The 288,358-nt window shown below is 35.7% G+C and overlaps 1 protein-coding gene and 1 pseudogene across 1 annotated transcript; one reads left to right on the forward strand and one right to left on the reverse strand.

Annotated features, from left to right (window-relative positions):
* Positions 1–448: 448 nt before the first annotated feature.
* LOC145687882 (uncharacterized) lies at positions 449–208,971 on the forward strand. Its single transcript, XM_081761399.1, has 3 exons — positions 449–531; positions 119,797–119,893; positions 207,145–208,971. Exons 1-3 carry the CDS (start codon positions 529–531, stop codon positions 207,984–207,986), a joined length of 942 nt encoding a protein of 313 aa, XP_081617525.1. The 5' UTR covers positions 449–528; the 3' UTR covers positions 207,987–208,971.
* A 34,388-nt stretch (positions 208,972–243,359) lies between these two features.
* Positions 243,360–244,377, reverse strand: LOC145687642 (histone-lysine N-methyltransferase SETMAR pseudogene; annotated as a pseudogene).
* Positions 244,378–288,358: the final 43,981 nt, after the last annotated feature.

Raw genomic sequence — 288,358 nt, forward strand, 5'->3', positions numbered from 1 at the left:
TTTCTAAATTAAACAAATATCTTTCGACAACAATAAATAATTTATAGAGAAATAAATAACTGAATTATTACTAGATTCATTGGTTCACAGAGAATTTTTCTAAGTGAAGGTAGAACATATATTTTAGTGCCAGAGCTCACAGTTTTCATGCTCTTGCCTAAGAAATAAATAATAATTACAATATGATGCTAATATGAGCCATTGAGAAACAATTTCCGTTGGATAATAGAATGAGATATATATATTCAATGGAAGTAAGGAGAGATTAAAAGAATTTATTGCGCGGTTGGGTTGGTGGATGTTCTTGGTGAAATTTCAACTCCACAAACTTTGAAATGGGCTGCGTGGGATGAGGGCATCCCTCGACTCTCGTCCCGCCCTGCGCCTGAGACAGCCAATGCTCGCTAAGCCGTGGCATGACGTCAGTAGGTGTGCGGCTATAGTGGCGGGGTTATATACCTGTAGAAGCAAGGTGGCGATCACTGTTTCACATACCACTTGGACCCTCAACACGGAACAGACAACAGAATGGTAACATTTCTCTCCTTTTCTTCTTTTGTTTTATGTTTCTGTATTTACCGCCTGACTTAAAAAAAGAAATAAAACGTTGCATGAGTGTGTGAATACTGCATGCGTGTTCATTCAAGAACTGTGTTCACGTTTTTTTCACCATTTTTTGTTTGTTAGAAAACTTTTTGCGTTCAGTATTTGTCATTGCGATGGAAAAGAAACTTTTCCCTCCAACATTTTTGCGGTTTCTTAATTTTGTTGTATTTTTTTTTTATCTTTTGTTATCTTGTTTATATAAGGTCCGTATAGAGGAACGTATAGATTTAACACACACGTGTAGACACGGTTATGGGTAGAGAAAGCAAGCTTGCTTTTCGCGCTCTTTTTCTTGGAATTTTCTACAACAAAAGATTAAAAAAAACTTATTTTCCTCTTAGAGGATTATCAAATATTCATTATATCAGAAAAATATTCATACTTTTCATGAAAATTCAGTGGAAAAAACATTTTCCTGCAACTTATCATTTTTTAATTAACGTTTATAAGTTTATGCGAGTAGAAAAGTTGGATTTCAGGAAACTATTTCATTTTTTTTTTTTTTACGGTAGTTACATTTTGTTTCAAAATCTAGAATTTATAGAAACGGTTTTCCATAATAAGTTGCACCGTTCTTATGAAATCATTTCTCAATAGCATCTCGAACAACATTTGCGGTAAAATTACGGCAATTAATCCATAAGTTGCGCATCTCTATGTACAAGTCTTTCCGACAAATGTCGGAAAAGTGCCTATATGTATTGAGCCATTTTATTTAGTTCTCTATTGAATTAAGCAGAGTAAAGGGGGATTCTGTGAATGTATTAATACAATTTAGAAAAAAAAGAAAATAAAAAGTCTTTCATATTACACTTTATAACAAATTGTACTTCAAAAATATTGGGTAAAATTTTTCATTTTTCTTTTTTCCTTTTTTTTTTTTTTTTTTTTGTTTTTGCATTTAAAAAAATATTGAGGGAAGCTTGATTGTAGAGCGTCTATCTCTTGAGCGAAGGATCCCTGGCTTTGATTTAAAATTGTTTTTTTTTTATGTTTTTGGGTTTTGACTGGTTTGCAAGAACAAGGTCAAGAAGGACAGGCTTACCAATGAAGTGGTCCTTAACCACAACTAACACTTGAATATGATGCACTTCGGACAAAGACCATCATGCAAAATCAACATTCACATAATGGACCCTTCCCCACCGTAGTGTTTTGCTTCCAAATATAAATTTGTGGTAGGCAGCATCGAGTCTCTGACTTTCTCGAAGTTGACTAACGTCCTCCTGTTTTCTTTACACCAGTAAATTTGAATTTACGTTTCATTCTTGAATTTTATCCTACAGTGATTAATGATTAGACATTATTTTTTTTAATTTTATATTGCAAAATTAGAATATTAACATTTCATTGTGTACATTTCTAGTGCTTTTCTAACTACTTCATTAAATAGTGCTTTTTCAAATGGAGATTATTCCCTACTATCAACAAGTTACGCTTTCTAACCAATTCTGATATTACATGTTTCGGCGATAAATTACAGTTGAGTCTCGCGAATCCAAACTAATTGGGTCCGAACCCTGTTCGGATTACGTGATTGTTTGGATTAGACGGAATAACAATAAAATCGCGGCTTGAAGCGGGTGAGCGGGTCTATTGTGTTGTAATACATGGCGTATAGTATTCCAAAACACGTTTTCTGACAATAGTATATGTACTGTACTGGAAAAATGTTAAAAATGTTGGAAAAACTCGATACCTTTCCTATATTTCAAACTTTGTGCAATTGTCGTAATGTAGTTTAAGGCCTAAATACAGGTATTAAAAAAAACTATTTAACAAAAAATCATTTTGTTTTCTACGAAAACATGCACCCATTTTCACCCATTTAGTTATTAATACCCTGAACCTGCGTATTTTCGCCACAAAAATAAAATAAAATAAAATAAAATAAAAGTTTCCCCCAGGACATGTTCGGATTAACCGAATGTTCAGATTAAACGTGTTCGGATTATCGGAACTCCACTGTACTTAATAGACAATTCTTTCTAAACATCTAGTAATTCACTAACTATCTAATAGAAATTTGAGATTTAAAATATATTCTCTGTTCAATAAAAACTATTTTTTTTTAAAACGTGCAAATAAAATTCCAGTATATTCTTCAATTTTTTTTAATAAAATGCACCAAATATAACAATGTTCCACACATACCACAGTTAAGTATTTTTTTTTTTTGTTTTTGTTATTGCAACATTTTTATTAAAGAATATCCCCTTTGCTATTATATATGTATAACAATGCTTCTATATTGACGTGCGCGCTTCATGTTATAACCAATCACACACACAAAGAAAATACAACAGCAGATATGGGAATTCCATTTTATTCCAGTGGCTACTCCCAGTGCGGACTTAAACTGCAATGTTGTATCACTCCAAAATGTAATTTGATAGTCAATGCAATAATTGGAAATATGACAATAATTCAGTTTTGGGTCCGGATTTGTAACTAAATCTCTCAGTATCGCATTCACTCTGTGATTGCGTTATTTTACATAGGATATATATGAATAATACTTTTGAAGAATAAATTTAAATTGCAACGATTGTCAGCATCAATTTACTTTCAGGTCGGTAAATAATTCTGGATCACAAATGCGCATGATAAAATACGTGTGTCATGAAGATGCTGATAACAAGTGAAAAAAATACAGGAAAGTGATACAATGATTGTAGTTTTTAAGTTCCGTTACATTACCTTACATGAGACAAGATCTACTGTTTAAAAGCGAAATTCGAACCCGTGTTCGAATTTGTATTCGAAGCAAGTCTTCCTACAGGGAACCGAGCCCGAAATCACACGACACAAAGCTTGTCTACCAGTTTGCCTTATGACTGGAAATTACACGCGAGATGTAAGAGCCCTTCCATTACACACAACGTTTTTTTTTAAAAATTTATGAAAGACACAGTGTATGCTTGTTTTTAACTATTTCGCGCGTTTAAAAGAAAATTAAATCCTTAGTTTCAGTTTAATTATGAGGAATAACTGAAAAGCTTGTTGAAATGAAGGAAGTTCATGAAGATGGAGAAACCTCAAGAAAATCTAGAGAAATGTGTTGTTTTCCACACATTCACAAAGGCTATAGTATAACCAAGTACCAGAGTTTATAACTCTAGTAGTACAAAACATTTTCTATTATATATATAAAAAAAACAATATATATGAGCAGTTGAAATATTTTTCGTTAATCATGAAGTTTGTTGAACAAACATAGAGAGTATTATGACGTATTTTACAAACTTAAACAGCATTTATACCAAACAGGGATATCTCAGTTGTTATTGTTTCTGTCGCCGTGTTACACATGTGAAAAAAAAGTTCTCTTTAAAAAACATGAATAATTGTAACCAATGTGACAAATTGCATCCTCATGTAAGTTTTTTTTAACTCTCAAAGCCTTACACATCTTAATAAAACCCATTTAAAATTGCATACGAGGAAAATGAGGTGAAAATCACTAATGAGGAGCTATTCACGAGCAATTTTTTAATGAGATATTCTTAACATGTATTTCTGAATGAGATATTAACGAATATTTCTTTATGAAATACTCTTAAGAGAGAAATTAAGATAGATTACAATTACATAACTAAACACTTTATTTTAAGCAAATAAATTGCGGAACATTCTTGATAACGGAATACGCTTGAACGACACTCTTAACCACAAATCTATGGATAGTATATGTTTACATTTCGGGCGTATCAGAAAGTTTATTTAGTCCTCGAAATATCTATTACTTTGTCAACACTTGTTTGGACCTGGTTAATTTTTATTTATTTATTTTTGAAAAGTAATAAATGTAAGCTATTATTTGTGACACATCATTTTGTGGGAAAGCTAAAACGCCTTTCAAATCTTAAAACGTAATATTTCAACTAAGATTCTTAAGTATCTATTTAAAGTTTGTGAATGGAATCAAAGTCTTTTCTGCATGTTGCTGAAATTGATTGGTTGATTGATTTCCATTCACATCCTGTTTCAACAACAAGGCTGTATAGGACGAAACCTACAATTTCAAGTGGGATCTGAACCACAGTTGTACTTTCAATTTTCTCTAGGAGCGTAGCACCCATGGAGACTATCGGAGTGCCACTGCCCCTGATCAAACAAAATATTAAATAGTGTAATGTAATTTGAGAATAACGCACTAAAATAGCTAATAGCTTTCCCAAATAGAAAACTACGTTAAGTCGCTCATTCTTTTCCACTGGGTTTCGAACCCGGAACCTCGTGTGCCAAAGGCACAGGTGATAGCCACTAGACCATTCTTACTATAATTTGAAGTCAAGGTAATTTGCAGGCGTGCAGGTAATTTGCAGTCAAGTCGAAGGCTTGGGGGGACAACTAACATACTTTGACATTTTTGATTTCCGGACGTGTAGTTCGTTTTGAGTATTTTGCCATGAATTATCATTAATAATAGACTCACGGCTCTGGTTCCGTAATAAGTTTCTAAGTACAAGCGAGGAACTAATCAACTTCTGTCCAGTGTATGACTCCAACCAACTATTTGCATAATTAACAGCCGGGACAAACCAACTAGCTTGTAATTGTCTTCTTTCCAACTGAGAAGTTTTAATTCTCAGACATTCCTTGTAGTTGCCCTGCAAATAATTTACCGGACAATATTACACATTCTAAACTGCATGTAATTTTCATGATTGTCATAACTTTCTTTTCACTGGCTATGAAGTTCTTGAATATGAATGGTCTTTAATGAGCAATGGTATAAATACCGTATATGCCATTACGAATACGAGGAATTTAAATTTTACTCCTTCAAAAATTAAAATAGTACCATGAAATATATACCCATGTATAACATGAGCAAATTATCTTAAGTTTCGTTAGTGTGGTTCGAATCCTGCAGAAGATGGACTTGATTGTTTATCTTCTTACTGTTTCTTTTTTCCAATCCTATAAAATGAAATTCCAACTCTCTTAAATAACTTATTCTAATAACATTATTAGGATGAAACGATATTTAAAAAATGAAATTTTGAAAAAATATTCTAATTATTTTTTAAAATAGAAAACGGCATATATTCACCTAATATCACTATATTTTGAGTAGAAATTTCAATTAAATTTTAAACAATGAAACCAAATGTGGTTTTCTTTTTAAGATTCGTTCGTTCCGAAAGTGTCGCAAAAACAGTGGAAGAAAGCGACTTTATTTAATTAATTAACACGATTCTCTGTACTAACGAACCATAATTGGCAGAACAGAAGTTAGATCTGATTCAATCAGTAATATTTGTGTTATAGTATGACTATATTATGATAGCAGTTTCTTTCTATCAATGTTGATAATATAAACATATAATATTTTCATTGTCTTCCGTGGAATATTGAATAATAGTTAGTTCGATATTTTATTTTTTTAAAAAAATCTGGAATTAAAAGTGAATATTATAATTAAAAAACATTTAAAGCGTACATATTTTTATTTTCATTTATCTTTAGCGACAAATTCAAAACAATTTTTTAGTTTCTTGCTCCACATGTTTTTAAAGAAATTACAAGAATTACAAGACTTTTCTGCTTGTTTGTATATAAAAACTATCACAAAAGTTAAATTCTTTCTAGAGTGAATGACGCGTTTTCTTTCTATTGTATCCTGAAACTAAGTGTGTACTGTATTTCATTCTTATATAAATTCCAAGTATTTTTTTCTATTAGTTACTAGTCCATATTGTTTTCTATACTTTAGTCGCCACTTAGCTACTGGTAAACTCACGCTTTGGGAAAGTTAAAGAAAAAAACAATATTAAGCCAGAAGCATCTTATTAGGTAATTTTTTTAAATAGTCAAATCTCTTCCAAAAGTCTAATTCGTTTCTGTTGTAACATTTTAATAGATGATTTCTGCTTGAAACTATAAAGTTTATACTTAAAAAGAAAACTTCTAAATTACATTTTTTTTACATTTATAACGCTATTTAATAGCAAAAGAAAAATACGAAACCACAATTTAATCTTCACGAAAGCATATTTAAACTATAAATTTGGCAATAATATGAGTTATTATTTCGCTTTTAAGTGACGAACGTGATTCACAAGATAACAAAATAAATGAACTTGATAACATAAATTATTAAAGATTTCTTTACAGATCAAGTTAGAATGTGAAATATATATTTATTTATATTTTACAGAAAATGATTGCACTATTTCATGCATGGAAAATTATCGTTAATTATTTGAATTTAAATTTTCTCTTTTATTCTATGTTATTCTGTACAATTTTTGAATTTACTCATTTTAAAATTCGTGTTTTGTCTGTGAAGCATAAAAGTAAGATTTTTCATCTCACTTGAAATTGTAGATTCATGTCTCGCGTAACCATAGTGTTCTAAAAGGGACGTTAAACTTTGAACAAAATGGCACTGAATGTATAACACAGCATTTGTTTATAGTTTATTTATCCGAAAAGTTAATCACTAAAATGTTTCATCACTTACATCACTACAATTTAACTTTTTTTCTTTCTATTGATAATAAATTGTGTGAACTTTATGTTATGAAAGAACTGTTCTTTCAGAGCAACATTCAGTATGTATTAAATTCAACAATATTGTCTAACGAAAACTTTTCTTCAGTTAAAATATAGCATTTCTCATTGGGCTATTCGTGATTGAATTATTTTTTATTTTGGAGATATATATCACTTTTGTTTACAATGTTAGCCTACAGTTTAAGGCTACCGTAATATGTTCAATGTTCTGCCACCGGCAATTGAACCTGAAAAAACGTGCACCAAAGGTGCCCACGCTACTCACTAGTCCACAAGGGAGGGCATATATACAGTAATATTTTAGTATGTTTTTTCCAACACTTCGGGTAATAAAATACCATATTTATTACGTGCAGGAATTAATAGTTTTAAACATTGTACTTTAAAATTTTTAATTACTATGATCTAAAATGTATATAAGAGACAGCTCATTTGTATAATAGGTAGAATTACACTCTTTATGTTTGATAATATCGACGGAAAAGTGTATCAAAGTATACAGACAATCTACATTAAGAATACGCCTCTTCAAATATTATGAAATCCGCAAATTGACGGAGTAATACAGTTTTTCCATACAAAAAGTTCTAACTAAAATGACTAAGAAAACTACATTTCTCGGTTTCATGTTTCATTACGGGTTTTCCGTTGTTGTTAAATTCTGATGGCTCAACCAAAATTCTACCTTATTTGCGCTCTGGAGTAGATGCTTGGACAACACTTTACAATAATCAAAAATAGATTCATATTTGAATAATTGTTGTGTTTTCAATTTCTATGCTCGTAGCACAAGTTGTATTTAGTAACATATCATTTCCTTTCAACATGAAGTTCTTAAATTTATCTTTGCAGCAAAATAAATTATCTCGTTTCTATTTTAAATCAAATAATTAGTAAGAATATTTATTGAAATATATAATGTGGTGTGTTATATTATTGGTAACATCTTTGATCTTCTAACGCATGGACTCTGTAGTTATATTTATAAACAGTTTTAGTTGAGTGAGCTCATAGTAATACTGAGATATACTTTGTAAGAATAGTTTTGCGTATTTTAAAGAGAACACGAAAAATAACAGAATATTTTACGTGGTGCATATATATTAGTGTCCTAATGGTAAATTACTACATGAGTCTGGCTTTCGATCGCGTCATGTAAAATTGGTTATCCAACAATGTGAACATAGATTTTGTTTCTTCAATGCGTTAATAATAGATTCTATTTACTTGGAAGGAACAATCGTGCGACGTTCAACTGAAAATAACTAATTTAATCTTATATTAGAAAGTAAATGAGTTTTGTTTAATTGGCGCCAACTGTGATTCAAGCTTACCAAAGTAATACTATTGTGGGATTACATGAGCGCAGCATAATAACTAATGGATTTGTAATTTAATTATTTTTCAAACCAAATCGCTTCTTTTCCCATGTTTTGTTGTATTTTTGCGTGGAGATTATTACAGTTGAGTCTCCACGCTGTTTTGTATTCACTAACCTTATATTTTTTTTTAATAAATTTATTTTGTTTCATTTTTCTGGACTCAGGATACTTTGTTTGGTCCCGGGATCCATTTAAACTTTCCACACTTATTTTGGTTCAGTTAGACTCATTCAAAATATCAATTAACCTTCAAACTAATTAGCTCTTTAATGCAAGATAATTTTCAGACTTTGTTTCAACAGTAATTATTAGTTTGTATTCATAACGACAGACTCAATGCTATAGCAAAGTATTGTCTTTAGTATCCTTACGTAGCAATTCAATGTTATTGTAAATTTGGTTCATTTGTAACAATTTTGATTATGCTTAATAAATAGTTGAACAAGAAATTTATATTTTAATACTAGAGTTAAATATGCTTAATTAGAAAATGATAACAACTTTTCGGTATTTCTTCTATTAATTTTTAACGTAAATATTAAATTATTACTTTTTGGTAAATTTAATAACTTTTAATAGGAACACAATTGAACCCGGGACCACGAAGCTTGTTCATTATTTATTTAAATTTATATTGTATATTTCTTTTTTAAAAAATGTCATATTTGCGTTTCTCAGTAAATGGATAATTGAATAATATGTACGAGATGTGGAGAGCACGAATGCTCAGTGGTAGAGCCCTCACTTCTGGTGCCACAGGTTCCTGATTCGACCCCAGCCCATACGATTTTGTGGTGATGAAGATAATTATCTGTGTATTTTCTCAGAGGATTCTTTTTTTTCATTTTCTTCCACATTTTCAGTCGATAATCGTTCACTTTCCATCAACCATCTGTGTCTTTTCGCCCAAATATATAAGCGTGGGATGTAAAATTGAAAGATTTCATTTCACTTTTACATATGAGATTCAGTTTCAATATCACAGTGAAAGAAAAGTTGAAGGTTAGTTGAATTGGTTTGCTATTCTAACCGAGCATTTAAAATTTGTCATTGTTTATTGAAATGAATAATACAGGATACTGAATACAGCCTGTTGAAGCATCACTTAACAAGAAGTTATTTAAACAGTGACAAATAAGCTGCGTATTCTGTTGTTTAATTATTTAATTAAGTTAGTATTTTGTTTGCTGTTATTGTTTTATTAAGCAGCGCGTAGAGACAATACATTTTATGATTTTATAAGCCTTTAAAGGTTAAACATGAAGAAGAAATATCTAGAGGACTACATTGCCATATTTAGAAAGGAACCTCAGAAGTGTTAGACATGGACCTTAAATTTGAATTACATACATGTTACTTTTAGTATGTAACTGATACAAGTAAAAAAGTTGACGTGATGTATTTCCGCCGAGAGATGTACTTTGGTTGGTATGTTAAGAGGCCTCGTCCCGGCGAAATTAAAATACCGTTAATTTTACAGTAATTGTGTGATATCTTCAAATAAATAAAATGTAATTGAAATGTGGAACAAGAGCGCCCTAGACAATATTATTTTGCGTGAGGTACCGTTATCACAAGTCACGTAGTGGCTTTCCGTTTTCAGCTGTTTAGAAACGCGAAAATAAATGCCGATTTTCAAAATGGCTCGAAATCGAAAGCAGATAAGTAAGTCGTGATAACGGTATCTCATGTAAAATGATATTGTCTAGGGCGCTCTTGTTCCACATTTCGATTATCTTTTATCTATTTGAAGATATCACATAATTACTGTAAAATTAGCGGTATTTTAATTTCGCCGGGATGGAGACCTCTTAAATGTGATCAGTGAACGCTAGAGTTGCCAACTTTTGAATATCAAAATACCGGATACCCTCCTGGAATACGTATACCATTAAGATTGTGACATCATCGCCCGTCAAAAATGTGAACAACTTGAAAGTTTGTACTTCGCATAAAATTGAGCGATTCAGAGTTCGAATTTAATAACTCTCGTTACTTTTGAAGCGTTTATTAAACTTACTTATACCAGTTTTGGTTAAGTCGGCTACACGTAATTTCTGTAGTCTATCATCAATGAAATAGTAAAGCAAACATAATTCGTAATATAATTATGGCATGCACAAAATATATCTGAAAAGTAAGTCTTACGAGCTTTGCTAGGGTTAATAATGTCTCATAATACCTGCATACTGTTACTGGATCTGGATGCATTATTTAAAGATGTAGCTGACGATGAAACAGTGCTAGCTGCGCTCTTGAAAATGTGCTTTGGTTAACCTTTAGCAGATTTTGATAAGTTCAGTAAATTTTCCTGCTTTCAACTTTTCAGCAAATTCCGTGCACTACACAGAGAAAAAATCGTTTCTCCCAACAGCGGTATATTGTACAAATATACGGTATCCTCTTGCTTACTATAGAAATCAGTACGGAGCATAGGTACGTTATCCGTATGCTACATAGGCACTGCCCTTAGATGTTACATCATGCCGTTGCAGAATGTCTGACATCTAACAGTTTTCCGTATATCACATGCATCTACTTATGTTATCTTCGTCAGCTATATGTTATATACGTCCATTTGTATGTGAGATCCTGACCGCCTACATTGTTTCATACGGAAAGTACTATAGATGGAACACTTATACAGAAAGTACTATAAAACATGCGTTTTCCGTTATACGTCTGCTGTACGTTAAGTCCAAAAACTACAGGAATTACGCATGTAACCTATCTTTTTAAGTACGTCACCTATATTTTTTTCTGAATGTACAGGTCGATATCATAGCAAGTTATAAGCTCTGCTTTAACAATGTTCGTCGACCAACGATTCATTTCGTCACCACAAAATAATCTGAATATAACGGAGAACAGGAATAGTAAGAAGAAAAAATACCGGACATTTAAATCCGGTTTGAGGTCGTACCAGACACCGGACAAGGAGGTCAGAAACCGATCTGTCCGGTAAAATACCGGACGAAACGGCGCCGACTTTCCAAATTTTATGTGGGTGCATATCAATGGCGGATGTGTTAGCCTGTATGTTTTCAGGGAAGTCTCGATATTTGATTGATTGATTTTCAGTTAAAATCTTTTATGAACTCTGCACTGTGATAAAGTAAAGTTTGCTGGTACTATAAGGATAAGTTGGGGCTGCTCTAGCTCAGTCAATAAGACGGCTAACTTAAACGTAAGAGAAACGGGTTCAAACCCGGATCCAAATTTAAAATCTTGTGCGTGCGACGCTCCCACAAGATTATTTGTGTGCGTGCAGGAGCCCCGGAGCACCCACGTAGTAGGCGTGCGTGACCGGACGGTTGACAACCCTAATAAACATCCAGATTTTTGATAGAATATTGACAACGTTGCACTTATAGCAAGTAAATGTATCCGTTTTATACGCAATAAACCGCCAAATTATACAACGCCTTGTCATAAGGTAACACAGTCATTAGAAAGTTTTCGCGTAATATTCCACAAGCAATTGGTTATCCCTATAGGCTTCTGTCACGAAACAAATGTTTCTAAACTCAATTAACTTTGTATCTTGATAGATTACATGTATCCATTGTACCTCGTATTGACTCAATGTTTTTTGTAGATAACTTCTCATCTATCAAATCTAAAGCCGCGCCGAAAAGGGATAAAACTCACTAAAACCACAGCAGCAATCAATATCGCCTATGAAATCTGACGCGCCTCAAGCAGTTACATGAGATAGGTGACTTTTATTTCATAACCATGTGCGATTTGTACGGCATTTGGTTGTTATAAATTCAGAATTACTCTTCACACAAGATGGACATATAAACAATAACATAAAAATCGTCGTTACAGTGTCATAAAATTTGGTTCATAACAAGAGCCTTTTACGAACAATTGAGTGAAGTTGGTCTTAATATTGTAATACTATGGAATATGTAAAATATACTTTTTTCTTATACACATGTTTTCGAATGCCTTGTCGTTTGAGAATATTTAGAAGCTAATATAATATAATCATTAACTATGTGATTTACAGAATATGAAATAACAATGGTCTTTTGGAAGTGAAATTAAAGTTTTTAGCTCCTTAGGTCCAAATGAATGTACTAATAAATACAAAGTAAACGATTGAAGATTTCTGGAATCACGAATGTTGAGGAGAAAAGGGGAATTGAATGAAAACCAATTGATACAAACTTGAAAAAATGAAATTTTTAGTTCAATATCCCGCGTTTATGTCCTTTAGGCTAAGGGAGAATATGATTAAAGCACATGGATAAATGATGGGATAATTGGTGGAATTATAAAGTCGGAGGAAATGGGAGTACCCCAAGAACACCGACGGACACGGTGTTGTCCCCAACAAACCTAATTAGCCGGGGATCGAACCGGGAAATCCACGCACCAGAGGTAAACGCTCTTACAGTCATTTTTTTAAAAATCGTCTCAACAGGGATATTGTTTGCCATGGGTATCTCTAACGTGCATTCGACGTAATCCAATCACGACAGGGTGAAAAACACAGAAATATCGAGGACAGTTAAAATTCCGACCATATTCTTCAGAGGAATTCGAACCCCCAATCTGTTTCATCTCACAATCTCAGCCTAACGCCTGAGACTGCTCGACTACACCCACTGGTTACCTCTGAACCACCGTGCCCCTGATGCAAAATTGTTCATCCCGAATATGTATTAGAGTTTTTCCCATATGTTTTTGTGTTTTATGCGTGCATTTATTGAACACCGTGGTTGTGAAGAGCGATACCTACTAATAAAGTGAGCTCCAGACCATGGCCGGGGGGCTTGAATTCCATGAAGTTGGTAGATGGACAGACCATCATGAGAGATTAACCTTCGTAGTGTAGGCCGTTCCTCACCTCACAATTTCAGCCTCCAACAGAGGCCACTTTAAAAACCACTTTACCGTTTTCGCTTAAATGTATATTATAGTTTAACAACCTTTGCATACCTGACGTTCTGTGAAAGAAGACCTACCATTTAAAGTGGAATCCGAACCACTTCTTGGATTCTTATCCGAGGCAATACTCATTCTGAAGATCGAATCCCGTACCACACACATAGAAAGCACGTCCGTTAGGTACTATACAGAACGAGAACTTTATAAATTTGAAAACGTTGTTTTTTAACAAACAATAAATATTACATAAAGATTAATTATTAGGATCTTAGTTAATAGAAACCATCTTGAAGTATTTCGATGTTCAAATTCATTCTATTATCTCGGAGTTTATTGTTGAAGATTCATTCTAGCTATGCGTGACAAAATCTGTATTTTGATGGATTTTACTTTCCAAATCATAACTCTCGAAATATGAAAATAATTTAAAAGAACGTTACCTTTAACCTTCAGTCGAACCTTAACTTGAACTAATCCAGGCCGCCATAGAGGGTTTCACCAGTGATCAAGGTGGCATGTTTCTCTAAGGACAAACTCGTTTTCTGTTAATTTTAGCTTCGTATTTGGAGGTTCATTACTTGTCAAAATCTATAGTACTACAGCCCATAAAAGGTTCTGGTTGGCCGGAAGCGATCCCGCTAAACGTTGCGAAGTCAACTCAGTGGTAACGAATACCATTGTTTTAGAATCATCCCAAACTAAATAAAGTTGTCATTCTCGGAGTCCATTTTTTTCTAGTGTACATCCCGTAAAAATTATATGTCACTTGTGTCTTTAAAACGGAAGGCCCTATGGGATTCCTGAGACACATTTCTGGGCTCTGTGTGAGATACAAAATAACTTGTAGGTATCTAGAATATTGTCTCGTAACAAGTATACCCCAATGAAATTCCGTGAACATTTAAGTTTTAACTTGGAACCTCAATATCATGGAACGGGTATGTAACCTGTGTGTCTGAATAGGTTCTTCATACTTAGTAACTAAACTACCTTTGAGGAGGTTAGAACTAAAAATTTTGATCCAATAAATGGGAATCGAATCCAGAACACACTATTTAAAGTAAAACAATGTTTCAACATTCTCAAGACATATTTTCTGGATAAAATTTGTAAAACTGTATTTCTAATCTGTGTTGTTTGTGTCCCAAACAAGTGTTATCTAAAAAATGTATTCTGACAAGACATACTTAAACCATTTCTTTACATCAAGCACTGTTAGAAGATACTTTAAAACCGCTTTAAGTTACATTTTACGGACAAACTCTGAACCTTGCTGAAACACACAGTGATTAACTATTGCTGCATAGTATTGGATATATGATTTTCGAGTTATTTGTCGAAGGTACGAATCTCTTAATTCCAATATCGAATGCAAATAATTGACATAAGTTATTTGCTCTTTTACCATCACTTTAAATCAGTGTCATTCAATTTTTGTCGTCTTCTTTATCATAGGGGGCAGTCAATTACGAGAAGTAAAAACATATTAAAATACTAAAGTAGATATCTTCATTCTTGTCAACATTAAGAATGAAGTGCTGTAATGAATGTATATGTTCAAGGATGAGTCATAAGTATTGTAATATTTCCACAACACAAAATTCAGGTGCATCTATATCCGTGATTCGCCGTAAGCACAAAGTCGAACTGATCCAAGATGTGATATGGACTATTTAACGCAGAGACTACTACTCCGTCCGTACCGTAAGTTGCTTTTAGTGGCAATGACGATAAGTACTCAAGAACGTGTGATGCATGAACTGTTACGGTATGAATTCGAATTCAAGTATAACGCTACAGTAGTAACTCAAAACGTTTGTCATATGAAAGCGGAAGGTATAGTGAACCACAGCACAGCAACTGGTTGTTCCTAAAATTTCGTACAGGTTGTAAAAATGTCGAAGATCAGCCAAGGTCATGATGAACCAGGGTAACAAATTCTGAAGTCATACGACAAGCCATAGATGTGCGTTTCCTGAAACGGATTGTTACATGCGATGAAGAGTGGGTGTGTTTCCGAAATCACCCGAATGTGAACTCTGTTGCAACAGAAGAACGTAAAATCACACCCTGTTCTAAAGACGCTAACGAAACAATGAGGAAATTGATACCCAAGTAACATTTTCGTTGTCAAACGGTGTGCCAACCGTTGTCTATTTGTAGGCATCGTTGGCAAAGCCACTATCAAAATGCCAACGTCAAATTCGTCAATCCATCAACCATCGATGCCAAAAAGCGAAAACAAAACAGTGGTTCAACGTAGGTGCATCGTTGTTTTGGCGATTCATCGAAAGACGATGTTCTATTTTGTTGTCATAATGTTGGCGTTCCGTAGGATAACGACAGTTGGCCCACTTTTTTCACGTTCATGTTTTGTTGGCATTCCATTGGCCCAACCACACCATAGTTGATTGATTGTAGGATAACGATCGTTGGCCAACTGTGATTTTCTGGTTGGTATTTTGTTGGAATTTCATTGGCCCAACTCCTAAATGGTTGGCATACTGTCGTCCATTGGTTGGTTGGCCAACTGTGCACAATCATCTGTTGGCCCAACGTTGCAAATAATTGTTGGCATAACGATTTGCAGTACCGCGAAAATCACCGTTGGCCAACCAACTATGGTCGGTTGGCCCAACGATTTGCCAACCCAAAATGCTACTTGGGTAGTATCGAATTGATGCCAACACACCATATAATTCTGATGTTGTACCTTCAGATTACTACCTGTTTCGATCCATGACGCACTTCCTTAAACCACGATGTCTCTAGCCACCTTCTTGCGTCTAAGGACAAGACATAATATCGACGTGCAATCGATAAACTTGCAGGAAGGTGGCTAGAGAGAATCCAACACAAAGTGCTATACTTTGAATATTAACATCTTTTCATTGTACTGTAATAAATACAGGTATACTATGTACCAAAATATTGCTGAACTTATGAGTCAACCTTGTACAGTATTTACCTGTTCCTTCCTTTTTTTCACGGGTCGCTGTGGCTAAGCGGTAAAGCTCGAACCTGTTGGACGTCGTGTCCTTTGTTCGATCCCAGTTTTCGCTTCTTCTTTTTCATGTGCAATTGCATAACGCTGAAATTAATTGTTCAAGCAATTGGTCCTACACAAAACAAATTTTGGTTGATCTAAAATATGTGTTCAATAATATCTAAAAATCAGTGAATAAGTGTCATCCTGTCATCCTGGGTTGTGCAAACAGTGTTGGTAATGTCAAAAGTGTTCTAACTATACTTAAAATAATTTTTGTTCGTAAACTCATTAGACACAAGTACATTTTGGTACATTTGAGGATACTTTTGACATATTAAACAATTATTAGAAGTATGTTCAAACATTGATTTGTTTTCTGCAGTACACCCTCACCAAACATGCGTCATATAACCATTCAGGTAAACTATGTAACCAGAGATGGAGTGGGTCAGTGGATCGTGGGTCAAGTAGGTAAGATTTGTGAGTGAGTTAGTGGGTCGCGTGTCAACAGGACGTGACACACTGCAACCCACCGTGACTCACTCTGACCCACCGACCCACCATCACCCACTCACTCACTCTGACTCACCGACCAACTCTTCAGTGCATTGTAGGCAGCATCTCCTGAAAACTGGTGAATGTTTTACTTTCACGTCCTCCATGTTTCTTTCTTTTTCATTTCTTTCTATCTACTTACCTCAGAAAAGTATATCTAAGTGAATAAAAGCTTGTGGCACTTTTTGATATTGATATTTGTGATTGTAATAATAGCAATATCACTTACTACTTGATTTTCGAGACAGTAGAAATTTTACACTTTTTCCCTATATGTTGGCCTAGCTTACCTTGATTTGTAACTTTAAAATTTCATCCAATGTTTTACTGAAAAGTAACTATAATTCAACAAGGAAATGATTACATATGATAATTAAATTGAAATTCATCGTAATTTAGCCCACGACAAACAGCTTATCATTTTATATCGTGAAGGTCATATCCACCGGAGCTTGAGCGATTGGCCCTAGAAATTTAAACTCTGGTTAGTGATAATCTCACAGTCTTCTTTAATTAGAAGCACCAATAAAGAGGAGGGCGTGGATCATGGGTCAGGGTTGATGACGATGGGTTTTGGGGAGTGGTGGGTCAGAATGAGTCACGCTGGGGGTGAATTGTGGTGGGTCACGAGCGAGAGTGGGTCACGGGAGGTCGTATTATTGTAAAGCTGATTAACAGGATAAGTGAAGACGTCTTCGTTTTATATTCTTAGCCAACCAATCAATAATTAAAAGTTTCTTTAATTGCACTTTAATTGCCATATTCATTTCAACACCGGAAACAATTAAAGTAATAGTTAAAGTATTCTTAATCACTAATTACATTGCTTGACTCTTTTTGTAATACAAGTAACATCATAGTATCAACTTCACTGACGTAACATTCACTTAGTGCTTAGAAGTAGGTTAACATGAATGTTTCCTTAGTAGCGTCACTCAAAAATTTATACACAAGCTTCCTTATTCACAAAAGGATATTGCTTACAGATGCAAGAAGATGCGCGTAAGATGGTTTTGTTTCACTTCTTCACTTTTCGAGATGTACAGCATATCTAACGATTGGCTTTGTAATGTTTATGTCTTGAAAATAACGTACACGTCAAAGAACAGTTCGCTACGAAATATCTCATACATAAATAAGAAAAAACAAGTCCCTTGTACTAGACTCTTAACAAAGTTTCATAAAAGTTCCATGTGTATCTTTCAATATCTGACATAAATGAAATATATAATATAACTATTTTTTTATTTAAATACTAGCCGAGTTACCCATCTTCGCGCGGAAAGAATAACGTTTAACAAGTATGAAATATTTTTATTAGGAGATTATATACCGAATTTTACATCCTCGATTAAAACAAATTCTCACATTGAATATTGTCTGAATAAGTAATTGAAAGCTTGACTATTATATACATTGTACCTTCTTCTCTTAGAAATGGAATATTCAAAATTCCGGAAACACGTAAGGACGGTTCTTTTTAATAAGCAATTTATAAGCTGCGTTCATCTCCGTAAGTTCAGAGATTTCCGAAAAACGACCAAAAAAAAAAAAAAAATTCTGCTCCATTTCTGGAAATGCATTTCAAAAAGTTTGTTTTTATTTCTTGTTTTCATGACAGAATGAGTATTCGGTCCAAGTATCACATTTCTAGCAATCTTATGGTCCGAATGTTGACCAGTGAGTCATTTTTTTTATTATTTTATTTAATACGATACTAGAAATAGGTAGCTAAATTGAGTTAAAGGCTTTGGAGTTGCACATCTAGTTCAAAAGAATCGGCATGAACATTAAATTATGTTCATATAAATTGATGTATAAACTGCAAAAAATGAGGAAGCGAAACGAAATATTAAAGTCAATAGTTCTAAGAAAACGGTTGTTGCTGAAGAATTGTAATGAAAAAAAATAAACAAAAGGCAAGGATACAATATTGACCATCACAAGCCCACACGGTCAGGTTTGAGGTTGTTGTAATCTTTCGTATTGCAGATTTCGTTTTGGCCCTCAGCCATCCAGAAATTTTAGATACTTAAAATCATCAAGCATTTAATAATAATTAGCTAAACCTGTGCTCCCTACACAAAGCATCATTCACATATGAGCATGGATCTCTTTGTCATTCCTCTCAACATCCGTACATGTTCCTTTATAGACACAAGTAAAACACATCTTGATAAAAATCAGCAAGGGGAAACAAAGCGGAGATGTTTTGTTTATTTTTTTCAATATCTCGTACAGTTTGCAAGATTGAGCCTACTTCCGGTTGGAGTTTCTAATTCATGTATGATCAGCGTTTTCTTGTTCTTGCATGCAGTATGTAATAAGTAAATACATTATACACACAATTAGTTATAATGTCAGTTATATATGGTGTTCATTGGGCAAAACACTCCAAACAATAAAGCCTGGGGAAATGGTTATACTTCGTTTTTCATTATCATTTGGTCATTAAACAAACGCCTGAGGGATATACAACCCATGCATACAATTATGTTGTGCTTGAATATATAGCTCGTAGGATTTGATGCTTTAAAAATGTCAACACTTCCAGTGTATCTCTAAAAAATGTAATAAAGAAATAACGGCCACGTTTATTAAATATTCAATTAGAACTGGACAAAATTTTGAACCGACCAGCGAAAACAGCGAAAACAGATCTCACTATCGAAATGATTGTAGACAAACATATAAACTTTTCTTTGTAGACAAACATATAAATCTAGCATTTTAATATATAGATTATTTAAAATCAATTCTGAAACTTACTCTATTAATTAACGATTGCAATGACAGCACTATTGTTCAGTGCTACATAAAGTGAATACTTTTTAGAAATTTATAAACTTATACTATTATAATTTGCATTATCTATATATTAAAATGCTAGGTTTATATGTTTGTCTCCAAAGAAAAGTTTACATTTTTACACATTTTCCAAAAACTTCGTGCAATTTTGTATTCCACATGGCAATACAAAATTAACTATTATCAAGCATACACACAAACACCTGTATATAAATGCATTACATATCTATATCTATATTCAGATCCATATCTATCTATCTATCTATCTATATCTATCTATCTATCTATCTATCTATATATATATATATATATATATATATATATATATATATATATATGTGTGTGTGTGTGTGTGTGTGTGTGTGTGCGTGTGTGTGTGTAGGCATAACCTCATATATACAAAACATGATTATCAGTCGAAAATTCTCGTATTAATAACTATTCAACCATTCCCTTCACTTCCCATTTTGGTAAACCGTTAGTTGCGTAGTCGGCAAGGAGTGGTGTGATCAACCTGGTTCGATCTCGGATGAGGCTAGAAATATTTTTCTTGTACTATATTCATTCAAAATGCGGGTGTGAGTTTCACCTAAATGGGTACCTATGGCAACATGGTGAAACAAAGATGACCGAAAACTATTCCTGACTGCATCACATTCATCTGTACCGAAGTAAAAAAAGGTCTGAAGCCATTATCACGATACCTTTTATTTTATTTTTTTATTTTTTTATTTTTTTTTTAGAATTTGATTTAGCAACACTTCTTTGTATATCTACTCTCCCTCTCTCTCTCGCTCTGTCTCTATGCGTGTGTCCGTCCGGGAGACAAAATCTCAGAATGTGCTTGATGGACAACCATCAATTTTGGCCAGGAAGTACAGGATCGAAAGCAGGCATCGAGTTCTTTAATGGAGATGATACATATAGTTGATTCCATGATATGGACTTCCAAAAATATGTTTGTAATATATGTACAGAATGTACGTAAAGTCAGAACACACATTCCAACAACCTATGAAATTTATCATCATCAGAAATACAAAATGTTATAGAGAATACACGGAAGTTTTTTTTTTTTTTTACATGCTAATTTGGTTACAAATGCTTTATATGAGAACCCAATAAATGTCTTGGAGGCAATCAAACTCCTACTAAATATGGTTCGACACGTCTTCTGTAGTTGTGGCTGTTGCTTGATCAACTCTTTCCTTAAGTTTCACAACATCACGTGGAAAAAGAGGGACATAAACAAGGTTCTCTACATATCCCCATTAAAAATAATAACAAGGGGTGACACGGTGAGACCTAAAGGGCAAGTTCATCACATATTGGCATCCGATTTCTTCACGATCAATCCAGCGATGGGGAAGCTTCTGGTTTAGAAGTAGTGTGAAAATGAAGAGCAGCTTCGTCTACTTTCTGATAGAAGTTTTTTTTTTCCATACTTGGTCCTGAATTTCCATTGGGTATATGTAGCTCTTTTTTATGTCTCAAATTGTAGCACACAAAAGACCTTCTCAGGTTAACAAAGTACATGATGAATCTGGCACTCTCTAGCGGTAGAAAATGGAACTAGTGGAAACGCCTGCAATACAAAAAAAATCAACTTTACTCTTTAAAATAGCAACGTTATTTCAGATTTGGTTTGAGGGGCAAGACACTCCGATGTAAGTAGATTTTTCTACTTTTTCGTTGGTATATTATCACACTACTCATTAAAGTGTATATGAATCTCAAATTCAAGGGTGAGGAAATGCTGGCTCAGTAGTAGAGTGATCACCCCTTGTGCGTGGGGTTCCTGGTTCGATGCCCGGTCAAGTTAATTTGTGGTGGACAACACCGTGTCCGTGGGTTTTCTTGAGGCAGTCTCATTTCTACAAACTTTTCCATTCCATCAATTATTTCAAGACATTCACTTGCCTTAATCGTCGTGTCCCTTAGGCTAAAGGGCCTAATAATGAGAGATTAAATTGAAATAGTTCATGTTAATTTCATTTACAAACTCAGGGGGAATTGCCCCCTCTGTCCTGCTGTGTTAGAAAGATCTCTAAATGGATCTGGAGTTTATGTATACCCTGCAGTATGCCACTCAACTGAGCCTAAACGTCAAGTTGGTTGCATACCTCTCGAACCATGAACCTTAACTTACCGTACGTTGTAAACTTCCACTTCTTTATTGTTCTTAGTAAGTTGCTTTAAAAAAAAAGTTAGAATCTACTGTATTTTCCACGAAAAGCTCACAATTTTTGTCTTTAGATATGTGCATTTAAAAAAAATCAGATATATCTACTTGTAGTGCATTTTATATTTAAGAAACTGGATATGTAAAAAAAAATCCTTTATTTTTCAATCTAGCTTGAAGTCACCTATGCATTTTTTTTATATCCCTTGTGACTAAATGATTACCGTACGTGTCTGTAAAAGAGGGGATGGAAGTTCAATTTCCGGTGGGGGATTCATATAGTTCAGATGCACGTAGCGCTGTAGATCTAATTTTTTCATAACTTCTGTACCACAAAAGGTCGCTAAATTCAAAACCAAGCAATCAACTTTAAATCACCTAGTACATTTTTATTTAGTTTTATGCATGTTAACGCATCGTTGCAGTACAAAAGTGTTCATACGTGATGTAAGCACATAACATAAAGTAGGGATTTTATTGCTTCCCATTTTATTAAGGAGTTTGGTTTACCAATTCCTTTATATATTCCTTCCCTTCCTTTATATATTCATTTATTTCCTTCATATGTTCTTTCCTATATATATTCCTTCCTTTCCTTGATATATTCATCCTTTATATATATATTCCTTCCTTTATATGTTCATTGCTTTCCTTAATATATTCATTTATTTCTATATTCCTTCAATTCCTTTCTATATTCCTTCCCTTCCTTCATATATTCCTTTCTTTACATATACATTTCTTTCCTTTATATATTCATTTCGTTTCTGCATATATTCATTTTGTTATATATTTCTTCCTTTCTTTTATATATTTCTTAGTTTACATATGCATTGCTTTCCTTTATATATTCCTTCCCTTCCTTCATATATTCATTCATTTATGTATTCTTTGCTTTCCTTCATATATATCTTTACTTTCCTTCATATATCCATTCCTTTATATATACCTTCCTTTCTTTATATTTATTTTTTACATATTTCTTTTTTTACATATTCACTCCTTTATATATTCCTTTCTTTATATATTATTTTTTTTTACATATTCCTTTCTTTCCTCAATTTCTTTCTTCCTTTCCTCTATATATTCATTCCTTTATATATTCCTTCCTTTCTTTTTCCATTAATATTCCTTTCTATATTTACTCCGTCTGTCTGTGTGTCCGTTCGTCCAAGGAACAGAAAATCTCAAGAAATACTTGTTGGACCACCATTAATTTTGTCCAGAATGTAGAGAGTCAAAACTTTAGGAACCAAATCCGTTGATGGATATAATATTCAAACCGGAAGTGGTAGAAATCAACCCTTTCTGGTTTTAACAATGGTCTCTATAGAGCAAAAATGATGACAAATGGATAGCATGAAGTTGTTTTCTGCAACCAATTAACCGCTCCAAGAATATATTCCCTCTCCATTCTATTTTTTTAAAATTAAAACCTTAAGTGATAAATATCCAATACCACTTCCGCTTTCAATATTATTTGAAAAACCGTCACATCTAAACCAAACTCTTTCATATGACACCGATACTTGGCATTCCACTTTGTGTCTCATGTGTCATTTATCCTACAGCGCATAATCGCAGGACATTTAATTTCTTTCTTATTAAATAAGTTTTATGAACTACTAGCAGAATACCTGTTCTTCGTACGGAAAGAATACATTTCATTTTGGACATGCAGGGGTGAATTTGGATTTAAACGGCATCGGAAGTAGCACTGTTCATCTCAGTGTCTCCGAGAACGATACATTCGACACTAATATTGGTCGTATTTAATCATTTTAAAATATCTTCCCATTCCCTTACGTTGCACCATCAAGGTGAAACGACAAAAAACATTCCAAACCCGAACCTCATCTACGTTGAAAATTTGATCAAGATCGGTCGGGTGATTCAAGAGTTATTAAGTCACAAACGTAATCACGTTCATTTTTATTTTTATAGATTCAGAAAGGTGACGAAAATAGAATGGAAGCCTTCGAAATGTGGGTGTGGAGAAGAATGGAAAGAATTAGTTGGGTCGAGCGGAAAACGAATGAAAGAGTGTTAGAAATGGTGGGTGAAAAAATAACCCTTCTAGATATTATTAGGAAGAGGAAGAGAAACTGGTTGGGACATTGCCTAAGAAGAGATTGTATCATGAGGGACGTCCTAGAGGGTATAGTGGCGGGAAAGAGAGGGAGGGGGCGAAGGAGACTACAATTAATGAATGATATAAAAACAGAAAGATCATACGCGAAGACGAAGAGGTTAGCGGACGACCGTGGAGCATGGAAGCTTCTCAGCTGTGGCAAGTGACCTGCCAATAAAGGCAGAATACCTATGATGATGATGATGAGATTCAGAAAAATTGATAAATTTCATTAAATTATTGATTTGCAGTTCAATTCTTTGTTATTAGTGGGGCTATGGAGGATAAGAACTACAGTTTGGAGTAGAACGCTCTTTCAGTGAGCACAGGGTTCGAAACTCGTGCACCAAAAGTACCTGCATTACCTCAGCTGGAGCGGATTCCTGATAAACTTGGTATGTGATTGAAACTACTACTAAATTTGAAAAAAAAAAATATTTTAAGGTGTTCTCTCCTCTTTAAGATAAGACAAAGTCACCAAAATATAAACAAAATAAGTGCTCAAATTCTCAATGGTTACTGGAAATTGCAAATTTTAAATAATATATCTCTTCTACGAATTCATTTTATCATATTTCGACGGAAGAAAAATGTCATTCGATTGAAACTGAAGGAACAATGCCAGGTGAATAGCAACAGGTAAGATGTAGGATCAATACCAGGAAATAATACCAGGAAACGCAAAACAAAAATTCGTAAAAGAATAAAATGTGTTCGTTCAAAGAAAAAATATATATCCGTCTCAGATTCCAATTTTAAAGACATCAAAGCAACAATGAATTTTTGAACATCGTTAACACTTAGATAATTTTTTTCCTTTAATCATTTCATTTTGACAATTAAGTTGGTAATTATATATATATATATATATATATATATATATATATATATATATATATATATATATATATATATATATATATATATATATATATATATATTAGTATGTCGTCCACAATTATGTATCAAGGCTATGAGAGACGGTGGTGGTGAAACGGGAGAACCCCGAGAAAACTCATGCATACGGTATTTGTTCACCACAAATCTCACTTTGTGCGAGCGATATCGGACCCCACGCACCAGTAGTGAGGATTCTTCCACTGAGACACTGAGTCACGTACATTAAATACGATGATGAAATGCCAACAATTTTAAGCGCAGTGTGCATATATTTTATGCACACTTTAAGTATTATGCAATAGGGCAGTGAACGCTAATTTTGGGGCTTGGTAATTAAAGTGTTAACATACATAAATCACTAGATTGTTAGATAACCCACATTGCAGATTTGTAATAGTTATTGCAGACTTCAGGGTATATTGGACTTCGATCGAGCCGAATTTTTAGGTGCAAAGTGTTAGCTTCTTACGGCAACAAGTATCATATACGTGTTTATACAATATACGTAAATATTTTAAAGATATTTTCCATGCCTTATGTGGTGACATGAATCGTCACGGATATGGTAAAAAAAAAAAGTATTGTATATCAAGATGAAAACATTATTACTGATTTAGCTGAAAGTATATGTGCATATTCTACTCCTATCTGGACTTACAACTTTAAATCATTTCCTTTTGTCCTTTCTTCTTTACCTTTCTTGTCTTAAACCGGGAGATGATACGCGTTGGGAAGTTATATTGAATGATCTGGTATCAGCTGGTTCTGTATTACGACGAAGGCCTCGTGATTTATATACTCATTTGTGATTGGTTGTCTTTTTTAACCTGCAATGGAATCCAGAGATCAACTGATGTCGGTGGTCAGTTGAACTGGAACTATGGTACGTAGGCTATATAGATTATCTTTTCATAAGTTTAATTATTTTTGTGTTTGTGTAAAAATGTAAATCTGTCTCGTGGACAACCGTGAGTATATTCAAACAATGTAATTAAATAATCTTCAACGATTCGTATTTTGCGTAACGAGCAGGTGTAAATTAATCTTTTACAAAATGTAAGTTGGGAAAAATTAAAAGAAGAAATTAGAATTTTACTGTAGGCCATGTTGGAATGGCATGTTGAAACATGTTTTTCAGGCAGTACCTCTTCGGAACTGTAGTTTTTGCATTTATTACGTATCTTAGTGTTATTTTTTGTACTGTTACATTTTCTTATTTTCCCTTCTGCTTTAATTAACGAAAGGAACTACACTTGTAGCATAAATTTACTTTGTTGGATGTATCATAAATGAAGAACAATAAAAATGTAGGAGTTAGGTTTACCAAGAGACTCTGGTAAATTGATTCTGGCTAGACGAACACCATACTCGTATCAATATAAGTAAATTAATAACTTTTCGCTTTTGAAACACGGGAGTTTCATACAGTAGGAAAAACCTAAACTTTTCAGCATTATTTTCATATCGAATAATTACGAAGAGGCGGCATTTATGGAGAATTATATTCACAATACACTAATCTTATTAGAAAGTACATTCTTTGAAAATCTGAGCGAATATTCCATCCAAAAAACGATTCGAAAGAAAATCTGGAATGAATTCTAGTCTCGGAAAGAAAAAAAAGAACACTTCTAAACTTATTCTAATGAATTTAAGGAAAGTTATCTACCTAGTTTGGACTAACGGTAAAGTTATTAAAATCTCATTCACGTAATTTCATCAATATCGTTTCAAGTAAATTAAGATAAGCATTCTCTATCTTGGCATTTCCGCCTCTGTTATTACCTTTGTTTATTTATTTATGTGCTTGAAATTTAAGAAGATTCAGCTCATCTTTTAACTTCAGAAACTAGACTTCCACATCCCATTTCCTTGTTTAAAACTTTTCATGTACGAAATAAAGTTTCTAAATAGTGAATTTCCTTCAAGAATATATTTTTGTCTCTTTGGAACGGTTGTATATATTGTACTTTCAAATCTCAGCAATATTCTGTGAATTTCGTTATTGTTACGTACTGTCATTGTCGTGTATGAAACTTTAGAGATTTCTCCAAGGGAAAAATGCGATCGTCTATTTTTTCCCCGTAATTGAAGACTTTGTATGATCATGATCCAATGATGCTGTGATGCATGCGTATAAAATTGCTTCCGCCGTTTATTTAGAACAATTTACATGCAGTGAAATTATAAAACAAATTGAAGTCTTTGAGTCAAAAACCCGTCAAGTCTAAAAAGTGAAAATGTAAAGGAGATAGCTTCACAAGAGTTTCTCGCCATCCGATTTTCTTCAAACTTGGCACATATATACTAGGCCGAAAATAAATCGACAAGCATTTTTTTTATTTCTTTCGGAAAATAGGTTAAGGAGGCAAAGGGCCCCTTTTCAAAAAAGGGCCCCCTTCATTAAAAGGTCCACATTAAAGAAACGAAACTCTGCCGATGCAAAGATGACTTCAAAGTAGGAAATAAGTATTTTGTCGTTTCTGCGAGAAAAGGTTGCAGGGGGCCCTCTTCGACCCTGTTCGAAATGACAAATTTGCCGAGATTAGTATAGGCGTCCATAAAGTGTGACCCCGGATCATTTTTTTCGGAAACCATTTGATAGATGACAAATCTGCGACCACGGATCCCATTATGTTTGTGGGCACACGTTTTGAAATAATAGATTTTGTCCCAGGGTCTCCTGCAGGATCCCAGACGGGGTTCAACGCAAAATTTGCCAACGGGAAGAGAGTCGAAGTAGTACAACGTTTGAGAGTTGTTAAATACGGAAGATGAAGCACATTTGTTCGTGTTCTACTGAAAAACACGATATGAAGGGGTAAGCCAAATCCAAAGTTCATAAATGCCTGGTAGTAAACAAACGACACTGTTAATCAAAGACAACCTGAAACAACCCCAGTGTTCCAGTAATTTGTAGCAAAAACAGACAAGTTAGAACGTAATTGAATCATGGGGCAAAATGCTTTCTGCTAGGTAGCAAACACGTCACATATGTAGCCAAGAAATTAGCTGGAATGAGTACAGTGCGGTTTATCAGACGAAATACGTTGAACGGGCAGAGAATATAAGATGTTAGGTATGGATACTGAGTATGTTCCTGGTACAAGTTTGGATTACAAAAATGAAAAGCCAAGCAAATCTTAAGATTGCAGCGAAACTACCAAGTCAAGTGAGATTACCAACAACTCGAATAATACAAAAAGTAAAAGAAACGAGTGTGAAACGAGGAAGCGAAGAAAAGAAATGTTATGAAGTCCAAGAAGGCGAGAGGAGAAGAGAATGTCGATTGGCATGGCAAATATGTTCCGAAGAAAAATATTGGACCAGACTGCAAATGTAAAATGAAGTGTTTCTCGAAACTAAGTGACGTGCAAAAGAATACACTACTAAAACAATTCTACGATATGGGTGATAAAAACATAATCGGGAAACATTCCAATCCCCCATATTCGCACATGTTTAGTGGGCATAACAATATTAGCAGGAAAGGTCATTCCTACATCAGAGGTCTCTGTAATCAATACACAGTTATGTGACAGAGTCAAGTTGGTATCCGTGCATATTTGCATTTCTTTGGGACGTTGTTTGTGTCTCCTGTCTCCTCCCAGATTTTATTTTTTTTGAATAACATCGGTTTATTCACCGAGCTATTTAATTTTGCTGCGTTCAATATCGATTTTGCCATTACGTCCCCACATAACACAAAACGCCTCATGTCTACCTGCAGAAACCCCGTTTTTCCTCATTTCCGGTCACTTGTGCTTAGGCTCATTATTGTTTCTCTAGCGCCAACCCTGTATAACAAACGGTAGTGAGGAGAATTAGATGTAGCAGCCACATGAGCTTATTTGCTGATTACTATCGTCTACCCGTGAAACTATAACGCAAAGTATTTTAGTTATTAATGAGAATAAAATGCACCAGACCGAATATTGTCAATTAGAAACTGAATTACACTACGAATAAAATGATATTTTTTTTATTGTTAATGATCCATTGAGTCTTCCCTGGCATACATAAAGAGAAAACATTTATAGACCCATATTTCTCTCATTTACTAGATAAATATTTCCAAGTAAGGTAAGAGGAAAGTATATATTTTTGACTAGAGATGTTATCATTGCTTTATGTCATATGTACTTGCATGCTGTGTTGAAGTTCTGTCACACATAGCCAACCCAAGAGTATGCAGCTTGTACGGCGACAGAGAGAGATATAACATACTGACAAGCTTGTTCATCCATTCATGAAATATGATGCATGAATTATTACTGATCAGAGTTGTGACTATTACAAGTGAAGAATTATTATATCGTATGGATAAGGATATTTAATTGCACGATGGGAGCTTTGAAGACCTAAATAAACTAATTTATATTCCATGCTATTGCGGTTTTACATCTCAAATATGTTCACCACCATTTATTGTATATAGCCTATGTATTCTTGATATATATTAATATATAAATTCATTTATTACAAAAATTTGAGATGTCCATTTAAATCCAATAAACAAAATTATGGTCTACCGAACTAAACTTTCTCGCTCTGATTTCTTAAATTAAATTATGTCATGTCACAGTTATTACTGAAACAAATATTTATGTGACATGCACAATGTTGTTTAAAAATTCTGGACACCCACCTCTGTGGAAGCTTCTGCACACTTACCTACCGTCGGAGCTAAATCAAACAATTTTGGATCTTGTATGGCCAATAGAAATCTTTATATAGAAACATAGTAATAAATCGAAACAAAGTACAGTTTTCTACGTACAGTTGACACACAGAAAGAGGAAAAAATAACGTATGTGGCATACGTGGAAACGTAGGTTATATGCATAAATCCTGTATACTTTGGACTTTACGTACGACTATATCCTGCAGCAAACGCATAACTTAAAACCTGTGTTTTACACATACTTTCCGTATTAGTATTCCAAATAAGCGTACTTTCCGTATAAGTATTCCAAATAAACGTACTTTCCGTATAAGTATTCCAAATAAACGTACTTTCCGTATAAGTATTCCAAATAAACGTACTTTTCGTATAAGTATTCCAAATAAACGTACTTTCCGTATAAGTATTCCAAATAAACGTACTTTCCGTATAAGTATTCCAAATAAACGTACTTTCCGTATAAGTATTCCAAATAAACGTACTTTCCGTATAAGTATTCCAAATAAACGTACTTTTCGTATAAGTATTCCAAATAAACGTACTTTCCGTATAAGTATTTCAAATAAACGTACTTTCTGTATAAGTATTCCAAATAAACGTACTTTCCGTATAAGTATTCCAAATAAACGTACTTTCCGTATAAGTATTCCAAATAAACGTACTTTTCGTATAAGTATTCCAAATAAACGTACTTTCCGTATAAGTATTCCAAATAAACGTACTTTCCGTATAAGTATTCCAAATAAACGTACTTTCCGTCTAAGTATTCCAAATAAACGTACTTCCCGTATAAGTATTTCAAATAAACGTACTTTCTGTATAAGTATTCCAAATAAACGTACTTTCCGTATGAAAGAAAGAACTATATATCGGCGGTAAGGATCTCACATACAGATGGATGTATGTAACATATGGTTGACGTATGTAACATACGTATACCTGTGTAATAAATGGAAGACTGTTAGATGTCAGACATCCTGTAGCATAATCTAACTTCTAAGCGGGAAAAAGGCAGTACGTATGTAGCATATTGATAACGTATGCTCCTCACAGATTTTCGTAGTAAACATATGGATTCCGTATATTTACCATATACCGCTATCCGGGTAACGCATTTTTCTCAGTGGAGAATATGGCCTTCAAAAGCAAGGTGGGTGGGCAAGATTAAAAAAAAAAAAAAAACAAGACTGTACATAACTATTGGTCGGCTCGGAAAACTTAGTTCATACAAAATACATCCAATAGTGAATTTCTTCATGAGAAGAGAATTATACCATATTTTAATGAAGAAAATTGCTTGAGTTGTTTTGGATAAATTGAAAAAAATAAGTAAAAAAAAGAATCAAAGAAACTCATCTCCCAACATAAACTACATCTTCTGGCTTTTTCTATTGAAATAATTAACACCACAATATAGGGTTGTTAGTGAAATGTTTATATATAAACAAACGGAACCAATCGAGCCGTTTTTGAAAAAAAAAAACGCTGTTTTTTATTTTCATTCTCCAGTAAACTAACCTTATTTTTGGGGTGCAAAGAACACTCGGAAACCGCCAGGAGAATCTTAAGTTCAAAACTTGGTCCACATACTTCGAATGGTATGGACTCTGGGTAAGTGTTATATAGCGTGACAAGCGGTAAAACTCAGTTTTACTTGCGAGCGCCGATAGAAGAGGAAAAAGAATGGTAATCGTGATAGTATTGAATTCGAGATTTCAACGCTTTTTATACGTTTAATGGCCTATATATCCCGAAAAAGGTGATTTTTTTGTCTGTACGTCTGTTCGTGTGTTCACTCTTCTAGAGATCATACGGTTCAATGTGTCAACACCAAATTTTAAATATAAGTTTTTTTAATAAGATTCTCTAGGTAGATTTTCGAATTTTCTTCCTACCTTCCATAATAAAGATAGTTTATTGTAGGATGAAAATAAAAATACAATTTTCTCCGTAACGGCTTTAACGATTTTTTTTATATATTTAATTAATCAATTTTTTCATTAAAAACTCTACGATGTGGTGTCAGTCATTTTTTCTGAAAAATCAAACTCAAAAGCGGTAGTTCATTCTTCGGATAAGTTCTTTTCGAAAATGACTTGAGATTTTCTTGAAAACAACTCACATGATATTGCTCCTATCTCATAAATAAATGTTTTATTGATAAGCTGATAATGTTGTATAACTGATTTATGCTGAAACAAATAAACAAGGAGTAGTTTACTATTGGGGTGAGATTTTTTTTTTTTGAAGTTTTTCTCAAATAACCCAGGCGATTTTGTTCATACGTTATAACTAAATAGTTCAGAAATAATCTGAGAATATGGTATGAGTCCGTCATCCTGAAAACATCCTCAAATTATTTAATCTTGGGGATGAGTGTTTTCCGACGATTTTCTCGAACATGACTCAGGCGATTTGTAAATATTCATAAATAAATGTTACATAAATCACTTTTGGGGGGCGCGGTGGCTCAGTGGTAGAGCGTTCACCTCCGGTGCTTGGGGTCCCTGGTTCGATCCCAACTCGCGCCGTGTGGACTTTGTGGTGGACAAACACCGTGCTCGTGGGTTTTCTCGGTGTTCTCCCGTTTCCTCCCACTTTCTTCATTCCACCATTTCACTCATTTCTCATAATCACCGTCTCCTTTAGCCTAACCGGCATATCCGTGGGACGTCAAACCGAAAGATTTCATTTCATTTCATAAATCACTTTTCATGAGAATGTCCACAGGAAGTAATTACTCCTGAGCGGGAGTATTTTTTTAATGACTTCCTCAAATACTACTAATTAGGTTTAGCTGATATTTCCTAAATGAACATTTTTGTAATAACCCGAATAAATGTCACTTATCATACCTTCCCCACAGAATTCTAATAAATAAGAATAGTTCGAGATAAGTTTACAAAAATGTCCTTATGGAAAATAAGCAATACAGAGAAAACACCTTCAACACACCGGAAAATACTTTTAACAAGTTCTTCATAAGTGACATATAGGAGAAAATAATAATAAACTAAGTTATTAAAATTGCTCTGAAGTGTTACCTCCTGTTGCATAACTTATTTCCTTTAGCAGGATTTAATGGTGCCTTTCTGGTACTGAGGCTCTTCGTATATGGACTAACTCGTTAACTTCGGACGCAAACTATATTTGTCTGGAGCATGAAAAATCAGGTCGGTAGTCCGGAATCAGGCGAGCTTAAAGAAAGTTTGGCTAAAGAAAGAGCACTTCTGTTAGAAAATTAACTTGACACGTTGCTATACACAGAAGTTTCTGCTTTTACATAATACACTTCAAAAAAATTTCTAAAGCGAGTTCAATAGTACTATCCCTTCTCTACCTCCTTACGGGTCGAATGTTTGAAATAAATAGCTTGGCGAGTGTTTATTAATTGCGAATAATAAACCAGTAACATTTAATCTCATTTTTGAAGTGAGTCTGAAGATATACTGGTCAAATAAACACACACGCACACAAAGACAGACAGAGAGAGAGAGAGAGAGAGAGAGAGAGAGAGAGCAAGTTGCAAATTTGTAAAGCATTACGGTCTGTTCTACTGATTGTTCACGAAATCTTTAAGATTTCTAGAACCAAGACATTAATTAGGAAGGTAGAAACTACAGTAAAAGAGAAAAAAATACCTTTTAATCATCTCCATCTATATTTTCCTTACTGTTAGTTCAGAAATTTCTATTGCCTCAATTGGTAGTCGAATTGACCTTATTATACCGTAAATAAAAAGCTAAATACGCATACCCGTAGGAAACAATCATCCCTCAAAGGATGTTTTTTGTCCAAGACTGATCTTCATTTGTAATTTAGACGATATTTGTTTTATTTTTGTTCTATCCAATAATTTAGACATTTGATTGTGCGTATCTCTACGAATCCAAACTCAGCACAACGTAATATTTTACACGTTGATAAACCTAACAATATTTACCAGAAGGCCAAGTTTGATCCTAATCTGATGAGTTTAGTCGATGAGTTTTTGTTTTTGAGTATATGACGCAAAGTTTGATCCCAATCGGATGAATTTGGCTGAAATTGTACAATATATAGTGTCCTTAATTTTTCAGGAAAAGTCAAAAAATGCAGAACGAAAAAAGTATCGCAAACGTAAATGCAGGATTTAAATTTACAAAACTAAATCCTTATTGATGCACAAATTGGAAAAGTTGTAACTAATAGAAAGCGGAAGCAAATCATGTTCGATAAATACGGCAAATCATGTTCGATAAGTGTCCTCAATGTGACACTCGCGCGATCTGTTGGAAAAGTGTACCAGTATGAGTTCTATTTTTTTCTAATCCTTGTAGTTCAATTGTTGCTATAGGACGTCGGATTTCTTTTTAAGTCCAGGCGTTGTCGGTTGGACTTTCAAATCCTCAGAGGTGACAGTTTCACGGTGTAAGATCACATGACCTTGGTGACCAAATGTGATCACTGTTGTGTAAAATCAGACGCCCATGGAATTTTTGCTGTAAAAACCCAATAGATTCGTGTGCCACGCGCTTCCTGTCCTTGTCTATTACGATTAACTCAATATTAAACTGGAATGTGATTAGCACAACATGTGATTCGTAGGGAGTTGCCAACTCAACAGAGAGAACTGGCTCGCAATTTAAATTCTGTGTCAATTTTGGGAAACTGATTATTTTATTAGCAAAAAAATGTTATACATTATCCTGTAAATATAAGGATAAAGCAATAACAGTTGGGTTTCATTTAACACTTGAAGCTACAATAGACTTCCAAATGATAAGGATCCAATATCCTAACCAGAAATTTTTATAGGTTTATAAATTCTGGTTTCAATTGGTGGATAGCAGAAGTGGAACGAATTAAATTCCAATGTTAGTAGTCAGTTTCTAGCAAAGTTTGAAAATTTATCGGGAAGAAATGGATAATAGAATTTTATTTTCAGACACTAAAATTATTTCAAAGAGCTCAATCCACTGGGATAGGATAATTAAAAGATGTCTTGCCATACTACAAGAACCCAACAATATCAACAGGGATACAAGATTTCAACTCAGCCAAACATGGACACCAGTCATAAAGAAAGCATATATGAATACGACCAATCAGCGTCAAGCTATAAACTGTCCAATCAGAGACACGGATTCCTACGCCCCCATTACCTCTCCTATATATAGTACACACGAACTGGTCTCAGTATAGTCGCCTGAAGACGATAACGATGTCAATTCTTGAGACGTCAACCCTATCGTCATACTTCACCTGGCTAATATCTCGAGGACATCTCTATAATATTAGCCGCCTGGAAAGCTTCAGTTCTTATGTTCATTTATGTTTGGCCTAACCTAGCCTAACCTTAGATATCTTAATCTTACGTTTTTTGCCGAAAACCAGGCGGATGACTTTCTTCGGAATAAACGCCGACATTTGATACATTTATAAGTTCTGCTTTCAATATGCAGATAACAGAGGTGGAATCTCCTCTTAAGACGTTGGATATATACCAAAAAATCAGTTTCTCGCCATATCTTACTGTCTTTGTTTTGTATATATAGTCTAATATTAAAGTTGTGACATATTTTTACAGTTCACGGCCTCAATTGTGAGATTAAAGTTGAGATTGAATTCATTCTTTGTCATTAAATTCATTCCAGGGAAACATTTCTTGATATATCTCACAGTTTTTCTCTTATAACTATCGGCAGACGACTTAACGCACAAAGTCGTTCTATAAAACATCCTGGGCAGTATTTAGAGACAACTCGTAATTCAAGCGTTAGTCACGCGATTAGTTAGTGTCGTATTAAATCTGCACTAAGGAGAGCGTACTTTTTGATATTCATGGTCTGTTTAGAGGTCAGCTAATAAGGTGATTTGAATATGATTAACTAATACAACCCAAATATCTCGAGTGAGAAAAATAAATGTGGCAACTATGGAAATCTAGACGTGCGCATGCGTAGTTTGTAAAAATGAAAATATATGTAATACGAAATTCGAAATATTTTCATTGTGGTTTGACATTACAACAATTTATAAATAGTTACGAAATTTATCAACGTATTCATTTCTGAAGGATATATTTACGGCGGAAATAAGTAGAAGTCAATTTATCTTAGCGAAAATAGAAGGATTATTAGGGGAGATAATTTATCGATCAATTGCATTATCCCTCAGAAAACTAAATTTTCTACTCATCTCTCACTGTTTACTTTAAGAAGCAGTTCTGGTGTTGTAGAGGACTCGGCTTAATAGCAGCTTCGTAGTTAACTCATCCGATGAGGTGAAAGGAGAGAAATAAAGACAGGTAATTGATTGCACTTGCATTCTCATAATATGTTTGTTGTGGCTAAACCTTGGCTAAATCAGGGTATACTTCGTTCTAAATTAATTAATCACATGTGATTAAGTTAGTCAACTACTACGTGCTAATAAGAGATTCTGAGCGGTATTCAGAGAGAATTCGTTAATCGAGCGTTAGTCACAGTCTAGTTAGTATCATACTAAGGAAGGTGCACTTTTTGGTATTCAGAGTCTACTTTGAGTACAACTAAAAAGAAAATTTGGGTATGATTAACTTATATAACCCCAATGCATCGGGTGAGTAAAATAAATGTGGCAACTACGGAAAAGTAGATCAGCGCATGCGTAGTCTGTAAAAATGAAAAAAAAAAAAAACATGAAACACGAAATACGAAATGTTGTGTTGTACGCTAAACCGTGGGTAAAAGGTTAGCCACTGCTTTAGATTAAATAGTCACATGTGAATAACATTGTCAAATACTACGTACGTCCTAATCAGGGACTCTGAATACAATTTTGATAACCATCCGTTAGTCAAACCCCGTAGTATTGCGTTAATCAGACTTCAAAACGACTCTGCATAAGGTCCTCTATGTTTATGCGTAGCATAGCTTTGAGATATCTAAAAATGTTTTTTCTTGCGTTCATTCAAATGTGTATCATAAAATTTGTTTCTATGCATGTAAAAGAAAGACAATAAATATTTAAATCAAATGAAATAATGCATATTACTATATTGTATAAAATATATGTGCAATATGCTTTAAAATGCATGTTTTCTTCGCCTTTAATATGTATGAAGACGAAAGTGAAGCATATTTTACGAAGAGATATTTCTGTTAAGCAGACGCAGCTTGAGTTTGAATCCCTTAGAAGTTCAATGCTCCATTGTCGCTTGCATCTCATTTCCTTCTCTTTCGAAAACGCTCTTTTAATGAAAACTCCATTTGATAGGAAACCGAGACAGTTCGTCTTTTTCAATTAACAACACCCTTCTGTTAGGATATATTAGACGGATTTTTTCCTTGATTGTGCATAGCACGTGAAGATGTAGGTATTTTGCAACGCTTTATAACGATTCAGTTTGTAGAAGGATTTTTATGTGAGTTTCTAATGCGTCCTTAGTACATTCTTGTGCGTTAACGTGTAGTCGAATGTTCAGGACGCAAGTCTGTGCCTCTCGTAGTACAAGGTTTAGTTTCTTGTTATGATACATATTTTGGTGAAGGTTTATATTTCTAATCCCGACAGCTACAAATAGCGGCAATTAGAGTTGTTGTGCTGACTACACATTACCCAAATATCATGATACGTGAGCTAGAGGTCTGCTCGGGCTCGAGCCGAGCCCGCGAGCCGGACTCGGGTCTAATATATATATATATATATATATATATATATATATATATATATATATATATATATATATATATATATATATATATATAATTCGAGCTCGGGACGGGCTTGGGCCGTAAATTTTTAAATATACAACCATATATCTCGGACCTTTCGGGACAAACTTTGTAAATATGCTGTACAACGATACTTATTGTACCGTTCTTTCTGGAGAATTTTAAAAGTACAACTGCAAAATCAAACCTCTAATTACTGTAAATAAAAATACAATTTTTCGTTAATTATTAAGTTTCTGTAATTCGGGCTTATTTCGGGCTCATTTGATTATCGCACGTGCTTGGGCTGGGCTCGGGCCTAAAAGCTAAAACGGATTTCGGGCTCGGATTGGGCGTCACATTATAAATTCACGGGCCGGGCCGGGCTCAGGGTAAAAATTCAGGTCCGTGCAGACTTCTAATGTGAGCCATGAAGGTTTAATAACAGTCTTGCAAAATAATCATTGATCTCTTACAGAACAGACTGGATCTGAGCAAAGTATTGACTTGACAGCAACAAATTCGTGGGCAAAACGGATATATATAATGTCATGAGCGTTTGTGTAATTGGTTTTTGAGTAAGCCCAAACCCCACATTTGATTACCAATATCCCAGAAATCCATCATATTTCACATGCGTACTATGTTCGTTGAGTTCGTTGAATTCTTAACCATTCCAAACTGGTCGACATTCGATCATTTTCATCGATCTCATTTCAGTGAGGTTTCCTGATTTCACTAAGTCGAAACCCTAATTTTGATGGACAGTAAGCCAGGAACCAAAGACATTCACATAATACTTCACACTAGTATTAAACTCATTCAGTGCAGATACTAAACCAAATTCGGTCAACCAATACTTTGTTGATATTATACGTTATGTAGAGTGTTAATGAATATCATATCATGAATTTGGAAGATAATTGCATGCCAAAGCACGGAAAAATTGTTACATAAACATATGTTAAAGTTCGCTTAATTTCCAAACAAGATCTGTCGAAAACGAGAGAGAAAGCAACTTTAGAGTGATATTTCTTTAGTGAACAATCAACGCACAACTGACGATCTAAAAGTTAATAAAAAGAAAACAATCTGCTATTTAATCAGAAACCGCAGTGGTAAACATGCATAATAACTAAACAAGAGATTTATCAAAGGACGTGAGATATTTATAAAAATCTCTCAAGTAAAGGTGAGTAGAAATAATCAAAATATTCATGGAGGGAGAGGATCGTCATTAGGAAACATGAATATATTCAGGGATGCCGATGCTAAGGGTGGGTAGGATCCCGAGCCCCAAAAGTTCACTTGAACTACCTATGTCCTCGGTGTTTTTCTTGAATATCTGACAACGAAACACATATATGAAAGGGCACCCCTAAGTTATACACAAACAGACACTGTTGTGCATTTATTCCTTTGCAACGGATTTAAAAATCGAAGTTTTAAATTAAATTTTACCAAAGAAGTTGAAAGTTAAGAATCATAAATGTTAAGTGGTTTTAGTGGAATAGACCGTACCAGTCTTCACAACAATTTTGGAGCTTAACGCAACACACAAAACATGCAAAAATCAATTATAAATCATATGCCTAATATCGCAAATTTTGCGTTGTGTTGACGCAAACCGTTACGGAGTGCGCACCTTAGTCTAGCTATTGTCCGTTCACTCTAGGATGGAAGATTGTTTACAAACAACAATTGTAGTGCGAGCGTCAACACCTTGCTTCTCACCCCTACATGGTAAATTCATGGTTGCCAGGCACATGAATCGCCGAACCGAATATACCTACTTCTGCACAGTCATAGAACGATTGTTATTACTACATAAATTGCTGCTTTTGGGATGGCTGAGATATTAACGTTATGACAAATCGAGTTAGTTATTATGTAATACAATCTTACATATAATACACACTCAATTTTGTACAAGTGTTCTTGTTCGAAAGTGTGCGAAAATCTTGCACGCCTGGCAATATTGCAAGCATTCAGCTTGTATTGTAAACAATAAACAGAGAAAGCGAACACCGTTAGGTTCGCTGGACAGTGTTGTTTTCATGATAAGGTGACAGAAACATCTTGTAGTGATTGTAAACAGAGGCTGGGAATTTCGATGCGAGTATAGGTGGAAATATTCTCGTCACATTATTGCCTGTTGGTGAAGGTTTGCAATGTTGCAAACTGCCAAGTCTAGGATTTCATACCAATTGAACGAGCTTTGAAAAGGATTAGTATGATGCAATAATTATAAATATTAACAACCATAGACTTAAAGTATTAGAAAATAAAGCATGCTGCTGTAAGAAGAATATAATACACATTGAATTACGTGTTCAAAGTACAGTATAAATCGAATTTTCACATGTAAATATTTTAAAGCAGTACGCATTTACCCTATTTGGGTGCCCTTACCAGACACTGTCCAACACAAAAAAAGGCATTAAAATAGGTAGATCGAGCGTGGGCATGAATCCAGCTCTGGCTGGTATTCCTTATTAAGGTTTTACTCAGCCCCACGAGGTGAATGCCTAGACCAGCGTTTCCCAACCGGTGTGCCGCGGCACACTGGTGTGCCGTGAATGGGCCGCTGGTGGGCCGCGGGGAAATCGAAACAAAATTATTAATTCTATAGAAATCAAATTGCAAGACATAAGGGAAAATGTATATTTGTATTTCACATTACTATGAACCTCTACTATGAATCTACAATTTTAAGTTTAATACCGTGTTACTCTTGTGTACAATTTTTATGTTGAAAAAAGTATTTGTTATAATTGTTGTGGCTATTGTTGCTCCTTTATTGTTGCACACTATTTCGTAACTTGAAATTTTAAAGTATCATTCAATACTTTCGACAAAGCAAACATGCATACAAATTACCTACATTTGTGTTTTAAAAGTAAAAAAGATTTGTTTGTTCGTTCGTTATTTAGTGATCTATCTTCTTAGTGAAAGGTTGGATACGGTTTTCGAAAAGAAAGCGTAGTTTTGCAAACCTGAGTCCAACATTTCATTGAATTGTTTTCTATTTTTAAATTAGAATGAAAAGTAAGCTTAATGATTAACCACGGGGGGAAAACCAGTCATCGAGCTTTCTTCTCTGTAAGAAAGATCATTAATCACAGAAAAAAAATACCACGGTATTTTATATTTACAAATAATAATATCTATGAGTGTGCCGCGAGGATTCAAGTTACACCCGTAGTGTGCCGCAAGTTGAAAAAGGTTGGGAAACGCTGGCCTAGACGATAGCTTTTGTAAGGCAGGGGCGGATTCAGGACGGACTTCTGGGGAGGGCGGTGGGTTTTAGTACTGCTACTTTTGTTAGAGCTACTTTTAAGAGCTCCAAACTCTGGGATGTGTTTTATTTAAATATATAAAATAAGAAAGTTTCCTCTGCGGGGGATCCTGATCGTCCCCTGGATCCGCCACTGCTATAAGGCCAGAATTGGGCCAAACACTGAGGCCCCAGAATTTGCGGGAAATATATTACGCCAGAATGTTGCCAACACTTCCACAAATATTATGGTGGTGGGATCCGATATTTCTTTTTCGTTTATATGGGTTTAAATTCATTATGAAGTAAATGTAGAAGTGATTCTTTCATTCTCTTTCTTTCTTTCTTCTCATTTTTCTCATCCTCGCTCTCTTTTCCTCACCTTCTTAAAATCTGAATACTATCCTCCTGTAAGATTGTTTCTCTCCACGACCCAAGGTTTAAAGAGACCAACCTGATATAGTTAACTATTAGCAGAACTGTATCAATAAATTCACATTAGAGAAAGCGCCGTAACATAGATTTTTTCTGGGGGGCAAGCATTAATACGTGTATTTGGGCCTCCTAGAAAAAGTTTTTTCTCATTCTAAGACCCTCCTCTTTCTATCTTTCTCTTACTATTTATGTCCCCCGGAGCCTGTGGCCCTCCCTCATGGCAAGGTTTGCGGGGCCTTTACTTACGCCCCTGGGCCCCTTCCATACATGACAGGGGACAATATTCACAAATCTGAAAACCATACGAATAAATGTTATTTCTAGGGCCCCTAATAGTAGACGTTTTTTACTGAAGTGGGCTCATGACTCACTTTTGTTTTATTTACCTTTTGTGCGCTGCTTTATGTAATGTAGTGAAACTGTTTGATGCTTCATTTATAATTTCATGTTCGTATCGTATATGAATTAAGAAAATTTTGCCTCAAAATGGGCCCCTTCGAACGGCGAGGAACCTCCCTTGGGGGCAGTTGCCCCTCCCCTGCCCCACACAAGTTACGGGCCCTGATTAGAGAAGAGGTAAACTGTTTCGAAATTTACGCAACTTGCAAATACCAAACCCTACTAGTGCTAAAGTTGATGAGTTAGTGCCACTGTTACCACTGCGATAAGGGGAAAGAAGGGGAAGGACTGCTAAGATTCGCTAGCCAGTTTTTGTATGAAAACACAGCGCCATGCTACAGTAAACGGACAATAGCTCCAGGGTTCCTAAGATATAATTATCTGTCAGTTTGTTATTTATTGATAGATCAATTATGATATTTTCCCGAATGTATTTACTTTAAAACATGACAGCTACAATTTCAAATGTAGCTACTTTAAATTCTCATATGTTCTTTGATTTGTTTTATTACAAACATTGCAAGTTTTTTATTCTTATTAATTGTAAATGCAAGTTTTCTATTGTTGGAGATTCACGTTGTCGATAACGGTTTCAACAATGTAGCTCTATATTTTTACTGTATTAAAAGCTTCAGTAACGAAACTTATTGTTCGTATTAAAATACGCTAGCATAATATAATATATCTCTTTGATTTCTGATTATTTTCCATAATTTTATCGTATATCTTATATTCCCGAAAACTCAACAGTTTCGATTCTTTTAGTTCATAATTTTGAGATTCGCCTAATATTCGCAAAGGCTTATTTTTCAATTCTTTTTTAAGATTATATTTTTGAGGTTTGCCATATATTTACATGTACTTTACTTTCGGAAATATACTACATGGATTCCTCTTCAAAGTTCAGCCGGTGACCATGTGTCGTATGGTAGAAACCTCGCTAACTATTGGTACAACTAGTAGTTTTATTTGTAGTCCACGTTCCCGTAAGCTGTAGGAGTCGGATAGCCACTGCCATTAATGGATTCTAATTAACAAATTCAATGCAAGTAATCTTCTTAGCAAATAGCACTTACAGTATACGAAGATGTGTTTTATTGAATGTAATATAGAACATATGAATAATTTAGACCTATGTTCAGGATGCTAGAAATTGACAGAAAACTGTTCGACCGTAGCCTTAAAGTACATATCTCTTTTATTAATGATGTGCCCGGGGTAAAGCTAATAATGAATTTATAATCATACTTACAATGTCAGGTGAGCCGAATTCGTGTTCCAAGAAATGATTAAATTTCTCTGTTGCATTTTCTCTTAGTAGAAGTAATGTCATTTTTACATCAAAAGTGAACCTCGCCTTTCTGCTAGAATAAAATTATATGTGTGTAGTAAGCCCACTACCTATGTTTAAGAACGACTATGTCTAGAGGTCTGCTCGCTTACGGATATCCGCGGATATACCGTCAGATATCCGTATCAATATACCCTTTTGCGGATATATTTTTATCTCCTTTCTGGATTACGGATAAAATTACAGATACTCGTGGAAAGACAAGCATTTTTGCGATCATTTTTCGAAACACCATTAAATTGATGTCTTGTACTAAAGTGTGTTTAGTTTTATTTCGGGACAATACCAGATGCGGTTGACAGCTTTTATTCTGATAGAATAACTAAACTACTAGCTCCATGACCTATCAGAAGCACGGTGGCTCAGTGGTAGAGCAGTTACCTAAAGTTCTTCATTGATTTCTGTCATTAGCCAACTTGATCCAGTTTCTACTTTGTATTCCTACTTCTGCGAGATCCATCTTAATGTTGTCCTCCTGTCTGCGCCTAGGTCTTCCTAATGGCCCTTTCCTGATTGAACTTCCAGTTAAAATTGTAAAATTTTTCCTACTACTCTCCTAGAACATATCATTTATTTATTTAATGTATACAAAACAAACATATCCATTGCTAATAACAGATTGAATACACAGGCGGCAGTGAATCAGGCCATTTTATAAACGTTAATATGAGGAAATAATGAAATTTATTTGAGTGTAACAAGTTGGAATACATACAAGACAGGAGATCATTTACTTATCTGTCGATTTAAATCACTAAGCAGAAAGTAGTGTTGCACAAAATACGGAAAGCTGTGTTACATGAAAAACGTTACATTTCCAAAAGGAATAACTCGCAGACGACCATCATTCTGCTATATATACTCAGTAAGTCTCTTGCTAAGGGTACAAGCACTACTCCCTGTAGTATATCTAGGGGAATTCTTGCAACATCTCCTGAATGCGATATTTCAGATCTGGAATTGACATACAGACACAAAGAACCTCTATCTTTGTCCCACAAAAAAAACCGAAAAAGAAAATATAAAAAGAGAAGAAAATAAATAAAGAAAAAAGAAAAGAAAAAGAAAAAGTGATAATTTTCTCTTTTGGTGAAACATTATTTTCTCTATTTTGTGCAACACTGTTTTCTTTTTTGTGACTTAAATTCCCAAATAAGTAAATGATTTCGTATCTAGTTTGTATTCCAACTTGTTACACCCAAATAAAGTTCCTTTTTTTTCTCATTAACAATGTTTTTAAAATCGTCCGATTCATTGCCTCACCCTGTATTGATTCCCCTTATAGTGACATTACAGACTAAACTACTTGTAATAAATGATCTCAGAGCAGTCTGATTGATAGCTTTATATGGTTCCGCACTCATGCTCGCTATTAGCGTCGATTTAGACTTAATAGTCTTGTTAGGGTTGTGTTCAAATACTTTTGGGAATTTCCTGAGCAGAATCCAATAATAGGTTGATTGTCATATTCAAACACTTCGAGATTACAAAATCTAGACATGTTCATGGATAGCTGGTTATTTTCAAGCAAATATAGTATTTCAACAAACTCCAAGTGTTTGAGTCTTTGTGAAGTGTATGAATACTTAAAGGAAAACATTGCACAGAAACGTTATGTTCGTATATTGAACATACATTTTTTGTATGTGGTGCAAAGTATCCTCACCTATGGGGTTACTTTGCACCAAAGTTTATATGTCAATAACCATGGTCATACTAAATGTTTTCTAATACACTTTAAGAATGTTTTCCTTATATATCTAGCTATTATATGTTTAAAACACAGTGTTGTAAATCATTATGTTCATAAATTACATGCGACTTTCATTAAAATCTGGTAGAAAGTCTGGTAGAAAGTAACCTCGTCTTACGGTATAAAAATTGAGTATATGGATGTGTGTATTTGTTCCAGCATAACTCTGGAACGCCTTATCAATTTGAATCTGGTACATATATTATTTATAACCTGCAAAAGAGCACTGTCGTGGTAAGACCCCTAGCACCCCGTAGTTGGTAACCTATAAAAGAAATCGAAAACGACAGGTACAGTGAATCCTCTGAATAACGGACACCAATGGGACGAGAATTTTTGTCCGTTACTGAGAGGTGTCCGTTACGGAGAGGTTACAAAAAATTAATTTTCTCAACGGTAATTGTATGCAGTAATATACAGTAAATGCATTATGTATGAGCGTAAATACGTAAAATTCAATATGAAAATACTCTATTTGGTACGTATTTGAATTACTGGGACGGATGAAGGAGAAATTCATTTCTGTTTAATAATATTATTGTTGGGAAATGTGTTAATATGTTCGTATACTGCAAATGATAATGCGTGTATGGTAAGTTTCTTCAGGACATGTCATCACCCTGTAAAAAATCCGTTAATTCACTTACCGCCTATATTAAAAGTAAAAATAGCTTTAAAAAGTATATAATATTATTATTAAATACTGAAAATGTGGAGAAGAAACACCAAATTTCTTGGGAAAAAGTCTGCAGTAATTGTCTGCCGTGTACATCCTACGGACACTAGTTTCTGTTCGAAATTTGCTTGCAACTGTTGGATCAATTGGAGAACTTCTATTTCACCGCGATTAATGGCAAATTTCTTTAATTGTTCAATTGTTTGATACACCAACTTGTACAAAAGAAAAATTTTCCTTTTCAAAAAAGTAAGAGAGAAAACATTGCTCATTGAAAAATGTTATCGCAAAATAAACAATGTTTCTTTTGTTATCTATGAAATTGTCGGGAAAGATGCAAGGCCCAGAGGAAAAAGTACTAAATTTGTTAGGGAAGGGAAGATCCGCATAGAATTCTTGATCCAGCATGAGTGTTAGTGCTTATTGACGATTTTCTAGGATTTCCACCAGAAAGCAGTTTATTGCGGGCAGAAAAAAAGAAGCATTTCAAGTTCAGCTTGAAGTTGTTCTGTTTGATGATAGATACACTTGTGGGGAAAAGACTTTTCTATCTACTGTCAAATATCGCAGAACCAAGAATAATTCCTGTCCGTTATGAAGAGGTTATTGAAACGTTTGGGGGTAAAAAAAAAGGACTGTCCGCGTCCGTATCTGAGAGTGTCCGTAAAAGGGAGGGTTTTGTTCCGTAAGAGAACATAAATTTTTGCCGGAACAAAAAAATCTGTCCGTAATATAGAGGTGTCCGTTATTGAGAGATGTCCGTTAAGGGTGGCTTCACTGTATTAGTGTCGAAACCAAATTTTTCAAGGTCGCTGAGATGAATAGTAACGCTTGTAATGGCATTGGAGTCAAAGTTCAGCCCCATTAATAGACCTGGAGTAAGAAGGAGTGACTTGTAAAAATAATCTGAGATGAATAGTAAAACTTCTAATAGTGTCTAAATCCAAGTTCAACCCCCATTTGCACCACTTGGGGTGAGAAGGGATATATTGATACGTAAGATAACGGCCGATATTATTGTGGAATTCATAGTATTTGGGGTCGCTAAGTTCGTTGCTGACCGTCCAGATTACATTCAAGTTCAGTCAAGAATGGACATATCGGCTAGCCCAGGAATTGACAGGAACAATACCGAAGGCATTGCTTTCCGAGTAGAATAAGTAGAAGTAGGGAAAGGTAGTCACATGCAAAAAGTAATCGAAAACTAATGAATAGGCCCTATAAACGTCGAATTCATAGTTTTCGGGGTCACTGAGGTGAATATTGACACTCCGAACGCCATTTTAGTCCAAATTTAGTGCCTATTAACATGCGGAGTGAGGGAGATTCCAATGAGCTGGTCAATTTCCTCCATGTATCCGAGCGTTTCCAAAATTACGGTTTTGATGGGGGAAGGGTGGAAATTTCAATAGTTGTTTTCGCAGCATTGAAATTGACGTTCTTTGTTGTTTGAGACCACAGCACAGAAAAACGGCTGACCCTTTTTAAAATGAATTAAGTATATACTTAATATCTGGTGGATATTTACCATATCACTGTGACAAAAGGGCGTATCATAAGGGAGTTCAAAACTTATGACAAAAATAGAATGTGTTATGAATTTTTATTACGCTTTCAACTAAATGCGTATTCTAAGAGAAGAAGGAAGACGGTTGAATTCCTTAATACAAACCTATTCTTCGCTTGTGAAGAACTGACATTTCAGCTGGTGTTAACCCTTGTACTGTCCTTGTTCCACATCCACTGGTACACTAGTGGAATCCAGAGATGAAAATAATTGCTCAATCTTTTTAACTGACATTAATTTGACACTGTTCTCGAGTTGTGGTCCTTTTAAGTGTCTTTCCGCCGAATTTCCGGCGGGTTACAGCGACGAATTGAACCCATTTTTGAACCCGCAATTGTCTATAACATTTTCATGTCATCGTGTAAGGAATCATTTCCCAAAATTCTTTGGTGTTATATTGAAAGCTGTTTCCTGCAGTTGCCGAAATCTAGTGAGTGTGAAGAGTCATCTGCATCTAGCACTTGGGTTTCATATAATCTATCATGGATGATGCACTATTTACTTTCTGCCCTTACTTCGAGTATAATACTCAAGGAATTGCCTAATTCTTTTGGAATCTACCCTTGCACCACCTTTGGGCCACGTCCAATTATGTAATAATGGCATTTACTACTAAAAATAACGAATATCTCTTTCTATCCGACATTGATCCCATAATCTGATCTCGATTTATGACTGGGGCCCCGGTAGCTTAGTGGTAGAGCGTTCACCTGTGGTGCATGGGGTTCCTGGTTCGATCCCAGTTCGAAATGAGTGAACTTTATGGTGGACAAACACCGTGTGCGTGCGTTTTCTCGGGATTCTCCATTTCCTTTCACTTTATTCATTACACAATTCCTCTCATTTCTCATCATCACCGTCTCCTTTAGCCTAACTGGCATAATCGTGGGACGTAAAACTGAAAGGTTGCATTTCATTTTTTATTTATTTATTTATTTATTTATTTTTTTATTTTTTATTTTTTTTGATGTAAGAGACTGTTTTCGCAATTTTCGACAAACTTTTGACTAACCATAAAACTAGAAGGTAACTTTTCTGCATCCCGAATGATCTACATTTTCTGTATTAATTAGGTGTCATTAACCCTAAAAGTTACTGAAGTTGTTTTCGAACACCCTGTGTATTGTCTATTCACATTCTTTCAGAAATAATATCTTTAAGCATGTTTCGATCTGAAGTAGGAGAAGTATTTGAACGAGAGACATATATTCGTATCTGGGTCATATTTAGAGAGCTCTTTTTCCAAGAATTCTGAAAACCTTGTCCACCCCTTTAAACCTTCCGCTAACTAGTCTCCGCGACGCGTGGTAGAGATTTATGATCCCTTCTGGCTAAAAACCAATGTTGCCTCGATTCCTTTTCCTTCTTTCCTTTTTCCTAGTTGAAATGTATATATATATTTTTTAATTTTTGTTGTTGTTAACTGAAAATAGGAAGGAAAGCTTTCTCCTTATTTTGCCGGACTTGAACTATACAAGTGTATCGGAGGTACGGCAACACTGAGAGCAGTGACAGATTATACGCTCGCGAGGACTAACGTAGGGTTGTGGGAGGTGAAAAGAACCAGTGGTTGGGGAAAGAGCCATTTAACTGTCCCGATACTGCAATTATCTGCCAAGGAAATATATTCTGAGAATGACCTAATTATGTACACATTCCGTGAACAGAAATTGATATTCAGAAGCCTTCCTGGTGTTCGGTCCAAGACGACCTTAAACATTTCTCAGGTTTACTTGTGTATTGTAAGAGATGGGAAGAAATCAAAACAAAAGAAACTGCTAATGCAGATAAGATAGACATTTAGAGCCTTCTGCAGAGTCGTACTGACGCGTGATTAGTGCCATACTAAAGAGTCCGACTAACATATGTTTCCTGCGCTAGTCAGGCCTTTAGTATGACGTTAATCATACGTCAAAACGACTGCATAAGGCGGTTAGGGTTTGTGCCACAGACAGCTCATATATACATATTTTCCATTTCGACATCTGCAAAAGAAAATCAATCAGCCACAACATTTCAGTAATTGGGATACAGGGTTGTCAATAGTTTGTAGAGTAATATTTGGGAGAAAAAATACAAAAAGGGATACACTTTAACCAAGGGCACCCATCAAGGGGGGCAAGGTGGGGCGCTTGCCCCCTCTAGAGGAAATTCTACTTCGGAAGATCGAGAACCCAATAGATTTTTAGAATAGTTACCGTAAAATTTGAGACTATATTTGAAATGTCGTTTATACCCCCCTCCTTGGAAACCACAACATGGACGCCCTTGACTTCAACTGTTAACGAATATCACTTCAAACCTTTGGCATTAATTAGTATTAATCTATATTATAAAATTGAAAGAGAGTATGTGACTCTTAATCTCTTGAACCACTTGACCGATCTCGATCAAATTTTTAACCTAGATAGGGATCTGATCTGGACATGTTTTTATCTATCCACTTTGACGGTAGAACTTAGGAGAGGGGGTGGGAGGTAACGGTATTTATAAAAATAAATAAAACTTAATAAGTCTTGAACCATCCGACCGATCTCGATGAAATTTTCAACATAGATGAGGTTCGGACCTGGGATAATTTCCGCTGGTCTAGTAGCTAGCACGTGTACCTTTGGTGTACGGGGTCCCTGGTTCTATTCTTGGTGGAAGAGTCTTTGGAATTTTAACTGTCCACGATGTTTGTGTTTTCATGTCCCTGACTTTATAGGTTACTGGATGAAAAATAAAAATTAAGTAAAACATAGTGATAATTATGTAATTAAGTGACTGAGTCAGAACCATGAACGAGCGTCTTCTGAGTATCTCGGCTTGCTGATGCCAGAGTGTCGTGAAATATCACCAGAAGTGAAACGTTGTTGGGGAGGGTACATCATGACTTCTTTTCATGCACAGTTTTTGCACAAACGAATAGCGAAAATAGTATCGGGATTATGGTTTGACCATGAAAGTGACCAGAGATAAAGTTATCGTGGCCAGACAAACATAATTGAGATCCATATAGAGATTATTCGACAACGAAAGGAACCCGTTCCAGGTTACGAGCAAAATTGACTACTGAGGTGATTTTGCGGAATTTGTCACTAACAGACCAAGAAAATCCCCCTCCTCTAATGTTACATGACCTACAGATTAAAATATGGCACAGTTTTCTGTCACGCACGCCATTCGTCGCTATCTTGACCCATAGTGTGTACTACACAAGGGGCAAGTTCACAATATTCTCCCAAGGTCACAGTGGTGAATTGCAGCAATCTGTACGATACACATTTAGTGGAAGCAAAATGTAAGTCGTTTTTCAGGTTGGTAGAGGGCTACATTTATCTTATGCATATAGGTAACATTCACACAATTGCGTATGGTGACTTCATTTGTAAGGGAGGTACCTCTAATGGTGAGAAAGTTTCCCCATAGGGAATCATGATACGCTTACGAGGAAAATTGGAGACAAGTAAAGTGGACAGCAATATAAAAGTGACTGTTATCTACATTCAGAAATCCATTATGACCCAAATCTATCGGAAAGTATTCCTTGTTTGTACAGAATCAACATGATCCAATTACTGATCCACATAGACAAAGCTTCCAAATTGAAAATGAACTGAAATATTTCAGTTTAACGTTTCACGAGTATGTCCTTTAGGCTAAGGGAGACGATGATAAAAGCAAGTGAATGATGATGGAAAAATTGGTGGAACGAGAGAGTGGGAGGAAACGGGAGTACGCCAACGACGTTGTCCACCACCAGCTTGCTTGACAGGGGATCTAACCGGGTCCCTACGCACCAGAGGTAAGCGCTGTACCGCTGAGACACCATGCCCCCAACAAAGCTTCCAGTTATACCGCTAGGCCATCCTTCCGGTTTTATAATGACATAAAGCAGAGAACGAGAATCTATGTTATTTCCTTCCATGACATTGCTGTAAAAAGGCCTGACGTCAGTTCACTGCATTTCTAATAACGCCCGTTTACTGAAGCCCTGACGCCAGTTTATTGCATCTGAACTGTTAAAACCACGTCTACAACATCGCCTTCAGTGATCTATGGAAAACCTGCAGCGAGGTACGGAATGAATTCCTAAGCCTCTGCCCCTTGCGATATCGTGCGGTCATCCATAATGCTGATGATCAAAAAGAACACAACCGTTAATGACGATTCGGATTTCCATACAGTAAATGCTTTTTAAAAATTAATACATAACCCGATCAGTCTTTTGTGTTCTTGACTTATATTTCCCATTCTAACAACTTGTTACTCCCATTTTAGACGTCCTAATTTAATAATTCTTACTACATTCAGGTGTGACGAGTACATATGGAGCGTTCGAGCACAAGAGAACCAAATAAAATAGCCTAAGATGTGAGCAGGATACATAAAATGTATGTTTTTCGTTTAAATACATGGTAAAGTTAACATTGTTTTTTTTTTTTTCATTACAAGAGATATTTACAATTTTGTTTATTTATTTATTTATTTATTTATTTGCCATCAACACAACATGCATAAGCCCAATTATAGTGTTGGTGTATTACATAGAGTTCATATTGCAGATGTCAATTTCTTTGTGTTTGATACATATTTTGTTATAAGTAGAACACATTCTCCAAATTGGTGATTTCAATAATACGTTGGTCCTTGCTTTTTTGCAATAAAACAGACCAGAGTTGTTAGCACGAGTTTTAAGTGTCGGGACATGAAAATTTAATGTTGATATGAGATCCGTACAATTAAATTCGTTTTGTACTATTTTATGGAGAAAAATCAAATCTGTCACATTTCGCCTTTGTTCAAGTGTAGGGATACAGAAGTTGTCTATTAATGTTAGACAATTTTCATAATATGGATAGATTCTAGTTGTCTTGTACGTCAAGTATGGAGTCCTTTATGTTCAAAGAGGAGTTTCAAATGGAGATATTAAAGATGAAGTATGTCTAAAATGATAAAAAAAAGGGAAATTGATTTCGTTGAGCAGTGAATGTGTCATGGAGTTCTATTTATGTAATTTATTTTTCAGAGATTTTCAAATTTACAGCCTCCGATTCTATATGAATATTTCTCATTCTAGAGATATGCCTCGGCAATCATCCATCTTAAATGTACCAACATAAAAAAATATCTGTATTGATTTCTTCAACGAGAACAGGCGGGCATAGTAGCTTAGTTGTAGAGTGCTTACCTCTGATGTGTGGGGTTTCTGATTCGATTCCGGTCACATAAGTTCGTGGTAGATAATATCGTGTCCGTGGATTTATTTCCGGACATCGTACTCCTGTTTTCTCCCACTTTATCATTCCACCAAATTTTCCGTTATGATTTACTTGCTTTAATCGTCGTCTATCTTAGCCTAAAATGACATATCGTGGGACGTTAAAACGAAAGATTTTAATTTTTTTTGACGACAACATATTATGAAGTTTGGCATTATGTGACCTTCATATATTTATAGGTTTAGTTGTTTCTTTTTGAACCATATATATACAGGGTGGCCCAAAAATAGGTATACACCTCTGCATTGATCAAGTATAACATTCTAGTTTATAGGTTTATTTGCTTCGGCTCTTCCGAGCTTAATATTAAAGTAAAAACACATTAGGAACAAATAATAAAGAAACTAAGTCTACCTGATGGATAACAATAAGAAATTATATAAAAATGCAATGAGCTGATCAGTACGATAGGTATACAGTACCGTATTTTTGGGCCACCCTGTATATATATATAAAATTTGCTTACGACAACCTTCAAGCCATGTTTAGAAAGCAACAACATATTTCGGAGGCACACAACTGTTGAGAATGAATAATGATCATAAAGGTCTGTGTCGTGTTGGCACGTTAATCTGAGCTACAAACTTTATTCATGAAAAAAAGACGTCTGAACTGGTTTAGGAGACGTTTTCAAAGCAACCAGAAAAGTGGATTATGAAGGTGAGTCTCTAGGCCTCCCATAACGACGTTTACTTCGATGCGAGAATCAGTCCCAATGTAGCATCAATGTTGCAAGTCAAGTGAACAGATGATAACAGAGAAAGAGTTTTCGTAGAAAACTATTTTCTTTTTCCTGGCCTAAGATTGTGGATTATCGTTGCATATGTAATCCACTGAAGTTTGTCAACAAAAAGAGCATAACAAATGAAACTTAAGAAAATAAAAGCCGGTAAATTCCTTTATTAAACGATAAGTGGGAGATAATCCTGTATGTACAGAGCCTGCATGTCTTCAACTATTGTTTCGTTTAAGCAAGGTTGCTGTAGGCTGCAAAACTAACGTCTTAATATAATTCCTTATAATATAATTCCTAGCCTGCCTTACTCAGAGGTACAGTTCATTCCGTTTTCTTAAAGACCGATGCAAATAAACAGGAGTCGACAAACCTGACTGGTTTTCCTTTGGGGGGCATGGAATAGAAATGAGGGAAAAGTTTGTATATCAATTCACGATTTTTCCTCATACCTATTCTGTCTATCAATACAAGGCTTGATCACACATTTCTTATCTCCTATAGTATTTTTCGAGATACATTTTGGATTGTGTGCTTTTACCCGGGGCAACTCCAGAGAGGTCCAAAGTTGATGGAACGGATTTCTGGAGGGAACTTTCCCGACATTCTCTCAATTTTCCCTGTTCAAGTATATTATGGACGCCAATACATAGTACCCGTGGAAAGCTTGTTTCATGCTGAAGAGAATGAACTATAAATCATGATTTTCCAATGAACTGTGTTCATGCAATAGCTATTTCACTGCGAGTCTACGATTTTCTTTATATTAACAGGGTTAATGGGCCCCAGGGGCTTACTCCGTTGTCCGTGGGACCTTTTTTTTTTTGTGCATGAACATATCTTTGTTATGTTTATCGAATGGACTAGGTTTGATTAGGATGTCCGGATGACACGTTCATGTCCGTTCTTTGTGTGAATCTTCCATGCTCCACGATCTTCCGCTAACCTTTTGTCTTCACGTACGATTTTTCTGTTTTGATATCGTCCATTAATTGTAGTCTCCTTTCCCTCTTCATCTCTTTCCAATCACCATACCATCTAGCACGTCCCTCATGATACAGTTCCTCTTATCCTATGTACCAACCAGTTTCTGTTCCTTTTCTTACTAATATTACAAATATTTCTCCCCTATCATTTGTAACACCCTCTCATTCACTTTTCGTTCGACCAAACTAATTTTCCCCAGTCTTCTCCAAACCCACATTTCGAAAGCTTACAGTCGTTTTTAATCATTTTTCGTAAAGTTCATGTTTCTAACTCATACAGTGCAATACTCCACATGAAACATTTTCTGAGTCTTTTTTTTTTTTTCAACTCTTTATTCAAGGTCCCATCAAATAGCCTTTTCTTCCTCCTAAAGGCTTATTTAGTCTTTCCTATTCTTGCTTTTATTTCACCTTCACACTTCATATCATCACTAATAATACCACCCAGGTATCGAAAACTAGTCACTTATTCTATTTTCTCCCTTCCTACTTCTATATTTGATACGGACCTCTTCGTTCCATGGCTTTTGTCTTTCTAACATTTATTTTCATCCCATATTTTTCACAGCCCTTCCTCATGTTTTCTAACATTTTATTGATTTAGTTTTCAGACTCCACCACAAGTGCCATATCACATGCAAACCATATACGTCTAATCATTCTACCTCTCACCAAGATGCCGTTTTCATTATGTGGGCTCTTTTTCACTATCTTTTCTAGATAGATATTAAATAATGTTAGTGAGACATAGTATCCCTGTTGGGAAATTAGTTGTCGTAAAAATTTACAATCGTCATTCCAACATGTGAAGAAGCAACTGCTTTTCATCACTTACGGTAACCGAGTTTTTACCTACATCTAGTGGAACGATAATCTTGAATAAAAATCTCACAAAGTGAAGAAGAAATATTCAACTACTAAACTCAGGCTTTCCAAATTGTTGTGTTTCGCGGTCCTAAGGGATGTGTTGTAAAATTTTAGCTTTTAGAATTAGGCGAGTTTTCAAATAATAATAATAATAATAATAATAATAATAATAACAGAACTTTTCTATAACATCCCGTGTATATAGGTCGGTACAGCAGGTACTCTTGTTTTTCTGATGTCAGACGATATGCCACTGGTATTTAGAAGAATATACTAACATTGGTATATCTGTACTTAATGTACGATTGGGAAACTTATATTGTTATTAATAATAATAAAATATCAATATGTGCCGTTGAGTCGTGAGAATTTAGTAAAGCATGTCTTCAGTAAGTAAGATTGGAAAACAACTACCTCAACTGAAAAATTAACTCGAAATATTTGGTAAACAAGTAACATACAAACATCTCGTTGGGAATCACACGATAATTATATCTTTTATACCTTCAAGTCTGCTGCTTGAAACAGGATAACTTGAAAGACACACTTTCTAGTCACTTGCACTTAACGTTGCATAACGTCTATTATTTTGGCTTAGTATTTACAAAATTACTTTACTCTTTTTTGTCTCCTGAAAAAGATTTTTTTTTAAAAAAATAGTGCTAATGTGATGCAGGTGCAAATTAAAACATTTTATTTAGAAGCAGTTTTAAAGACTTTAAATATAGATTAAAAGAATGACCTTTTATACTTCAGATTAGCCGCTATAGAAAATATTAATAGCGCCATTAAATAATTTAATTTTTATAGCGTCATTATTTTCCAAGCTAGACTGTACAGAAGTTACAAGTATGTTGTAACTAGACAATAGACAAAAATATAGTTTATTAAGGTGCAGAGAGAGGAATAGAAAAAAATGGGATATTAATCTTTATTACGGAAGTCAATTCTGTACTTAATCCATAATGCAATGAAACATTTTTATGACAATGTTTGTCTATACTAATTAAGCTGAGATTTTAAAGTACCATCAAAACTATTATTCGTGGTTCTCGTTCGTGTGTGTGTTTCTTTAACACAATGGATACAAAAGATATTACCATAAATACAATATAAAAAATAAAAGAATTTATTTGATTACTCATTTTCATCTTCTATTCGTTTCAGGGATCAATTATGAAATCGCAATTAAGATTTCTAATAATTACTAACTCGAGGTGGGCACTAAATATGTTCCAAAATCAATTTCAAAGATTTTAGTTATTTTCTCGTGTTGCGTTCACAAACAAGAGAAAACTTTGTTTTCATTGCGGAGGGGTGGAAATAAAAAAAGATGTTCCTTTCTTCCTAAAACTGGAAATTTCGGAAACATTACGTCCGTTTATTAGACTTCCAAACTATGCAAGTGTCTGAAGTCTTACAGAGCGGCCCTGTCCGTTCCTCCGTCTCTATACAGATATCAGAGCAAAGACGATAAGAAATATTGAGTCGAGAATTTTTGCAGTGGATTCAGCATCCAAAGGATAGGTTCTATCTCCTCCATTCATTTTCTATTCAAACCAAATTTGTTTCAAATTACTTATTTCTGGTTTCAACATTTATCGCCATAAAACAAAGAATAGTAACTATACAAAAAGTTCAAAAGATAACGAGTTTTTTTTTTTTTCAAACGATTCATAGTCTCAAGATAACGTACCGTACCATAATTATCTCAAGCATTCCAGATCAGAAAGTTGTTGGAATTTGCTACCAGTTTCGTTTTCGATAGTAATTTCCATAGAGCAAAAGCAGTAAGAGATATATCGGCAACGGACTTTTGCAATTAATTCACCTTCTGTCGAATAGGCTCCGCCTTCTTCATTAACTCTTTAGTCAAACCGGAAGGGGTTCATATTAGTCATTTCTGGCTTCAATATTTGTCGCCATAGAACAAAATTGTAATATTATAGCAAATTAGCGGTTTTCTGTAATCGATTCAGGATCTCAAGAGTATATACCATCACAACCCGCAATACCCTCCCAAAACGGGAATTTTTTGAAATTTAGTAGTACTCCCGGTGTTAATGCAGATTTCTGTAGAGCAAGACCGGGAAGAGGTATCGAGTTGCAGTTTTCTGCAATCAATCCAGCTTCCCAAGTGTGGGTACTTTCCTCTCACTCAACTCTCTATTCAAGCCGGAAGTGGTTCAAATTAACGATTTCCGGTTTCAACCTCTAGCGTCGTCCTAGAACAGAAAGAGTAAGGAATTTGGAGTAATAAGTTTTTGATATGGATTGGGCGTCCGTGGAGCATGTTCTATCTTTGATCTTATTAATTTAGTGCAACCAGCAGTTATAGATAAAGTACTTCAAATTTGAATATTGAATTCACATTGTCTTCCAAAGTTTCACACTGTGAAATTAAACTCTCTTGTTTTTTTTTTTTTTTTAATGAGTTAATAAGTAATAATTTCTAATTTCTTGCTCTCATAAGACAATAAGTTTTCTGTCCAATCTCACATTCCTACATTATATTAATATGACATGGGTACCTATGAAAGAGTCGCTTTTATTCCTTACAGATTGCTTCCAATTTAAGCCTTTGAGAGTTTAATTTTCGAAAACAGTGGAATACGTGTTGTCTTATTGTTAATTAAAGCTTTTGTTGTCTTATTGTTAATTAAATTTGGCTATACATTTTTTTATTTGAGTGAATAACTTAAAGGAAGTGGAGAATATAACATATATAAACAAGGGGTTTTAAAACAACACTGACAACGTTTGGGAGGTGACTCATGACGTCAAGATAAGACAAAAAGTACAGACTTCATTCATTAATTGAGATTCCATAATTGATCCCTAAAAGGAACAAAAGATGAAAATGGAGTAATAAAATAAATTCTTTTATTTTCTGGTATTCATGGTAATATCCTTTGAATACATTTTGTTAAAGAAACACCCACACAGATGAGAACCACGAATAAAAGTTTTGATAGTACTTCAAAATCTCAATTTAATTAGTATAAACAAACGTGCACAAATGTTTCCTTTCGGAATTATAGGCTGCTGAAAACATTAAAAAAATGAACTTTAAAAGTTCATATTTCCAAAACTATGGGATCTACCGTAGTCGGGTCAAGACTTCATTTAGTAACTAATACAAGTATGTGCGCTATTCAAAAATACATGCTACTGAATCCTAAGATACTCACGAAACCATTTTTATAGAGGGAGTTAGGCTACGGACATATAATTTGAAGTACTCTCCAACTACGGTACCTCCATAAAAATTATTGCGGAAGTACCGGAGGGTTCTGAAACATTGATATTTGGATAGGGAACATATTAGTTCCTAGGTCTCCTAGTTTTGGAGCCATGGACCTTTAAAGTTCATTTTTTCATGTTGCCGGTTGCCTATAAGCCTAACTCCGAAAAGAAACATTTGTGTGCCCAGGTTGGTCTATACTTTTGATCTTATCTTGGTGTCAGGAACCACCTCCCAAAGTTACCAAAATAATATCTGCGAAACTGTTTCTAAACCTTTTTTTACTGGGCACCCAAATTTATATAATACACGAAAGGTCTTGAGGACAATAATTTGATAGGGTATAGCATATACCATATTGCTTACTTCCTACATTTTTTTTCAATATTTTTTTCATTGTTAATAAGCGGGGATGAACTTAACAAAGAACCCGGATTTCCCCACCTCTAGCTTTAGCGAATGCTTAAACACTTTCTTAGTAAATAGTAAGAAATCAGATTTTAAAGAAATTATCCTTAAGAGTGGAATTGTTCAAAACGGGAAAAAAAATCTGTTGTACAGGGGGCCGGCAAAACGATCTCTCGTATTTAGATAGGGCGCTTTGTGAGTTGTGAGGATACGGCGGTGGAAGAGTGGTCGATCGATAGCAGTATCCCTGCCATTTTCAGTAGTTGTATTAGCGTGGCGCGATGAGCGTCGAGCGTTTGTTGTGAAGGAGTATACTTGTAATTGTGGTTGTGTGATTACTACTCGGCATACATTTCACACTCGGTTCAGACTTAACTGATATGATTCTATTCCTGATAGAAAAACCTATTCAAGTTTGGGTATACAATTTAGAGCAACAGGTTCCGCACTAAGAAGAAAATCGCTTGGCCGACCTCAAACTGTTAGAAAACCGGTAAATGTGGTGCTTTTCACAGCGTCCGTTAAGCAATTTCCAAAGCTTTCAGCACTTAAACAGGTTGGTTCAGAAGGATTATAAGGCAACGACAACATTTTCCCCTAAAAATTTACTTTCTTGAAAATAAACTAAATTATTATCTAAATATTTTAATTCGTGGCTAAGCGGTTAGCGTACGCTGTTTTGGCGTGGATGACCTGGGTTCGATTCCCAGCAGGAGCTTCTGTGGTTTGGGTTCCACTTTAATCAGTAGGTCCCGTTTCATATAACTTCGCTGCTGAAAGAGACATTCAACTCAAAATCAACTCAACTAAATATTTTAAGTATTCTTTCATATTATTTGAGACTTTTTTTTTACTCTTTGAAACCTTACGTCGGTCATTTCAAACTGACCAATATATTACGTCAGAGCACGCCTTTACTGTAGAAGCAGCGACACAGAGAAACACTAAGAGCCAAGAAGAAGAGGGGAAAGAGGTGTAGAGAAGTGTTGGTAGTGTACAAGTTGTCATGGATTCATGAATGGTCATGAAGTAACAGCCATTGTCAAGTGACCAATATGTGACGTGAGATCACGCTTTTACTCTTGGAGCACAGACAGAGAGAAACAGTAAGAGCTAATGCAATGAGGGAAGAAATCTCTAAAGAAGTGATGGCAATGTATAAGTAGTCACGGAACTACGAGTGATGTACTTGAAACAATATCAACATCTTCATCCACATTCTTAGCAGCCTTGCATCACTGTCTTTATAAACCAAGTTTCTTCTTTGTCTTCTTTCCCTTCGGTTTACTGAGAAGGGAAGAATCAAATTGTGACGTCACAGAGCCTTTAGTTGAAAACGATTATCTTATTCTTGTGAATAAAAATCTCTCAGATATTTTGACTATTATTTTGTTAACGGAGATTTTAAGGAGCATGTATCACAGGAAACAGTACGAGAGCAGAAATTATGCCTTTAGAATTGTTTATTTCACCTACTTCAAAAGGACACCACTTTATATTTCATACAAGAACGTTTTCACTTGTCATAGTATGCTGAAATGTTCTTCGTATACCAGAGCATCAATGTATCTATTGCACATAGCTTATAGTTGTTTACATAGCAAACACTAATATTTATCCACTAAAATTGCCTAGGTTTCCTTGTTTACCTCATTCCAGGTTTTTACTATAGACCAAGTCAAGAGGGAAATGAACACATATACACTGATGACAGTTAAATGTTCCGTGTTCTTCAGTGGAACTTAAAACAAAGATTGGTTTAACTTTAGGATCATCACTCTAATTGTTCCAGTCCACCACAACCACATCTCTCAACTATCACTCCCGGTTCGTACAGTCCATAGTGCTCCTGGCAGAGAAAATGAAATGAAATCTTTGAGTTTTACGTCCCACGGTTATGCCGGTTAGGCTAATGGAGACGGTGATTATGAGAGATGAGTGAAATGGTGGAATGAATAAAGTGGGAGGAAACGGGAGAACCCCGAGAAAACCCACGAGCACGGTGTTTGTCCACCACAAAGTTCACTTGGCGGAGGCTGGGATCGAACCCTGGACCCCAAGCACCAGAGGTGAACGCTCTACCACTGAGCCACCGCGCCCCCCTCCTGGCAGAGAAGAAAGCAAGCTGATTGCAAAAAGAGTCGAAATTTTAGATTAACAGGTTTTATTGCCTCTACATATCGAACATGTGATATTTTGAGTATTTTGGAGTGTACGGTGGGTCATTGGTAGAACGTTTACCTCTAGTACGTGGGGTCCTGAGTTCGATCCCCGGACACGTAGGTTTGTAGTGGACAACATCGTGACCGTGGGTTTTCTCGGGGTACTCCCGCTTCCTCCCACTTTTTCATTCCACCAATTTCTCCATTCTCATTTATTTGCCTTAATCATTGTCTACCTTAAACTAAAGGGCATAATCGTGGGACGTTAAACTGAAAGATTTAATTTCATTTTCATTTTCACTTTGAATATCTATAGGTCTGTTCGTTCATTCGTCTCGATATATGTACACACACCAAGATACACACACCTACATATTTTATACCGTTTAATATATTGGGACAAAGTTTTAAACTTAGGGTTATTATTATATTCGCTAGAGAAATCCTTTGAATTTTCTTCCAACTCTAAAAAGGGAATGCGCGTAGTGGAGAGGAGAAAAACAAATATAGCTATTTTCTCAAAAACGGATCTGACGCTAAGTACATTGAGAAAAATCCGTTATTTGGGCAGCGATATATTGTAGAAATATACGGATTCGATATGTTTACTACGGAGATCTGTACGGAGCATATGTTATCCATGTGGTGTACTGTCCTTTTCTTGCTTAGATGTTTACATCATGCTGCTGCAGGATGTCTGACATCTAACAGTCTACCGTACAGTATGTACGTATATACGTATATTGCATATATATATATATATATATATATATATATATATATATATATATATATATATATATATATATATATATATATATATAAGTCAGTTATATGGTATATACGTGCATCTGTATATACGATCCTAACCGCCTATATAAAGCTCTTTCGTTTGTACGGAAGTGCGTATATACAGAACACTTAATACGGAAAGTAGGTATAAAATATATTGTTTCAGTTATACGTTTGCTGCAGTATGTTACATACGGTTGTACCTTAAGTCGAGAAACTACAGAATTTACGCATGTAACCTACGTTTCTTTACGTACGCCACATACGTTTATTTCTCAGTGTATTGTATTTCGTAAATCTAGTTGTTAAAAAGTACGCCATTTTTTTGCTCTGATTTCTTGGTGGACGCAAGATAAATGAGTCATTGAAGCTTGAGGCCTATATAATCACGTTGTTATGATAGAAGCACTAAAAAGTTTTGTTTCTAAGTGCTAATGTGGGATGATTGTTCTGGAATACGAAATTATGACATTTTCTTCAGTTCTGTTACCAATTTGCAATGAGTATAATTATGCTCTGCTCATTAGTATTGTTTAAAGAGTGGTATGTATAGGTACTTGCCATACAAATTCCTTTCAACTATATATTTTTTTTAAGTTCACAATATTTGAACGCTTTCTAGTAAGGCATCTTCAGTATATTTTAAGTCACATTTGGATGACCGCCGCCGATGATTGATTCTCAGAAGATACGAAGATAAAGATGGCCAAAATTAATGACGTCAGATCACCATTTCTCTGAGATTAGGCATCAGGAAAGTCAGTAAGAATACTGGAGGATGAAACAAGGCGGGGCGCTTGCAAAGAGTTACGAAGTGATAACATAATGTAGATAGCGCACATAGCTGTATCTAAAGGACCATAGTCTCATAGAGTGTAGCGTGGCTGGTAAGAGTTAAGGAGTTCTGGCAGTGTATGAGTAGTCGTGAATCCGAGTGGAGTACCTAAAAGACCATGGACTTATAGGGTGTTGGATAGTTGGCAGTGTATGAGTAGTCATGAATCCACTAATGGAGTACCTAAAAGACCATCGACTCATAGGGTGCATGATGGTTGGTAAGAGTTAAGTAGTATTAGCAGTGTATGAATAGTCATGAATCCACAAGTGGAGTACCTAAAAGACCATAGATTTATAGGGTGTAAAGTGATTGGTAGGAGTAGCCATGAATCATTGGGTTGAATACTTAAAAATTATCCTATCGACTGATAGGGTGTAGGATGCTTGGAAACAGATCGATTCCTAGGGTTTAGGATGCTTGGGAACAGTTACGAAGTGTTGCCAGTGTACGAGTACTCATGAATCAACGCGTGGAGTACCTAAAAGACTAGTGATTAGTAGAAGTTATGAACTGCCGGTGGAAATAATCCTACGCATTCGATGTTACTCGGATACGTTTTGGTGAATTCTCTTCTTAGGCGGGGAAAGGGGAAACTTTCGAAATTTTCTTTCTTAACATCGAAAGTGACGTTACTTGTTGTTTGTGGTCGTATCACAGGAAAACCGTTGAATCGTTTCGGATGAATTTGTGGATAAAGTTATTACGTACACTGAGAGAAAATTTAGGTGGCATTCTTAAAAAGGTAAGTTACATGGGTAATTCCTGCAGTTTTTGGACTTAACGTACAGCAGACGTATAACTGAAAACGCATGTTTTATAATACTTCCCGTATAAGTGTTCCATCTATACGTACTTTTCATATGAAACAATATAGGCGGTCAGGATCTCACACACAAATGGACGTATATAACATATAGCTGAGGAATGTGACATAAGTATATGCATGTGATATACGGAAAACTGTTAGATGTCAGACATCCTGCAACGGCATGATGTAACATCTAAGGGCAGTGCGTATATAGCATATGGATAACGTATGCTCCTTATTGATTTCTGTAGTAGGCAAGAGGATTCCGTATATTTATACAATATGCCGCTGTCCGGAGAACGGATTTTTTTCAGTGTACCAGTTCAACAGTTTGAAATGCTTTCTTTGAAAGTGAGTACCCACCTTAGTCTAAGATTTTATTATGGAACTTTGATTAATGAGTATATTGTAAGGAAAGTAGAGTCAGAATGCATGCCGAAATATAATGTTATAAGGCTTTTGTTATTATACTTTCATCGATGCATATCCTAAAGGAAACTGAAGGGTCAAATATATTTTTTTTCAATAAAACGATTCTCCCCATGCAAAGAACAGGTATTCCAACTAGTAATAAATATTTGCTCAAATCATTAACAGACGATTTTTTTTTCTGCAATATGGAACATTACTAGCTTGATTACTGATTATAACATTTCAGTTTGTTCCATGAGTAAGTTTGCTTTCTGAACCTATAGTTTGCCTACTCCGCAATTACTTTCAGATCGACTTGTTCACACTCTGTTAGGTATACTAGCAGAATACCCGTTCTTCTCAAGGCGTTTCATTTTAGACATAAAAGGCTAAATTTGGTTAAACGGCATCAGAAATGTCACTATTCGTCTCAATGACCCCGAAAACTATGGATCGACAGTAATATAGGTAATTTTTGATGATTTATAATATCTACCTCTCCCTCTCTCATACGTTGCACCGTCAAAACGAAATAATATAAAATATTCCAGGCCCGAACCTCATCTATGTTGAAAATTTGATCGAGATCGGCCCGGTGGTTCAAGATGAATGAAGTCACAAACATAGACACTTAAATTTTATTTATATATATAGATATAGATAGATAGATAGACTGTCCGTTCAATATGAAAATAAATATATTTTAATCGTTATTGACACATTACGTTATGATAGTCACAACAGAAACAAGGGCTAGAATTAATCCCTGTCATTGCAAAATCAGTAATTTGAGAAATTAGCTAGTCTATATAAGTTCTGGCGTATCTTATTAGATGAACAATCAATACTCAAGCATTATGCTACGTAAATGTCACTATACATAAATCACTCAGTGCATTAAGTTGATTGCGAAAGCATAACAATTTTATTGTAGTTGAACTAATTAAATCATCATTTTTAAAAAAAGTTTATAATTCAATTCATGAAAAATGTAATTTTTTAATACAGCTATGAGAGATATACATGTTTATATCAAAATTTAATGAGCTAACATATTACTTTCAATTTGTCTTTTTTTTTATCATATTGGAAAAACCATACTTCACAATATTGTCATTTAAAACTACATTGCAGAGTAAAGCATGCGATTCGATCAGATTTTTGGTTGCCCCCTTGCGGCATTCGACAGTATTTTAACTAATGAGTCTCAGGTTACGAACACGATAGCTGTTAGCAAAGCTTCTCGCGGGTAATTATCATTCCGATTTTGCTGATAGAGTTGCGTTCATATATCTCCCTGGAAAGAGAGCATAGTAATCAGTCACATCCTGAAATCGCTTTCTCATGTATGACAATGTAACATGTGCATACTAGTATAGCGAATTAAAGAGAGAACTTCTATCATTGATCCTGACAATACCAGAACTTTTTATTCTGTAACGTAACAGTATTCACTTCGATTGAAATGTATTTTTTTTTTTAGTTTACGAAATGGAACGAGACAGAGATAAACATATTACATATCTACATTTCTGTCTTATGCTACATTAAATACCATCTGAATTGCTAACTTTTTTTTTTTTGTTATTATCAACAAACTTTAAAAGTTCTTACTGAATTTCTCTCTCTCTCTCTCTCTCTTTCTCTGTGTGTGTGTGTGTGCGTGTTCTTTCCGATCTTTCAATTTTGAGTCCTCCATTCGATAGAGCATCAAAAACTCTCTAAGAAGTGATGTTTTTTTTTTTTTTTTTTTTTTTTTGCGTCGCTCTTAACATTCCCGAGATATTGGCCAAAAAAATTGCCGATTTTCGGAGATTTAAGGAGCCAAATCTCGGGAACCATAAGTTATAGAGAGATGATATTGGCGTTGATCAATATCTAAGAAGATGGTGAACATTTTGGTACCAAACAGTAAACGGTGGCCACTGGCTAACTGGCCGTTCCTCAGATATTGACAAAAAAAATCTTTTTTCTGGAGATTTAAGGAGCCATATCTGGGGAAACGTAAGCCATAGAGAGATGATGTTATGCAAATTTTTGCTAGAAACAGAAGGCGCGGATAAAAAAAAATACATGTAGGAACAATCATAGTTATCTTTCACGCTCCATCTCTCCACTCTTTTGAAGTTCGTTCTGGCAATGCTCTTGGAGCATTCTCAACTGGTTTGAATTGGAAATACATCTTAGGATTTAGATTTCTGGGCTTTCAGCATCTAAGGTCATTTAGCCCGTCACGTTTTGAGGGATGACGTTCCTCGGCGAGCACACTATCGGGGAAAGAGAAGGAAGAAAGGATTGGGGTAGGAATGAAACGGTCTGGGATCTATCAACTTAGTACCGCCACGGTATTTGCCTGGTGTGAATGACGAAAACCCAGGAAAGCCTCATTCAGAGCGGCTGGTCTGGAAAAAGAATTCACACTTTTTCGACCGAGTGCCTCCAGCGGGACTCGAACCTGGGGCCGCTTGCACCAAAAATATTTTAAATAGACTAATCGGTTCAATAATGAAGACACATCAGTTTCTTTAATCCTAGTTTCGATTTGATTCAAATTTACAGTTAAATGTTCCATTTCTGTCCGTTTTGGTTGTTTGTAGCTTTAATGCAGCTTTTCAGCATTAATGATGAAGTTACTCAAAATAAAAGACACTGAACTATTAAAAAAAAGACACTTTCCGAGACGAGCTATCAGTTGCAATATACCTTTTTGAGTCGATATACCCTTAACTCTATTCTCGTCGGCAACAAATGCTGTGTAAGTCTAGAATATACAAAGACAATTTTTGTCAATTTTATAATCGTCATTTTAGTTGACGTGAAAATAACGTTTAGGTGTTCGTAAAGTAGGGTTCTCCACAGAGGCTTCTAAAAAAATATTTCTGGAAGTCGAGTTCTAGATAAATTAGATGGTCTCGTGCAGAAACGGACTAACTATATTTTTTTCTGAAATTGAGATAGAGTGAATTTTGTGAATTGAGAGTTTTATTATGCCTGAATGAACCAAGTTGGTAACTTCTTTAGTTTGCCAACGATGGAGTAAGTTCTTGTGATGAGTGGATTCTATGGCGAGTGAAGAAGTTTTCAGGTCTCTACTCAACACAAATGTCACTCTATTTCAATTTCATCAAAAATGTACTTACAAGGGAACATCTCATATTGATAGTAACATTGCCCAATCAAACAATGCGCAATCGATAGAGGAGTGAAGAAAAGTGAGAAATCCAAAGTTTTACGGGCCGACACCCAGAAACACAGGAGAGACAGAGGAAATAAGGATCTAGAATCATGTGAAGATAACAATGCAAGAGATCACTAACACAGAAAGAACTTCAAAATGATTAAAGTAATCAAAATAACATTTACACAACAGTATAGTAAGCAAACGTTGTACCCATAGACATGCTTAATAACATTATATGCAATACAGTGTTGCCAGCTGAACATAAAATGAAGTTTTGTTAAATGACACGGAACACAAATTATAACATCTAGAAAATCTAATTATGAATAGAACCATACTTGTGAAGTCTTGGTGTACAGTGTTGCCAACATTTTAGGATAGGCCTATATGAATTCCTACTGTTCACGTTCTAAAAATAACTAAGGTCGTGCAAGACATCTCGGATCCAGCTTAATGTAGGATTCCAACTACTGCTATGTTCCAGAACGCTTCAATCGGAAATCGAACTGCTATGTGCAGCTTATGTGCTGTGTTTTAGTACTATTCGGACATTTTCCTTTGGCAAAACTACTTCGACACTGTGCTTTGTCCGTTATCTTTGTACTTCAGTGATTATATTCTTGTTTATGGACTCATATTTTGGTTTCAACTAGTACTACTTAGAATCCTACTGTGTGTACTTTTCTACATCCGAAATTCATATTGGCATATCTTTAAACGTTGTCAACACTGTACATCACGACTTCACAGGCATGGTTCTACTCATAATTAGATTTTCTAGATGTTATAATTTTGTTCCGTGCCGTTTAAGAAAACTTCATCTTGTGCTCAGTTGGCAACACTGCACTTCATATGATGTTATTGAGCATGTGTGTGGGTACAATGTTTCCTTACTATACTGTTGTGTAAATGCTATTTTGATTACTTTGATCATTTTGAAGTTATTTCTGTGTTAGTGTATCTTTTGCATTGCTATCTTCACATGATTCTAGATCCTTCTTTCCCCTGTATCTCCTGTGTTTCTGGGTGTCGGCCCTTAAAACTTTGGATTTCGCACTTTTCTTTGCTCCTCCATCGATTGCGGATTGTTCGATTGGGCAACGCTACTATCAATATAAGATGTTCCCTTGTGAGTCCGTTTTGGCATGGGACCACTCAATTCCTTTTTGATAATAATGTTTTCAATTGTTCAAACTTTGCGTTTAGTATACGTAAATTTTATTTAATCAGCTTGTTGATTTACCAAATTTAATGATTACTGCTAGAACCGCTTTCAAGATGAAATTTACAAGCATCAATGTAACCAAGCACTGGACACTTTAGGCTAAAATAAATTGAATTAATTTATACATGGGTACATTTAGAGGTAAGCTTGTAATTGAAATGTTTAATTACCCATACATATTTTCTATTATCAATTACCAAAATTAGTCGTTAGATCGTGGTTGCTAAGTAAATGGAAACAATTTTAAACCATAAGACAGTTGCTTAGTCTCTTTTCGTCAAAGCTCATGTGAAACTAATAATACTTTAATTGACGTAGATAGACGTTTGTGAGCTTTGAAGAAAGCAGACTAGTGTCGTAATCTTTTTTTATTTATTTTTCTTTTGTCGTATTCATTGAAAGAAGATACCTGATACTTGGCTGTTGTATCTTCTTCCTTGTTAGGAGATCTTTACGAACGCCCTTCCTCGTTCTCACAAAAATACTTGTTTCATTTTCTTGAGACTATCATCTGACAAAGGGGACATTCCGTTTATTCTTGTCTCATCTTTCAATTCGACAATTTCTTTGTAGCATTTCTGGATGCTTTTCTTTCGACGAAATCTTACAGAAGATAAAACTTGGGCAAGAGTATCGCCTGGGAAGAGTTACAGCGTACGTACTCAAAATAAAATAAGCTATTAAGGTGAGTTTCAAAGAAATACAGTCTAATTTTTGGATCTTGTTTTGTTTTTTGTTTTTTTTTTTTATTTTGTGTTTAAAATTCGGAAGAACTCTTGTAAATAGATAACCATCAACTTCATTATTTTTCAAGAGGAAACAGCTCGTCCACTTTCTCGGAAATGTGAACGAGTTTGAGTTCTAAAAATTTATATGTGACTTTATATATATATATATATATATATATATATATATATATATATATATATATATATATATATATATATATATATATATATATATATATATATATATATATATATATATATATATATATATATATATATATATATATATATTTCAACAACCATTAATTTTCGAAGATGAAAATAACGATTTTCCTACTAAATACAAAATAAGATTTTATCTACTGTAACAGATAAGACTGAACATTCTTTAGTTATATAGAGCTCCTCCGTGGCTAAGCGGTTAGCGTATGCGCCTTTGGCGCGGGAGACCAGGGTTTGATTCCCGGCAGGAGCTCATGTGGTTCGGATTCCACGTTAATCAGTAGGTCCACGTCTCACATAGCCGCGCTGAACTGAAATTGACGCTAAACTGAAATTCAACACAACTCTTTAGTTATAATTTTTAGACATTTTAGTTACTATTAGAGGAATGGAAAACTAAACTTTTTTTTAGTGTTACTGAAGACAAGAAATATTAAAATTTGTTCTACTTTTAATGCTCTTTTGATTTCTTGAACTACAGAAATGGGTACCCATTCCCCCTGGTCCGTGCTGTGTATCAACTCTAAATTTTCCTGATGTCCTGTTCCCAAAAATATGTAAATTAACTCGATTGTTATGATCCCAAATTCTTCCCCTGCGTGAGAGGCGTTGTAGCTCAGTGATAGAGTATCTGCCTCTGTCATGAGGAGCCCCTGGTTGGATCCCATGCCATATGAGTTTATTGTCGACAACACTGTGTCCGCGGGTTCCACAGTTTTTTACTACATTCTCATTTTACGGACTCTTTTCCCAGACTATTCCAGAAGTCTTGCACCAGACAAAGAAGAAAAATGAAACACAGAATATTAGAAAAAAGACAAACTTTATTCATCAAAGTACAGGGGGTCCATGTTTGATGGCCTTCACCTATCTTCCTGACAACAGTTCAAGTTACTGACTGTGTCAGGTGAAAAGTTTACAGGGAAAAACTCGAGACAGGTAGAATATACCTCATGATATGAATTAGACTGCCGACCGGCGCAGAAATGTAAGAGAGAGCGAAACAAACCGCAGTGCGATGGTATAACATCTAAACATAGGTGGAATGAGGTAAGAACTCAAACCTGCCAAGAAAAGCCACGGTGTTGGTCCGTTTTTGAAACCACCGACTCTGAACATTGTCAATTTGCAGCAGAAACTTCTTTCTCCTCCTTAATTCCGTTTTTTTCTCGTGCAGAATGGCAGAGAAGTACACTCGGCGTAATTGTTCAGAATACAGTTGACGTTTGCAGTGTGACCTTCTAGAACAAACTTAGAGTGGATAATCCCGTCAATATTTCACCAAACATACAGGACGAGTTTCTCTCAAATCTGTACTGTTTTACATGGTTATGGCCTCCTGTTGTATTTTCATTCACTCTTCAATAACAACCAGTTCTATTCTTCTATCACAATTCTCTTCTATAAATAAGGATCGTATAAGGTTTCGTAGTTGTCTCTAGCAAATTGAAACTCTCTGCTGGACCTGTACCTTTGTCAGCTTGTATGGACTTTGTCGAGTCTGTTTATTAGTGTAATCCATGTCATGCAGGAGAAAGTTTACTGGTGATTTGAATATCTCAACCAATCTTTCTAACACAACTGTACTGGATTCTGATTCAGCATTCATAGCATTCTGCAGAGATTCGTTAATGTTCAACAGAGCTCTCCCCATGCGGGGCTTGACCGCGAGGCTTAGATCACCCGAAGCTATTTTTTTAAACAACAAAAAATTGTCGATCGATTCACCGTTTCATCGTTCTCCACATGACAAAATTTCCGCTATTACCGATTTTGTTGTTAGCCTTTTTTTCTAAAAGAAATAAAACAATCGTAGCATTGCAGAAATTAGAATTTGGTCATCACTCATTTTGCTCGCTTTGACTTCACGAAAACACTCGCTACACACGCAGTTCTTACATTCTCTTGACCCCATTAGCCTGTCCTCTATGTCTGTCAACAACCTTTCACTAGTGATGCCATCTATCCTCGCAAAGGTCACTCATTCAGCGCAACGCGATGACAGTGCAGGACTTCTGAGACATCTTTGTCTTTTATTGATGCCGAAGCCAGTGACGTTGTCCTGCAACCCCGCTCTTTTGAAGCTGAGATTCTGTGATGGCCGATATTGTGAGGTCGCTCCTGCATGATGGTCTATGCATCCGAAAAATGATTTGTATTCAAACTCCAGCCATGCATAGGAGCTCACGTTAAAAGTAAGTTCCTTCCTTCATGTAGTCGGTGTTGCAAAAGGTAAAAAAGCACAAAAACTCAAACTCAAAACTTTCATTGTCGCGTAGCCTTCAAAACATAAAATAAGATATTAAATTAATCACAACAGATACTACGTTCATTAAATAGTTTTTCTTCTATAAATTATTTCATTAATTATTTTTTAATGTTTTTTTTTGTTTGTAACTAGTTTCATTGTTTCAATTATTATTATTTGTCGAATCTAATCTAAAGTCTCAACGACACACTCTTCGTCATGACTCTTTTGCCGGCACACTTAATTTAAGAACTTTCAGTCCTGTCATAACCAAATAATTAGAAATAATTTATGTTACTGAAATATAGGATGAACGCTCAGTGAATTTTTACATATATGTATGAAATCTTAGGTGTTCATTCAATCCCAATTTTCTGACTTTGTATTCTACTCAAAGAAAATTTCGCCGTTTTCCACAATGTTCGAGGTATAGGAAGACACTCTGATATTTGGCTATGTAACATATGTGACAACATACATCAAATACCATGTCAAGTTTATACAAATATTCTTATCTCTCATACTCTTCGTAAAGGAAATTAGAAGTTTTTTAATCGGAAAACTATTAATTGACTACTTGTGCAACGAAGCCGTAATTGCACAGCACTTGTATACGTCGTATTCCTAATACTAATCTCCCATCAATCTCCCTACTGAAGTTCTCAATTTGTAGTTGTTCATAACCCTATTTTGTACCGCAGAGGAAGGTATAGTTTGTTTCTTCAACCGAAGTGTAATTTATATGTAAACGATGCCACGTTCTACATGTGATGACTCGTTCCGCCCGAGAGATCTTGCGGGAAACACTCCCGATAACTAAATGCCCAACCAGAACCCTCATTTCAGACAATTAACAGTCGCTTGTCAACTCCAGTGGAATCTTAGTTGATACAGTACCAAATGTTGTTCTTTAAGTTGATGCTCGAGTCCCTGTTCCCAAGACCAGCTTTCTTGTTCTTACATTGTCTCACATCTGTTTCATATTAGCTGTAGTATTGGGAAAAAAGAATGGACACAGTGGGTGTTAAGACGTTGCAGCCACGCTAATGCGGTCAAAAGAGCAGTGCAGCGAGGAAGGGATGCTGTTGTAAAAATAAGCATGGGAACTTGAAAGACATTGGCTTAAGTGCACTTCTGTTGAGTAAACGTACTGTAACTGATTAACCTATCCGAGTTTTCGGACAAAATATTTATATATAGTTATAACTATCACTTCTCGACTTTTTACAGGGGAACATGATGTTTCAGTGGTAGGGCGCATACCCCTCGTACGTGGGATCCCTAGTTACAGTAGATACCCGTCCAAGTAAGTTTGTGGTGGTGGCCTACATCATGTTCGTGGGGTTTTTCGGAGTACTTCCGTTTCCTCCCACTTCATTCTTCCACCAATTCTTCCATCATCATTCTCTTGTTTTTATCATCGTCTCCCTTAGCCTAAAGGGAATAATTGTGGAACGTTTAACTTAAAGATTTTCGACTATTAATATGTGTTATTATAACATTTTTTTTCCTCTTTTGTAGGTAACTGATTGTCAGAATGTTCTCAATATTTTACGAACATCCTATATAAACATTATTTCTGATTTGCATATCATAAAATTATGCTTTTTTTACGCTTAAAATTATGTCTTGATTTATAAAATCATGTTCTTGTTTTTAAAATGTAACAGTAGGTAACTAAAATACATATACTTGTGCTATGAAGGAAAGAGATGCGGTGATACAGTTGTTTTCCGTCTCTTCAATAGAGCTATAAAAGTTTCCTCTACTGAGAATGCCCTCTCTCTCTGATGACGGCCTGACAAGAGATTGTGCAGAAGCTACTCTAAACCACGGCGCTCTGCTGTCGCCGAACGCTACTGACTTTTTTTCTCTCTCTCTCGTATGGAGAATTGTAAATTGACTACGCAAACTCTACTAATCGATTTGCAGAAAACTGAATTCCTCGGTAGATTCACAGACAGTTTGGGTAATATTGTTTCTAACTTGAGTCCCCTTTTGTGTGATTTTCCTGGTACTTTATATAATTATTTCTATACCCTTCATGCCATTACTTGTGACACCGTCGCGTTCTTTTGATCCTTGTGTCCTTCCCTTACATTCTGTGAAAGGATAGATTGTGAAGCCTCTGATGACATTGAATCCCAATTCAAGTTGCGATTAAAGTATCGGTAATTTAATTAAGTCGTCATTAAAGTGGAAAATATTATTGTTTGAATAACATTACATGAATTCAGTGGCGCAATAAGGATTTTGTTTCAAGTGGGGCCAAGATTACCTAGTACAATAATCTGCAAACAACGTGCTCCACTATCTGATATGGACAAAATTGAAAGCTTGAGTTCTCACCATAACAAGAAATTTAGTTATCCTTATTATTAACGGGGCTGCGGTGGCTCAGTGGTAGAGATTTCACCTCTCTTGCTTCGGGTCCTTGGTTCGACGCCAGCTTGCGCTAAGTGAGCTTTGTGGTGGACAAACACCATGCGCGTGGGTTTTTCGGGTTTCTCCCGTTTCCTCCTACTTTCTTCATTCCACCATTTCATTCATTTCTCATTATCACCGTCTCCTTTAGCCTAGCCGACATAACCGTGGGACGTAAAACTAAAGATTTCATTTCATTTCCCTATTAGTAACATGCTAGAAGGCCTTAAAATAAAAAAAAAAATCAAATTCACAAATTCCCTATTATTAACGGTTACAAATTTTAAAACTTGGACTGTAATTATTATCTTGTACATCTTTATTTTTGCATATGATTACGCACTCTTTACTAACATTTATTACTCGAAAAATTAATATAGGGTTTACACTGTTTTTTTTTTATCTTTTGTGCAGTGCTTTGACTGAATTCAATATTCATTTAACATTGGTTTATTTATACAAACGTTGCAATACTACTGAATAAAATATACAAAAATAATATAGTTTATAATTTATAACAAAGGGCTTTAAAATGTGCTCGTGAACTAGTCGAAATTTTCAAACCCTAGATGCTTTCCAAGAACAAACACTTTAATAGCTATCAAAATGCAGTTAAATGCTACAATATTATTAACAATACATAGGTAATCAATTTCAGTTATTGTTCATGTATATAACTTCACAAACTTATTTTGGCATATAAACCTCGATAGATTAGCAGGGTTGTTGGCTAGAGAAGCGAGGCAGATATTCGAAAAGGACAGCAGTAAACTATCACAACACGATATTTCGCACGTGATGTCTCATGCCGTAATGCACATTAAAGCACTCTTGACGAACAGTGTTTGTGAGTTTGCATCTTTTTAAAAGTAATGGACAAATGACAAGTTATAATGATTTTTCTGGGGGGAGGGAGAGTTCCACCAAAAATTTCTCTTCAGCGCTGCTGTATAAAATAGGCCAGGAGAGCTCAGAGCTGGTTGCGACAATGCAGGGGTTCAAATAGACGTGATATTTCATTTTGTTTCTCTGGTGTATGAAATAACTATTAAAAGGGCATTCCTAGTTACCATGCACTTATAGTTTTCTTTAATACTCCCTACAGTAAAATTGTTACTGAAGTGCTTTGGGTTCACGCGCTTATAGGTTTGATTCCTCGAGAGGGTCAAAGATTTTGGTGTTATCTTTACACTATAAGACTACTTGAGGACTGCTTGAACTAACAAGTAACGAATTCTAGTCTAAAAATCAAAACAACTGTCAAGGAAACTGACCACACATCACTCGAGTAAGACAAGTCTGGCTGGTCTCTGTTCTTTGTGAGATATTGTAGTCTTCCTTAAGAAAAAACGACCATCCAGCATCTCTCTTTCAAAAGCCAAGTATTCTTACATACAATTGAAATTAAATCTATTATTATTATTATTATTATTATTATTATTATTATTATTATTATTATTATTATTATTATTATTATTATTATTATTTAGCAAGACTGTTCGTTTATCTTTTCTGTCGGAGCAACTTTACCCAACACATTTTAACTAGTTCTGGTCTTACTTTGGGACTATTATTGCTACTAAAATGTTCTTAGCTAACGCTAACACAACTCCAGACTTTTTACAATTACCATTAAAGTTACGAGGTGTGTCATCAGAAAAGGTAGCTCTTCCCGTTCGTCTAGTGGCTAATACGTGTCATTGTTATGCACGAGGTACAGGTTTGATTCCCGGTGGGACATGTTTAAATTTTGAATACATTATGACGGTTCAAATTCCATCTTAACCCCTTGAGATGCAATGTCCATTCCAATGGACATGTATTTTATCACGTTACTAGCTGAAATGCCCGTTCTTCGCACGGGGAAAATAGGTTAATGAGAAGTATTTGATTCCCCTACTCTTTAGAATATTTATTTCAATAAAAACGTAATGATAAAAACCAGAAGATACTCTCCTTTTGGCATACATATTGAAATACCCTATCTCCACAGAATACGTTTTTATTCAAATTGATATGAATAAAAAAAGAAATTCAGCTTGAAGTAGATACTATCTTTCAAAAATAATTTCAAATAGATCAGACATTTTCCCGCCCCAAAAACCATGAATTCAACACAAATCTTAGTCATTTTTAACATTATATTTTCAACTACCTCCTCCCCTCCCTCTCTACCGATGGGGATGAACTTGGATTTGAACGACATTTGGAGCGTCACTGTTCATTTTAGCGGCCCCCCAAAACTATGGATAGCACATTAATATCAGTCGTTGTTTTGTTATTTTTACATGTCACTGCTTGTAATTCTTACTCCTTGGGGTGTATCATTCCTACAGTATTTTTTTTTCAGATTGAACATCATTTTTTAACATGTTTGGTTTCGGAATTACACTGGAATATATATTCATACACATATATCAATATATAAATATATATCTATATATATCTATATCTATCTATCTATATATATATATATATATATATATATATATATATATATATATACATATATATATATATATATATATATATATATATATATATATATATATATATATATGGATATGCGAGCAAAATCTTTGACGCTGCTCCTATATATTCCCAATCCAGTTGACATACTCGTTCATGCCTGAACTTGGTATTAAATGTCATCTCGATTGTAACCTAGGTATTAAATGTCATCTCGATTGTAACCTAATAGCATGACGAGCCATAATTATGGATTCCACACTAATCTTATTCATTTGAGACATTTAATTTTATTTATTTACGAACATAATTCCGGATACAGCTGAACGCCATTTTTACACGGGAATATCTTACAAATCTAAGGTATGATATAATAATAATAATAATAATAATAATAATAATAATAATAATAATAATAATAATAATAATAATAATAATTAATAATAATAATAATAATAATAATAATAATAATAATAATAATAATAATAATAATAATATTAATAATAATACTTTCTAAGTAACAACAAGAAAGATCAACTAGAATTTATCCATTAAAAGGACGTGATACTGTAAAGTTATATGCAATTTCAGAATTAAAAGAAAAATTTTTATCCTTCTAACCCTCATGGGGATGACGACTGAAGATGGATTTAACGATATTGGGAGTGTACACATTCGACATTAACTTCGATCGTTTTCCATTATTTTTACATGTGAACCCATTTCCACCACATTAGGGGAGATCATTGTGGATAAATATAGACTTAAATGCTATAAGAAATGTCACCAATCAATTTAGGGACCCCGAAAACTATGGATTCAACACCAATATCGGCCTAATTTTTGGATCAAATTATCCAATATATTTCAATCAAAAATATTCTTGTACGGCGCCTTATATCTGGAGAATTACATGTAGTATAGTCGAACCCAAACTGTCACTTAACTCAGTATGATGTGCCCATTCTGTAAGAAATACGGAAACTCGATTTAAGGACTATTCAAAACTTTTGTGGTCCCTGATCCAAAAAAATCCAATATATTTTATTCAATCAAAAATTTTCTTGTACCCCTTATATCTGGAGAATTTGTACAGTGTAGCCAAACCAAAACTACCACTTAACTATGATGTACTTATTCCGTAAAAAATACGAAAACTTGATTTAAGGTCAGTTAAAAATTTTGTGGTCCCTGATCTGAAAACTCCAATATATTTCATTCAATCAAAGATTTTCTTGTACGCCTTATATCTGGAGAACTACATATAGTGTCGCCAAACACAAACTATCACTTAACCCAGTATGATCTATTGATCGTGGTTTTGAAGTACCCTGATATAGGATAAACATTCATGAAGAAATTAGATTTTTTGGTGGTGGTCAAGCGGCATATGCTTGATCGCTTAGAAAGGATTGACTCTATATTAATTAACTCGAATAAAAGACCAAACAAATCACAAAATATGCTGTTATATGTGAGATTTCTGAACAATGTTATTCTTTCTGGTTTCCAATAATTCTCCATTGAACTCTATCTCGTCAAACTGGCGAACAAAGATAAGAGGCGACGTGCAATGCATAAGATTCACTCACTCGTGATGAATACAAAATCCTTCATTCCGATTGCGTGCCTCGTGGGTGTTCGGAATGCATCATGTCTTGGTTATTTTGTTCTCGGGCTATTTTGCTACCAATTTCTTTATTCTCTTTTCACAACAAATATTGTTTTTATTATGGAACAACGGTTTTACGGTAGCTAGGTTTCAAATCCACATTTTGTAATTATAATATTAGTAAAATTCATAATTGTTTCTGATTCCAGAGTAATATTGAACACATTAATAACATCATTAGGTTTTGATTAACTTAAAAATAATTATCGTTGATAGTGTTGTGCAGATATTAACTTTGAAGTAAAATAAACGTGCAACTCAAAGTTGCTATTTATCTTACCACTACGAGTGTTCGGAATTATCCTGTTGGTTATGTAACACGCAACAATTAAGCGCACTGTCAGTTCACATATATTCCTACTTGAGAAAGATCGAAATGAAATGAAATCTTTAAGTTTTACGTTCCACGATTGCCGGCTAGGTTAAAAGAGACGGTGACAATGAGAAATGAATGAAATGGTGGAATGAAGAAAGTGGAAGGAAACGGCAGAACCTACAGTGGAAGGAAACAGCAGAACCTAGAAAATCTACACACACACGGTGTCTGTTCACCCCAAAGCTCACTTGGTGCGAGCTGGGATCGAACCAGGGACCCTATGCACTAGATGTGAACACTCTACCACTCAGCCATCGCGGCCCCTTTCAGAAAGATTATTGAACACTAACATATGTAGGGCAGTAATCTTAGCTACTAAATCTACGTAGATATGCAATAACAGAAGTCAGATCATTGAAATAAACATAACCAATGCTTGAAATACAAGGAAAAAGAAGGTATATTTTTATTTACCAAGTGAAGTAGAGCAGGATTTGAAGAAAGCATACTAATTACTGATAAATATAGAAAACATAAGAAACAACTATGCGAATAATCTATAAAAAAATATAAACACTTTTTTCTCGCGATTTTCACATCCGTACCTACTATAAAATTCACTCTAAAACATGCTTGCGTTAATTTCCCTAAAGGTTTAACAAGCAGTAGTACCAGCAGTGCTGTAGGTAAATTTAGCAAGTAAAATATCTTGAACTGTTCTCAAAATTGAGTAATTTTCACCAATTTATAATGTCTGAATGGCCCAAAAGTAGGTATACACCCTCGCATTGATCAAATACAACATCCTAGCTTATGGATTTATTTGCTTCGGCTGTTTCGGGCTGAAGCATAAGTAAAAAATTTCAAGAACACATAATAAATAAACTAAGTCTACTTGATGGGTAACAATAAGAAATGATATAAAATACTGCGAGATGTTCATTACTGGACTGTATATCTACTTTTGGACCACCCTATACATATTTCTTGTCATTACTGCTAACTATGGCTTAAGCTAGTCACATATGAGGCATGAAGCCCCTCAGCAAGTACTGGGGAGGGAAGAAAGGAGATTGAATCGCTCTGGGATCTGTATGTTAGGTAGTATCTCGACATTTGCTTGGTGCGAATGAGAAAAAAACTAGGAAAATTATTACTCAGGATATTTGGCTATTACAGTTTCTCGACCGAGTGTCCCCATCGGATGTCGAATCGGGGACTGCTCGCATCAAAGGTAACAGCGTTAGGGCCTACGATATACGAGGCGACGATTAATTTTTTAAAAATACTGTATTTTTATTTTTTTTACAGATATTCTAGTGTAAACAATTTTGCAATAGATATATTTGTCTATTTTACACAACACTATTCTTTTTTGCTGGGGGGGGACATGGTGGTTCAGTGGTAAAGTGCTTACCTCTGGTGAGTAGGGTCCCTGCTTCGATCCCAGGCCAAGTAAGTTTGTGGTGGACAACATCGTGTCCGCGGGGTTTCTCGAGGTACTTCCGTTTCCTCCTACTTTCTCATTCTTCCATCATCATTCGGTTGATTTAACCACAATCCCTCTTAGACTAAAGGAGATAATCTTGGGACGTTAAATTCAAACATCTTTCTCTCTCTCTCTTTTTTTTTTTTTTTTTTTTTTTTTTTTTTTTTTTTTACAGGGAACAATTATTATACAAACTCGGAAACAAAGTTTGGAAGGAAATCCATAGAAACATACATTTGGAAGTCCCAATTCAATATTAATCTAGTGAGACTACATAAAATTCTTACCAAAGCACCACAATATCCGCAAGTGGAATTTGAACCTGAAGCCTCCCAAATACGTAGCAACAATATTAAACATTCCATTATCATTGTTGAGTGACTTGTTCACTAATTCAATAGTGACCAGAGGGGCTCGGTGGCTCAGTGGTAGAGCGATTACCTATGCTGCATGGTGTTCCTGGTTCGATCTCTGGCGAAACAATCTTGTGGTGGAGAATATCGTGTCCGTGGATTTTCCCGGGTTTGCCCGTTTTCTCCTACATTCTCATTCTACTAATTCTTCCATCATCATTCACTTGGTTTAATCATCGTCTCCCTTAGCCTAAAGGACATTATCGTGGAACGTTAAACTGAAATATTTCATTCCATTTTTTTTTTCAATAATGACCTAATTTATTGCTAGTGCAGATAAGACGTTGTATCTAGACATTAATAAGACATTTTAATATCTCTACGCTGGTATGGTGGCTAGCATGTGTTCCTTTCGCGCAAAGGGTCTACCCAGTGGAGTCTTGAAAACGTTGTAAGCAGTAGGGCAAAACGGATTCCTCATTAAACTGTATGTCCACGTCTTATATAGTCGCGGTGCTGAAAGGGACGTTAAAATCCAAATCAATCAACCAACCGAAGTATTTTAGTAGTACATAGGCACATGTAAACATACAATTCTTCGATAGAAATATCTCCTGCATAAAAGAAATTATAACAATATAAAGTAAGGTATCTTTTATGAAGGTCTTTTTTATTTAAAAGTGTCGCGATGCACTGAGTGACTATAGTCAAAAACTTAAAAAGAAATGCAATGAAATATTTCAGTTTAACCTCCCACGATTACGCACTTTAGGCTAAGAGAGGCGATGATTAAGGCTAGTGAATGATGATGCAAGAATTGGTGGAATGGGAAAGTGGGAGGAAAAACCCACGCGTACCATATTGTCTACCACAAACTTATTTGGCCGGGAATAGAATCAGAGACCCTGGGCACTAGAGGTAAGCGTTCTAACATTGAACAACCTTGCCTTCAACCCAATCAAACACTTAACAAATTTGGACTTAGGTTGAAGACAAAGTGTCTTATATCCGTTGCATTTGTTAATGTTAATGCTTGAATCAAAAGTGGAGTTCTCAGTTTAAGTAAAAACAGACTAAAAATAAAGCACTCGGGAAGTAGATATGTTGTCCCATATTAAAGCTTTTTAAGCTTATCAAAGCTGTATGTGACTATGTAAGAAATATTCACGATTCAAATATTTTTTTTTGTCATCTCTGAATAAAAGAGGCCCAGGATTACAACGCGACAGCGTCTAATTAGAGAGCCTTCCGGATTTCCCCCTCTTCTCATGAACAAACAACGTGTGCGTGCTCCCATTCTAACTCGGAAACTCGCACAGAACAACGAGAATCCTCTTATAACTCTCAAGATATTAATTAACAATTTATCACAGTTTCGGGAGTGACTGACACGAGGGGATGTCCAATTTAAGCGCTGGTTCTCTTCCACAAGAGACAGGACTCTGGGGCCACTTGAGAATAGTTGGTGTATTTAGTAGGAAGACATCTCTTTAAGAAAACTGTAGTTGTTTTTGAAGGATGTTTTCTTTTCTGAGAATCCAATAAAAATAATTAATTTATTCTATTTTTTAAATAGTTTTCAGATCATAGATTGAGTTTTAAAATATTCTCAATAACAATAACTTGTCCATCCAAACAAGTTTAATGTGGCCGCTGGAAGAAATTACGAAACGGAATATATCTATTTAAACTATAACTATCGCAAAATATTTCACGATGGTTTAGTTGCCGAGGAAGGACGCCGATCCTCAGGTGCCGGGGGTACAAGAGCCCTCCAGTGCTCATGTGCCCACCATGTATTTTTATGAATATGTATTTTTATTGTTATATGTATTTTTTATATAAATATACAATATTTGACATAATTTGAATTCAATTTCTCTTAAAATTCCGATATATGCCTTCCTAGATCCTTTTCTGCAACCATACACACATTTGAATGCCCCCCCCCCTCAAAGTTACAGAGAAATTGGCGCCCTTGTTGCTGAGCATGCCCACTTAAAAATATGAACAGTCGCAAGTTTGATATCAACCAGTTCTGACAATCTAATGATCAAACATTGTGTACTTGGCTTTGTTAATGCAATTGCTGCGTCATTCACTTTTTCTTGAACGCTTCTGTAATTATTTTTTTCACAGTTTTGTCGCATTTAACGTTTTTTCCTTTGTTAATTTTACCCCAAGACGATAAATGTATGAAATACTAAGATTGGAAAATGAAATCTTTAAGTTTTCCATCCTACGGTTATTCCGGCTAAGCTAAAAAGAGACGACGATGATAAAAAATGAATGAAATGGTGGAATGAGGAAAGTGGAAGGAAACGGCAGAACCCTGAGAAAACCCACGCACACGGTGTTTATCCACCACAAAGCCCACTTGACGCGAACTGGGATCGAACCAGACACCCCACGCAGCAAAGGTGAACGCTCTACCTCTGAGCCACCGCGGCCCAATACTTGCATTGGAATAATTGAGCTTTATATCCTTGTAGAACACGGTTTTGTTTTTCTTAGAGAAAAATACAATGACATTTTTAGTTCTAAGTCCCGAGGATACGCTCTTTAGGCTAAAGAGACGAATACTTAATGGTAGGATGATGAAATAGTGTAATGAGAAAATGGGTGGAAAGGAGAGAATCCCGAGGAAACTTACGGATACAATGTTTCCATCACAACTCACTTCGCCTGGGTTCGAACCAGGCACTCCTAGAACCAAAGTTGATTCTGATACCTTCTTGATCAAAGAAAAACTATCATTGAAATAGGGTATGAATCATAAATATTACAAAAATTATAGTGATTTTGTTTGTAAATTAACGATGATAGAATGATAAGCGCCCTTTGTCAGTTGTTTCTTGCACTTTTAGAGAAAATGTTATAGTGAACTAACAAAACAAAAACAAGATGTTTTCAGTCTTGTTTATATACATATGTTACCAGACTAAGATAAACATCTGTGTTTGGTTACTTTTTTTTTAAGAAAAAAGATGTGGGAACTGCTGTTCTTAAAGCTGTCAAAGAACCCGTTAACTCTTTCTAGACTGTTCCCTAATGACTACTTTCAATGCCTAGAGACCAAGAGTAAGATAGGAACCAAGACACCCGTGAGGAACACAAAATTGTGCTTAAATAGCTACTCGAATAAAAGGGAGAAAATAAAAAAAAATAACCCAAACATAAACAATGATATCCAATTTCTGGGAAAAGACTTCGATCCATTTCCACGTGGGATTTGGTAGGCTAAACCATGAACAAAATATTTGAAATTAAATCGTGGAACTTGCCCCCGCAGGGTTTCAGTTTAGCGTTTACTTAAGCCTGTGACACAGTAAGGAAGAGTGCTCTTAATGGACTTCAAAATCTCAGAGGACACAGTGTGTTGTTACGAAAAGAATTATACATTTACATATTAAATAATCTAGAGTGGTTCATTGATATAGCATCAAAAACGTATGAAACGTGGACCTACAGCAGCTTAAAATAGGATACGAAACAAATGAAATTGAACCTAGATCTTCCGTTTGAAAACTGCGTATACTAACAAGATAGCCACGGGGAACTCTAACTAATGCAGATGATATAATTTAAAAATCGACGATACTTTTACATTAAATTATAAATATTTCAAAATTATAGTAATGCTGCTCTGCAAGAAGTATTTAATTTATTACAATAATAAACTTTCAGCAATAGATTACCATCACTTCATCTTACTCTAGAAACACAACTAAAACAACAGAAATTGGACAGTATCGGTGAAAAGCTAATCGTGGTTCACACATATTACCAAAGGGATAATGTGGAACATTTTGGTTTCTCGCATCTCAATAAAGAAGTCCCGTGTGCAAGTTGCATCAACGACTTCGGCTCCAGAATTTCCATTCTCTTCTGCGACAAGAGTGTTTTAAACACACGAAATGTGATAATTAAATTCCAGGGTTCGGCTACAAAAAGAAATGTTTACTTATTTATGTATTCCAGATGAAAGTGTTGATACACATGTCCATAGGTGGTACGCACAAGCAAATATGTACATGCGTACATTATATACTTACTGGCTATAATCCATAATCCAGCACACAAGCAACAGACGCTGTTTATTCAAAATGTCCTGTAGGTACTTACATAGCCCCGTAAACTCGTTGGTCAGTCGTCAATGCCAGCACACACCACTTCAAAAGGAAACGTTGTTCCTGTTTGCACAAATGCACGTTTTAAGGACGCATAATCAGGGTATCGCCTGGAGCATATCTTTGTCTCCAACTTAGATCACAGATCATAGTTTAAATGTTGTGGTCCGTGCATACACCAAAAGTTATAATTCTGGAACATGTTGGAGCCAATTCCGAGTCGACTTTACCTTATAGACCTGAACTGAATTCAGTTAGAAGATCCATAAGATGAAGAGAGAATATGGCTAAGATATTTAATTACAGGTGTCAGAACATCAGATTTGTAATTCACAGCACGCGTTTTTATTAGATTTTTGCAGAAGTGAGGCTTGACTACTGATATGAGTCTCCTACCACGTAGTCAATGCGGGAAGATGATTCATTTGTTGCACTCTCTGAGCCCTAATTTACGCACTTCCCGTCCATTCCCTTAGAGAATAAGGTTTAAATCAAAATTAGCGAATCAAGGTAAAGGGACAAACCTTGATGGTGTTCTGTGTGCACGAGGGCAAATCGTCCACATTTGAGGAGCTACCGGGAAGATGTGCCTATCGGTGCCGGTCCACAATTAGGCCGTACGACTGAAGCAAATCTTGCCAGCGTGTGAAGTGTGGAAGTACACCACTTTCCTTTCCTAAACTCTCGGTTCCTTTGGTCGTTAAAGAACTCCTCAATGATGAATGATGAATATAGAAACAAAGATGATTATTCCTCTTAGTGAGGTAATAATAAATGATGACCTCATCGATGTTTCATGATTTTTCATCTTTCTTGTGTGAAAGAATGATATGATCATTAAAATAAGAATGGGTAGTACTAGCGCCATGACACCAAATGGAAAGCGCTGAAGAAGTTGATGTGCTCTATATGATTCAGCTCAGAGTTGCTGCAGAGTTACGAAAATTCCTTTGGTGCGATTATATGGTTAAACACCTAGATTTTCAAGCAGGATCTGAGACATACCATCAATGTAGATTCATGGCTTCACCAATTTTCTTCCACACCGCATTTCGTTGCAATCAGATACATATCCTACATTTCTGATAACCTGTGGAGTCCTTTAATTAAGTATATGATACAGACATGGACTCTGCGATAGTGGATAAATGCCGATAGTTCTTTATGGTCTGTCATACGAACACACGGGTAAAACTGAGTAGCAGCAGGAGTTGAGTATCCCACTTGCTGCTTTACCTGTGTTATGTAGACCCGCAACGATTACTCTAGTCTTGTTTCTACCCTACTTCATCTGAAATAAACATACAGGATTGGTTAAAACATTGTGATCTCAAATTGTCATCCACTATACTAAAATCCAGTTTGCATATGATGTTTTCCATCTTTTCCTGGCTATTAATGATGGTGTGAAATTTCTAGATCTTTTTTTCTAAATACATATACAGTAGTGGATGAAGCAACAAACTTTCATCGACGATTACACCATGTCTGAAACACTTGTAGAACTCGTTTTGCCGAACATTGCCCGATATATTTGGTTCTTTGCACTGGATGACCAGAAATTGAAATCTTGTCCTGTTGAGGTAACTTTTAATTTTAGAAACAGCCAAGTCGCACTAATCCAGGGCAATAAGACAGTTCTTTAGTTACTGATGTTTTTTTTTCTGTTCCAGCTATTCACGAACATTTAATGTAACGTGTTCACCAATTCGAAATCTTGTGTGAGCTTATCCCAGGAATCTGGGTAACAGCGAGCATGGCCGGGAGGTGAGCTTACCTTAACGCTCGGCCATCATGCTTGCAGAGTATGAGAGCCTGACTCACTAGCAGGACCGCCTCGACCAGTAGATTAACTGGTAGGCACTCAAGACGTCGGGTTAGAGAATAGGGGTTACATTGTAATTTGCGAATCGAGTTAAAGGGACACGCCCTTGATGGTGCACTGCCACGAGGACAAACTATCCACGTTTCAGGTGCTACGGGCCGGGTGCATGTAGCGTTGAAGGTCCATAACTTAGGCCAAAAGGCCGCAGCTCCTGTTGCCAGCGTGAGAAGTGTGGAAGTAGACCTCTTGGTCCTAATGCATATAAGACATATATGCTGTTAACTAGCAGTTTGTATGTATTGTGGTTCAATATTCTCTTGACAATCACTCACATATTACTTGTTATTAGGAGAGTAGGTTATCGAAACAAATATTTGAAAACATCGTTCTGTCGTCTACGAGAATTGAGAAGAAATCATGCAGCTACAAAACCTAAATACCTGGTCAAGGAACTCGAGTACGAAATTGCTGGACTACGAGGTATAAAACAGCATATGTTCAGTTCATTGATATTGAACGGGGATGGGAGAAGAGAAATTTCCTCATAAAATAATAGACACAAATTACGTAATCGGAAACAATTTAACTTATATGGAAAGTTTCTAGTTTATTAGTGGAGCTTTATTTTAACTTTAGGTTATCAGCTAACAACTCAAAATAATCAAATAACATATGATTGTACAAAGAATATTTCGTTTACAAATATTATGAACAGATGGCGTTTGTGGATAGCCGAAAACAAACGAAAACTATATAAAAACTTATCTAAAATAGTGGAACTTGGTTTCTTTTCATATTCGTTAGATTTCCGCATGTTATTCATTTGTTTCGGGTTAGCCAGTAACACCATCTGTTCACAATGCTTGTAAATATAATATTCTTTTCACAGTCACATATTAGTCAAATATTTGGAGTTGTTAGTTAATAAGATTAAAAAATAACTTTATTAACAAGATAAAAACGTTCAATATGTGGTAAAACATACTTGTGGAGGTAACTTGGTGTGTGCTATTCTTTACGAGATTGTGTTAGAATTTTCAGCTTATAATTTTAAATTGTGGTGTTTTCCTGCAGAATAGCGTCTTCGAATTTGGTGCAATTGAGAACTACACTTGTTCATAGCATGAAAAAGTCTGACATAACGAAAAAAACTTTAGGTCCTATCTTTTTTCGCACAGTTTCCACCTGCAATATTAATGAGACATAAATTAGAAACTAAAATTGTTTTGAAAATTATTTTTTTTTTTCATTCTGATGGAAAGCACAAATTTCTTTGTAAGAAAAAAAAAGTTGTATTAACTAACGTCTAGAAGTATGGAAGTTTCTCGAAATGCTTGTACTTTTCGCGTCTTGGAGACTAAATTTGAAACGTTTGCTGAGTGCTAAATTTAAAAGATGTCGAAACTTTAAATAAAGTGTTAATATACTCTCAGATTTTCTATTACACAAGTAACTGGCATTATAATTGATTCCTATTTTCGTCATTTTAACAATTTGCAATTGAGTGTGTAAAGTAATTACTTTCTTAAAACACGCATTAACTACAGTGTTCAAAACTAATTATGAACTTCTTGCAATTCTGCTCAATTTTAGTTGTTTTTTCTTGTTATTCAGACGCTAATCAAAGTGTCAACTTAGAATCTCTTCATTCAATGTTCTGTATTCTTCCAAATGTTGATCTGTCTTTGTGACAAATTTATAAGACTAGTTCTTATTTTGTTTATCTTCATCAACTCCAATACTGGTTGTTTGAGGTAAGGGAAACAATAAAATATTAACGGAAAACAATTGCTATAACTAACGTTTACAGAATAGAACAGTCTTGTTGGAAAACCTAGTCATTCACCTCTGTTAGCAAAGTCTTGCCATCTTTGTCATAGACAAAATCAAATCTAAAAAAAAAAAAAATCCCTCTTTGTTCATTTCGGCACTAAGAAAAGAACGTAAGTGTCGTGCATGAAAATGTAGATTACATGCGAAAATCCTGTAGTTTTTGGACTTAACATACAACCCGATTACGTCCTGCTCAAACGTATAACTGAAAACGTATGTTTTATACGTACTTTTTGTATAAGTGTTCCGAATAAACGTACTTTACGTACAAAAGAAAGAATTGTATACAACCGGTCAGGATCTAACATACAGATAGACGTAAATATCATACAGTTGATGTATGTAAGATACGTATACATATGTAATATACGGAGATTGTTAGATGTTAGACATCATACAGAGGCATCATGTAATATATCAGCGGGAAAAGGGTAGTACATATGTAGAATGTTGATATCGTATGCTCCGTACAGATTTCCATAATAACCATAAAGATTCCGTATATTTGTACAATACACCACTGTCCTGATAACGGATTTTTTCAGTGGAGGCTTTTTTTTATTTCAAGAATATGTATTAAAGTTTCCTTAGCACGGTTTCGAGAACAGTCCTTTCAAGGACATGTTGCTTGCCATTTTATTTTAAGAAGACTGTCCGTACAATAGGTATCCATAGAAATCCAACTAACTGGATGCCCAAATGAACAACATAAGCTCCCATCGAAACCAAATGTGGGGCTCCATAATAAAATGCAGAAGATATAAAAATCAGCACTACTGTAGTATTTTGAATATGTGATGAACACTTTTGTTGTACGATAATACATTTTTAAATTTCTATGTTTCTTATTGTCGTTCTACGGAGATTATTCTGCATACATCAACTACAGCTGACCTTGAAGCCATACTTTCTATATATATATATATATATATATATATATATATATATATATATATATATATATATATACTTGATTTCGACCGAAAACCCCGTCACAGTTTAAATCTAAGGCACATTAACGCTTTTTTCGTATGTTGGCACAAAATTATACTGCTGATAATACAGTCAATCCAATCTCACTATTGGCATTTAACTTATGTTAAAATTCGTGCAGTAATAAGAAGTAGTATGGAGTGGTTTATATCTAGTCGAGTCAGCAAATCTTTTTCAGAGGTTAAAAGTAAAAGATCAAGGACAAAGCCCCGCGGTCAATAACCTAGTAGTACCTAGGACCACCCCCTCTCTATTTTGGCAGGGGTACATTGGCGCACCACTTAATATCCCGATTTTAATTACCTTATATTTTAAAACACCTTGAATCCAATGATAACTCTGTGATGCCATGAAAGGGACTAGCTTGATCTCCAGTTGGAGTCTAGGTTTAGGTTTCGTGTCAGTCTGTAGATCTCCTTGTCATATAATCTAGGCGTTGAAGAGGAATAGTTTAACTTGAAAAAGGCAAGGATGATGACTTAATTTTATATTTTCTTTACATTTGAATCGAGAGTTAAGTGTAATTTCCTTATGTTTATTTATCCCATGTATATATCGTGTATTCATGGGCGCCGTAGGAAGAGTAAAGAGTTCATCTGGTCTCCTTGGTTATTCCTAGGTAAGTTACTTTTCACAAAGTATTTAGCCTAATGGATTTGAAGCAGAAATATTTCAGCTTACTCAAAGTAGCTAACGCGTAAACACTTCAGTATTTAAGCTCAGTGATGCTTTGAAATGTGCGCTAACACATATTGCAATGTTGAGTAAATAGATGTCTTGTAACGCCGCCAGGACTTAGCTTCAGCCACTGCAGATTCAATTAAAATAAGTCTCAATTTACCTGCGACGACATGCAAAGCAAAAAGCTCATTCAGCGGTTTGTAACAAGTCAACTAGGGGTCAAGCAAGGTTAAATGGATCCTGTTACTTAAGCTTTCACGGAAAGTGGGTCGATCAAAAAAAATGAAAAAGAGAAACAACAACAATCATTTACTGATGAAGTAGTAGTGAAATATATTCTGTAATCTCAGTGAAGACTACATATTTTTCCTTTAATTGAGATCTCCGGAATTAGATTTTTAGCTATATGGCTGTTTTAGCTGCCCAAGATTTAAGCGCATTACTCTGTACCGATCTCTCATCAGTTCAGTTTACATACTGCTGTATTACTGATATATACAAATTGAATATCTCTTCAAAGGTAACACTTTAATACCCACAAAGAAATATTTGATCACTTTGTCATTCGTTCAAAAGAATTGAGAAGAAATTATGAAAATACAAAACCTGAATATCCGGTCAATGAGCTCGAGTACAGGGTTACTGAACTAGGGGGCATAAAGTAACACGTATTCAGTTCAATGATGTTGAACATGGATGGGAGGAGAGACATTTCCTCATAAAGAAAAATAGACAAAAACTACGTAGTCATAAATAATTTGACGTGTATGAAAAGTTACAAGCTTATCAGTGGAGTCTCTTCAAGCTTGGATTATCAACTAACAAATCAAAATAATCAACTAACATGTGACTGTGAAAATAATATTATATTTACAAATATTATGAACAGATGGCGTTAGCGACTAGCCCAAAACGAATGAAAACTAAATAACAACCTATCTAAAATGGTTGAAACTCTTCATTTTGGTTAGGTTTCCACATGTGATTGATTTGTTTCGGGTTAGAAAGTAACGCCATCTGTTGACAATTTTTGTAAATACGTATAATATTCTTTTTACAGTCACTACTACTAACACTAAAATATATTCCGCATGCTCCACGAAGACTGTATTTTCTTAATTGAGATTTCGAGAATTATGTTTATTCTTATATAGCTGTTCCAACTGACCAAGATTTAAGTGTATTATTCTGTACCAATCTCTCATCAGTTCGGTTTATATACTGCTCTATTAGTGGTATATACAGACCCATTGAATCTCTTTTCAAAGGTAACACTTTAATACCCACAAGTTCGTTCGTGCTCATTTTTAAAATCTGTGTGATCTTCTTTCTACTTATTAGTTCATATCGTTTATAGTTTTTTTTTCATAATGGTTGATTTATCAGAAACCTGATAAATGCTTCATATTTTTCTTAAAATTAAAATTGTAAAATCATAACAGTAACACCAGTAGTTTATACTTTCCTTAACTATAGATGTGAATTTAAAGATCAAGCAATTTGAAAACGGAAGGATGATTTCCATTATTTTCTTTAAAATTTTGGATTTAAAATGAAATAAAATGGAATCTTTACGTTCTACGGTTATGCCGACTAGGCTAAAGGACACGGTGATAATGATAAATGAAAGAAATGCCGGAATGAAGAAAGTCGGAGGAAACGGGAGAAGCTCGGGATTTACGCACACGATGTTTGTCCACCACAAAGCTCACAAAGATCGAACCAATGACCCCATGCACCAGATATGAACGCTCTACCACTGAGCCACCGCGACCCCCAAATTCTGGTTTTAATTTTCTTTTGCTTTTTAAATATAGTTTCGGAAGTTCATCATATTAGGTTTATGGTTTGGCATGTTTTTTTGTCCTATTGTAACAAATAGCTGTGGATATTGTGGGATATTGTGTTCTAGTTAAACATGACCCTCTGCTCTCCCCTGTGTTTGTATTTTTAATAATTATTAATTATTACGAATTAATTGAACAATTCTTACAAGAGACATCACCCAGTTGTCCGTCTCCGATTTCAATGATTTTTTTTTTTTTTTGCTGATAGAGGACATGTATTCATTACTTGTGATGATAGAAATTTTTGCCATGGTGCATGTTTTCTATTTTTCTATAATTTTTAAGAGTTGTGATGTGGTTAATAGAGATTACTTATATCTAGAGTAAAATTTGCCAATGAAAAGCACGGGATTTCTTAAAAGCAAGACATGCAAAGCTCTTGCAAGCAAGACCAAGGGTTCCAGTGCCAGACCAACACCAAGACTGGATATGCAAGACCAAGGGGGTCTTGGTCTTGGTCTTGGTCTTGCATTTGTTATCACTAAAAGTATGTGTTTAAACTTGCCGGAATCCATTTTCAGAATTTGAAAATTAAACCATGCAGATTGTTTGTTCACGATTGTTCTCATAAAATTTTCGTTTGTTCAGGATTTATAAACAATTTATATCAAGACAAAATAGGCTTTGGCAACTTCACGTAGCAGAACCCATTTTCGGCAATCGAAAGTAAATCATGCAGATTAGCATAGCAAGTGTGTGCATTGCAAATTTCAGCTGGAAGGGAGAGCTTGCAGAGCACAAAGTTTTCACAGTCAAAAACAATTGACCTATTTGAGGAACATTACTTGGCTCTGTACATACGAGAAGATTAATGGAGAACGGAAGGAACGGAAAATTTTATTTTAAGTGTCTTTGTTCGTAGAAATTTTTACGGCTACAGGGTTAAGTACGATCTCTCAGAAAAAGGTATAGACGTTCACTTCTTAATCTCAAGAATGAGAACTTGGATCGTATGAGTGAAGGAGTGAGGAATATTTATATCTGAAACTCATACATACCATCATGACCAGTTGTCGATCCATTGCTAGATGAAGGTCTTTTAAATACTTTTTGACAACCATCTATCATAGATTATTCGTTTCCAAGATATTCGAAGTGCAACATAATTTCGTCACACCATTTGTATGCTGTGTAGGTCGCTACATGTCACAAGGGAATTATACCTATCTCTCTGAATCTCTCTCATATATATATATATATATATATATATATATATATATATATATATATATATATATATATATATATATATATATATATATATTATAGAGAGAGAGAAAAAAAGAGAGAGAGAACCGATTGTTTAAAAAATTAGAATAGCCCCACTGCCGGCAACAGTATATGTTTTTACTAAGAGACAAACCCCTTTGTTTACTGAAAGTCGCTGATACGCAAACGGACAGCCTTCTTTCCCCCTCCTGCCAACATTATAATAGCTTTCCCATGATGGACAAGAACTATTCTCAATTCAAACGTATTTAGCACAGGAAACAATTCTGGAATTCGAAAATAAATCTACGGTAGATAGAAAATTCATCTCAAATGGTTAAACCGTCTCCCAGTGGTGATAAGCTAGACAACATCAATTTGAATATGAAGAATAAACTGCATAAATTGCACCCTCCCTTTCCCTTGAATAACGGATTTTTTTTAAAATGCTAGGGTACGCATTTGCTTCTTTTCAAATGACAAGATTTGGCCCGTGAAGTATTGCCAAACGATATTTTGGCCCGCGAAATATTGAGGGTGAAGTTTTGCCCGCGAGATTTTGTCCATATACCATTATAAAAGTTATTAGGTTATTATCAATAAGCCGTACCCTAAATAAAAAAAATAGTATTTCTTCTTTCTTGGGGGGCCGCGGTGGCTCAGTGGTAGAGCGTTCACCTCTGTCCCGGGTTCAAACCCTGCTCCCGCCAAGTGAATTTTGTGGTGGACAAACATCGTGTGCGTGGGTTTTCTCGGGGTTCTCCCGTTTCCTCCCACTTTCTTCATTCCACCATTTCATTCGTTTATCATAATCACCGTCTCCTTTAGCCTAACCGGCATAAGTGTGGGACGTAAAACTCAAAGATTTCATTTCATTTTCCCTCTTTTTTCTTTTTCTTTTCCTTTTCTTTTTTTCCTTTTCTTTTTCTTTTCTTTTCTTTTTTTGCAAAAAAATTGGCTACATTTCGACATCAAATTGATGTCTAATAACTAAAGAACCAAGGATTTGTTCAAGAAAGTATTTCACATACGCACTAAGCAAGTCCAGTTTTACCTGCATGTCAAGTTTACTTAAAATGAAATAGAATGAAATATTTCAGTTTAACGTCCCACGATTATGCCCTTTTAAACTGAGGAAAACGGATGGTTAAGAGTTGAGTTTGAGTTGATTTTGAGTTTAACGTCCCTTTCAGCAGCGAGGCTATATGAGACGGGACCAACTGATGAACGTGGAATCCAAACCACATGAGCTCCGGCCGCCAAAAGCGTGTACGGTAACCGTTTAGCCACGGAGCTCTGCGGATAATGAAGCAAGAAGTGATGGAATGATAAGGTGGGAGGAAACTGGAGTACATCGGGAAAATCTACAGACACGGTGTTATTCACCACAAACTTATTTGGCCTATAATCGAAACAGAAACTTCACGCACCTGACAGTGAATTAAGGACTCTACCACTGAACTAGCGTGCTCAAGTTTAGAGAAGATGGAATGATTTCTCAACATCGCATGCGATATGATATTTGTGATTGATTTTTTCTTTCTTTTTTAAGAAATAAAATGAAAGGCGAAATTTTTTAAAAAAAAAATACAGTAAATCACTTTGTTGTGAAGTCAGTTAAAGCAAAGGATATGTCTTATAAATATAATGCAGGAACTATAAAGACGATCTAATGTGTGGCCAGTTACTTGTCGCACGTACTACACCCAAAAATTGCAACACATGACGCATATAATAATAAACAAGAATTATTTTAATCGTAACATTCTTTTCTCAGGCAAGTTGAAACGAAGGATCTTAGAAGATCGGATAATACATGTGAAATACGAGAAGTTACCACAATCTTATTATATGAAGTTGAGTAAACATTCTGAAGAAACGATTATTATATCGTATAAAAGCACTGCCAACGTAATGTTAACCAAAGTTAAGAAAAAGAATAAAAACAGTATTTTTGTTGACACACAATAATACACTAAGTTGACCAAAGGGTATATTAAACGATCTCTTTATGTGTTTAGTACGTGTCGTTGAAGTAAGGAACTTAACTGAAACTTCCTTAACTGAAGGATTTTTTTTTTCATAACATTCCTGTTACAACAGTGAATCTCTGCGAAAAAATAACTTCATAAACAAATATAAGAATTGTTAGCGAACTGCTTTCGTACATAGCTATATTAAAGTACCAAGAAAAAAGTTATCTCGCAATCTTGCAAGTAATGTTACAAGTATATCTACAAATTAATTTATGTTGGACAAATATTATTACTGTAACTCCTTTAAGTATTCTATCTTTTGTCATTCCTTCAAGAGTATGACTTCTGTACGAGAGAGAAAAAGAAATCGTATCATTGACTGCCTTTGAATATTACTATTACTACTACTACTACTACTACTACTACTACTACTACTACTACTACTACTACTACTACTACTACTACTACTACTAATAATAATAATAATAATAATAATAATAATAATAATAATAATAATAAGTTTATATATATTGCTTCGTGTATAAAGACGATTTGGAGAAGATTATCATCACATATCGGTTAACAAATGACTAATACCCAAAAGTTTGTCACAGCAGAATCGAAAGTTCGTTATTGGGTCGTATCGTGTTGGCACGAAATCGTCCTCCCTAACATCTTAATTTCTATCTTCTCTCCAGTTTTTCTGGTCTATTTAAAGGTCATTTGTCCAAACATTTCCGAATCAGAAGTATTTTTTCCATTTGAACGATGTTTTTCTCCCACATTAAACATTTCTGTTTTATTTCATACATAAAGACAATATATGTCGTATGTTCTCAGACGTCCTCATACGATCTTCACAAAACATAACATAGTGGTAAATCTTTACTTGCTTAAGTGTGCAGATTATGGTTTCCAAGTTACGAGCAACCAAAGGTGAACTTTGAATTAAGGGAAATTTTCCGAAAAACAAATATGAAGAAAAATATCTAAATGTCCTCAGATTTTCATCAAAGTTTAGGGCAGTGTATATTTTTATCTCCTTACTAAACATATGAAATTTTATATTGAGCAGCCCTCTGCTGTGATCCAGTAGCTAGAGCACGCGAGTTTGGTGCATAGGGCCCCAGATTCGATCTCCAGACAGCATTGAAATTTGAAAGCTTTTACAGTAGTTCGTATTTCACCTTCAACTCTTCTGTAGGCCCCCATTTCAAATAGCCACAGTGCTGAAAAGCGAGGCAAAACTTGGAGAATTACATTCTAATGTACAGAGCTTTCAATGTCCAGTTACGACCCATCAAATCTGGGATTTAGACTTATTCAAATTTTAGCTTAAAACTCTCTATTGGGTGTTTAGAACAAAAATATATGAAACAAAACATTACTTTAAGGCATAGGATAGTAATTGATGAAGCTGTAGATTAGATATGTTGAAAGTGCAGTATTAGTATGCATATGTATTAGTATGCATACAACAAAGTGCAGTATTAGAAGTTGTTATCTTTTTCTGCTCAAATCTTTTTTCAAATAAACATGTCAGTTTCATTAGCTTTTATATAACTAACTGAACCTGCGCACTCTACACAGCGCATCATTCAAATATGAGCATGAATCACCTTGTCATTCCTCACAACATTTATGCATGTCCCCTTACAGACACGAGTGAGAAGATGTCTTGATATAAATTGGGAAGGGGCACCATAGAGGGGAGATTTTTCAATATTTCGCACCTTTGCAAGATTAAGCCTACTTCCTATTGGAACTTCCAATGCATGTACAATCAGTGTTTTCTTTCTTCTAGCATAAGTATGTAAGAAACAAACACATTACATACACAATAAATTATTATGTCAGTGATATATGGTGGCAAAACACTCCAATTTATAGAGATTCATGTTAGACTGGAGGAATGATTATACTTCGTTCTTCATTATCACTTGGCCACGAAATAAACGGCTGAGATATATGCAACTCCTGTGTACAGCTATATAATGTTGGAATGTATAACTCATAGGATATAATGCTTTACTTTTTTTAAAAAAATTTCAACAATTCCACTGTACCCCTAAAAATGTAATAAAGAAATAACGGCCATGATTTTTAATATTCAATTAGAACTGGACAATCTACAAAATAAATTGGAATCAACCAGCGAAAACGGCACGTTTCTAGCACGTGTTGTTTTCGAGATCTCAATGTCGAAAAGATTGGAGATAAACTTATAAACCTAGCATTTTAATATATAGACTAGCTGAACCTGCGCTCCCTACATAGCACATCATTCACATATGAGCATGAATCTCCTTGTCATTGCTCACAGTATCTGTACACGTCCCTTTACAGACATAAGTGAAAGGCATATTGATAAAATCGGCATGGGGTACCATAAAGGGGAGATTTTCTCAATGTCACGCACCGTTTGCAAGATTGAGCCTACTTTCGGTTGAAGTTTCTAATTAATGTATGATCAGAAACTACTTTCTTTCTTCTTGCATGCAAATGTAATAAACGGTGCTCATTGGACAAAACACTCCAAATAATAAAGATTCATCTTGGTCTGGAGAAATGGTTATCCTTCGTTTTTCATTATCATTTGGCCATGAATCAAATGCCTAAGAGTGGCACAACCCCTGTATACATTTATGTTGTGTTGGGTTGTATAACTCATAGGATATGATGATTTTCTTTTTAAAAATTTCAACACTTCCAGTATACCCTTAAAAAATGTAATAACGAAATAACTACAACGTTTTTAAACATTCAATTAGAACTGGACAGTCTACACAAAATTTGGAAACGACCAGCAAAAACGGCATGTTTCTAGCACTTGTAGTTTTTGAGATCTCATTGTCGAAAGGATTGAGGACAAACACACAAACCTAGCTTTTTAATATATAAACTAGCTAAACCTGCGCTGTCTATTCAGCACATCATTCACATATGAGCATGAATCTCATTCCCATTGTGCATGTCTTCTTACTCACACAAGTATAGGATAGGAGACTCACAAAGGAAATGAATTGCTATGTCACATCTGTACATGTTCCTTTGAAGACACAAGTGAAGGACACCTTGATGAAAATCATCAAGGAGTACCATAAAGGAGAGATTTTTTTTATTATTTTTTCAATATCTCGCACCGTTTGCAAGATTGGGCCTACTTCCTGTTGGAGTTTATAATTCATGTATGATCAGTGTTTTCTATTTTCTTTCATGCATTATGTAATAAGCAAATACATTACACACACAATTAATTATAACGTCAGTGATATATTGTGTTCATTGGGCGAAAGACTTTAAACAATAAAGATTCATCTTAACCTGGAGAAATTGTTATCCTTCGTTTTTCATTAACGTATAAATGTAACCAAGAAAGTTCTGTCGCTTTTTGTGGAGGTTTGTGTTCCACTCGGTGAGCTAATCCCCTCATCATATAGACGTGGCAATAATCATATAGCTAGAAAGGTGGAACAAACGCCACGTGTAAGCTTTTCCACAACTGAAAACAAACAAAAGCGGTCCTAATTGCTGCGCCATGCGTAGTTTTTGAGATCTAGCATGAAATATATCCAAACATTTAAATTTTTCCGGGCTACGACCATCGTCACGCACGTGCCTTCTTTGCGTTTCATGTCCTTCTTTTCTCTTCATGTAATATCAGTCATGATTTCTTTTGCAATAATTTATTCACATACAGAATTACGTTGTGGCCTAAGCAGCAATTTTTTTTTAGAACTTTGGTCTTCTGAGACATTACGCACTTAAAATGACATCAAAATCATAAACTTCAAATTTCGGGCCCCCATAAATCTACAGTGCTAATAGCATCATAGCTGTTGATATTTCTGCATACTCTTTACATGTAATAGTATTCAGCACAAAACTTATGAACCCCCACTTTATGCCATTCCAAAATACAGTCCCTTTATTTTTGAGGGACTGGGAAATAAAATACACCAATAAAATAAGTGCAATTTTCTGTATTTTTTCTGTTGATTTCATGTATTGGTTTGCAACCCTGCATATTATTTAGAAGCAAGAGTATATATTCTTCGCGTACTTCAGTCTCACCTGTAAACATTCATTTTGCTTGGCGTTCGTCTAATTCGTACGTCCTGAGCAACTGCAGTTTTCGTAAACGCTTGAAAATGCCAAAATTGGCACTCCACTGATAACAAAGATTGCCGCCATTCAGGAACACTTGTATACACGACAACGTGAATAGTGTTATTGACCTTTTCATACACAAGGTTCGTTACACTCAATTTTTTTTTAATAGTTTTCGGAGATGGTCGAGCAACCATTTTCACTATCTTTGGACAACTTCAGATGGATTGACTCACAAGTAAAGGATAGGAGACTCACAAAGGAAGTGAATTACTATGTATAGATGTTGGAATGAATTTGTAGCAAATTTGTAGAAGTAACACGATATCAAGTGGAATTTTTTTTTTCCTAACAAATCCATATCCGTCCGAGTACACCTTATTGTGTCTCTAGAGGCCTTTCAAGTTGCGAGCATGCAATGAGTTTTGCCATTCAGATTTAAGCAAAACGCCTGCAATGTCCATCAACCCGCAATACGTAACTTCTCTATTGGTTGCCTAACCGTAGTTTCGGGCTGCAACAATGTTAATCTTATGGGCTCAAAACGGCCCTTAAAATGTTGAATAGAATAATAACGACACGAGTTTTGAAAATTTGAATGAGAACAGGACAATGTACACAAAATTTGAAATCGACCAGTGAGAACACCATGTTTCTAGCACTTGTGGTTTCCGAGATCTCATTGTCGAAAGGATTGGCGACAAACATATAAACCTACCATTTTAATATATAGACTAGCTGAACCTGCACTCTCGATACAGCGCATTATTCCCATATAAGCATGAATCTCCTTGCAATTCCTCACAACATCTGTACATGTCCCTTTATAGAAGATGGAATATTTTGTGCAGCAAGCCGAAAAACAAATTAACAATGTATTGAGGCCAAGCGAAGTAGATCAAGTGGTAGAGCGTTGGCTTCGCATTCGGGAGGCCGCGGGTTAGATTCCCGCTTCCGACCATCCTGATTGGGGTTTCCAGGGTTTCCCTCAATCCTACCAGGCAAATGCCGGGATGGTACCTACTAAAACAGGCCCTGGCCGATACCTTCCGAAATCCTTTCCATTTTTGTTGTTGTGGTTGTTGTTGTTATTATTGTTAGATATCCAGTATAAAATTGCCTCAGAGCTGTATGAACGAATGTAGTATTTTCACCCTTAGTTTGTCAAATTTTGTTCGGATGATACAGCATTGCAAAGTGAGCCCCTTCGACACCGACTAACATCATGTTGGGACAAGTCCTCAGCAACGCTTGGAAGCCGATCCTTGGAAAACTGTTCATTTCATTGTAGACGAGTTAGCCATACACCATACCGATCACGGCTATAGAGATATAGGCAAGGATTTGTAATTCTCTGTTAGCTTAATTTTTCCTTAATGTGCTTGAACAATCCGGCGAGAAAGTCATGATTGCATTTTTCGGCATACAGTGGCGGATCTAGCAGGTAAAAATTGCGGGACCTGCCAGACCCCAGATTATGATATGTATATCATAGGTTTAATAGCTTAAATTATTTTCGTCCCTCTGAAAACTGGGGGGCCAAGGCCCCCCGGCTCTGGGCTTGACCCGCCACTGTCGACATATACAGAAGGTAGCATCCTGTATCATCACTAATTTTATTAATGTTTCTAAATACAGAAGGTAGCATCACACGTTAGGGAAACTCTTCATATGACGCTAAAAAAAATAACTGCATATGAATCATACGCATATGATTCTACATACTTTGTCGCAAAGTGGCTGGGAACCTAGGGCCAACCAACACCCGTATTGGTTCTCTTTGAAATCGTGAGCAAGTTCTCTAATGGAAATGGAGCGAAATGATTGGGCCTCGCAATTCGTAAGTTCGACTCCTATAGTACTATACTAAATCACTTAATATATATATATATATATATATATATATATATATATATATATATATATATATTTGTAATTTGAAAGTGTACGACTCTACTTGGCTTAAAACTCCACGAATTAAAAACTAAATAAACTTCAAATTCGCCACCATTATTATATTGAGTATGGGGTGAAGTAGATGAGGAATACAATCAAAGTCTATCTATAACAAAAATGTGAAGTAGCTGATCATTTATACTTCAGGAAGTTTAATGTTGAACACAAAGGCGGATCTTGAGGGAGTCACATCGATAAGATTTAAGATTTTTGTCCTTAGAAGCTAAGGAAAACAAACATAAACGAGTTAAGAATGTTCCAAGAGCATTGCCAGAACGAACTTAGAAAGAACTCTTTGTTATCTACGGTAAATTGCTTATATATATATATATATATATATATATATATATATATATATATATATATATATATATATATATATATATATATATATATATATATATATATATATAAACAAACCATAGGCTATTCGTCCCTTATAACTAGAGGAAGAATAATTGCATATGGGAAGCTGGAGTGCCTAAAAAGCAAGTTTTTCGAGCCACAAGCTTCGATATTAAAACAGTAAGATACTGAATTGAACGATTCGAAGCAGGAGGAGAACAGGAATTTCAAACTAAAGCGAAAGAGTGAACCGCAAGTGACAACAGAAGACAAAAAATGTGTCTATTATTGAATCGAAAGCAGCCAAACCTTTCGCTGCTGCGACTAACCTCAAAACAACTTTAGGTCTGGAATGTAGTTCAGAGACATGTAACTCTACTCATATTATTTGTTCTGCTTTGTAGGTCAAACTAACAAATGCACATATATATGCTCACTTAGAGTTCGCAAGGACGCACATCAACAAGCCACAAGACTTCTGGAACCCTGTAATCGGAAGTGATGAGAAAGTGTTTAGTTTATACGAGGAAGGAAACCTGTTAAAACGTTTTACGATATGTTGTTATAAGAAGACACATGTCCAAAATGGAAGGCTCAAAATTGAAAAATTCGCAAAATGTCATCTCTCTATGATTTATGGTCCCGAGATATATGGCTCCTTAAATCTCCCGAAATCCAAACTTTTTTCGGCTGAGGAACGGTCACCAATTGGCCAGTGGCTACCTTTTACTATTTGTTACCAAAATGCTCACCATCCTCCTAGGTATTGATCAACACAAATATGGCTCTCTATATCTTACGGTTCTTGAGATATGGCTCCTTAAATCTCCCGAAATTGGAATTTTTTGATCAATATCTTGGGAACGGTATGTGTGACGCGGTATCGCATAAAGAGCTCAAAATCGTAAAATTGGCAAATAACACACACACACACACACATATATATATATATATATATATATATATATATATATATATATATATATATATATATATATATATATACATACTTACACACACACAAAGACATAGAGAATTCAGTAATGAACTTTATTATTTCTTATATACAACTCGTAATGATAAAATGTGTACCAATTCCCTTAGCTTATAGAAATAAAATTTCGACTTTTACTGGTGTGACTTCCCTGAAGAGTTACCACTGATTGACCTATAAATTGTAAATAGAGCTTATATCTAAATTAATACAGAAAGCTTGGAAATAACACTCTCATTTTCAGTTATATGAGATATATAGACACTACAGATACAGCATAAAAATATTTTCTTCGTAAAGAGATAATAACTTTCAAAATCAAATAAACATGCTTCATATTTGGACCAGGGACTTGGGATTCCATACGTAAAACTGTCATCTATTTCTTCTTAACTACACTAACATACAAGTATATAATCAAACATATTTGTGTGTTTAAACATAAATCAGTTAGCACATGTTTTAAAGACATTTCTCTTGAGAGCGTGTAACATCAAACGGAATTTTAATGCACTGTTTGAAAGCTGTGAACAATTGTCTATTTGAGACTTAAACCTCATTCAGTGAACAGATATCAACGTATTTAGACGAAGAAGTTACAGCTTGATGGGGTACGAGGAATGCAGAAAACTAACGTGCAAATTCAACTTGGTGGATAATTAAAATCGGACGACCTGTTGTCGTTACGCGTCCCTCCTACTCTTTCAAGCAACAACGACGAGTTTTTGCAAAACCACAGAAATCTCAAAACATTTCCCCTTGGGCTGCGAAAACAATTAAACGAAACTCCATCACACGTTTCAATTTACGAGCGCTTTCAGTGAGTACTCAGTCATAACTGGACGTTAGGACAGGAACATCCTCGCTAAGATTTCTCTTGTGGTTCACAACTCCAAAACAAATCAACGCGAAAGAATGAAGGGCAACTGAATCGCTTAGGTTTACACTTGCAAAATCTAACAAAACCTTTCACGCTTTCTCGAAAAATAATCAATCAGCTAGGGAAAATATTTGCACACTAAGAAAAGATATTTATTCAAAGTGGAGCATTAAAGGATAAACATTTGAAGATATACATGCGACAAAATTTATTGAAAGACGCATTCTTAATATAACTCTGAAGTAACTGTTAAAGTATGAAAAGATATAATTACTGTTTCTTACCTTTAAAAGTATTTAAAGAGGTAGCTTAAGAAATCATTGTAATTTTCTTATGGTCAATCTTGCACAATATCGAACGAATGTAGCTCAGAGCTCAGGGTTGCTCTTTTCCAATAGAGAGGTTCCGGATTTGAATCTTAAGACCGACGGCTCTTAGGCCTACTATACGCTATAGGATAGATCCTAGGAAATCTCTTACGATTTTTCCTAGGGTCAAAGTCTCAACGTGTATGGCATTAGATCGTATGTCTTTTCCTAAGTTCTGAACGATCCTATGAGATTTCGCTTGTTTAGGGCACGCTCTATTTTTCAGAAGGAAAATTTTAAGATTTCGATTCAAGCGACATCAGATGAGAGAAAGTGAAAAAAAAAATTGTTTTCTTCCCGCTAGCTGCCATATTTGTCCACAATACGAAGTCTCATTGTTTATTCTCACGAAATTAGTAAACACAAGCGGTTCTTCTATTTGTAGTTCATTTCCCACCATTTTCAATACCGTGTTGGTAGTATTACTGTTTTGGCGAAACCGCCACGGTTTTGTCCAATAATATATATCATTTTGCTGTCATAATTAACAGTGTTGTTAACAATATTCCCACACCATCAATTGCTTGTTCAACTGCAGGCGCCATTTTTTTTTACCACAATACACTATGGATCAACATTTCGCCACGTCATTCGATCAGACAGGAAAAGATCATCACATGTATGGCACAAAAGGATAGGATTTCCTACGAGATATTCCGTAACATTTTTAACGAAGATAATTCTAAGATATTTCCCAGGATTTATCTCATAGTGCATAGCAGGCATTACTTGCTTTCTACAGAGCTTTCCTGAATCCCATCAAGGAATATCAGATTTGTTTCTTTAACATACAGAGCCAGACTGCTGTCTTAAATATACTTCTCAATGGTTTAGTATTAGTTTTTCATGTGAAATGTTACTCGTGTTAAATGTTTCTGTGTCAGTATTGGTTGATTTATTAATAATAAATAGTGTTTCTCTTACGTAGCTTCCATCTTGTTTCGATCGAATCTCTTGTTCTTTACATAATCTCATAATGGAAAAAGAATATGATCACAACCCTTACCTTATATTAATCTGTACATGTCAGTCCCCTGATTAAAAAAATACCGAAGGTTAATCGATGTGAAAACAAATGAATTTGTTTTCCTACATCCTACTCCGAACAGAATTGTTATAAACTGTCTACCCAAAATTCACCTTAAAAATTGTTTCCCAGTCTTGTCCTTGACCTATCAAATGACCTTTTTCCTTAAAGTTTTCATTTGGTCTCTCTGGTTCGAAAGCGTATTTTGCACGGGAGCGATAGTTTCTGTCCATTTTCCATGCGTATAACTTCTAATACGCATTATGCGAGTATAATACTTGGTAACACGTCTATGTTGAGAAGTTCGATGTTATGTAGTGTCCTCTAGTCATATGTATACCCGTTTCTATTGGCTGTACACATTTTCCTGAAGTCTTCCTTTGAAAATGAACTGAAAGGAACTTTCCAGTTTATGCCTGGAGTGGTAGACCCGGGTTCGATTCCCGGCGGGAGCTCATGTGGTTCGGATTCCACGTTAATCAGTAGGTCCACGTCTCATATAGCCTCGCTGCTGAAAGGAACGCTAAACTAAAATCAACTCAACTCCAGTTTATGCCCTTTATGCTGAGAAGACATATTATTAATGAAAATAAAAATATATAAAAGTATCAGTAGAATGAGAACGTGGGAGGAAAATAATAACACCCACGGGGACAAGATGTTGTCCACAATATACTAGAGTGGCCACGGATGGACATCTCGCATCTGAAACGAGCGCTTAACCACTTTTTCCTTGCAATTTATCCCAACTGGGATAGTTGTCTTCATGGTCATCTTTGTATTCTCTTTTCTGCTTAATTCAAGACGGCAGGCACACGAAAACTTCAAAGGCATCTATGCTCTACAAAGGAACTTGAAACCCTAATAGGTTTCATCTCACAAACGCCAGTCTAACGCACCATACCGCTCGAAGACAACCAACGGTTGATACCCTGTATTCAAACCTTGTTTATGAAAAATCTTCAACACATGTTCGTCGCTACAAATTAACGCTCAATTGCAACCCGCGTGTAGTACATCATGTTAAGAAAATGTTATATCTACAGCAGGGACGCAGCCCCAACAAACCCTACTAGTTTAACAAGGAAATGATTGATGTAGCATGAAAATTTGATTTCACACTTCATCTGTGTTCTTTCTGTTATAAAAGCGATCCTAGTTCTTTCATTGTTTTTCTCTGAAAATATAAGTGGAAGTATTTTACTTATCGAGTACAGAATAATGCTCGTTAATACTACAAAGAAATAGTGCATTGTAGTACCAAAGCTTGGACCCAACCCACCAAAAATTGCTGGGTGCTCACCTGATCTACAATATACATTTAAGGAAGAACATGAATCATAAGAATAAAAGATTTCGCAGAGATGAGCAGATTTTTCCATGTAGAAAGGTAGCGATAACTCACGGTTTACCATATTCGGAATATAGAGTATATACTCGTCTTTTGACGGTATTTTAATAATTGACCATTAACAGAGAACAGTTTATACATTAAACATGGAATAAAAATTCAAAATTATACTGTACGAATATGCAAAAAACGTACGAATTTGTTTCTGCTCTTAAATGCATGTGTGGAAAACAACACAAAAGGAACTAGCAAAACATATCTATTTGAAGTTAAAAGAGCCATGTATATACTTTTCTCTTTACAGAGAATGCGACACTTTATTAGAGAATTCCGTCAGATGAAAATGAACAATGGAAGAGTAATTAGCAGAAGAACACATGTCTACTCGTATTAATAATACTTTCACTCGACAGAAGACAACGTAGAAACGCACATTATGAAATCCGCCGCTTGCATGCTGATATTATTAATTTTAAACTCCGTGCTACACACATAGGCAGATTGTAGATGTCTAAATCAAGCTTCTTAGCGATTATATAATGCTTACTCTAGTAATTTGTTTGGATATGAATAGTTTAGGGAGATTTATTTTTGAGTGTATATATGTGTGAATGACTAGCAAATTAGAAGATGTGACCAATTAATTTAAGCAAGCTCCTTGAAGATTTTGCTTTACATAAATATATGTGTAGGAAGTTTAAAAATTAACGCAGTCTTAGGGGAAACAATTCTACACAGATAGCTGAAAACAGGCTCGCACCCAGAAATTTTTGTAGAGAGGGATCGGTTTAAAACAGCAAATGTCTCTGTAAAATGTAAAACGTATCTTTTTTTGAAATAATATATTTTTTTTTTTTTGTGTGTGTCGTCGAAATCTTCACTGGTATTCATGTATTAGTATTCTCAATATTTCTTGTCATATAAAACGTATTTTAGTCTTTTATTTATGTTTCGGTCCTAATCCACTACAACGACAGCAATTAAATTATATCCTACATATTTTTAACTTTAGAAAAATCAGTCAGTAAATATTTTTAGCTTTATTACGAATTGTGCCCATAAACGTATACATAAAACATAATTTTCAGTGGTTTGGATAAAAATCTCTTTGGGGTAAGGCTCTGTCGTAGAAAAGTGAAAAATAAGAGGTTAAAACACAAATATGATTAAAAACTTAGCAAACCATGTGTTCCTTTGCTATTAGATTGTTTCTTCTGTAAATATCAGGAACAAAACTTCGTTCCGTGAACTATACTTTAAATAAAGAAAAATGCCATACTACAATTTGAAGAACGGATTTCTTTTTTCTTTTTTAAAAAGTTCCCATCTACAAATAGTCGCTTTGCACAACGATCTCGCTAAGCATATTCCGTTGATCACTGGGAAGGCAAATTTAATTTTTCCTGCTTAGATATAGTCGTCAAGTGGTTGAATACTCTGCATTTTATCTTTCTTTCTCTTATTTGAAAACAAAAAAAGAGAGAGTGTATTAGGAAAAGACGACCAAAGAACGGTAGTGGCGTCGCTTTCATCTCGACGCTGAGGGAAAATCCTTGAATGTAGCAGAGGTTTCTGTGGTCGCCGCAGGGGAAACAACTTCCACTTCCCACCACTACCCGCGAGGTTCTCCATTTACATACAAATTTATTTTCAATGAAATAGCTGTGACGCTCTTCCACGGCGAGAAGTGAAAACTACGTGGGCTTCCAGTGCTACTCGCACTGAAAAATGTTGCAGGTGCTAAAAAAAAAGATATATAAAATAAAACTCTTTCGCGTAAGCATCTTTCTTGAATAATATTTTCTATGTACTCGCCTTAATGATATTACTCATCGCATTTTCCCGATAATTTAATTTTGTCAATTACTGTATCGCTTCACCGGAATGATGGCATTTTGATGGTACCCCATGGCTGAAAATTGTACAATAGTCGTCTACAATGTTCTGATACCTCTAATAATATGTTCTTAATATCAAAAATATATTACTTTTTCTATCAAAATATCGTACTTGTACATATGCTCTTTGAATTTACATAAAATCTAAATATTAACATTACACAATTATTCGATGCAAAATGAAACGGGTAATTATTGAATGGTATTAAATGAAACGAAAGTCAAATTATTTCGGTAACTATTATTAAAGTAGACACAATCGGTAGCATCAGAAATAGAAATTTCGTGTACTATTTCCAGATTATCTAGTCCACTATAGGATTGAGTTACAATTGAATTGGTCACTGGAGAGACAGAACCAGTACAAAAACAAGCCCTTATACTTATTGTTGACTGCGTAGAACATCGCGTTCCCATAAATTGGGATTAGGATTTAGATTTCTGGGCTTTCGGCATCTACGGTCATGTTAGCCCATCACTAGGATTAGGATTAGAAATTAGATTTCTGGACATTCGGCAGCTATGGCCATGCTAGCCTGTCACTAGGATTAGGATTAGAAATTATATTTCTGGACTTTCGGCATCTATGGCCATGTTAGCCCGTCACTAGGATTAGGATTAGAAATTAGATTTCTGGACTTTCGGCAGCTATGGCCATGTTAGCCCGTCACTAGGATTAGGATTAGAAATTAGATTTCTGGACTTTCGGCATCTATGGCCATGTTAGCCCGTCACTAGGATTAGGATTAGAAATTAGATTTCTGGACATTCGGCAGCTATGGGCATGCTAGCCCGTCACTAGGATTAGGATTAGAAATTAGATTTCTGGACTTTCGGCATCTATGGCCATGTTAGCCCGTCACTAGGATTAGGATTAGAAATTAGATTTCTGGACTTTCGGCAGCTATGGCCATGCTAGCCCGTCACTAGGATTAGGATTAGAAATTATATTTCTGAGCTTTCGACATATATTGGCCATGTTAACTTGTCACGTATGTGGGACGACGTCCCTCGACGATTATACCATTCAAGGAAAAGGAAGGAAGGAAGGGGCCTGGAACCTATGTTAGGTACCATCCCGTCATTTGCCTGGTGTGAATGATTGAAACCCCGGAAAATCTCATTCAGAATGGCTGGCCTGGAAAAGTTTGTATACTTTTTCGACGGAGTATCCCCATCCCATAAATTGGTATAACAGTTTTCAAGTTCTTACGTAATTTAAAAATGAATTTCATGTGTAGTACAGCATAACAATTTCCTTATTGAAATTTCCATTAAGTGCGATGTTGAACTTGTACTATTCTTCTACTGACCGATTCAATTACTACGTAGTTGCTTGCACTTTGGAGGAGGGTTTCTACTTCTGTCCCATTGTTACTCAACCAGAGTAACATAATTTTATTAATGTTCACGTAACAAAAAAACTAATTTTACAGTTTTTGAATCTGTCTCAAAAGCAGAGCAGTTTCATTTCTTTCTGATTTACAAGTTATTCTAAGGATAATAATCAAATATATTATAGAATTTGTACCGTCCGTCAGTCCGTCCAACTTTCCGTTCATTCGTCTGTTCACAGTATCAGAGCAAAAAATATAAAAAAAGAAATCAACCACTTCAAGTTTCAATATTAATTTCCTTAAAGTAGAAACAATATACGTATATACAGTTGTTGCATTCTTTTTTATCTTTTATGATACCAAAACTGTGATATCAAAATTATTTTTTGGATCAAAAGATCCAATATATTTCAGTCAAATATTTTCTTGTAGGCCTTAGTATCTGGAGAACTACATATAGTGTAATGAAACCCAAACAATCACTTAACTCAGTATGATGTGCTTATTCCGTGGAAAAAAAAAAAAACGTAAACTCGATTTACGCGCCGTTCAAAAATTTTGCGGTCCCTGATCCAAACTGATATATTTTAATCAAAAATTTCCTTGTAGGCTTTATATCTGGAGAACTACATATAGTGTAGTCAAACACAAAACTCAATACGATGTGCTTATTCCGTAAAGAATGCGTAAACTATTTAGAGGCCGTTCAAAAAGTTTGTGGTCTTTGATTCGAAAACTAATTATTGGCCAAGATCGCAATCTTTTGATGCATTTTTTGACCATTCCTAAAATTAGTGTATGATATGTAAAGTAGCCATATCTTTAATCATCCTGGGAATCGTTTCATTTTAATGTAATCGTCTTAAAAGCAATTTGTTTCGTAATGTTCAACATTTTATCATTTCCGTAAGTATTCTTTCATTCATCATGGTTTACTTGAAACTAACAAGTATAAAGCTTGAATATTAAAGTTATAAGGCAAAAACTAAAATAGAACGCACACACAGATAGATAGACACCGTCGAAAATTTCAAAGGGTATAGCCGGATAAGGAGGTGGCAAGTATCCTTACACGAATTGCTGTGATATTTATACCAAAGGTATCTCATATCCAAAGTCAGCTTTGGCCAGAAAATCAACTTCAAATTCCTTCGAATTTCGAAATTACTGTAGAAAATTCGATAATCAAACTTTTCTTCGTATCTCGGAAACGACATGAGTTACGAGGGTAAAACAAATCATGGATATACTTTAATCGAAGGGTCTTACAAGAAACAAGAAACAATGTATTTTTACTTTCAAATTTACAGTGAAAAACGCGTCTAAAATATTCGAATTCAAATCTTGTTGTTTTATACTTGAGTAACCATGATCTATTTTCCCCATGGATGCAGCACCAACCTAATAACAATATGTCTTGACCAAGGTTTGATACCTAAGGCGAAACTTGGTGTGAAATAAAGAAAACCAAAGTTGGGATGCTGTATTTTGCCTACAATATATGCAACCAACGTTACACCATAAATATTAGCTGGCATGAATACTTTCAGATGTCAAAGATAATCACTTTCAAGTTTCTAAATTGTCATGAGTGGCTCTATATGGCAATATAATTCTCATTATCGTACCCGTTCCACCGTCAGAGTGCTAGTGCCACTGATTTTCAGTTTGCCTTAGTAGGATACCAATATTTTTAATGTTTTATGAAAAAAAAAACTATTTGCAAGAAGTACGATTATCATTTCATCAATTAGAAAAACCACAGCATCATCGAGAATAAAGAGTAATTAAGGCAAGTGCTCATATCCTATCCTAATAGTCAAATCCATGCTTCTCTTTTCCCCTTTTCTACCTAATCTAGTCGCTATTTAATCATTTGAAATTATTGAGTCTTATTTATGCATTCCAGCGTAACCTTCCACAATATTTGTTGCATGTGAGTTGTCAGTCCTCATCACCATTTACCTCACTTTGAGTAATTTATGACAAATCATGAGTAAAATGATGTCAATATTCATGTAGGCCTAATATAACTAACATTTCACATTTGCACAATACTATAGGGAAAGAAAAATTAAACTTTGTATTGTTAGCTATACTTTCCAGTTTATATCCCATTAACTATACTGCTTACTAATTTTCATTAATCTATATATGTAAAAAAAAAAATCAAATTTTCAGCATAGATGAGGTTTGAGCCTGGCATGGTTTTTGCCATTTCACTTTGACGGCACAACGTAGAGGGAGGGGGATATATATATATATATATATATATATATATATATATATATATATATATATATATATATATGAAACTTAATAACTCTTGAACCACCAGACCGACCTCCACCAAATTTTCAATAAAACGAGGTTCTGGCCTTAAATGTTTTTGTCATTTCACCATGACGTGCAACTTAGGAGAGGAGGAGGGGCAGATATTTAAAAACGATCGAAAAGTGACCGATATTAGTGTTGAATCCATAGCTTTTGGGGGATCGCTAGGACGAACAGTGACATTTCCGATCCCATTGAAATCCAAATTTAGTTCCACAACATGGGAGAAGGAGGAGATACATGACCCATATTAGTGCGAGTCTATAGTATTCAGAGTCTCTGAGACGAAGAGTGACACTTCCGATGCCGAATTGACAAGTGTATATCCAAATTGACCCCTTTATGTCCATTCTTCCCATGTGAAAATCAAGTATTCTGCTAGTGTCATAATAAAGATTTTCATCTAGTACCAGTACCAAATTCTTCTTAATAGGGGGCATTCTTAACATGCACCATGAGTATTTTAGGATTACAAAGCTTTTCTTGATTTATTTTTCTTTCGAAAACTACGCGTATAGGTTTACACTCATGCATATCATGTTGGTCAGCACAAGAGACCTATCGATTGATGGTTATCTCATATTTGGGCATTTTTCAGCTATACGGTAACAAAGATGTAGAGTTTCGAGATGAATTCACCTAAATAACCAATTACTTCTGAATATGAATACGAAAAAAACACCTATATAAAAGTATCTTTCTCTTTGATATATATATATATATATATATATATATATATATATATATATATATATATATATATATATATATATATATATATAAACAGTCGTATGTATATGTAAAGAGCAATTCCTTGGAGACTGCTGTGTATTTGTTGTGTTATATTGTTTGGTTTTTGTCGAAGAGAGCGCACATTTCTCCCAAAGGCATTGGCAATTATGAGAAGCGGATAAGAGACACTTTTTTTATTCACACGTCGATGAATTGGTGTTTAATAGCTCTCTAACTCATCCATATTCATAGAAATCGCTGCCTTTAGTCAGATGGACACAAGTATTGTGTTTGTAAGCATTAAAACACACATAAAAAACAATGCATAGAGCAAACGCGTTAATGTCTGGTATTCAGTTTCAACTGAGGGACATTAGGGTATTTCTCTGTAGGTGGCGCTGCAATCATTATGGTGTAGAATAACTGGATATTACTCTCTCTCTCTGTTCAAATACTGTGTGAGGTAACGTCAAATCTGAGCAGGGTTTCAAGTTCATTAATTGTAATTACCATGTTTTAACAACAGGTTCTATAGTTAATCTCCTTGTTTTCTCGTTTGATTGTTTTTTATCCTACGGACTATCCCAAACTAAAAATAATTTTCATTTTTTTTCTAAAGTTCCAGATTCACACACGCATCCAAAGGCTATTTTTAATTTATGGGGCATAATACTATTATTCGTATCCTAATAATAAATTATTGAAGGGTTGAAAAATAATTTTATGATTTATTTACTCATTATAAGGCTACTACAAAAACGCATAATTCATAAAGAGATTCAATTCTGAATCATTAGATAATGAGCAAATTTCAGCCTGTGGCAAAGATTAAAAAGTATTAGTATAACCTATTACGGAAAATTAAGGCTTGAAGAAAGGGACTCTTGATAGTCCATCACATATGCAGAAAGGTTAGTCCTAGCATTTCTGCTTCACAATCGCGAGGTCTGGAACTCGAACCTCATTCTGACTTACGTTTTTTAAAGGAAGGATGATACTTTTTAATCCATGTCCTAGTAAAGTTCCTTTCACTTCGCTTTTTCCATTGCTTTTGACTTCAGTGTAAATTAATATTTCAGTTTTGTGAATAAATAATGTCAATGACAGTTTATATTCCGTACTTTTTGATTTTATTGTTCTGTATTAAAAACGAATAAATTTAAAAGGTAATAAACTGTGAAAAAGACAGTAAAGAACCTTATCCATATATAGCCACTTTTCTACATATCCTTTTACTATATGCAACCAAAATTTGTTTGATACTGTGCATGTTGTATAGAAGCTAGGGAATGTTATGGATTTTAAACGGGTTATATCGTCGCATGAGAACCAGAAGAACGTAACTCCATTTTCGTAGGTTTACAGGCGAGAGGACAAAAATAATATTTTCTTAGAAAGATGTGTTTTGAATAAGATGGTAATTGAGCCACATTACAACAGATGATCTATAAGGTGAACAGATGGTGTTACGTTCCATTTACACCAAGTGGAGCTTTCAAAATTATGTCCAAACATGAAGAAAACGTAAACCGCATTTTCGGAGTTACATTCCTCTGGTTCTCAAGCGACGTTATATATAGCTACTTTTCTACATATCCTTTTACTATATGCAACCAAAATTTCTTTGATACTGTGCAGGTTGTATTGAAGTTAGGGAATGTTATAGATTTTAAACGGGATGTAGGTAGCCACTTTTCTACATATCCTTTTTATTATATGCAACCAACATTTCTTTGATGCTGCGCAAGTTCTATAGAACAAGAGAATGCTATAGATATTAAACGGGATATAGATAGCCACTTTTCTACATATCCTTTTACTATATGCAACCAAAATTTCTTTGATACTGTGCAGGTTGTATTGAAGCTAGGGAATGTTATAGATTTTAAACAGGATGTAGGTAGCCACTTTTTTACATATCCTTTTTATTATATGCAACCAACATTTCTTTGATGCTGCGCAAGTTCTATAGAACAAGAGAATGCTATAGATATTAAACAGGATATAGATAGCCACTTTTCTAATTATCCTTTTACTATAAGCAACCAAAATTTGTATGATACTGTGTAGATTGTAGAGAAGCTAGAGGATGTTACAGACTTTAAACAGGATATAAATAGCCAGGTTTAAAGTCACTGTTATCCCTGGAGATATTAATGGATTGATTCCATTAATGACCTCAGCCGAAATAATTTCTCTAGCTATCTATTGCAAAGTAAAGACAAAACTGAAAAATTCGCTTTCACTCAAGAGTTATTGTGCTTATTAATGTACTAACAGCACAATCTTACACGTCTCACTTGTGTGATCCTAATAATTGAAAACTATGGACCCGCAGTGGCGTGGTTCCTGAGGCATCTACCTACAAATTAGGTGATCGAGTCTAATTCCCGTCGGGGAACGAATTATACCTTTGCTGTGTCCACGTTGGAATATAACTGAAAATTTCATCCAGCATCTTGGAGAAACTTGATGGTATAAGCAGACGGAGCTACATTAACTCCACCACACCTTGAACCTCATAGATATTGTCCCGAATCAGGGAGGCCACAACCTCTAATTTAAGGATTCTCAACCTTTTGCACTGGCGTACCATCATAATTAGTACTTACTGTCCAGCAGTGACTTACATACTATAGGCTGAAAACCCCTGATCTAAATGAAATGCGTAGTTTACAGTTATGGCCTGTTGGTAATAGGAGACAAATAGTAAATATAAACAAGAAGTGAAGTAAAGACTGAAAGGGGAAACGATGCAATTCCTTAGAAATTTGTGAATTTGATGTTGTTTACATAAGTAAAATGGTCTAGAATTCAACCAGAAATTCTCTATCAATATTTTCATTGACCCCTGGCTTAAATGTTTCAAAGTTTTCTCTTAATCAATCCCCGAAAGCTGTAATGATATACTTCAGGCTAGACTGACACAAGTTGCAGTAGATGATGATTTTGAAAAATGTCTATTGGCAAGCATCTTTTCGAAGAATATTTGTAAAATTTAGCGAGTTGCAATTCAAAGCAACAAGTTTCCTGAGCAGAATCTAAAGGATTATATATGTTTCTAATATTTTTTTAAAAAAAATAATAATATATATATCTTACTTTGGATTCAGAAATATACATTATTTTCAATGTTTTATTCCAAATGAATTATTTTAAATACTTAATGCATTATTATGAAACCATTATTGCATTGTTCATTTTATTGTATTATTATGTTCAATCAACGGAGACTACAGTTCTTGAACTTCAATGAATGGAATGCTTCTGGTAAATTTGTTTTTTTTTTTACACATTGGAAAACGGGGAAATATGTCTTTAACACAAGGTCACAAATTATTAATGTTACCAAAACTCATTTACATATGAATCACAGATTTGAGAAACATCATAAGTCAGTCATATGCCGAAAATGAGTTTACATGCCGTTTTGATCCTTGTCGGATAGCTACACGGTTGGATTGTGATACGTCAGAAGTCACGCTGGTAGTCAATGAAACGTCACAAATCATTGACTTACGACATTATTGACAATATTGACTTATGACGTTTCTCAAATCAGCGATTCATATTTACTCTGTCCCTGGTCAGTCCGTCCGTCTCAAAGACAAAATCTGTCAAGAACTACTTGGTGGATTACCATTAATTATGGGTAGGATGTAAAGGAACCAAGTTCTTTGATTAATGTGGTTGAAATAAACTATTTTCGGTTTTTAAGATCCTCACTATATATGAATACTAGCAATAGATAATGAGAAGCAATTTCTTGCAATCGATTAAGTGTCCTAAGAATACATTTCATCTCCTTCTTTAACTGTGTAGTAAATCCAGAAGGGGTAGAAATCTACTACAACATTCGGCATTTGTCACACTTGCCAAAAAAAAAAAAAAAAAGAAATATCAAAATTAAATAAATACAATAATATAAAACGGGTTTCAGTTCGGATCCAAGATAGGGGCTGCACTCGATCGTTTGAATTGGAATATATTGGAGTCCCCAGGCTTTTACAAGGTTTTATTTATAGAATTGGTATTGTAAGAATTCCCACATCACAACAAAAAACACATATTAATACAAAACATGTTATTAACTATAAGCAATAAAGCAAACAAAAAGTTAACACAAAAAAAACACTGAAGGAAGCCAAAAGGAGACGGACCTCGCGAGAAGACCCGAAGAGAACAAATAAAAGCGCAACCATCAAAAACCTAACATCAGTCAACCAACTAATCGCAACCTATCCTAAACCCTGGAGGCTACTATAAAGCTAAGGAGTTATCCTAATCACAACTAAACCCTAAAAGCTGCTATAAAGCTAAACAAATCACCTTAAACAACACCATACCTCATAAAACTGCTATAAGCTGAAGTTTTCTAAAACCAAATCCTTAAAAATCCTGGAGGCTGCCATAAAACTAAGAAGTTATCCAAACAAAACATTATAACCTACAAACTTTAGTCATTATAAAAATAACGTTATTATTAAAACCTTTATAAACACAAAAAGTTAATTTTATAATAAGATTGTTAAAAAAAATATCTCTCAATCCATCATTAACTCTACCCATAAACATTACATGGTGGAGGCGCCGGGTATACACATTGATACTTATTTTGTGGTATGTTCTTTTAATTGTATTTCATTATACGAGATTTGATTTTAAAAAATACGGTGAATAATTTTATTAGAAACAAAGTAATAAGCTCACACGGAATTTGATTTTCTCTCTTTCAAAATACTGTTCTTGGCTAGCAATGCACTTATCCCAACGTTGAATCCATGACTGGAAGCATTTCTAGAAGGCTTCTTTTGGAAAGGCGTTCAGCTGCTCTGTCGTCGCCCTCACAATGTCAGGAATAGTGTCCAAACGTTTTCCTTTAAGCACGGTTTGAACGTATGGGAAGATCCAAAAGTCGCATGGTGCTATATCTAGAGAGTACATCGAATGTGGAGAGACAGGAATATATTTTGGCCAAAACCTCGCGGATGAAGAGCAAGGTGTGGCACAGCGCATGATCGTGGTGAAGAAGGAAACCATTTGCCCATTTAATTGATAGGTAAAATGCTTTTCACGGACAGATACGAGATGTTTACTTCTACAGAAAGCTCTAGAATAGTCATTCGCTTGTTTGAACAAATCATTTGTGCCACTTTTTGGACATTTTAATCTGTTTTTGAGGTCGAATGACGTCTCGGTCGTTTCTCGTTTTCAACCGACTCCTTGTCGCTTTTGAAGCGCTCATATCACTTCCAAACAGTTATCAATGCCACCGCATCATCGCCATACATTACTTTTGAGATTACGTGAGCTTATTTTGATACTTTTTTGCAGCTTAGAACAAAACTTAACGTTGTCAGGCGATTGACACTCTTAACACGTCCTCACTCTCCTGACTCTGGAAGCCAATTAACATATCAGAACACATTCAAACTCGACACTGATTGTACCAAAGGTTTAGGCTACGTGGCTTACTAGTTGAAATGGATATAACATCGATACATGACACTGTGCAACTACATTCACTGTGCTTTTTTTTATGACACCTTGCATTGCATCTATGAGTAAATGTGAGTTAACGTATTAATGGATTTCGAAAATCAAGTTAAAATTAAGTGCAAAGGATAAACAACGGATGTTAAACCAATAAGAATCAAAATAAAAAAAAATCTTCAGTATGTGGCAAACAAAATATAAAGAAGTCATCATTTGAAATGAAACCACGTGATTTGTGAGCATGTATGTTGGGCGTCTTATATGTTTCTTATACTTGTGTGTATTTTGTCTTCTAAAGAAAGAAAAAACGGTTGAGAAAGCTCCAAGAGCATTTCCAGAACGAACTTTGAAAGAATTAATTTTTGTTATTAACTTCTTCAGGATTTATACCAATTGTTCTATGTACTTTATTATTATACTCATTAAACAATTCTTGTAATATATCTATCAATTTATCATTTCCTTGAGTACTAAATTTTTACCTACATATTTTGTTTAAGAGTTCTGTTAAAACGTTTTACGATATGTTGTTCTACAAAGACACAAGCTCAAAATGGAAAGCTCAAAATTAAAAAAATGAGAAATATCATCTCTCTATGACTTACGGTTCCGAGATAGGGCTCCTTAAATCTCCCGAAATCCGAACTTTTTGCCCAATATCTGAGGAACGGTCGCCAGTTGACCAGTGGCCGTCGGTTACTATTTGGTATCAAAATCTTCACCATCTTCTTAGGTATTGACCAACATTAATATGATCTCTCTATGACTTATAGTTCCCGAAAAATGGCTCCCTTAAATCTCCCGAAATTGGAACTTTTTTGGCAAATATCTCGGGAACGGTAAGAGTGACGCGAAAAAAAAAATATCAGTTTCTCAGATAGTTTTTGATACTCTATCGAATGGAGGGCTCAAAATTGAAAAAGTCACAAATAACAGGCACACATACAGGTATAGAGAATTCAGTAACGAACATTTTAAATTCGTTGTAAACAGAATTAAGTAAATAACAAAGAATATAAAATAAACAAATCATATTCACGGCCTGGATTAAAGTTAAGGTGTCAGGTTGATTACAGCCCGATTTCAAGCTATCGACAGTCAAAAAAGATAGAGAGGAAAAAGATCTAAATCAAAACAAGAGATTCTGTCATAATTGTTTGAGGTTGAGGAGATTGCCAACGCTTTAACCAACAATAATTCTTTAACAAAAACGCTATCCCAAAGATGAGTAGAGGACTTTAAAAATATACGGAATTAAATGTTTATATAAATATAAGTAAAATGAATTTATATGTTGAAGCTCCCTCGTAACTATAGCTCAGAGCAAGTGCCTTTGGCAGGAGGATCCGGGATCGACTCTTGTTGGAAGTATGTTTCGTTCGAACTCCATGTGAAGCTGAAGTCAACTTCTTATGCAGGGTGTAGCATAAATGCATGGCCAAAAGTGACGAGGTGATTGCGGACATATAAATAAGTAAAATTGTTCCTAAAAGTATGGGTCCAATGCCGCTTCGTCTCAGAGATACAGTGTGTTCAAATGTCGAATCCTTCCAATGGCCTACTACGGGAAAGTGAATCGAAATGTCCAATGGTACAGAAATAATACAATCAAGTGGAATTATGCCTGTGCAAATACATTTACACTAATATAGAGAATGAAACTGATCAACATTTGAGATTATTGGGTTGTCAGTGCTGCCAACCTGGTACAAAGTGTTATGTTTCCAAAAAAAACTAGACGTTCAAACGAACTGGGTAACATTGTCACCCAATAACATTACTTTGTGGTTTTTAACATTTAATTACTTTGTGGATTCATACGTAAGTTATTCTCATGGGCATTTATTTGTAACAACAAAATAACACTTTTATGCAAGAGTTGTAATCTATGAACCATTATTTCCTATTGTGGGAATTTAATTGACTTCACACTTGGATGCCTTGTCTTTCGAAAACGATGCGGAACCTGCTCCATGTTTAGGTACGTTTTTATGTCAACAATCATATGGTGTGTTGATGTCTAGTGCTATTTGAAAACATAACAGTTTGCACCAGGTTGGCAACACTGACAACCCAATAACCTCAGATGTTGATTAGTTTCATTCTCTATGTTGGTGCAAATGTATTTCCAAAGGAATAATTCCACTTGATTGTTTTATTCCTGTAATATTAAACATTTCCATTCACTTTCCCGTAGCGAGTCATTGGAGGCACTCGACATTTAAACATTGTACCTCCGAAACGAAGCGGCATCGGACCCATGTTTATAGGAACATTTTTACTTATTTGGATGTCCGCAATCACCTCGTCACTTTTGGCCATGCATTTATGTTACTCCCTGTATAATAAGCTGTGTGCTCAAAACGAAAATATATATCCAAAAATTAAATATATATCCTTATTTTAATATTAATATTGTTAAAAGAATACATTTCTCCATTTCGTGCATAATAAAAATTTTATGGTGCTTTAAAAAAATACTTGATAACATTTGTTTATATCATTAATAGTGTATTTTCTCTCATTCCTTGGAGCTTTTTCACCCTCGCTGTTTCTACTAAGATTTCGAGCAGGTAGGAATGTTGTAGTTCTATGGCCACTGCCTCAGGCACTAGTACGTGAGTGCGACAGGTAAAATTGAGTTGGGACAATGTGATTTACAGGACGTGCCTTCTGATAGTGGTTAATACAGAACCACTTCACACAAAATATAAAAGACAGAAATAAGAGAAGGTAGGATGACCCACTTACTTCTGTTCTGTGCTGATAGGAAATCGTTATATCTTTTTCTTTCCTTCTGAATGTCTCTCTCAAATGCTGTTCACTTTCATTTCAGGTTGACATGAAATCCAGGTTCTTTCATTTGTTTATCCTCATCTGCTTGAGTACTGGCGTCACTCCAGAAAATACAGAAGAATCGCCAGAGATTTATGGTAAGTTTTTTTTTTCCTTTAAAAAATTATTTGTTTTATATCAAGATGCAGATAAGAACAATAGAGTTTGCAGCCTGAAAAAAATATTTATGCTCTGCATCAGTTCTATATAACCGATATACTTATTAATTAGTGCTTTATAATTCAGGGTATTAACAATTTGGATAGAAGGACAATTTTATTGGTAGGTTATCTGTTCCCTGGATATTTGTTCTGTTATCCTCTGAGTGGCAGTGTTATGAGATGACTTGCTTTGTTAGAGGTTAGTGCTCAGAACGGACAGACTATACAATTATGCTCAATATACTTTACGCTAACTATACCTCTGTCTCCGTATAGCCTTTGTATAGCTCTGTCTCCGTATCCTCAGATACTTTCAAGAGATTAATAAGTTACGTATTATTTGTGCTATCCATTCATACAGCACAATACATGAATATATACTGGACATATTAGTTGGAGAAACTACTTTCTTTTTAAAATATATGAACATTAGTCATAGCTTTTCAAACTTTGACGATAAACAAAACAGGAACTTAAATAGAATATTTTTTTTTTACTTTCTGAATTTGATTACATTTCAGTACGAGACAACTGCTTTATTTTACCTTGTTCAGTTAAAAAAATGAATTTATCAATATTAGAAACTTATTTAACAAATAAAGGTTTCATCTGCTAAACCATACCTTTTAGTACAGATAATTAGAGTCTCTTTCCTATAATTGTGAGCAAAAATTAAATGTCACCATTAAAGATAATTAGTGCTGTTTCTGTTTTATATCCAGATAATTGGCGTAATTAGATAGTTTGCTTTGATACTAGTTAGTTTTCATTTACACATAAACAAACAAATAGACACATTATTCTCATTTACTTGAATGATACTTGCTGTTTTTGTACTTAGTGGCATTAGTTCATTGGGAACCAGAGTTGTAACTAGAGATTTAGGCGTCCGGGACAAAGTAGAATTCGGTGCTCCCTATACTCATCTCAACAAGATTTTTCCTTCTTCTTCTTCTTCTTCTTCTTCTTCTAAATATAAGAGAAACAGCTTTTATTGCTTTATCAAGCTGCTTGGACAGACCACTGCAACAGCCAAATGTGGTCACTATGTTTCTTGTACAAATAAGAACTGCTTTCAAGAAGTTTATTTTGAAATTTTTGTTAAACTTCACAAAACCACTTTTGGTTGGTATTAAGAATCACTTGGATAACAGTTATGGAAATTTACAGTACAACTATTAACAACGTTTCATACTACTCATAAATAATGAAATTTCAATGCATTAGAAATTATGTGCTTTTAAAATGTTTGAAATGAGTGACAGCAATTATTTCTTGTAACAATTAAAAACGATTGAAATTTTATTCTATATGTAATCACCAAACACCATTTTAGTTTCGATTCTTTTGTGATAAACAATATTTTGTGAAATGTGACGGGAATTCAGAAGGAGCCTTCTTTGCGAATTTCTCAATATTGATTGATGCAGCTGAGGAATATGTTTAATTACAGTAATTGCTTAATTCCTTAATGAATGAAAGTTCTGAATTTAAGGTTACTTATTATTAATTAACTCACTAAAATACACTAACACACATGCACACATACACACACACACACACACACATATATATATATATATATATATATATATATATATATATATATATATATATATATATAATGTGTATATATTTTGTATGTATGCAAATAGATAGAAATATCACACAAGTAGATACGAATACACTCAAAATATATCCTGGTGATACAAGTAGTTGATGTAGAAATGATCCCATTAAATTTCTTCAGATTGGAAGCATCTCATATATCCATGGAATAAAAAAAATCAGTCGTAGTGATCAGTCTAAAAAGACAAAATTCGTGAGATTAAGTTCTGACTCCTTAAGTCCCTATTCTACAATTGCTTCCAGTTCGAAAATGTTATTCTTCCCCTTGCTTACCTTCATTTTTTAACATTCCCGCACAAACAGCAGCGTGTACGTATCTCTTCACTCCTCTCATCTTCACATCTTCATTCTCACCATTGTGATTACTCCGATTGGATAGAAAAGCGGGATTAATTAACTCAACTCATCAACATCAAAACGCCGAGCACGTATTTCAGACTTTGACCGTTTCTGATTTTAGAAACTCTCCTGCGTACACTATAAGTAATTACTTGACCCTTGTACATCACATCGTCATTAAAAAAATCGTATTTAATAGCTTTTTAAAGTAATAAGTAAACACTTGTTGTAACTCTTATTGAAACTTCTGGGTTGCGAGGGGAGCGAGCAAGAAAAGTTATACGAAATGTATTTCTTTGGAAACCAACAACAATATTAATTTAATATGGCGGCGCGTCGTTTACTCTTTTCCAACATTTTTTTGCTTGCTCGTTCGGTGCCCTCTTGAGTTATCAATGCCCGAGGCAACGGCCCAGCTCCCCCCCCCCCCCCTCCGTAGCCAGTGCTCTGTTGGTAATTTCACACATTCTTTACATTTGCTTGTTGTTTCACATAGGAAAATCAGGAATTCTATCTAAAGTTAAATGACAGGATTTCATACCAAAAGTACTTAATCAAAAAAAAAAAAAGGTACAACATTAATTGTATGCCACTCAGAGATAAATTCTGTACCTGAGAGCATGAAGTGCGTAAGTCACAAATCCTTGTTTTCCAGGAAACAGCAAAAACACATATTTAAGCGCTAAATACATATTAGACATACTACATTATATACTTGGTTAATTACGTCATTAACCCGTATACAACAATACACATCCAACCATTCGTTAGAGACCTGCGAAATACAAAACTGGTTTTTAACTCATTTTCGCCAAAACTGGACTTACCCACTTCATGTTCTGAGGTACAGAATTTATCTCTGAGTGGCATACAATTAATATTGTACCGACATTTTTTGAGCAAGTACTTTTGGTGTAGTGCTTCGATATTGAATACGAGTGATGTTCACAATTAATAACATCATTCATTATCATTGAATTAATTGATTTCAATCTCAAAAAATTAATGTAATCCTGGAGCCTCAGAATGAACGAATACCATGTTACATGAAAAAATAGGACATTCTTATTTTTGGATCAAAAGATCCAATATATTTCAGGCAAAAATCTGGAGAACTACATATAATGTAGCTAAACCCGAACTATCAGTTAACTCTGCATGATGTACTTATTTCGTAGAAAATACGAAAACCCCATTTAGGGGACGTTCATAAATTTTGTGACACCTGATCCTACAAACTAATTATTGACCAAGATGACAATCTTTTGATCCATTTTTTTCTTTTATACAAAATTTACCCTGATTCATTTTCTTAGTGTTTAATTGAATTCATTCCCTTGCTCCTGGCTAATTTTAGCAAGGAAGAATAGATAATATTCTTATCTCGAAGAAAGTATGCACCATATTCAATGAAAAATCGAATTCTTTCAAAAACATATCAGAGAACCTACCTTTTAGTTTGAGGCAAACTCAAAAGCCTTGTTGTTGATCGATTTCAACCCCAAGTGGTGGAGATGAGGAGAAAACCTCAAATAAATATTCTCCATATTGTTCTTAAAGCGTAAAATCTTTTTTTCCACAGGAGTTATGATCAGAAACAGGTTTATTATCACGGAGTGTGTATGTGGCTTTGATGCCCTTTTACTTAATAATTCTTCACGCATTTCACACACAATAATGAGTATCGTACAAAACAAAACTAAACTTTATTACAATTGAGCACTAAGTAATACGCTTAACATAGAAACACAGAAATCCACGTCGATTCAAATATTAGAATATTCTTTACGCTAGCTTTGTGTGGTGATAATATATGAAACTATTCTTTTTTTGGATATAGTATACAACAGTTCCTCATCATTTCCCTAGGATTCACGAAGTTCAGTCTTTTACGGATTATTCATTGAGGACCTAGGAACTTGAAAATGGGGTAACAAAGCGACTTTCATTTACCTATCGATTGATACGAAAATAAAAAAGAACGAACCTGTATTCACCTTTGTTGTTTTTCTTACGTATTGTTTTTCTTCACGACTGCTGATGTTCAAATGTCTGAGGTGTACGGAGTAGTACTAGGTCAAGCGTGATTGCTTAGAGGTGTTTGCAGACAGAAAAGAAGGTTTGGGGGTCATTCCGTACAGGTTTTCGTGAAGACCTGTACATACCCGTTACTTTATGTGTGCCTCTGTAGTGCCCTTGTACTTTATATTTCACTATGTGTGTGTATGTGGAGGGGGGACTAGAACGCATATTGCATGTCTCGTGCTCGTGGATAGTCTCGTGCTGTTGCATTACGTACAAACGTGATGGTATTTCATGTAGAAGTTGTAATAGCACACATAAGAAACGCAGATCACGGTGTACTCATACTGCATATTCCAGTGTGAGTACAACATGATCTGGGTTTCTTCTGTGTTCTATTACCAATTGTACATGACATACCACCATTTCTGTACGTGGTGCAAGAGTAAGAACTATCCTCGATTACGGAACACGATGAGGAACTGTTGTATACTATTACCATTTTTTTTAAATTATTAAAGAGTTTAGTTGAGCAACGAAAACTTCCTTGATAAAGGGTATCCTGTAAAGAATGCAACCTATTAAATGCCCGCCATTTCTGTTCTCGTAAGTTGGCAGCACTGAACGTTACACGATTTTCATGTGTTGTTTCTGTGGTTGGTAGCCACGGAGCTCCGAATAGTGCATGAGTTCCACGGAGATTGCAGTCTCTGCATACCATCCAGTACATTTGTAACAAGTTTTCACTATGACAACACACTTTTCGGTAATGAAGCGCCTATCTGTACAGAAAACAGATGACGATCATGAGCTATTTTGCGCTCGGTGACTACTAAACGCAAAGAGTACACATGAAAATCATGCAACATTCAGTGGTACCAGGTTACTAGAACAAAAATGGCGAGCATTTCAAATAGTGACTGAGGGTAGGCTATGCCACCACGTATTTCACCAGGCGCTAACGACGAGATGCGGCCTGTTGGCATTTTTGAGGGAACGGTATCGTTTACCATACGGTCCGTATTTCCTCACTCATTGAAAAGTACAAATTCTTGTGCGCAAATTGCACCTTCAAGGTTTCTCCCTCGACCTCAATATTCTAATAAGCAAGGAACTCCGGTCTCACACACAAGGAGTGTGAAACGCCCACTGCGCGACAAGACCGGTGTCCTAAGTGTCTACCAGTTAACTACTGGTAGAGACGGTCCGGTTAGCGAATCAGGCTCTCCCATGCTCTGCAGGCATGGTGCCCGAGCGTTAAGATAAGTTCACCTCCCACCTATGCTCGCTGTTACCCAGATTCCTGGATAAGTTCACATAAAGTACCGAATCTCATGGTATGGCCACAGCTCGACAAAGACCAATACAATCCCGGAGCCCCAGGCATGCCCGAGGAAGCTTGTCCAATTCCGGTCCCGCCTACCTTTATACTTTTACTCGCTACCACCTTTCGCGTATACGTTGAGATACTCCCGGATCTCATCCTAGATCCAATGGTACATGTTAAGCCAACATTTGAGTTTAATGCCAGTCGCTTATCCTGTAGGGCTTCTTCCTTTCTACTGGGATCAGAAAACAGTAATATATAATGAGAAACGGTTTTCAACGATCATTTAAGCGTCTTTAGAGTATGATCTATTTCCACTTTAATATTCCATATCGCGCAATATAAATCAAACTCCTTCACGCAGTGTACACTTCACACTACTACTTGTTTTTCTTAATACATCAGCACATAGTTTCGGTATTATTAATAGTCGAACACTCTGGAAAGATCAATATATCCGAAAGCACAAAATTTCGGAAACTGTAAAAGAACGAAGAATCATCTAAATTCTAGTTGTCACAAACTCAGGAAAGGAAAGAGAAAATCTCAAACAAGAACGTTACCTGTGTTCATATATATTGAGTGAGAGACTGTGTTACCTGAGGACACGAAAATCCAATACCTGCATCTATTGTTGAAAAGAATAATAAACTTTTAAATATTTGAGGTTGTTGTTGCAAATCAATACAGCACAACTACTGGATATTTAAGTTCTCTTATTTCGAAGTAGAAGCTTGGACCAAAGGCGGATTTCCCAACTATAATTGAAAGTAGTGATGTCAGAATGTACAGCTCGTGAAAGAGTTGTTTTTTCACATTGTACATAACGTGAAAATTGAAGCTGGAATATTTTAGTGGCTCAACAATGAAAGTTCCTTTCTCTCTCCATCCCCCACTCAAAAACTTGTTGTCATGGTAACCGATTTTTATCTAATATTTTCTGATTTGTACTGTAGGCTAATAGCAGTGTTTTCTTTAGCTATACCACGTTTAGAGTGTGTTTGTGCATACGTTCAAAAATCATTATTGCTCTCCTCACTGATCTATTGGCTAGCGATGTACTGATCTTTAGTGCACGAGGTGCAGGGTTCGATTCGTGGCGGAATAGCATCCAACGACCTACAGTGGCTAATATCCCACTTTAAGCTGTAGATATTTCTCTACATAGCATTGCTATTGACAAAAACTTGGTCAAATCAATCAACATTAACTAATTCTATGCTCTATGGAACTCGGAGGTTCAATGCCGCGTTTACGAAAGCTCTCCTTTGACTCCTGTCCTCAGCCAACTGAATCCAGTTTTTACTTTTATTCCAATTTCTGCTAGATCCATCTTTATATTATCTTTCCATCTGTCGCTATGTTTTCCTAATGGTCGTTTTCCTATTGAACAGGATGAGATTGTTAGCCATACGCCAAACCTCAAAGCTGGGGGACCACCCCTTGTCGTGTGTTCGCGACTGCTTATTCAATATATTCGCAGCTAACCTGTATATCTAGAGGTCTTCTCCTCGATTTGCAATCTGAGAACGCACCGTGTCATGGTGACAGGAACCCACATTACACAGAATCATTTAACACATAATGATTTAAACATACTGCTTCATTAATAAATTACCTCAGATTCCAAAACTTCTGCTACTAGCCTTTCATCGATTTCCTCGTTTTCACGTAGGAATTTCCATCTCTAATATCCTTCCATTGATTTACGGAATTCCTTTCTTTTTGTATTTTACCACCTATATCACCTACACTATAATGAGATAACTTTTTGTCAAAAATTGTCTTAAGCAGATTGTTTTTCTTCCTCTTTATTATTTACTATTTATGTTATTTCATCCAAACCACACTTGTGAGATGTCATTAACTACAGCGAATGTCTTCGTTGTCTGTTGGGTGCAGGGATGTCCGGTTATTTAGGAGAGTAACTGTGTTGTGACACAGTAATCAAGCATCTATCTGGGTAGAAATTGCATTAGGGAATTTAACTTTCTCCGACCTCCGTAATTTTTGTTTTTTTTTTTGTTTTTTTTTTTTTTGGACGTGTGCAGTCCCATTCGCTAACAGTATGCAACCAAGGAAAGGAAAAAAGCTACATTCTAAAAAAAAAAAATAAAAATTAACGGGGTTTCAGTGATTGATAGACATCGTCCCATTCTACTGAGATGAAGTCATCCAGGTGTACTTGAGTTGTTGAATTGATTTTAAGTTTAACGGACCGTTCAGCAGCGAGGCTGTATGAGACGTGGACCTACTGATTAACGTGGAATCCGAACCACATGAGCTCCCGCCGGGAATGGAACCCGGGTCTTCCACGCCAAAGGCGCGTACGCTAACCGCTTAGCCACGAAGGAGCTCCTAGATGCACTTGAGTAGCCAATACTTTCACCTGACTCATTCCTATTAAGGCTGATTCACACACAGTGTTTCGTGTCGTGCAGCTGCAGATGGATTGCAAGGAGGAAACCTTCGTGTCACTTCGTATGCTCCGAAGAAAGTCAAAGGATCGCGGCCGACGCCGCAGCGGCGATCGCGACTGTTTCTCTTCAAGCCGGCCTGTCAGGACATGGCATGTGACATTCCTATCTCTACAAGAAATAGGGGAGTAGTTAACGATGATGTAAAAATAATTGAAAATGACTGATATTAATGTCAAAAATTATCTGGGTCATGTATATGAATTCTGACACTCAGCTTCCAAGTCCAAGTTCAGCTCTCAGTTTGGATAAGACACATGTAGCAACCCTGGATGGGATCGGAAGCGGGTGACATAAATGAAAATAATTAAAAATGACACATATTAGTGTCGAAATCATAGTTTTCAGAATTGCTAAGATGAATGCTGACACTTCCAAGGTTGTTAAGTCCAGTTCAACCCCATCGTCACGATAGATGAGAAGAGATGAAAAATAAAATAACGAAAAATGCCCAGGAGTAGTGTCGAATCCATAGCTTTCGGGGACGGGAAAACGACTGATCCTTAAAAATAACTTCTGGAACAGAGTATCTAGGTCCAGGTAAGCTTTTATGATGCCACTTCGATTCAAGTTTCAGTTCTATGAGGGTAGAAGGTTCCAAAATTTATGCCAAAAGAAAAGTACCTTATGGATAATTATCATTACACTTTCGTTGAAGAGCTTCTTCGTGGCTAAGTGGTTAGCGTACGCTCCTTTGGCATGGAAGACCCGGGTTCGATTCCCGGCGGGAAATCATGTGGTTCGGATTCCAAGTTAATCAGTAGGTAACGTCTCATATAGACTCGCTTTTGAAAGGGACGTTATATTCAAAATCAACTCACCTCAACTTTCATTGAAATGTGCATCCTAAGAGGTATGGGCAGTGGCGTATTTACGATTTTGTTTCAGAGGGGGCTTTGCTAACTTTCGGGGGGGGCTTTGCCTGAAAATGTGAAAATTTTGCAAGATATTTCATATACTTTACTATAATAAGTAAGATTTCGTGGAGGCTTAAGCCCGGAAACCCCCCCTAAATACGTCACTGGGTATGGGGATTCAAATATTTCTTTCCCCGTGCGAGGAACGTGTATTTCAGCACATATTTAAATTTATGTTTGTAAAGTTCAGCATAGCTCTGGAACGCCTGCAGCATTTTAAGCAAGCTTGGTGCATATATTACTTAGAGTCTGAGGACGAATACTGTCAGATGGTCTAGCCCACCTACGGGATGGGATGATATATAAAATGATCGAAAACGACCGATATTACTGTCGAACTCATATCTTTTTCTGACATGATTAGTGACACCTACGGCTATACACTACAGGTGTAGTTTAAGTCCAAATTCAGTTCCTTTAGCACTCTTGAGAGGAATGAAATATTGGGATATATAAATAACCAAAATTGACCAATATTAGTGTCAAATCCTTCGTTTTCCGGGTCTCTAACCTTTCGGATGGCATTTAGGTCCAACTTTGGACTCCAGTGGGTGTAAATACCATAGCACACCTAGAGGGGAGTAGGAGGAATGAAACGTAAAACTTATCAAAAACGATCGATATTAGTATCGAATCCATAGTTTTTGAGGTCGCTGGGATGAATAGTGACGCCGTTGCTGCTTAACTCGGTTCAGCACCCATTAGCACCTTTGGGGAGAAATTTTGACATGTAAAAATAATTGAAACGACTGATATTAGTGTAAAAACCATAATTTTTGGATACCTAAGTTCATTGGTGACAATTCCAGATGCTCTTGAGGTCCAAGTGTATCCACCAGTGGAAGTAAGACCGCTAGCAACCCTATGCGGTCGTGAGAAGTAAGGAACGTGTAAAAATAATTGAACGTGACCTACATCAGCATCAAATCCACAGTTTTTGGGGTCCCTGAAACGAATAGTGACACTACAATGCGATTTAATTTAACGTTTGGTCCCCGTTAGCAAGATAGAGAGTGGAAAGTGGGAATGTAAAAATAATCGAAAACTACCGATATTAGTGTCAGTTTTCCAAAATCACCGGTTTGGTTTCTAATATATAGTTTTCGGAGTCTCTGAGATAAATGGTTACACTTCTGACGCAGTTCAAGTCCAACTTTAACTCTCATCGTAATGGAGGGCAGGCAAAAAAAATAATAACATACCCGAAATTATCGCTTTTCTATATGTAGGGGTCATGAAACGAGTAAATTCGCTGAAATTTCGAATTTGATTTTTCTTGTGACCACCATAGTTTTCTTGTTCCTATTATCGCTCGAAAATGTGAAAAGTGCTTAGAGCAAAGTTTTATGAGATCTTGTTTTATCGTCTGAGATAAGCATATATGAAAAATAAATAAATAAAACCTTGGGCGTAGATGAGGTTGAAAGTTGACTGCAAAAGTTCAATAAGCCGGGTTGAGAAATATGTAAATTGAATAGATCTCTTACCTTAAGTATGTTTCTCGTTTCATGCAAGTTAATAACATTTAAGTTTATCAATAATGAGTTCTAAAACAAAGTGTATAACAACCATGTTGTTTGCTGGAAACTAACAAATCATATTCAAAACCTTGCATTTCATTTTGCATTTCATGTTCCCTCTGAGGGAATACCAAGAGGAAGTATCATCAATGTCTCTCTTTAGTGTCCAAGCGAAAGAGAAGGGGTAAAGATAACACAAAATAACTGTAAATCAATCGACGTCAATATGCGAGCAATTCTCCCATATAAACAGACGCAATTCCTCCTTTCCATACTACTTCACCGAAGACCAAATTCGCTTTGATTGCCTTTTAATTAGTCCTCAAATAGAATTAGGCAAGGTTGGACGAACGGAAGCCAGATTGGTTGCATCTAGTGTATATGCGAGCAGCCTTCTGGCCAAATCTATGAATGGAAGCCACGAAACTATAATGTCAGAAATAAATGCTAAGAAATAAATAACGCGACTATTTTACGGAACAATTAATCGTAATACTATATTCTCAAACAAACAAAAAAATGTAAAGGCAAATTTTACCTGTGACAATTTTAAATGTATTTATTAAGATCACGAAAGTGGGATTCATAATATTGAAATGTTAGTAATGGGTGTCCCAAAATTCGCTCAAGCTATGAATTTTGCGTCATTTGTGCGGTAAGGTGTTTTTAGTGAAAAAAAAAAAGATAGCGTGACAGCTGATAGTTCAGAGTTATTAAAAATGAAGCGCTACACGAAATAACAACGTTTCATTGTTGAGCAATATCTTTAAAATAATGAAGGTTTTGGCAGCTACAGTTCGCAATTTTCCTACAAAATATTGCCGGAATAGTGATTTAACTTCATCAACTGCAAAAATATTAATTTAAAAATGTAAGGCGACTGGGTAAATTTGTGACCTTAGACTCTCTGACAGTCCTTCAACAAGTCGTGTAACACAAAACATCGAAGCAGTTCGTAAGACTGTCGCTGTTTGGTACGGATTTTGGGCTGAAGACATCATTGGACCATTCTCCAAAATACTAGTGGTCAGGCAATAACAGTTAATGGTACTCGCTATCGCAACATGATAAGCCAATTTTTTGAGCCTAAATTGCAAAATATGGTTGTGGAAGACATTTGGCTTCAACAAGACGGTGCCACATGTCATACAACCCGAGAAACATATATGAAATGAAATGAAATCTTTAAGTTTTACGTTTTACGTTTATGCCGGTTAGGCTAAAGGAGACGGTGATGATGAGAGATGAGTGAAATGGTGGAATGAAGAAAGTGGGAGGAAACGGGAGAACCCCGAGAAAACCCACGAGCACGGTGTTTGTCCACCACAAAGTCCACACGGCGCGAACTGGGATCGAACCAGGGACCCCAAGCACCGGAGGTGAACACTCTACCACTGAGCCACCGCGCCCCCCAACCCGAGAAACAATTTAATTGCTACATGAGTTATTTCTTGGCCTTGTAATTTCCTGTTTTGGTGATCATAATTTGCTGCCCAGGTCATGCGATTAACCGCCGTTGGAATGTTTACTTTTTCTAAAAAAAAAAATACCTAAGATTTATGCCAACAATTCCACGACCACTCGCCCAAGATTTGAAGAAGGAAATTGAGCACTGTATCAACGAAATTCAGTCATATTTATGCAAAATGTTCATCGAAAATTTTAACAAAAGAGTGTGTATGTGATAGCAAAGGCGTAGAGGCCATTTAACCGGTATGCTATTACATACATAAAATTATGGTGTATACTTTGTGAATCAGTAAAGAATTTATAATATTTTATTATAAACCTGTGTTTTCTATCAAAATTACTTCTCGCGTGAACTTGGGACACGCGTTACATATGTCCGTATGTACTCACATCTGTCCGTTACTACTCACGATAACTCTTGAACAGCTGTAAATTTTTGAATTCTGCTTTTTAAATGTAGTACAGTTTTCACATCTCGCCGGTAGATGGAGGCAAACGTCCTCATCCATCAGATAAAATTAAAACTTTCAGTGCGTGATTCTTTTCACTGTCTACCAGAGTCCATAAACTTAAGAATATACAATTTTGTTTCAATACCTCTCTAGTGCCTCTTGTTTAAAACATGGGATGTGACAAGTAAGCCGAGTTTACATAAACTGAGCGTACAAATTGTGATTAAATTTATGACATCACTTTCTTTTCCAACCGTTGTGAAAACAATGACGGCATGGGTCATGGGTCACTGGATCATCTGGATCACTTAGGTCAAGGTTTTTGCCCGAGTCACCCCAGCCTGAGTCAAGTTCATTGTTCGATTCTTCCAAACCTGGGTAAAGTTTTTTGTCCACTTCACCCGAGACTGGATACAGTGTTTTTTTTTTCGAGTTACCGGAGACTGGGTCATTCTTTTTGTCTCAATCACCTGAGCCTAGATCAAGTTCTTGCCCGAGTCACCCTAACTTCAGTCAAGTTTTCTGTCATCCGCCTGAGCTGGATCAAAGTATTAACTGAGTCACCTTAGTTTGGGTCAAGTTTGTTGTCCGAGTCTCCCTAGCATGAGTCAAGTTTCGTTCGTGTCACCCTAACTTGGGTGAAGTTTATTGTCAGAGTCACCTCAGCTGGATCAAGGTATTGACTGAGTAACCTCAGCTTGGGTAAAGTTTCTTGTCTGAGTCAGCCTGACATGGGTTATTTTTTCTCCGAGTCATCCTAGACTGAGACAAGTTTATTTACCTGAATCGCCAAAGCCTGGGTCGTTTATATTTCCTAGTTACACTAACTTGCGTCAACTATTTTGTCCGAGTCACCCAAGCTTAGGTCAAGTTCTTTGTCCGAATCACATAACCGTGGGTGAAGTTTTGTCCGAGACACCAAAGACTGGATCACTCTTCTCAGATTCGGCGACCCTATAGCAATTACTCAAGTTCAAATGTTCAGGTGTTTGATTTCCGATGTCTTAATCAATGTGTTGAGTATTTTGGTATCATGTATTGGATATTTAAAATATAATTTTATTTTTTCGCCTTCCAACTCTAGAAAATTATACAGTGGTATTGAACAGTCTAAACTTGATAATTTAACAAAACACTGTTTGGGCTCAATACCATTGTTCACATTCAATTCGACAGATCTTTGTTTAGTAGTTTGAAAACCTTGCTAGCTTGACTTTCACCTATTCGTACGAAAAATACGTAGCTCTGATTATCATGCACTTATATTACCTGACCAGCCAATGAGTGCGGGTGGCCGGTTTTGGAACTAAAATGCAGGCAGCAGTATTTCTAACCAAATTACTTGTAATCAATCTATCACAGTTCTTTTTGTTCTGTTCTAGTAAATCACTTCATTCGTATGCTTAAGTCAGGGGCAGATTCAGGGGGCGGGGCGATCGGGCAATTGCCCCCCCCCCCCCCCACAGAATAGGATATTTTTATTTTAAAAATAAAACCTAAGAAGTTTCACCTTTGTATTATAAATGTAAAGTAAAACCTAAAATAGGTAGGCCTTACTTTTTTTGTTTTACGTTGCAGAAGTCAAATAAAGCAATAAATTGCAAGAAATTACTTACATTGACGTTCTTGCTCAAAAAAATGTCCACCTTCGAAATCGCAGGTGGCCATTTCTGTTCTAGAATTGCAGACAATAGCTACTTCTCCGTTTCTAAAGTTGTTTTATTTTTTTGCAATACACTCTTACCTTGATTTGACTTCGAACGGCCGCCCCCCAAACATTCAGCCTGGATCCGCCCCTGGCTCAAGTTAAGACAAAAAGTTTCAAAAGTTATTGAAGTTATTTACAGAACATCTTAAGTAACAAGCAAAAAGCAACTACAACAAAAATATGCCCTCCATATTAACTTGCGAATAAACTAGCGAGCAGCATTTTACAGGCTGCTCCTATTTTATAATGACATCGAATAAAACGTAATCAATTTTTATACAATCTACGTAATACACGGTAGAAGCTCACTGAATTGTCAATTGTTCTATGTTGTTCTTAAATTGGTAATTTCCATTCATATATCACTATCCACAATACATCTGCATTACTGCAGGAATGGTTCACTACAACCACATAACTTACGGCTTTCTTTATTAAGCGGAAAGAGATTAGGCTATGCATATCATCCAAACTGCAACTTTTAAAAACCGTTGGATACACTGCAGAATGAAACTATCCGCTCCCCTGTCCCACCGCGCTTGCCAAGAAACTTATGTAAACACAATAGCAGCGCCATCCTTCCAAAACCGCACTGCTATCCTGCTCAGGTAATACTATGATAGCCCTTCCAGTTTTTTTTTTTTTTTTTCAGTGCATAGTGTTTTGATACATACACACACAATTATGTGCACACAACAACAAACCCTACTGTAGATTTAGTGAGACGAGAGAGAGAGAGAGAGAAAATATTTTAATTATGTTAGCGACTCCAAGTTCTCTGTGTAAATGATGAATTTTCGTGGTCTCCGGATCACACTGGTTGAGTCCTTGTCACTGTGTCATAATGGGTCACCGGATCTGTCTACTTCCCCATTCAGCATACAAACAATATTAAACGTGCGTTATGATTCAGAATATAGACGCATTCAAATTAGATGCAAAATTATACGATAGCGAGAAGGTGAGAAAGATTACGAGGGATTGAATAGGTACGTTTTATATTGTATCGATGTTATGAGGGGAGCAATATGTGTGACAATTACTAAATTAAAATGTCCATATATCCCAATCTCTTAAGGATAGATCCATGACATATAGTATATGGACTTAAAATTTAAAAGAATTATATACGTGTTTCATCGTTCTTTTTTGTTTGTCTTGTTATTTCACCTATGAGAGAAAAAAAGAGAGATGGGGTTTCAGCTATTACAATAAGATGAACATATATCGGAATCTCTTAAGGTTAGGGACAAGAAATTTGGTATATGGAATTATTATTTAAGGTAATTAGATACGTGTTTTGCCGTTTTTCTTTCCATATTTCACCTAGAAAAGAAGAAAAGATGATGAAAAGAAAAACAGCCAGGGATTACTGACCACAAATTTCAAATTTCTGTTTCTTTTCAACCTTCAAAACATCGTGCCCAGAAATTTAATTTAGACTGGCTGAACCTCACTTTCTACACAGCGCATCATTCATATATGAGCATGAATTTCCTTGTCATTGCTCACAACATCTGTACATGTTCCTTTGCAGACATAAGGACGTCTTCATAAAAAATCGGCAAGGGGTACCATAAAGAGCAGATTTTTTTCAATATCTCGCACCATTTGCAAGATTTGAGCCTACCTCTGGTTGCAGTTTATAATTCATGTATAATCAGTGTTCTTTTCTTCTTGAATGCAGTATGTAATAAGCAAATACGATACATATACAATTAATAATAATGCCAGTCACATATGGTGTTCATTGGGCAAAACATTCCAAACAATAATGATTCATCTTAGACCGCAGAAAGAGTTATCCTTCGTTTTTCATTATCATTTGACCATGAAACAAATGCCGACTAGATGCAACGGTCGGATTGCTGGCGCCGGACACCGGCGTCTTTCCGCGCGATTTTCGACCGCGAAAAATAGTTGCCCTGCCGAGCAGTCGGCAAACAGCCTAAAATAAACATTAAATGCGCCGGCGCCGGCGCCGCCGTCGGAAATTTGCCTTGCTGAGTAGTCGGCAAACAACCGTAAAGGCGCAGTAAATTCGCCGGCACCGCCGTCGAAAAGAGGCCGGCATAAGTAGTCGGCAGAGGGTCAGAAAGAAGCCTTTCCGACTGTTTTGCCGACTCTGACTGCCGGTAACAGTCAGCAAAGTGTCGGCAAAGGGCATTTTATTTTACGATTTTCGACCGCTTGCCGCCTCGGCAAAAGGTCGGCAACTTTGAACAAGTAAATCGTCGTGCCGCCGCGGACGGGTACCGGCTTCCTCCGGCGACCCGCCACCGTCGATTGCGGCAATCCATCTTTCCAACCTCGATTTCCTGATGGGTTATAACTCATAGGATATGATGTTTAATTTTTTAAAAAAGTCAACACTTCCAGTGTACTCCTAAAAAAAGTAATAAAGAAATAATGGCCAAGTTTTTTTAAAATATTCAATTAAAACTGAACAATCTACACAAAATTTGGAATCGACCAGCGCAAATGTACGTTTCTAGTACTTGTAGTTTTCGAGATCTCATTGTCGAAAGGATTGGAGACTAACATATAAACTTTTCTTTTGAGACAAACATATAAACCTACCATTTTAACATATAGATTTTTAATCTATAAAATAGATATTTTGCTTCCAGTTGTTTCTTTTTTATTTTTAGAAAATGTATCCATAAGTATGTAATAAACTTGTTTAAGTAGATATTATTACTAACGATTATTCCTTCTTGTTATAATACACCACTCTGTATGCACTCATTGCGTCTTGTACTTAATCTTGTAAAGCAAAAGTCTGTGACATTTTCTTTCGAAGAGTTAGAAATCAATTATCGCTCATTTGTCTCCCACTGCGCTGCATGCGCTCTTGTGTTTCCGCAGTTGAGAAATCCATATGTCATTCTCCAGCTTACCCGTAAAGCAGTGTCGATGTACGCTCGGTCCCTCACTTATCAGCCACAACACACGTGCGGAGACAAATCAACACGAATTCACTTTCGATCAGTGGAAACTTAAAAGCTGCAACCACACAATATTAGAACTAATTCTGGCTCTTCTTCCATAGTTAAAATTAATTGATTATGTATTTCTCTACTTGAATAATGAATAAGCAGATAAATTACAGTAAACAGCATCTCGTATTATAAACTCTCAATATTGACATTAAGATGACGAAGAAACGTACACATTTTTACCCTTTTTGTATAAAATACTTACAACATTAAAATCATTGTATCTAGCTCTTAGGATATTATATTTAGACTAGAATTTAGCTAGCTGGGAGCTCTGCCACGAAATCCCTGCGTTTGTTTAGCCTGCTTCCTTGCATCTCTTAAACCCACAATTCTGCCGAATTTTATGTTTATTTTCCTATTTCAACTATCTAAATGGTAAGATTTTGCATCCCAAGAAAACGTCCGTTTTAATGAAATGGGAATTTATTTATCGCCCCTTAGACACCTTGGAAACTAAAAATATTCACCTCTGGCAATTTTGCTGTGGTTAGTTCCAAAAAGCTACAATCATGCCAAATTCCAACTTTCCACGTCAATTGGAAGTACCCATTATTTTATGTCTATTTATGTATTTTTATACATAGTTCGGAAAGGATTTTTACCAAAGACGCACAATACAACGAGAAAATGTTTAGCTTTCCATACCCCATCCAACTCGGACTCACACTCTAACTAACTTCCTCACAGTAAATACGAGACGACTATGGAACAATTTTCATCTGTCAATACATAATGTATAAACAATTGCCAAACTTAAAATAAAATCATGAATTTCCTTCTCTTACATACAAATCAAAATCCAGCTGATACGCCAGACAGCACATTCTATTCCATCACTGTTACTCTATGTATGAATTCCATGGAATGAAAATTTGAAAATATGTAATCAATAATTATTCGGAAGAGATATAGACTACTTTCTAACGGTGAAATAATTACCCAAACCGGTTCACAAGTTTCAGAAACAGGCGCGGTTTTATCGTATCATTATTGCCACGTGCCTTCCCAATACAAAGTACGTATTATTCTCGTATTCAAATACAGAACGACCGAACATTTGATGTATTTAAATAAGAACGTAAATCTTGTTCCTGTGTATTTTGGCTTAAGTATTCTTATTTGCTTGATTGTATTGAAGATCAGTGCCCCTTTGAGCGTCGAGTCTATATTTGACTGGACCCACAGCTTATCATGGAATCCGAACCACACTATCTCTCACCGAGATTCGTACCCGGACCTCCTGCACCAAAGCAAGTACGCAAACCATAGCCAAGAGGGGGCTTTATTTTTAACTGCTTCGATGGCTTGTTCTCTTTTAACACAAGCTACAATGTATGGATGTAGCTTGTGTTAAAGATGAAATCTATTTTTGACAATCTGAATCAATTGCAAACAAACCACATCTCGATATCTCTTACTGTTTTTGCTCTGTGGAAATCAGTATTGAAACCGGAAGTAATAGTAAATTTGAACCATTTCCGGTTTTGTGGAGAGTGTTATAGATAGTCATGTTATGTCATCCTCAGGTGCTAAATCGTTTCCGGAAAACCACTTCTTGCTATCTGTTATTGTTCTTGTTATATGGTGATAAACGTTGAAACCAGGAATAACTAACTTGAACCACTTCCGGTTTGAATAGAGAGTTAACGGAGGAGATGGAACCTATCCTTGGGACGTGGAATCGATTAGTAAAAAAATGCATCTACATATCTGTTACCATTTTTGCTGTGATACCAGTCGACAGATAGACGGACGGACAAACCCATTCTATAAGAGTTACGACACTTATGCATAGCAGAGATTTGAATTATAATTAAATCTTCTCCATTAGCACAATGCGATAACATTTTAGCTTGTACTGATGACTTCCCTCCAGAGGAATCCAGGAGCCGCCACTGTTCAGAACTTACCTTGAACAAACACAGAAATTTATCAGAGTGAAATGAAGGCTTTAGTAGATCTGTTGATTTTTCTAAACTGAGCATCATCCGACAAATCTATATCTATATCTATATCTATATCTATATCTATATCTATGTCTATATTTATATTTATATCTATATCTATGTCTATATCTATATTTATATCTATGTCTATATCTATATCTATCTATCTATATCTATATTTTCGTGATGTAAGGGTTTTCAATAGTGACTTAAAGTTGTTTAAAAATGTGGTTTTGATTCTCCCAGAAAATCGTTGACTTTTCAGCGTATTTGATACGGAAGAAGATGGGTTGTTTTGCATGATTGCTAATAAAGAAAACAAAAGTTTTTGTTTCCTTCTAACGAGGAAAGTAGCATCTCAAAAAGATAATCAGCCTTGAATTTAAATAAGAACAAAAGTTATCTCTTGTTATGAAGAATATTACTTTGTTTCCAAATGAAGTTTCAACTATGATTCCTGAAAAAAAAAAAAAAAAAAAAACAATAGCTAGGTCTTCTTTTCAGTAAATCTTTGTTCTTAACATTGATTTTTTTTTAAAAAAAGATAGAAAGTAAAATCTATTTTACTTTCCGTCGAACTAGGCCACGTGTTTCTTATTAAGTCATTATTCTTATAAATTATCGAAAATGAATTATTAGTTTTATTTAATTAAATTCTTCAACTTCCTGCACCCAAAGATGCAGCGGCGTTTTATAAACCTGCCCACACGCTTTTCTTTGAAATTTGTCTGTATTAATGATTGCAGGAAGTATGCTCCAACATTCCAGTCATAAATACAGAAAGTAAACCCAGTGACCCACTTATTGATTCACTCACTACCGGAACTTTGAAAGCGTTGGGCGTAAGACCTTAAAATGTTTAAAAAAAAAAAAAAAAAAAAAAAAAGTTCTCCTTCAACCTTGAGATGAAGCTAGGAAGCGACTTTACGAAATTTGAGCCCTTAGGAAGAAAAAGCGGGTTTAATCATAATTTCGCTATTCAGAAGATTTTGCAAAACTGATAAGCGTTGTAGCTTTAAATTTTTGTAGCAATGTTTCCCATGAACATTATCCTGTCGATAAAATGACTTGCGAAATTTGATCCCGAGAGGAAGAAGGGAGAAAGGGTTTGAAACCTACATCCATTTCCCAGATCTAGACTCTTAATCATCGAAACTTGAAATTTTGTACGAATATTCTTCTTGAACCCTAGGATTCAAGTAAAACTGGGTTTTCGGCGATGGCTCAGTGGTAGAGTGCTCACCTCTGGTGCGAAATGTTGCTAGTTTGATCTGGAGTTAACTGAGTTTGAGGCGAATAACACAGACCGTGCGGTTCTCCTATTTCCTTGCATTTTCACTCTACCAAGTAAAAAATGTTGATGTTGCGTGTTTTCATCACAAACAAATACTATTAAGAGGCCTATTCACTGAGAAATTAAAATACCGGTAATTTTACAGTAATTGTACGATATCTTCAAATAGATAAAAGACAATCGAAATGTGGAACAAGAACGCACTAGGCAATATTATTTTGCATGATATATGTGCCCCTCCGAATACAAAGTGTGTCCTTCCGGAACATTTTTTTTTTCTAAAAGAAACACTGGTCATATAACATCCAAAAAACTTTTTTTTTTTACCGAAATTCGATTGAAATTTGATAATTTCTAGGGAGGGTATACTTAGTATGTTTTATTCTTCAAGATGGGGCTGAATTACATCCATGCTTTTGAGCCAGTTCAACTACAAACAATAGAAGTCTTCTTAAGTCTCGAACCAAACAGACGCTTTGTTTCATAAAAGTGGAGACATATAATGAGTTTTAGCATAGAATATATAAATATGATATGTTACTCTCATTCATCACATTCTTGACCGATTGCAACCACAAGTAACGTAAACAACTGAGATATTATAAAGAAAGCATTCAGCAGTGTTAACGAAACGAATCTCTCTCTCTCTCTCTCTCTCTATATATATATATATATATATATATATATATATATATATATATATATATATATATATATGTGTGTGTGTGTGTGTGTGTGTGTGTGTGTGTGTACTAGCAGAATAGCAGAATATCCGTTATTTTCATTGGCAGAATACGTTTTATTTTGGCCATAAAGGGCTGTATGTGGATTGAAATGGCATCGGAAATGTAACTATTGGTCTTAGCGACCCCGAAGCTGTGAATTTGACTCTAATATAAGCCATTTTCGATCAGTTATATATATATATATATATATATATATATATATATATATATATATATATATATATATTCCCCCCGTGGCTGAATTTGGAATTAAATGGCATCGGAAGTGTAACTGCTAGTTAAGTAGTGCTAGTAGTAGTACAAATAGTAGTAGTGCTAGCTCGGATTCGGTTAGGTTAAGTTAAGGTAGGTCCTGTTGCCTGGCTCCCATCATCTAGACACAGCCCCACCATTTTCCTTTCAAAACATTAAATAGGTTGAGAAGAACCTCAGCATAATGATAATGATACATGTAAATTAGAATAAAAATGAGCCCGTATTCCTAATGTGTACCTCCCTTAATGGTGCACATTCTAAAACATTTTCGAACCTATAGGAAAATAATATGATATGCTGGTACATTCTACGACAATTTCGAACAATCTGGAACATTCTAGAACTTCCTAGATTATTCTAGAAGTTTCTAGAGCATCCTGAAAAATCTAGAACATTCTCGAACCTTTAGGAAACTTTTATAACAGTCTGTAACATTTTTCAAGATTGTTGATAATTCTAGAACATTCTAGAATATTCGATCAATAATGCTTTGTGTAGAGATAAAAGTAACATTGAAATTGAAAATAAAGAAATGCACGAATTTTCGTTAAATTTAACCCATTTTTTAGCACAGTAACACCATTGCTAGGGCGTTTTCTCCCTCTAGGACCCCTTGTGGTCCAAATCGAAACCTTCTTCATGGTTGGGAGATACAGGGCTACAATACAATATAACTCCCATGGGACTCCGGGTCTTGGTTTCGGAGCCATTGTGACACGCACGTACAAACCACACTTACTTTTATTATATATATTGATATATGTACCCGTCCCCCTTCCTCTCCCCTACGTTGTACTGTCAAAGTGAAATGATAAAAAGCGTCGGAGACAAGAACCTCATCTAGGTTGAAAATTTGATCGAGATCGGTCGGGTGATTCAGCGGTACGAAGTCACAAATATAGATACTTTCATATGTATATATATATATATATATATATATATATATATATATATATATATATATATATATATATATATATACCTCCCCTATGACCCTCGTATATATAGGCGAACTGACAACACTGGAAACACTGCTAGGATTCGAGTGTCGTGTGGGCAGGAGACAAATGACGAACGTAGTGTGTTATTGTTATATATAAGTTCCTTCCTTTTCTGTCAGTAGACATAACCTGAAATGCTTATGCGGTACAAGTGTGATCTTTGTAGAAGGAGATGGCCAATTCATATTTTATACGTTTATTTACTTCTTGAAATCGGACTGAAATAGCAGGGGAATGGACAGCATGTCATTCCTGTTTGTTCGAGTTCTAAAAATATATCCCATTATTTACATTAAAGAGTAGCATACTCTCTGCGTGACTTCGAAGAATTGTTTCGGCTAAGCAAAAAATCCTCCAAAACAAAAAAGGGATTTTTTATTCAAGTGGATTGTCATAGCCACATAAGACACAATAAGACGAGTTTTCCACTTGTAAAGGAATGCGGTACATAGTGTTTGGATTACAAGTATCATGAGATCAGCAAGGGAAAGTGATTCGTAGAGAACATAACGTTAAAACGTTGAGAATTTGTTTTGAAGATGTTTGGAAGCTTTGTAGTGGAAACAAGAGAATGTAAGACGAAATCGTGATATACGGTTTAAGCAACTATAACTGAACGGGCTTTAAGGAATTTTCTAAGCGAGATGTTACACTCTTTGGTACTTATACCAGAATTTCCTAATGATTTCTGATTTTTCTCTTGCTCTAAAAAGACTTGTTTTAGTGTAACGTTATTTCATTATTTTATTGAAAAAAGTGAAAAATGTTTTATTTTTTTAAAATCTCCTCTATGATTTCACTTTTGGTAGAATATGTTTATTCGGCCTTCTTAGAATAAAAGGGCTACTTCTAGAATAGAAAGACGGATGTTCCATATTGTTTTTGTTTGTTTGCTTGTTTGTTTCTTCTAGTGTCCTTTCAGCAATATGCCAAATTACATACATTAGGATTTAAAAGCTCCATGATAGAGGTTCTTGTGTGTCAAGCAGGGTAATCCATTTGATGCTTCCCATGACATATATCTACCGTAATTTTTATTCCATAATTTTATCTCCAGCCTTCAGTGATTTATAACCAATGAACTTTTTTTCTGAATGTGTAAGAACTAATAGTTAAATGGTGACCATTTCGTAAATGATGGCTCTTACAGAAAACGTTTTCCTATGAAAGTTGTATTTTCTTTCATGGTCCTTCCAATGATCTAGAAATATATAATTCATGCTATTTTCAGTTTTTGAGTGACCTCTGGTTCCCATGATAGGGAGACCTATAAAGGAAGCAAAACATTCCGTTCGATACACCCTATGATATATTATTTCACTTTTAGTTCCATTCTTTTATCTCCAACCGTTTGTGATTTGAAAGCACTTGACGTTTTATCTGAAACACTCTGTATATGTAAGTACCTACTTACCTGACGTTATTTAAGATACTGCACTATTAGAACTCTAGCGTTTACTAATTGTTCCCAATACTTCACACTTCTTTTAAAAGTTTCATTACAGTTTAGCGTCTCTTTCAGCAGTGAGGCTATATCAGAGGTGGACCTGCAGTTTAATGTGAAATCCGAACCACATGAGCTCCCGCCGGCAATCGAACCCGGGTCTCCTCCGACAAAGGCGCGTACGCTAACCGCTTAGCCATGAGCGATCTCCTCAATATCTCAGACAAAATCTTTTATATTTTAAGAACAAGTGTAAATGTGATTTAAACCACATCTGGATGTGAAAAAAAATTTTGAAAATGAAATGAAATCTTTAAACTTTACGTCCCACGTTTATGCAGGCTAGACTCAAGAATATGGCGATTATGAGAAATGAATGCAATGGTGGAATGAACAAAGTGGGAGGAACGGGAAAACCACGAGAAAACCCACGCACATGGTGTTTGTCCACCACAAAGCTCACTTGTAGGGATGCGCTCGAGTCGAGACATGTCTCGAATCTCGACTCGACTCGACTCGAATTCGAGTCGAGATTCGAGTCGAGACACACTTTGTAAAATTCGAGACGAGTCGAGACAAACGTATTTCTCGACTCGAATTTTCGAGTCGAGACACGAGTCGAGTCGAGACGGCTCTTAAAAATCTCGACTCGACTCGAATGTCTCGAAAAACTTTCTATAATTTTTAATATTATTTTGAATAAAGTATTCACTCAGAAACAGCCTTGAAACCAATTCCAGCTTTTATTCCTTCAGAAAGGTACAGAACGCATAAAATTAATAGTTAATCTTTAAAGATCAAGATTTAATTTTCAGCTCAATTCAGTTAATTAGAACTAATAGTTAATGTCGTTGTATTTGGTTGTACTGCAAATATAATGATAATAACAATAATAATTGATTATCTAGTTTGTATAAAACTATTATCCGTAATCTAAATCTAGTTTGTATAAAACTATTGCGATAAAGTGAACTTCATAAATTCTCTGAATGAGCAGTTGGTAGTCTATAGTAATTTAGCATAGTTATAATTATTGTGTTTTCGTTCCCATGAACGCAATAGGGTTACGTAACTTCTGGATTATTCGCTTGCCCAACTATTTTGAGGCTTCAATATGTTGCAGCATATCACGAGCTACGGATAATATATAATGTAACATTTGTTGTACATCACATATTATGATACGAGACTATTTTACATAGTATATCTTATCTAATATAAATAAAATAAAGAGTTTGTTTGTGTGTTTGTCTGTCTGTCTGTGTGCGACCTGGGGACCAGACGAGTGGACCGAGAGTTCCCAAAATTTGGTCACGGGTACCTTAGTCCAGGCCCCAGATCAAGACGAAGTTTTTTTTTTAATTTCGAACCAGGGGGGTCTCGGGGGGGACGTTTACTGGGACCGACCTGGGACCAGACAAGTTGACCGAGAGTTACCAAATTTTGGTCACGGATACCTTGGTCCAGGTCCCAGTCTAAGGCGAAGCGTTTTTGTCAAAATTGGAACCAGGGGGTCTCAGGGGGCGTTTAGCGAGACATGTAGTAAAAGTAATCCAAATTGATCGACATTAGTGTCAAATCCATAGTTTTCACGGTCGCTGAGATCAATGGTGACACTTCCATCAGCGATGACTTGCAAATTCAGCTACTACTGTATGCGGGCCGGGTGTCAGCGGGTGAGGAATACCGAGACATGTATAAATAGCCCATATTGATTGATACTAGTGTCAAATCCATAGTTTTCGCGGTCACTGAAATGAATGGTGATACTTCCACAGGTGTTGACTTCCAAATACAGTCCCCATGCGAAGAATGGGTATATTAAGCTAGTATTACAATAAATGGACTGCTTGGATGCCAAAAACTAGTACAGATAAGTACCATTTACTTCTATGAATAGGTATTTTTTAAAAGGATTTTTCTAAACACTAAGTTATAAAACAATGAACTACATACAGTAGTTATGGTTTTGGTTCCCAACATAAAAGAAATATGAATTGTTCATGAGATATTGAACTTCAACTTTCACTCCTGGAAAATTTCAATTTTGGAGTTAGGCCACTTGGCATCAAAGCAGTTCACTGTAAGATAAATACATTCCGCACATTAGTAACGTAGTTGTTCAGGGGCCTTCGATTTCCATCCTCTCAAATGAAAGCTGAACGATTGCTTGATACATGCTGACTATATAGGAGAAATAGTGTATTAAGTTTTCGAGCTTTGGAGCGTATCCGCATTTACACTCTGATATAACTTTAAGTTCACACTCAACTCGAGCTAATTGTTTAATGCATTTCGAAGCTTTTGTTTTTATGCAGCTCATTAAGGAAAATCTATTTCATAATCGTAACATTTATGTACTACGAAACTATGAACGTAAAGTGGACTCGATCTAGCCCCGTGGCCGCTGTGATTCAGTGGCACAGCTCTCACCCTTGGTGTGTGAGGACTCTGATTCTGTGTGTGTGTGTGTGTGTGAACTCCGCGGCTAGTGTACGCGTCTTTGCCGTGGAAGACTCGGGTTCAATTCCCGGCGCGAGCTCATGTAGTTCGGATTCCACGTTAATCAGTAGGTCTACATTTCATATATCCTTGCTGCTGAAAGAGACGTAAAGTCAAAATCAACTCAACAATATATATGTGTGTGTGCTTATGTGAATTTCCTCGTGGCTGTATGGTTAACACATACGCCTTGATCGCGGGAGACTCTGGTTCGATTTACGGTAGAAGCTCATGAAGTTTTTACCGGTATCTCACTTTAAACTGTAGATCCATGCCTCATATAACCATAGATATAATATATATGCCTTTGATACACTTATTTTCCGACTTGGAAGCCATTCAAAATTTCCGGACGCAGAGTCCCGTAGACCGAAAATGAGAAACATGGGTACAGAGTAAAACAGCCATAGAAATTTAACCTTTTTAGGCTAACTTAATCCTTACATATAGTGCAACTAGCTTGGCCAAGTTATAATGGAGGAAATGCTATCATTGCAACACTCTGAGAATAGAAAATGTTCGTCAGGTATTACTATCCCCCCCTCTCCTGCAGAATGAAAACCCTGACTAAAACTCAATATATATATATATAACTATTTTGTGTAATGTAACAAACAGTGGCGGATAGTATTCATGTTTCCTTGCAGAGGTCCTTACGAAGGTTCGCTTCCATCTTCCTCTCCCCAAGAACTAAGATAAATTAAAAAATTGCTATTACTTGTTAATCTTGTACAAAGAACGTAATTAAAGTCCCAGTGTTACACCCCTTCACATTTAGATTTTTCCCCTGGAAGAAAACCAGTTATTATTGTTTCTTGATTTTTCAGTCTCACCTACATAAACATACGAATAGAATTACAGGATAGGACATGTTTAGAGTGCTTGCACGTGACATCTAACTATATTTCTCATCAAATGTGTCACAGATGAAAATTTCTGTTTGTACTGCCTCTATTTTCTGGTACATATGTTTCATTTATGTTATGTTGCTAAAATTCGTTAGGAAACAAGTACAGACTGCGCCTGTGTGCCTGACAAAACGCAAATGTACTGGATAATTATTTCTTCACTTTCTTCCAAAAAAAAAAGTAACCCATCTCATGTCGGCTAACAAAAGGAGGTAGCGGACCAAAGATAGCCGTTGTTTACCTAAGGCCGTTACACAGCAGGGGTTTCATTCAGTCAGAGGGAAAAGAAAAAATAATTTAAGGTTTCTACATTTGTTTTGAACTGCAATATACTTCTTCCTTTTATTTTAAGAACCATTTCCTTCTCATTTGTCTGCATCAGAAAAAAAATGCAAAAAATCACTAGAATGTGCCTATTTACCCAAGTACGTACTAGATCACTAGTTCAATAGTAAAATCACTCAATCTAGTATTATACGAAATCATAAATGTGGCATCTTTGGGTTGGAGCGAAAGTAATGGTTGGAGTAAAAACTAGTTTGTATTTCTACTGCGTTCTGTTGTTGAATTCACAGAAATGTTCAAAAATAAATTCAAGAAGTAAAACACGATCCTACAAAAGACTGTTTACTTGCTCACTGGTTTTAGTATTGTGAACTGAAACTCAAGTGCGCAGTCATGTTGAATACTTCTGTCCCTTTCTACTTTACAACTTGAGGTGGGATGAGAGTCAGGATAGATCTAGTGATATACCGCTAAAGGAAGTGCTTCAGTACAGAGTCGGAAGCGGTATGTATTGTTTATACTACTTACAACGTTACCTCCACATAAAATATAAATTCGCCCTTTCTCCCTTCCCTTTTTCGAATACAATGAACCGACTCTTTTGTTGAAGAAAGATGCTAAAAGAAAATTGAAACATCTGTGTCTAAACTTTCTTTGAAGCGCAGTCTTTTGTATTTGTAAGGTTTTGCGAGTGTTTTCGAGATAGCCAAATTTTTTACCATGGACTCCTGCTGCGAACTGACCGTGAGTAAACACCCGATCTCGCTGTGCTCAATTTCTCTCGCACACGTGAAATGGGTTTGTTGTTTCCAAAACAAATAGGAAGTTTCCTTGTGCTTTTGCATTTCTGCACGCACACAGGTACCATTGTTGTTTTAATGATCAGAAGAAATATCAAAACCATCCGATATATATGATACGACACAGCTAACAGAGGGAGGCAAAGATAAAAGTAGGCCTATACCAAGCTTTCCGCGTGGTTCCATTATGGAGAATAAATATTTGATAAAGTCACGTAGACGCGCTTAAACCTATTCCATCTGTCCTTATAATATTTCTGGTCTCATCAATTTCTCAGGAGAATACGTACAACATATGTCCAAATTCCACATATACTCTTTCTAAACTAATGAGTAAACTCATTAAGAACACCAACTGATATCAATAAACAGGATATTAAACAATACTTTATACTTCTATCATTTGGTACACATCTCTATGAAGCACAGCTTGTTTCTTTTTGAAATAGCTCCTTCGTGTCACAACTGTGGTTAGTTTTGTTTTGTGTTAGGATGAAAGAGAGAAATGCAACATTTGCTTCGCGGTGAAGTTATATATATTATTAAGATGAGCGGTGATAAGCGAGGTTTAACAAAGAGTGTCTTTCGTATGCACAATTTAACGGGTAGTTGCAGTCCGTGTTGAGAATCGAACCAAAGCTATGTAAGACATGTTAATATTGAGCTCTTTTGTGGTAAAAGTGAACTTCAGAAACACACAAAAGACTTGAAACATCAAGCTAATGTAAAGCAATTGAAAAATAGCCTACCTATCGCTGCATCTTTTCTGCGGCTAGGAACATGCAGTGTGTAGCAACAAGAATCGTGTTAAGGACTTTTTTTTCGAGTCAACATTGAAAGTTTGGCCTTGTTCCCACGGTCTACACATACTGAAGATCACAGTGAAATTTGACTTATAAAAGCAGTGATGATTTTTTTTAGAAAAATAGTAAAAATTAGCAATCTATCTCGCGCTAGTACTATAACGACTAGCCCAAAATCAGCTTAGGTTCTGTTGGTTGTATGGAGGATTGTCTAAATCTTTGTGATGTTTGTGAATTATATTGTTTTCATTCTTAGTGGGCGAAAGTGAAAATAAAAATATAACACTAAGGAAAGTGAAAGAAAAGAAGGTACTTAATTTTACAACCTGAAACTTTAGTGAGCTAAAAGAGTAAACACTGATACCTTTTTCACATTCATACTACGCCAAATGAGTTATCAAAATTATGTGACTTCCATATATAAAACGGGTATATTTTTTATATAAGGGGTTTCTCAGTCGCCATAAAGTTATACACACACCGTCTACCAAGAATTGCCTCGTGAAAGTTTTCCGTATATATTCAGGAGAGATAAAAGGTTGTTGCGAAACGGACAAGAAAAGCATATCGATAAAGCTAAAGGGAAAAGAGTCACTGACCATCAGATCTCTTTCAATGCAATATATATTCTGGCTGACAATATGAAAAGACACACCAACGTCATAGAACAGATTGACGGAGGAGAGTTGTCTTTTGTTGTTATTTGACTGCTGCTTTGTGGTTCCGGAAGGAACGGAACAAGCCTCTCAAACTGTACATAAGGAAAACAAAGTAAAATGTTCATCTTACTAATGACCCTGAATTTGATCACTAAGCTGTGGGAAAGAATGTTTTTCTTTCCTTTCTTTCGGTTTTGATGATTTGATGCTTTTAATGTCGCTTTCAACACCGAAGCTTAACCCATATGTGGTCCCATTGGCATCGAATCCGTATGCTATACATATGAGAAGCTCTATGTTGACATCGAGTATATATTTAACAATATACCGAATTGTGAAGTCATAAGAAGTATATTCGAGTCGATTTAACTTATTTGAACTCGCATAAAATAATCTAATATTAGTATCTTTGTAGCAACTTGTGAGATATTTATTCAACCTTTAGATGTTTGTCAGTCTTACCCCCATTTTTTCAATATAGTTTAGAAATTGTATTTGTGTGATACTCAGGGAACACAAAATACTACTTAGTAAATAACCAGTGGTTTTGAAATAGTCTTTGTTACTACTTAGTTTATCATCTAAACAAATTAGATGGGGCACTATGGCTTAGTGGTAGAGCGCTTACCTCTGGTGCGTGGGGCTGTGGTTCGATTCCCGACAAAGTAGTTTTGTAGTGGACAACATCGTGCTCCTGGGTTTTCTCAGGGTACTCCCGTTTCCTCCCACAATTTCATTCCAACAATTCTTCCATCATCATTCACTTACTTTAATCATTATCTCCCTTAGCCTAACAGGTATAATCCTGGGAGGTTAAACTAAAAGATTTCATTTCATTTTTTTAAAAAACAATTAAATCATAATTAATTTGAAGGTTTATTCTTTTAGGATGGGAAATATATTGGCACCCATGGCCGTAATCAGGCTTGAAGATTTGGTCGGACAGACATAGTTTAGGGTCAGGCTCTTAAGTATTCTTTTAATAAACAATGCTGAACAAATTAGACAATCGTGTTTTAGGATTGTAGAAAATGACCGTGAATAATGTTCAAACACAATTATTATTATATTTATTTCTCTGACTATTGGGTCTTTACATTAAAGTGTTAAACAAAAGAGAATAATTGTTTATATAATAGTATTCAATAGTTTTCTCGTCATGATTAGTTTTGTAAACAATTCAATTACACTTATTTGGTGTTTATTTCTAAATAATAAGTCCTAATACAATTTCATAAAGTTGTAATTCTTCTTTTGTTTGTATCACTTTACACAATGACAAATCCAAAAGGTGTGTTGTATCGGTGCAGTACCAGTTTTTCACGTTTTTCAAAATGTTCCAAAACCCAAAGAATAATCTTTAATTTCTGATATTTTAGTCGTCACAAATTACAATTTTATAATGTAGTCAATGTTTATAATTACTGGGCATCATAATAAAGTCAAAACCATAATTTCAGGAATTGATTCTGAGTTTAGCGTCCCGTTCAGCAGCGAAGCTATGTGAGACGTGGACCTACTGATTAACGTGGAATCCGAACCACATGAACTCCCACCGGGAATCAAGCCCAGGTTTCCCACGCCAAAGGCAAGTATGCTAACCGTTAGCCACGAAGGAGCTCCACCATAATTTTAGTGGGCGATAAGAAATATCTCGCCAGTGCTTTTACAATAAATAAAATTTTATAAGTATTAAAGAATAGTGTTAAGAGATTTTATAATAGCTCTTTTATTTATGAGATATGAGTATTTTGAAAAAAAAAACAACTAAAGAATAGGTTGGCGGAACCACAAAAGACTCGTAAAATAAACTTTCTTATAAATACATACGCATCTTACTCACCTTTTATAATTGCTATGCTTACGTTCTCCAAAAAAACCGAAATTCTCTTTTAGTGATACTTTACACAAGATCATGAAGTGGGTTCAAATTTAATTAAAGGCAAAATACAATACAATAATCCACAAATATTGCCTCAAGTGAGTTTAAAGATTTCTAAACACTAGTGCGAAACCGGGCTCTGCCGTTGCGATCGATTTATAGGTCTTGAGACGAAAGTAAGAAGGGACTTACGCACACAGTAAGTAAAAACAATTAATATGCCTGTAACTTTCTCCCAAATGGGTGCATCTTAAAACTAACCTCACCATTATTTTTCTAATTAAATTCTAGCCCGAAATTATATATCATATTACCCTATTCCCATTTTGAAACTTGACCTTAATTCAAAATGGCGGATTTCAAGATGGTTGCCATCAAGGTCATATCTACCATACGACTTCCCCCCAGGACTTATATGTATCCACATGGTTTTTCTTCACTTTTCTTCATTAACGCTCCGTTTACAAAGGGTAGTAAGGGACTTCTGTAGTAATCTCTAATAACCACATCACAACTCTTAAAAGTTATTTAAAAAAAAAAAATAGAAAACATGCACCATGGCGAAAAAATTGTCATCACAAGTAATGATGCATACATGCCTTCTATCAGCAAAAAAAGTTTCATTGAAATTGGAGCGGACATTTGAGTGATGTCCCTTGTGGGATGTGATTGAACGTGACGTCAGAACACATCGCCCCCCTTCCCGGAATTTACGGGAATTAGGTGACCTGAGTGAGCACATGTGGTGCCAGCTCTCTCCAGCGACCTATCAAGGATCATTGCGTGTATGCCAAGACGTGTCGCCGTTTTTATCCATGCCAAAAGTCGACATACTGACAATTAGGTAGGTAGTCATGATGGTCTGGATGATGTGTGCGTATATTTTAACTCGTATATTTTGTCTCGACTCGAATTTCGAGACGTCTCGACTCGAATTCGAGTCGAGTCGAGACAGAGACTGTCGAGTCGAGACACGAGTCGAGACAGAAACATATTTTCGAGTCGAGACACGAGTCGAGACAACATTTTCTCGAGACGAGTCGAGACAGGCTTAAATCTCGACTCGACTCGACTCGAATGCATCCCTACTCACTTGCCGTGAGGTGGGATTGAACCAAGGACCCCATGCACTAGAGGTGAATGCTATACCACTGAGGTACCGCGGTCTCTTAACTAAATTTTGAGTTTTAATACATCTTTGATATATTTCATGGTGCATCAAGAAACTGAACAAGAAACATTTAATGTTTGAGATATGTGGCATAGATCAACTTATCTTTTCCGCAATTATCAGCAACTTTTTGAAATGTTGACTTTTTCGTCTATGTCATACAGCAGTGCATTAATTACTACGCACCATTGAATAATTGGACCTTATCAAGGATAGGTCACAAAAGAAAATAATGTACGAAATATTCAGAAAACTAAAAATAATGAAACTTCTAATTTTGCGTCCCACGATTATGTCTTCTACACTAAAGAACATGCATAATTAATGAAAGTGAAAGATAATTAAAAATGGTGCAATGAGAATGTGGGAGAAGACGGGACAACCTCGAGAAATCCCACGGAAACGATGATGCCTACCACAAATTCACTTGTATGGAATTGAACCATGGACTCCTAGCATTAGAGATAGGAACTTGGAACCATTAGCTTCCACTCAGAATATAACCACTCGGAATTTTAACTTGCAATCATTAGCACTGCTCTACAAATCCATCAACCAGTTACATCGATTGTTATGCTAATAAGAGGTGCTGGTGTTAACTTGTATCGATTTTAACTGCCATCTGGAAAGAATCGATGTAACTAATTGATGGATTGGTAGACTTTATCTGTGGTTCTTTATCTGCGACGTTGCCTTATAGTGCAATTCGCATCTCCAGACGAGGACGCGAAAAATATTGCATCAGTGACAAACTTTAGGCAGTTTCATGGTGTAGAAGAGTTGAAAACAGTTCTCACAATAATACCTTGATTCGAGTGCAAAGACTTGTAAAAACAAATGTATTGTAAATAAAATAAATACTTTAATAATCATTACTATTCACTTTCCGATATTTGCATTGTTTTATTTATGAGCTTGTCCGAACCGTTAGTCTGTAGTTGAAGAAAACTAGAATAAAGATTTAGGAGCAATTCAGTTAAACAATGCTTAGTAATTGCCCCATAAGTTCAACGATTCATAATAAATTACTCCTATACCACCCTGAGATGGCATGTTTGCTATAAACACAGGCATTAACGATCTGCGTTTATTAATAGAATGTTTCTTCCCCAAAGTGCGAATTACAACCTTGCACTTGCAAGAAATTATAAATTTTCTCTCATTAATCTGGAAGAAGATGTTATACATTTTTAAAAATTCGAAATATAAAACCGTTTGCATACAAATTATTGATCTGACACACATTTCCTATTTTTTCTTTCTGTTGAGGAGTGTCATATTCTTCACGTGAAAATGACTATTATGAGACAATAATGGCTCGATGTTAGCACATAAACCACTGATGCGAGCTGGAATTTGCAAAATAGATTAACTTCACTTGGACAAATGTCATAACCACGTGTTTTTGTGTACTACATTTGGTACCAAGTTACCAATAAACTAATTACTGGCAAGTAATTTTATATTCTAGGAGGCACGGTGGCTCACTGGTAGAGTGCTTACCTCTGGTGCGTAGGGCCCTTGGTTTAATTCCGGATACCCAAGAGACCCCCGCACCAGAGATTATCGCACAACCACTTAACTGCTGTGCTCCTCCTTATTTAGAACGATTTTACATTACACTTACACTTTCTTCAAATAAAACACATTTTTTCTTAAATGCTAAGAACAATATTAGTGAAGGCTAGAAGCCTAAGAGTCAATCATCTTAACAACGTCAGGTAAGTGGACTCTTACATACATGAGAATATAAGACATTCCTCCTGGTAAGGGCAAATTCAACATCGGGTCACTTTTTTACTTGTCCAAAGCGGTAATATAATAATAATAATAATAATAATAATAATAATAATAATAAGTAGTAGTTAATAGAATATTTTGTTGATTAACCTCTTATTAAAAGAATGTTAAAAAATGAAATGAAATCTTTAAGTTTTAAGTCCCACGGTTTTGCCTGTTGGGCTTAAGAAGACGGTGATGATGAGAAATGAATGAAATGGTGGAATGAAGAAAGTGGGAGGAAACGGGAAAACCCCGAGAAAACGTACAAACACGGTGTTTGTCCACCACAAAGTCCACACGGCGTGAGCTCGGATCGAACCAAGGACCCCATGCACCGGAAGTAAACGCTCTACCACTGAGCCACCGCGCCCCCAGGAAAACTTAAAAGAATCTGATGTAGTAGATGTATTTTGAAGCATTTTCAAAAATCAATCCATTACGTTAGATTTTCAGTATGGGTTCTGCTGTTGGCTTTACATCTCCCGACCTTGTTTTTGTTTGCTTGCTTTCCAGTTATCAACTTCCCATGATTATGCACCGATACTAAGAGAGACATTGATGATGATGATATATATGATAATGGTGGAATGACGAAATGGGAGGAAACAAGAGAACCTCGATTAAACCCCAGAACGTGTGAGACATGAGCGCATTATCGCTGGGTCAGCGCTACCCCGTCACGACCTTAAAATGTATTTTCCCCTTTTTTGCACGACTGACTATGATTAATTTCTCACCATTTTTTAACAAGGTACTGTACCACGAAGTGTTCGCTCGGGATTCGTGTAAAATTGTTTCAAATGCAAAGTTCTCCTCGGCCCCGATGTGTATTGTACCAATTTTAGCGGTCCATACCGGTAATTTGTTTATATATGAGCCTTCATATATCCGGAATTTAATCATACACAGTCGGTCACAAAACTATAACGCTCGGTAACAAAATTGCTTTTAGTTTCTGTAGATGAAACTGGACATAAATTTGGGCAGATGCAAAGAAAATTTTTATCAAGTATTGCTTCTCTGACACATGTTACTCACCCCGGACGCCATCTTGAGTCAGCCGTATTGGATTCAACTTTCGTTTTTTTTTTTTTTTTTTCAAGTGGGAATAGTTGCAAGTGATACATCAAATTCATACACAATTTTCTCGGAAATTCACTGGTGTAGTGAATTTTGTCGTAGCTTGTACCATTTTGAAAATATTGCATGTTACATCCCTCCAGGCATTTCGCGAATAGACATTGCAGGGTAATATCATTTACGTTTTTGATGTTGACAAATCAAAACAATTTCCAACTGCAAAAATACTGTAGGTATAAACAAACTCTTTACAACATTGATATCATAATCTATGAGCATTCTATGAGCACTCATAGCATTTCTATGAGTGATTGTTATTACTTCTATAATATTGTAACAAGGAAGTATTATATTACGTCAAAATACCTAATGTAAATCCAGATACTACTAGATTTGGGTGAAGACCTACAATTTCCCTATTGACATCTGTGTGGCTGTATGTACGACGTTCAGTGGTTCAAAGAATATTTCGTCAACGATAAACCATCTAAAAAATTACTTATACACACTGGGCACTGCACAACTTTCTATTTGGTTCAATGTTCATGAAATGTCTGATATTTAACATGCAATACCTTACAAACGGTACAAGATATGGTAAAACTCACTACACCAATGAATTTCCGAGAAAATTGTACATGAATTTGATACATCACTTGCAGCTATTCCCATTTCAGAAACCTTAAGTTGAATCCAATACGACAGATCCAAGATGGCGGCCGGGGTGGGTAACATATGTCAGAGAAGCAATACTTGATCCAATTTGCTTTACATGTGCCCAGATTCATGTCCAGTTTCAACTAAAAAAACTAAAAGCAATTTTGTGACCGAGCGTTATAGTAGTGTATGATTGAATTTCGGACATATGAATACCCCAAAATATGCAAATTATTGGTATGGTCCACTAAAATTAGTATAATATACAATGGGCCGCGGAGAACGTTGCATTTGAATCAGCTTTACACGATTACCGAGGGGGCACTTCGCGAATGTACCTTATAAGTCGTGTTCTATCTATTGTAAAGATAACAAAGATTATTGTTTTTTTGATCAGTATTGAAATTCCAACGAATTGAACTATTGATTGATTGGTAAATGTGATTCTTTTCTCAGTATAAGGAAATTGACATCATTTTGTAATACTGTTCTTTTTTAAGTTACATAAAACTCTTGAGCAGAAATTAACATAAGAAATCACGGAAGAACAGATCTTAGTAATGCATTCATTATAGACTGAGAATTCATGATATGTTTTCTTCCGCACATTTTTATGTGTTCTTGCAGAATTGAAGAAGTGTTTGTGCTATGTAATTAATTATGCCAGTGTGCTTTTTTAAGTAATAAAAGCTGAAAGAGCTCCTGCCCGATTAACTAACCTTTCTCACGTCAAGTGTCTGTTTACACGAGATTTTCTGACAACATCAATAACACGTCAAGAAAATTTAGCTTTGAAAACCCAGGTCAACCCGAAAGAAAGCAGTCTAGCCGGGAGATTCGTTACAGAAAGTCAGTCTGTCGGAAGATTTTAGTCCAGTAGTTAAAGAGTCTGCCGAGAGTTAGTCAGTGGACAGACAAGAGAACTTACATATGAGTCTTTCGATGTAATTTCCGTCTCTCGAGTACTTACGCAAGTCTGAGACGTAGCTATCCCTGAGCTAAACAGTTCTGTCACATTGAGTTCTACTATCCCTAACTAGAACAACGAGATAACCTTTACCAGGCAGAAGGAAGACATCACAGAGATCAGGTGAGCCATGGAAAGTCAACAGGTACTGTGATTCCTAGTGTTCATTCCTTCCGATCCCTTCTCCCAACAAACTCCCACAACAGTCTTTATAAAACTTTTATTTTCATTTCTCAACATTCACACTGACGGGCATCGCCCTATCCCAAAGTACTAGCTCTAAATCTGAGAAACATCCCAAGTATTCTAATTGGCGGACCCGTAGAACTACTAACATCGTGGTATCATGTGTGGCTTCTTACTGCTTATTGTACGCATAAATAGATGAACAACATTCATGAGTTCATTTATACTGAAAGGGTGTGAGGAGACGGACATTATCTAACATAAAAGAGCACTCGAATTTACGTCTTCAAAAAGCTTTTCACATACACGAAACGTTTCAGTCTGTCTTTTTTTCAACCTTGCATGCTAACAACAAGAAACTACAGTAAGTTTCCTTGTATTAGTATTGTAATTTGTTGTTGTTAGTGAATAACGTAGGAATAGAGCTCCATTCATGAACTAGAAACATACCACATGTTAAAAGATTTCTAAGAACATAATTTAATCTTTCAAAAAATTAGGTTAGTTTAATGAGATTCTTAATAGGATAACAAAATATTTCTGAAGACGTTCTGAAGACTAGGAAAAATGTTATACTCATGAAACGGAAACGCTCAGGATAACTAAAATAACAAATTAATACAAGACTTAAAGTAAACTTTTGTGTAACTGAAATTTGAAGACAATGTTACATAAAAAGAAATTCTTCTTAAAGAAATATAACACTCGCTGTGTAATACCATTAAAATTGCAACGTGAGGTTCCCATATTACATTACATACTCCTCAAAAAATATGGGTCATAAGAAAATATTTACAAAATACACCTACAATCATGCAAGCACGACTTTCATTATTCTATATCATCTGATAGGCTTGACTTTGCATTTTACTTTTTTGTGTTTCAAACAATGTTTATGTCAATGTTATACCATAGAACATGTCATCTTTTTTAATCACAAATATAGCATTAGAAGTGACACATTTCCGTAATTTCTGACTCCTCCATGCATTTTTAGGATTTACTCAAGGTTCCAATTGTTAAATAAATAAATAAATAAATATATTTAACCCTATACTTTGCATACATAGTCACACACAATCTTCACTTGAACAAAATTTTGTCTTAGCCTAAATATGCGAGAATGAAACAAAAAGTTTCTAATAAAGGATGTTTGAATAACAAAAAGTTTTTTTTTTGTGAATTATGTAATTTTACTTAAATACAAGCTGAAGTGAACCAAACTCACAATCTCAAGATGTGCAAAGTTGCTGAACACAGCCTCTGTTGTCGAGCAGAGCCTGTCCCTCGCCAAACGTAACCACCAAATAAACCGTTATTATGCAACAAGCTACTTGCCCTCTGAATTTTTTTTTACAGATTTGTCAGACTTGTCGGTATTTGCCGACAAAGTACGACATACTAAGCAAGTCGAGCTTGTCCGTAGCACAGCTAGGCCACCAAATATGGTATTTTTGTTCATTTGGTCATGGGCTATTTCATCACCAAATTTGGTTGAGATCTTGTCAGTAGGTACTAAGAAATAAAGTACCACGTACAAGGCGGGCTGATCCAACACGAGACTGTCCCTGGCCAGGTGCGGCCACCATTAAACCAATCTTTTTTCTTAAACAAGGATCTTCTTTCCCCCCTCATTTCGTTTAGATTTGTCCAGTAATTACCGAGAAATAAAGTCCACATGCAAAGCAAATCGAGCCGAACCGAGCTTTTCTATGGTCGACTCCAGCCACCAATATAGCATTTATATTTATTTGGTTATCGACTATTTCTCCACCACTTTTGCTTTAGATCTGTCCAGTAGTTACCGAAAAATAAAGTACCACATACACACACACACACACATACACACACACACACACACACACATATATATATATATATATATATATATATATATATATATATATATATATATATATATATATATATATATCCACATACATACATACATATATTTGGAATGAAGCTATAAGTTCCCGTTTCCTTATGCTGGAAGATAAGAAGTAACACTTGCTTCAATTCTCGAAGTGATGCTGAAAAATATCACAAGAATGACTTACCATTTATTCGTGCTTCTCTCCTTCAAAATACTTTTGTACTACATCTAAACCGATTCGAACGTTGTCGCAATCGATCGAAGCATTCCAGGAACGCATGTTGCGGAATGAGTTAGAATTCCATAATCATGTTACCCTGAATGATGTCAAATAATTTTCCTTTTTAAGAAAGATTTGAGTGTAGGTAGGGAAACAATCATTGAGCTAGGACCATCGAATAAAGAGGATGATGTACAGTTCGATGCATAGAAAATGTTACAAAAAGTTAGAAACAAAGTCTTGCGCCGTGTGCTTATGCATTCCGAAATACACTTCTCATCGACTAAATGCATCTGGTATTCAACCCAACTCACCCCTCCTCCACCTCTTCTTGTCTAAAGCGATGTGTGACGTAATATACTCTTTCAATTCAGACTGAAAAAAAAAACAGGAACCAGTTTAAAAGGTTTATGACTCTAAAACTCTTTCTTTCATTCGTTTGTTCGGAAATGAATTTCTAGAGCCTCAATAAATCAAAATGTCACAAAATGTTCCCATAGCTTCATAAATGCCTTTATTTGGATTCTTTCCCTTCTTCAAAGGCTGCATATCACATCAACCTAGGAAGATGCTCCTTGTGAAATCTATGGAAATTGTTAATCGTGGCAGTAGGTTTTGTGCTTCGAAAGTCAGTAATGCAGGCGCAGAGCTCTAAAAACTACTGACAGAAAGGATGTTATTAATTTCTTTTCAGTAATTGCAAGCAATGTTCCAGTTGGCGTCATTTGGGCAGGATAGAAGGGTGTAATTGCCCCACTCCCTTGAGCTTGAGAAATACATATTGTTTGATCACATGTATAGTAATATACTAATAAAAAAGTTCGATCCCAGCTCGCGCCTAGTAAACTTTGTGTGGACAAACACCATGGGCGTGGTTCTTCCGTTTCCTTCCACTTTTTTCACTCCACCATTTCCTTCATTGCTCATCATCGCCGCCTCCTTTAGCCTACCCCGCATAATCGTGAAACGGAAAACTTAAAGATTTCATTTCATTTTTTTTTACTAATAAAAAAATGAAACTATTATGTCGGCGGAGAATCTCCGCCTCCCCGCCCCCGGACAAAATCTAAAATGACGCTGCTTTCAACTACAAACCTGTATAGTTGAATTAGCACATTGCTAGAGCGCTTCATTTGGTTTCAAGAGTCGAAGTTTGATTACAATCCATATGAGTTCATGGACGACATTGAGAGAGAGAGAGAGAGTGAGAGAGAGAGAGAGAGAGAGATTCATATATGGAGACAGAAAGCGATGATTTACATATACAAGTTTAGAATCGGAGAAAAAATGATCGGATAGCATCCGTATTATGATGAAAATTGTGACTCTTGAACAGAAGAAGGAAAGGTTCCGAACTGCGAGGATCACATTAGGCAGTTGTCGAATTAAGAGGGAGAAGTCTTTTCAACTGATTCCTGTTTTTATCCATCTGAATGGAAAGAGTATATTATGCCACACACCGCTTTAGACAAGGAAAGGTGGAGGAGGAGGGGTGAGTTGGGTTGAATACCAGATGTAATTAGTCGATGAGAAGTGTATTTTTGAATTGAATGAGAAGTGTACTAAGCACACGGCGCAAGAGTTTGTTAATAAGTTGGAATTAAACTTTTTGTAACATTTTCTATGCAACGAACTGTACAAAACAGAAGGATGTTGTATTTGGCCACGTTGTCAGACACCATTCGTGAATTGTGACACAAAAGATAGTAATGGTACACACGTCACTGTGCATATGCCTATTTACTCTACCCCTAACGACGAGCGTGATCAGGTAACCGTTATGACTCAGTTTCGTAGACTAAGGAATTTGGCCACGTAGAACAAATTTGTCATGTACGATCACGTACATATAAATACAATCAAACATTATTAATATAACTTTTACCTGAGATCGAAATTGTCTGGTTATTTTCGGTCTAAGGGAACCAGGTGGCATCCATTGTGATGACGATACCTTCGTTTCACGATCGTACCTGTACACTCTTGGTTCATTCTCTGTCATGATATTAACTAGAAATGTGATATCTTTGGCTGCTGCTTTCTCCAATTCTGTGCTGATTGTGACACGAGCAACATGAAATGCACTATTCTTGCATGAAATTCTTCGGCATGAATTTTACCAATATATATTCCATGCCTTCGTCTGAGTGCAAAGTTGATGACAAGAGGCAATGGAAATGTATAACTTGCCCACAATATCATGGATAGTCAGTCAATGATCGGATGTCAGTCATGGATAGTCAGTCAACTTCACTGAGCTGGGAAATTTTTTTCTCGTCCCAACTCACGGACAGATGACTAGGAAAGGGATCATCCTTCACAGATATTCTTTCTTCTTGTCAACGTGTAAACTAGGGATGGCCAATTCCAGAATTTTTACTTTCCGGAATCCGGAAAGTAAAATCGGAAAATTCCGGAATTCGGAAAAAATCCGGAATTCGGAAAAATTCCGGATTTCGAAAAAAATCCGGAATTCGGAAAAAATCCGAAATTCGGAAAAATTCCGGATTTCGGAAAAATTCCGGAATTCGGAAAAATTATTTTTTCTTTTTGTAATCCTAAGAATTTTGTTCAAATGCAAACGAACAAATTTCCTTTTTGCAATCCTAAGAATGTATGATGCAAGTTAAGCTGAAACTTACATCCTAAAGTATACACTACTCAATCTTCCCATGGTTAATGAGATGTAGTCCAAAAGTACGATGTACTCCTAATATTTAATTTTTGTTTTACTGTGATATTGTCCAGAGGTAAGACATATATCACACTGAGATAAACAACTTGACATAATGAAGATGTTATCATACGTAGTTTTCCAGAAAATCGTGAGAAACGATTTTTTATGAAGTTAAAATATGCGTCGCTTGTTGCCAGTGTGATGCAATTGATAACTTTTATGCTGGAATAGTCTTATTATTATTATTATTATTATTATTATTATTATTATTATTATTATTATTATTATTATTATTATTATTATTATTATTATTATTATTATTAATCGTTTATGTACTGTAAAAGAAAAATATGAACCGTTAAGTAGTAGATTTTATCCGTTGTTTTTTGATATCTTCTAACTGTAATAACAAATTGCTTGTAAATACGCAATGATTATCAAGGACAATGGCATATTAATGTAAGGACTACTCTGCAGACTAGCTATAAACAATAAACAATAACAGATAAACAATAGTCCCAAAAAAAAAGTAACTAACTTGGGCACGTCAGAATGTTTGCGAGAATATAGGGACGCATTGAGACTAGCAAAAAACGTGGTGTTATTATTACTCAAAGGGCCGTACGATGGAGGCTTTAACGTTAATGTTAATGGCACCAATGAGCACTTACTTGCTCTAACGGTTAACCTCATTTTTGAGATGATTCTTAGAAGTGGGCGTGTTGGCATGCAGTTGGAGTACTAACGATTTGCGTCACTATCGAACACTAACGTAGCACTAGCGACGTTTAAAGTCGAAATTGGAGTCTGACATAAGTGGCTTGTCAACTTCACGGACATTATATTTTCCTTGAATGCGAGAATTTTGCGCCCGGGAAATTTGCGCCCTACCACAAAAATAGGAAAAAATGCGCTCGGAATATATTTGCACTGGGATGTTTGCGCCCTACCCCAAAAAGAGGGGAAAATGCGCCGGCTATATATTTGCACTGGGATGTTAGCGCCTTACAATTCAACTTATTATTGTATTGTGTAAAGTAACTTCCACTCGCACTTGAACTAGGCTTGCCTCTCATCGTCTCAGTGAGTTACTTCATCCGTTATAATATTCCGAACAAATGAAAAAAATACAATTTTAGTTCACTAAAGGGCAATCCATACAAATACAGTTTTTCATTATACTACAAAATTTACAATAAACGTATAAATGACTGATATATAATTATTTATTAATATAATCAAAGAGTATAATTTAATCTACAAAAGGCTGTTTGGCTCTACCCAGATATCTCTGTTCACAATCCTTGCGAGTTGTTTGGCTTTTCAGGACACAAAATATAGAAAAGAAAATGTAAAGTGAATGTAAAATCAGTTCAGTAATATTATCAAGAAAACTATGTACAGTGTGTTTACTTGCTGGAATTACACTTCAAACACACAATTGCGTTCAGTCGTTCTTTCAGGAAAAATGTTCCGGGGGGCACATTTAGTATTCCGGAGGGGGGTCACTGCTGGTACTATTCTATTTATTATTATATTATAGACGTATTATTTTGGTCTCCTCCGAGGGGGCACTCTGAGAGCTCTGGGGAGGCCAGTGTTCCCCCAAAATCATCTCTGGAAGAAGCAGTGATTGCGTTGATCCGTTGTGTTCTTTTGGCTTATGTTGAAGTTTAGTCTCCCCTTATATAGCCACAATGAAAATAAATCACAAATGGCATGGTTGTGGGGGGAGGATTGTTTATGCTGTAATGTCAGCCCCTCCGAGGAAATGCGTAAGCTCCAATAGGTTCTTTTATTTCGCAGGGCTCAAACTTCCCGGTGGAAGTACATCGCAGGCGCAATTTTCCCTGTTCTTGAGGTAGGGCGCAAATTTCCCAGACGCAAAATTCTCGACACCGTTCAAATGACCTCGGAAGACGATATCTTTTTCAATACTTTTTTTATATTCTTTTACTCGAGATTTTTTCATAGCTTCTTATTAAAATACTTACTAATATATCCTCATTTTATTGTCCTAACCAATCAATATGGGTATGTTGTCAGTAAAATATTTAGATTGATCGAGCCTCTAGTGTGTAACCACAGTATTTCATATCATGCCCCCAATAGAAATCTTGGCTAAACGAACCAATATATGTTGCCAATAAAATAGTTTAGAATGATTGAGCCCCTGGTAAATAACCACAGTATTTCGTGACAGACCCCCCCTTCCTATTACCATATTCTAGCTACGTGCCTAACCCAGCTAATTCTCTACAATCTTTACCAAGCACACATTTTCTAAAGCGAAAAATGCTCTCTAAATACCTAAGCTCATTATTTTCAGCAGATGCACAAACTGGGTAACATTCTATCTTTAGAATGTTATATATGTCGATTACTGGAAACCGCTTCTCGCTATCTATTACCATATTTACTATATAATGATTAACGTTAAAACCGGAAATGGTTGATTTGTACCGCTTCCGGTTTGAATATTACATTCATCAGGGAACTCGGTTCTTAACTATTGACTCTGTACATCATGGCCAAAATTGATTGGTAATCCATCAGATAGTTCTTGAGACTGTTTGTTTCACTGACGGACAGAATGAATATATGGCTATAGAGTTTTGATAAACTAAATTCGTTAATGAGTGATGATGGAACAAATATAAGAAAGGGAACCAAGAGTACCACCGGGAAAATTTTCGAACACAAAATTAGCCATCGAAAACCCACATGTCCTGGGTTAGAATACCATAGATGAAAACTCTACCACTGAGTCATCAATCACCCGCTTATTAGTTTTGTTAACTATTATATTAATATAAATTAATGAATGCCTGCTTATGTTAATTATTGAACAATTACATTGTATACTTCGTAAAGTCAAAAATTATAAATTTGTATTTACTGTACATACAGTGAGCGCAGAAAGTGTTCGTACACCTATGCTATTGAAACGAGAATGCCTGCGAAAAAGAAACAGAAAATTTAAGAAGTGTAGTAACACACACAATATGAATAATGAAAACTAAGCTTTATGAATATATCAATAAAGAACCACAAAGACAAGTTTAATGGTCAGAAAGTAAATAAATTCCGTAGAAAATGTATAGAGTAGACGCAAAAAGTGATCTTACACCTTACGTACGAATACGAAACAAAGATACCACAACTGGGGTTCACTAGTATTCACCTGAGTATACACCTCTGTATAGCATGACGAGTAACAGAATGAGTTTAGTTGTGAATAGGAGTGAAAAAACTGCACGGTGGGCTGTCGAAATGGGAAGCAACCGAACAGAAACAAATGAGGAGACAAGAAAAGTAATTATTAAAGTGCATAAGAAGGGTAAGTCTTTGAGAAAGATAGCAAACCTCAGGGGCAGATCCAGAGGGGGGCGATCGGGGCCATCGCCCCCCCCCCCACACACACACAAGAGGAAACTTTCCTATTTTATATATAAATAAACCCATCCATAACAAGTTTGGAGCTCTTAAAAGTAGCAGTATTACTGCCGACCGCCCCTTCCCCAGAAGTCCGTCCTGGATCCGCCCCTGTATAGAGTAGCCACAATCGAGTATTTTCCGCTGTATGTTTGGAGTCGTTGTCTTGCTGAACAATAAATTGTTTTCAAGAACCGTCTTCTGCGCACTAGTATGGAGATATTCCTTTAATATGTTAATATACACTTTGTGGATCATCACTCCATCGATAAGGTGGAGACGACCCACTCCTGAGGCACTCATACAACCCCAGACGAGCACGGACCCTCCTCTGTGTCTTACTTTAGGGACGAGATTTTGAGGATTCATCTCTGTATTCACCTTGCGCCATACCATACGCCTCCCATTGGACTCGATAAAATTAAATTTACTTTCGTCCGAAAATATGACCCTATTCCAGAAAGAGGCCTGATCCCTTATCTTTATACTCTTTTTCAAACTTTAGTCTCTTTATACGATTTGTCTTGTTCACCCAGAATATTTTCCTGGCTATCCGACCATGATACCCTGCAAATATTCCGCACTGTACTGGCTGATACTTTAACACCGCGTGTTTCCAGATCCGTTGCCAATTGCACAGCACTACTTTTTGGAACCTTTTTTCTTTCCCTAATAATGTAACGTTTAACTTGTTCACTCAACACTCTTGTCTTCCAGTTCTTTTTTTATTATTATTATTTTCTTATTATTTTTATGGTTTCGCACAGTGATAGAAACATTATACATCGCAATTATTGTTTGTACTGTTGAACGAGGCCTGTCTGCAAGGTTTGCCAGGGGCGGATCCAGGACGGACTTCTGGGGGGGGCGGTCGGTGGTAATACTGCTACTTTTAAGAGCTCCAAACTTGTTATGGATGGGTTTATTTATATATAAAATAAGAGTTTCCTCTTGTGGGGGGGGGGGGCGATTGCCCCGATCGCCCCCCTCTGGATCCGCCCCTGACTCTATAATACCTTGAAACAGCTTCGCACACCTCCCCAATCCCCAGACATGAACCCCATAGAACATCTATGATCTGTTCTGGAGACAAGAATCAAAAGGCACAGCTTGTCTACTAAAGAAGGCCTAAGAAAAGCTATTCAAGAAGAATGGGACATAATCAGTCCCGAAGCTACAGAACTACGAACTACTACAGGTGAAATCAATGCCACGAAGACTACAGACAATCATTAACGCACAGGGTAATCCCACAAAATATTAAATGACGTAATATACTTTATAAGCATTAATTCAAGCATAAGTGTACGGTGACTTTTTGCGTTTACAAAAAAGGAATTCTCTCTTTTCTTCTGAACAAAACAGTGATTGTGTTTGTTTGGCCTTTCTCTTGTATATAGAAATAAAATGTATGAATGTGTAGTCTTAATTCTGGTTATATATATATTTTCCACCTCCCGTTCTCATGCTAGCTGTTTTCAATATAAAGTATGCACGGTGTACGAACACTTTCTGTGCTCACTGTAGGTATGTTGACAATAAGCGAATGTTATTAGAATATTTGTTGAGATTTATTTTCCTTCACTGCCTTTCGCCTGGTTAAAAAGTAGTTTGCAGTGCTTTGGAGCAGCTGCAGGTGGGAACGCGATAATGTTTGAGACATACCGGCGACTTTTTTGTGTATGAAAATAAGACCTTTCTCATAAAGTAGTAAATAACTGCAGTAGCAATTGTCTACGTAAATGATAAAGACATATCCAACTACAAGAAATTAATACAGTATATAGAGCCTATTCATTATTGTGTTTCTCTTTTAACAGCTACTAGCTAAGGATGGCCAATTCCAGAATTTTTACTTTCCGGAATCCGGAAAGTAAAATCGGAAAAATTCCGGATCTCGGAAAAATTCCGATTTTTTCTAAATTCCGGAATTTTTCCGAAATCCGGAATTTTTCTGAATTCCGGAATTTTTCCGAATTCCAGATTTTTCCGAATTCCGGATTTTTTCTGAATTCCGGAATTTTTCCGAAATCCGGAAATTTTCTGAAATCCGGAAATTTTCCGAAATCCGGATTTTTTTCCGAATTCCGGAAAGTAAATTTTCCGATTCCGGAAAACAAAATTTCCGGAATTCGGATTCCGGAAAATTTTGGCCATCCCTAGTGTAAACCAATAAAATTTCGTTCTCCAACTCATCGATAAATAACTGAATGATACCTGCAACATTTCGTAGGTCTCTGTAGCTACTTTTTGCAACTTTAAAGCATAATTTAACAGATTCGCTTTTTCTATCACCAATTCGACAGTCCGGCACGGATCATCATCACACCGCACGTAACCACGCCTTACTCAAACGTGACTCGACTCAGGTGAGTGATAACACTGTGAAGTAACCATGAGATGTTGCCATATGTGTATATCCTGAGTTTACTGAGTGAGTAAATACTTCTTAAGGAAAAAAATAAAATTAAGTATGTGTTTGTTAATTTCCATAATTCTATGATTTAAAAGCCAGAAGATTCTAGGCATCGCAAACGAAAGCTTTCCATTGGATTTAACTCTTCGCAGGTCCAGACTAATAAAGATTGTTGTTACAAAAACTACTCCAATGCAAGTTTCTTATTGATTCACAAAATTGGGTTCCTTGTTTGAATTAAATGTAAACATGTAGTGATATATGTAATTATCCACGATTTGAAAAAAAAAGTTCATAGTAACGCAGGAAAAATACAAAAATAAAGATGTAAGAGATACAAATTCTGACAAGGCAGAGTACCCCGGTGTAACACGCCGATTTTGATAAGATTGCACAGACATGGAGAACATAGAAAAGGAAGCGACCGTATTTTTTATATCGGCCAACAAGCGTATTGAAAGGGCAAAATAGCGGCATAAAAATGGGGTCAAAATAAGATTATGTGCAATATAGCGAGAACGAGAAGATATATCGGAAATGGTTACATGTAAGAAATACTACCCATAGTCGACGCAACGCAATGAGCTAGAAAACACCCATGCGAAGAAAGCAGATCATCCGGAAATGGATCAATCACGTGTACAACATTGTCATAATGTGTTACGGAAATGAGCGAAAAGGGTGGTAAGGAGCAAGAAGAAAGAGGAAAAGAAAACAGAAAACACGTGTTTTTGTTTTGGGTGCATACGTCGCCCGTATGCGAAAGAGACGCAGATTCATCTCAATGCACGAAGATGAGAGAACATGCAGGATGAATGCATTTAACCCTTTCAATGCGTTTGTTGGCCTATAAAAAAAAATACGGATCGCTTTTTTTTCGATGTTCTCTATGTCTGTGCAATCTTATCAAAATCGGCGTGTTACACCGGGGTACCCTGCCTTGTGAGACGCAAGACAGAAGCATATGCAACCAACGCCACACTAGTGTACTGTTGGTTGTATAACATCCACGATAAAATTACTGCTAGTTGCTTCTTTTTCGAATACTATAGAACTCCTCGTGGCTAACTGGTTAGTGTGACCCCTTTGGCATGGAAGACCCGGGTTGGATTCACGGTAACAGCTTATGTAATTCGAATGCACCTTTAAGCAATAGGTCCATGTCTCATATAGCCTCGCTGCTGAAAGGATTCAAGTCAAATCAAATCGTAGTATGATAGATGCAGAAAAGAAGAAATAGTTCGTTTTGGATTTTTCGTCGCTAGTAAGAAAGAAAATATAAAACTTTTTGTGAGATAGATATTCTGACAAAACCTACCATAAGAGTAACATATTTTTTTTGGGGGGGGGGGGTCCAATACTATAAGCCACTACGTCTATGTAGTATTGAATGGATATTACTCTGCACCAGAAAATACGATAAGTAATTATAAAATACTTCCACCTATACTCTCAGAAGGAAATGATAGAACTAGATTGTTTTTATAAGGGAAAGAGTATAGATGAAGTGTAAGATCACATTTTTGTGCCATATCAATTATTTCCCTGTTATAAAAGCATAATTTTATAGGGAAAGTGTTCAGCTGTAATTTGAATTAGGACCTTTTGGGAGATCCGTACCCGGTGGACAGCTCCAGATCCGAATCTCATCTATGTTGAAAATTTGATTCAGATCGGTCGGGTGGTTCAAGTGTGATGAAGTCACAAAGGCAGTCACTTTTCTTTTTATATTTTTAACATCTAGCTCCCTCTTCCCCTCCTCCACGTTGTACCATCAAAGTAAAATGACATAAACACTCACAGGGTGAAACCTCATCTATGTTGAAAATTTGATCAAGATTGGTTCAGTGGTTCAAGAGATTATGCATTGAATGTAATTAAGCTTAAGTAATATTCAACAAATTGCACTTAAGTTAACAAATTGCAATTAATTTAGCAAACTATATTTAACAAGTAACGTTAAATTTAAGAATTTAAATTTAATATAAAAAGTTACATTTAAATCTTTAAAAATTGTATTTAATTTCAGAAGAATAAATTTAATTTAATTTAATTTAACAAGTTACATTTAGCAAGTTGTATTAAATTTAACAAGTTACTCTTAATAGCACCAGAACGACCACATATTGCCTTCTCAATCTCCTGAAAAATATTCACTGTAGACAAACCATAAACAAACAAATTGAGTTGAATTAAAAACTAAATTTAATTCAAAACAACTGGCTTGACACATGAAAACAAACGTTTGTTTCACCTCACTTTAAGTAAATTCTGTTCATTTCGTTTTATATGTTTGATGTACCAACTCCTCTCTAGAGAACTTAAATCAAACAGACTTTTGAAAACTATTATATTTTAATTGTTTAATAGAAGGTCACGAACTCTGCAATCTGCTAGTTTGATCTTCATTCACACTGAGTGAGAAAAAAAACTCATGAAAGAAATTAGAAAATCCATTTGCTTCTGTATAAATTTTGATGTTAAGGCCTGAAACCGTGGAGCCGCTTCTTTTAACTCTTCATAATGTAGCAAAAGCTTTTTGACGGTGTCGCTTTCTCCTATTCAAGAAGGTAGAAAAGACTACGAGAGAAAAGGCACGTTCTTTTCATTTCCACCTTTGTGCATTCAGACACGTGTTAATTTAAATGTTATATACAGCTTCAGATTCCTTTGGTGAAAGCACCAACGGGAAAAGCTGCTACAGCGGAATCTTGTGGATAAAAAGGAAGGTAATACAGATAAGACCTGTCCATTACAGGTGATTACATATCTGTTAATTCACTTTTTCAATTCAATTATTCGAGCAACCATGCAAAAGGAAATCTTTTAGTCTGCTTCCAAATGAAGTAGACACCCTCGGAGCAATCTTTAGCTTTATAATTCAAATGAATTTTCATCGTTATGATCCGATAACAGTGATTCCTTTGGCTGAAGGTGTAGAAATGCTACAGATATTCCGTAGAACATTTATAAAAGCGCAGAGTACAGTTTTGTTCAAGAAATTCCTGGCCACCTACTTCTATTTGAAAAGCTTGTTTCAAATACACGCGACCTTTTTTTTTCGGATAGTTGAGGTAATTATTTTGAAAATAAAATATTACAATTTCATACATACAGTTGCTCGTGTAAATGGCCTTTCAAGAGAGACCAGCCTTTTTTTTTTTTTTTTTTTTTAGACAAGATGTACAATTCATAACGGATAATTTTAATGTAAGATTTAAAACAAAAAAAAAATATTAATTTTTAAAGTTGATTACACTAACATTAGCAACGCAATTTTAATGTGAATATAAGATTTTAGGAGAATATAGATACAAATAAGCAAATACATTACACACACAATTAATTATAACGTCAGTGATATATATGGTGTCCATTGGGGAAAACACTAAGGGCAATAAAGATTCAACTTAGACTGGAGAAATGGTTATCCTTCGTTTTTCATTATCATTTGGCCATGAAATAAACGCCGGAGAGATATACAACCCCTGTACAGGACTATGTGATGTTGGAATGTATTACTCGCAGGATATTATACTTTACGCGTACCTTTAAAAAAAAAAAATTCAACACTTCCAGTTTACCCTTAAAATGTAATAAATAAATATCGGTCATATTTTTTAAATTAGTATTCAATTACAACTGGACAATCTACACAAAATTTGGAATCGGCCAGTGAACACGGCACGTTTCTAGCACTTGTAGTTTTCGAGATCTTATTGTCGAAAGGATTGGAGACAAACATATAAACTTTTCTTTGGAGACAATCATATACGCCTAGCATTTTAATTTATAGATTATTCTTATTAAATCCTTGTTATCCCAAGATATACTAATTTTCCTGTTAATTTGAAAAATACTACTTTTTTTTTATTTTCACACAAATGCCATAGATGTAGAAAGTGTAAACATTGATACTGAATTTGTGATAAAATTGGAGAGAAGTATTTGATTTTTTTTTCTGCAACTTGTTTTTCCCAATAATGCGAATTTTTACACTTTTCATCCAATAGGAAAATACAGTTCCCTAATGTGTTCTAATGTCTGTAGTACTTGAGATTACAAATAAGAGTCCACAAAGTAAGTAACATACTACATAACCAGTGACTTCTGATAAGTGTAAATATGAATTTTGTGTAAGTTTTTTTTTCTTTTAAGTTTTGTTTTGTAAATGACGAGAAAATAAGTGTCATGTACTTAGTAAAAATTGTTCCGTACTTGTTCGAGGTATCATGTGTCCAAATTTTCAGCAGTTTGTAAAATTGTAAAAAGACACACGCCAACATAAAAACTTGAAAATAACTTTTACGATATAAATGCAGTGATTGACACAAAATCCCCTCGTTTGTGTGACATTTATTGATGGTAGAATTCATCGCAGATTTTCGTAACTATACTTCACGTCAATACAAATTCACTTTGCGTCGGATGAGATGAGTGTCAGATGTGACCAGCGTGGATTAAACAGGCAAATATCCTCTATTAACATTGACAGCACTATTTCGAATAGTCCGAAAAACAAATTAATCACGTTACGAAACATCTACAACATGTTTATGAGGCTGCCATTGTTAATTATCAAACACTTCACTCTTTCATTCAGTCCACAAGTACGCATGTAACTTCACTTTGAGCTAAGTTTGCTAACGAGAATCAACTAAAAAGAAAAAGAAAAAAGAAACAAAAACAAACAAAGAAAACTAGTTTTAAAACACCTATTGCTGTTAGCTTCCTTTTCATTTAATGGTAAAATATAGAAAATAAAACACAACTCTTATTAAAAACTACAGTCTTGTTACGGTTTTAATATTCTGTTAGCCGTTTCGTCAGAGAGAGAGCAATCTATTTGTAATATAAAAATATATAAGTCTGTAAGTAACTCTATATCCTAATGGTTAACAATCACCGCTCCGTTATGTTCAGTGTCTGCAGAGTTGCCAACCTCAGATAAGAAAAATATCGATTTTCTTCTTTAAAATTATCGTATATTCGTTATGCTCGTGATAATTATAGAAAGTATATTACTATCAATAATAGCAATAATATATAATAAACTTATCCGATAATCTTTAGTTTCAAGCTCCAAATCTGCGTCACTGTCATCACCATTTTCAAAACATCATTATTAACACTACTCTCAACATCAACAGTATTTCCACCCACTCGTAAACGTAATGAAATTTAGAAAATTGATGCAGGGTTGCCATTTGCCTGTTCTTAAACCCTTATTTGATTTATTATAGTGGGAATGACTGTTAAAAATGTCAGTATATGTGTTTTGTAATTATTTTGTGCATAATTATATTGTATTTGCACATTCAAAAACTGCGAAAAAAGCGTGCGTTCTAAAATTATCGTATATTCACTTATTATAGCAAGGGCATAATCGTATATAGCATTAAAGCTTAAACTATCGTATATCACTATACATTATAGTATGGTTGGCACGCCTGACTGTCTGCTTTCTTTTCTAGCGTTATTTTAAAATGATGCCGGACGTGAACGTGATTTACTGCTTATTAAAAAGACAAATGTCGTATTAAACGTAAACGAAGTTGTAATCTGTATATATAAAATTGAAAATCACTATCTTTATGGTTCTAAATCTCCTGAACCGCCAGACCGATCCTGAACAAATTTGTAACATGGATGAGGTTCAAGACTCGGCTGGTTTTAGGCTATTTACTTTGATGGTAGAGCAAATGCGGAAGAGAAGGAGGGGTATAAAAATAAATAAAACTGAATAACTCCTGAACCACTCCACCGGTCTTGATCAAATTTTCAACATACTGTAGATGGGGTTCTGGCCTCGGATCGTTTTTATGATTTAAATTTGACGGTGCAACGTAAGGGAGGAGAAGGAGGGGGAAATATATAAAAATAAATTTATATAGGACTGAAAGTAACTATTTTTGTAACTTAATAACTCTTGAACTATCCGACCGATCTCAATCAAATGCTCAAGATACATGAGGGTCGGATCTGGAAACATTTTTGTTATTTCACTTTAACGGTATTCTAGGGAGGGGAAAAAATTTTCAACAAATATGAGGATTGGACCTTGGGTGTTTTTCATCGTTTTACTTTGACGAGCAACGTAGGGGTTGAGGAGGGGGAGATATATGTAAAAAAAAAAAAAAAAAAAAAGACTGCCTTTGTCACTTCATCACTCTCGAACTACCCGATCGATCTCAATCAAATTTTCAACATACATGAGTTTAGGGGTAGGGATTACTTTAGCTCTTCACTTTGACGATGCAACGTCGGGGAGGGGGAGGGGGAGGGGAAAAGAAATTCAAAAATGATCAGTATTAGTGTTGAATCCATGGTTTTCGGGGTCGATGAGAGAAACAGTGACACTTCTGATCCTGTTTCAATCTACGTTTAGCCCTGATAGTTGAGGAGGGGGAGAGTACAGCGTAGGGGAGGGGATAAACATTTAAAAATGATCGAAAATGACAAATATTAGTATTGAATTTATAGTTTTAGGAGTAGCTGAGATTAACAGTGACAATTCTGATGCCATGTGGGGCAGCACGGAGGACGGGGAGCTACATATAATAATGATCGAAAATGACCAATTATTAGTATCTAATCGATAGTTTTCGAGATCATTCAGATGAACGGTGACATTTCCGATCCGATTTAAACGAAAATCAGCCCCGCCACTTGGGGGAAGGGAGAAAGAGATAAAAAAAATGATCGAAAATGGCCACTATCAGTGTCGAATTTATAGTTTTCTGGGTCGCTTAGCTGAACAGTGATACTTTCGATCCCGTTTAAATCCCGCAATTTGGGGAAGAGGGAGAAAGATATATTTAAAAATGATCTAAAATGACCGATATTAGTGCTGAATCCACATTTTTTGGGGTTGCTGATATGAACGGTGACATTTCCGATGCCATGGCCCGCAACATGGGGAAGGGAATATATATATATATATAAATGGTCGAAAAGAACCAGTATTATTGTGAAATCTATAGTTTTTGGGGTCGCCGAGATGAATAGTGACATTTCTGATGCTGTTTAAATCCAGATTCAGCTCCGCACCTCGGGGGAAGGGGAAAGGGAAATACATAAAACTGATAAAAAATAACCCATATTAGTGTCGAATCCATAGTTTCCATGATCGCTGAGATGACCGGTGACACTTCCGATCCCGTTTAAAACCAAATTCATCCCCGCAACTTGGGAGAGGGGGAGATAATAAAATGATCGAAAATGTTCAATATTAGTGTCGAATCCATGGTTTTCGGGGTCGCCGAGATGATCAAGGATATTTCCGATGCCGCTGAAATCGATGCCATTAAAAACGAAAACAGCATGTTTCACGGGTACTAAACCCATGAGATAGGGAGTTGTGCATTTAAATTTTCATTTCAACCCAGAGAAGCGAGTAATATATATTAGTTTATAATAATCTACAAGTATTTATGCATGTGAAGCACAATGTAATTTATTAACTAAGCAACGTAAACACAGTGTATAAACTATAGACACTTTATTACCGTTTACCGTTAGGACAGTGCAAGATTTAACGAGCTTCAAAGGCAATCCTCATGAGGAATACTAGTGCTAACAGGCGGAAGCAGGACAAAACTCCCACAGCAAAATCGCCAAACTCAGAAAATATCAACATGCCACACAAACGGTCACAACCCCCAAACAAATGGACAAATATTCCAAATCCACGAACGGTTATATCACCTTGTAAAATTTGGATCATAAATGTTTTTGGGCATTTTTTTTAATTTTTAGTGTGTGAAATTTACAACACGTGGGACATTGATCATTTCAAAGTGTTTCAATTTCTCCAATTGTGTGGGAGTTTTGTCCATTTATTTGGGGCGGTTGTTACAATATCTACGTGTGGGGATTTGTCCACTTACATGGGAGATTTGTATATTGCGTGGGGTTTCTGTCCACTTATGTAAGAAATGTGATCGTTGCTATGTGTGGGTTTTTGATCATTTGCATGGGTGTTATGACCGATTGTTTGGGCATTTTTACATTTCTTGAATATGGAGTGGTGGGTTGGTTGTAAAGGTTATAACCGTTCGTGGATTTGGAGAATTTGGTAGGGATTCCGACCTAGACCCTAACAGGCCATAACTATATTTTAAGAGTGGAGGGCAGATTATTATTAACAAGGTCTTGTATGAAGATAACACAGTTATTGTAGTTAGAACCGAAGAAAGACTACAGGGGATTATTGACACAATAGTTGACACTGGGAAACTATATAGAATGAAAATCAACATCGAAAAATCGAAAGCCGTGAGGATATCTAGTGGAAACTCACCCTTTCGGGTCAGAATAGAACAAAGAAAACTTGAAGAAGTCGATAATATCAAGCATCTGGGAAGTACGCTTACTACTCCAAAGAGATCAGATCAAGAATTGCCATAGCTAAAGAAGCATTCAACAAGAAAAGATCACTCTTAACTAGCAGGCTTAATATTGGACTTAAGAAGAAGTTTTTCAGGAGCTACATATGGGACAATGGATTTTATGGTTCAGAGACTTGGGCTACAGAAGTTAGGGAAGAAATATTTAGAGAGCTTTGAAATCTGGTGTTGGAGGAAGATGGAGAAAATACCAGTTGAGAATGTTCCAAGGGCATTGCCAGAACTAACTTAAAAAGAACGAAGAGATGAAGCAGGAAGGATAACTATGATTGTTCCTACATGTAAAAGTAAATATTTTTATCCGCACCTTCTGATTTTTGCAAAAATTCGCCAATTTTTATCATCTCTCTATGCCTTACGGTTCCCGAGATATGGCTACTTAAATTTCACGAAATCGGAACTAGTTTTTGGCCAATACCTCGGGAATGGTAAGTCATAGAGAGATGATATCGCTATTAATCAATACCTAAGAGAATGATCAACATGTTGGCATCGATATTAGCTGGTGGTCACTGGACAACTGGACAATGGCCAAGCCAATGGACAGGACCTGCTAACAACCAAAATAATTAATAATAATAATAATAATAATAATAATAATAATAATAATAATAATAATAATAATAATAATAATAATAATAATAATAATAATAATAATGACTATATTTATATTTATATTTGAACATTAATATTCGAGTTCATGGCAAATTAGTTGAGTAAACTAAAAGGAAGAAAATAAATGCAAAAAATCAGAAATTTTACTTAATCACAGTTTTAACGTATAGCATGAAGCAAGCCGAGGTCTTAAGAGAAATAACCAGTTTTGATAAATCCAAAACTTGTCATTTCCCTCTCGTATTTTCAATTTTCGTTTGTAATTTTTCAAAGCCGAATCGAATAACTGAAATATTGATCATATTTTAAAATTTTGCAGTATAAAATCTGTCTGAGTTCTATATTTGATAAATATTTACTGTTAAACAGATTTTAAGTTGCAAAACTTTAAATATATATTTCAAGTATTCCCTTTTTGTTGTTGGACTACTTGCCAATTATAATATAGTTGTTTTTACTATATAGATAGTAAGTTCATACCATATATAGTTGAATGCGTAGTACAGCTTTCAACCCAATATTATGGCTGACAATACTATATGACTTCATTCATATAGTTATTTTTATCATATATAAGTAGATTTTTTTTACCATATGGTAAATTCAACCATATTTTTCAACTATATTAGGGTTGACTGAAATAGTTGAATTTACTCACTTGTGGTATTCGGTAGGTTGATATATAGTTGCTTCAACCATATTTTTCAACTACATTTTACGGTAAATTTAATTCTTAATGTAGTTGTCCATATGTTAACTATAGTTTTTGATAAATTTAGCTTTTTTGTCGATTCAACCACATCTCTTTTTTTTCTTCTATATACTGAAGAAGACATTTGTGCCACTCAGTTCGTCAGAATATTTTATATTTGTTAAATGTACTATTTCAAGTGAGAGATCACTTTCTCTTTTTATGACCAGCAATCAATAACTGGGGGGACTCCTTACTGCAAACAAATAATATCTATGAGAAATTTATAAATGGGAATGACATAGCACTCTTTAACTAATAAAGTACCACACCAGACGTTGTGAAGTAGAAACTAGAAGCGCTGGAATGTGAGTAAGTAGAAGAATTGAGGAAAGTGAATAGGTGTGACGTAAAATCAAGAAGGAAACACAATATTAGCAAAAGTGGGGAAAACACAGGGAAAAAAAACTAAAAACAGAGTAGTGCAACAGGAGGGGAAAAGTTAGTTACAAAAGTGTTAGAAAAGATATCATCTCATTAGAACGAAAGAAATTACTTGAGAAGAGAATTAATTACTTGAAAACAAGGACATTAGATTGGTGTATCGATGGTTCTCAATTTGAAGTAAATTACAGTAGTTCCTAAAATTCGGCACTCGATAACCTGCAGTCCGGATAATTAGGCCACCCCCTGACAGGGCATAAAAACCCCGCATGCAGACCCGTTTATGTCTTCATAAATTATTTTTCTTATGTCTGTCTTATCGGGTATATTACTGTACAGCCTGTATTCATTAATTTTGAACCATTCAAATCTCTACGTATTACCGCTCAAGCCCATTCGACATACATGTGTACGGACCCTCAACTGCTTCTAATGGCGGTTCGACGTACACGTATACGTTTTGTGTAGTAGTGACGACATGAAGTATATTCTGCCATCTGACGTTTTCCCAAATGAACGAAAACGCATGTCACTCAAGAGTAGACTGCAATGTGCTGCCAACTGTTGGTTTTCCTTCTTATAACATGAAATTATGTTCAATTTTGTGACATTATGTGAAAACTTCTGGTTTTAATGATTTAAAATTACCGCCTTTTGCAACGGCTGATGGGTATTTAACTTCTAACTCGAGGGGTTAAAATCTGTGGTCTGTGGACCACAAATGATCTTTGAGGTTTGACTTTGATCCTTTTATATTGAATATTAATCTAAAAAGACACTAAAATTGCTAAAGTTTAAGTGAATTGTGTATCACACTATAGTTGAAAATCTTAAACAGATATACAACAGATAATTTAAAAAGATAATCACTTTTAAAATAAAGTATGATGGATGTTTTATTAATACCATTACAAAATCAGCGGAATTTTAATTAATAATATTTTATACATACAAATATACTGGCAACAACATATGCTCGAAACGTAGAAAGGTGATAAATTTTCTTTGCAATGGGACGAGAGTGGGCTGCTCTATTGATTATTCTGACTATTGAAAGTGGTTCTAACTTGAAAAATTTTGAGAAACGTTCCTGTAGTGCGTTCGATGTTCTTGCGTAGAAACTTGAACCCGTGCAACAATGGGACGCTCTTCAGCTCTCGTATTGGGTTGGCAGACTAATCATGACAGACTAATAAACTATATTCTTCGTTCTGATTATTTTATTTTTATTTATTTATATTTATTTAGCAATCACCAGATACAGCTCAGAGGCCATTTTACACTGGATATATCTAACAACAACAACAACATCAATGGAAAGGATTTGGGAAGGTATCGGCCAGGGCCTGTTTAGTAGGTACCATCCTGACATTTGCCTGGTAGGACTGAGGGCAACCCTGGAAAACCCCAGTCAGGATGCTCGGCAGCGGGAATCGAACCCACGACCTCTCGAATGCGAAGCCAACGCTCTACCACTTGAGCTACTTCGCGATTACGCAGACATAGTGTCCATCAAATACATATAATACTACACTTCGTTCTGAAGTCTCCCCCCCCACACACACAAAAAAAAATAGTAATTTTAAAGTATATTTCGGCATATGTTGCCAATTTTAAGCTTTTAGGTCACTTAGTTTCGATTTTAGGATAATTTAAGGTCAATTTTCCTAACTTTTAGTGATTTTTCGTAATTTAATCTAAGCTTCAATAGTTTTTTTTCTTTCTTTCTTTATTTTTTTTGTCAATCTTTTAATTTTAGTAATATGCTGTATACCGTAACGATGTAAACACATTTTCTCATAGGATGACAGTTTATAAGCAAAAGGAACAGAATCTGAACTTCAGGTATTAGTCTTTGTTCCTATGTTGTTGCCAAACGAAAAGTATCAACCATCTCTGTCAGGCTCAAACTCGAATGTGATATCACATAAGATGAAGTCATTGGAGTAATCACAAGGAACCATAAAACTTGAGTAGATAAACCTATTTCACCACCCAATAGAACGCAGGGGTGTGTTCCGATTGTCAACTCCTATCTATGAAATTTTGCATGTCCTTTCTTGCGCTATTCGCACAAAATCTCACGAGGGTGCAGTGTTTCGACTTGCCTCTGGCAGTAACGTTTTACTACTTGCATTTTAATTGTTGTTACATATTTTCGTTAATATACACGGAAAAAAATCCGTTATCCGGACAGCGGTATATTCTACAAATATACGGAATTCCTATATTTGCTACGGAAATCAGTACAGAGCATACGTTATCCATATGATACATACTTTCCCCGCTTTGATGCTTTCTTAGTTATACACTGAGAAAAAAGTATGTGGTGTACGTAAAAACGTATGTTACATGTGTAAATCCCGTAGCTATTGGACTTAACGTACAGAAGACGTATAACTGAAAAAGTATATTTTATACATAATTTCCAGATAAGTGTTCCGAATAAACGTGCTTTCCCTACGAACGAAACATCGGTATAAAGGTGGTCAGAATCTCACATGCAGATACACGTATGTAACATATAGCTGACTTATGTTACACACGTATATGCATGTAATATACGGAAGACTGTTAGATGTTATACATCCTGCAACGGCTCAATGTAGCATCTAAGCGGAAAAAATACGTAGCATATGGATAACGTATGCTCCGTAGTAAACATAAGGATTCCGTACATTTGTACCACATACCCCTCTCCGGATAAAGGATTTTTCTCAGTGTACGTTTGCTGTCCAAAAACTACAGGATTTACCCCTACAACCTGCGTTTTTACGTGCGCCGCATAAGTTTTTTTTTTCTCAGTGTAGTTACTCGTGCAATGACGCGGAAGAGATGGAAACATACCGCACTTCATAGTAGGCCGAGATGCTGGAAATTAGTGGATTTTATGTTGAAGAATTTTCTGTCTTTGTCTCATTAATTAAATTGTTTCAATTTATATTTTATTTCATTTTGTTTCAATTTATACTTACACATTCAAATGAAAAAATCATGTTATTTAGTACCGCGGACACCACCCATGTCATTTGGTATGTTGTATTCTTTTAAAGTTACAATTAAAAATTTAATCTTCATTTTTCACAGTTTTTAAGGCATTTTACAGGATTATGAATTCCGCTCACTAGTTATGATGATAAGATATTTCTTAGTAATTAAAATGTATGACATACAGTAAGGAAGTAAGTTAGCGATTTTCCACCGCAGTCGTTACTTGCTACAAAAGTCCATATGTTTCTTATTGTGTTTCAATATTCAGAAATGAAATATGGATTTGTCTGTCTAGTAAAAACAACCTGACAATTTCTCACCGTTCGGGATAAAAGTAAATATTGTCGTTATGATCGTATTGACAGTAATCCGCAATATAGTGTCCCGAGGGATCTGCACAACCAAAGGCAAACCACAAACTATAGAAAACTTGATTTGAATATAACAAAATAAAGAATTCACCATTGAAACAGAAAAAAATGGAAAATAGAAAGAGAAAAAGAAAGCAACAGCAACAATAGAAAATCAACAATAATCATTTCTAGTTTTTTTTTCTAATTTTCTTTTTTTGACTGCTTTTATTTGTCAACCACAATGACGCATGCGCTGAGCTTATGTATGGAGCTCCTAGTATAAAATAAAGGTAAATGTTTGATCTCTATGTGCTAGATAAGTTTACAAAAAATACCTTAGTCGCTGAACGATCATGGTCGCTGAGCGATCATGGTCGCTGAACGATATAATCGGCAAAGTTGATATCTTATGTTAGATAGATCCTATGTTACTTTGACCTTCAAACCAATGGTTTCCTTAACGATAATGAGACAAATAAAACCGAGAAAAAAAAAACACATTTGAAGCACTTTTGCCTCAATTATCCAATAGTTTGCTAGTTTTTTTTTTTTATTATTATTTTCGAGTGACAATAAGAGAGAGAAGATTTCAACGGATTCATTGTCTCTACATGGGGAAGAAGGTACTTTTTTGGGGGGGATATTTGTTTCGTGTATTGGTCCACCTATCCGTCTATCCGTTCGTCTATCCGCCCTTCATCCCGATTAAAATATATTCCCTCGTCTAGAGACCATATCGTTCAAGGTATCAAGACCAAATTTTAACCTAAAAATTTTTGTAAGACTTTCTACAAAAGTTTCTGGATTTTTTCTCCTACCCCTAAAAATAAGATGGTGGTTTTTTTAGTGGTTTTCTCAAGAACCGCCATCTGGAGGCTCACGGTGGATCAGTGGTAGAGCATTTGCGTCTGGTGCGTGGAGTCCCTCATTCGATCTCAAGCCAAGTAAGTTTGTGGTGGACAACATCGTGTCCGTGGGTTCTCTCGAGGGTTTTTTCGTTTCCTCCCTCATTCGCATTTCACCGTTTCTTCCAACATCATTCACTTGCCTTAATCATCCGTCTCCCTTAGCCTAACAGGCATAATCGTGGTACGTTAAACTGACAGATTTCATTTCATTTCGTTGTAAAGATCTGCTGTATCGAGTTTGTTTATATTTGATACATCAATATTTCATTAACAAGTCTACTCTAGTATAAGTCATTTCACTGGAAAAAAAATTCAGAAGGAATACTTCTACCTTGGATAGAGCTGGATTTGGTTTGGTCGGGCCCTAGGCTATTGAAGGTAATGGGGTCCTTTATGTGTCCACATGAACGTATATAGCAGCGTTTCCCAACCTTTTTCAACTTGCGGCACACTATGGGCTTTACTTGGATTCTCGCGGCACACTTATAGAAATTATTATTTGTAAATATAAAACACAGTGGTATTTTTCTGTAATTATTGATCTTACAGAGAAGAAAGCTCGATCACTGGGTCTTCCTCGTGGTGAATCATTATGCTTCTTTTTCATTCTAATTTAAAAATAAAAAACAATTGCAATGAAATATTGGACTCAGTTTTTTTCAATGCGTTTTCTTTTTAAAAACTGTATCCAACCTTTTACTAAGAAGGAAGATCACTAAATAACGAACGAACAAACAATTGTTTCACTTTGAAAACACAAATGTAGGTAATTTGTCGAAAGGATTGAATATTTTAAATTTTCAAGTTACGAAATAGTCTGCAATAATAAAGAAGCAATAATGGTCATGACAATGATAACCATTTTCTTTCAACATTAGAAATGTACAGAATAGTAACCTGGTGTGAAACTTAAAATTGTAGATTCATAGTAGAGGTTCATAGTAATGTGAAATACAAATATACCATTTTTCCCTACATTTTGCAATTTGATTGCTATAAAATTAATAATTTTGTTTCGATTCCTCGCGGCACACCAGCGTAACGCGGCACACCGGTTGGGAAACGCTGGTATATAGAAATGAAGAATCTAGTGATATTTTAAAAATTAGGATAGCAGAAAGGGGTCCATTACTTACATTATAGGACTTACACAACACGAAGCATTGTTACTATATGTAAATTTTATCTTATTTACTGTTTTTGTTATATTTTGGAAATGTAAATCCAAATTTTTCCTTTATTTTTTTTTTGGGGGGGGGCTTCCAAGAGAGTGGGGCTCTAAGCTATAGCTTGTTTAGCTTATACCTAAATCCGGCACTGGTCTTGGAAGCACGTTCTTTTGTTCATCATCATCATCATCATAGGTATTTGGCCACTATTACTACCTCCTTCTCAGCCAATATAGCAACCAGTTACTCTTTCACTTTTCAGTTCCAGTTCATGCCTCGTCTTCCCCACTATTTGCAACACCCTCTGATCCGTATTCCGCTCTACCCAGCCAATTCTCTCCATTCTTCTCCACACTCACATTTCATCTTGTTCGTGTTTTATAAATACATATTTTATTTAAAAAATCTTGTTATATTATCCGATGTTTCTCCAGGTGCGAATTTTGCAGATCCTGGCGAACTGAGCCGCACTGGGACAAGATAATAGTCACCAATGTACCGGAGTCGCATACCCCGCCTATTTGGTAGATATACGATTTATCTAGTACGCCACCGCGGCTCTAATACTGGGATAGTAACTACAAAGTATAGGTTTTGACTGATTTTTTTTTAAAGTATAACATTGTTAATCGTTAAGCTCGAGCGGTCGGCACGCTATACATTATCAGTTAATATTGTACTTAATTCAAAAGTCGAAATATTTACATTTAACCGTTGTTTCTAGTTTGTCCACCAAGTAATGTGTGATGTCACACATATAACTATGTGGCTCGAAGTAGTGTAATCGCTAACGCTCTTGCCTTTGGTTTGAGCGGTCCCGGCTTCGATTCCCGGTGGGGACATTTCATGGGAAATGTGTAAGAGCTTTTTCAAGCAGCCATCCTGAGTGAGGTATTTCCTGGGTTTTCCTCATTCACACCAGACAAATGCTGGGATGGTACATAACATAATTTCCCAGGCAGCTTCCTTCCTTCTCCAATCCTTTCTTCCCCTCCAATTCCCCTACAGGGTGATCGCCGAGGAACGTCATCCCTCATATGTGTAATGGGCTAACATGGCCATAGATACCGAAAGCAAAGAAATCTAATTCCTAATTCTAATCCTAAATATAACTATTGTTACGGCCCTTGACTTAACAATAAATAGCAAAGCACGTTGATATTCACTATCATTCATCATCCATTTTGAACTACTTAAATTGAAGCAATGCAGTTTTTAAGTTGCAATTATATCGCCAGAACATTTCTATATTTGCAAATCACCTGCATGCTAGCGACATCTAATAGTGTGAAACAGGCAATCGACGCAGCTAGCGACATCTATTAGCTTGATTGCTTACTATTAGAAATGAACATGGCGCACTGATATGTGTGTCTTTTATAAATAGTATTTATTCCAGTACGAAATACTGTTTGATCGTGTGTGAAATATTGAAACTTTATTTATTTATTTATTAAATAAATTTAAAATATTACTTTTACGCTGTTTAGTATTAAATTAATAGAAATTAATCATGGTAATGTGCTTGGAGACTTAATTAAGTATAATAAATCGTTACCCACAATCTTTACTGTTTCATCACAAAACCAGGGGGTAGGGTTTCTCGGGGCATTCCGTTTCCTCCCACATTCTCATTCCACCATGTTTTTTATCATCATTCACTTGCCTATATCATCCATCTCCCTTAGCGTAAAAGGCATAATCGTAGGACGTTAAACTGAAAGAAAGATCACTGAAACAAACAGTGCTTTGAATGCTTAAATGCTGTAGCCAGAGAGAGAGAGAGAGAGAGAGAATACCGACTCAAACACTATCATTCTCATACTTAGAAGCAATGCTTTTAACAGCTAAAAAGCGTAGGCTGGTTTGACCCACTACTAGAGCTATCAGTGGAAGGTACATCAGTAGAATTACGTACTTTATACGTTAATGAAAATCCTCTTTTAAAAGCTTCTGACGGACTTTACAATTATAAAGGTTGCGTTGACAAAAGTGGGTAAAGTAAACTTTCCATGTGTCTTTCTCGTAGGTTTGGTGTTCTGCTTCAATTTTAGTGCATTTTGGTCTATTATACAGTTTCCTGGCTCGTTAACTATTTTCCTTTATATTCCCGCAGATTTGCTTTCTGCTTTTACTGTTGCCGTTTTAGTCTTTTTCTCACATTTTCGCCACCTCAAAAACATCAGCTAATGTCTTTTAAAAATCATTTTAGAGTGCTCTAGAATAGACTGACATGAAAGCTTAAATATTTTTAAATATGAAGCAGTCGTTTTACGCCGAAAGAAAATATATTTTATCGTGTACAGTTTTAGTTTTTTTAAAAAAAAAAGAAAAAGAAAAATTCTAGCTATCCACGCTCATTCTAACGATCACATTTTGGCAAGCTTGAAACAATATTTTAATTGATCTAAGAATATTTGTATTTCTTTTTTATTTGGGTATTAAAAAAATGCAGGAACACCTTTTAAAAAACAGTTTTAGTGAATAATAGTGTTACGTTCAAATTGTTATTTTCTCATTGAAAAATGAAATGAAATCTTTAAGTTTTACGTCCCACGTTTATACCGGTTAGACTAAAGGAGACGGTGATGATGAGAGATGAATGAAATGGCGGAATGAAGAAAGTGGGAGGAAACGGGAGAACCCCGGGAAAATCCACGAGCAGGGTGTTTGTCCACCACAAAAAATCCACACGGCGCGAGCTGGGATAGAACCAATTTTCTCATTGAAAAGTAGACAAGAATAAAGTAGTCATCTTGCATCAACAAGTAAGTAAAGATGAAGTAATCCTCTAAATAATATGACTACTTTCTGAAGAAAACAGTAGTAAGGACTCTGTATGAGAAGTGTGGTATGTTCCATAACATTACAGAGTAATCAGAAAGTTCCGTTACCTTCTATCGCGTGTTCACATATTCATAGATGCTCGCATTGAATTAATGTGCGATTATGGCAGAGGACAACTTTGAGGTAGTGTGACTTTTCTTTACTATTTATTCCAAAGTGTCTGTGCATACACCATCGTTTTCATAACAGAGTCTGATTCTATTTCATGTACGATTTGAAATTCTTCTGAACATTGCTGACGTTATGGCAGTAAATGCACGTCGCACAGTATTCGTAAGTTCAAGTGTCTCGTAACGTGTAGCAGCAACTTTTGTTTAATGAAACCCCACCATGCATTCTCGCAAGATGACACATCAGGACTTCTTGTGGCCACTTTAAGGATACAGTTAAATGGATAGAATCATGTCCAACCCATTTATCAGAAACTACCTCATTGAGATATCCTCCAACGGCAACGGCAATGAGCTGGTGCTCCATCCTGTGGAAACATACACTACCCAGCAGTCCGCGATCATGCAGAAATGGAGTAAACCAATCACGTAACATGGTGAGATATGCAATGTGATTCACAGGACCGTCAAATAAATATGAACCTACAAGTAGGTTGCGGACATTGCAGCCAAGATCATGATGCTTAGTGGATTGTGTTTAATAAATGTTTCTGGCTTTTGCACTGTGATATATTGCACACTCGTAGGAGAGAAACAGTTTCTCCTTGAAAGAAGAGTTGTAAATACATTCGCCCACAAACCTGCTGACGTTTTTGCATCTCAGACTCACTCAATTCGTTTACAAACGAAGTTTTAATGCCTTTAACTGCAAATCCTTCTTCATATGTTTTCGTAATATCGAGTTTGGAATACCCGATTCCTGTGACAGATTACGAATGGACTTTTTTTTGGTGATCTTTATACAGACACTATAGCCTCCACATACGTTTCCAGCGGTGTTGGTAGGCGTCCTGAGTCGAGTTTATCTTTCATGCAACCAGTTGCAAAGAACTTTTTCTTATACCGTAAAATTGTTGGTTTCAGAGGGGGAAGGTTTCTTAAACATATCAGTGAAATCATGCTCAATTTCTCTCATTGATTTAACTGTATGGGGTCGTTCGAGAGCCCATGTGCTCATTACGATCCCTTCCTCTATGGTGTAAGTGGAATCATCAGCCATAATTTTTATATATATATATATATATATATATATATATATATATATATATATATATATATATCAGCACGTGCAACATTAAAAAACACCAATTCATTAACATCTATGCAATACATAGGGGTAACGTGACTTTGTGATATCTCTGAACATTTAAAATTGCCATTTATTATCAAACTGAAATGTGAATAAATCATCTTAATTTTCAAATATTAATTTAATCAATTTTAATCTAAGAAATGGATGGGTTAATAAATAAATACAAATATATATATATATATATATATATATATATATATATATATATATATATATTATAATTCATGTATACATAACTAACTAAAGGATATGATTGGCCAGGTACAAATACCAAACGTTTTCTCCGTTACAGGCTCTGAATTGTTGTGCAAATCGTTCTCTATCTTTTTATATATGAGGTTGTTTTGCTACGTTTGAAAAAAAAATGTAAAATTGATGGAGTTTTAATTCAATTCTCAAGTTTTTACTGGAACTTGAGAACTATACACTGCGCCAGTCACGTATGGAGCGGGAATTAAAACTCATTTTGCTATTCTTGATCTTCATTCTCTTCTTAACATAGATGATTCAATTCTTATAATGGTTTATGTACGAATTGTATCTTTCATTTATTTTATGTGCGTAAAACAAAAACACCATTTCAAATCAGACATAATTTAACGATTCTTTCTATCATCAGTCTTGTATGATATTACTACGTATAGCTTAACACGAGATCTAAACCAAGTAATCCGAGGCCGGTGAAGTTGTTCTGTAATCCTTATAACCACGGTGGCTCAATAGTAGACTGCTTACCTCTGGCACGTGGGGTCCCTGGTTCAAACCCTGGCCAAGTAAGTTTGTAGTGAACAACATTGTGTCTGTGGATTTTCTAGAGGTACCTCTGTTTCCTTCCACACTCTCATTCCACCCAATTATTCCATCGTCATTCACTTGCTTCAATCATCCGTCTCCCTTAGTCTAATGAGCATAGTAATGGGACGTTGAATGGAAAGATTTCGATTTTTTCAAACCCAAACTGAACTACGTGAAATTAAATTCTAGTCTTTTGCATAACGAAAAATAGGGCCAACCATGAAACTTTCGAAGATATGGTGGCAAAAATGTGTCAAAAGTTATCTCTTGCGCTGAACAAATTAAGTGGTGCATTTTTTCTTTTTAAGAAAGTCAATTTTTCAATATCCTTCTAAGTGAATAAAATTTGTTTTGATTTCATTTTTTGTAAGTGTTCATTTCCTGCTGTTAATTATTGAGACGTCAGCGTGTACCAATGAAAAAGTAGCAATAGATGGGAAGGAATTGATCAACAATTATTTGACGCACGTCCCTCCTCTTACAGGAAGTGGACACCCTTGTTGTGAGTTCTCGAGTGAAAGAAATCTTGCAATTATCAACACCTGTTTTGACAGCAAACACATTCACAGTCTTCTTGCTTGTTCTGTGAACAGGTGCACAACTCCTCACCCTCAAAAAGAACTCACCCGGAACGAAACTGGATGATTTTTTTTTTGTTGCCAAATCAGTTCTTGAGTTTTCCACATTGTAAATATTTAATGCCCTTCAGCTGACGAACATGAACGCGCTCTAATGATCAATAGCAGAAAGTGTTGAGCAAAACTCGAAAACTCTGAAATAGGAAGCTAATACACTGAAATTTTCATTACAGCCCGTTCAGTGAGAGGAAATCAAGGTACAAAATACAATATCTATAATACTAAAGGTACAACAACAACAACAACGAGTGTCCAAAAAGCAGATATCTACCAATCGATAGGGATCTGATTGAACTCAACAAGATGATATGGACAAGATTATATAATTAGTTTTGGAGAAAAACAAATTCTTTTGTAAATCTAAAAACTAATGTTGTACAGCCTTGACATCTATTAAGAAAAAAACTGATACAGAAATATAACCCGATCAAGATTTCCATTATGATATTAGCAACAGGGCAGTACACAAAATGCTTAATGGAGTATAGGATAAGAATTTTAGGAATGATCAAACAATGCATCAAACAGATTGCGATCTTGTCCAGTAGTTAGTTTTTGGATCAAAGGTCAAAATTTTTGAACGGCTCCTAAATCGATTTTTTTACGTTATAGTGAGTAGTTTGGGTGTGGCTACACTATATGCAGTTCTCCAGGTATAATGTCTACAATTATTTTTTGCCTGAACATCCGATGGTCATTGCAAAAGTCATGACAACTATTTTTTTCTCAAAAATAGTAACGAGTAAAGAATTCTGAAATATGCAAATCGAAGGTTAGTTTATATGTAAACATTACATGTAGGGAGATGGATGAACACACGCACCACCATAAAGATATAGCATGAGAAAAAAAGACGAAAATTTTTTTTGGCGTTTCAAACATGTTTTACTTTCAATTGCAACAGTACACAATATTACAGGGGAAGAACAGGTACCGGTGCTATCTTAGAGTACCTCGAAGTAGTATCTCAGAGTCCACTATACATTGCATACTTTGTAATGTACTATTGTATAGGCCTACTGTTGCAATTGACAGTAACACACGTTTGAAACGACATTTTTTTCTCGTGGTATATCTTTATGGTGGTGTATGTGTTCTTCCATCTCCCTACATGTAATGTTTACATATGAACTAGCCTTTCATTTGAATATTTCAGTTTTTTTTTTTTTTTTTTGTTCGTTACCATTTTCGAGAAAAATAACAATTACCATGACTTTTACAACGATCTTTTGATCCAATAAAATTATGTTTAACTTTTAAACGAATTTCTGTTTAACGATAAATTTCCCCAGGTTAGACATACAGTGTGTGTAACAACTGATAAATCTCAACAAGTCTAACAAAATTTTCTTCCGTAGTTTTTATGGTGCATTCCATGGACTTCAGCACTATAATGATCAGCAGTGATTGTTTCGCTTCGAAAGGAAAACGTTATAATAGACCACCCCACGTCACAAGCCGCAACAAAAGGTCCTAGGAAAATGTCCCCGACGTTGGTAACTATCCACTGTTCTGAAAGTTTATGATTATCATAAGAGATCAATTTTGCATCAAATGTGACAATCCTGTTGGAGGAAATTTCTGGTTATTCCTTACAATCAGAGAACTGTACAACCTCTAGACGGCGATCCTGATGGCCTGGTGGCAAGTCACGTGTTATCCGTCAGATAAACCTTCTCACCTTACCAACTGCATGGATCCGCCAAACGATAGAACTAGGCTCTATGCTTGTCTCGTTTATAATTGCAGGAACATTTTTATGAAGGCCTGCTTCCACGGAGTTTCTGCAAAGCTCATCAGAAAATTTTGTTTGTCGGTGGCCGCAGGGTTCATTTTTTAATGTTGTGTCACCGGCAAGAAATTTCACAGACAAAGCATATGGTGTATCCATTCCCCACTACTGGCTCAAGTGCGCTGTTGATCTTTTTCGCGGCTAGTTGTGCAGAATATTCAAGTTTGAATTCTTAAAGGAAAATTACTTGCAATTGTGTGTTCTCCATGGTTAAGTTTCAAACGACCTTGCTCAACGATACATTAACTTCTGAATGACTGAGCAGCCCAGTCTGTTTTCCGAACATGTATGGCGTTTGTGATCATATGCGTAAGCTCGGTCTATCCATTGGTTGGTTACAGACTGTGGTTTCCACCAGATGTAAGATCGAAAATTTCAATTGCAAAATTCCCAGATGAAGTTAGGGGACAAGGGCCCCCTAAATTTTTATTGCCTCTCCAGACGAGAATGCTGCATTATGTGCTATATTAATACAAAAAATATAATTTAGATATTTGTATTCGATGGCTTATTTTAAATCGATTTTTTTCTTCTGAAAGAAAAAACACAATATGAAAAAATGTAGAAATGAGCTAGGAATGACTCACAAATAAAGATACAGCGTTCTTTCCTCGAAATTTTTATTCTAAAAAATGATTGCTGATTTCTCAATGTAGCAATTGTCAATGAAGATTAGAACTGGGTATGCACGATTAACAGAGAAAGTACTGTGATAAGTGCTCCTTACCTCTAAAAGCTGCTGATAAATGATATATTATTATTATTATTATTATTATTATTATTATTATTATTATTATTATTATTATTATTATTATTATTATTATTGTATTAACTAGCCTGAATGAACGTATATAATTAAAAAATTATAGTTACCACGCGTACAAAATCTCAATAATTATTGATATAGACCGGCTTAAATTGTTAATGATTGTGCCCCCTAACATACTTATACCCCCCAAACTTCTGTGTGTAGTTGCGGCCCTGTAAATATGTGGAGAGAGAGAGAGAGAGCGAATTGGTAAGTTGTTATTTATTGTGCAACACTTGACAATCGAATACCACAATTGAGAATTATTGCCTTAGCAACATCATGTTGCTATTATTGAACAACAAATGATTTCTCACTTTTTTTTTTACCACATTACGGTCTATTGATTTTAATTAAGGTAGATTGCTATTTACACTGTTTGTTTAAATTTGCTTAATGTGTATGTGCAGATTAGTTAATTGTCCTTTCGTTAAGTAATTACTAATTTCGCTGGTGGAAGATGTACTTACTTCGAAGGCTAACAATTTGAGAGTTTCGAAGATTATACAGGGTTTCTCCGGGAAGTAGTGGGAGTGATCTTTTCCCACCAAAGCGTGGTGAAGGAATGGGATATTACTGCACTGGTTGGGTGGTGGGAGGTTTTAGCTGCCAGCACATCAGTCGCCAGTCATTTCTAAACCTTCACGGAGTATAGATCGAGTTTAAGGCGAACCCCTTTAGAAGTGCCTTGACATCTCCACAAAGGAGGTTTCACAGAGAATTTGTATCGCGTGGTCAGACTGTGAATCCTGCATTCTACGTGGAAGTACTTGAAACACTCAGAAAACGAGTCACCCGCGTCCGTCCATCAATGGCTGGGCAATGGAAACTTCATCAGACAATGCTCCGAGCCACACTGCTTTTGCTGTCATGGACTTCCTGACATAACATGGCACCACACAGTTTTCCCAGTCACCCTACAGCCCAGATGTTGCTCCTGCAGACTTTTTCCTCTTCCCCCGACTGAAAAAGGTCATGAAAGGACGGCACCACGGCTCGATCCAGGCCATTCGAGAGGCCGTAACGAGGGAGCGGAAGGGCATTCCAGTTTCTGCGTTCCAGAGAGCCTTCAGTGATCGGCAGAGTCACTGGAAACACTGTGTTGATGCAGAAGGGGCATACTTTGAAAACTATTAGGTCGATTCGTCAAAATTGAGAATAATATTTTTCGAAGAAAATCAGTGCTACTACTTTCCGGACAAACCCAGTATTTTAGTGAATTCCTATTCAGCACAATATGATTGAAATCAAAATAATTGGTTTACTATTGACAGAATGTATTATATTTTTATTAGTAGTATGGATGTTACGGTTAGAAGTAACAAAAACAATAGATACAATCTCTTGTTAAGCTTGATGTGAACTATCAGTTTATATCTGTCTCGAGGGTACAGTGACTCAGTGGTAGAGCGCTTAGCTCGAGTCCGACTTGCCCCTCATTCGATAACCGGCTAAGGAAGTTTGTTGTGGACAACATGGTGTCGGTGGAATTTCTCGGAGTACTCTCGTTTCCTCCTACATTCACATTCCAAGAGTTTCTTGCATCATCATTCTCTTCCCTTAACCATCCGTCTTCCTTAGCCTAAAGGGCGCAATAATGGGACGTTAAACTGAAAGATTTATTTTCATTCCATATATGTATCTCATAGGGGACATCGGATTCTAATGGTTAGATCGTTGGATTCATGTCCGCGTGGACCTAGATTAGATTCCCGGCTGGCGCTTCCCAATTTTCGGTGTCCACCCAGCGTTGTGAGGCAAACTGGGGTGTCACGTTAAAGCAAGACGTGATGGCCACTAGGTCTAGGAAGCTCCTAATACACCTGTTAGAGATAGGGTAGAAACGCAGCGCGCTGAGCACGTGTTCGTTAAGAGGATTGACGTAGTTCACACGTTCGCTAACAGATGGGGTTGGAGGGCCTTTGGTCCACAAGGAGCTGTTACGCCAAGTGGTTTGGTTTGGTTTGGTTTTATATGTAAACAAAAATAAATTTTAGGAGTTAGCCATAATTTTAGACCATACCTCATTAATAATTGTCATAAAAAAGCTTAATTAGTATAGGTTATGGTTCAGCATTAAGTTCATCTTAATACATACCGTGGTTTCCGTATGAGACTTTACACTCATCTTGATAACATTGATGGAGGTCATCATTGTAAAAAAAAAAAAAAAAAAAAAAAAAAAAAAAAGTTTAATTTTGAGCTCGCAGATCTTTTAACAATTGTCATAAGAGATAGACTATTACGATTTGTTATATACAACATAAAACGTTCGAAATACTTTACTGCATAATTTCTGAAACAAATCAAGACAATTACAAATTGACTCAATTGGAATTTTAGCTTGACTCACAGAGACGCATCCATGCTGGGGTCCACCAGGTCCGGATTCCTCCGGCAAACTTCGTAACTATATGTATACACTTTCTTAATAAAATCATGTATATTTATCACAAAAAATAGTCATGTAGCATGATTTATTTCGGAAGCAGGTCGAAACTCCCACAGCCGAAACTCCCACACTCAAAAATTGTCAAAACGCCCACAAAAACGGTCGTAACTCCCACACAAATGGACAAATCTCCCAAATCCACCAACGGTCATAACTCCCACAGCTAAAACTCCCACACTTAGAAAATGTCTAAACGCCCAGACAGTCGGTCATAACTCCCACACAAATGGACAAATCTCCCAAATGCACGAACGGTAAAAACTCCCACAGTCAAAACTTCCACACAGGTAAGCGGTCTTAATCCCCAACGGTCATAACTCCCCACAAATGGACAAAACTCCCACACGCAGAAATTGTCACAACCGCCACACAAATGGACAAAAGCCCCACATAATCGGATAAATCCCCCGCACTTTGAAATGATCCTGGTTGCACGTTTTGTAAATTTCACACGCTGAAATAATTTAGAAAAGTCCAAAAAACTCTTATGATCCAAAGTAGAGAAGGTAATAAGTGGACAAATCCCCTTGTACTTCTTTTCATTATTTTTAGCGTGTGAAACACAAGACATGCAACCATGACCCTTTCAAAGTGTGGGAGGTTTGTCCGGTTGTGTGGGAGTTTTGTCCATTTGTGTGGCGGTTGTGACAATTTCTGCGTATGGGACTTTTGTTCATTTGTGTGGGAGTTTTGTCAATTTATATGGGGATTGTGACCGTTGCTATGTGTGGGTGTTTTGTCCATTTGTGTGGGAGTTATGACCGATTGAGTGGGCGTTTTGACATTTCTTCAGTGTGGGAGTTTCGGCTGTGGGAGATTTGACCGTTCATGTATTTGGGGAGATTTGTCCATCTGTGTGGGAGTTATGACCGATTGTGTGGGCGTTTTGACATTTATTCAGTGTGGAAGTTTTGACTGTGGGAGTTTTGACCTAGACCCATGATTTCATTCTACATTTCATTTGTACTCTTCCTTTTCTTTTTAAAGAGAAACTGGTTTCATATAATTTTTCTGAGTACATAAATGGCTGTACTTAACAGCAATTACTTATCGTCTTTTCAGGTGTAGAATAATATTGGCTCAATACTACATAGACGTAGGTAATGTCTTGTAATATTGGACTCCCTCAAACTTTGGACTCCTCCCAATAAAATATTCTGAGTGCGTGCCTGGGTTTGAGCAATATTAACTGGCATTAAATTATATTCCAAGACTATCACAAGGCCTCTCAAAGAAATGTTGGAACCAGCTTTGATTAAGTTAACTTTGAAGAATTTGCTTCAGGTAACGGCATGACAAACAAGCATTTTTTTCTTCTTTGGAGAGACGTACATCGGGAACTTGAGCCCCTTTCCCTACTAATATTTAATCCTGAAATAAAGAAAGAAAGAAATAGTGATATTAATGACAAATATGTTTCTTTCTAACAAAGGCACTCAAAAAGAAAATTATGAGGACGATTTTTTTTTTCTAATTAAAATGGAATAAATAAACATTATTAGCGGCATTTTAAAAAATGATTTAAAACGCCATTTTATAAAATATAAAAGTGAGACCTTCAGAAGGGTTGTTTTGACCTCATAAATCCACAGCAAAAGTATTATTCTCATTATCACTTCACTTTTATTAACTTGATGGGAGTTGACAATAATGTAGATACATTAACTTTTTTTCTTTTCTACCTTAGAATAAAAATTTAGAGTTAATAATAATTTTGGGTTTTATCTAATTAATTTTACCAGTGGCGGATCTAGAAGATAGAAACTGGGGTGGGCAGCCAGATACCAGACTATGATAGGTATATAGTTTACTATAAACTTTGACAAATATTTAAGTAATAGAAAAATAAACACACTGCTGAACAAGACTGCACTTATTTAATATAAAAACACATTTACACGTGACGTTTCGATCTTCTAGCCAAGATCCTCATCAGACGTACACTCTTGGATGAGCATCTTGGTTAGAAGATCGAAACGTGACGTGTAAATGTGTTTTTATATTAAATAAGTGCAGTCTTGCTCAGCAGTATGTTTATTTTATTTTATTTATTATTATTTTTTTTTATTTTATTCGCAAGACGTATGACTATGATTGTGTGTCGGTTTAAATAATAGCTTCAATTATTTTTTACTGGGGGTCTCGTCCTTCGGCCCCGTGCTGGATCTGCCACTGAATTTTACTCTGTATTATTGTCTTCTCAGTGTCATGGTGAAAAGCTTAATGACGGTATCCTTTCGTATCAGTTTCATATCATGCATCAATTTTGGATTGCAGAAAAATTTTTGTTGATTTTCTCGGAAACAGCGTATAAGAATATACACTATTTCCTTTAGCCTAGCCGGCATAACCGTAAAACTCAAAGATTTACGCTTCCTCCCACGGTTATGCCGGATAGGCTAAAGGAGACGGTGATGATGAATAATGAATGAAATGGTGGAATGAAGAAAATGGGAGAACCCCGAGAAAACCCACGCACACGGTGTTTGTCCACCACAAAGTTCACTTGGCGGGGGCTGGGATCGAACCCGAGACCCTAAGCACCAGAGGTGAACGCTCTACCACTAAGCCACCGTGCCCCCCCAAAACTCAAAGAATATACACTTACTCATACCATGTTCTTCAGCTTACTGAGATCTACTATTTGATATATAAAGAGCAGGGCTAGCCCTAGGCAATTTGCCACCCTGTGTAATGTCATCGTTTGCCGCCCTCCTTCTCCAGAAAGAACAAATAGTAAAATAAACAATCTTAAGTATCCTACCCTATCATAAACAACGAAGGGAGGGAAAAAGTATTCGCACTTAGAAAGGCCTAAACACTACAAATACAGTCTCACTATGTATTTTATTCTTTAAATAATAATCTATTATGTTACTGAAAGATAAACCAAACACACCTGCAGAGGAAAAATGCATAGAATTCAATCCTTTTCATGCATAGAATAGTCTTTTTCATAGAATTCAATATCGAGCTTCACTCTCAATATATCAATTTGCAATGCCAATACAACTAGCTATTTTATCTTTATTTCTTGATTTTCCTTCTACATCTGCTAAAGAAAATTTAAAAAAAATTGTTTCCACCTTTAATGATAAGGAACTTGTTCCTGACAAAGACGAAACTAGTTTTCATATCAAAACTGTGATAACTAACTATATGGAACAGGTGTTCGCTACTGTTCGAGAATTGAGTTCTTGTACTTGACAACAATCAAGCAATTCATGATGGGATTTGTTTGATCATTTGTTTTATCACTGTTCATGTGACCTTAAATTAATGCGACCTGAACATGATTTATAAACGTATTATTCAAATAGAAGGTCAGTTTAGTAAATTTAACTATCATCATCATGAAGTATGTTTCCAACAAGAAATATTTATTTTAAATAATATAGTTATGACAGATTTTGCCGCTCTTCGGAACTTGCCACCAAGTGCAAATGCACTTGTTGCATATATGTTAGAGCAGACCCTAATAAAGAGTACGGGAAATAACGATAAAAGGAACATTTTCATACTTCTAAGGTAATATAAGCTTTGTAAGTGCTAGAACATTCATCGTTCTTCGATCTTCCATGCTTTTAAAAAAAAATGTTGTACGTAAGACTCACATCTTTTCTGTGACGGATGAATTTACGACCAGAAACCTCATGGTATTCTCTACCAATTGGAGCCATAAAATGACAATCATTAAAGATGACTTTCATCATTGTTCATGTATACTCTTTATATGTTTCATTTTTGGGCTTTGTTAACCAAACGTTAAGAATATTGCAGTCATAAACATAGACATTACGCAAAAAAGGTTAAAAACGACTGGAAGCTTTCGAAATGTGTATGTGGAGAAGAATGGAGAGAATTAGCTCGGTTGAGCGTAAAACGAATGAAAGGGTCTTTGAAATGGTGGGTGAGAAAAGAACAATTTTAGATATTATTAAGAAGAGGAAAAGAAAGTGTTTGCGACATTCGCTAAGAAGGAACTATATCATGAGGGACGTGCTAGAAGGTATGGTGGCAGGAAAGAGAGGGAGGTGGCGAAGGAGACCACAATTGATGGACGATATCAAAACAGAGAAATCGTACGTGAAGACGAAGAGGTTTGCGGGAAACCGTGGAGCATGGAAGCTTCTCAGTTGGAGAAAGTAACCTGCCAATAATGGTAGAATACCTATGATGGTAATTAGCACGCACTGCTAAAGTGGCTGTCGTTTAGCAACCTACTAAAATGCTAATAATAGATGTAATTTTACTGCAACTTTCCAGCATAAACAATCTTATAGTCGTAAATTTTCTTCTCTTATTTCTATGTACTATTTCTTACGTTCTTTGCTAATGTTGAAATTCAATCTGTGTTTTCGAAATATCTAGATACGCAAGGTAGCACTTCCATGAAAAGCTGTCAATGTTTCGCAAGTTCCTTTCACATTGCTTGTGGGTCAACTCGTGTACAAAATGACCACACATTGTATCTCTCTGTCTATGAATATTTCACTGCACAGACGACAATAGAAGTGACGTAGGAAGAACGTGAGAGCCATAAACGAAAGTTGAACTTACGAGGAGTAACTTTATATTTCTACAGTTGCATTGTCTTCCTAACTACATGCAAAATTTAACATTTAGTTCACTAAAATACAACTTTAAATGTATTTTTACTACCATTTTTTTGTTTGTTTGTTTCAAGAAATAAACATGAACATTTCTACATTGTAACGAATGCAACATGTGAGACTTTCACTTTCGACTTCATATCGATTTGTACAAATTTCTCGTCACCCAGTTCAAAATTTTAGCCGGACTAGTTTCTATGTAGGATAATATACCAAATTAAAATCCATGTACTTGCGAAACTCCTGATGTAATTAATATACGAGGGCGAGTCAAAAATTATCCGCAATTTTGACATAACTCTTCTTACATAGTCCACACTGACCTCTGTTCTCGTTTGTTTTATTGTTATACTGTTGTTGTCATGCTATGAAAGTTTGTTACTAATTTCTCCATATGTCTTTCTTTTATTGCAGGTAGATCATAACCGTTCCGTTAGAAGTTTGCACCAAAGAGAAACAACGAGCAGTTATATGCTTTTTGTAGTCGGAAAGTGTATCAGGAACCATGACTGATTTCCAGACAATGTGCCACCTCATCAATAGTCAGTCGTCTGTCTAACAGAATCATATCACGTGCACGCTCAATGTCGTTATCATTTGTGGCCGTAGGTGGTCCTCTGGCTCCTTCCTCGTGCGTAACACTTGTGCGAACATTTTTGAATTTTTCAATCCATTCGTAGACACTCCTTTGCGGCAACACACTGTTCTCGTATTGTGTCGAAAGTCTTTGATGGATTGCGGCCCTTGATACACCTTCCGACCAGCAAAAAGTGGATCATTGCTCGTTGTTCCTCTTTGGTGCAAACTTCTAAGGGAACGGCCATGTTCTATCTGCAACAAAAGGAAGACAAATGGAGGAATTAGGGTCAAACTTTAATAGCACGGCCAAAACAGCATAACAATAAAATAAACGAGAACAGAAGCTAGTTTGAACATTATAAGAAGAGTTTTGTCAAAATTATGGATAATTTTTAACTTCCCTTGTAGTAATTATAATTCTTATAGGTAATTCTAATCGATAATAATCCGGTAGATTAGATATTTTTTCCTACCTACAAAATACATTTCTTCCAATTACATATTAATCTTCAAAGTAAACTATATATATATATATTAGCCTTCGGCTAGCTGGTGACTTTGCCCACATTTATCAGGTCTATGGACTCGCATCTGATATTTCAGCCTTCGCCCTCGTTCTTCGCAAGGAGTTTAGGCCTTATTCTTTTCGAAAAAAATATACCTTTTTCACCTCTTAGGATCAACATTTCAATCAAAGTGAAATGATAGAAACCGATATGAGTCCAAATCCTGTGCTCAAAAATTAATTTCAACTGGTTTATCCGTTTTCTCCTAATGAGATTGATAACCTTGAAGTCATTTACATATATTGAGGAAAAAAATTGATACTGCTCCCTCTTGTTACAATCGTAAATTTTGTAAATGCTGTCATATAAGTCCACTTGTTTTAATCAAATAGTTTGGATACCAAGTTTCTTATTACTAACATGTTTAATTCTAAGAGATTTCAAGATTTGCCTATTTTATTATAACCATTGTGCCCTCACCATTTTCATCCCGTCTTATTTGTTTCCAGAAATGCTTAAACACGTTTTTGTTACAAATGAAAAGTATATATATATATATATATATATATATATATATATATATATATATATATATATATATATATATATATATATATATATATATATGAAATTTCATACCCTTAACCTTAAAGGATTTTGAAAAATGGCCTTCGTACTTTAACAATTAGAGCCCCTTCCTTTTTTCCCGAGTTTTTCTTCCCTTCTAGAAAAAATAACAAGAAACATGTGTTTAACAAAATGGGAAGTCCATATACCAAATTTCATAGCTTTATCCTTCAGATATTTGGAGATATGAACATTTTACTACGTATCATGATTGTCACTCACATTTCGCTTCGCGTCGAATTTCAGACAATCATTCCTTATGATGTGTGACCATACTGTCAAAATTTCAAGTTTCTAGCTTAAGCAGTTTGACATGTATGTTCATCAGGCAGTCACTCGGGACTTAGTATATATATTGACAGATCCATTAAGTTTGAATTGTGGTTTATCCGATCAAAAATTCTACCTATGAATCCCGGTTCACGTGTAACCATCTTCTGAGGCCATTCACGAAATTGTATCCTGCGATCTGGGACGTCGTCACTTAGTTGTTGCACCAGTCTTAGAAGCTATACACGCAACTTTACCTTCCTTTAATATGTGTAACACACTACTAGCCCTTACACTGCTTCCACGTGATTCTGTGCTGAACGCGAACGCTGAAACAGTTCCAGCACCGTACGTGAGGTTTCAGCATTGTAGCCTTGCAAGGTTGCTCTGATCGGCCTTTCTGGACATCACACAAGGTTCCATGAAACTCGAATTGGTCTCGAGCTCCTCCGTGGCTAAGCGGTTAGCGTACGCGCCTTTGGCGTGGGAGTCCCGGGTTCGATTCCCGGCGGGAGCTCATGTGGTTCGGATTCCACGTTAATCAGTAGGTCCACGTCTCATATAGCCTTGCTGCTGAAAGGGACGCTAAACTAAAATCAACTCAACTCAACTCGAATTTGTCTCATAGACTTGTAATGGTTAGACCTTGAAAGTAGATCAGTTCCATACTCACCTCTTCATGTCTCGGAACTGCAGAATACATTGTCAAACTTTCAGTACTACTTTGCTTCCGCTCTTCAAAGGTTAAATGTCCGTCAGCCATTTTAGTGTTACTCTTTTTCCACTAACTAGGTTGCGTGGCTAGACCACTAAATCTGCTGCCACCTATTGAGGAAACATAAGAGTACTTTTTTTTCAGAAACTTAACCTTGTAGGTTGGAAAATAAATTATCCATGACAAATTCAAAGTGTGTATATATTTTTGACACAAAAGGTATTTATATAGAGTGTTCTTTTACAGATACAGATTTTTAGTGAGCTTTTTGTTATGTTGTTTGGGTGGAACTGTAAACTTTATAGGTGTCATGTAGACACGTTTACGATTAACAGTCATATAAATAACGTGTAATTATTATAAAAGAAAATATTACATATATAAGAAAAGTGTTGCAGAAATAGTTTCCAAATTCCGTAATGATCACAATTGGCTACCTAATTCTCGCAATCTGATGCTGTATTAATCCTGTATCAGAGATTTAGTGAAGTTTCACGCCTACGACAACACCAATTGAAGCCAGGGTAAGATGGTTCACTGAGATTGATATTCAATAACGTAAAAATGCATTTCTTGTTTGTCGCATGAACATATGTGTATTAAGTAAGTGTCAGGGATGGTAATCAGATATAGAGGACATAGTAGTTAGGAGCCATCAAAGGTGTGCGAAGGAGGAAGGCCACTGGATGCAATGACATACATCCAGATTTGCTCAAGGGATTAGGGGACAATGCAATAAAAGTACTGTCTTCACTTATTAAAAAAGATCTACCTAAGTGGAGAATGGATGAAGGGTTTTCTACATCTAACAATGATTTCAATGCGCAAGAAAAAAATCAAGGAAGTGCAGCGATCGCAGAACCATTAGTCTTATTTCCTACACTGGAAATATTATTGTGCACATACTGAACAGGCAGCTGGAGAGTTGGTCAAGTTAAGTATGGACTGTATGGTTCAGACACTTGGACATTACGGAGATTAACCTCTTCAGTGCGTAATTTTCAGATGCGAACCGCTGTAAAAAGTGTAGGTTTTTTGAGAACTTTGGATGTTGATTCTAAATCTGTTTCAAAATCACTTACATCAAAATCACTAATTGATAACTCTTCCTCGGTGTCAGCATCGTTGAAATATCGTTTTGAAGCCATTACTGTACTGTCTGCTCTCAAACAAAACAAAGAATGAAAACTATATTAGACGAAGCCCAAACTCTATTTTAATTTCTTTCTTTTTTTCGTCTTCTTCTTTTAATTAAGCAACAATTGAAACCAGCTGAGCGCAAACTCGCTAAATATTGTCGGGATAACATTACTCATACTATGGGCAAGTATATTCGCCATACGCAATACAAAATAGCCAAAGCAAAATGAAAGCGTATATATACGCCACCCACACTGAAGGAGTTAAAGAATAAATATTTAGAGAGCTTCGAAATGTGGCGTTGGAGGAAGATGTACAAGATAAAACAGAGAGAGAGAGAGAAAGAAATTAAGAGGCTTCAAATGAATGAAATGAAATCTTTAAGTTTTAGTCCCACGGTTATGCCGGTTAGGCTAAAGGAGACGGTGATGATGGGAGATGAGTGAAATAGTGGAATGAAGAAAGTGGGAGGAAACGGGAGAACCCCGAGAAAACCCACGAGCACCATGTTTGTCCACCACAAAGTCCACACGGCGTGAGCTGGGATCGAACCAGGGACCCCAAGCACCGGAGGTGAACGCTCTACCACTGAGCCACCGCGCTCCCCTTAAGAGGTTTCAAAACAGGTAAGAGAGAATACTACGCTTTTAAGCACCATCCTTCATGCTTGCAAAGAAATGATCTTCTTCATTCCACCATAGAACGAAAGATGGAAGGAAAGCGAGAAGTAGGAAGAACAATACAATGATCGATGATTTGAATAATAGAAGAAAATATTAGGAATTAAAAGAGGAAACTGAAGATTGAGAAACGCGGAAGAAATATTTCTAGACGCAAACCTCATTTTTTAAAAGAAAAAGAAATAGATCATTAGCCCCAGAACCTGCCAAAAGGCAGAATATAATAATAATAATAATAATAATAATAATAATAATAATAATAATAATAATAATAATAATAATAATAATAATAATAATAATAAGTAGTAGTAGTAGTAGTAGTAGTAGTAGTAGTAGTAGTAGTAGTAGTAGTAGTAGTAGTAGTAGTTACGCCCAACAGCTCAGGAAAAAAATCCACTTTTTCTCCTCGAATCCGCCATAGTGAGTTTCCCTCTTTGTTGTTTCAAGTTTTTAAAGTGATATTTCTAAATTAAACGAAATCTTTCATATTTATGTCCCACGATTATATTATGTTGAATTTCAACTTTATTTTCAACGCACATGTTAACGAGGTATAAACTTTCTCGTAGAATTTTCTAGAGTCTTTGCAAATAATCAAGAGATTGTAATTTAATAGTATGCAACCGTGACAAGAACTGATAACTTCAGTGTGGATAGCCCCTCATCCAGGGCTGCCAACTTATAAAACCTGCTCACCCAGCTTGAGTCCTCCAAATCAATTTCGTTAAATTAGAACTTTATTTCAGTTAAATCCACCCATGTATTTTTAAAAACTATGTTTAGCAATATAACAGAAGAGTAAGTGGGCCGCACGCGGGAAATCATCATGATAGGGTTTGCATGGGGGAATAAAAAATTGCTGGTTGCATGGGGGCTAAACAATTACTATTGGGCTTATACAAAGTTATCACTGTGTTCGTATCTTATTTTGTGATTCTGATCACAGTAGGGTAGGCAAATAAGACTATTTTTTTATTTTATTTATTTATTTTGCTAAATGATAACAATAATGATCGAATTGTTGCTTTTAACCAATAAAAAAAAACACTGTCAAAATTATTAGTTCACCCTTGTATTTTCAATAGCAATCCGTTCACCCGTATTTGAGTTCCCAAACCCGTATAATACGGGTGAACACTTGCAGCACGTACAGTTGGCAGCGTTGCCCTCAACACTCGCAAATTAATCAACTACGCGAACAATAGTGAATATACCCTGTTGAGTGAAAGTCCACATTACTTTTACTGTATTTCTGTTTATATTGCATGCAATCGTTCCAATATACTATACTTCATTACAAATAAAGATGAAACATGCTTTAGGCCAACAGTACACTGTTCATTGGATTATAATACTGTAACTACAACCTGCAATTGTTATTGCAATTTGACGGCGTACCACTGCAACATAAAGAAAAAAATTTAGAATTGTAGATTTTCACTTAACACACTGGCCTTGTGGCATCGCTTTAACAAGAACCAACCATACTACAAATCTATCTTGAAATTATAATCCAGAATTCGAAATTTTTTCTTGTTTTTTTGTTGACTGAACGTCGCCATAAACTTTAATTGCAGCTGAATTAAGGCATTGGCTCTTTAAAAGAAGACTAGTAATCTCCCTCTCTCTCTCTTTTATTACTTTTTTTTTTTTTTTTTGTATAAACATGTCATTACACGACTTTCATTGACGTCATCGATGGTGGACGATTACTACACGAATGACCTCTATTGCCACTGGACTCTTTGTTTGATCTTCATTCAAAGAAAACGCTCTAAGAACGTAAATAACGTTCCTTATACACAAAAAGGACTTGACATTTGTAACTGATACAACTGTCACAGGATACATAGAATCAAGTTCAAAAGTTGAGCATGCTCCAAGGAAATTTGATTGTATGCTAAATGCCTTGAAAATTGTTTATGTTATTACAATATGTTTCGTTAGAAGCAAAACATTGTAATGCAATTTGCGTGATCGGTTACAAACGTCTGGTAACCGGTTTCACGACACAACAACTTGATTTTCAGTTTCTGATATCAGCTTTGATCAATTTAGTGCTTTCAGCAGAGCAATGATGTTCACTTATCATCATGAAGTACTTGCTGCAAGTTGCCCCAGCCTCCACGTGGGCAGATTTTCTGCTATTTTCTTGCTTTCACCTAGTAATTATTCGTCTTTTGCTTTTCCGTTCCAGCATACCGCCATTGCTTCTCTCAATGTGCCACTGCATCTTAACATTGTCAAAAACAGTTTCTTTTCTTAACTGCGTGAAATTAGATAATTGTTCCCCTAACACTCATTGTATTTTCTCATTAAATTTACTTTGAAATCATCTGCTTTCTTTTGCTCATAAACGTCTTGTGATTTTCCATCATTCCTGTATAATGTCATTGATTCTGCTCCATAAATTATTATACTTAACACAAAATATTTGATTAAGAGTTCTTCAGAGACCTACAAAATATATTTCTAAGGCTTCCATTTACATTCCCATTCTTGCTTAGTTGATAATAAAATGCAATTGTTTCCATTTTTATGGTTTTGTATACGTTCGGTTTATTTAATATTAATCTCTTTACCGAATATTTCTTGCTTTCGTGAACAAGTAAGTTATATTTCTAACTGTATATCACGGAAATAATAATGGAGACCCTTGTAAAAGTAGAACCTTCATGTATCAATACGGTATTCAAACACTTTTAACCCACAATATATTTCGAATTCTGACAGGAATAAACCAAGTCATCAATTGTGTTTGATGTAATTTGAAACCATTCCGAAAACATTCGTATCCTCACATACGTAATTGTAAATGATATAAGGTAATATTTTCACTGTAATTTCCGCACAATCTTCTGGTCATCAAAGTATTTTTTTGCAATATCTTCTGTAATAAATTAATACATGTATAGATAAATATTTTAGCATGTTCATGTAACAATTGGTCAAATATCTATTACTCTATTTATCACTGAAACACTAATGGTCACGGAGATGTTGGACTTTATGAACAGAACCTTCACTTAAAGCCAGGTCAGGTGAACTCGGTAGATGCTTAATATTTTGAAATTTGCCTCCTGTGTAAGTGCAGTCAATTATTATTTGTGTTTTCCTATGGAAAAAAAATATTGGGTCGCAATTTTCTATGTTCCTGATTTGATTACCTCACATAAATTAGGCATAACGCTGGCGTGTCACTGTCGATATATGTTAAGTGACAAATAATTCATCCTTAAAATTTTACAGCTATATCACTTTTCCAGTAGAGGTCTGTGCACAAAATGTTCTTCTTTTCTGTGTGTATGTGTGTGTGTGCTGAGGATGAATGCAGTTGTTCCCCCCCACCGTCACCCAACAGCAGTTCACCTTCAAGATGTCCAAATTATAAGTTAAAATGCAATGAATGCGTCAACGTGATTGTTTCCGTACACTGCAACGATGTTCTATGAGACACTTTGAAAATGAAATGATATGAAATTTCTAGACTCGGTATGACTTTTAGAGTGAAGGAGACGAATTTATAATGAAAGGGAATGATTATAAAATCACTGGTGGAATGTTATTGTAGAAAAAAACGTGAGAAATCCAAGAAAAACCCACGACAAATGTTTACACAAAAATGATGTTCATAGACACTCAGAGTGGTTTACACTATTACTGGACTGCCTTCCAAAGGAAACCCAACGTCCCAGCTTTTAATTGTGGAGTCATTACCAGCTAACGTCTACAGCATAAAAATGTTCTGTAGGTTAAGTTTCCTCAGAGATATCTTATTATTACTCATAAATTATTATTCTATATTTGTGAGTTATATTATTTTGCCTGCAGAATATATATCTAGAGAAAAAGAATAAAAAACCTGGGTTTTGGACATACTTAAAACCGTTTCCCAAATTAGAAGTTTGACGTCAGCTAGGAAGGTTCCGAACATAAACTTTTTGGAAACGTTCTTTTAAATTTGCAAATTTACTCATTATACTCATCTACTTGATGATTAATTCTTGTTACTTGTTTTTGTTCTTTCAGATGCTGAAGAAAAACGCGGCCTCACAGCTCGGGAGCTTCTCCGATTTTTCTTGATGGCCTTCCACAATCAACCAGACTCAGGCCTAGGAATGCATGGGATTCCATATCGTCCAGTTCGTCGCCTTGGCTCAGAATTCCTTGGGAAACGATCCTCGACTGATGACCATGTAGATGATAAGCGTGTCATGGGTTCAGAATTTCTCGGGAAACGCGCTTTAGGATCTGAATTCCTTGGGAAAAGAGCCCTTGGTTCCGAGTTTTTAGGGAAAAGGGCTCTGGGGTCAGAGTTTCTTGGCAAAAGAGCTTTGGGATCAGAGTTTTTAGGGAAAAGGGCTTTAGGTTCTGAATTCTTGGGTAAACGTGCTTTGGGTTCGGAATTCCTTGGGAAACGAGCATTGGGCTCCGAATTTTTAGGAAAACGAGCTTTGGGTTCAGAATTTCTTGGAAAACGAAGCTTGGGATCCGAATTTCTTGGAAAACGATCTGATGAATTTGATAAGCGCGTAATGGGATCTGAATTTTTGGGCAAACGAGCATTAGGTTCAGAATTTCTTGGTAAAAGAGCACTTGGATCCGAATTCCTAGGCAAAAGAGACTCCGAGTCTGACTATCTTGAAAAGAAAGCCCTTGGTTCAGAGTTTTTAGGGAAAAGAGCGCTAGGTAGTGAGTTTTTGGGTAAAAGGGCACTGGGCTCCGAGTTTCTTGGAAAGAGAACTCCTGAGCAAGAAGAAAACCTCGAAAACCATAAAGAGGTAGTAGCTGAACCATGGACTTTCGAAGGAAGTCCAGAACACAATTCAACTCAAATCTTACTGTTGGAACGAAAAAAGAGATTTGCATAAAACTTTAATTTGTTAAAAAAAAAAAAGAGAAAAGAAAAAAACCTATGATTCAAAATTTCCGCTCAAACCACTTAATTATGATCATAGGTTTATTGTTGATTTGACATTTGCAATTTAAATTATTTTGTTTCCGTATTAAGTATATTGATATAACAGGTATTTTTATCCAAAATGTAAATTGTACAGTCATCAACAAAAATATATATGATACGATACTATATAGTATAGTATACAATTACATATATATAATTAATATACTACACTATATATCATATATACTATTATCTTATGTTGATGACTGCACATTATAATTCTTTTAGTGCTTTTCTTTACAATTTTAATCTCATTTGCCTATCATGCACTAAAGTAATGAGACAGACTTACATGTAGATTTTACGTATTTCAAACAAGAAGTATTTGTCATAGTGTTTCGAAACCTTATGTTTTAGTTTTCAGATTAGAATTTCATGTCTTGCTTGTTAATTTCTCTGTAGCATTTTATGTTAAAATATTATGTTGTCCCATTTGGAGGGGGATGGGACACACAATATTACATCACTCAATCCCAAATTATTTTTGGGTTTTTAATCAAACGAGTTAATATCTTTTAAAAATCTATTTGTGATAGATATACTTATATAAATGCAGGCTGCAGCAATATCAACAACATATGTACACCTTATTTAAGTGTGGCATTACATTTCCTGTATATAATATTTTGATTCGTGTAAATTTTATGAAAGAAAATCAGTGCAAATTGATTGATTATTCGGTAATTTTAAAAATTACTAATAACATATAACTTGTAAAAAATTTCTCCAACTGAAATAAATTAATATCTAAAATAATGGTTTATTCTGTTATGATGAGAAGAAAAAAATAAATTGTAACTTGTTGAATATGGCTGAATAATTCGTCACACTTTCTAACTTTGTCAAATAGTGAACCTGTAAAATTTGTCAAGTGGCAAAATAAAATTCTTACTCGAAAATAAATTTAATGTTTATTTATTACCTATTTATGTTTAAAGAGGCTGTCTCTGGTCTATAACAACGAACTTGACGTGAGACTGTGGTGCTTAAAAAAAAAACAGAATTTAACCGAATTGCAGCAATGAAAAAGTCTTAGGAAATGTTGTGTTCCCGTGCCAAGTGCATACAATAACACCGTAAATGCCATGATACTGGAAGGATACATTATAGCATTTTCCCAGATAATATAGCAGCGTGGAAGACGTTGTTTAGGAATATCCAAAACGTGAACCTCCTGTGTGCTGAATCAGAAAGGTAAGTAGTGACTGGGACTGATTCCAGACGGCAAGAAACAAGGAAGTTTAACCAGGGATGAGTCCAAAGTCGAACCTAGAATCTGGGGATAACCTATATATTTCCTGAAAGGGTTTGTCGAGCAAGTTCTAAAACAGGTTTCATTTCCTTGCCCGGAAGTAACCTTACCCATTCACGGTTGCAAATATATAGAACAACTTGACCTATACGTCCTATATATCAAAGTACTTCGCATGACTAGTAGATTAAGAATATCCAATTATATCCTATATCAGGCATTGTTTAACATATATCAAGGTAATAAAACCAAAAATGGTTATTTCACTATAAATATCCTATATTATTAAACCTCACAATCACGCCGTAGAGTAATCATGAGGCAATGTGCGTTACGTGGCCCTCACACCCTAAAGACAAATACTAAGTCCTGGCAGCACCATCTTGGCAGCATCCGTGACGTATGAGTTGCATTGCTCTCACACATATCCAGAAACGAAAGCCAAGCTCCGCAAACAACATCCAGCCGGAACCTTCTTACCTCTCACTACTCGGGTCTTGTCGTGACTAGAGTACTTAAAACCTGAAGGGTGACCATACACCGAATTGAAATACACCGAATGTGCCACATCTAGCCATAGCAATGAATCATATTAGTTGTTATACAAAATGACTTGCTGTTGACTAGATATTATAGATATGCTTTTCTCAACTTTATAGTTCCACTAATATACGATATTTATAGTGAAATAATAAAGATTTTGGTTTTATTATCTTGATATAAATAGGATATAATTGGGTAGTGCATATTATATTCTTAATCTACTAGTGATGCAGAACACTAGTTGACTAAGTGCCGTCCTGATTTCGCGACACAGAATCTCGCCTGGTCCAAACTACATGGGACGTAATGTCGCCCGCCTGGGAAGAAATGTCGTCAGTATAAAACCTCGTCACGACAATTTCTTCGATATAGAATGCTCTCTCTCTCTCTCTCTCTCTCTCTGTATATATATATATATATATATATATATATATATATATATATATATATATATATATATATATATATATATATATATCGGGTGTTGCAAAATAAGTGTTACAACTCTTGGGAGGTGACTCCTGCCACTGAGACAAGAAAAAAAGTTCTCTTCAACTTTTTGCTATCGGACATAGTTTCAGATCTACAACGTGCCGAAAGCGTGGGAAAATGACTTTCGGACGCCAATAGTTCGGAAACTATCCAACATAAAGAGGGCGGGTAAAAAATTCACTGAAGAAGTCATACCTGCTCTATTGAATTTTGCATGTTTCACAATCCTACCATGCACGCGCAAGGGATTCCCCAAAGGAACGTAGGGAGTCCCGGATATTCTGTCAAATGAAACTTGGTCTAAAAATGGATATGAATTGATAGGCTTTCTATCAGATAACAATAATTCGTTTGTCTTAAGTCGATATCTGGAACAAATACAAAATGGCGGACACCTTTATGCCGGTTGTGTGTGGTTGCATAATCGCCAGGTGTAGATGCTGGCCAACAGTGACGTTCTAAGTATTAATTGTAGCGAATTTGTACTTAAATGCTCTAGAAAGACATCTGGAGTGTCGGTAGAGCATAAAAGACGAAGCAGGGTGATTCACATGTGTGGAAACACTTAACGAAAAATGCCCAGAAATGCACTCATACTCAGTAAACGTGAGTTCAAAGCGTCGGAAATGTAAGGATTAGCATCAAGAACATGAAAGCCATTGCCAATTCACCAATAATACTCCCTCAAACCGATGCAATATGATGTGCACGGTTGCATACCAATAAGGATGCAATAACTGAAGCCAAGTTCAAATTGTGCAATAGACTCAGTAAGAAACTGGGTACACTAAATGAATGTCACTAGTGGGGTCGCATGATCGATATTGAAATGTGGCCAATGTGTGTGTTGATATCAACATGTAGCTAATGAACAAATGTCAACATGTCACACTACTGCCGGGACATCGTCCCACGTGCGAAAAATAGGAAAATAACTACTCGGGTCTTGAGTCTGAGGTCGTGGACTCCCAGTAGGATTGGAAATTGCGACCACGCGAGCGAAAGCGAGCGCTCTAGCCCTGAGGTTCGAAGAAGCCTCACTTTCTCTGTATTCGTTTCTTTGAGGAGTACGCACTTTGTTTGGCAAGCCCTCTTGTACAGCCTCCCGACATACTTGTGTGTTTCATTTTGTTACTCCTATTGCACAGTTGTAAATAATCAGAGCTTTAAGACGTTTCTTCGTATTTCTCATGTCGTTTTATTTTCCATATGTATGGTGTTCCAGCTGTAGTGTTAAATGTACCAAATCGGTTCATTTTCGTCTTTGTCTTGGCATGTACATTGTGTGTAAGATACGAATTTCTGGAGATATTTTCCTATATTTCGAGTACGTCATATGTCTCAGAAGACGTGGGACATGATACAAGTTTGTTATTTTCACGCTCTATCAGAATTTGAACCATGCATTAAGATATTTCTTTTCATATGTGTCGACTGTGGGGCAATGTCCCAAACAAAGGTGCACCAGATGTAATAGCAGAATATACAACGTTATTTTCCTAGTTTTCGCACGTGAGATGGTGTCCCAGCAGTAGTGCGACATGTTGACATTTGTCCACTAGCTACGTGTTGATATCAACACACACATTGGCCACATTTCAATATCGATCATGCGATCCCACTAGTGACATACCTTTAGTTTACCCAGTTTCTTTGTGAGTCCATTGCACAATTTGAACTTGGCTTCAGTTATTGCATCCTCATTGGTATGCAACCGTGCACATCATATTGCATCGGTTTGAGGGAGTATTATTGGTGAACTGGCAATGGCTTTCATGTTCTTGATGCTAATCCTTACATTTCCGACGCTTTGAACTCACGTTTACTGAGTATGAGTGCATTTCTGGGCATTTTTCGTTAAGTGTTTCCACACATGTGAATCACCTTGCTTCATCCGTTATGCTCTACCGACACTCCAGATGTCTTTCTAGAGCATTTAAGTACAAATTCGCTACAATTAATACTCAGAACGTCACTGTTGGCCAGCATCCGCACCTGGCGATTATGCAACCACACACAACGGGCATAAAGGTGTCCGCCATTTTGTATTTGTTCCAGATATCGACTTAAAACAAACGAATTATTGTTACCTGATAGAAAGCCTATCAATTCATATCCATTTAGACCAAGTTTCATTTGACAGAATATCCGGGACTCCCTACGTTCCTTTGGGAAATCCCTTGCGCGTGCATGGTAGGATTGTGAAACATGCAAAATTCAATAGAGCAGGTATGACTTCTTCAGTGAATATTTTACCCGCCCTCTTTATGTTGGATAGTTTCCGAACTATTGGCGTCCGAAAGTCATTTTCCCACGCTTTCGGCACGTTGTAGATCTGAAACTATGTCCGATAGCAGAAAGTTGAAGAGAACTTTTTTCTTATCTCAGTGGCAGGAGTCACCTCCCAAGAGTTGTAACACTTATTTTGCAACACCCGATATATATATATATATATATATATATATATATATATATATATATATATATATATATATATATATATATATATATATATATATATATATATATATATATATATGTCTCTCTCTGTCGGTATTGTTTTAAACACCCTCTATATATATCACCTCGACAACGTTTGGGAGGTGATTCCTGACAGCAAAATAAGACGAAAAGTATAGACCAACCTGGGTGCACAAATGCTTCCTTTCGAAATCATAGGCTGCCAAAAACGTAAAAAAATTAACTTTAAAGATCCATAGCTCCAAATTTATGGGACTTACCGTCGTAGTCGGGTCAAGACTTCACTTATGAACTAATATGTGCGCTATTTAAAAAATTAATGTTTCAAAATCCTAAGGTACTCACGTAACAATTTTTACAGAGGGAGTTTGACTATGGACATCTAATTTGAAGTACTCAAAAACTACCTCTATAAAAATGTTGTGGAAGTACTGTAGGATTTTGAAACTTTGATATTTGGATGGTGCACATACTATTTCCTAAGTGAACTTTTGACCAAACTACGGTAGGTCTCATAGTTTTGAAGCTATTCACCTTTAAAGTTTATATTTTTCATGTTTTCAGCAGCCTGTAACTCAGAAAGGAAGCACTTGTGCACCCAAGTTAGTCTATACTTTCTGTCTTATCTTGGTGTGTTGTTTGGAAACACACACACACACACACACACAAAATATATATAGTAATAACACATAATTGGATTAAAATAATAATAAGAAAAATTCTAATGGCTGGTTTGGAAATCTATACACAGTGTATAAAAATGAAAATAGCTATGTTTGTGACATTATATATTTTGAGCCACCCAACCGATCTCTATCAAATTTTCAACATAGATGGGTTTCGAGCCTGGGATGGTTTTCATTACACTTTGACGGTGACCTTAGAAAATTCTAACAAAATCGAATAATATTTATGAAAGTATGATGTAATATCTGAGTTTTTACGTCCCTCGATTAGGTCCTGTAGGTCAAAGGCGACATAGATGATCGGGATGAAGGAAATGATGAAATGAAGAAATCGGGAATATCCCGAGAAAGCCCACACACACGATGTTTTATATCTTCTTCTTCCTTTATTATTATTATTATTATTATTATTATTATTATTATTATTATTATTATTATTATTATTATTATTATTATTATTATTATTATTATTATTATTATTTGTAATGTGGAATTGCATATTAAGAAACTGATTGGGTAAATTTTAATGAAAGGTTTCATTCCGTAAGGTTTTGGCCAAGTGAGATTTTGGTCCGCGAAGTTTAAGGCAGCGAGGTTTTGGCCACGCGAGATTTTGGGTGACGAGGTTTTGGCCACGCAAGGTTTCGGCCCGCGAGATTTTGGGCAGCGATGTTTCGGACGTCCGTATCCCCAAAGCATGTACACCCATGAGCATATATTACATTTTTCCATCAGTCTTTGACTAAGTTGAGTGATTAGTAAGTGGAGATAATAAACATATTTTTTCTATGAAAATGTTTCCGAAAAACACTAACAAATAATACAAATAGCAAAAAGCAAAATTAAGCTCGACTGAGTTTATCCAGGTAATCATGCTTTGGAGGGACATTTTAAGCAACGAGGAAAATAAACTGAGAATTTGACTTAACGTTGAGTTGAAACGGTCAGAATGAAGGAATGAAACAACTAGAATATTGCATTTCTTGGTTTAAAATAAGTGACTTTATTGTTTGCCAAACATATTTAATTCTCTGTAATCAAGATTTTGTTCACAAATATAGAAAAGTATACAAGATATTTCAAAACGACACCGACAACGTTTGGGAGGTGATTTCTGACACCAAGATAACACAAAAAGTATACACCAACCTGGGTGCACAAATGCTTAGTTTCGGAGGTATAGGCTGCCGAAAACATGAAAAACTAAACTTTAAAGGTCTATAGCTCCAAACCTATGGGAGTTGGATCAGAATTCACATAGGAACTAATATGTGCGCTATCCAAAAATACATGTTTCATGAATAATACATACATACATAAAAAATACATAAAAATACATGAATCCTAACGTACTCACGCAACAATTTTTGTAGAGTGAGTTTCACTACGGGCATAAAATCTGAAGTACTCAAGAGCTACCTCTATCTAAATTGTTTGCGGAAGTACCGCAGAATTGTGAAACTTGGATATTTGGATCCTAAGTAAAGACTCGATCAGGCTACGGTAGGTCCCATAGTTTTGGATCTATGGACTTTTAAGTCAATTTTTTCATGTTTTCGGCAGATTATAACTCCGGAAGGAAGCATTTGTGCACCCAGTTTGGTCTACTTTTGTCTTACCTCGGTGTCAGGAATCACCTCCAAAATGCTGTCGGTGTTTTTTTAAATACTCTGCATAGTAATTTTATCGGAGTGAATGAAGAAACTAGTTTTAAATACGCTCTTTGTAACGTCAAAAATTACCAATTACACAAATCTTATGAGAAATGAAAGAAAATACCGCAAATAATAATTATAAAACGCTAAATGGCTGCCATAATAAGCATGGGTTTAAGTAAATAATCCAATTCAGTAATAATAATAATAATCCGTTATATAACAGTAGAATTTAACTACTAAAGATATCTGAAAATGTTGAAGTAGAACACTAAACTCTGAAACTTGAGTAATACTATTTGACTAAAAATTGTTTTAGAATACAATATACAGTTGAAACCTGTCTTTATCGGAACCGAACGGGACTCGCAAAAATTTTCGTTAAAGATAGGTTTCCGCTTAACGAAGATTTTAAAAAAAGTCTACGAATATAATGAACAAACTCAGATAAAATAAGATGATGTACGTACCTTAGTCAGTTTACAGTATTTATTTCTACTGCGAATTAATACACAGAAAATTTACAACGATAAGAGAAAATAAAGGAGCACTCATTTAATTCGTAGTCACCCCCTGAAATAAATAGAACCCGTGCAAAACGTCTAACGACGCTTATACCGGCTTGTAGCGGGTTATTTAAAGGTTCGATAAATGGCAGCGCGGTGGTTATCGCGTTAACGGGAAAAGGAAGGTAGAGTTGCAAAGAAGGACAGTTGTGAGTCAGCGTCGTCCATATATATAGAAGTGTGTTCTCAGTCGAAAAGCAAACAAGCTGGTTCGCGGAAAATGGAGGCCGATAAAGTGGAGCAGTGTGCCGTTATACGGTTTCTTACCGCCGAAGATGTCGGCGCAGGGCAATGCACAGACGAATGGTTTGGGTTTATTCACAGCATGCATTATCACTGCCAGCAGTCATCAAATGGCGCAAGAGGTTTGCAGAGGGTTGAAAGACGCTTAAAGACGACGTTCATCCGGGGCAACCCGTAGTGGCGACACCACAAATTACTGCGCGAGTGGATAAGATCATCCGCCAGAACCAGAGAACTACATTGAAGGAGGTGGCGACGGAAGTACGCATCAGTGTCGGATTAGCCCACCCCAAAATCACCCTCATGCTTCATTTTCGCAAGGTTTGTGCCCAACGGGAGCCCCATAGCGTTACCGACGCTGAAGAAAGAGAAAGAATGGAGGCGTGGCAGTTGCACCTGGAGAGATTCGAAGTTCAAGGTAAGGCATTCCTGGAGAAAATCATTACAGGGGCGAACCGTGGTGCCATCACTACGACCCGGAAAGCAAACGCCAAAGTTCGCAGTGGCGTCACCCCACCAATCCCCCTCCAAAGAAGTAAAAATATATTTGAACCTCAGCGGGAAATGTCAAGGCCTCCGTGTTCTTCGATATTTGAGGACTACTGCACACGGAAGTTTTGGAGCACGGACAGACAGTGAATGCCGCCTGGTACTTAGACACGTTGCACAATTTCCGCAAGTCCATCAAGTCAAAACGCCCGGGGAAAGTGTCGGCGGGTGTGATTTTGTTTTATGAGAATGCGCGGCCGCATACGGCCAACATAACGCAGAAGACTTTGACGAAGTTTAAGTGGGAGGTTCTCCCTCACCCGCCCTACAGCCCTGACCTCTCCCCTTGCATTTTTTTTACCTCTTTGTGGCACTGAAAAAAGCTCTAGGTGGACACCGTTTCCATTCGGACGATGCGACCATACAGAAGGTGAAGTCGTGGCTTCGCCGGCAGGAAGACCTTCTACCAGAAAGGCATCCAGCGGCTCGTGTCACAGTGGACAAAGCGCCTCGCAACCAGAGGTGGTTACTTTTAAAGTAGGTGAAAAATTTCCGATACTTGTACTGGGTGACTACAAATTAAATGAATGCTCCAAAAGACCTGAATTGCAGAACATCCCAAGTCCACCGGAGTACTTTTGTGATTTTAGAAAAAAAGAGAAGATTATACGTGGCATGCTATTCTGTTTAGCTGAAATTATTTTGTACTTTTGTTTAAAAATAAAGATTTTGATTTGGACTTACGTATTATGCAAGTGAATAACCCTTAAAACAGATGCTAACATAAAAAACGCAAAATACAAAGAAAAAGAGTGGACTTGGGATGTTACGCAATTCAGGTCTTCAATTGTTACAATAATCAAGGAGGGTTTCCTACACACATCGCTGATTTTCTCCTCAACTTTGAACAAATATTTTAGCCTGAGAAACCATAATAAGCACATCAGTGTCATTTCGACGGAAGACAAACGTTGCATTTCTTTTAAGCTTTTAACAAAATCTAAATACGTCTTTAGCCTGCACTAGGGTGCCCCTTAAATAAGGTAATTTCGTGTCACGATACGCACACGACCGTAAACAGGCATTAGTGAAATAGCAACTCCCTACGAGAACGTTAATACGTGCCAACTTGACGAGTCATGAAGTGAAGTTACCACAATTTTGAATGTCCGACAATGATAACGGAGAAACCAAAAGAGACAGAGAAACGAAACTTTGCACGAAGCAACTAAAGAAAGGTAGACACCTGGCTGTGTATTGACGAACGTCACTGGCTGAACAATGTTGCCAACCCAAGAGAAAAATCTTGTTTTCTGTAAATCAAATGATCTAAATTGGATATCATTATTAGAAGCAACAATGAAAATAAAGACAAAAGAGATGATAGACTCAGATCAGTGTTGCAAACTTGTGACGAAATAACGTGAAATATGTGTTACATGCAAACGCCGTTGGCGCATGTAGCGTTGCCTTCTTTTACAAACAATACTTCTCAAGATTAACAAAACCCCGAATATCTCAGTCTGTACGTGACTTGTCGATCTCACATAACCACTGTACTGCTCCTCATGCTCTACCGCCTTGCATTGTAAGTTTTAAACCATACTGCATTGGTGAACTTTTCCGAGCTATTGTACCTTTTCTAAACTCAACTTTTCTCTTCTGTTAATGGCAACACTGTTCAACGGACCTCTCGAGACTTGGAGTCAGTGTAAACAGTTCTTGTCGATATTTAATTTAAGGTGTACAAAACATTAGTATCTCACTCCCTGTGAGTGCCAAAGTCGTTTGCATTTAACACACATTTCATGTCATTTCTCGAAACGTTAGCAACACTGATCTGAGTTTACCATCTCTTTTGTCTTTATTTTCATTGTTGCTTCTAATTATGATATCCAATTTAGGTCATTCGATTTACAAAAACAATTTTCCCTTGGGTTGGGTTGGCAATGTTCAACCGGTGATGTTAGTCAATACACGGGCAGGTGTCGTCCTTTTCCTAGTTGATTCTTGCAAAGTTTCGTTTCTCTGTCTCTTTTGGTTTCTCCGTTAGCATGATTGGACCTTCTATATTATAATGTGGAAGCATCATTTCATGACTTTTGTCAACACGTCGGCACAGGTTAACGTTCTCGTAGGGAGCTACTATTTCACTAATGCCTGTTTACGGTCAAATAGAATACATTTAGCGGGTGTGCTTATCGAAACATGAAATTACCTTATTTAAGGGGCACCCTAGTCTACACTTTTCTTCCAATTCAATGAATATTTCTCTTCTTCCTCCTCCTCCTCTTCTGGCAGTTTCCACGAAATTTTGAATTAAAGCATGCATATCCGTCGTGTTTGCTTCAGTTTGCACATCACTGTCTGTTTTACTAAAAATATATTTCTAATCTCTCATTAGACGACTAAAAATTTTCTAAATGCCGCATTCCGAAACTCAAAATCTTCCGTTAAGAGGCTTATTTTGATTTTCGTTGTCCGTGCAATACAGTTTCCATTTAGTGACGGGAATTTCACGCGATTTTCGCCAGTAAATTCAAGCGACCGGAAAATATTTCCGTTTAAAACAAGTTTCTGCTTTATAAAGTGTCCGCTGAAGATAAGTTTTACTGTATTTCTATATCACACTTACAAAAGAGGCTTCTTAAATTGTCTGCAGTTCCTTCTAAGCACTGCTTCACTTCTTAAATTGTGCTTCTTATAAACTACAGTCGAATATTAACATTTTACGTAGAAATATATTAAAATAACCTTTAAAGAAGAAATAAGTTTTATATAGTTCCGCCCGTAAGAGATCTTTCAAATCTCTGAAAACGTTACGTTCAAATTTCTCGCGCGAATACTCAAACAACCTCAGCAGTAGAGCGTACAACACGAGTATAGCTGACTACAACTAATCCGTAATAATCTGCCCTAAAAATGTTTCCATTTGTAGTAAATGCATATTCAATATTTATCACGCTCAGCGAAATTTACTGAATAGGTAAAACTCATGACGAATTGATTTAATCCTGATAACATGTCCATTATAAAGCATGGTATTTATATGTAAAGTAATTTTCGTATTTTAATTATTACCCGTTTAATATTGTCTACAGGGGCCGCGGTGGCTCAGTGGTAGAGAGTTCATTTCTGGTGCATGGGGCCATTGGTTCGATCCAAGCTCGTGCCAAGTGAACTTTGTGGTGGACAAACATCGTGTGGGTGGGTTTTCTCGGGGTTATCCCGTTTCCTCCCACTTTCTTCATTCCACCATTTCATTCATTTCTCATCATCACCGTCTTCTTTAGCCTAGCTGGCATAACCGTGGGACGTGAAACTCAAAGATTTCTTTTAATTTCATATTGTCTTCTATTATGACTCTTGAACAGCTCACGAGGCGACTCGGTACAGTTTCATTTTCGTACCCAACGCAGTGGGGCTAGCTGAAAGAGACAAGGCAAGAGCTCTTGATCACAGACTGAGTACTTTTTAAGTATCTCTCTGTAGCTAAATATTCATGATTTCTACGAAATCGTTACACGCTTTTTTCTACATTTTCTTTCTCAGCAGTTGAAGTGTGGTTACTAAATAAAGGGTGTTTCAAAAAGAACGCCGGATTTGAAGTTACTATAAATCGAATTTATTTATTTGAAAGAAGCAAACAAAACACACCGCTCGCTTCAGGAGACTTTGAAGTTTAAACGTGCAACAATATCGGGCATATGATTTCCTACTAGCCCTATACGCGATCATTCGGGCCATGAAATTAACTATCCCTCGCTCACAAATTTCTCCCTCAACTTCGTCGAGGACATGCCAAATTTATTGCCTGAGTTCCAACAGATTACGGGGTTTGTTTTGGTAAGCTGGTGCCTTAGCGTACCCTCATAGGAAAAAGTCACAAGATCCAGGTGGGTAGGTTTGATCTCCTCGTAACGAGATTAGTCTTTCCGGGAACTTATTACGCAGCAGAGCGATTGTGTCTCCTCAAGTGTAGCAAATTGCGCCGTCTTGTTGGAACCATAAATTGTCGATGTTCATTTGATCCAAAGGGGGCCAAAGGAAACCAGTGAGCATCGCACGATACCGAACCCCATTCACCGCGACAGCCCTTCCTTGTTCATCTTCGAAAAAGTAAGGATCGATTAAGCCCTCACTCCAAATCCCACACCAAACCGTAACTCACTGAGGATGTATGTCCTTTTTCGTAAATGTTACTCTTAGGTTTTCTGATCCCCATATTCGGCAATTATGCATGTTCACAAAGCCGTTTAAATGAAAGTGAGTTTCATCTGAGAAAATTATGCGCTTTTTGAAACCATGGCTTTCTCGTAATTACCTTTTCGAGGATCAATCGCAGAAATTGCCGTCGTTTTTCATGATCTGCTGGGTTGAGTTCATGTGTTAACTGAACTTGGTACGGGTGTAAGTGCAAATCTTTTTCTTAAGATATTGAGCATTGTTGGTGGACACATGCGCATTTCTTGAGCACGACAGCGACTTGATTTTCCCGGACTCAGTAACAGAATCACGCACAGTATCAACATTTGTCTCACTTTGGCCACTTTGAGGGAGTCCAGGGGTTTTGATGTCTACTGTTAAACCGGTTTGTTCAAATTTCTCCACCAGCCTATAAACAGTGGATTCATTTGGTGCATTGTTGTGTCCAAGAATCGTATGGAGTTTCTGAAAAGTTTCCGCGAAACTTTGATCATTCTTGTAGTGCGTTGTAACAATCAACACCATCTATTCCGTACTGTTTCTTTCCATGACGATAATCCACAAACACTGACCTGAAAAATAAAAGCAGAATATCAAAACATAACCCCAATGATTACTGATAACAAACAAGCAAAAAGAATGTTGCCAAGAACAATAAACAATAAGTGTACAGGCGTCCTTAACATGCACAAAAGAAAGAATAGTCTCTCTTATAGTAAATTGCTTGGTTTCCGTAATATACCTAAGACATAATAAATACTGTTCTACTTAAAAAACATATATGCTTTTGCCAGCTAACACAGTATGTAGAAAGTATGTCACAGTATGTAGAAAGAACTCCGATTTACTCCTTAAATGTTTTTTTTTTCTGAATAATACAGCCAAAGAATCTAGCAATAGATTCTGGATTGGTGGACTTCTTTACATTGAGCTCTTTGCACTGTGCACTATTTGTTTCCTGAGTGCCATTTCCATTTACCCGATGTCTTAAAAGGAAAGGAAATTGACACCATTGTGTATATACACGCTGCGATCGAGTATCCCCGTACAGGAACCTTTTATGTGTCACAGAGTCTCAATACCTCCACTAACCCATTCAACCTCAACGTAAATTCTTTTATCGTTTCTTTCGTTCACGTACATGTTGGTTAATTGATTTGTCTTCTTTTCAGCAAAGTCCAAAAGATTCACTCAGAGAGATTTTCTTTTAAATTGTAAAAAAAACGATTTGGGAATGAAGAAACCAGTGTTTTGACTTTTTTTAAAGAAAGAAATCCTTACCAACATCTCTTTTTTTCTGAATAAAAACATGTGCAACTTTTAAAATAAAGTACACCTTTTTGTCTTATCCTCATTCTTCGAAAAGAAACAAAATGGTGCATATGAGATTTCATTATGATATTTTCAAATAAATGTCTTCTCAATTTTACCTGCAAAAGCTCAATACGTTTTGACAACCTTATATCATTAAGAATAACACATGATGGTTTAAACTGGCATAAAATATATTACCAAATTTAGCTTGATTTAAATCCCAAATTCCATCTTTGGTAAATGTCATGAAACGGTTTCCCTTTTATCTACTCCTTTCAATTGCTGGGTTTTAGCAACATAAAATTTAACCACTATGACTTTTGATGAAATATTTCCTTTTTTAAAAAAAATACCACCTAGGCATCTCTACTGACTCGGCATCTCTCCTCAAATGACTTAGGACAATTATTAGACAAATTTTGAATCTACTATCGTAAACGATGTCGCTGTAGCAAATAACGAAATATTTGGGGTAATACATGCAGAATGTTATAAAAGCCATAACAAGAGCTTTAAGATTGTTCACAAGAAAAGAACTGAGATACCAACATAAATTTTGAGAAATAGATTTCCAAAACGCATACTAATAATAAAAAACAATCCGTTTGAGATATGAAAATTAAAAGAAAATAGAAAAATGTTATATCTCTCAAAACCAAAACTTATTATAAATTGAAAGACAGTCGATATAAATATCTGATAGTGATTGTATCACAAGTTTTGCACTGGGATATTTTAAACTCGAGAAGAATTAAATAGTCAATTTTCCCCATTTTAGTCCGCAATAGCGATAATCGCCCTCATCGCACGAAAGGAAACCCGGTACGTAAAACATATGTATGGACGACTCCAAAAGTGCATTACCACCTGCAATTCATATTTTCCTGCAATAGTAGGCAACCCAAAAAGCAGGATCGTTGAGGTGATTGAGAATTAGAAAAGCGTTGGACCAAAACCTCAATTTTGTTACAAATAAATAAGTGTGACAAACTGCAAATAAGGAAATAAAATAAATTGTTAAGAATGACGGTTTTATTATCGCGAGGGAAATGATTGACGTAAAGAGTTACAAAATTATCTAGCTTAAGCAGTTCAAACAAGATGAATGGTAAGAAATAGATATTAGAGGGAAGTAGTTTCTTTCCTTTAAAATAACTCGTAAAAAAGAAAAATAGGTTATATACTGAAAGGGTTTAATATGAAAGCCTAACAGCACATAAACAAACATCCACAAGAAACAGAGTGTGTGACAGACTAAGGGACAATATTGGTGTAGCAGACTTGCGGGTCTAACATGCAAAATAAAGAGACGGGACTCTTTTGTAAACCCAGTTGTTACAATTATATTATTATTATTATTATTATTATTATTATTATTATTATTATTATTATTATTATTATTATTATTATTAAGAACTCGTTTTCCTTTCAAAATCTCAGACTCTGCCTAAGAGCATATCTGCATATAGCGGTCATGTGTGGTTTGTTTCAATGAGCGGTCCCAAAGGCCAAATGGGATGGAAATCTAAGAAAAAGAGGAACGAAAAACTTTCTCATGATAAATTCTAGGTCAAAGTTCGAAGCACTTGCTCTTCACAGGTGTTTTATTGTTTCTTTTTTGGGAGAACAGAAAATTTTTAGCGCCTAAGAAATTACAGTATATAATATTGCAAATTTGTAAGTGAATTTATTTACATTACTAATTGTGGTAATAAAAAATTACCATTAGGAAACACTATTGTAAAAATTAAGTTTTATTACTTCATCTATCGCAAGTCTCGGGGTCCCCATATACCTCGTTCTTTCCCCTTCCCGGAGATCGATGTCCTAAATTTAGGATATGGAATATACTTGACTTAACAACCAAATTTAAATGTGCTCTTTCATTTCCGTTCTTAAGGATTAGGGGGAAGAGGGTTAACCCAAACAAACATTTTAAGCCAAGAAAATTGTTAAAATAAAAGGAGTTACACTTCCCCCTTAATAGGAAACTATTAGTGTCATTTATATTTTACCTGTTTCTGATTGTGATCAGAAATCAGCGACAATACACATATCAGGTTATCACAAAATAAGTACCGCTGTTCAGAAAATACTGTAACCATTTGACAGAGTGCAACCAAACTTGGTATATTTGCGATCATGCAGAAGCGATTGGTGTAGAAAATAAAGGTATTTCCACTTAGTTCTCCAACAGAGGTAATTGTGGTGCTGTATAACACCAAGTAAGTGCGGGGTGGAAGAAAAGCGACACTAGTGATGTTAAATGATAAAAAAAGGCTGTATTTACCTCTCCTGTGGGTCTCTTGGCATTGATTAACAATGCTGTTAATACCCATTGGTCAGTAGTGGATTTACGGGAGGAAGAGGCTTTTGAGCTGAATCGTCCCCTTAAAATTTTTGGATATCTCACAAAAACGAAGTTAAATGTTTGTCATTTCTGTGCTCAAAAAACGCAAGCTCCCTCCAAAATTCCAGGTAAAGATTAGTGTCAAATTGCGCCTCCAGAAGTTATTATGTTTCTGTTCAGTGTTAAGTACGGTAAGTGTGGTATAGAAGACAAATGATATTATTGGTATTCAATGAAAGAAAGGTCCGTGCGCCTATGCGACCGTGCGACGCATGGCATTGATTTGTACTCTTATTAATAACCCTGCGGTGTAGTGATGTGTTACGGGCGATGATGGTGTGGGCGTGCAGTTTGGTGTAAATAACCTAAGAGATAAGTCGGTTTCGTTCCAAAGAGCAAAACTGAACTTAGTAAGATTTGAGTTATAGTTTTAGGTGGCAGGGTAGTGTTGGATTAACGAGTAGTATAGGTTCAAAACGCAGGTTCAAATCCTGGTCAAGCCAATGGTTATTTTTCACAAAGTGATAGTGAAGAGTCGAAAAGTGACTTCTTATATTAAACGAGCAATCCGTAAGAATATGGAAGCAAATACTTGTATCATGATAGAGACCATTTACAAATGTTGGTTGGTAAAGGGTAAATAATAACTAGCGGGGTACTAGAACAATTCGAAACACTTAATTGGTCTGTAATATCCACTTTTTATGTTATTGTTCTTAGAAAGAAACATTATGACTTTTGTAGAATAATCTGTGGTGTGTTAGTACCATCCTAGACTTCCAAACGGAAAATCTCGGTTCGAATCCCAATCAGATAGTATCTTTTTTTCATAAAGCGTTCGCTACCAAATTGGTTGGAGAAGTTACAAGGCATCACTGGCGAGAATCCGAATAAACAAGGTGTGCTTTCTTCATCATACAGAGTAATTATAAGTAGTTTTCATATTTATATTCGTCACTCTTTCTCTATATATATAATTTTTCTTCACGTATCCTTATCATGTCTTGCATTTTTATCTTCTCTCTCTCTCTCTGTCTCTCTCTCTCTCACACACACACACCGAACACATACAAGCACACACTTTTAGTAAAGGAAATAAGTCTCTTTTTTCCTGTGGGTTACCGAGTCTCAATCGAATCACTGTGTCACTGCAATGACCCTTTTCAGCTCTTGCGTGTTCATTCTATTATTGCGAATTACAACGTTATATCCGCAATAGGTGAACTCAAGAGTAAATGTTGGTGACAGAGAAACGTTTAGAAACGACTAGAAAATGGCCTCCTTTTTGGTTATTTCAAGAGAGATTTTATTTATATTCATTTGACACAAAATTCATTTATATCGTATTCTTCAAATTCTTCAATTTGTTTTATCCTCGTATGAAATACAAAACGTGCAAGATTTGCTACGTCTATAAGGAACCAACATCCAATTTTCCTTTTAAATGTTCGTAACTTTTCATTATGATACAATTTGGACTTTTAATTAGGCTCTTTCTGATATAAATTTAGCAGTAAAGTAGAGCTCATTCAGTTTTATTTTCTCTTTTTTCTATCTTTTCAACGAACTTAAAAAGTTCGTTACTGAATTCTCTATCTCTGTGTGTCTGTCTGTCTGTCTGTTTTGCTGTTATTTGCGTTTTTTCAGTTTTGAACCCTGTATTCGATAGAGCATCAAAAACTATCAGAGAAAGTTATTAAATTTTTCGCGTCACTCTTACCGTTCCCGAGATATTGGCCAAAAATGGCTGACTCCCAGAGATTAAAGGAGCCATAGAGAGATTTAAGTCATAGAGAGATCATATTGGTGTTGAACAATGTCTAAAAGGATGGTAAATATTTTAGTACCAAATAGTAACCGGTGGCCACTGTCCAACTGGCCACTGGTTTGACCAATGTCCAGTAGGCCAGTGGCCACCAATCAATATCGGTACCATTATGTTTACCATACTGTTAGGTATTCATTAACACCATTGTCATCTCGTTACGACTTACCGTTCCTGTGACATTGGCCAAGAAGTGGCCAATTCCTAAATATTTAACGAGCCATAGCTCGGGAACCATAAGTTGTAGGGAGATGATAATGATGTTGATCAAAACCGAATTGGACTGTAAATATTTTGGTATCAAATAGTAACCGGTGGCCACTGTTCAACACTGGCCACTGGTTTGGCTAAAGGCCAGTTGGCCAGTGGCCACCAATTATTATCAAACCATACTCTTAGGTATTGATTAACACCAATATCATCTCTGTGACTTACCCTTCCCGTGATATTGTCAAAAAATGGCCAATTCCTAGATATTTAAGGAGCCATAACTCGGGAAACATAATTCGTAGAGAGATGATATTGATGTTGATCAATACTTAAGAGGATGGTAAATATTTGGTACCAAATATTAACCGGTGGTTACTGTCCAACTGGCTACTGGCCAAACAGTGGCCATCAATTAATATCGGTAGGAAAATGTTTAACATTCTATTCGGGATTTATTAACACCAATGTCATCTCTCTATGACTTACCGTTCCAGTGAAATTGGCCAAAAGATAGTTCCGATTTCGAGAGGAGCCAATCTCGGGAATCATAACTCACACAGAGATCATATTGGTTTTGGTCAATGTCTAAGAGGGTGTTGAACATTTTGGTACCAAATAGTAACCGGTGGAAATTAATTAACTGCCTACTGGCCAACTGGCCACCGTTCCCCAGATATTGGCTAAAAAGTTCGAATTTCTAGATATTTAAGCAGCCGTACTTACATGTCGAGAACTGTAAGTCATAGAGAGATGATATTTTGCTAATTTTTCCGGGAAAGAGAAGAAGGTGTGCAAAAAAGATTTACTTTTACATCTAGGAACAATCATAGTTATCCTTCCCGTTCCATCTCTCCATTCTTTTTAAGTTCGTTCTGGCAATGCTTTTGGAGCATTCTCAACTGGTTTCTATCTTTTTTCTGTTTGCATTAATAGTCTGGAATGGAAGGTATGGCCTACACCACGAACTAGGTTGATTATAATGTATTTCAGATTAGTACGTTTAATGAACACTACCGAATTTGCAACCGAACCATGCGGAAAGACAGGATGTGTGTTAAACTTTTGGCATGATCCTAGATGTGTCTCGGAACTTTATAGTTTCACTGGAAAATGAGTATTTAATTTGACCACCAAGTTTGTTATTCATTTTGAAAGTAATTTAATGAATTTCTCAAGCATCCTCTACGTATATGTTCGAATAAGTGTGACAAAAATTTTAAAAGAAACAAACGTTATTTTTATATTACTGTTGGATTTCTGGAAAGGAACTTTATTATGTTAGGTTCTTTTCTTACTTCGTTTAAATCCAATATTTTTATCTGTGTTCCCTTTTTTTCTTCTTCTATCTATTTTTCTTTCTCTCAGTTCCATACCTCTAACAGATATCTATTGGTTTCAATTTTTTATTAAGTTATTCTCTACATCAATTTATGAATCTCTTTTCGTCTCATTTTTATCCTTTCACTTTATTACACTGATACATGTATATTTTGATATTAAATTGTGCTCATGTTATTGCTGATTTTAATATGGGAGAGAGGCAAGGAGAGAGAAGTGTAAGAAGGGACACGATTATGGGATAAGAAGATGTATATTGCGTTGCGTGTTGTTTGCCACGACTCGATTCTGGTATTGTTTGCCACTATTTTCCACAGTATTTGCATTCCGATCTTATCAGATCTTATTATCGTGAGGATTGACACACACTTGGATAAAAAGGAAGGGTTTCCAGACACCTCTGTTTGTGATCCCCTGGATCAAGTATTAAGTGTTCTCGCTTTTGTGACGAGAGAGGTCTCATTAGACTCGCTCCTAAAAGACAACATTAAGCTCCAAACAAATGAACACAAAACATCATTAATATCACAATAGTTCAGTAAATTGATATAATTGCAGTTTCACACTGCTATAGTTGATATACTGTATAATATATATAATTGATGTAATTGGAGTTATTAATATAATCTCCTGCTACATAATGTTCTGTTTTTTTTTGTTTTGTTTTTTTTTTTTGTTATACTACGCGACTAGAGAACTGGGTCCTATATATTTAAAAAATGAAATGATATATTTAGTTTTACGTCCCACGTTTATGTTGTGTAAGCTAAAGGACATGATGATGATGAGAATGAATGACTAATTGTGTTTTGAAGAAAGTGGGGAGAAACAGAACCCCGAGAAAACACGCACCCAGTGATTGTCCACTACAAAGCAGCTTGGGTTCTTATAGAAGCCGCCTAGATTATGAACCAAATATGGTGTAAAGTTATAGTCATCACTGCATTTCATGCTTCTGGGTGCATAAATTCTACTCTGTAGTATATGAAGTCTATAGAAAGCTTTCTGCGGGACAGTAGGAACGGGTTAAAATAGCAGAAAGGCTATATGGCATCAACTTCGAGCTTCGAAAAACTGTAACATTTAAATGTGTGTTACAGTTGACATTTTGTAACTTTTCCTATTTGCAACCGCCTGAACTATTAAGTATATCGGGGCAAAGGTAGCTCACTGGTAAAACATTCATATCTGGTGCTTGAGATCTCCGGTAAGATTCTAGCTCGCTCAAAGTGAGCTTTGCGTATATCTCATTACAAAATGATATGAAATCTCTCAGTTTTACGTCCCACATTTATGCCGACTAGGCTAATGGAGACGGTGATGATGAGAAATGAAGGTAATAGTGGAATGAATAAAGTGGGTGGAAACGGGAGAACCCGACAACACCTGCGAACATGGTGTTTGTCCATCACAAAGTCGACTTGAAGTGAGCAGGAATCATACCAGGGCCCCCGCGCACCAAAGGTAAACTCTCTACCACTGAGCCACCGCGTATATCTCAATAGAATTAGCCTATATATACTCATTAAAACATAAATTAATAAGAGATCGAGTACTGCCTAATGTCAAACGAGCAAAAACATAAATCCACTTAAACAGCTAACGGTCAAAGACAGAGGATACGAAATTGATCATTCAGATATACTTTAAATTTTGAGAAGAAACTAAAACACTCCTAGAATATCTTTCGAGAGAAATGTCTAGAGAATACTCAAAACTGTGGTTACAGAATAGAAGCAGTAACTGTGTTTTGGACCGTTTGTATTGTGAGTATTCTGTACATAAATATAACAGATCTGATTGTTATAATATAGTTATCAAGCAACCCTCAGTTTATGAGTCGATTTTTTATAAATCTTCACGATTATAATCTTATATATAAAAGAGAACGTACAAATCCTTTGTTCCCTCATCACGCTAATACGGCTGAACCAATTTCTTTCATTTTTGGGGGGTTATTAGGATTTGGACCCTAGATGGTTTTTATCATATCACTTTAATTTTTAATTACCAGTGTCTTGAGATAATTGACCATTCAAGTGTCCATAACGTACAAATCCTTTGTTAGTTCATCATAGGTAAAAATAAACGTATTTATATGCAACCCGCATGACCGTGTCACTCGGCGGGTTAACATAAATGACAGGCGATATAATGTTAACATTTACTGCAAGCATATTTCACGGGTATTAAACACATGAGATATGGAGTTGTGCATTTAAATTTTCATTTCAACCCAGCGAAGCGGGTAATATATGCTAGTATAAGATAAATCAGAGAGAACAATACCGTGGCAAACAACACCAAAATCGAGTCGTGGCAAACAAAACCGTGGCAAACAACACATAATCGTATATTGAATGGCCTAGCTACAAGTGTTACCTGTCGCTTTTTTATGTGGAGTGTATAAGTTCAGTAATTCACCATTAATAGAGCCAATCAGAAGTGTAAGAAATAACAAGATAAAATGTGAAATCTCTTTTAACAAACTGTCGAGATTTGAGAGTCGACAAATTTTACATTTTCCGGTACCGATTACCTCGAAAGCATGGTAACCAGAATTAGCCCTGGATTGGGGACTTATATTTTTAAAAAAATGACAATCTCAGCAAAATGCAGAAGTATTTTAATCTGCATAGATAAAAAAAGAAATTAAATATCTCATTTCTAGTTCTATTAGTCTTGTAGATCTGCGTCTATGTGAAAATTACTGACAGAAATAAAAACAATGAATTATGATTATTTTGTAGAACATCCCACTTTAATATCATGAGAATTTCATCTTCCGATTTGCTTAGTTATGAAAAATTACAGAGTACATTTCTATGCTATGTAAAGTGTGTGTGTACTGTCGCTGATTTCTGACGACAATCAGGAAAAGAATTAAAAGATAAATTACAGTATTAGCTTTCTATTAAGAAGGAATTTAACTACTTTTATTTAAAAAAATTTTGGCTTAAAATTTTTGTTCGGATTCACCCCTTCCCTCTCAAACTTGGGTACGGAAATGCAAGAACATATCTAGATTTTGATTATTGATTTCAGTATATTTCAAACATTATTTCTCGGATCTAGGTCTGTGCGATATGTCGATATATATTGATATCGTCAATATCCGTATTGACACACATCGACATTCGATATCGAAAATACATGAACATCGATATATGTATATCCTAAATTTTCGATATCGATCTTCGGGGGACGAGGCGTAGGGGGCCCCTAAGCCTTCCTATGGATGAAAAAACAAAACTTAATTTTTACAATAATGTCTTATAATTACAGTTTATTTAATACCATAAGTTGCAATGTAAATAAATCCACTTGCAAATTTGCAATGTTATTATTATTATTATTATTATTATTATTATTATTATTATTATTATTATTATTATTATTATTATTATTATTATTATTATAACAATTGTGGTTACAACTAGAGTCCCATCTCTTTATCTTGCATGGGAGGCCCGCAAGTTTGCTACACCAATGGTGTCCCTTAGTCTGTATTTTTCTCTCTTTCCGTTTCTTATGGATGTTTGTATGGATGTCAGACATACAAGGTGACTGGACAGCGGATTCGAACACAAAATCTTCCCATTACAAATCAAATGAAATCTTTAAGTTTTACGTCTCACGGTTATGCCAGCTAAGCTAAAGGAGACGGTGATGATGAGAAATGAATGAAATGAAGAAAGTGGGAGGAAATGAGAGAACCCAGGGAAAACCTACGCGCATGCTCTTTGTCCACCACAAAGTTCACTTGGCACTAGCTGGGATCAAACAAGGGACCTTATGCACTAGATGTGAACGCTCTACCCTGAGTCACCATGGTCTCCCATTGGAAATCAAAATCGCTATCCTACACCTCCCTCTCGTTAGTCGATTGAAATAAATATTTTGAGCTATAATTGTTATCTTTATCAAGCTTAATTGTATCCCTTTTGGATTAATTACAAATATAATTCATAAAATACTTTTCTCCCAGATGATCATGTCAATAAAAGGGATACACAACGTGTTATAGTCTGTATCCAATGGAATGTTTGCGTACGAAACCCGCTCCAAGTTGAAGCATTGATACAAACAGATTAATCTACTGGTTTCTCGTGCTTGTATTCAAACTCTAAAAACAAGTATTTAAAAAATATATATATCGTACATTCCTTTCATTGACATGGTGCACACGGAGAAGAGGCAATCAGTATATTTCTCCATTCGGTGAAAATCCGATAGCTTGTATCGCTGTAGAGATTAACCCAGTGAAAGGTGACAATAGGACCTGTTACAGCGCTAAATGGAAGTTGTACCCTGCCGTTCACATCTCAATGTAACTAATTCCAAGCTTAACATTCTGAACTGGAAGAACAAAACACACGGATGTGTGTACGTACACTAACGTTAAATTTGCTAGCAATCCTTTTGTTAGTCAAATCAACCTGTATGTGTCTTCAGACAATGATTGTGACAGAACGAGAACTTAAGAATTTCTTATGCACAACAGGACATGGAGAATATTAGGTATTGGTTCTCTAAAACAAAGTAGACACACGTTCCGTTTTGTATTCATTTCACACCTGTCGCATAAAGCTGACCTTCATGTGTTCTTTACATGAATCGCATTTAATTCACTCGATGTACTTTGAGAATGTATAAATCTTAACCGAGAAGTTTTTACTGTAAAGGAAGCAATTGAAAATGGCTTTACCAATCATTTCATATTCAGAAGAAAAAAATTAAAATAACCAGACTCGTGTTATTAAATTTGGTAATATTAACAAGATTTCTTCTCCTTTAATTCATGATGAGGCATTGTATGTATTGAATTGTTTACAAGTCTTCAATCCCTTATCTATCTATATAAATAAATAAAAGTGAAAAGTGACTATATTTGTGTCTTAACAACTCTTGAACCATACAACCGACTTCGACGAAATTTTCAACATAGATAAGGTTCAGTCCTGGTATGTCCTTTTACCATTTCACTTCAACGGTGGAACTTAGGTCTAAAAATGATCTAAAATGACCGATATTAGTACCGAATCCATAGTTTTCGGGTTCGCTAAGTTGAACAGTGGCACTTTCGTTGCTGTTTAAATCCGAATTCAGTCCTGCAACTTGGGGGAGGGGAGGGGACGATATATAAAAATGATCGAAAATGACAGATATTAGTGCCGATGGCATAGTTTTCGGGATTGATGAGATGAACAGTGGCACTTCCGATCCCGTTCAAAAAATCCAAATTCAGTCCAATTTGTGGGAGGGGGTAAACACAAAAATTACTGTCAAATCCACAGTTTTCGGTGTTGCTAGGGATATATATATATATATATATATATATATATATATATATATATATATATATATATATAGGGTGGTGAGAAACTCCACCGACCAAATTCGGGAGGCAATTCCCGACACAGAAACAAGAAAAAAAAGCCCTTTTGCACTTTTCTCTAGGACACACAGTTTCGGAGCTACACAATACCGAAAACGTGGCAAAATACACTTTATAGCGCTATATCTTTTCTATTTCGAATGATACAGGCAAGGCGGCATGGTCACCTCAAAGGAACGAAACCTGCTTTATTCAAAGATGGGTATGTCGCAATCGTGAAATCAGTGCACAAGGGATTCCCCAAAGGATCGTACGGACTCCCGGATAAACTGTCAGGTAAAGATACGTCAAAATAGGCGTGAATGGATAGGTTTCCAACCTGGTAACCAAAATTAGTTGGTCTAAATGGATATGAATTGATAGGGTTTCTACCACGTAACAATAATTCGTTTTATTAAGTTGATATCTGGAACAAATACAAAATGGCGGACAACTTCATACCCGTTGTGTGTGGTTGCATAATCGCCAGGTACGGATGCTGGCCAACAGTGACGTTCTGAGTATTAAATATAGCGAATTTGTACTCAAATGCTCTAGAAAGACATCTCGGGTGTCGGTAGAACATAACAGATGAAGCAAGGTGATTCACATGTGTGGAAACACGTAACGAAAAATGCCTAGAAATGCACTCATACTAAGGAAACGTGAGTTCAAAGCGTCCGAAATGTAAGGAATAGCATTAAGAACATGAAAGCCATTGTCAATTCACCAATAATATTCCATCAATCCGATGCAATATGATCTGCACTGCTGCATACTAATTGAAATTGTGTAAGGGGACTCACTAAGAAACTGAGTAAACTAAATGAATGTCACTAGTGGAATCGCATGATTGATATTGAAATGTGGCCAATGTGTGTGTTGATATCAACATGTAGCTAATGAACAAATGTCAACATGTCCCACTACTGCTGGGACACCATCCCAGGTGCGAAAACTAGGAAAATAATGTTGTCCATTCTGCTATTATATCTTGCGCACTTTTTGGTAGAACGTAACTAGAACACGATGAATCAATGTCCCTCTTTGTTTTGGACATTGTCCCACAGTCGATACATATGAAAAGAAATCTCTTAATCCATGGTTCAAATTCTGATAAAGTTTGAAAATAACAAACTTCTATCGTGTCCCACGTCTTCTGGGATATATGACGTACTCGAAATATATGAAAATACGTCCAGAAATTCGCATCTTACATACAGTGCGCATGCCAAGACAAAGACGAAAATGAACCAATTTGGCACATGTAACACTACAGCTGGAACACTATACATATGGAAAATAAAACGACATGAGAAATAGAAAGAAACGTCTTAAAGCTCTGATTGTTTACAACTGTGCAGTAGGAATAACAAAATGAAACACACAAGCATGTCGGGAGGCTGTACAAGAGCGCTTGCCAAACAAAGTGGGTACTCCTCAAAGAAATGAATACAGAGAAAGTGAGGCTCCCTCGAAGCCTCAGGACTACAGCACTCGCTCTTGCTCGTATGGTAGCATTTTCCAATCGTACTGGGAGCCCACGGCCTCAGATTCAAGACCAGAGTAGTTATTTTCCTATTTTCCGCACGTAGGACGCTGTCTCAGCAGTAGTGGGACATGTTGACATTTGTCCATTAGCTACATGTCAATATCAACACACACATTGGCCACATTTCAATATCAATCATGCGATTCCACTAGAGAAATTCATTTAGTTTACCCAGATTCTTACTGAGTCCCCTTACACAATTTCAACTTGATCTCAGTTGTTGCATCCTTATTGGTATGCAGCCGTGCACATCAGATTGCATCGGTTTGAGAGAATATTATTGGTGAATTGGCAATGGCTTTCATGTTCTTGACGCTAATCCTCACATTTTCGACGCTTTGAACTCACGTTTCCTTAGTATGAGTGCATTTCTGGGCATTTTTCGTTACGTGTTTCCACACATGTGAATCACCTTGCTTCATCTGTTGTGTTCTACCGACACTCCCGATGTCTTTCTAGAACATTTGAGTACAAATTCGCTACACTTAATACTCAGAATGTCACTGTTGGCCAGCATCCGTACCTGGCGATTATGCAATCACACACAACGGGTATGAAGTTGTCCGCCATTTTGTATTTGTTCCAGATATCGACTTAATATAAACGAATTATTGTTACCTGGTAGAAACCCTATCAATTCATATCCATTTAGACCAATTTTCATTTGGCAGATTATCCGGGACTCCCTACGTTCCTTTGGGGAATCCCTTGCGCGTGCATGGTAGAATTCTGAAACATGCAAAATTTAATACAGCAGGTATGACTTCTTCAGTGATTTTTTTACCCGTCCTCTTTACGTTAGATAGTTTCCAAACTATTGGCGTCCGAAAGTCATTTTTCCAGGCTTTGGGCACCTTGTAGATCCGAAACTATGTCCGATTGCCGAAAGTTCAAGAGAAATTTTTTTCTTGTCTCAGTGGCAGGAGTCACCTCCCAAGAGTTGTAACACTTATTTTACTACACCCGATATACATACATATATATATCTATTCTATAATATTATATATATATATAGGGTGGTAGGAAACTCCACCGACAAAATTCGGGAGGTGATTCCCAACACAGAAACAAGAAAAAAGTCCTTTTGCACTTTTCTCTACGACAAATAGTTTCGGAGCTACATGATGCCGAAAACGTGGCATAATACACTTTAGAGCGTTATATCTTCTCCCAAGAGTTGTAACAGTTATTTCGCAACACCCGATATATATATATAATATTATAGAATAGAAGTTCTAAAAGTTCTTTAATTTAATTTCACACACTGAAGCTGAAACTTGAAACAATGTAGGTAATTTTTGTCCGTAGCGTAATAGAATGATAGCGCAAACTGAAATCAAAAAATCATTCTAGAAGATTTTCTGGCTTAACTCACAATTGCATAGAAAGTTAAGGACAATTCCTTCCATTCACGTCTTGCAACATTTCTTTGGAAAACCCAGTTTCTCTAAATGAAAGTTTATAATTCGGAAAGAGAAACTTTTTAGTATTAGAAAAGAATACATTACAAAGAGACGGGAATTTCTGGAAGTTCTCAACTCTTGGTTTCAATTCTATGCAGTAAATTATTGAATGGTTCTACGATTCTTTGTTGTAATACTCTACCCTTTTAAGCTAAGCTTTCATTGAATTTGAAATCAGATCTAACTGTAACATTGTTTTGCTTTATTGTGTTAGTTTCTATTTTTTTAAATGATGTTACTAATCATTTTTGAGTACGTAGTAGTGTAATGACTAGATATATGTCGCTATATAAAACAACATGAATTCACTATGAGAAGCTACGTCTTAAAATGTGTTTCTATTAAATAATTTTCCATTTCAGTTTGCATGTTGTTTCAGAAGAACACTTGACCACCTATCTCTCCTGGAAAGGCTATGTTCATACAATTTAAACTCTTGCCTTGAAAAGAAAACAGTTTTTCAACAGATCAAAGAAGATACATATTTCCTTGATTTAGTTTCTATAATTAATTTTCAGGGAGAGAGGCCTATGGAACCCGGAGGTTCAATGCCGCGTTCGCAAAAGCTCTCCATTGACTTCTGTCCTTAGTCAATTAGATCCAGTTTCTACTTTGAATTACTATCTCTGCGAGATCCATCTTAACATTGTCCTCCCATCTGCGCCTAGGTCTTCCTAATGGTCGTTTTCCGACTGGTTTCCCAGTCAAAACTTTGAAAGCGTTTCTACTTTCTTTCATCCTAGATACATGACCTGCCCACCTGAGCCTCCTAGACTTGACGACCCTAACAATGTATGGTAAACTGTATAAATTATATAGTTCCTCGTTATGGAGTTTCCGATATTCCACATTCTCCTTGCTCTCGAGTCCGAGTACTTGTCTCAGTATCTTCTTCTCAAATAGTTCCGGACTGCGTTCTTTCCTCAGAGTAAGCGACCACGTTTCGCAACCATACAGAACAACAGGCGTAATTATCATTTTATATATATTTTAAGGTTCAAACTGCTCGACAGAATTTTCCACGACAAGAAATTTTGAACTGAACAACAACACAAATTTCCTGCTTTTAGTCGACATTTTATTTCTTCGTGAATATGGTTTTCGTCTGTTAAAATTGATCCTAGAATAAGACTTAATAAAGATACTTAAGGAAACGAATAACTATTAAAATGATTGAGTACTCTGAACTGTTTTTGAGCAGTTTATTTAACTACTAGCTGTAAGCATTCGTCGGATCCCTGGTTCGATCCCCACCAAGTAAGTTTGTGGTGAACAACATCGTATTTGTGGGTTTTCTCGGGGTACTTCTGTTTCCTCCCACATTCCCATTCAACCAATTCTTCCACCATCATTCACTTGTCTTAATCATTCGTCTCCCTTATCCTCAAGGGTATAAATGTGGGACGTTAAACTTTAATATTTCATTTTTTTAAGCACTCGTCGTTGACGGATCTTAAATCAGAACATGTATAAAAAGAGAAAATAGCAAATATCCTTATTCCATTGCCCGGGTATTTATCCCCTGTTATTATGTAGCACGTAAAACCCATACGTAATGATGGTTGCATACATACAAGGCGTTCTCAAAAAACTACAAATGTATATGCATTTTCAGACACATTTTGACCCCTGAAAACCTCCCCCTGAGCAGAAAATTGAAAAAAAAACAGCTTTCTACACGATTAGGACTGATCACAATATATCTGTGTGAAAAAATTATGGCTCTAGGTTACTTCTTTCTAGGCGGAAAGGTGATGACAGACAGGCATACACACATATTTTATTATAATTGAAGAAGTACTTCCTCCAAACGAAAATAGCTTTATACAGAAGTTGCAACAAATAAACGGTAAATAATATTTATTTACTTATTTAATGCTAAACCAGGTCTGAGAGAACAATATGCAGAACAATTATATTCATCATGTCACCAGGAAAGCTTCAGTTCTTATTTAAAACATGACTTGAAGTATTAACTTAAATAATAATCCTTTCATCATTTCATTTGGAGTTTGGCATTGCCATTATATGAGACGTGGACGCACAACTTAATGTAGGATGTGAATCACATAAACCTCCACCAGGAATCGAACCCGACTCTTCCGCATTGTAATCGGTAACATTAACTATGCAGCCAGAATTAAACTCTATTAATAATATGCAGAGTCCATGTCAAATGTTGTTTTTACAAACATTACCTTTTTAAAAAAATACCCCTTTGGCATCTAGAAATAATGAAGTCTAAAACAGCAAGAGGTGCAAATTAACTTGCAATTAATAAATTCAAACAGAAACAAACACATTATACAAACACTTATGTACTATAATAAATATTTAATGTGGTGGTTTACTGGAAGAATCAAGTGTAAAAAAATAACTCGTTAAAGCTAATTGCAAATGAAAAACAAGCGTAATATGAAGTTAGAAACTTTGTCCACCGGAAGCAAAATCCTTAAGTGTTGAAAGCCCTGCGTCACAAGAATTAATAATGGGAGTATTTTGTGAAGTTTGTGACCAGGGTCAGCCAGTTGTGGAACTTTTAATGATATTTGCATATCCGCGTACCAAGTAGCAATCAATACTAGAAAACGAAGGGTTGGAAGGTAAAGGCAGTACTATTACTCACAAGAATTATTACCTTCAAATACTATTTCATTTCTAGAGGGCATTGTAACACCGTGACGTACCACTCATTTCTGCTTTTGATAAATCTTTGCTTTAAATTCAAGGCAAGTGTGTTTTTCGCGGACAGTGCCGTATCCATGAGTTTTGTCGGAGTTTTCTCGCTTCTGCCAGATTCTTCATAGCATTAATATTTAAGCATTTACTGCTTTTATCTTCTTTCTCTTTAGTGCACAGGTACAAACCTAAAACGGATAAATTAATGATGTTTTTTTATTCCCATCACTTCTCTTATTGTAGAAATTCATATATTAATATTAAAACATATCTATTTGAAAATAAAGTACTGATAACCTTGTACAGAAGGACATTTATTTTCTTTTAACATTAACTAACTAACTAGTTTCCCCGCCATTTTTTTATGATCAAGCACCAAAATTGAAAATTAGAAATAAAATTAACTTTTTCCCATGAGTCCTTTGGACCTTATATAACACTAGCAGAACACCCGTTGCTTGCACGGGGAGAATACGTTTAATTTTGGATATAAAGTGCTGATTTGGATTTAAACGACACTGTTTGTCTCAACGATCCTGAAAACTATGGATTTTACACTAATATTGAACATTTTCAATTATATATATAAGTTATGAGGCTGAATTTGGACTTAAACAGCATTGGAAGTGTCACTGTTCATCTTACTGATCCCGAAAACAATGAATTCAACACTAGTATCAGTCATTTTTGAATATCTCTACCCTTTCCTCTTTTAAGTTGCACCGTCAAACTGAAACAACAACAACCATTCTGGACCCGAACCTCGCCTTATTCGTGTTGGAAATTTGGTCGAGATCAGTCGTGTGGTTCAAGAGTAATGAAGTCACAAACATAGTCACTTTCTTTTTTAGTTTATTGAAAAAAGCAACTAGTCAGAAGTATTCTACATAGCAATAATGGAAAAAAGTAATCGTGTGGCTTATTTTTTTATGTGCCACGGGAGTCCACGCATCTTCAACCCATGCTGGATGTAACCATGTATTTCTACTCCATTTGCTTATAGTAAACAAATACTCTACAAACAACAGCAACGAGCAGGACATTGCCCACCATCACCAACAATCAGCAAGTAACGAAAATCAACAAATGTAGCCGCCATGTTAAAATAAGAAAACAACAGCACACCTCAAAAGTATCGATCTTACCCGATTAATCAAGGTACCAACTCTCTAAAACTCCTGGTCATTGAAAACGCCTTGTCCCTGTTAAAACACCCAATTATTAAGAGGAAACTCTCCTACGTCTTAAAGCTATTTGAGCTCGTTTTCCTACGTAAAACACCTAGTCATTAAAAGTAACCTAACCAACACACCCTAAAACGCCTAATTATTAAGAGGAAATATTCCTACGTCTTAGAGCTCCTTGAGCTCCTATTCCTATGTAAAACACCTGGTCATTGAATGTAACCTAACCAACACACCCTAAAACGCCTAATTATTAAGAGGAAACTTTCCTACGTCTTAGAGCTCCTTTTCCTATGTAAAACACCTGGTCATTAAAAGTAACCTAACCAAAACACCCTAAAACGCCTAATTATTAACAGGAAACTTTCCTACGTCTTAGAGCTCCTTGAGCTCCTTTTCCTATGTAAAACACCTGGTCATTAAAAGTAACCTAACCAACACACCCTAAAATGCCTAATTATCAAGAGGAAACTTTCCTACGTCTTAAAGCTCCTTGAGCTCCTTTTCCTATGTAAAACACCTGGTCATTAAATGTAACCTAACCAACACACCCTAAAACGCCTAATTATTAACAGGAAACTTTCCTAAGTCTTATAGCTCCTTGAGCTCCTTTTCCTATGTAAAACACCTGGTCATTAAATGTAACCTAACCAACACACCCTAAAACGCCTAATTATTAAGAGGAAACTTTCCTACGTCTTAAAGCTCCTTGAGCTCCTTTTCCTATGTAAAACACCTGGTCATTAAAAGTAACCTAACCAACACACCCTAAAACGCCTAACTATTAAGAGGAAACTTTCCTACGTCTTACAGCTCCTTGAGCTCCTTTTCCTATGTAAAACACTTGGTCATTAAAAGTAACCTAACCAACACACCCTAAAACGTCTAGTTATTAAGATCCTTTCATTTTCTTAACCTCTTATTGTAACTTTCACTTATTGTAACATATTTTATTCAAAAAGAAGTGTGTAATAGAAAGTGATGGGAAAGTCCACATTCCCGTGTACCATAGTTTGCTCTACCCTATAGAATAAGAAAACTTTACATAGTAAAGCCATACTAAAATTTCAATATCAATTATCTAAACAATACAATTTGATGAAGAAAATTTAATGAACTCAACCAATACCGGTCTTAGTGGCTCGTCTAAACTTACATGAAAGTAACAGAAAGCTGCAGGTAAGTACTATATTATGCCCGGGTTAGGATCTCTGCATGTTCGAAATTTTTAACATGCTTCAATTTCAATTTCAATCAATACTCACTATGACATGCGAGATTTTCTCGCATGGAGAAAGGAAGAAATGTTTGAATGACTGGAATAGGTCGATGAATGGAAACAAAAGTTTACAAAGTTATTTCCTTTAATTGTTCCAGATTTGATAATTTGAGTTAATTTGTACCTTTTTCTAACTCATGTATGATCAGTGTTTTTTTTTTTTTTCTTTCTTCTCCCTTGCAGTATGTAGTGTAATAATATATACTATACAAACAATGAATTAGAGTACTGGACAACACACTATAAGGAATAGAGGTCAATCTCAAAATGAAAAATTTCTGCGTGCATCATCTCTGCAGCAAAAGTGTGTTTCAGTGCTGTAAAGGTTTACCAACTGTTTTCGGTTGGTAGAATTGCTATGTATAAATTGGGTTGCATCTGTTCAGGCGTTTTGTGATACCAGCAAAAATACTGCATCCGACTTAATGAAGTTATAGCAGGCAGGGGGAATTACTGTTGCTGTTGACGGTACAAACATGGGACTCGTTTTAAATGCACGGGTAACAGACTGACATTCAATCGCAAGCTTCAACTAGTTAAATTCAACGCATGAGGGAAACGAAGTGCTTTCTGTAATCAGCTAGGCAAGCACAAGTGATTACAATAAGTTGACATGTACTCTTTCGCATGAAAGAAGTCACGTAGAACCACCAGATCTTGTGCATATCTAGACCTTTGTCACATTTAACTGCATTCAAAGCCGCTTTCCAATTTTCGGCTCGAGGGAAATGACGGAGGTCAAAATTCACAGACGTTTCGGATTGTTTCTAAGAACACCTTGCCTGTATGCGACCAACACTATATATTTGTTGTGCGGTCTTACATAACAGCAAATGATACATATTCAGGTAATGCAATAGTTGAAGGGACATTCCTTTAAATACATTCTTATTTCCTTTCATTTCATCCTGGTTCTGCTTTAAGACGCAACAACCACGGGTGCTTAAACCTAGTAATAAATAAGGTAAACTTAATCTGTGTGTTTTTGTGCTTATCATCAGATTTTTGCATAGAAAGAAGTAGTCTGTAGCAATTAAGTTTTTTATATATATATATATATAGATTGATCTTCTTCAGTTTCCAATCGCGTACGAAGCCTTGTTTCCAATTATCGAATCGACGGGGGATTGATGGATCAAACTCTGTTGTACCCATATGTCCAAGAAACCATACTGCTTTTGAGGAAGGCAACCCATACTACTCACCTGTATTGTAAGTTGCATGGTTCAAGAATCGATAGGGGCAGTGCCGTAAGCATTGGTCGCCGGTATATATATATATATATATATATATATATATATATATATATATATATATATATATATATATATATATATATATATGTGTGTGTGTGTGTGTGTGTGTGTGTGTGTGTGTGTTTCACGCATTTCTTTACTTTAAAAGATTTTAACATCATTCTTTCCGTGCGAAGTACGGATATTTCTACTATTTAAAACTATTTGTTTACATGAGGTTTGGAGCCCCCTAATAAATGTACCACTTTGTAAAGATTCACGCTGTATCTGCAGCACAAACCAGTGGCACCGCGTAGCGTAGTTGCTAATGCTTTGGCGCGAGTGGTTCCAGGTTCTATTCCCGGTGGGAACACTCTGTTGAAAAAGTGTAAAAGCTTTTCAGGACAAACATGTTATTTGAGGTTTTCCTGGATTTTCTTCGTTCACACCTACAAACACCTGTGTGGTACCTCACATCATAGTCCCAGGCCGGTATCTTTCTTCCCAATTTCCCGGGCTGTGTGATACCCCAATGACGTCATCCCTCATACGTAGCGGGCTAACTTAGCCACAAATGCCTTAAGCCTAGAACCTAATTTCTAATGCTAATCAAGTACATACCAGTAGATACCTCTAAAGTTTAAAGGAATGGATTGTGGAGCAGTCAGATGCAAATTAGCCACCCATTGGCTAGATCAAGCTTACAACGTTGCCAAGGGTACAATGGAACGTTGGATTTACGGTCACTTCGAATATTTCGTCTTCTCTCGCGTGTTAAAATATTATCAGGTTGTAAAGAAAGTTCTTGCGGTTTCCAACCTTCAATTTCAAACAAACATATCTCAATTCAAACAAACTTTTATTAATCGAAATAAAAACCATGACAATCAATACATTTTTGCCAACGAGAAACAAATGTGTTAATGCCGGTAGCATAGAATTCTGGAATTCTGGACGCGACGAAGTTGTTGAAGGTCGGTTCGGTATGGTCTCTGCTTTTGATGTATTTCTCGCGGAGGAAGTTGTCGAGATGCCTGAAAAAGTGGTAGTCGGTGGGCAAAAGGGCCGGTGAATATGGTGGATGAGGCAGAGTTTCGTAGCCCAATGTGTTCAACTTTTGCAGCGTCTGTTGAGCAACATGAGGACAAGCGTTGTCGTAGAGCATGATTGGTCCCTTTCTGTTGACCAGTGCCGGGCACATACTTCGAAGTTTCTGGTCATTTCGTCGATTTGTTGGCAGTGATTCTCCGCCGTAATCGTTTAGCCCAGATTCAGGAAGCTGTGATTGATGAGACCGGCTGCAGACCACCAAACAGTCACCATGATCTTTTGTGGGTGGAGTTTTGGCTTCGGGAACTGATGAGGAGCTTCGCCGACGCCCAACCACTGAGCCGAACGTCGCCGATTGTTGTAAAGGATCCACTTCTCATCACACGTCACAATCCTGTCGAGAAACGGGTCGTTCTTGTTCCGCAGAAGAAGAAAAGATGACACCTCAAAACGACGATTTCGATGTTTTTCGGTCAATTTGTGCATCACTCATTTATCGTGTTTTTTGACTTCCTAATCTCTTGCAGGTGGTTGAAAATTGTCATAGGTGTTACCACCAGGTATTTAGCAAGCTCTCGAACAGTTGTGCGTAGATTGGATTCGACTAAGGCTCTCAGTTGGTCGTTGTCAACAGCGGATGGCCGATCACTGTGCTCGTCATCTTCCAGGCTCTCGTCACAGCTACGAAATTTCTTGAACCACCGTTGTGTCGTACGTTCGTTAGTGGTTCCTGGGCCAAACGCATCGTTGATATCACGAGCTGTCTGGTCAGCTTTTCGGCCTAACTTGAACTGGAACAAGAAAATTGTGCAAATTCGCCTCTTGTCCATGCTATCTTTGAAGTCCAGATAAAAGTAAAAAAAAAAAAAAAAAGTATTTCAAAACAAAACCAATACAACGAATAAATACAGCGAAAAACGCGCTTTAAACTTATATATAGAGGCATAATATTATAACGACACTTGAGTTGAAAATACATCACTGAAAATGGAAGTAAAGAAAACGCAATAACATTCTTTACAACCTAATACCTAGGCCAGTGCCTGGCTATTGTGCACAGCTGCTTAAATTTTGTGATCGTTGGAGGATGTAACATGACATAATGAACTACAAAAATGTCAACAGTATATATTTTGTAACTTAAAAGTTTGGCAAGTCAACACGTACGGTAGATAGAAAATTACACGAAAGTTGACACCATATGTCAGAATCATATGAAAAAGAAATGTATTTTATCTCTACAAACAAACGAGAAATGACAGAAATTTACAAACCATACAACTGTTCTTTGGTTCCTTTAAAAAGGGGAAGAAACTCGTGTGTTCATGTTTTATCATTGCAATCTGTTTTGCGATAGAAAATCATGAATTTAAAATCGAACTTATAATTTCTTTTCCTTCTGCGCTTCCGAAGGGCGTACGCCTTAAAGACGATCAATGTGATAAAGTGTTTCCTTCGAGTGACGTCACTATTGCCTACTTCTGATAAACCTACCTCGACCGGAAAGCAAACAAGACGTTGAAAAATAACTGCTTCTAGGTCGTATAAATCTGAAAAGAACTAATTGAATCCGGCATAAACTGCAAAACTTCGTGTCAAGCACCAATAAACCTCAATGATGATTTTTTTAAAAATCATTATGTGAAATTGTTATTTCGAGCTGAACGAATAAAACACAAAAGGAACATGTATTTTAAAACTATTCCAAAATTAATGTGTAAATTTCTTTCGTTTCTCTTTCCTTATTTGAAAACTACTAGGCTTGTATAAAGGTCACCAAGAAAGTTCTGTCGCTTTTGTGAAGATATGTGTTCAATTGCCCTCACACCGTGAGTTGAATGCGAATGGAGATAAAGCGAAGATCAGTTGTTGGTGTAGGTATATCCAACATACAACCTGGTTGTGGCAGTTCAGTTACACCGTGAACTTGCGTAAGGACAGAGTGAACATGGGACCTCCACAGAGCGTCATAAGGACATGTGTGTTGTACTAGTTCAAACGGGGTCAAACACCGCTGCAGCGAGACGGAAGATATGTCTGGCCTTTTGTAAGAGTGTCGTGACTACGCGGACAATGCAGCGGTGGTTTAACAAGTTTAAGGACGGTGACGAAACACTCAAAGACGCACCACGTACCGGAAGACCAACATATGTACAAAATGAAGATCTTCAGGCAGCAATTGAGGTGAACAGTGGCCAGGCATGTGAGGAACTTGGACTGCAATTCAGTGTGAGTGGAGAAACCTCCATCAACTTGGGAAGCTCTACAAGTTGGGTCGATAAGGAGGGTTCAAAAAGAAACTCAAAAGTCTGGTGCTAGCACTTCTGAATCGCAAAGGAGTCCTCCTGTTACAGGACAACGCTAAGCCCCACGTTGCTAGGATGACCCGGGACACCATTCTACATCTTAGATGAGAAACACTATTGGATCCGCCATACTGCCGGACATTGCACTGTCCGAATATCACCTGTTCCATCCCCTCTACAATTACCTTAGATGATGTTAGTTCAAATCCCTATTAGAAATACAAAATGCACTTGATACCTTCTTCGCTTCACTTCCCACGAAGATCTTTCGCGATGGAATCCATGGCCTTCCACAACTTTGGCAGAAGCTCGTCGATGCTGATGGGGACTATTCTTGATCTTCCAGGTACGTGTTAGGTGGCATATCAATGCTCGAAGATGGTGGCGAAAAACTACAGAACTTTCTTGTTTACCTTTATAGAATATAGACTACCCAAGACCAATTTTATCATTGAAGCGAAATTTTTGAGTCAGACAAAAATAATTAGAAATATTCATGAGAAAATTAAATTAATGGTAAAGCTTCCATCGAGACGTGAAACTCCTTTCTTAAAATGTTATTATAGATAATTGTTGTATTCTGTCTGGCGCCAAACATCAAATTTCCGTTTTAATTAGCACATTTAGTCATTCTGAAAACAAACATAAGAAGCGAAACAGTTTCCTTATTTATATAGTATCTTGTTGAATATATTTTCAGAATAGATTACCTCTTGTCAAGCGGTGTACCTGCATAATGGACTTAATTTTGTTTCATATTTTAGGAACACTTTAATTTAATTTAGTTTTGATCCAATGTAAAAAAGTAAATAAATGAATAAAACTTTCTAAACTACTTTCTGTTAGAGAAACTAGTATTGTTTACTCTAACATTAATGTTTTGCGGTGATGACGTACACAGGAGTATCAGGAGGTCTACAAATTAATAGCATTCAGCTTGTGTTTATTAAGCATAACAGAAAAGCCAAGATTCGCAAGAGAAAAATAATGTTTGTGCACAACAACTGAAGATAAAGAACTGAAAAGATACCTTCAGGGTTGTTTCTGTCAATTCCTAGGTCAGCTGGCATGCACGTACTTGACTAAACTTGGGTTTAAATGTCATTGGGAGTATCACCAATCAGCTTAAAGACCCCGAAAATTATGGATTTACCTCAAATTTCTATCATTTTTTGACCCGGGTTCGATTCCCGGCGGCAGCTCATGTGGTCCGGATTCCACGTTAATCAGTAGGTCCCCGTCCCATATAGCCTCGCTGGTGAACGGGACGTTAAACTCAAAATCACTTCGTCTGTCATTTTTGATATTTTATTTTTCATCCCTTCTCACTTCCCCCTTATGCCGATGGAAGATCAACTTGAACCTATACAGTATCGGGGATTCCACTATGCATCTCAGGGCCCCGAAAACTATAGGTTTGACGTTGTAGTTCGTTTCCGATTAATTTTTCGTCACTTCTTTAAGGGTGCTAGGGGTGCCTTATCTCAACAGCATTATTTTAAGATTGTAAGTTATATGTGTATGCAAATATCACTGAAGATGAATGCGATGTCTGCATTCGAAACGTCGGATGTGAATATCTTCACCGAGAAGAATTACTGATAGTCCGAGAAGAATTACTGAAGTCTCAGATCTCTTCATCTTAGGAAAATTAAACTCGGTATGTAATGTAACTATCTTTAATATACACATATGTAATTATAACAGTAATATACACACATGTGTTACTGTTAGTATATGCATTGGTTTCTAAAGATAGTTACAGGGTTCAAGATTGTTAAGTTTTTACCAACACTGGGAAAACCCTTTTGGGTCTTTATATTTTTTTATTTTTCCCAGAAAAGAAGAAAAAGAGGGGATGATGATTGCAGTTCTTATAACAAGATGAATATATATTGATATTCCCTTGTAACTTTTAAACTAATTGAGAAAAATTGCTAATTTTTTACCATTCAAATATCGGCAAGAAGAATATTGTTTGGCACACTCGGTGATACCATCAAGTTAAGAGTGTTGCCAACTCAACATCAGGATATAGATTTTCAAAGGGCACTGCGACAGCTTATTGCATATTTCAAATTTACATGTCAAACGGAAACGTATTATATCACATTTAAAAACTATTCAGGGTTAGAAACTAAGCATACTACAGTGTCACAAACATCCAAATTTTGGTCTTCTCTATACCAGTAATAATCCAACTGAGAAGGGCGGGGCAATACACATCCAAAGTACTTTAGCGTTTATTAGTATGGTCATGACGTCACGAATTTCTAATGAAAAAGGACAAAGGTACAAGAGATTAAATATGTGACTTTTTTCAAAAGCTTTTATTTCGAAAAACTTCTTAAATAAGTGAGTTATTCAATTACATAGGTGGGTTTCAGTCGATGGAAAGATCATAACGCCGTTAAATTCGATGTCTTAAATCGTTGTGGAGATATAGTAAATTATGGCAAAATTTCCAACACTGTTTACAATTAAGTATTTTCGAGAACTTATTGTAATTGTACCTACCAGAAAGGATTGTTGTAATGCTCTAGAAGCAAAGCAAATAAAAAAAATATTTTTAAAAGGTTTCTATAAATACGCTATTTAGGACAATATGTCAAATGAAATCTTTGAGTTTTACGTCCCACGATTATGCCGGTGAGGCCAAAGACGGTGAAAATGAGAAATGAATGAAATAGTCGAATGAATAAAGTGGGAGGAAACGGGAGAACTCCGAGAAAACCCACGAGCGCGGTGTTTGTCCACCACAAAGTCCACACGGCGCGAGCTGGGAGCAAACCAGTGACCCCTAGCACCGGAGATGAACGCTCTACCAGTGAGCCACCATGCTCCCAAGCAATATGTCAAATTGAACCACTTTTCGTAAGTCCGGAATGTTCGAGATAAAAAAAAAATGTAAACGGTATTATGATATTTATGTCCATTGAAAACTATTTAAGAAATTACATGTGATACTTAATTAAAAACTTTTTCGGGATAATATCGTTTCAAAAAATGACCGAAGTATTCGACATTAGGGTACTTTAGATGTGCTTTGCCTAGTCCTTGTCACTTGCGTTATTACTGTTGCAGAACTCTTCAAAATTTGATTATTTCTCGATGCTTGTGATATTGTAGCCTTTTTAGTTTGCAATACTGCATAGTGACTTTGGCGCTGAAAGTTTTTGTTTTACATGTAGATTTGATATGTGTAATAACCTAACGTTGTGTCACTTAGATGTTCCTGTCTTGATACTATGAATTCGTGAAATTTGAGCGTCTTGTATTTATTAGTTTAAAAGTTACAAGGACGGATCAAAATAAATGGTTCACCCTGTATGTCGGAATCCGTTAAGGCTGGAGTCATGAAATTTGGTGTTTGGTCTTTTAGATTACGGTAATTAATCACGTTTCTCAGCGTTTTGAGATGTTTGACATAGAGTGGAAAAAGAAGGACTGGGGTGTTTCCTTAACCCTAGAATACTACTGTGTTAAAAGTATGTGCAGCTGCCATGTGTTTACTCACTGTCTTTCTTTCCACGCTTCCTCATGCGCTTCCGCCACTAGTAATGCTTTTACTGGTTAAAATATCCAGCTAAGCAGTGGAAGCATTGCTAGTGACAAAAGTATATGTTTTTGTGGAAAGAGGAAATAAGAGAAAAAACATAGCAGCCTCACATAAATTTATACACAGAAATAACCTGAGGTTACGATGACACACGAGATGTTCGAATTTTTTACATGAGCTCGAACTCAGACGAATTATATGAAACTTACAAAAAGAAGAATGCAAATTATTGCCCAAAATAACAAGTGGGGACATCTGTTAGTTTACATATATCAGAAATGGTGTGGGTCAATGAAAACTTGACCCATGACCTACTGACTCAACCACCCATCCTGATCCACTACTCATCATGAGCCAACACCAACCGTGACCCGCTCTGACCTACCACCCAGCAAAACCTATCGTCATCAATTCTAACCCATAATCCACGTCCTCTTCACTGTCTAAAGAGTTTACACTTGTAATAAAAACAAGGCTGTGAAATCATCACTACTCAGAGTTTGAATTGCTACGGTCAGTCGCTCGAGCTCCGCTCAGTTACAATACCGGTAAGTCTGACCTTTACGATATAAAATGGAAAAATATTTGCTATTGACCATATTACGAGGACTTTCAATTTAATTATCATATATAATTGTTTCATTGTTGAATTAGAGAGACTTTCAAATGGAAAATAGAATGAAATTGGAAAGTCTCAAATCAAGATAAAGTAGGCCCACATAAAGGGGGAAAAAAATGTAAAATTCGATTGTGTTTCGAAAGCCGAGTAGGAAGTCCTGTTGCTATTATTATAATTACAAATATCAATATTCAAAAGTGTCTGAAGTTCTTTTTTCACTTATACTCATCTCAAGTAAGGTCGCGGTGGCTCAGTGGTAGAGTGTTCACTTCCGGTGCATGGGGTCCTTGGTTCGATCCCAGCTCGTTCAAGGTGGACTCTGTGCTGGACAAAGACCATGTGAATGGGTTTTCTCGGGGTTCTCTCGTTTCTTCTCACTTTCTTCATCCCACCATTTCATTCATTTATCATCATCACTGTCTCCTTTAGCCTAGCTGGCATAACCGCGAGAAGTAAAACTGAATGGTTTCATTTCATTTTTTCATCTCAGGTAAAAAAAAAAAAAAAAAATAGAAAGAAATGAAAAAGGAGGAAAAAATGGTCTTGAAAGTAAAACGTAGACAAATTCACCAGTGTTCACAAGATGCTGTCTACAATGCAATGAGCACAGTGGGTATGCGAAACAAGTGGGTCACGGTTGGTGGTGGATAGCAGTGCGTTACGTCCTGTTGACCCACAACCCACTGACACACTCCATCTCTGTACGATAATAGCAACACTTTATTCACATTCATTCCTTACCATCTAAAGGAATATCTTGTGTTTTGCTGCTTTAATTCACAGGAAAATACGTCAGTCTTCACAAATGTGAATTTCATAAGCTCACATCAAATTCGTAAATACCATAACATGTTTAAAGTTTATTAATTGCAATTTATCAAATATTGAGTAGGAAATTAGTGTAACCAGTAAGTGCATCTTGAAGTAAAAGGTTGGGCTGAAACCAGCGAAGAACTTGGAGAGAGTGCTTTTACCACTTGCGCCATTAAATCGTCTTCTCTTCATTTCGTTGAACATCAAAAGGATTGAGATTTCGTAGCGAGCGTCTCCTTTAATAACGTTTACATAATTAATTAGTTTGCGTAAAATCAGTGAAATTCCTTCGTTTTATATCCCCTTTCCTACCTTCGGTGTTGATGCATGTCTCAACAAGATAATTTATATTAATAACTGTTTGCTGTAATTTACGTTCTATGGTGTCAAATGCTCTTCTGTTCTTTTTAAGTTTACCAGATTTGCGTTTGAAATTTACTTCAATTGTTGTTCTAAACTCATCAATGTTAGTAATAACAGATCAAATTGTTACTGAAATTAAATTAATTAAGGGAAAGTAAGTTCTCTTAACTAGTAATTGAAACTGCCTGCTTCTAATCATGAATAGTAAAGAGCCCATTGAATGTTAGTTACACAATCTATCTATTAAAATGTTAGGTTTATATGTTTGTCTCAAAAGAAAAGTTTATATGTTTGTCTCCAATCCTTTCGACCAGGCACGTAGCCAGGATTTCGTGAAGGGAAGGGGGGTCCGTGACATGAAATACTGTGGTCATCACAAAAGGGGCTCGATCACTCTAAACTATTTTGGTTTGTTTAGCCAGGATTTCGTAACGGGGGGGGAGTGACATGAAATTCTGAAGGCCTAGGAGCTCGATCAATCTAAACTACTTTACTATCAACATATATTGGTTTGTTAGGACAATAAAATGAGGATATGTTGGCAAATATCTTAATAACAAACTATGAAGAAATTTCGGCTGCAATGAGATTGCGCACACTTTTCCAGTTTTATCAGTTTTATCTGATAAGTCATTGACAAGCTGTCATTATGTACAGGATTGCGCACAGAAAACTTAAGCAATGTTGTCAGATGGAAAATATTTTTCTTCTGTTATTTATATCTGTAAGAAAAGAGCAGCGGAATACCCGAACCAAGGACCGAATAAAATTACTAGGATTGAGCTAATTTAGAAAATACAGAAGAATTAACACATAAGGATAGAGAAGCTATATACTCATTCGAAAAAAAAAAAAGATCTCACACCAGTTCTTCCGAGAAATATTACACAGGCTGCTTCAGTAAGTGATTGAAAGAGAAGTTGAGTTCAGTTATGATGGAGAAAAGTTACTATTTATAAATGAAGAAGCTAAGATTATCGTCCTAACTTGTGCGAGTAACATTAGGTACGAACAATGATAGCATTTACTGTGCATAGTCGTAGTGTATGTAATAAAACTAGCAGGTAACTACATGATACTGTTTCTAATTATATTCTAACTAGATTTAGGAAGGTTATTTAAGATATATATTGACAGATTACATATTATCAATAAGTAAATCGCGTAATTTTGCAAGGATTATACTGGAATGCAGTGTAATTAGCATGAGGAAGTAGTTTACTCACATCGTTGAATTATACTAATAATATTGTAATTTAAATTTATTGTATCTCACATATTATTGCAACAAGTATCCTATTATATGACCAGACGTTAACGACAGACCTCAATAAATTTACCAAAGCAAAACTTTACGACAATGGAGAAAATTATTCACTTTTTCAATTTTCAATTTTTCCATAAAACTTGGCTAGTAGTGGGAAGTATGTATACTATATTATTATTATTATTATTATTATTATTATTATTATTATTATTATTATTATTATTATTATTATTATTATTATTATTATTATTATTAACATTAAGAATGTCATCATAAGTGTTTGCTTTGTTTTATTTAAGTTCCCACCTAGAATATGGGCTTCAGAACCCTCAGTAGCTCCTCGAATGAAAATAGGGCGGAAACATTTCACAAACATTACAATTAATAATTTTATTCACTTGGTCCAGGTATTTATCAGATGATCTCTTCTTTGTTGAAGATACAATTAGAAACAAAATTGAAATTAAGATCAATTGCGAAAGGATATACAAATACACAAAAAAGGAAGATTTAAAGAAACATAACATTATATTGAAGCAGTATGAAACGCTTAACCCTTATAGATTCCGGCTTTTTAAGGTAAATTAGAGTCTTTCAGTCAAGCGGCTACAGCATCATCCCTATTTATCATAGGATCATGATTCATACCTCGTTTTCTTTTTACAATAGAACAACCTTTCAAATGGTACCATTCACATCTCCTTATCATGTCCCTGAGGCGGGAAATTTTGAGATAAATCGGGATTTTTCTTTGAAAATATTTGTTTTTAAAAAGAAATTTGAGCCCACTGTGTTAATGAAGAGACCTAAAACTCACCTGGAAAACACTAAGGGGTGTACTAAATGCCTGCACAAAATTTCAAGCTTTTATCTTGAACAGCCAGGGCGGGAAAAATATCAATAATCCCCACAATGCCCCAGATTACTGCAAAATACCTTGATCTCAAGCAGAACATTTCCTGAGACATCCCTATTTATCCTAGAATCATAGTGCACCCTATATTATCTTCAGAATAAAACTGCCTTTCGCGAAAAAAGGGATTTTTTAAACCACAAAATCCCTTTTATTTACCTTTTTGCCCCTCTGGATCCACTTTGGCTAACGCAGAGATCCGAAAAAGACTAATAAATAGTACTCGGTGGACTGAATATTTGTACAAAATTTCAATCTTCTAGGTGCGAAAGTAAGCCCGCCAAAAATAATGAAAATAGGCCTAACAAAAATATATTTTTTAAAAGTTATGATGTCATCACCTCCTCTGTCTCGACGCAGGAAGGCGTGAAACCATACGTAACGTGTTCTACAGTGCCTCTAGACTTGAAAAAAAAAAGTGAAAAAGCTTTATTGGCTCTTTTTTAATCGAATAATAAAGACGCTACTTTAGTACCTAAAAATAGGTACTAGAACTCCAAAGGGATTCAGATTATGAGACAAGAAAATTTTAACATTTGGATTGTAAATTTGGAGGTATCATGACTTATTGTGTCTACTGACCAAATTATATTTAGTTAATCCTCAATATAATATATGAATTTTATTTCTAATTTCTGTTTCTATCCTAGTCTGAAGGAAAACCTTCTTTGCGCACAGATTTTAGATCTACCATTGTGGCAACGTTGGGCAAAAATCTGTGTTCAGAAAGACCAGCAGAGATTTGTGCGCAATTCGGGATCTATAATGTGCGCAATCCTGTTGCTCCCGAAATTTCGAGCAAAATAATAAAAAAAAAGTATTGAAAAAGATTTTGCAATATTTACGTCCTTCTTCTGTTTATTCAAATATAACAATTTTTCTTTCGTTATGACCTCAATTATTATAAAAAGTACATACTGAATACTGTCTTGTAAACTATCTTCTAATATAAATAAAATAAAGAGTTTTCTTGTGTGTTTGTCTGTCTGTGTCCGGCCTGGGGACCAGACGAGTGGACCGAGAGTTACCAAATGTTGGTCAGGGGTACCTTGGCCCAAGCCCCAGATCAAGACGAAGCGTTTCTTTTAAATTTCGAAACAGTGGGGTCTCAGGGGGGCGTTTACCGGAACCGGCTTGGGAACCAGCCAAATTGACCGAGAGTTACCAAATGTTAGTCACGAATACCTTGGTCCTGGCTCCAGACCAGAGTTAAAAGTTTTTGTCGAAATTCGAACCAGGGGTCCTCAGAGGGCGTTTACCGGGACATGTAAAAGTAGTAGAAAATGACCGATATTTATTTTATTTATTTAACAATCATCAGATACAGATCACCAGGCCATTTTAATTGGATATCCAACAACATTAATAATGGAAAGTATTTGGGAAGGTATCGGCCAGGGCCTGTTTAGTAGGTGCCATCCCGGCATTTGCCTGGTAGGACTGAGGGAAACCATGGAAAACCTCAGTCAGGATGGTAGGCAGCGGGATTCGAAGCCACGACCTCCCGAATGCGAGGCCAACGCTCTACCACTTGAGCTATTAGTGTCGAATTCATATTTTCGCGGTCGCTGAAATCAATGGTGAAACTTCAGTCGCATAGCTTCCAAATTCATGCTATTCGGCTCTGGACCGGGGGTCTCCGGAGGGTGGGGGGTGAGATACCAAGACATATAAAAGTAATCCAAAATGATCGATATTAGTGTCAAATCCATAGTTTTCGCGGTCGCTGAAATCAATGGTGACACTTCCATTAGCGATGACTTGCAAGTATGCGGGCCAGGAGTCAGCGGGGAGTGGATACCAAGACGTAAAAAAAAATAGGTCAAAATGACCGATATTAGTATCAAATCCATAGTTTCCGTGGTCGCTGAGATCAATGGTGATACTCCCACAGGCGTTGACTTCCAAATACAGCCCCTGTGCGAAGCATGTGTATATTCAACTAGTTTTACAATATATGCGTTCCTTTCTCTGTTGAATCAAATGCTAACAGAACTTTCTTTCAACATATTTTTTTGTTTTTATTATTCCGTCAACTACTGTCGGTTCCAAATGACAGGTTAAAGGAACAACAGAAAATTGTCCTTGAAAGAACATGTTTGATACTGCAAGGATGCGATGACGAAAAGTTATGATTAAAAATGTCCACGCGGTTACACAACGGCACTTATGCTTTCGAAAGCTTGAAATTTCCCTGACTAGTAGCAGGAATTCTGAGAATTCCATAACTTTTCTTGAAATTCAAATTCCCTGACTCTTCCAGAATACCTCGCTTACCTCGCCGCCATATTGCAAGTAATACAAATCTCCTCATAAGAAAGAGTAAGCAAAAGCTTCCTGTAGTTTTCTTTTTAATTTTTAACGCTGATCCTTCTTTTTGTCATTTCATTTTGTTTTATCCTTCCTTAATTTTTTCATTTCTGGTCTCGAAGGGGAAGGGGTCCGGACCCCCCAGACCCCCCCTTGGCTACGTGCCTGTTTCGACGATGAGATCTCGAAAGCCACAAGTGCTAGAAACATGTCGTTTCCACTGGTCGATTCCAAATTTTGTGTAGATTTTCCAGCTTTAATTCAATATTTAAAAAACATGGCGGTTATTTCTTGATTGCAGTTTTTTAGGGGTACACTGGAAGTGTTGAAAATTTTAAAAAAATAAAGCATCATATCCTGCGAGTTACACATTTCAACACCACATATCTGTATACGAGGTTAGAAAATCTCTCCGGCGTTTGTTTCATGGCCAAATGATGCTGAAAAAACGAAAGATAACCGTTTCCCCAGTCTAAGATGAATATTTATTGTTTAGAGTATTTTGCTCAATGAAGACCATGTATTACCGACATTATAATTAATTGTATATGTAATGTATTTGCTTATTACATACTGTATGCAAGAAGAAAGAAAACACTGATCATACATACTCATAGAAACTCCAACCAGAAGTAGGCTTAATCTTGCAAACTGTGCGAGATATTGAAAAATCTCCCCTTTATGATACCCCTTACCGATTTTTATGAAGACATCTTTCACTTGTGTCTGTAAAGGTACATGTACAGATGTTGTGAGGAAAGAAAAGGAGAATCATGTCCATATGTGAATGATGCGCTGTGTAGAAAGCGCAGGTTCATCTAGTACTTATTAATAATGTAAATTTGGCTTTATCGATTTGTTATAGTTAGCAAGAATTTAAAGTTCAGTAACTTTCAATTAGAGGAAAACCTCGATTTTTAATTGATTAGATTCAAAATCTTTGTACTCGCGGCGATCATTTCACAAGAATGTTCTGCACATAGATCTGAAACTTTAAAAGAACGATTTACTTGATTTTCTGTAGATTAACGTCCCACGATTATGCTCCAAGGCGGAGAGAGACGTGTAGATTAACGAAATGTTGGAGTGAATAAAGTGAGAGGAAACGGGAAATCCCCGTGAAAACTCAACGTACACTGTGTTGGCGCAACATAAATCTCACTTGATGGGAGCAGAAATAAAAACAGGAAACCCACGCACCAAATTGCTGTAGTTTACTCTTAAGGGTGAGTTTTTATTCAGAACAATTTTTCTCTAAAACAATGAACGGAATTGTATTTACACTTCAGAAGTAAAAACTTATTTCATAATCTGATAATATTATACTACTAATTTCTCCTGGAAAAAGTCTACAATCGGTAGTTTGCTCTTGAGGGTGAGTTTTTAACCCAATTTTCTCAAAAACGTCTGTCAATTATGCTTACATTTTTTAAAGAACTGTTTCATTAATAACCTCACAATACCCCACCCGTCATTTCTCATGAAGAAATCAAGAACGGGTAGTTGCATTTACTTACTTTTTTAAAATCAAAAATCCATTATATTTAAATCAAAAATTTTGTTTTAGGCCTTATATCTGGAGAACTACATATAGCCAAATCTAAACTATCACTTAACTCAGTATGATGTTCAAAAAAAATACGAAAACTTGACTTCAGAGAAAACGAGACCGTTCAGAAATTTCGTGGCCCCTGATCCAAAAGTGTATCAAAAATGCAATATACAGGGTGGCCCAAAAGTAGGTATACAGTACAGGCCTGCATTGATCAAGTATGACATTTTAATTTATGAAGATAATGAATTTATTTGCTTTGGTTTGTTCCGAGCTTAAGGTATAAGAGAAAATAAATTAAGAATGGATAAGGAAAGAACTAAGTCAATACCTGTATGGATAACAATAAGTAAATGATATAAAATGTCACGACCGATCAGTATGGGGCTGTATGCCTACTTTTGGGCCACTCTGTATTACAATAAAAAAAATTTTGATATAGGCTATATCTGTAGAACTACATATAGTGTAGCCAAACCCAAACTATCACTTAACTTAGTATGATGTTCTTATTCCGTAAAAAAAAAAAAAAAAAAAAAAAAAATACAAAACTCGATTAAGGGGCCGTTTAAAAATTTTGTAGCCTCTGATTAAAAATTCATCAGAAGCCCAACATATTTCAATCAAAAATTCTTTTGTACGCCTTACATCTGGAGAACTTCATATAGTGTGGCCAAAGCAAAACTATCACTTAACTTAGTATGATGTGCTTATTCCATAGAAAATACAAACACTCGATTTAAGGGCCGTTCAAAACATGTTGTAGTCCCTGATCCAAAAACTATGGTCAAGATCGCAATCTTTTGATCCATTTTTTTGATCATTCCTAAAGTTGTTGTTCAAAAACAACTCAGATGATTTTCTTCATCTATATTACAAAATTGAAAGTGATTATGTTTGTGACCCCTAATCTCTTGAACCACCTGACCGATCTCGATCAAATTTTCAACACAGATGAGGTTCGGACCTGGGAGTGTTTTTATCACTTCACTTTGACGCTAGAACTTAGCGGAAGAGGAGGGGGGAATTATAAAGAAACAAATAAAATTTAATGACACTTGAACCAAGGGACCGATCTCGATCAAATTTTCAATATAGATGAGGTTCGGGCCTGGAATGGTGTTTGTCTATTCACTTTGATGATAGACCTTGGGGAGGGGAAGGAAGGAGTTAAAAATAAATAAAATATAATAGCTCTTGATCAGACCATCAATCTCGATCAAATTTTTAACATAGGGTATATATGTGGTTCGGGAATGAGATGTTTTTTTTTTATCATTTCACTTTGACGGTAGAACTTAGGGGAGGGGAGGGGAGGAAAAGATATATAAAAATAAATAAAACTTAATAACTCTTTAACCATCAGACCGATTTTTATCAAATTTTCAATCTAGATGGAGTTTGAATCTGAGATGTGTTTTGTCATATTACTTTGACGGTGTAACTTAAACGTGGGGAAGGGGATAGACATATAAAAATTAAGGATGGGCCGATTCCGATTCTCGATTCTTCTATACCTTCGATATCGGCGGTATCGAGGAATCGTCGATTCTCGATTCTTTGAGCTACCGGGTTCCATACCGATTCCGTTCGATTCCGACAAAAAAATAGTGAAAACTCTCAAAACCGCGTATTTTTATGATGGTTTGTTACGAAAACACTAAGAAATGTACAGATACAGTGGTTTAAAGTATTAAACAAACCATAGATGACTGCCTTCTGCCATGAAAAGCTACGAAAATTATTTCGGACAGACGACAAAACTCACCGACGACTAATCGGTTCAAACCACTTAACCTAAATCGAACGATCAGCATTGTTTTATCTGGACGACAAATATTCATAATTGGTTATTTAGATAGTAGGTTATTCTTTTTTTAATATTAAAAATTATTAATACATTGTTACCAAAATTTTAAATTATGTATCCTTTATAAAAACCACAGCCTAAATGAAGTCGACTGGGAATCGGTATTGTGTTGTCAGTCGTCAGTATGTCGTCTGTCTGCAGTACAGTTTTAATCCACTATTGCTAAAGTGTGGCCTTGGCTACACGAACGCCATTTGCAAGTACACTTGAAACGGAAACGTATTGCCTTATTGCAGACAATTTGTAATTACGCAACTCGGAAAAAGAATCGGAAATATAATTATTTTCTTCAGTTTAAATGTTATTTACAATTGTACGATAATTTCACCTGGAAACGGGAATGTTTAACTGTTCATATATACAATAATTAATTCTGGCCAATGTGCTGGCAACACTGGTTTTGCATGTCACGTCGTCTGTCGCAATTTTGCTCTTGTGTATTTGCGTCTATGTTTGTTTGGTCTATGTTGGTGTTTGGTTATAAAACAATAGTTATTTTTGAAAGTGTATGAAATGATGACCAAAAGGAAAATGTGTGATATTTGGCACTTTTTTAACCAAAGAATTTGAAGAGATTGTTTTTGCTGTTTCCAAATTATGCAATAAGAAAATATCAAGAGGTGGTAAGTTCCATATAACTACAAGCCTCAACAAACATTTACAGACCTTTCACAAAACAGAGTTCATGGAAATTAAAGTTCAAAAGTGGGAGACTAATGTAGGCCTACATGATCCACCAATACCACTAAATGTGGCAGGCCCAAACTCTGCAAATGTAAGTAGGCTTACTACCCCCTTGCATATTAATATTCCTAGCCCAGGTTCAAGCAGTTTTGGGACTTCACCTGAAGCTCTCCTAAGCACATCTCCCAGTCTGACCCCGTTCACCTCTGGTGCTAGGGGTCTCGGGTTCAAACCCTGCTCCCGCCAAGTGAACTTTGTGGTGGACAAACACCGTGTGCGTGGGTTTTCTCGGGGTTCTCCCGTTTCCTCCACCATTTCATTCATTACTCATTATCACCGTCTCCTTTATCCTAACCGGCATAACCGTGGGACGTAAAACTCAAAATTTCATTTCATTTTCATTCCCAGTCTGACCCAACCTACTCTTAGTAATTTTATAAAAAGGAAATCCAAATTGAGAAATGATGACTCTAAGGCTAAGGCAATAACCAGAAAAATCAGCGAGATGATCTGTCTAGACAATCAGCCATTCAGTGTTGTTGAAGACAAAGGCTTTATGAGGCTCATAAATCATCTAGAACCAAGATATGATTTCCCTAAAAGGAAATATTTTACCACAGTTGAAATACCAAAGTTGTATGATCAAACCAAACTTACGGTGTATGAATTAATTCAGAGTGCCGAGAATATTAGTATAACGACTGATCTTTGGACTTCTACAACTAATGATGACTATATGAGCATAACTGCATACTTCTTCATAGATTCAGAATGGAAACACATATGCTTACAGTCCTGAAATGAATCATTCGGCTGAGGCCATCGGCAATTTTCTAAAAGAAGTTTTCAAGAAATGGAATATTGTTGAAAAGATTCATGTAATAGTAAGAGACAATGGAAGAAATGTTATAGCAGCAATGGCCTCAGGCAACTTTGTAGGCGTTCCTTGTCTGGATCACGCCCTGCAGTTGGTGATTAAAGATGGCTTGCTAAACCACAAAAATGTCCTCAATTTAAGTTCAAAATGTCGAAGAACTGTTGGGCATTTTAAACACTCAGTCCAGGCAAGGAAGATGTTAAAATCAGCTCAACAAGTCGTAGGGATAAAACAACATAAGCTGATACAAGATGAACCTACGAGGTGGAACCCCACCAAACACATGATGGACCGTTTGCTGGAACAAAGAAGAGTCATATCCTACGTAGCCCCAGAGCTAAGCAAACATATCGAGTTAACTGGCAATGACTGGGAACTAATGTCTAATGTTGTAAAACTCTTTAAAATTTTTGATGATGCGACATTCCAATGCAGTTCTGCTCAAACGAGGTCATACCGATAGTGAATAGCACAAAGAAAGAGCTAGAAATCTTATAATCAACTTCTGGATTGGAAACATTTACCAGAGAACTCCTTGAATCCCTCAACAGAAGATATGTCACCTTAGAAGAAGAGAAAGAATATGCTTTAGCCACTCTCCTTGATCCACGGTTGAAAGGAGTTTTTTTTTTTCTTTTTTTTAGTTCAGAAAGTCTGCATAGAGGTAAAGAAATACTGCTGAAAGTAACTCAGATGTTGAATGGGACAGAAACCCCCCATCAAATTACAGAAACCCAACATTCCTCAAGTATCTTAGCTTCAACTTCAAATCCAAACCAAGTAAGTCAGCAATTTTTATTTTTAATTAGGCCTTTAATGCCAAATTCTTTTTAAAAAATCTAATTTTTATTTGAATAAACTAATAGGGTATGTGTCCCATGCTATAATTACAAAGCTAGGCTACATTTATTTAATGTGTTTTATTTAAATAGGTTATTTATTTATTAATTGTGTTTAAAATTTAATCACATTTAAAAGTAATATGGCATAGCCTAATAAATAAAGCTTGGGAAACATAGCCTATTTTCATAGTTTTATTAAAATTAAAATAAACTTAAATTAGCAAAATACAAAATCTTCATATTTAATTTTTAATGAACATTATGAAAAACCAAAGTCATTCCTTTCTGACTTATGAAAAGAAATTGTATGTTAATTTATTACTAGCTATTTACTTTCAGTTGCAATTTCAGTTTGAAATTGAGTTAATTTTTTACTTGAACGAGTTGTTTTGCTTATGCACTTCATAAAGTCAAATTTGAGCGTAATTGTTACTGTATGTTCAATAACATATTTTCTTAGGTACTAAAACTTATCTGTGCAAAATAAATATAAAAATATATATTTTCTAATTTGAAAGAACAAGTATTCAGATATTCTTTTACTCAAATTTTAAGATGAATAGATTTAAACCTGTCCCTAGTTGTTAATTTTAATGTGATTCGGGCTTAATATGATTCGGGCTTGTTAAGTGTTTAATCAAGTTTTTTTTGTGTGTGTAGGTCGATTTTAAAAAGTTAAAATTATGTTGCTAGTATAAATAAATTAGTTGGTCTTTGTGCTTATTCAGGTTGCTTTTGTTTCAGTTATCAGTTGACAGACTAAAGACCAAAATGTGGAAAAGATACTCAGTACTGATGGATGGTCCTGATAAGACTTCGACTACTACAGTGTCAACAGCAGAAAAATAAGTCACTCAGTACTTCGCTGAACCTCCATCAGGTCCTCACACCGATGTTGGAGACTCCTCGAAGAGGAAGAGGATTGCATTTCTTCGACTCAGTAAACTGTCAAGAAATATATCTCTTTGCTCCACCAGCAACAATGTTTTCAGAAAGACTGTTTTCCATGTCAGGGCAAATTTGTGACAAGAAAAGAGAGAGATTGGACCCAGAGAGGGTTCAAATGTTTATTTTCCTTAACAAAAATTTGAAATACATTCCAAACTTTTAGTTTTTAAGACTTTTCAAGACATAATACCGGTACTTTTCTTTTCATTCTAATTCCATATTTGCAGGTTTTGAACATTTCTGTTTCCATTTTTCATTGTTTTGAAAGAGTTTTTATTCATTTGCAATAGGCTAATAAAATGTTTTTGGATTCAAATGTGTTTTTATTACTTGTTTTACTCAAAATCGGTATCAAGGCCGGAATCAAGAATCGTGAGTAAAATTTTAGAATCGGAATCGGAACGAGAAATTCTGGAATCGACCAATCCCTAATAAAAATGATCAAAAATGACCCATATTAGTGTCGAATCTATAGCTTTTGGGATCGCTGAGATGAACAGTAAGACTTTCTATGCAGTTTAAATCCAAATTCAGCCCCGCAGCTTAAGAGAGGGAAAGTTGGAGATATAGGATGATCGAAATGACCAATATCAGTGAATTCATTGTTTTCGGGGTCGCTGAGATGAACAATGACACTTCCAATGCCGTGACCCGCAACATGCGGAAGAGAGAGGATATATAAAAATCATCATAAATGACCGATATCAAAAAGCGCTTTAGAAATAGTAAACAGTGACTAACTAACGAAAAATAGTACTATTTTTTTCTTAATTTAACCCAGCGAAGCGGATAATTGATGCTAGTACTTCATAAATAAATATTCCATTAAATCTATAATGTTTGGTAAATTATCTTTATGACAATGTTCAAGAGATTTAATTTATTTTGAGGGATAAGGTTTCTTCGGTTGAAGTTTTCTTCGAAAACGCCTGTAATCTTTTCGTATTTAACTAATAAATGTTTGGGGTTATAACTGTAGTATAACGTGATTTAGTTTAAGAAATTGGAGCGAGAAGGTTTAGTACGGTGGCCCGTATCTTTTACTTATATATTGAGTTACAAACGCAGCTTATTTCTATCAGAAGCTCGCGTCCTCCTTGGTCACTCTTTACGCCCCCAGGTTGGTAACTACTGTTTTAGTGCTTACCATTACCAAACTACAGTGAATGCTTAGTTATTTTTTGAACGACCTTTGTATTAATATTAACCCAAAAAAGAAGTTGAAAAGTATTTGCCTGCAAATAGGCTCTAAATTGCGATTTTAGTAAGGGTTTAGGATTTAGGAATTAGATTTCTAGGCTTTCGGCATTTATGGACACTTTCGCTCATCCCATATGAGGGATGACATCCATCGGCGAGCACACAATCCGGGGAAAGAGAAGGAAGAAAGGATTCAGGAAGGAAGGAAGCGGCCTGGGACCTATAAATTAGATACCACCCCGGCATTTACCTGCTGCCAATGAGGAAAACCCAGGAAAACCTCATTCAGGATGACTGGCCTGAAAAATCTTTTTACACTTTTTCGACCGAGTGCTCCTACCGGGAATAGAACCCGGGATCGCTCGCAATAAAGGCGAGAGCGTTAGTGACTACGCTACGCGGGGCCACATCGATTTTAGTAAGGATAATGTTACTGTGATTGTACTAAGAATAATAGAAAATTGAAAAGAATTGTCATAAAAATAAGTTTTCTAATAATGTTACTCCATCAAAGTGTTTCTCAAGTTAAAACAAAGTAATTTATATCATGACTTTAATTTTCTTTACTTAATTTACATTTTTGTGAATTATGGAACAGAAACACTCTTTTTTTTTTTTTTTTAGATTGAAGGATGTGAGATGTATTGAAAGCTTCTTTTGTAGTAAATGGTTACTCAAGATGTCTAAGATCACCTCTTAATGTTGAAGAGCTCTGTATTTTTTTTCTAAAAAAGAAAAAGAACCGCGTTGGATCAATATCTCGGGTGGAGAAATTATGGTAAAAGAGTTCAACAAGATACTGCTCTTTTCATCCTTTCGGGCGCATTGGAGAAAAACAGCTATTCATCTTTTGTGCTTCTAAGATAATTTATTTACTCCATTCTTCATTCAATGATCTACCAACAATTTGGTTATTTCAACTCTCTGTCTTTTGGCAACTTTCAGATTCGCCCAACTACCTCTCACATGAAGGATGAAATACACGCTGAAAGCAGTTAGAAAAGATATTCCGTATAATGTTGAACTTCAAATTGATACCTTTTCCAGTACATAGTCCATGTATGTATATTAAGCTATCCCTCAAAAAAGTAATTTCGTGTTACGATACGCACACCCCCTAAACGTATTCTATGTGGCTGTAAACACGCATTAGTGAAATAGCAGCTCCCTACGAAAACGTTAACCCGTGCCGACTTGGCGACAAAAATCATGAAATGAAGTTTCCACATTATAATTTAGAATGTCCAACCATGATAACGGAGAAACCAAAAGAGACAGAAAAACGAAACTTTGCACGAAGCAACTAGACAACGGACTACACCTGCCCGTGTATTGATGAACACCACCGGATGAAAAGTGTTGAAAATTAAACAGAAAATTATGTTTTTTTTTTTTTTTTTTTGTAAATCGAATGACCTAAATTGGATATCATTACTAGAAGCAACAATAAAAATAAAGACGAAAGAGATGGTAGATGCAAACTTTTCGAGAAATAATGTGAAACATGTGTTAAGTGCAAACGCCGTTGACGCATGTAACGTTGCCATCTTTTACAAACCATACTTCTCAGCTTGAACAAAATACCGAATATATCAGTCAGTACGTGACTTGTCGATCTCACATAACCACAGTACTGCTCCTCATGCTCTACAGCAGCGTTTCCCAACCGGTGTGCCGCGGCACACTGGTGTGCCGCGAATGGGCCGCTGGTGTGCCGCGAGGAAATCGAAACAAATTATTAATTCTATAGGAACCAAATTGCAAGACATAGGGGAAAATGTATATTTGTATTTCACATTACTATGAACCTCTACTACAAATCTACAATTTTAAGTTTCATACTGTGTTACTTTTCTGTACATTTTTAATGTTGAAAAACGCATTTATCATTGTCATGACCATTATTGCTTCTTTCTTGTTGCAGACTATTTCGTAACTTGAAATTTTAACATATCATTCAATAAATTCAACAAAGCAAACATGCATGCAAATTACCTACGTTTGTGTTTTAAAAGTATAGGAGATTTGTTTATTTGTTCGTTTTTTAGTGATCTTCCCTTTTAGTTAAAGGTTAGATACAGTTTTCGAAAGAGAAAGTGGATTTTTAAAAACTCGAGTCCTATATTTCATTGCAATTGTTTTCTATTTTAAAATTAGAATGAAAAATAAGCATAATGATTTACCACGGGGATCTCTTCTCTGTAAGGAGGAGATCAGTAATCACATTAAAATACCACGGTATTTTATATTTACAAATAATAATAGTAATGATATATATGTATATATATATATATATATATATATATATATATATATATGGGTGTGCCGCGAGAATTCAAGTTACACCTATAGTGTGCCGCAAGTTGAAAAAGGTTGGGAAACGCTGCTCTACAGCCTTGCATTATAGGTTTTAAACCTTACTGCACTACTATCCATTTCATAAAGATAGGCCCCTGACTTGGCGGTGCTGCCGTGACGTCCAGTCCTAACTTATATTACATTGTCGTACCTCGTTGGAATTGTTGGAATGTTGTCTTTTCAATACTTAAGACATACAAATTTTCTTTGTACTGTGTAGTGAGAAAAAAATAGAAATTAATGAAAAAGTGCGTATTTTTTCGTACTTTTTTGGTAAATCAATGTTTATAGGACTATATCTCGGAAAGGAGATAACATAAAATAATTTCCTGTGCACCATATGTAGATGCATACGTTACCTGTAAGTTCTGAAAATTTCATTACTGAACACGTAGTAGTTTTCTTGTTATTCAGTAAAAAGTGAGGCATCATTATCTCTGAATTGCTGCGGTGTATTAACAATCTTAAAAAACTTTTAGAAAGATCTTAAAGTAGCTTTTTCAACCAAACTGTTTTGACTTGTTTTAAAAGATAAACAATCACAAATATGACATTATGATTTTCTCAGCTTTGCGCCCTTCGCTATCGCAGCTTATACGGAGTGCTACGTTGCCACATTTTCCTGGCGCGTATACACTCTCAGACGGACGGGTATTTAAACTTGTCACGCACACTGTCCGGCACTTTTTAGATATATTTTTAAAATTTTATGTCTCCACAGATTTTAAACCAATTTCTTAGAAATTAACAGGATATACAGAATATATGCCAAATGTTCAAAATTAGAAAAGCGAACTCTTATTTTGTTTGGATTTGCATGTGATGGTCTTCGAAAATTTGTTGCTTTTTGTCAGTTTTTCACTTACTGCACGCAGTACAAAATACACTTGCACAGAAACAAATACAAGCATAAACTTTATTATATGATACAACCTTAGTTGATATGTAATACTGCGTTTACACTTCACAGAAGATCTGTTCCACCACTTGACAGACATACTAATAGCTCTTGCGTAGTTGATTTGTAAAAATCGCGTAAAGCTGGCTTCCGTGCAAGGCTTATGTGAATAATTAGTGTAAAAAGTTCCTGGTTTTTAAATAAAGTAACACGCTTTCATTTAGAAAACAAAGATTTTTGTTTTAGTATTTTATCTTTTTCTCAATCTGCTGTTTTGCGCATTGATTCATAACTTTTACTACTATTCCTGGGAGAGCTCATGTAGTTTGGATTTCACGTTAATCAGTAGGTCGACGTCTCATATAGCCTCACTGCTGAACAGGACGTTCAACTCAAAATCAATTCAACTCTTTTTTTTTACTATAAAACTTCATCGGTAAAAACAGCTGAAACACTTTATATGCGGAATACTCTGTAGATAACCCAGCATTTTGATCAATTCCCGGGATACCACTAAACAGGGGTTTTGCATTTACTTGAATTTTATCGCTCCAAGCTACATCAGAATCTGTCTTTGAATAGGAACGACACGTTTTTTTCTCTCTTTCCCGGCGCAGCCGCAGATTCACTTGAAACAGAGTTACTATCTTGTTCACTCCCGAATACGCCACTGAGCACAGAATAATCAATGTCATTACTATTCATTACTAACTCATAACCGTCTGAGTCGGAGTCATTCATCAGTTCTGCAATTTCATTATCGCTAAAAATTTTGCCTCTTCTTTTTGTAATACCGCCGCTCGTAAAGGAATATCCATATATATATATATATATATATAATCAAAAACCACGACATATACTAAGGAAAATATAAATGCCCATTCGTCCGTCTCATTGCAATGAACCCATATGGTGTGAGTGCATGTCTAAGTTTTTGACGCCTACGAACCGAAGGGAAGTGTTGAAGGCGTAATCAGTGCAACGTGATTAGACGCAAATACAGCCCTCGTCACCTACACATTGCATAGTTTTCTTTCGTTGAAAGAAAACAAAGGACCCATTCTGTGTTATTGTATACATTCGGCAGGGGAATTGATCGCAGAACTTGGGTGAACACGTGATTGCCAAGGATACATTTCTTTTTAACCTTTAACATGTTCGTAAGCTGGAAAGCGTGTATACGGATAGATCTTGAGGTAAAAATGGAGCCATTGTTAATAAGTGTACAGGAAGATAACAGGAGCAGCGATGAGTCAACAAACCCATTACGAAAGTGAATGAAGTAAATAGATTAAGAGATGAGTTTTTGGATGTTTTACTTCAACGTTTTATTTCGATTAAATTGAGATGTGTAATGCATTATTATTATTTTTATGATGTTGTGAAAGGTTATAATAAATACTTTTTCCTATTACATTCTTATGAAGTAAGCTTCGTGCTACAAGCTTCCTGAACGCGACAACACTGCACGACAGCGTTGCCGCACTTCCACTTACTGTATGCTGTTTCTTCATATAAGCGCGGGGAATTTAAAGATTGGGCTGCAACATGGCTCACTGCTTAACGCAGAGAACATGTTGAAGTAAAAGAATTTTTTAAAAAAATAAATACTCTACAACTAAACCCTTTTTTGTTAATAGTTCCAAATATTTGGAACACTAGACTTCCAAATTTTCGAGCAGTGTTTTGTACGTTTCTCTAACTACCATGGTAAAGGAGATCAGAGCGTCGTACATTTGTTTTAATTACACAAAAAGTATCAAGTGATGAAAATTGAAATTCTCACAACTTACAGTTAATGGATGCATCTACATATTGTACACAGGAAATTATTTCACGTGATCTCTTTTCTGAGATATGGTACTATAAACATTGATCTACCAAAAAAGTACGAAAAAATACGCACTTTTTCATTAATTTTTATTTTTTTCTCACTACATAGTACAAAGAAAATTTTTATGTCTTAAGTATTGAAAAGACAACATTTCAGGAATTCCAACGAGGTACGACAATGCAATATAAGTTTTGACTGAACGTCACGGCAGCACCACGAAGTCAGGGGCCTATCTTTATGAAATGGATAGTAGTGACCTTTTTCGAGTTATTGTACCTTTTCCAAGCTCAACTTTTCTCTTCTGTTGATGGCAACACTGTTCAACGGACCCTACTAGACTTGGAGTCAGCATAAACAGTTCTTGTCATTTAATTTCAAGTGTACAAAACGTTAGTACCTCACTCCCTGTGTGTACCAAAGTCGTTTGCATTTAACCCATATTTCACATTATTTCTTCAAACATTATTTCTTCTTATTTCTCCAAATACTAATCTGCACCTACCATCTCTTTTGTCTTTATTTTCATTGTTGCTTCCAATAATGATATCCAATTTAGGTCACTCGATTTACAAAAAACATAATTTTCTCTTAGGTTGGCAACACTGTTCATCCAGTGATGTTCATCAATGCACGGGCAGGTGTCTCTTTGATAGAGCCCATACTAGTTTCTAAGTCAAGTCTTGACCCGACTACGGTAGATCCCATAGTATTCGAGCTATAGATCTTTAAAGTTGATTTTTTTTTCATGTTTTCGGCGGCCTCTAACTCCAGAAGGAATTATTTGTGCACCCAGATTGGTCTATAATTTTTGTCGTATCTTGGTGTCAGGAATCACCTCCCAAACGTTATCAATTTTGTTTTGAAACACCCTGTATATATAAAAATGATCGAAATGACCAATATCAGTTTCGAATTCAACGTTTGGTGGGGTCGCTGAGATGAACAATGACACTTCCGATGTCGTGCTCCGCAACATGGGAAGGAGAGGGGACATATAAAACTCATCGAAAATGACCGATATCAAAGAGCGCTTTAGTAATAGTGAAAAGTGACTGAATAACGGAACATATCACTATTTTTTCTTAATTTAACCCAGTAAAGCGGCTAATTAATGCTAGTTATATTATAATGTGGAGACGACGTTGTCCTTCACAAACTTACTTTGCCGGAGATCGAACCAGGGTCCCCAGCACCAGAGGTAAGCACTCTACTGGCCCCAATTGGATGTCCGTTAAGTGAAATTTGAAAGTAAAACATTAAACTCCACAATTTTCAAAACAGCCATATCTATTTACATTGAATGTCTTCTAAAATCTGCATAAATAACATCTACTTGTGGTATTTGATGAAACCTGGATAGTAACTTTTAATTAAATGAATTACAATCCCAACATTTCACGTCACATAACTTATAAATGATAAGGACTATTATTTGCACTCTTTCTCTAAATAAAGAACATTAAAAATGTTCATAAAAGTCATTAATATAGCTTTATTCTTCTTTCCCATGAGGTATTGCTAATAGTAAGACACAGTTAAATCACGCATATGTTCAAGTTTACATATACTACTGAAATCTTTAAAGGAATCATGAACTACCTTTGAAATTCGGGTAAACGAAAGTTTTGTTATCTGACTGAGAATATTTGCAAACCAATTTCAGCTAATGCTTGGGTCATGTAGTTGAGGTTCTTTGTTTGTCAGACTTGTAAAAATGACTGACATATTTTATGACGATTGCAGTAGTTTCTTTTTTAATTGATCTGTCTCATTTGTGTGAAACACTGATGACAACAGGGTATTTATTTGTGGACGTTAGCAAACCCTATTGTCTCCCTGGCCTTGATTCTGCTTCATTGAAACTGTAGCCTCATAAATGCGTGACATCTAAGAAATTATTGGTTTGTTTTATAGAAACAGCACCAAGAGAGACACATACACGTCATTTCAATGGATCAATACTTTTCTCGTGCAAGCAACAATTTAGTACGTATTGTCGGTAAAGTACAGCTGAATGTTGGAAGTAATCTTGTGTAAATTTTTGTTCCGATTTTCTCTAGGACGTTTTGTAAGTTGTTTCTCTACGTCAGGATTGGAATATGCTTGTTGTAGACTACAGGGCGGATGATCATGAATTCTCTGGCTGTTTTTTTTTTTTTCACTGCACTGAGAAAAATCCGTTATCCGGACAGTAGTATATTGTATATACAAATATACGGAATCCTTACCCTTACTACGGAAATCAATAAGGAGCATACGTTATACATATGCTACATATTTTTCCCGCTTAGATGTTACATCATGCCGTTGCAGGATGTATGACATCTTATAGTCTTCCGTATATTACATACATATACGTATGTTATATACGTCAGCCATATATTACATACGTCCATCTGTATGAGAGATCCTGACAGCCTATATACAGTTCTTTTCGTTCGTACGCAAAGTACGTTTATTCGGAAGATTTATGCGAAAAGTACTTTTTCAGTTATACGTTTGCTGTACGTTAAGTCCAAAACCTACACAGAGAAAAATCCGTTCTCCGGACAGCGGTATGTTGTTCAAATATACGGTATCCTCTTGTTTACTACAGACATCAGTACGGAGCATACGTTATCCGTATGCTACATAGGCACTGCCCTTAGAAGTTACATCATGCCGTTGCAGGATGTCTGACATCTAACAGTTTTCCGTATATCACATGCTTATACTTATGCTACCTTCGTCAGCTATATGTTATATACGTCCATTTGTATGTGAGATCCTGACCGCCTACATTGTTTCATACAGAAAGTAGGTATAGATGGAACACTTATACAGAAAGTATTATAAAACATGTGTTTTCAGTTATACGTCTCCTGTACGTTAAGTCCGAAAACTACAGGAATTACGCATGTAACCTATCTTTTTAAGTACGCCACCTACATTTTTTTCTCAGTATACAAGATTTATAAATGTAACCTGCGTTTCTAAGTATGCCACATACGATTTTCTTCTTAGTGTGATGGCTTACGGAACACGTCGTAAGCGTATACTATATACAGAGCGAACCTCTTAAAGTGATAACTCCTTAAAACGTTTCTTAATTGTAATACAAAAACGAAATTATAAATCTAAAAATTTATCTAATTCTCCGAACAAGAAAGAGAAACAGGAACACTTTTCAAAAAACAATAAGAAGTAAAACCGATTATATCACACATGTAGTTAACTTTTGTTCCAAAATAAAAATTTAAAAAAATGTGCTTAACAAACAACATGCATTATTGGAAAACACGGAAGGCCTTGGCTAAAATAAAACTATTTCATATTTTCTTTTCTTTATGACCTTCAACTTCCGAAAATATAAAATAATAAACAAAAACCAAAAGTGTTAGTGTTGACCAAAAAGTAACTATAAAATCCTTAACAAATTCTACTAAATCACTCAGGAAGTATTCAACAATCTTTAAATAATCATTGTTTTAATCAATAATTCTCAACATTCTAATTATCACTAATATTATTACTCTAAATAAATATAATAAACAGCCATAAAGCTCAATAAACTATAAATACGCTTTTATAAACTCTTTATTAATCATTATATAAAAAATAAACACATAAGAAACTTAACTCTAAAAACAAAAGTATAAACTCCATATCAATCCAAATCACATCAATAATCTCTAAATCTCGCACACACATATATTATACACAATAAGCTACTTTTTAAAAAATTGTATGGTATTATAAATCTCAACTATATATTTATTCCAATAAAACCCTTTTTTGTAATGTTTATATGAAAGTCAGTCTGTTATATTTTCAGTATACTATACTACCCACATCATTCATTTAATTATGCTTTTTTAAATGTTTTACTTGCAAACCAATTGAAAGAAATAGATGAAATTATATCACTTCTGATCACAAAAACCTAGACTTCCTTCCCGAAAATAAATCCGAAAAATGGCCCTAGATCCTTACGAATTCCCGTTGGGTCTGGATCATCTTCCCTCCATTTTTGTTACAGTTACGAGTGGAAAATCAACGACAATATTGCAGTATGTATACGAAAATTTCATTGCAGTTAAACCTAATTGCTACAATTCAGGAAATTACGGTTAATTTAAATCACAAATTTTCTTACATTATTTATATGCTCAATTTAAAACGACTTAAAAAGCGACGGAAGTAGTGGAAATATAACTATAAATAGGCTACAATGAATAGACTGAAATAGTGTGACGTCACATCCTTTTCGTTGCTATGGTGATCGCCATTTTATTTTCTATACAAACACGAGCGAAGGCTGAGAAATAACGTAAATATTGTTATGTATTATGTACCTGATTGTAAACATTATAGCGATAGCGATTTTTTACATTTCCCATGCATGAAGTAGAAAAAGGAGATGGGAAAAACAATTAGGTAAGTAATATTTAGCTTCATAGAGAGAAAATTATAGGCCTATATTGACAAGTATTAAAATGAAATAAGTGCAAGGTTACATTCCCTCGGAAATGTTCTTTTTCATGTCGTACTTTTGTTATTGTTATTGTTTTTTTTTTTCATTTTGATATTTACAATATCTGTCAAAGTGCATCCATCTTATTCACTGTAAGTTTAAATTTTTCACTCAGTGGTATCGATATTACATACAGTATTCCAAGCACGAAGAATTACTGTTTTAACAGTTGTTTAAAAAAATATGTGCAGAACCACTCATGACTAGTTGTTTCTTTTTGTATCTTTTCCCACCAACTTCACTTCGTCCTCAAAGTATTTGAACATTCTAAATAATTTCAGAGTCATTGTTCGTATGCACATGAAACTACACAACACCTCACACTTCAATTCACGTTTGTGTAGAAAACAAAATGGCGATCACCATGGTAACGGAGAGGAAATGACGTCACTACTATTTCAGTCTATAACCCATCTGCTTCACGCGATTTGCTAATTGTTTCACTACCAATTTGACTATGTTTAAAACATACGTTTGTCAGTCTTTTCTGCAATCATCGATTCTATTTAAATAAAATTATGTTCTTCTATAAAAAGTAATGATATAAAAGAATACGCTTTTAAACGATTGGGATATATTAGTTTAACATTTTCAAATATTGCATACATATACACATTCATATAGATAGATAGATAGATAGATAGATAGATATGCGTGTGGGTGCGACTTTCGAGTCCTCGTCTGGAGACACAAATTGCACTAAGTGGCAACGTAGCAAATAAAGAACCAAAAAGTAGATCTACCATCCTATCAAATAGTTACATCAACCATTACAGAAGACACCTAAAGTCGATATAAATTGACAATAGCATCCAGTGGTGCAACCAAAATTTTATTTCGGGAGGGGCCAAGACTACCTAGTACAGTAGTCTGCAAACGACATGCTGCACCATCTGATATAGACAAAATTGAAAGTTTGAATTTCCCCATTACAAGAAATTTACTTATTCCTATTATTAACATGCTAAAAGGGCTTAAAATAAAAATTCAAATTCACAAGTTCCCTAATTATTAACGGTTACAATTTTAAAAACTTGCACTGTAATTATTATTTTGTATATACATCTTTATTTTTGCGTATGATGACGTACGCTTTACTAACATTTATTATTCTAAGATATTAATTTAGAGTTATCACTGGGATTTTACTTTTGTACAGTGCTTTGATTTTGATCTATTTTAGGTTTATTGACACATAACAAACTTTGAAATATTACGTAATAAAATGTACAAAACACACTTTATAATTTATAATGAACTTTTAAATGTAGTTGTGAACTAATCTAAATTTTCAAACCCAATGATATAGGTGCGGGTGCTTTCCAAAATCAAACATTAGATAGTCCAAGTTAGTTTCGGGGGGACCTGAGCCCCCCGATCTCTTAAATGGTTGCGCCTCTGATAGCATCAGTTATTAGTGTAGCAATCGATTCAACTGCTTGTTGTATTCGTATTGTAATGCTAATGGCTACAAGTTAATCTACGATGTTGCCACATTGTGAAATTTTGATTTCCCACACAGAGAAAAATCTGTTCTCCGGACAGCGGTATATTGTACAAAAATACGGTATCCTCTTGCTTACTATAGAAATCAGTACGGAGCATACGTTATCCGTATGCTACATAGGCACTGCCCTTAGGTGTTACATTATGCCGTTGCAGGATGTCTGACATCTAACAGTTTTACGTATATCACATGCATATACTTATGTTACCTTCGGCAGCTATATGTTATATACGTCCATTTGTATGAGAGATCCTGACCGCCTACATTGTTTCACACGGAAAGTACGTATAGATGGAATACTTATACAGAAAGTATTATAAAACATGCGTTTTCAGTTATACGTCTGCTGTACGTTGTCCAAAAACTACAGGAATTACGCATGTAACCTATCTTTTTAAGTACGCCACCTACAATGTTTTTTTTTTCTCAGTGCATAGCGCCTGAAAGAGACCCCGGAGGACATACCATCATAAAACATTTTTGCTATGTTTTGGCCTGTAGAATAGTGCTCTGTGGTCCGTGGGCTCCAGTCTTATATAGACAGAAAACAACCATTTAATTTAGAAGAAAACATACTGTCAGAGGAGGGGTCTAAAAGACAGCTGATTCAGTATCTGACGTCAAAATTACTAATTTCAAAATGGCGTATCCAATATAGTGATTACAATTACAAAATTCAATTACGATTACAAATATCTTCCGGTTTGAAATTCTCTGCAGTTAGCCAAGAACAATTATAGTTGGCAGGGGTTACTACGAGAAGGTTGCAGACCGATTTGAAATCCTTTTCTATTGATTTGAAACCCCTTTATTTTAACGGAATGCTTGATTAAAGTGAGTCTCTGCACCTCTCCCTATTCGGAGTTCTTATGTATAGTGAGTCCCCTCGCCTGTCACTATGTCATAACTTCACATATCCTCAATTGTTATAATTATGAATTTATTGAGAAAACGCTTCATAGTAATGATATTTCGTCAAAAAGAAAAAAAATGTTGGCATAATGATGCATAAACATTATTTACACCAAGCTCACCTTATTACAGCAATAACTGTGACAAATCGCAAAATGCAACACAATCTTTTTCCGAATAACTTTTTGTATCATGCATATCTAATAAGAGTTGCAAATCTGGGAGAAGAAAACTGCTTATGAGTCAGTGATTTGGATCTAAATTATATTATTACGGAGATGTAAATTTATGTTATAGTTGTAGAGGGCAATATCAGTAAAATGTACCAAGAAGTTTTTCCACGGTCTAAAGCCGAACACATCAAGAGGCGAATCCTACCAGTTGTTAGTGCCGAATGGTTTCTATTTTGAGGTACTCTTTTGTTCGTAAAATAGGTTGAAAATTTGATGAATTGTGACCACTTCACGAATCTAATAACAAAGTGGACTTTGCATTGGGCGCTGGGAGGAAAAACTCTTGAAACCATGGTCTCACAAGACCTGATGTTAATTTTCCCGAATTTGATGCTTTCACAAGAACATTTCAGATTAAAATAGGTTATTTTGGACTATAGGGCCAAATGTTCCATTCTTTTCCTGTAAAATAATTAACAACGATGATAACAGAACATCATTTTCAGAAATTAAGGGCTGTATGGTGTAGCTGTGAGTCATAGATTTATTGACTGTGCCGCTCTTTCTACTGTTTGTGTCTCTGTAAACTCTATAGTGAGAAATGCAGAGACTCACTTTAATCAAGCATCCCATTAAAATGAGTACAGAAAGGGGTTTCAACTTGGTTTGCAACCTCCTCGCAGTAATCTCTGACAACTATAATTGTTCTTGGTTAAGTGCAGAGAATTTCAAACCAGAAGACATTTTGTAATTGTAATCACTATATTGGATCCGCCATTTTGAATTTTGTAATTTTGACGTCAGATTCTGAATCAGTTGTCCTCCCCCTCCCTGGCACTATGTTTTCTTCTAAATTAAATGGTTGTTATATTTCTATGCTTAGAGACAACCCTCAACGTTCAAAGGATGGTTCCCGCCCTTAAATCTTCACCATTCCCGATATAAAAAAATACGTGTCGATTATTTTTCTATGTTCTACAAGTGTGCAAAGTTTCATTCAAATCGGTGAGTGACACTTCCGTAAGTCTCCTTGTGAGCCTAGTAAGTGCTGAGTAATGAAATTTTCAGAATCTACAGGTAATGCATGCACAGGAAATTATTTCACATGATCTCATTTTCGATATATAGTCACATATAGTCCTATAAACACTGATCTACAAAAAAGTATAGGGGTCTAATAAAATACGCTTTTTTCATTAATTTCTATTTTTTCTCACTACACTTTACATAGAAAACTTTCTATGCCTTATGCATTGAAAAGACAACATTCCAACAACTCTGACAAGGAGCAACGCGAAGTCAGGGGCCTATATGAAATCAACAGTAGGTTTCATAATTACATATTCAAGACAAATATACCCTAACTCCAAATCTTATGAAACCCAGAGGTTTTATGAAACATTCACAAATCCGTCCTTTGCCAACTGGATCCAGTTTCTATATCCTATCTTCCCCTATTATAAGTAATTAACATCAATGACCTGAGATGCGAAAGCGTATATAACAATGTATTTTTTAAAACTGAACATACAAATTCATTTTTAATGTTCTCCATTTTCAGTCTCAAATTGTAAATTTTGATGTATATCCTCACGAGAAAGATTTCGAAAGATGAAAAACAGTGTAAAACTAACTTACTGAATTATTGTGCAGGGTTAAAGGTTCTTGGGAGTTAATTTTTATATATATATTATTTTTTTTGTTATAAATTATAAAATACGTCATGACATTCAGGATTGTAAGTGACAATACTTCATGAAACAGGTTCCGCTTTCGATATCACTGTGCTAAGGGGACAGGACCGATCCGGATCTGCCCCACAATCTACGCCACTGATACATATAAACAAGATCATCCACTACATAGCACAGTTTGTAAATATTTCTGTTCTGCATGTAGAAAGCGTCTGAAACATTCACAGGTGAAGAAGGTCAAGCAATTTGGTACTTCAGAGTTCAACTCTTAATACTCTGGCTGGAACTTATGAATGAATAAAACGCTTCTAATGAGGATGCAGCTCTGCGTGGTAAAGAGATCCCTACGTCGCTGATGAACGACCAGGAGTAAATTTTCTGCGGCACTGACTCTCTTTGTGAGAGGCCGAATTCCTGTCTGGCATGCACATTATGTAGCCTGTAGCGTGCTAACAGAAATAGCAAAGAGGGTGGAAAAACGCGGTTCAAATAACATACAAGTTAATTCAATTAAATCTCGTAATAGCTGAAAAAAAAGTGAATGTTTAGAGTTGACTTAATACACTTTGGTAGATAAAAACTGAAACAACTCGCTTATAGCATTACAAACATATAATGTCTATGAGTTAACAATTTTCACAGCTCAAGTTATTTGCAACTCTGTTTATGCTACAAATTTATAGATATGAATGTTTTCTCTATTTTGTATCCTACATTAAATCAGAAATACGATGCAAAAAAAAGAAAAAGAAAAAAGAAAAGAAAAAGAAAAAAGAAAAGAAAAAGAGAAAATGGGTAGCAAAATACGATGCATCCATGATCATAATTTATGATCAAAGTCAGTTATTTTTTGCAACAAAAAGCAGTATATCATTGATTTTCGTTAATGAAAAGCCGTGTTTCTTTTGATCTCACATAAAATCAATAATAATAAATTTCTCCCTAAAAAAAAAATAAACGTTCACCTTCACCGCTTATGTTATTCAGAACCTTCCTGACTTTCTTTGGGTAGATTATGCGGGTAACATTAACAGATTGATTGCCAAGAGCATCATATGTGGTGCTCACTTGTTTCTTTCCCTGGGGCCATGAGCATCATAGATGGTGCTTGTGTTTGATATTTTTTATCGTCATGTGGCACGACAATGGTGCTCATTTATAGTTTTCTGATATGTTACTTAAATTATAAATAAAATTTGCTTTAAATCGGTAGTTTTAGCGTTCAAATATCTTAAAAAGTAGGGAAGTTATGGGTCTTGAAATATTGTCTCACTTTCTTGGTATATATTTTATATTCTTTATAACCTAAAACGCATTTCCTGCTAATAAAAATCACAAATAACTAATTTTACTTGGAAAAGTGTTTTGAATATTGGACTGGCAACAGTGAGTAATTCTTTCTCCCGAGAAGAAGGTAGTGCAAAATTTGCAACTATTCAAATATCATTGCGAAAACGTGTCTGAAGGTGTTTTGGTTTATGTTTCCAGGTGTTTACGCTATCTGCAGTTGTTTGTTTTACTTTCTACCATAGATGATGAGCGTATTAGACAAATGCTGGAAGAATCTGCAGATTCTAATACAAGTTTAGAGGATAGTGATGCCTTTATTATTTCGTGCAGTGATATTGATGATCCAACTTTTTCACTAAGTGACAGTGAAAGCTATGTCCAATCAATCAAGTACTAGTTCTGGGTAATTTGACGCAGTTGCAAATGCAACTTCGAATTCATTTTTGCCTTCAGATAGTAAAGATAATACTCGTGCTGAAGAAACAGATAACCAAAAAATGTTCGTGTCTGGGAGTCGCTCGATAATTTTGAACCCATAAGCTTTTCTTTCAATGAACGAGGAGAACCGATTGGTGTAAACCCTCTCATATTATTAGTACACTGTCCAATGGTTCACCAATTGATTTTTTTCCTTATTTATGACTAACGATTTACTAGACATTATAGCGGAGGAAACAAATAGATATGCACACCAAACGTTGTCAAATACCCCTACTGGAACAACACATTCCCGAATTCGGAGCTGGACTTATACAAATAGAGGTGAAATTAGAAACTTCCTTGGTATCTACATGTGGATGGGGCTGGTGCAAATGCCTACATTGACTTCTTACTGGAGTACATATTTTGTGTTTGAGAACAACATACTAAAGTAATGTCACGAAATCGTTTCGAGATTCTATTTAGTATGATTCATTTTGTAAACAATGAAGGGAATCACGAACCGAATGATCGACTGTACAAAGTGCAAGATCTAGTGGATCGAGTGGTGCAAATATTTAGAGAATATTACACTCCTGAGGAATACCTCTGCATAGATGAGTCAATGGTACCTTTTTTCTAGGTCGGTTACGATTCAAACAGTACATAAAGAACAAGAAACGTAAATATGGAATAAAAGTATTCAAAGTGTGTGCCAAGGGGTGTTATACAGTATCGTATAAAATATACGCTGGCAAAGAAGTTGCACTAGGTGTGTCTGTTCCTTCTAAAATTGTCATGGAATTGTGTGAACCTTACCTAAATTTCGGTAGAACACTATATACAGATCATTGGTACACGAGTGTTCCGCTGGCTGAGAAATTGTTGGAGTGTAACACTCACTTAGTTGGTACCATTCGTGCTAATAGGAAAATGCTACCAAAGCTAGTAACAACCGCGAAACTTCAAAAAGGTGAGGTTACAGCCCTGAGAAGCTCGACCAATGTGACCGTGATGAAACGGAAAGACCAGCGGGATATATTATTGATTACAACAAAGCATGGTGTTGAAATGGAGGAAGTGAAGCGAAACAGAGGCAATGTGATGAAACCAATTGCTATACTTGAGTATAACAAAGGAACGGCACTCATTGATCTGGCTGATGAAATGACTGCATTTTTGCGTGCTCTTCGTCGCAGCATCAAGTGGTATAGGAAGGTAGCTTTCGACCTCATGATGGGTACGTGTGTAATAAATGTACTTTTCTTATACAGAACTGTCACTGATAAGAAAATCAAAGTAACGGAGTTCAAAATGTGCATTGTTAGAGAATTGATAAAGAAAGAGTACGTTGCAGTTACCGTAGCATAGCCTGTAAAGTGTTAACAAAAGGTCGTTTCCCAGAAACCAAAACGAAGTAGGTGTACGCACTGCTACAAGAAAATAGCATTTTCAAGAAGACAAACTGCTCAGAAGAAATGCAAGAAGGTGTTTTCGAAGTGTTTGGCATGCAACGTGTTTCTGTGTTTATCTTGTTTCTTTGCGTCTCATAGGAGCAAGGTGTGGCTTACTTCGGAAGAATATGTACTTTCATGAATCGAAATATTTCTTGTGAGACCTTGGAGAAACAAGACAAATACATGTTAGTACTTTTTTTATTTTTGTAGTATCAAGAGAAATAGTACAAGGGGGAGACTCCATTTACCTATGTATTAGTGCCAACCTTTGTCAATATTATGTATTTTTAGGGTCAAATATATTTTACGAAACATTGTCCTAACATTTTGTTTCCGATTCTATGGAAGCACTCACCGAACCTAATCTAATGAAATCTAACCTAGCCAGTTTTTTTAGCATCATATATGGTACTCATTGACACAAATTACCGTCAGAGGACATGAGCACCATATATGACACTCGGGTCTCACGGGTACATTTTCGAGAAAAACAAAATTTCGCGACAACAATGTGCCATAACTACCCACACTCGGCAAAAGTGAACAGAAACTGCATTGGCCCCGTGGGACTAGTACCTTCAAATCCCCTTGGCAATCAACCTGTTAAGCTAAAGAAAAGGATTATGGATTAGGATTTTTAGATTTCTGGAGTCTTGACATCTATGGCCATGTTAGCCCGTCACGTACGAGAGATCACGTCCCTCGGGAATCACACTATCTGAGGAAAGGGAGGGAAGAAAGGAAGCGGCCTGGGACCTGTATGTTAGGTACCATCCCGGCATTTGCCTGGTGTGAATAAAGAAAACCTAAGAAAACTTCACTCAAGATTTGTGATCTAAAAAAAGCTTTCATGCTTTTTCGACCTATCTCCCCACCGGAAATCGAACCCGGGACCGCTCGCACCCAGGGGCGCCGGAACCGGGGGGCAAGTGGGGCATTTGCCCCTCCTGAAATTTTCAAAGGGGGAAAGATACCCTTTTTGCCCCCTCACTTTCAGACTGTAGAAACATCACACAGCACTGATTATATGAATTAAATTTTGCTTTTTATAGTAATGTGAAAAAATATTCTCTATTCCAGATTCATCTTTCTCTTTGAAACAAGAGAACGGGCGCTTTTTCTGCCCCCATGTTAGACAGAAAGAGTTAGGAAAAAGAATTGAATATTCTCCTTATTTCCATTGGTGTACATTCTCAAAACACTGTAAATTCTTTTAAAATTGTTGTTTAAGTAATCGTAAGTCTGCAATATGAAACGAGTCGTCGAGCGAGATTTTAAAATTTAAAAAATATAACAGTTCAAATGAGTAACAGGACATTTAGGAACTAAATACATTTTCCATAAAGTTAAATTAATGTTCTTACAAACAATATGCAGAGTGCAGTAAATTTATAGTGAGGAGGAAAAATGTATAAGGTAGGATTCATAATTCAGAGCATATGAAAACTGCGAACTCTATTGTCATTCCGTTCGTTTAATCCTTTCACTACCATTTTTTTTCGGAGAGAAGAACATTAATATATGGCTATTTTAAGTTGTTTTCAAACTATAAATATATATAAAAAACATTTTCCACCGTTTCGTTTTTCGATGTGGGAAGGGTGGGACATTATATATCCCTCTGATATTTTTACGTGGGACCTATATGTCCCAGTGGTATTGACATGAATGATCATCTTGTATTTACAAATATGAAATGTATATTGTCAGAAAAACAATTGGGTCGTATTTATGATTATATATATTTTACATTTCGGAATCCTTTTCCAAATTACAGTACATGCAACCACTGCTTTATCACTAGCACATTGTTCCTCACTTTCACCTGTTCCATTATCACTTTCATTGTTCACGTTCACTTCCACTACTGTCTATTTGATAATGTTAATAATAATTCTCTGAATCATTAGAGGGCTTCTCTTTACCAGTGGAACATCGATTCATAGCAATAAAATGTGGTAAATTACCAGGGGTTCTCTGAGAATGTATCGTGGGACACATATTTCCCAGTGGTAGTGAAAGGGTTAAGATATGAGTGCAGAAACAGAACATCTATTTCAGCTCTCCTTTCAGACAAAGTTTGTAAACAAGAATAAGGAAGACAGTCACTGATTATAATAACTAGCAGTGTTAGATATTTAGCTCGCAGTGGTCAAGCAATCAGTGGACATTTGCATAGTACGGGTAATTTGATGTCACTCCTGGATGAAAGAAAAATGGGTGTGCCTGTTCTCAACCAATGGATTAATCGACAGGATAACTGGCTTAGTGCTGATTGAAAAAAATGAAATTTTAAAGATTATGGGACATGCAATATAGAGAGACTTGGTAGCAGAAGTTAGTCTCTTCATTTTATGCAATCATAGCCGTCTCCACGACTGATATTTCAAAGAAAGAACAGTTGTCTCTGTGTGTGTTCTATTGAATCTGATTCATCAAACCCAACAAAATATTTATGGAAATGATCACCCCACATGGCACAAAATCGGAAACACAATTCACGATCAAAGATATTCTAACGAAACCTAACCTGAATGCAGAAAATATACACGAACAGTGTCATGATGGTGCAGCTATCATGTCAGGACGAGTGAATGGTGTGCAGAAGATAACTTCGACTCAGCATCTGAAAGCTGTATACATTCATTGCAGTAATCACGCATTAGATCTTCCATTGCAGGAAGTAGCACGAAAATACGAATCTTTGTGTGACGTGCGGGCCATAGTGAAAGACGTTTGAAACATCAACCTGGATTCTGCAAAACGATAGACAACATACGCACGCCGACATTGTTCTTGAACCCTGTAAAACTATCAACGAAAGTAATCCTAAATATTTGTGGCCTGTTTGTCCTACTCGCTGGCGTGTTAGGCGAAAATCTCTAATCAGATTTCAATCTACTACAAACGAATTCAAATCACGTTCAAAAAGAATCATCAGTAATACAAGTGGTCCAAAGGATGATCAAAAAGTAATTCTAAAAGGGCATTTGAAAAGAATGAACAAATTCGGAATGATACTTTTTCTGATAGGCAGTATACGTGCTTTTGTACCTTGCGGACAACTGGCGAAAGTGCTTCAAAATTCTGAAGCTTCTGCTTCTGGAGCTAAAAGAGCAGCAATACTCTGAGAAACCTACGAACGGACAGTGCATTTGAAAACATCTATTAGGAAGCAAAGAAAATGCAGACATACCACACTCAAAATTGCCCACTTCATGAAGATCAAAGAGAACACCAATTAGGTTGGAGGAGACTGATAATCCTTCTATAGCAGCTACCCTAGAACCTGTATCAGATCTTCAAAAAATGTACTTCAAAATCATTGACTATTTGTTGAATGAAGTGCAGCGTCGTTTCAATCAGCCAGGCCTCAAACAACTCATAAAACTCTAGAAGATACTTTCTGAAGGAGCTATATGTGCTGGTGGGCCTCTCTCAAGAGAATATTTGAATCAGGAATTGGGAGTTCACTCGTCGGTTTTTAACCTGGATAGATTATGAGCTCAGCTCAGGCTGCTTCCACCTACTTTAATGACCACTAAGTCGCTTACGACCATCAGAATATAAAAAACTATTAGTGCTGAAACCCCAACTGTTCGCAGTCTTCTCGACCAAGTTGTTCGTCTAGGGACTTTCGTTCTCACTATGTCAGCTTCTTGAGCATTTGCGAAAGATCATTCAGCTGTTTGCGTCGTCTAAAGACATGTTTGAGGACGTCCATGACGCAGGGAAGATTGGCTCATCTGCTGTTGTTGCATATGTGTAGCGACCAGACTTAAACACCATTGCAAGAGAATTCATATCAAAGACAACCGAAAGAAAAGATACTATTGGTCAATTTTGAATAGAAATAAATGTAGAATTACGTAAGTGAAAATATTATGCGTATTATAACCAATTATTTAAATTACAAAATAGCACTTAAAATTCAATATAAACTTGAATTATTTCTTATTAACTGTGTCGTACTTTATTCGTGTGAAGTGAAGTGAATATAATGAGATTAGGAAGAGAGGTGAATGTAATAACAAACTGGATATACTGAAGTAAGTGTAGTAAAAAATACAAATAACTCTGGATAATTAGTGTAATTGAATTTTCTATATAAATTTTATGAAGTCTTTAGTGAAATCTCCATTTTTCCATTTATGGTACGAAGTCAAGTAGGTAAAAAAAAAAAATTCTTATTTTTTTTACTTGATTATGTAGCCTGTTTTATAATGTACAAGTTACTTTCTACTACACTACTAAAATGTTTGTAGTTCTAAATAGCAATTTCTAATATTACAGTGTACTACAACACCAGAACTGGATTTTTAAAAATATAATTTTGATTCCCTCATTTCCAAGTGATTTAAGTAGCTTTAAGATTCTTTAATAGTGTCCGTGTGACTATGTCCAATACAGTTAAAAATATGTACCAGTATATAAAATGGTAAAATTTGTACTTACAAACAGTCATTGTGAGCAGTGCAAAATTTACAATTTTATATGTTTTTAATTCTGATTTCAGTGGTTGAAAATTTCTGCACCAGACGAAAATCCAACACAAAACTGACACGGGATTAAATAATCTAGAGATGTAAACTAAGATGCCTCTAATAGATGGAAATTTCACTCTCACGAAACTGTTTACAGCTTCATTATATTATTATTATTATTATTATTATTATTATTATTATTATTATTATTATTATTAATTAATTAATTAATTAATTAATTATACAAATCAAATTATTGTTACATTACAAACATATATTCGTATTATCTTACCTATGTTACATTCCCGTGTCTATTTTCTAGACAGCAGTTTGCCCCCCCAGCTGAAAAATACTTCGGACGCCACTGCTTGCGCCAAAGAAGGGAGAACTTAAAGAAAAAAGCAAGTGATGTATATTGAAGCAAGCGTTAGCGTCCTTGACAGCTGTAATTGTATTTTGAAAAGTTCTAAATGTTTGACAATATAAAATCTTCACTGAATTCAATGACATTATCAACATATTTATTAGCAGCATGAATAATAAAAAGACGAAAGTAACTGGAAGCGAGGGCCAATGGCGGATATATAACGGAGCCGGGGGCGTAGGCCCCGCAGTTTCTTGAGTGACAAAAATAATTAAACTATTATTTATATATCTTTGAAAGTTTATTGTAAAATCATGAAATACCTACCATAGTCTGAGTTCTAGTTGCCTTGCCCCAGTTTTCACTTTCTAGTTCCGCCTCTGGCAGGGGAACATTTTGAATCTGGAAGTCCGATCCCCTTGTTCCCTGGCCATTGCCTCTAAGGCTTATTCAGTACTTGTTCTGTCCTTACAGATGACGAATTGTATGATTGCAAACACCTTCTGTATTTGTGTGTAGGGAATATGTCTGACCCAGTGATTTTCAACCCCTCTGTACGTGCAGGCCGTCAAAATACAGAGACAAATTTTCGTGGTTGGCAGAGTAGAAAGCACTACACTCTATCTAGATATTAAATTCTAGTACTTATAATCAAGACTATTTATTATTTTTATTTATTATTGAAATAACGAGTGCAGAAAGTACAATTTTTAGAGCTACAACAGTCAAATCTGTTTTCTCTGAAAGGTCATTTTCTAGAACAACTGCAACATTTGCTGCTGTTTACTTGTCAAAATATGCTCCCTTTGTGATAGACATACAAGGGCTCTGAATTTTTTTTTATTGAAGTTTCTCTCCGCAATTTTTTTGCTTTTAATTTTTTTTAATATTTCAGTTTTAGTGAATAGATAAGGTAAGTTTCATCTTTGTTTTCCCATTATAAGACAATAATAATAATAATAATAATAATAATAATAATAATAATAATAATAATAATAATAATAATAATAATAATAATAATAATAATAATCTAAAGAGAAAATTTTGATAAAATAGAGGAATCAAAGAAAACTGGTCATTCGATAAGGAAGAAATGAAATTACATATTTCAATTTAACGTCCCACGATTATGCCCTTTAGACTAAGGGAGACGATGATTAAGGAAAGTGAATGATGATGGAAGAATTGATGGAATGAGAAAGTGGGAGGAAACGGGAGTACTACGAGAAAACCCACGGACACATTGTTGTCCACCACAAAGTTATGTGACCAGGAATAGAAACAGGAACCCCACACAACCAGAAGTAACAGATCTACCACTGAGCTGCAGTACCCCTTTCAAATAAAGTAAATATATACTACCTTACATCATTAAAGTAAAACAATAACATAATATATTTCTTACCAGAGGCTATCAATTAGGACTAACGTATTTCGATTTCTGCTTTTCATATTCAGTGACTTTGTTTCTACCGTATTCTATGGTAGTACTCAAATAATACCATGTGTATTTTAATTAGGAATGGACAAAACTTTTTAATAAGTGGAAACAGGTTTATAGAAATACCAAAATTCGAAAAACCGACATTTCGGTTCTCTCCAAAAACCGGTTCGTTTTCTCGTCGATACCGTTTCCGGTTTTCTCCGAAATCGTTTTCAACGAAACCAGTTTCGGTTTTCTCAAAAAGCCGGTTCGGTTTTCACCGAAACAAGGAAACACTATTCTACGCAGAAATGGAACCAGTTTTGGGAAAACCAAAACCGGTTTCGGTATAAAAACGAACCTGTTTTTGGACAAACCCGAGACCTGATTCGGTTGAAAAACCAAACTGGTTTCGATGAAAACCGAACCAGTTCTGGAAAAAAACGAAACCAGTTTCGGCGAAAAACCGTTTTTAATTGCCAAGAACCGGTTTCGGTTTTCCAAAAAATTGGAAACCGAAAAACCGGTTTTTGTGCCCACCACTAATTTTAATCGAGCCTCCAAATTTCTTTTCCCTCTTCTAATGAACGCTGCCAGATCTAAAGTTACAAAATATCAGAAGATCCATTATTAAATATATTTAAAAATCTGTATATTTACAGACTATGGTTGGTATATCATGAGATTACTATAAATTTCCAAAAATATACAAATAATAGCTTAAACCATTTATGTCACTAAAACACTGAGGGGCTTTACGTCTCTCGGCCTTGGGCTAAATCCACCACAATAACATTCAGTAGGCATATTTAATATACAAACAGAGCAAGACACAGCAAGTGAATAATTAGTTTCTTTCAGCATTCTGTGGATCTACAGAGAAACTTGCCGACCTGGCAACATTGCTTCTCATATTCTTACAGTGCTGCCAGCAACTGCCTTGAGAAAGTAGCTAAAGGACAAGAAGGATTTAGTTGAAAATAAGGAAACTACAATTATGACTAAATTGATTTTTACAGAATCTGCAATAAAGCAAGAGAACATATATTTCTACTGTACTCATATAAAGTGTGTTGTAATATTCTTCCAGATACTCTTAAGTAAAAACCTTTCTTACTTAAAGTATGCCGGATTTCTTTAGTTTAATGGAGGCAGGAAGAAGTGTAGAGACTCTTTTTGGTGATCAACTTTTTTTGTATAACAAAAATAATAATTTTATGTTACTTCACAAACATTACAAATACAATGTATGTGGGTGGTTGTCGGGAGTTAAATCACGGCTCTAGGAGAAGACGTCCACCCCTTGCTCCTCTAGCGTCGTCATTGCTCGTCATTGCTCTCTTTGTGCACATGTATATCCA

This window comes from Thermobia domestica, chromosome 6 (assembly GCF_964235325.1).
Source record: "Thermobia domestica chromosome 6, izTheDome1.hap1.1, whole genome shotgun sequence".
Taxonomy (NCBI): Eukaryota; Metazoa; Arthropoda; class Insecta; order Zygentoma; family Lepismatidae; genus Thermobia; species Thermobia domestica.

What these genes read in the sequence shown, in the direction of transcription:
- LOC145687882 (XM_081761399.1), top strand. An exon ending in AGAATCGCCAGAGATTTATG is followed by an intron (nt 119,894 to 207,144) that starts GTAAGTTTTTTT and finishes TTGTTCTTTCAG; the next exon opens with ATGCTGAAGAAAAACGCGGC.